General features: G+C 43.0%; 3 protein-coding genes across 4 annotated transcripts; 1 reads left to right on the forward strand and 2 right to left on the reverse strand.

The window, feature by feature from the left end:
- Nucleotides 1–386: 386 nt before the first annotated feature.
- On the reverse strand, nucleotides 387–18,626 carry LOC117041147 (TBC1 domain family member 24-like). The gene is made up of 7 exons (XM_033139559.1): nucleotides 18,324–18,626; nucleotides 10,348–11,380; nucleotides 9,184–9,342; nucleotides 5,759–5,822; nucleotides 4,086–4,181; nucleotides 1,972–2,236; nucleotides 387–915 (listed from the first exon to the last, which is right to left on the reverse strand). The coding sequence occupies exons 1-7, from the start codon at nucleotides 18,511–18,513 to the stop codon at nucleotides 770–772; spliced, it is 1,953 nt and encodes a 650-aa protein (XP_032995450.1). The 5' UTR covers nucleotides 18,514–18,626; the 3' UTR covers nucleotides 387–769.
- A 9,225-nt stretch (nucleotides 18,627–27,851) lies between these two features.
- STX8 (syntaxin 8) lies at nucleotides 27,852–104,682 on the forward strand. Its single transcript, XM_033139563.1, is given in 9 exon segments — nucleotides 27,852–27,976; nucleotides 30,686–30,785; nucleotides 33,852–33,946; nucleotides 34,718–34,828; nucleotides 42,723–42,780; nucleotides 42,782–42,848; nucleotides 45,303–45,395; nucleotides 82,293–82,394; nucleotides 104,406–104,682. Coding segments are annotated over 9 exon segments (711 nt in total). The 5' UTR covers nucleotides 27,852–27,959; the 3' UTR covers nucleotides 104,474–104,682.
- A 6,352-nt stretch (nucleotides 104,683–111,034) lies between these two features.
- NTN1 (netrin 1) lies at nucleotides 111,035–217,497 on the reverse strand. 2 transcript variants are annotated; one of them, XM_033139560.1, is made up of 7 exons: nucleotides 217,211–217,491; nucleotides 213,074–214,176; nucleotides 156,348–156,536; nucleotides 140,316–140,465; nucleotides 138,825–138,878; nucleotides 124,251–124,325; nucleotides 111,035–112,400 (listed from the first exon to the last, which is right to left on the reverse strand). In XM_033139560.1, the coding sequence occupies exons 2-7, from the start codon at nucleotides 214,119–214,121 to the stop codon at nucleotides 112,072–112,074; spliced, it is 1,845 nt and encodes a 614-aa protein (XP_032995451.1). In that variant the 5' UTR covers nucleotides 214,122–214,176; nucleotides 217,211–217,491; the 3' UTR covers nucleotides 111,035–112,071. The 2 variants fall into 2 exon arrangements, with proteins under 2 accessions (XP_032995451.1, XP_032995452.1); XM_033139561.1 differs by lacking the exon at nucleotides 140,316–140,465 and having other exon boundaries at nucleotides 217,211–217,497.
- Between the last annotated feature and the right edge of the window lie 38,046 nt (nucleotides 217,498–255,543).

A 255,543-nucleotide genomic window follows, 5' to 3' on the forward strand; every position in this document is an offset into this window, starting at 1 on the left:
ACAGGCTTTGCCGCCGCATTTACATCCCGGTTGGGGCATGTCCCCTATAGCCCGGCTCCGTCGTCCCTTCACCCCCACTCCCCCTTTACAGGGGGAGCGAGGGAAGGGTTCGGAGCCACAACGGGCACAGCCGGGGAGCCCAGGGTGCGGGACGCTCTTCCCGCACCCCACCGGAGCCCCGCTTTGCGGTAGCGGGGCTCCAAACCCCCGGGATGGACTGGGTGCTTCGCAGCCGAAGCAGCCCACGACCACCCGCAATGGCGTCGCCGCCGGAAGTCCGCAGACGTGATTTTTGCGTCGCAGAAGCGAGTTGCCGTGCTGTGCTGGTTTAGCGCAGTGTGCGGGGGCTCACCAAGCAGGCAGCTCAGTTCGGGGGCAGCTTGTGGGCCGGTTAAACGACCCCTGTGGGCCACTTGTGGCCCATGGGCATTAGGTTGCCGACCCCTGTTTTAGCTGGTTTTCCATCTTATTAAAATACTTTTCATATACTATAGCTACTACATCAGTTTATTCACATTTTTATCACATTTTTATCCCCCCCCCCATCTTATTTATAGTTGGTTGGGACTATTTCCCTTTGTTCGGATTGTTCACTAGAAAGTCTAGTGCCAAAAGTCATGCACTAGTGGACAGTTTCCAAAACGTGTGAAAATGTTCTGATCCTGACATCTCCAGATACCACCTTGTGCCATTTCTTTCAATACCAGTTGTCATGCCCAGTGTTGTGGAGAGGAATGTTAGCCTGAAATATTGCACCTCATTGGCGCTATCAGGAGTTTTGAAAGCCCCAGACCTCTAGAAGCTGCACCTGGAAGTTTTCTTGGCAGAGAGGAGGGTTGTCAAATGTTTCGCAGTGCTCCGTTCTCCCATGATGCAGATCAGCATCAATAAACAGAGCTTGGCCTCCTCCACCACCTGGGGGAAAATGAACAGAGATTTGTTGTGGGCTGTTGCTGGCTACGAAAAGCAAACCAAAATGCTGTTCTCTGTTGTATGATCTGTAGCAGATTTCAATGCTGTGAAGTTAAATCTGAAACACTCTGACTAGAGGACAGCAGCATATGCAGGGGCACAGAAAAGAAAAGTGTGTATGGTATATTGGCCCCAAATTTTGCAAAACTAGTTCCTTTTTATTGTAGTTACTTTGTGAGCAAACCACCTGCTGAAACATAGTAACAACCATTCAAATGGCTTCATCTAAATAATTGAACCGATGAAAGACCGCGAAGGGATTAATCTTGCATTTCCAGAGACTAAACCTGACCTAAATTTCAACGCTGTTTGCAAGGAGCTCCAAAATAAGCTTTTAAACTGGAAAGGCCTATCTTACGCCAAAGTACTTGGGGATATTTTCTGTGCTAATGTGATCATGTAGCCTCCTAGTGGCTGTCATCAGCCATAGTATTTTCAAGCTGTGTGTGCTGCTAGGTTGCTCACGTATAGCACAGCACCCCTGCATTACCGCTATATATGAGCACAAAGGTCTCTCAGTTTAGATTAATGCCTTATTCTGCATGCAAACAGTGTAGTCCGTGCATGTATATTGCTGCATGCTGCATGCAAGCAGTCAGGCCTCATTGTACCATCACTGGTAGGCTGTCCAGTTGATATTATTTGTGCTACTTTACATAGAGCTGTACCTGATATCAGTGCAAGGCTTCTCATCACTCAGTTCCTCTATGAAATGTTTCAGTGTATCCTTAACCCCTAACAGCAGGGAGTGCTAAACTGCAACTCCCATCAGACCCAACCAGCATGGTCAATGTTTAGGTGTTTGTGCAGGACAGGTCACATGGCACATTCAGTTCTACCCCAACAACACCATGCCACTGCTGCCTCCCTTCCCTGCCAGCAACCGCTGCTTGAAGCAGCTTCCCCGCTCTAACGATAGGGCCAGTCCTGGGTGCCAGAAATGTCTGTGGCACTATGGTCTCTGCGGCAGCTATAGTGTCATAGTAGAAGCATAGCTACCTATGATGATCTCTTCCCGAGTTCCAGACATGAACATGGAGGCTGTTTTGGAAGGCAGCTTGAAGTGTCGAATTGCCAGGAATGGAGAGAGGCGGTATTTAATCATGTCCAACACTGGCACAGTGAGGTGGTTTGAGCTGGTTGTTGAGTGACCCTCGGAAGAGAAGGGAGATGGAGAGCGCGGGCGTGGAGATCGGGGCAGAGCTTTAGCTTGTTCTGGCTTCTTGATGAACACCCACTCATATCGCTCCATTTCTGGGTGAACCTTTCAAAGCAAAATGACATAAATCAAGTATATTTTTCCATTGTGATTGCTCTGCTATGGCAGCACATGAACAGGAGGGCACATAGGAAAGCTGCCTGAGCCCATCTGACTGGCAACAGCTCCCCAGGGTTTCAGGCAGGGGTCTCTCCTAGCCCTGGAAGTGCCAGAGATTGAACTTGGCACTATTTGCATGCTAAGCAGATGTGCTACTCTGAGCTGTGGCCCTTCCCCTAGGACAGAACTTTCCAAACTTGTCATGTTGGTGACACACTTTTTTGACATGTATTATTTCACGAAACAGTAATTTACTAGCAAACTGGAGGTCAAACTAACCCCTTTCCAGCCCTGGGAGGTGTGCAGGGAGTTTCCATGCAGCACACCTACACACTGGAGGCAACACACTAAAGTGTCATGACACAGAGTTTGGAAAGCTCTGCCCCAGGGCATGACTCCTTGAGGGAACTGGTTCCAACTGAGCTCCTGGTAACCTCAATGTGAACATAGTGCACATAGAATTTTAGGCTTGGAAGGAACCTTCAAGATAATCTAGACCAGGGTTTTCCAAACTTGGGTCTCCAGCTGATTTTGGACTACAGTCCCAGTCATCCCTGACCACTGGTCCTGCTAGCTAGGGAAGATAGGAGTTGTAGTCCAAAAACAACTGACGAAGCAAGTTTGGGAAACCCTAATGTAGACCAACCCCCTGATTAGCGCAAGTGGAATGTTGCAACTTTAGGTTGTCACGAGTCCTGAGGAGACTTCTTGGCAGGGCTGGTTGGAGGAGGGTTGAGATATGATGATTGAGCTGGGTCCTGAGAAGGGGCCAAGTGCTCTAGGGGGTGCCAAACAGGACCTGGTGGGGACAGGACTGAGTCATTATTTTGGAGACATTCCTACCCTGAAAGTGGCATATATCTGAACTGAAGAGGGGGAACGGCCTGACTCAACCCCCAACCCACCTCCAGCTATTGACAATTCCCCAGAAACCAGGGAGGTGCCTGAATTTTGGGCAGGCAGTGAATCAGACTCCATCTCCAAGTACACACCAACCAACATGAATGCTGTGTTGCTTGGATCCACACAAATGGCTCTGCCTGCCCTATTCTTCAAACAGAAAGCCAATGAGGCATAACAGGTGTTGAGACCAGGTGCCTAGCCATGAACTTAGAACTCTGCTTATGAGCTGTGCAACCTGCACCCTGATTTATGTTTAGGCCATGCAGTGAACTGTGGAATGAAGCCTTTGGTAGCAATGAAGTCCTGAATCCATTTACTGTGTCTGAGAAGGGGAACCGGGACATAGATAGCCATCCAGCCTCTGCTTAAATATTGCCAGTGAAGGAGGGAATGTCACAATTATTAAGCAGTGGTTGTAGTTGACTGCAACACCCAGACTCCTAGTGGTGAATTGGTTGGTTCACTACTTGGTGAAGCTGGTCTGGCAATGTCTATACATGTAGGAAGCTCACTGTGCTCATATGCCATGCTGCACTTTCAGAACAAGGTGGCGCAGAAGAGGGAATTGCAACAGGTAGAGCCCTGCCCTGTTCTACAGCCGGCTGGCCACCTTACCTAGTTAGGGGTGTTGAGACTCACAGCTACATTTTGGGATAGACAGAGTGGGCTTCAACTTTAGCCTGAAAATGCATTTTGAGGCCCACATTTATTTTTTTACTGCTTATTTATATGGTATGAGTGCTGCTGCTGGGACCCACTTTAGTTTGGACTGTGATCCAGTATTGGTCAGGCTGTGACCTACCAGTTGAAGGCCAATGAATAAAAGGACTTTAAAAATTGATACTTCTAAAACCAACCCAATCTCCATTGTGAGAATAAATTTTAGACTCACTGTGAAAACAAAGCATTCTCCTGTGCCAAAGAAACTTGATGTCCCCCCACTTTTTTTCCTTTCGCTCCAGTCGGAGGACAGAAATGCTCCACACACCTGTATGGAAGGAAGAGACAAGAAGCAATAAATTCTGTCATTTGTCATTCCTAGAGGATCTCAGAAAGAGCTGAGGAGCCAAATATATATATATATTATCACAGAAGATTGATAGGGTCGCTCCCTTCAAACGCTTTAATTGAAGCAGCACAGTCATAATTGGATATGGCTATGTACCAAATAGAGTAGTGTCACAAAATGAGATACTATCACAGTCTTTTAGCCATTTTATGACAGCATAATAAGCAGATAAAACTGGAGCAAATATTAGGATAGGGACTTTGGATTGACAGAGAGCTTAAGGTTTGTAATTTGTGATCTCTTGCTGTTAATTAAACTAAATTTTAAAATGTGTCTTCCCTTCAACGACATCCATATCTGGGGTGTCTAACAAATCAAAGAAACATGAGTTATACACTATAATTCAAGATTTCTTTTAAAAAGTTTTAAGCTAAACAGCATGAAACCAAAAACTTTAAAGAGCACCATAAAAGACAGGACTTTAAAAGTCCTGAAGGCTGAGCCTCCTTGGAGAGCCAAAGCTCCACAGCAGAAAAGGCCTCTCCTCACTCACCTCTGATCACCCAGAGACAGAGAGGAGGGCCAGAGCAGGTTGAGGTGGAAGCAAGTGTTCCTTCAGGTACCCAGCCATGAAGATAAGCACCACCCATAAAGTGTCAATGTCACTTTAGTCTAGTTAAAGGAAAGCCTGGATCATTTCACGGGTTACATTTTGAAGTGTACACTTAAGATTGTGAGTGGAAAGCAATGTATTGTCCTTGGCTGCAGCTCCCTATCGAGTATGAAAACTTGGTGCAACAGAACTCAGTCGAACTCGTGGATGACTCTGGGGTTGCGGTGCTCATCTCGCTTTACAGGCCGAGGGAGCCGGCGTACAGCTTCCGGGTCATGTGGCCAGCATGACTAAGCCACTTCTGGTGAACCAGAGCAGCGCACGGAAATGCCGTTTACCTTCCTGCCAGAGTGGTACCTATTTATCTACTTGCACTTTGACGTGCTTTCGAACTGCAAGGTTGGCAGGAGCAGGGACCGAACAACGGGAGCTCACTCCATCGCGGGGATTAAAACCACCGACCTTCTGATCGGAAAGCCCTAGGCTCTGTTGTTTAACCCACAGCGCCACCCGCGTCCCTATTGCTGTCTTTAAGAGTGACCCAAGAAAAGTAACAGTGCCGTCTATCAATTCTGAAACAGTACTGTTTGGAAGCACCCCTTTCACCTGGGGGTAAAGGAACCTGTGCTGTCCTGTGTCTCTGAACAGATGCTCTTTATAGCCTTACTAACCATTCTGACCCAGATCTCAATTTGCCTCCACCACCCCTACTCTTCCTGATTTGGCAAGCATCAAAGTGAGTTACAGATATGAACAAACAAATGCTTGTGTTCACTATTCAGTGAGCATCCTTCAGCGGAGAATTTTGGAACTTGTTGCTAGTCCAGGCAGAGTATACCGAGTACCCTGCCGATGGTTTCTGACATTTCTATTATTTGCGCTTTCAGACCCATAGAAGAAAGGCCCCACCCGCAAGTCTCTTGGATGCTCAAAAGAGACTTACTTCCCCCAGTGTGGTTTTTAACAGCAGTACCGTTGGTTCGTAGCCTTCACAGCAGGAATAAAACCTGCAAGGGAAAAAAAAAGGAAGAAGGATGAGCTAATGTCAGGGAAAGCAATCCCATTATAGCACTGAGGTGGAAGTCGAATGGACTGTGACCTGTCAGCACAGCACATTCTACTTTAGTACATTACAGTACTAGGAAGCCTGGGGCAATGAAAGCATCAAGGTGCAAGCAAAACAGGCTTCCTGCATAATCATCCAGATCCAATGCATGCTTTCCACACTAGGAACAAGAGTCCTGGATCAGGCCAAAGGCTCATGTAATCCACCCAAACTGCCTGTTGCACTCTATGCTTTTCTGTTTCTTCTTGGGCTAGACCCCATGATGCTTTTCATCCTCCTGCCTGGGTTTGGGGGAGGATTTTCTGGATTAAGTCCACTGCTGGTGAAAGAAGTAGTACCATAATCCAGGGAGGAGATGGGATGGCTCTGAGTTGCAACACTGATACTGCAAGGTCTCTGCAGAAGTTGGACGTAACATCATCCCTTTGGTGTTTTCATGCATCACAGAGAAATCTGTCTGTGCATCTCTTTCTATAGGTCTGGACGTTACTAGTTTAAATACCTGGAGGAATAGCAGTACGTAGGGACAGTCATCAATCTCCTCGTGCTTACCGTTGCTGTGTTAAACAGGCAGCCTTTGTAAACTCATAAAGGAGAGGAGGCAAAAACACTCCTTTGTTCATTTTCAGTATTGTTTAGGGATGTATAATAACAAGAAAACCTGGCATGCTATGTGGAGTTTGAAGCCAGAATTTTTGCTCAGTGATGCAGGTAATTGCTCAGATAAAAATTTAAGCACAACATAATCCCCGGGGTGCATGCGGGATCTTGACATACGATTCCTAGGTCTGAAAGCAGGCAGCTTAATTGTGATTGTGAAAGTTTATTTCTTTGGATGTGGGTATGTCTTAACTATTATTTGCCCCAGGACTATGACACTGATCAGATTCTAATCTTCTGAGAGGGCAGGGGGAGCTTTCACACTTCTACCAAGCAGACCATCAGGGGTGTTTTCTAACAAGATTTGCTGTTGTTACATGTGTCCCAGTGTACCTGGCCAGACTTCAATATTTACGTTCTTTTATTTTGGAAATGTCAATAGAAAATAGGTTGAGGCCCATCTCTTTGTAATGACAGAATGGCCAGGTGCTAGTATGAGATGCATGGCCTGCAAAGCGAGTCCTGGGAACTTTCCAAGGTAATTATCACAAATTCATGGTTGACCCTTCTGACATTAGTAGGCAGCATCCCTATAGCCATTTTGCATGCACATTTTCAAAATGGAGGGGGGGGACAACACTGGCAGTAGCCTCCAAATGATCCATGGAGCAAATTTAAGCAGTCTTTCCCCTCGCTTATTTGTGTGTTACATTGAAATCCTAATGTGATATTGTAGAGCTTTTTTGCCTTTTGCTTTTAGTCTGTCCTGTTTCCAGAAGGCTTCTCTCCAAGCAACATAAATGTTATGGGTCAGAAGCATAGGAACACTTCCTTTCCATCAGCCTGCAGCAGAGGAAGAGAAGGGAAGCAGGGCCACTCCAGAGAGATCAGCTCCATTTTACTCCTTCTCTTCCTCAACTGTTTCCATCCCAACTGATCCTTATACAAACTTTAAAAACTGCTCCTGGAGTTTTCTTATTCCCTTTTTGTCATGTTCTGCCATGCTAGTCTGAGGGCACACACTATTATCAATCTCATGTCAGCTACCCTGGGAGCCCTTTTGGCTGAAGAAATGTTTTAAACAAACATTATCCCTATGGCAATTCCTATGCAAAAAAAAAAAAAAATCATTGGGGCACATTATCAAATTAATTCTTAAACCTAGATAAATGCCCTGAATAATAAGCAATAGTCCAGCATCCTGTTCTCACAGTAGCCAACTAGTTGCTTTTGGGAAGCTCACAAGCAAAAGCTGAGTGCAACAGTAGTCTCCACACTTGTGATTCCCAGAAACTGCCATTCAGAGGCATACTGCCTCCAACAGATAACTTGCTGTTATTTATTAAATTTGTATGCCTCCCTTCCAGGGCCAGATTTAGGTTTTTATGAGGCCCTAGGCTACTGAAGGGACGCGGGTGGCGCTGTGGGTTAAACCACAGAGCCTAGGGCTTGCTGATCTGAAGGTTGGCAGTTCGAATTCCTGCAACAGGGTGAGCTCCCGTTCTTGCTCGGTCCTTGCTCCTGCCAACCTAGCAGTTAGAAAGCACAAAGTGCAAGTAGATAAATAGGTACCACTCCGGCAGGAAGGTAAACGACGTTTCTGTGTGCTGCTCTGGTTTGCCAGAACTGGCTTAGTCACGCTGGCCACATGACCCAGAAGCTGTATGCTGGCTCCCTTGGCCAGTAAAGCGAGGTGAGCACTGCAACCCCAGAATCGTCTGCAACTGGACCTAATGGTCAGGGGTCCCTGTACCTTTTAAGTTACTGAAGGTAATGGGGCCCTTTATATGTCCAGCTGTCCTTTGTCAACAACAAATTGTCACTGTTTTTTATGTTGAATATTTTAGCGAGCAGGCCAGCAGGTGGGGCCCATTACTTACACATCATAGGAGCCTACACAACACAAAACACTGTTACTGTATGTAGGTTTTATTTTATTTGTTTTTTATCTTATATTTTGGAAATGTACATCCAGTTTTTTTTTCCTTTACATTTTTGGGGGCTCTCTCTATAGCTTGTTTAGCTTATACGTAAATCCGGCACTGCTCCATTCATCTGAAGGTCACAGGGTTGTTCACAACATAAAAATACAAAGTGAGAACACAAAATACATAATAAACCCAAACCTAAAAGCAACGCACCATTCCAAGGCAAAGTAACACACTTCACAGGATACCGGTATTACCTCATTTCCTGCACAACCTTGAAATATTCCCCAAGCTTCCCTGAATGAACTAGCCCTGTTGTGGCTTGTGATCATTGATATCCATATCCATGATTCCCCCCCCCCATTTCCTTCTAGCCATCCCAATTAGTGGTTATTCCATAGGTTAGCTATGCACTGTGCGAAGGACTGCCCTGAATCTTCACTGGATAGTCCCAAGTTCTAGTATTATGGAAGAGGGAGAAGAATCTCTCTCCACTGGTTTAGCTATGTACTATGTGAAGAAGTATTTCCTTTTATGCTTCTTGAAACTTCCCACATTCAGTTTTACTGGATGGCCCCAGGTTCTAGTGTTATGGGAGATGAAAAAACGCTTTTCCTCTCACCATGCATAATTTTATAAAACCTTATCATGTCTCCCATTGCTTGCCTTATAACTAAACTAAAAAGCCCCAAATGTTTTAACCTTTCTGTTCATTTTCTTTATCCTGTTGAGAATTCTGATGGTTTGGAACTCACTGTGCAGATGCCAACTTACCTCTGCAAGCTGTATCCATTTTCCGAAGTTGAGAATATGAGGACAGGTGAGAACAAAGAAAACCGTTCAGGGATCCAGGACCAGACCACACGCATTTCCTGAGCAGTAACAATGGTGGAAGAGAAATTGTGGGCATTCACAGTGAGGTGAAACGGTTGCCTGTACAGCAGAGGAGAGGAGAGAAGGGGGAAATAATTAATCCTGTACTTATAAATAGCTCCATAGATCCCCATCCTGAGGACAAAGATTTTTCTTCCAAAGATACTACTAACCAAAAACACAGCCAGCTCTTCATATGTTATGTCCAATGGTAGTAGACATAACAGACTGTTGTGTCAGTTCCAAAGAATGAGATCTAAAATTAGTCAAGGCAATTGCTTTTTGCTACTGTTGGAGAGAACGAATGCAACAATTGGCAATGTGGTATAGATTAATTCTAAAGCAGCTGATCCAGAAATATCACTTTACCAATGCCATGTGCCTTTGTGCTTCCTAAATCCCTTTGTCACTTGGGACAATCCTGGTTCTTTTTGTGCTTTTATACTAAGGCCACAATCACACCATAATTTGAACCACTATCAGTCATGATTCCCCTCCCCAAAGGATTATGGGAGCTGTAATTAGTTAAAGGTGCTGAGAGTTGTTGGGAGAGTCCTGTTCCTCTCCCAGAGCTACTATTTCCAGAGTGGTTTAACAATCAATCCCCAGGGAACTCTGCAAATTGTAATTCTAGGAAGGGAACAGGGGGCTGCTATGAACTTTCAGCGCCTTTAACAAACTACAGCTCCCAGAAGTCTTTAGTCACAGGTAATGACTGTTTAAAGTGGGACCATAGTGCCAGCAGGAAAAAAAAATCTGTATGAAATTATCCTATGGGGATTGAATGTCTCTGGTCATCTGTAGCTGTACTGTAGAGTGCTCTGTAATTGACTTAGCCGTAGTGTTTGGTGGAGTGCTTCTCAAAAGAGAATGTGCAATATCTAAAGTAGGATGTAAAGAAGATCCTTCACAGAATCATAGAACTGTAGAGTTGGAAGGGACCATGAGGGTCCTCTAGTCCAACCTCCTGCAATTCAGGAATCTTTAGAACCCACAACCTTGAGATTAAGAGTCTCAAGTTCTACTGACTGAGCTAACTGGATGGTGCCTCGTGGCCTTTTGTACCTGTGCTGCACTGCGGTCACTCCTTTCTCCAATAATGCCTTCCTGTTAGCCATTTGAAGGAGCCAGATTTCTTTGCGGGAGAAAAGCCGGATGCTGAACGCCTTTTCCAGAAGCTTGTCGGTGGTCATGTGCTCACGAATGTCCCGCATGAAACCCCACAAGCTCCCTTTGATATCTACCACCTCCAAGCCTTGCGAAGCCACGGACAGCTGGAACTGCTTGAGCAGGGCCAGCGCAATCCGGTAGAGGACTTTCTGCCCTTCCAGAAGGTACACATCAAATATGCGGATGACATAATCGAACGGGAGGCCATCGAAAAGCCAGACCAGCCAATTGGAATACACCTCAAAGATGTTGTCCGATGAGCTCGCTATCAGGCGGTGGGCAGCTGGGCAGTGTTTGTTGGCCAGGTCCCCAAAGGTCATGCACGAAGCCTCGTGGGTGAGGAAGGAGTGGTCAATGTAGGAGGTGTGGGGAGCGTTGCAGTAGAGGAGCCGGCAAGTGTCCTCAAAGCACTGGGCCTCGCCTTGGCTGTAATGGAGCATCAGGGCAGTCACAGCGGGAAGTAGGGGGCAGTAGGTGATATCGGGGTATAGGCTGGAAATGCAGATGAGTATCTTTTTCACTGCAGTTACCCCTTCTTCGGAGAGGCAGTATTCGGGCATGATGCTTCCTTCCAGGAATTCAGGTAATGGGTCGAAGCTCTCGCTTGGGTCTTCAAACAGCTTGCTGGCGACGTCCCTGTAGACTTCAGCATCAGGGGTCATGAGCCGGCATGGTATGTGCTGGATTACATGCTGATATGCCTGCGCCCTCAGAGTGTGACTTCCTGCCCAGTGCCCTTCTCTCCCCAGCTTTTTGAGCTCCTTCATAGACTTGCCAAGCAGCTGCTCTTGACTGTCTTGCTGCTCATTCAACTTGGGCATCTTGTTCTGGTCCACAAATTCACTACAGCGTAAGCAAGAGGCTGCATCCATGTCCATCGCAACCACCGAAGGGATTTGCAAGGAGGCCTTGGATAGATCAGTGGTCTCTGTGGAGCAAAAGCACCATGGTTCAGCATGATTCACATCTCACCATTGGGCAGATTGCTTAAACTGTTCCTGACAACTGTGGGTGAAAAGCACTGGGATTTTATCCAGTCTCTTTGGAATTGCAACCACAGACAATTCCTACTTAAGATTTAAACACAAGCACCGGTCATAGCTATCACTTGTCACCTCATAGGCTTTCATTTAGTCTTCTATGTACAGTATTTGGGGATGCTTCCATCTCTCATGTAAATCAAAGCTATCTGCTCATCATTAGTTAAATGTGAGTAAGCATAGAGCAAGGGTGGTGGACCTCAGGCCTGGGGGGGTTGAATGTGGCCCTTCAAGTCTCTCTGTCTGGTCCTTGGGACTCTCTCAAAGCCATACCCACCATTAGCCTTGCTTCTCACCCTCCTTGAGTGTTTTTGCCAGGCTGGAATGTGTCTTTTAACTCTTACTTCCCTGGGTGGAGCAGAGATAAAGGGTGTGTGAGCGTGTGTAGAAACTAGCCTACTGTCCAAGGGTAAAATTTCAATTCAGTGCCCCACCAATGTTTGCCTCTGGCCTTGTTCAGCAATGGCATGCGGCCCCCAGAAGGGAATGTGGCCCTTGGGCTGAAAAGGGCTTTCCAATCCCTGGCACAGAGAATGTAGATCCATATACGCATTATGCAACATATAAAAATAGGTTTGTTGGTTAGGAAATCAAAACCATTAGGCATTGTTAGAACGAATAAATGGTATTCTAAAACTGATTTACAAACCACACTTTATCTTAAAGTGGTACAAAAAGGCAAAAGGAACTATTTGCAAAGCCACAGGATTTTCAAAGTGCATTCTTCCAGACTGTATGTAGAGCCTAAAATCACCCAAGCACATATTCTCTGAGGGAGTAGGGAGTTCAGGAACCTAGGAAGTATTCCATAGGCTTCCTTCAGAATGCTTCAACTCCGTTTAGATCCAAAATCAGAATCTCCTAATGTGAAATAGTTGGCACCGGGCAAAAGGGTATCCACCTGCTTGATGGTGTGGGCCGTTCAGTGTTCCAGAGGCAGGCTTGTGAAAAGCCAATGAAAGCGCGAATAATATCATGCAGTCTGAGCCAGGCAACTGCATCTTCTTCAAGTAACAAGGTAGATTATCATTTAAATGAGAGAGAGGTGGGGACAGGCAGGCAGACAATTAATAACCACTTCCTGGGAAGGTTTCCTCAGGAGAAAAGAGATGCCATGCCTGCAGCTGTAGATGACAGCCATAAAATAAACAGATGGGTTACTTTGCTGATTTTCCCAGTGATGGAGTTTAGGGCTTTCTAAAATAGAAGACAGAACGTAAAACCAGTGAAATGTTAGAAATCATGGTGAATATAGGTCACATCAATCACAGTGTGTTTAATACTTAATTGATCCTACTTCCTGATCAGCTAAAACATAAGTAATAAAATAAAATTTAGGTTGGAATGCCCCATGCAATGTATTGTTAAATAATGTATACAGCTTTCTGTGTCGGTTGGCTATCAGGGTTGTCAAACTTTTTGTTTGCCTGGGTATCTTGCTGTAAATATCTGGAATGTGAAACATTGCAGTTAGAGCAAGGAGGCTACTTTTATAGTGTTATTTATGTGATGTGTTTGAATGCAATGATGTAAGAGCCTTGCCAGCTCAGGCCAATGGCCCATCTAGTCCAGCATCCTGTTTTTACAGTGGCCAACCAGATGCCTGTGGGAAACTGAACACAAGACCTAAATACAACAGCACTCTCCCCTCATATGGTTTCAAGCAACTAGTATTCAGAAGCATACAATGAAAGCATATCCTAGTCATTGTGGCTAGTAGCTTTATGCTCCATCAATTTGTCTAATCCTCTTTTTATATCCATCTAAGTTGATGACCATCTACATCCCAACACTGCTTCCCATGGGCGTTTATTCCATAATTTAACTGTGCTTCTAGATTCAGGAAGGTAGCCGTATTGGTCTGACGCAGTCGAAATAAATAAATAAAAATTAAAAAAAAAGTCCAGTAGCACCTTAGAGACCAACTAAGTTTGTTCTGGGTAAAGTATAAGCTTTTGTGTGCATGCACGCTCATCATCATAGACTTTTATTGCGCTAGCCATAGGCCATGGCATCATTCAGAAAAACAAAAAACGGAAAAACAGCAATAACCATAAAAACCATCAGGCACCACACATACAACCACCGTCACAACTACTAAGATTGTTTGTTGCATAAAATAGAATAGCAGAAGGTTCTCTAGTAAAAAGGGCCAAATTAAATATCCGAATCCCCTTTGCAGTTGACTGCTATTTTATCTAGTTCTTTCCTCCTGCTCTTCTTAGCTGCCAATGCATAGAGTGCTACTTTATAAGTTACAAAGTCATCAGTATCGCTCAGCAGCCATTTCACCCTTTCCACCCTATTCAAGTGAGTTCCATTCGGAAACAGGGGTTTTATGAATCGGTCTCTTGGGTCTACATGCACACTTCTTCAGATACCTTAGACTTAGAGACCAACTACTGGTAAGTTTGTTCTTGGTATAAGCTTTCATGTGCATGCGCACTTCTTCAGATAACTATGTGCTGTGTAGCATATATTTGCATTTTGCTTTTCCACCCAAGAGCACAAGATTGTGTATGTTTTCCTCCCCTCCCCATTTTACATTTGCAACAGCCGTCTAAGGTAGGCTAGGTTACATTAATCTATCTGCCTAAGCAGCAGTTCTTGTCAATAGATTTTGGGGGGTGGGATGCAGGGACCCTAATCCCTATATAGTGTAATCATGGGCACAGGAAATCCTGTTGACATTTCTGACGACATGACAGAGTAAGAACTTGCAAGTTTCTACCAAAATCTGTTCCGCATAGCATGCCTCCAAGAGTGGATGCCCAGGTCCTAATGCTATTCGTCCCTGCGTTCGGTTTAGAAGATACACTGAGAAGAGTAATTCCCAAAGCACCTTAGAGGCTGATTAGTTAAAGCTGAAATAGTGGGAGTGATATCACTGTGGTTTTGCATAGTCCTGCAGGTGGGAGAGATAACAGTTCAGTGCACACTTGCTGTTGTAGGTTTGGAGATGATAAGGTCCCAAACTGTTTTCCCAGAATCCTTCATAATGGCTGCAAGTTAAACTGTGCTAATGCTTAGCATTCAGTTAACACCTGTCGCCTAACCATTTATAGCATTGTTATACTATTAATTTGTACTGCAGAGATGCTACAGAAATAGAAACGCCAGAACAGAAACATGGGTGTCAGCTGCAATGGCTCATTGCTTGGGGAAAGAAGCGGGGGGGGGGGGGAAGAAGAGTAGCGAGTGACAATCAAATGCAAAAAAAAAAACCATCTGGAAGTTGTTGCTCTCCTCAGAGCTGAAGATGGTGGTGTTAGTTTGGAGGCCCTGATTGCAGTTTGAGAGTCTGTAGCTATGGTTTCCCCCCAAAGTTTTACCTGATGGATCTCAGGCACTTAACAAAATAATGTTAATGTATTTGATCCCTGGGTTTTTATTTCTAGCCTGGGAGTGTAATATCCTTCAGGGTCTGGGAAAGTGACACACTCCAGTTCATTGGTGTCTGCAGGAATGTTTTAAGTGCAGGGGGGGTGTATACATGCATACAGAACTAACTTCAAAGAACATGTCTACCATTTCTGATAGATCTGGTGACAAATAGTCATCCAAGCTGGATAGGCCTGGCCTCTAAGAAACTTATGCACCATATCTACACCCATATCTCTCTCTAAATGGCTAGACCTGCTATCTATATCTGGCATCTAGATCAGTGTTTTTCAACCTTTTTTGGGCAAAGGCACACTTGTTTCATGAAAAAAATCACGAGGCACACCACCATTAGAAAATGTTAAAAAAATTAACTCTGTGCCTATATTGACTATATATAAAGTAATTCTCTTGAATTTTTCAATTTTTCCCACGGCACACCAGGCAACATCTCGCGGCACATTAGTGTGCCGCGGAACAGTGGTTGAAAAACACTGATCTAGATAACATCCTTTCACCCACAACTGAAACTCTTACTTTCCCCCCTAGCTCCCTTCACCCCTGTACCTTTAATTAATTTCTCAGCTGCTACAACCAATTTCACAGTCCATCCTGCATTTCCCTTAAACAACAGCAGCAACAAACCAGAATAACAACAGCGGGGTTGTCATACAACACTCTTAACTTCACTGTCCCTCCGGTAAAGTGGGTAAAGCAACACTGGGTGCAGGACTGATACAAACCATATCCTCCCCACACCCAGCAATATGGGTGAAATAATGATGGATTTCTCTGCATCGGGAAGGTTTTCTCTTTCATTCTTACAAGTTTCGGGGAAGGGGAGAATTGTGTTGCTGACATCACTCACACACGTAGCGGGGGGCGTGCCAACAACAAATTTAAAACAAACAAGCTGGAGTTAGAAAATTCATAAATGCAGTTACGCTATCATCCTGGATTTCTGAGCTTCATTCTATGGGGCAGCAATGACATTTTCACTAGGGAAGACACACACACCTTAAAATGAACCAAGGAGCATGTCACATTCTCTTTCCCTAATTGGCTAAATCTACATGCAGGTGGTGCTGTGGGTTAAACCACAGAGCTTAGGGCTTGCCGATCAGTAAGTCGGCAGTTCGAATTCCCGCAACGAGGTGAGCTCCCGTTGCTCGGTCCCTGCTCTGCCAACCTAGCAGTTAGAAAGCATGTCAAAGTGCAATTAGATAAATAGGTACTGCTCCGGCTTCGCCAGAAGCGGCTTAGTCATGCTGGCCACATGTCCCAGTAGCTATACGCCAGCTCCCTCGGCCAATAAAGCGAGATGAGTGCTGCAACCCCAGAGTCATTTGCGACTGGACCTAATGGTCAGGGGTCCCTTTACCTTTACCTTTACTTTGCATTATGGAAGGGATGCGGGTGTCGCTGTGGGTTAAACCACAGAGCTTAGAGCTTGCCGATCAGAAGGTCAGCAGTTCAAATCCCCGCAATGGGGTGAGCTCCTGTTGCTCGGTCCCAGCTCCTGCCCACCTAGCAGTTCAAAAGCACATCAGAGCGCAAGTAGATAAATAGGTACCACTCTGGCAGGAAGGTAAACTGTGTTTCCGTGCGCTGCTCTGATTTGCCAGAAGTGGCTTAGTCATGCTGGCCACATGACCTGGAAGCTGTACGCCGGCTCCCTCGGCCAGTAAAGCAACATGAGCACCGCAACCCCGGAGTCATCCATGACTGGACCTAACAGTCAGGGGTCCCTAAACCTTTACCTTTACTTTGCATTATAATGGGGCTGGCCCTGTTCTTATCACTTAGAAAGCGGGGAGCAGGTAGGAATATAGAAACCAAAGAATTGAGAGCAAGAAAGAAATGAAGAAAAAAGGCTTGCATCTGTGGAGAAGAAGAAGAGTTTGGATTCGATACCCCGCTTTTCACTACCCAAAGGAGTCTCAAAGCGGCTAACATTCTCCTTTCCCTTCCTCCCCCACAACAAACACTCTGTGAGGTGAGTGGGGCTGAGAGACTTCAGAGAAGTGTGACTAGCCCAAGGTCACCCAGCAGCTGCATGTGGAGGAGCGGAGATGCGAACCCGGTTCACCAGATTACGAGTCTACTGCTCTTAACCACTACACCACACTGGGAATGATCTAGAGCGTGTGGGGGGGGGGGGTCCTTACGCATTGCTGGGATAAACCATATGGAAAGTCTTGGGAACAAAGAAGTTACATGGCAAAGGAAAACATATACAAAAGGCAAGGTAGACAAAACATGTTGGAGAAAATGGATCAAGAGATAAAAGAGACTACTGGGGAGGCTAAACTGTGCCAGGGAAGGTCATTATATTTGTCTACAGACCCAAGGTGCCCTGTAAGCCCTAGTGTGCCTAAAGCTCCTGCATTAAATGAAAACCTCTGAAATTAAATGTGTGCTGTTAGCAAGTTCTTTAGCCCTGCCGTTGAAGTTGAGCCCCCTGGGGGAAATACTGTGCTAAAGAATTTTCGATTTTGTTTTAAAAAGAGTTAGTTAATGATGACCAAAGAGTAGTTGGAGGGAATGTTTTGCAATTGCTGAAAAATTGTGTCTTCATCAGTACTGAAACTTGTGTATTAGTGTTTTAAGGAGGTGTTGTTTTTTAACAGCACATGGATAAATAAATACATCTCAGATAACATTATGTTCTGCAGCTTGTGCTGTTCTGTAGTTAGGATTTGCTTTTAAAACTATGTTAGGAAAGCTAGTTTATACAACAAAAAGCTTCCCGCTTGTGCCATTTCTGCATGCCTTCTGCTTGTGCCATTTCTGCATGCCTTGCCTGTATCCAGAAATAAGGGCCTGGTTAGACTGAAGCTGTGTACACACTGTTGTTTCTTGGGAAATGCTGCAATTTGATTCATTTCCTCCAAACCAGCTTCAATCTGAATTAAGAAAAAGAACGACTAGCATTTTAAACTCATAAAGCATACACAAGCTGAATTGCTGAAAGTCTTGCTTTCTTTAGTACATTGTCAACCTAATGTGCAAATAAAACATGCATAATAAAAATTGAAATGAGACAGAAACAGCCTGTAAATGCATGCTTCCCTCTGTCTGTAGCACATCTCAGGGAGCATGCTAAATTGAGGGCCTGGAGCTTTAAAGCTGTATGTAGTTGCTGGGTTGCTGTATGTAGCTCAGGTGTGGAGAACCTGTGGCCACACAGTTTGTGTACTAGCCCTAGGAAGAGAACAGACACCGGCTCTACCCCAGCCAAATGCAAAACCCTGCAACACCTGGATATAATGCACTATTACAACTAACTGCTTGTTAAGAGCAAATAACACTTCCATCCAGGTGAACAGCTTGTTAGCCTGGCCTGCTCAAGCCACCTTTCTGGTATATAGAAGATACAAGTAAAATCTAGGCTGACTCTATACTCCCCCCCCCCCCGATGATCTGCAAGGTTGACTGGAGATGTCTTACCTTGTGTGGTCTCCAGGTTGCCTTCCTTTAGCTCACCTATCATGGTGTTTGCTGTTTTCCTTGCCCTTGCTTTGTCCAAAGGGACATCTGCTCTGGGGGCCCCAGTGGGGCCGGTATAACTCAGCCCAATCTGCAGCATCCCTTGTCCTTGCTTGAATGACCTGGTGGAAGCTTTGCTCCTGTGCCTCATTTATTGGGCCCAAGGCTTCCTGTGCAGCCAGCTCCTCCCCGAAGGAGATGCTTATTTGGTGTAAACACTAGTAAAACGTTCCCCCACCTACTCACTCACTCATTCATGCCTGCCATATGCCTCTCTGACGAGCAGGATATAAATAGGCAAGATACTGATCAAAATATCATCAGGACCATTAAAAAAGGCTCATTTATTTTTCCAAGGGTAAACTTTATTTCCCTGTGTGGTCCTTGCAATACCACAAGAAAACGAGTCCCGTGTGTACCAGAAAAACAAGCATACCAATATACAGAGGGGAGGGGGAGTAGGGGTGTCTCTCGATTTCTGTCCTTTTTTAAACGTCCTTGAAAGGATGGAACATCAACAACAAAACTGGCTCTCAAACTGCTTCCTGCTGGTTCCTTTGTTTCTACTTGAAGACAGAAATGGAATCATGTGAACAGTGCATGCCAAGTGTTTTAACTGACGAAGCTGTGAGGTTCAGAGTGTATAAAAACAAAGGGGGAAGCTCAGCTGTTATAAATGTACCACAGAGCTACACCGGGGAGGCCTTTTGTTTACACAGGCTGCATACACACGATACCTTTTAAAGCACATTCAAAGATCATGCCTTCCCTCAAAGAATTCTGGGCACTGTAATTTGTTAAGGGTTGCTGGGAATTGTAACTCTGTGAGAGGTAAACTACAGTGCCCAGAATTTCTCCAAGGCAAAGAATGTAATTTCAGTGTTCTTTAAAGGTACAGTGTATACACAGTTTTAGTTTTGAGTGGAATACAATAAGCACAGGGCTGTTGTTTGAGTTTTGTCTAACCTAGGAAAGCAGGGCAAGTTCTGAAGTGACTGCTGTTCTTGCAGTGAGAAAGAAGGTGGGACTGTTAAGATGGGAATATAATGATTGGGAATTATTCGCCATCAGAGTGCCCTCCTGCTGCTAATCTGTGTAATACATCAGTCCAGTGGCGGAGCTTCATTCTCCGGGAGTGGGAAGCAGGCGGGTGTGGGGCTGGCATGCGTCCCAGGGCGGGCCACGCATACTGGGGGCAGGCCATGCATTCTGGCAGCAGGGCGTGCAGCCTGCGGGGGTGGGATGCCCAGCACGGGGGCAGTCACGATGGAACCCCACCGTGATCGTGCCAATGGGGGCGGTGCGCTCCCATCGCCCCCACCTTCCTCCACCCCTGCATCAGTCTGCAGGTTGTACGGTATATATGCATAATAAACCATGTATCATGGAGATAGCACAATCTCTGCTGTCCCTCATTCTGAGGAAACCGAACCCTGGGTACTTGCATGGAACCCCTGGAATCTGGATTGGGGTGGTGTGCAACTGTATTCCATCCCTCCTAATCACAGCACAACTTTCTCCCTGCAAACATTTTCAAACCATTCATTTCTAGCCCTAGAGATGATCAGAAAAACACAGTCTGGTATATGTCTGTGCCTTTAACAGCATGTTGATTGGCTGAGCATTTCACAGCCTGTAGAGATAAACATTATCATCTTCTAATTTTTATAGATCAAGCTGATGTTAAGGGAACAGGAATGAGACTAGTTAAATAAAAGTGGCAACTGTTGCTACCTAATGGCCCCAAACAATGAAACTAATTTCTGCCCCACATGTTCTTGCTGCTGCAGCTACACTCTTGAGTTTGCATCATGTGCAGCCTGATCTGTTGTATGTTTACTCAGAAGTAAGTGCCACTGATCAAGTCTACATTGAGAAGAGTGCCAAAATGCATTCTCCCTCGCATGTTCTTGACTTCTTCTAGATGAATCGAAGCAAGCCAAGTGGAGGTGGATGAAAAGAACTAATTAAAGAATTGTGAGCAAGGGATCACTCTTTCTTAAAATTTAATGGGGAAGAAATGAAATATGCAGAGGCCCCATTCCCTCCCAATGAGGAATGCAGCTGAACATGATGAATATTTCATGATTACTTCATGTCAAATGTGCAAAGACAGGAATTGAGCCCAGCATCTTCTTAATCCACTTTGCTAAAGGGTTCAGAAAAGTGAAGCGGAAACAGAAAAATGCTGCATGGTGTGTTAAGACCAATTCTACTACAGTGCAAGGGAGAGGGAGAGAGAGGGTTGGAGTAGACACTACTGCCACTAGCAGAGTAATCAGTTGATCAGTGTTCCATGATGTACGTGTCCTGACAGTGGCATGGAGAATCCAGTGGCATAGAGAATCCAGTGGGCTTGGTTGTAGGAAGGATACAGCCCAATGCGCATTTATGGAAATTAACAACGCAAGCCTAACAGGGACAAATGCAGCCTGGCCAGGGTGGAAGCCAGGAGGGGGCATAGTTGGGTGTGTTGTTTCCACAATTGCCCCTGCTCTTTCAGGACCTCACAATGATTATGGCCAACAGCAGTAATAGTGTGTGCTCTACCATGCTTCCTATGGGTGCAGTGTGGGCTTCTGCAGCAGCAAAGCCCCCTCCCCACAAAGTCCAGTGCACACTGGGATAAAGATCTGCTCATCTTATTGAATTCAGTGAGACTTAACTTCTGGGTAAAATAAGGTTGGGTATCTAGCTTGGGACAAGAGCCTTGAATGATACCATTATACTGTGCTGTAGTGTTTAGAGTGTTGGACTAGGACCAAGGAGATCTAGGTTCAAATTCCTAGTCATCCATCAGGCCTTGAAGGTTGGCCCACCAAACTGTTTTAGGCAAATGACACGCAGCTTTCCTGACCTGACATATTAAATCAGGCACATGAAAGTTCAACCCACTGCTCGAATTTTCAAGCCAAGGCTAAAAGGAAAAACCAGTGCTTCCTGTTGTTGCGTTGCATGAAAAAGTTGGTCTTTCTGAATATGGTACCTTTTTTGTGGGCTTGCACAGCTTAAAGGAATGGAGGGATAAAAATAGAATGAGTAAATCATGCTCAGCATGGATTAATTGAGTAGGTTTGCACATAACACTAAACCATGGTTTTAACGGTAACCATATTTAAAGCTGAGGCATCAGTCACTTAAATCTTCTTTATTACATCATAGAGCAATTAAAAGCACCAATGAGAACAGCTGAGCCTTGGGAGGGTTTGGACTTTCTTTTCCACCACTCTTCAGTCAGAGTTCTGTAGCTTTTGGGTAGTGGTGGCTCTGTAGGAAATGTATACTTTTTGTGCCTTCTCTAATTTCCTTTTTAAAGAGGTGTAATGCTAAGGTATGATTGACATTAATTAAGGTTTATGAACCAACTACAAACATTGTTTAATGGGCAACCTTTAAACATAGTTAATAAACAATAGTTACTCTGCTGGGCTGGATTTACACAGAGCACTAAGCCATGGCTTAATAAACCATAAATTAATGGACCATGGTTTACATCACTATGTGCAAACCATTGTGTGACCTTGGGTGTGTCATAATCTCTCAGGTTCAGCTTTCAATGTAAAAACTGATGAGTAAAATAAATACTGTCTTTTAACTCATGAAAAGGGCACCAAAGGTTTTTCTTCTTGTGGTTAATGTGTCTATTGTTACTGCCAAGTGAGCAAACACTCGTTCTGGATTAATCCTGCCTCTACTATCCTGTGAAGCTTAATCAGAATCCTGTCCTTTGTTTACCAAAACAAATCATCCTGCATTCTATAAATTATGATGGACTGACGTGCAAAGGAAAAGCTTCACTGTTTCTGTGATTCTAGGGTGTGAGTGTGAGGAAAAATCATTTACTGAAGAATTAATGAGGAAGAGCAGGGAAGTCCAAAAATAGACTGACCAGAAAGAGCTCCTTGGCAAAGCCAGTAAACAGTATTCTCCTATGTTGAAGAAGACAAGAGAATTTTCAAATCAAGTCTCCCATTACCGAATGGCTCTCCAGATAAATATTACATCCCATTATTTTAGTCCTTATTACTATTTTGCCTTTCGCTTGCTATTTTCTAAGTGCTGCTTACTGATTTTATGCTGTCGGGTGGTTTCATGCTGCTTTTTATTAAATTTGAGCTGGAAGTGCTTTTCTGCATGGATTGTTCTTAGTCCTGTACTTGCATTTTATTGATTTTCAATTGTGAACCGTCCGGAGCACACAGCTGATTGTGCGGTGCAGAAATGCCTAAATAAAACATATAGAAATCAGTTCAGAGGGAGGGTCAGGTAAGGGAAGTAGATTAGATTGCTGGGCTTCAATTGTCCAACTGGGAGATCCTGATTCAAATGATCCGTTGTCAGCCATCAGTTCAATAGGCCTAGCCTCCTTCTTGAAAGAGGTGCTGTGCGGTGCTATTTACATCTAGAAGGAGGCTCATAGAAGGCTTGTTGGGTAGTATCAACCACCTTTTGTCATCTAGCTCAACATTGTCTGCACTAGTGATGGGTAACCAGTGACACCCCCCCCCCGACTCATTTCAAGTGGCCCAGGAGATGCTGTGGGCCCACTCTTGATCTCTGGACCACACTGAGCGAGAGAAGGAGAGAGAAGTAAAAGAGTTACAAGTCTGCCGGGCACTCTTTGAGTTTTGGTTGCACCTACCATTAGCTGCAAGCCTCCCCGCCCTATAGACTTGTCCTGTGGGTAAATGGGTGCGGAAAGCTCTTCACTGTGACTGGTAGGTGCTCTCCATAGCTTCAGACATAAGTCTTTCCCAACCCTACCTGGAAATATCAGGATTTGAACCTGGGGCCTTCGGCATGTAAAGTAGGTGCTCTATCGATGAGCTACAGCTTTCCCTCACAATACAAGTAGCAGCTTCAGATGAGTAAGTTTTGTTGAGACCATGATGGGGAGGGAGAGTTAAGGTCCCTTTCCCTTTCTCAGGCCATGATCCTGATCAGAGGTCCTCATGGCAGCTCCCCACCCCCAGTGCAACAACTCATTTACTGTAACATGGAGTGTGGCTGTTAAGTGTAAAGTACTCTGTACACCCTAAATCAGCTGCTTTTACTTGTTTACCTATTTCTGAAGCACCAGCAAAATAACATAGATTTACCTTACTACAGGGAATGAGCAACGGGATGGGAATGTTGCAAGAAGGCAGCGGCAGATGCCAAAAAATGTGAACTGAGGATATAGTTCACGCTGCTGTTAAACTCTTGACGGGTTGCTTTCAAGCACCAGTCAAAATGCCCTGTTAATGATTATTAACTTCTTGTCATGAATGTACTTAAGCAGACTGCCACGATGATACGATCAAGCTGAAACAGGAGGCTTACTGAAGATAAGGTGTGTGAGTTTCACATACAAAGGGTATTTGACACCCATGATTTAATAGGTATCCATTTATGCTTGTTTAACCCTTTTCTGTGCTCAGTGACTGGCATAATGCACCACTTCCATCCACCATTAGGACTACACACTCTACTCTGAACACACACAACAGGAACCTTTTTCAGAGTACACCCCCCTCCATGGCCTACTGTCCCTTTTCACATGGAGCTAAGGTCTTTGCATGGGACATTTCTGCCATGGATGGCTGTAAATGTTAAGTTTATATGTGTTAAAAACTCTTATTGCAGAATTATTAAGGAATGCCAATATTATTCATTATTTAACCCAGCCTTCATCAAAGGAGCTCAGGATGGCATACATGGTTCTCCCCTTTTTACCCTCACAACAACCTGATCATCCAGGACTGTCCCATACAGGGCAACATGAAAAGGTACTGAATTGAAAAAGAAGCAGCTTTTTTATTCACAGGAAGAATTGGGAGCAGAGTGTGTGCTCCTGATTCTTCATTACAGCTGTTGCTTGAAGTTTCCCACAGCTAGGGACATAAACAACATCAGGCACAGGCAAAGGTGGCTGTTCCTTAACGAAACCTCTGTTGTAATGTAAGGTAGGTTGGGATATAATCCACCCTGTAAATTTTCTGGCGGTGTGGGGATCTGAATCCAAGTCTCCCCAGTCTAAGTTCATAGTGACTCTGAAGCTTCAAATGACCAGAGTAGGATATGCTGTTTGCAACTACTGAGTTGTGCAATCCTCTCTTCTATCTCTAACCTGTGCATGTTTTAATAAATGCCAGTTCTAGAGTTCATTAGGATTTAATCCCAAGTAAGTAAGTAAGTAAGTAAGTAAATAAGCAAGCAAGCAAGCAGGTGGTGCTGTGGTCTAAAGCACTGAGCCTTGGGCTTGCCGATCAGAAGGCTGGCAGTTTGAATCCCTGCAATAGGGTGAGCACCCGTTGCTTGGTCCCAGCTCCTGCTAACCTAGTAGGTCAAAAGCACACCCAAAAGTGCAAGTAGATCCGGCAGGAAGGTAAATGGCATTTCCGTGCACTGCTCTGGTTTTGCCAGAAGCAGCTTAGTCATGCTGGCCACATGACCTGGAAAAACTGTCTGCAGACAAACGCTGGCTCCCTTGGCCAGTAAAGCGAGATGAGCGCCGCAACCCCAGCGTCGTTTGTGACTGAATTGTCAGGGGTTCTTTACCTTTACGTATACATAGGATTTCAGCATTCAATGATATATGGATGTTAACCACTGTTAATGCACAACATACTGGCTGTGTTTGGAGCAATAAATCTGTTTATTCTTTTGATGCATGAGCATCAAATAATCTTTGTAAGCATTTCTTCTGCCTAGTATTATCACTTTAAAAAATAACAACTGTGCCTATGATAACAGCTTGATGCACATAAATTAAGCAGGAGATAAAGTAATGTTAGGCTATTGTCAACAGAAGGGGGACTGGGAGCGGGGTGGAAGTGGCACTCCTATTGCCTTTCTGAAATCGTCAACTCTCCTCCTTTCTTCTACAAAGCATCTGGGGACTCATCAAAGTTTAACTAGACTGGTGCCATATGTTAAGGGCCTTCTTGCATACTCCCTATTCCTGACCCACATTTAGTGAACTGTGCCCACTCCCTTAGTCTTTGTCCTGTCCCTTTATCAACTCTATTTTTGTGTGCACTGCGCCAGCCACACCACCTAACAGAAAATAAACAATGTCAATATATTTTTTATTAATTGACACAATAATGTTATCTTTCTGCAGGGATGGTTAGTAGCAATAGTAAATTATCAAAAAAGCATTTATTTGTGTTTAGGTTTCCATTACACACACAAAAATGATTATTAATGAACATAAATTTTCTTCTCTGCAGCAGTTTGCAGCTCACCATTATTACAGCGGCATAAGTCAAATCATATTTATGATTTGGGATACACTTTACATAGTTCATTGCTTTCTTCTGGCAGGGATGCTTCCTGTGCCATCACTTAAGTTTATCTCCATGCCAAGAAAAGCTTCACCAGCTAAATTTCTGCATGCCATGCTGCTATTGAAAGCACAGGACAAGGGCCAAGTCACACTATGTATTAGCCTCCGTTATGGTGGTTGTGAGCCCAAGATTTGCAGATCTGTTGTTGTTCAGTCGTTCAGTCGTGTCCGACTCTTCGTGACCCCATGGACCAGAGTACGCCAGGCATGCCTATCCTTCACTGCCTCTCGCAGTTTGGCCAAACTCATGTTAGTAGCTTCAAGAACACTGTCCAACCATCTCATCCTCTGTCGTCCCCTTCTCCTTGTGCCCTCCATCTTTCCCAACATCAGGGTCTTTTCTAGGGATTCTTCTCTTCTCATGAGGTGGCCAAAGTACTGGAGCCTCAACTTCAGGATCTGTCCTTCTAGTGAGTACTCAGGGCTGATTTCTTTGAGAATGGATAGGTTTGATCTTCTTGCAGTCCACGGGACTCTCAAGAGTCTCCTCCAGCACCATAATTCAAAAGCATCAATTCTACGGCGATCAGCCTTCTTTATGGTCCAGCTCTCACTTCCGTACATTACTACTGGGAAAACCATAGCTTTAACTATACGGACTTTTGTCGGCAAGGTGATGTCTTTGCTTTTTAAGATGCTGTCTAGGTTTGTCATTGCTTTTCTCCCAAGAAGAGAAATCTCTTCTGATTTCGTGACTGCTGTCACCATCTGCAGTGATCATGGAACCCAAGAAAGTGAAATCTCTCACTGCCTCCATTTCTTCCCCTTCTATTTGCCAGGAGGTGATGGGACCAGTGGCCATGATCTTAGTTTTTTTGATGTTGAGCTTCAGACCATATTTTGCGCTCTCTTCTTTCACCCTCATTAAAAGGTTCTTCAATTCTTCCTCACTTTCTGCCATCAAGGTAGTATCATCAGCATATCTGAGGTTGTTGATATTTTTTCCGGCAATCTTAATTCCGGTTGGGGATTCATCCAGTCCAGCCTTTCGCATGATGTATTCTGCATATAAGTTAAATAAGCAGGGAGACAATATACAGCCTTGCCGTACTCCTTTCCCAATTTTGAACCAATCAGTTGTTCCATATCCAGTTCTAACTGTAGCTTCTTGTCCCACATAGAGATTTCTCAGGAGGCAAATGAGGTGATCCGGCACTCCCATTTCTTTAAGAACTTGCCATAGTTTGCTGTGGTCGACACAGTCAAATGCTTTTGCATAATCAATGAAGCAGAAGTAGATGTTTTTCTGGAACTCTCTGGCTTTCTCCATAATCCAGCGCATGTTTGCAATTTGGTCTCTGGTTCCTCTGCCCCTTCGAAATCCAGCTTGCACTTCTGGGAGTTCTCGGTCCACATATCATTGCAGATCTAAGCACATGTAATTTTAAAAAAAACAGTAATAACAATTAGTACAAAACAGCAATAACAATCAGGAAAGCAACATAATGCGTCAGGACCAGGGGATAGTAGAGTCATTTGTAAAGGAGTGTTAGACCTGTCAAGAAGCAATGGAGTAACAAAATTAAAAATAAGAGAGTGGCAACAGTTTTAACTGATCACTCCCTTGCATGTTTGTGATTCAAATACTGATGATGCAAGCTTTGCAGTCTCTTCAGATGTTGCAGCCTAGGTTGCCAGGAGAGAGATTGTGAAGCAAGACAGGTGTGTGTCCAGCAGAGAACTGTAGACTGAGTGGTTCTGAACTAAGAATAATCTACAGCAGAGGTAGAGCAGCTGCAACGATGATGTTGGAATTAACTCTAATCAGTTCCAGGCCACATGGCCAATGGTCCAGCAGCATCTGCAAGACCACGGGCTCCCTGCCACTGATCTGCAGTCGCACAGAATTCCTCACCAGGCGATGCCCACGGACAAGTCGCATGTAGGCATTCAAGCCCGTATTAACGCCCTATACGTCTAGGAGCAACTTCACGTCTCTGAGCCGTAGAAACGGGGAGAAGCCCTGCTGCATCCCAGAAGCAGCATCGTGCCCCCTTAAGCTGAGCGCAAGTCGGTGGGCATGTTCGCGCACGCGCGGTTTCCGTTTGCCCTGCCCCTCCCTCCCTCTCTTTCTCTTTGACCGGGCGCCCCTTTCTCTTTCGCTTTCAGCGACGCCCCGCCCTTCGACCCCTCCGCTCCCGATGGTCGCGCTTTCCTCCGTCTCGTTGGTCGCCTGAGCCTTCGCGGACGCCGTAGTCAGCTGACCTGACAAGGAACTGTAGGCACGGAACTCGGAATACAGGCTTTTTGGGTGGCCGGGCGCCGCCATGGCTCCGGACCCCTGGTAAATGTGTGTGTGTGTGTGTGTGTGTGTGTGTAAGGGGGGCGGGGGCAGGCCGCTTGGTTGAAGCCATGGAGCGTTTCACTTCGGGGCTGCTTCTTTTGACCCAAAAGGGGGGGGGGGTTCACTCGGCCAGAGAAGGGCTGGCGCGTCCTGCCCCTCCCACTTAATGCTAACCGGGCGTGGGCAACCTGAAGGCATACTACTGCATATCGCCTCTCACCTTCCGCCTTGTTAAGGCACGGATGGGGAGAGTTTGACCCTCCAGGTGCTTGTGGTAACCTCCCTCCCCGCCGCGCACACAATTCCTGTCATCTCAGCCAGCATGGCCAATGGTTAGGGACAGTGGGAGTTCAGCCCAGAAACGCAGCACCCCTTTCCCCCCTGCAATACAGTATGAGGGTTCTCCTCCTCTGTCCTCACCATTCTTCCCTCCCATCTCCTTCCTCTGGAATCAGTTGTGGGGCTACTGCTGTAGAGATGGGATAATTTTCACAGGTGCAGCAATAGAAAACAAAAAAACCTGCACCTAGCGTGGTCTGATACAAAGGAAGGCGTGTACTGTACTTGGATAGTAGCATAGCAGAGAGAATTTTCACACGTGTAGCTTTTCCTTGTTTTATTATTATTTTATTTATGATTTTCAGTTTTATACATTTCAGTAATTTTACAATCATTTTAACATTTCAAAACTCGACTTCCTTCCCCCTCTTTCTGCACTTCCTTAATTTTATTTTTAATATTTTCTGCATATCCAAATTAACTTAATTTACTCATTTATTCATCTACTTTAAATATATACTCTTATAAAACTGGAGGTTATTACAATAATCCTGCCAAAGTTCTTATCTGTTTACAGTTTATTTGTAAATATTCAATAAACCATTTCCATTCTTTTATTTAAAAAAAGTTTTGTTATCTTGATTTCTTCTTTTTCCAGTAAATTTCACCATTTAGGCATATTCCATAAGTTTTTGTATCCATTACTGTATTCTTTTGCTGGGATGACTTCTTTCCACCCCCACCCTAGCTTTTCCCTGTTTGATTCCTCCTTTGATACAGCAAGTGCTTAGGTGTAATATAGTTGTACTACTTTGCAACAGAGGGAGACAAGTTTCTCCTCCGTTAAGCACTCACACTTCTTTGTAGTAGACTCAATCTGTTTTGGAGACGGGGAATCCCTAACCTATTTGCCAATTATGAGATATTTGGATAGAATGAATTAAAAAATAAATAAATTATATGTTCCTTGTGCTGGATAAAACACGTTTGGTTAACACTTTTCCATTGTGCTTGGGATGCTTTATTTTTTCTTTAGGTTGACTGAATGTATGTTTGCTTCAACCACATATAATTACCGTGAGGAGGGAAGTTGACCACAATGTTTGCATATGAATTCAGTGTAGCACTAAGGAGATTGCTCAGCAAGCACAAGCCTCTCCGCTTGCCTAATGGAACAATCTTCTTCCCCCGTACATTGTACACAGTGTTCAAAACTCCCATTGTTCTAGGTGCATTTTGCGACAGGTAATTTCATTAGCACGAGCTGTTTATGAGTTCTGGTGCAGTACTGTGCCTAAGATTTCAGATTAAAACTCCAGAGTGGAAGGAAAGGACCTATTTCTGCCTCCCCACTTCCAGCTACTCTGCGAAGACTGGAGAAGAGACCCTCTTAAGAATGGTGGGCAGGGGAAGGACTAGACCATGTGAAAAATGAACATACGGTGGAACCTTGGGTTGCGGATGCAATCCATGACGGAGGCACGTCCGCAACCCGCAGCGTTCACATCCTGAAGCGCTGTCCATACAGTGGACGCTTGGGTTGCGAACGTGATCTGTGCGGGAGGCACGTTCGCAACCTGCAGCATTCGCAACCCGCAGTGCCGCATCTACGCTGCACATGTGCAAAGCACGATTTAGTGCTTCTGCGCATGCGTGAGTGCCGAAACATGGAAGTAACCCGTTCCGGTACTTCCAGGTTCAGCGCGGTGTGCAGCCCCCAAAAATGCAACCCGAAGCAGCTGTAACCCGAGGTATGACACTATTTGTTTTATTTCTTGTTTCTATCTATAGACTGCTTTACTACCTAAAATACCTGAAAGCAGTCTACATATACAGCATGTTCCACAAACCACATCAAATGATTTGCACCACAAAATACATAAAAAATACCTATAAACATAATATAAAATCAGAGCGAACTACTAGGCAGTATAATATAAAATTTCAAACAGCACAGCATATGTGCAATCATTCATTCATTCAATCTCACTCATCATCCATTTCACACAACTGCTACAACCATTTGCTACACCAAACATTACCTCTATCAATTACTCATACTTTCAACCCACACACAAAAGGTCATTGCCAAGCATACACAATAAGATACACTTCTAATACATGAAGCAGTATTGGACTTGCGTCCCACTCTCACTGAACAATCTAATACTCATTTCCCACCTCTCCCTGGAGTGAGCCCAGGCTCTCACCCTGAAGGGTATATAACTAATTCCATCCATGTGCTGACAGCTCTGGAATCATAACATGCATGGTACTGCATAACCTCAAAACCTGATACAGAAGCAATCAGCTTGACTTGAAATAGGCATCTTTACGGGTTGAGGGGCAGTGGTGAAAGATTGAATATTATGATGAACAATAAAGGCAGAAATGTATGTATATTAGTTAAAATATATCAACTTGTTTTAGGTTGTCGGTGTATGAATCCACTTGCCATACTGCCCAAGAGGTTGCTGAAAAAATTCAAGAACGTAACCGATGTCAGAGGAATGGTGAAAGTACAACTAAGGTACTGCATAATTAATGGACCACCTTCCACCTTTGCTTTACCTTCTCTTACATCTTTTAAGATCAGCAGCCAGTGTCCTCTTGACTGAGCAAGCTGTGTGCACCTGAAATCTATTGAAAAGGAATCTTGGTAGCTGCCTTATAACACTGGAGCTCCTATCCTTAAAAAGCTCATCAGATTCTTTGAGGCCGAGTGCTCTAACAGACCAAGCTTGTAGAGATTAGTAACTAGCTATTTTATTCTGTCCCCACTCCTTCGCATTGGCCTGGATTTGTAAATTATAGTTACCTATTTTAAGTCCTAGTGACAGAGTGAGATAAAGATTGGAATAAATATTTTTGAAAAAATAATATTTTGTTTGGTTTTGTAAGGGTAGGATACAAACTATGCTATCAGTTGGAAAGAGGATGCTATTGATGTAAGATAACCACCTCTGTCTCAGAACATGGACATGGCACTTTGAAACCCTGTTGTTGTCAGGTAAAATGACTGAACTGGACATTTGCTGCATTTCTTTTACCTCTTAGTCAAGTCATTGCTTTCGGCTGTCCCCTGAGAGGAGGCAACAGCACCAGAACAAACCCAGTGTTGGGAAAAAGCAGATGTTCTCATTGCCATGGTATTATTAATCCTGAAAGAGGGAAGCTAAGCCCTAGCTGTCAAGTAAAGGCCCAGCTCGGGTCAGAAAATATTCAGTAAGCTGGACTGAAATGACTTGCTTCATGTAAGATTGCAAAATCCTTTACACTTTCAGATGATAGGAGAATCCAGAAGGTATGGAGAGCCCTAATTATTCAGGGCTACTTCACATGCAGCATTTGTTTCACAAAGCTGTGTTTCACATAGTAGATACCTGAAGTATGAAAGAAAGATGCACATCTTGAAATGTGTGTCCGTGACTAGAGCAGTGACCAAGTGCAGATGTGTCAGGGCCACCTATTGTTCCTTTGCGCTCTCCCCATACCGTAGGGACAGTGGTTCATGTTACAAAATACACTGCTCAGTAGACAAATGGTTCCCTGAAGAAAACTTTCCATGTTTGTACGTGAGTAGAATTGGAGGCACTTGCTCGGTGAGCAGGTAGGAAGCCAGCGTTTGAGTCCAGTGTAAACAGGCTTCCAACAATTGCAATATTTATTGCCATAACAACTGATGTTATGGGCTGATGTTGAAAAACATTAAGCAGCTCAGTCATGTTGTCTGTGGCCAGGGAATGTTTTAATGAAGAAAAATGTTCTTTACCCATGTTTGCCAAGTAGGGGAAATGTCATCAGTGTCTTGTTTTTCTGGGATTTTGCCACTTTCATGCTCTTTAGACTTTAAAAAAAATGTAGTAAGAAAATCAAGCATTTATATTGCCATTCCGAATGAGAGACAAAAGAAAACTTATTCTTATTCCTAGTCCTTCCCCCGTCTCATCTCTTTGCTTTCTTGGTAGATAAAGCTTAGTGTGAAAGGTTGGAAACATTCCTCAGTAAAATGTATACATTTTTTTAAAAAATGTGGAAACCAAATGTAAGCCCACACTGGACACAAATCTCTCAAGAATGTTTCCCTTATGAATTACAGTAACATAAGAGCACGGGTGGCGCTGTGGTCTAGACCACTGAGCCTTGGGCTTGCCGATCAGAAGGTCAGCAGTTCGAATCCCCACGATGGAGTGAGCTCCTGTTGTTCAGTCCTAGCTCCTGCCCACCTAGCAGTTCGAAAGCACGTCAAAGTGCAAGTAGATAAATAGGTACCGCTCTGGCGGGAAGGTAAACGGCGTTTCCGTGCACTGCTCTGGTTCACCAGAAGCGGCTTAGTCGTGCTGGCCACATGACCTGGAAGCTGTCTGCAGACAAACGCCGGCTCCCTCGGCCAGTAAAGCGAGATGAGCGCAGCAACCCCAGAGTCGTCCCCGACTGGACTTAATGGTCAGGGGTCCCTTTACCTTTAAGAACACAGTTAGGTGTTTGCACAAGTCTTGTAGTTAAAACTGGTCTGAAAATTGTTTGTCTTCTTAACCTCTTCCAACTACCTTGCCCTGATGTAGCAAGTCTGTATTAAGAAGTTAAGATTTATTTGGAAGTAAGTCCCATTTTAAAAAAATCAGTGTTTTCTTACGTCCAAGTAAACATACTTAGTGTAGCAGCGTAAGTGAAATTTGCCATCCACCCCTTTTTTGCTTTTAAATCAAATGTGTACGTGAGACAGGGCTAATGTTTCCATTGTTGTGCTACAAGACAGTGGATGGTCGTGGGAGCTGCTAGTTCTCAAGGAATTTTCACCTGGGAAAGGTCCTGTGAGTGGATGGTATTGCTTCATTACCTTGGATTAAAGTGACATGAAATTCTGGGGAGTTCCTGGACTTTAACAGGGTTAGCTGTCAGTTTATGTCACCTTAGCAATACTTGCTGCTCTTTGACTTTCAGTAGATTGCCTCAAGAGTGCGCTTGAGATTCTGACCCAGAATGAAGTCCTTGATGAATGCTTAGTACCACATTCCCCACAAATTACCAGTTCCCTGTGGATGGATGTAGCCCTCTTCTGGTCATTCTCTGTTCCCAAGATGGCTGGCATTCTTTACCAGGCTGTGCAGCCTGGCAATGCAGGGTCTACTGCGGCTCCTTGGCACTATAGTATTGTTACAAGGGCTGACTTTTGCGCTTTGATTAAAATGGATAGGGTTTCTTACTGGATCCTGAGGGTGGGGGGAATTATTCCAAGCCTGTTGTGGTCTTTTCCAAGCCTGTTGTGTATAGCTGGCTTCCTTTTTAATGAATGTCTTGCTTTTTGAAAGCTGTAGAAGGCATTGGCTCACAAAAGCAGTAGTTTAACTGGAACTCAGTGGGCCAAAAACAACTCATATACATGAGTAAGTTTGTAAGTGCACCTTCTGGTTAACTGTCTGGAGTTGTAATAGGATTTTTAAAAAACTATCTCTACTTTGATGGGGTAATAATGAGCTATACTCTGTTTTTATTTGCTTATTTCTATGTGTTTCTGGATGGTCTCATCTGCTAATTCATTGCAGCACTGATAAGCTGATCTCATTTACTTCCCTTCTGCTCTGTCTCCTTTCAGCTCAATGTTTCCATCAGGTCACTGTTGCAAAACCTCAAAGAAAAGACTGAGCGTCTGAAGGACCTCTTGCTTCACTCTGTATCAACACGTCAGATGTATCCATATAAACAGCTGTATACCAGGAAGGCCAGTGAGACAAGAGTGGGTCAGCATTCTGTTTTGGAAAAGGAACGAGACCATTAAATTATATGTGTGTGTTTAGAAAATCCCCAACAACTTGGGAAAAACCCATGTACAAAAGAAATGTTTGCAGTCTTCATTTAATTTCCAGGGTTTGTTCTGTATGTGCAAGAACTTCTTCAGGGCACTCCTAACTAAATGGGCTGCAGCAAATGATGTGTCAGATCCAACTGGCGCCCACTTTACACACGCAACTGAATGGGCTGTGTAAAGCTGTGCCCATCTGGTTGTATTACAAGTTGATGCTCCCTTAGGTAGTTGCATGTGTGAGTCTGAATTCTGCTATAAGTAGTTGCGCAGTTATGACTTCTGCCACCTTACTGTTTGTTTTTAAAACATCCCATGTGTCCTATAGACTTATAAAATGAGGTAAATGTTGTAAAATACATTTTACACATGGAAAAGTGTTATAAAAATGATAGTACGTCCTCAGTTCTCTGCCTAGGACAAGATAACCTCATATCCTTATTTAGTCATAACAGAACTTAGATATTTTTTTAACTCTGGCCTCTCTGGTATAAATCTAGCATGGTATTTCCTGTACTGATAGGTACACATGTGGTTCCTCCTGACTGGATAAATAAAGCAGTCGTAACTGACTTGATTTGTGATTTAATATCAAAAGTATGAGGTCTAAATGTTCAGTCATTCGTTTCTGGCGATCAACCTTAACCCAGTTCCTGCAGAACTCAACTCGAAGGGGACAGGCGGCAGAACTTAGTGGATGACCTCCTCACGAGACATCGTCATCTTCAGGCATCTTTCAAAAATGAGGGGACGGAACCGGATGTGATAAGGTACAGTTCTGCCACTTCTAAATGAGAAACACACGAGAGTAGCTGTGTCTTGAGCTATGAAGCACCAGTCTACCTGTACCCCAGGAATCATCTTGATGACTGGTCATATTGGCTGGGGCTGTTGGGAGTCCAACAACATCTGGAGGGCCACAGGTTCCCTGCCTCTGCTGTACCTTATTTTCACACAGATCCCTCCTGTTTTGTGTGTGATCAGTTACACTCCCCTTCAGGATATTGTTTTTCATGTATTCTCTGAGTACCTTGACCAGGTACTCAGACTTGATGGAGCATCTGCACTCAGAATCAAATAAAAAAATTGGAGCTGACGGTTGCATCAAAGCCAGTCATGCTAAAAGGCTGAGTGTCTTAAGTGGTTCAGAGCTAAGGGCAAGCCAAAGCAGACTTTAACAGAGATGGGCTCAGAATCCGTGCAGGGCAAAACTTCACATCACAATGGCCACAGAAAGCAAGTGTGTGTTGGAATTTAAGAGTCAGATGGTGTCAGGGATGAATGAGGGAGATAGATGAGAAATAAAGAGACAGTCTAGGCAGGGTGGTTTTGTGCTACAGGGGGATCCCCAGAGCTACATGGGGATCTATGGCGTGGAATTTCTCAGCAGTGCATACCTTGTCCTTGTAGTGTTGCTCTTGACCAGGAGTAGGCAACCTAAGGCCTGTGGGCCAGATGCGGCCCAATCGCCTTCTAAATCCGGCCCGCGGACGGTCCAGGAATCAGCGTGTTTTTATATGAGTAGAATGTGTCCTTTTATTTAAAATGCCTCTCTGGGTTATTTGTGGGGCATAGGAATTTGTTCATCCCCACCTCCCCAATATAGTCTGGCCCACCAAATGGTCTGAGGGACGGAGAAGGGTGGTGGTACATAGTATTGGTCTTGCAAATTGGTTCAAGATATACTTTGTACATTACATTGATGCATCTTTTAGTAATATTTAATGATTATATGCTAACATTAATGATGATATTCTGATTAATTTCCCACTTGTCCTAAGCTAAAGGAAAAAGTAGCAACATAAATTTTGAAAGTGATTCCAGCTGCTGGTTGGGTTTTGATGATCTATCCATTCTCTTTTTACCTTTTCTACACAGAAGCTTGAAATTGTTAAAGCATATATGTATCACCCAAGACATTTCAGGTGGACAAAATGTGTTTTGGATTGCCTGTGTTGTTGAAAGAGGAAATTTTGGAAGAATGTCTAATTGATTAATTGTTTTTCTGGCCTTGTAATCCCTTGGCAAGCAGTGCAAATCCTTCCAGCTCTCCTGTGTGCTGGATTTTGTATTTAGCTAGTTTAACTCAGCATGAGAAATCAGTCGGGCAGTGCTTTCCATATTGATGGATTATCTGAGTTGAGTCGTTGTTTATTTCATGCTCCAGCAACAGCATAAAGTGAGCCTATGCAATGTTTTCTTGGGAATTTCAGTACTACTGAATTGCCACCAGGAGGAGCATGCAACTGTTGCTTCCTCTGTCCCTGAACCCACAAATACAAATAGCACCTTAAACAAGATTCCTCTTACATTTCAAGTTTTTATAATTTCCTTTCCTATACTCACCTTTCTGAAACAAAAATAAATGAAATATTGGGGACGTTAGTATGCCAAAAAAAGGTGGATGGCGGTTAGAGACTGCTAGTGCTAGTATTATTGTTGGCTGTGGTAATTTCTGTGGATTTCTCTTGGCCAGCCAAGAATCTTCAAAGCTGTAACTCTTAGCTTTGCATGTGTGTTTTAAAAGAAAAGGTATTCCAACTTGTACCTGATAGTTAGATCTTTCCAATCTGGCTGTAGTTGCTGTTGAGCTATGGCTCCTCCCTTAGGGGTTTGTAAATATTCCTATTTTCCCCCCTTAAAAAAAGCCCAACCATTATATATTACAAGCCGAATTCTATTTCATCATGCCTATGCATATTTCTATTTTCATATTTTCTTTTCAGAATTTAGAAGTTGTGTGATGTGTGTGTGGTTGGATATTGTGGGGTCATGGCAGTTTGGTCTGACTGTGAGTAGGCATTCTCTTTCTTTCTTCCTGTTCCTATATGCAGGCATCACCTTTCTTTTATCTGACCCATCCTTAAAGTACACCCCACATTTTCAGGAGCTTTTTTCACACTTCTCCCTCCACCCCCCCCCTCGTCCTATCCCGTAGTCATCCCCTTCATTAACCTTCTTGCATCAGTGATCACATGTTTTATTGTCCTCATGGTGTGCAATTGTGAAAGCGTTCTCAAAATTAATCTCCGTTTACGTTTGGTCACCATTCAGTGAGTTTACATCCTTTGAAATCTGCTTTAATCCGAGTGCTCTTGGTGTGGTACAGTGGCCTTAGTACTTCTAATTCTTATTTTAAGTGACAACCTGGGCCACGATACAGATCAAGGCATTGCTTTATGAGGCACCCAAGTAGCTTACCTTCCGGCATTGTCAGACTTAATTAGGACACAGCTCTCAGTATCCGAAAGGGTTGTGCCATTTGCATAGCTGCTTCAATGCGGTTATTTCTCCTGACCCAAACCATTTTATTCAATTGCCTTTAAATTAACCATGCAATATCCGAATGTTTTCTGTTTGCCTCTGTGAAGGAGACTTGTGTATCTTACACGTAGAATGCCAATTGCATGAACCATCCTAGAGATGTCATTAGGGGCAAAGCTGAGGTCCAGGAAATTGCGAGATATTAATCTTAATATTTTCCTTGCATCCAGGGAGACCTTGATACCTTTGCTGGACTCCTAATCAGAGAATCTATTAAATGGATGAAGTTATGGAGATTGATATCCTGCGAAACTAATAATGCAGCTTTTGCTAATGCCGAGAGTGAACTTGTATGGCAGGGCATTTATAATGCAGTTTGAGAAAAGTCCCCACCTCTAGCTTTCAGTAGCTGCAGTTGTGGGAGGTGTCACTGGGCGTATGGAGAGTGTATTGCTACCCTGGTGAAAGCAGGAAATAAAACGAAGAGGGTGATGAAATGATGCATGTCACCTGTAGGAAGCTAGCACCTTCCTAAACTGAAAACCCTAACTAATGCTAGCCACAGTCATGATTAAAACCATCTGCCTGGGAGCCTCCTGCTCCTTACACAGCTAGCATAGAACTCTCTTCCACCCTTGGACCCTTGTCAGACCCCAAGCTGAGTGTCTTTCAGCAGTGCTGAAAAGGCTTCCTTGTAGCTGGCTTTTGACTGGCTACAGGTAGAGTGCTTAATATTTGTATCATGTCTTTTGAATTACCTTTTGTGTGCATGCTTGTACGTATGCTAAATGTTGGAAAGCCCTTATCCCAAGCCTATGAGTAGATGTAAGCAATTAACAGTTCTCAGCAATCTGATTGGTAAGGCCATAGACTGCAAAATCTAGATTCAAAATTATCTTGACAGGCTGGAGCATGAACAAAACTGACAAGAGAGATAAATGTAAAGTCCTGCTTTTGGGTTTAAAAATACAAGTAAAAATTGAATATGCTAGTTACAGGATGGGAGAGATCTGGCTTGGCAGCAAGACATGTGGAAAGGTTCTGAGTGTCTCTGTGTGCATTGTAAGATGAGAGAGCCAGCAGGGCAATGCAGCCGCTAAAGAGGCAAATGCAATTATGAGTTGCGCTAATGGAAGTATGCTGTCCAGATCAAGAAAAGTAATAATGCCACTATGTCCTGTGCTGGTCAGGCCACATCTGGACTACCACGTCCAGTTCTGGGTGCCACATTTTAAGCAGGAATTAGCATGTCCAGAGGAGGGTGACTGTGATAGTGATGGTTCTGGAAACATGTCTTGTGAAAGATCAGGCTACGTTTAGCCTGGAGAATAAAAGGAGGAGGCATGGTTGCAGTCTTCAAATAATTGAAGGGCTCTCTTGCAGAAGATGGAGCAGACTTGTTCTCCTTTGCTCCAGAGGGCAGGACTAGAAGCAGTGGGTGGAAATAGAAGGGAAACAGATTTTGGCTGTTAGAAACAGCTTCATAACGGTACATGTTGCTCAACAGTGGAACAGACAGTCTCAGGAGGAGGTGGGCTGTCTTTTGCTGCTGATATTTAAGCCAAAGCCGGGTGGCCCTCTGTTAGGGATGCTGTAGTTACATCCTGCATGACAGGTGCTGCATTGAGCCCAGGGGTTGGACTACATGGCCTCCAGCATCCCTTCCAGTTCTATATCCTCTTAATGCCACCTGTTGCACCAATACAGCAAATAAAATGAAAGCAGCACACAGTACTGGAAAAAATGGGGAACTTCCCTATATTGCCATGCAGATTGTTCCAAGGGCCTCGTACCCAATGTTTTTCAGAAACCCCAAATCACATTCTGCAGCAATTTGTGAATCCAAATTGAAGTACTCAAAACACTTCAAATATTATTACTGTACTGCCATATTCACTAGGGGAAATGTGATTAATCACATAGACCAATGTCACATGACCAGGGTTTTTGTTTTAAAATCACTCACGTTGATTGTTCTAAGGCTTGAAAGCCTTCATGTGTGGCCGTGGTCTAGGGAAAGGTCTGTTTGACTAATTTGTGTTTCTTGGGAAATTTTGTAAGAATTAACCAGTGAAACAATGCAGTTGGGAAGATAAGCTGCTGTTTGTTAAGTAGAGGCACAACCCTTGATTATAAGCCTCCAGCTTCCTTTATATTTGGGCACATTGCTAAGCCTTTTAATTAGTTAAATCTGCTCCTATAATCAAAAGCTATCTGCACACTCCACTGTGCTGTGACAATTTCAAAGATTTAAGTGATTAACTTGGCAAAAGCAGTGGGTGGCTAATTGGATAAACTTTAATCTTCACACTGCCAAAATGAAACAGAGGAAGATCAGAGGAAAGAGGAAGTTGGGCTGCCCTGGGTGGGAAGAGAGCTACCAAACATGTCAGAAAGATTATTTTTAAAATGCTAGCAGGTCACTTGCCACAACCAAAACTAGAAACTATGGTTGGGGGTAAATCTGCCACTACACGACACCCCCCCCCCCCATTTTCAAATGGCAAAAGGTTTTTCTCTTTAGAGCTAGTGGAGCCACAGCTGTGAATTTTGAAGCAGAGGATTTGGCTAGACCATCTTCTCTTGGGAAGACACTGATGAGAGCTGCACCTTTTTATTTTGACAATGTTTAATGGGGACTTGGGCCCCTCACAGGAGCAAAAATGTCCCCTATGGGAATTGGCTTTTTAAAAAACACAAATGTCCCCATTATACTGTATCACACAATATTCTTGTTGAAGTCAATGGGGGTTGTTTTGCCAAATATAAATACATTTTTCCTGCATGTCACATGGCTGCCTTGTTTGCTTATTATTACTGTGAGCTCTTGAGGCACACAGTAATAATATGGCTGGTGAAGACTAGGGGAGTGCTTTGGCAGTCATTTTGTCAGTGCAATCTCTTCAGCTTGCCAGCTAGAACACCCCCCCCTTCCTCCCTCTGGGTGCTGATCTGGAGTTTCTCCCAAACCCTCCAGACCCATTTTTTCTTGTGGGGTGTGTGTCCTCTGAGGAATGCTCTGTTGCACTAGCTGGAGCCCTTCAACTGGCTTCTGCTAGTGGAACTAGAATAATAGAATCACAGAGTTGGACGGGCCCCCAAGAGTTATCTAGTCCAACCCCCTGCAGTGCAATTGAATCCTACCCCACTTCTTCTGTAGTAGTTTTAATTCAACTACAAGTGAAGACAGTTTTAATTAAAGACAAAACAAGCAGGTAAATGACCTTTAGGCTCCTTCTGTCCTAGTGAGTGCAGCTGACATTTGTAACAGGTGACGACGAATTGAATGGCCAACTTAACTATAGTGGATTTAATACAGCTATTTCCTGGGTTGGTTATTAGCTAGAGATCAATGCTTTGCGTCCCCCATATTTCATTTTATTTGGATTTGTAAGTAAAGAACTGTTCTCTTTGCTAAAAGAAAGACCAAGAAGATGCTGTGGCATCTTAAGGCCTTGCCAATTCATTGTAGCAGGGCCTGTCCACTTCTTCATATACCATCAGATTTGATCATGTAAAAAAATACAGCTATCTGCTAGCTAACTGATGTGTCTGGTGGATACCGAACAGGTGAGACGGCGGTTCACTATAGAACATAGAAAAACTGCCTTATACTAGGGTAGATCATATGTTCATCTAGCTCAGCAACCCCTGCCAATGACAAATACTTGTTTTTATTTGGCCTGAGGGCCACATTGCGGTAGACCACCCCACTGAGGGCGACATGCCGGGGTGGATGTGGCCAACGCACACTTGCATGCACAGCCAGCAGAGGAGGAGAGGTCCCTCCACACTGCAGCTCTGGTCTAAGAAGAGAGGTTCCTCTCCTCTTCCTTGGATGGGGAGGAAAGCCCTTCAAACATTGAGTGCCTCTTACTACCTTTGGGAAAGTGCTGCTTCTCCCTCTGGTGTGGCACCGTTGTTAGAAGGCAACAGCAACAGCAAACAGTTTTGGAAGCATCCAGTTTTGGAAAAGAGCTGTGGGGTCCTAAAAATAGCTTCACAGACTGGGCCGAGCCACAGGTTTGTCACTTCAGTAGACCTTGGACAGGCAATGCCGTTATCAGTCTCTCCCAGCCCTATCAGGAGGTGCTGGGGATTGAGCCTGGCATTTTTTCCATGCAAAGCAGATGTGCCAGTGACCCACCAGTCCTTCCCTAAAGCAGCCTAGCAGGTATAGTGTGAAATAAGAAATTGCTTCGTAGATTTTTTTTGTCTAAATCCTGAAGTTCATCTGGAATCATACATACAACTATTTTTTCAACTAGTCTCATGCATTCTTGAGCCTCCTGATAAATCCATCACTAACTTCCAAACAAGGTCTATAACAAAGATTGAATGAGCCGAGCAAGTGAGGGCTGGTTCATATTATACCCATCATAAATGCATGCTATGAGTGGAGAATGCACTTTCACTCTCTGCCTGTCTGGCATGCCTGCTGTGTTGCCAACTTCACTGGAGTTTATGCAGTTGTGGCCTGTTTGAATGCATCGTGCATGGGTGCCCAGTGATGTCAAGAAGGAAGGTGTGCTCTGCCTCTTCACTATGATCGATTGATTGATTTTATTAGGACAATTTATATACCACTTATGTTTAAACCAAACTCTAAGCACTAACATGTAATTGATTTGGTAGACAGGTGTTTGATTTGGTGGACAGGGCACTCTTTCTAGGTAAAGTGATTTTCCCTCCCCCCCCCCTTTTTAGCATGGCATATGCTTATAGTCAGGGGTTAAATATATCTAAGGCATGGAGAACCTGTCGCTTACCCAACTCTCATCATCCTTGACCATTGGCCATGCTGCCTGGAGCTGATGAGACTCCCAACACCTGGAGATTCACAAATTCTCCAGTCTTGATGGGCTTGTGCAACTTGCGTTTTTAGCCAGCAGGTGTCTCTCTCATACTGTGAAATCCACACATTTTCTGTATGCTGCAGAAATGAATTTGGTAGAAGATCCTGGTTTTCATCCATTACACCTGATACTTCTTCTGTTGCATAGATGCACTTCAACAAAATACGAGGGCCTGTCTCTGTATTTCATTCATATTAATATTGCAATGCTGCATAAATCCTACCTCCTTCTGGGTCCCCCTCGCCAGGGAGGGCTTTGGTGTCATGCAAAGTCTGAAATTGCAGCTCCTTCCTCTGTATAAATATATATTGCAAGAAGAAAAGTGGGGTATTTTCACAATGCACACATGTTGTTTTCTTTGCAAATATGTAGAAAAGTCATTCAAACATTTGTACGTGTGCAGTTCTAGAGATGCAGTTGCACTTTTTTTATATTGAGGCTTCAGATAACCGTATGGCAGGCTTGCTGGGGTTTTTTTCTCCTTTGAATAAATTATTTTAAAATGTTGAAGCTTGTATTTTTTTAAATATATATATAGTTTCAGGTCTAGCCTAATGGCTGGAGGGGTCAGACAAGGTGTCGTAAACCCATGGCTTGTGGAGGGAGCCTGAGGAAACAAGAGGGCTTGGCTTTCATGAAATCCAGCAGCAGCAACAGAGAATTATAGAAGGTAAGTCATTCTTCTCGGTTTTTAAAGCCTTAATCCTATCCTAGAGCCTATACATAGGCCTCATGGTTGATAGCCACTGGTGTTGATTGCATCCTTTTACCCCAGTGACCTAGGTCAGAAAACCTTCCACCTTCACCTTCTTTTGTATTGGTTGGAGGTATCGCTTTCTGATGTCCAGCTTGTTTTGTCCCTGACCATCCAAAACATTCGAGCACTTTGTTAAATGTTTGTTTTGAATCCAGGGGGCATTTCTCTGCTTAAGTTCACACACTCGTCATTTGAAAAACAATTCTGTGGGTAACTAGGCGCTGGCTTGTCAAACCGGAATTCCTTAAGATGCCTCAGATAATTAGGCAACAAGCTTTTAAGTGCCAGTGGAGTTTCAGTTCCTGAATTTTCTAGGCTCCTTGGAAGATATCAGTCTTCTGCATCCCTTGGTTGCTGGTGGAAGGTCGTGGATGTACTTCACACTAATCAGGCTAACGTATGTCAATGTGCAGATAGGGAAACCTCATTCTTATCCAGGCTTGTTTGTGAGGGATGAAAATTCTTACTGGCCCACTTTATCTTGCAGACCACTCTTAGCCTGAAACAGCCAGAGTCTGGCACCTTGATCTGGGCTGCCTCATCATTATGAGCTTAGAACTGGCTGGTGTGACTTGTGTCCCACCAAGAAAATGTGGCTTACTTGGGGCTCGGTAAGCCTTTGCTGTAGGTGTTGAACCTTAAAACAGAGTTGTCAAGCAACTGTCAGGCAGCAGCATAAGCCCAGCAGGCTGTATTGGCATGGTGAGCCACAGGTTGTGCAGATCTACCCTGGTCTCTTGTTTAAGTAGATCGAGTCCTTCCATGTGCCCAGGCTTCCATCTCCATATAGCCTAGGGATGGGGATCTTCTGACCCACGGACCCAATTAGGTCCTCTGGGCTTCCCTGTTTGGCCCTCAAGGCCATTTTGGCCAAGGGACATCTGCCTTCCCTATGCCCAGTGTCAGGTGTGGGGCAGGTAAAATCCTGGCTCAGCCAAAAGTGGGTCTGCAGGCACTGCCAATCAGCTTTTTAGCAGTGCCTTCAAAGGGCTTGGAAGATAGTGCTTTGAAAGGGGCTTCTGAAGGCTGATTGTCTGTCTTCAGGGGCCTGTTTCAAAGTGCTGCACGAAGACCCCGTTAGCAAAAAAAAAAAAAAAAAAGGCCACCTGGTATCATTGCTAGCCAGATCCAGTTCCCAACACAGAATATAGCCTTTTCCTGCTCCTCACATTGTCATCATTTCTGTCTCCTAGGCTTTATGCTTTTTCTTAAACAATGATTTTATGTGAAATAGTTGTGAGGCCTCTTTTGCTGATTAAGTTCTACATCCTTCTCCCTGATGGTAGGAGGGGTATTTTTGGCCATGGAAACGCTCTCCCATGCACCAGCAGTCATAACGGTGTGGTGCTTGGCTATGCCATCTGTATGGGAAACAACGTCTTGATGCCAGTAAGCCAGTTTTTCCACAACAACTTTCTGCTCCCGTAGTGCTTGTCTTAAAACCTCGTGGACACTTTGGGGGAATTTCAAAGCAATTGTGCGGTATATGCTGTCAAGTAGGAAGTTAAAAAAATAATAAAAAGAACGGCTTCTGCAAAAAGATCTATTGAGCCATCAGTTAGCCATTAATCTTTTGCCCTCTTTGCTTAAACAGCCATTGGCACAAACTCTCCCTCTCTTGCACCTGTAAAAGAACCCCCTCCCCCTTTTGCAAAACGCTACCCACAGTAGTTAATTGTGCTGTCTTTGGAGGACCTCCCCAAAAGCACACTCTCCAAGAGGGCTCCAGTACAAAAGAGAGCTGTGTACGACTGAAGTGTAATTCAGTGCCATTGGGACCGAGGGTGTGGTAATGCCATGTGCTCTAGATTACAATAGGGGGCATTTTGTAAGACTAGAGGGAGACTTCTATTGCGGCTGTGCTGGCTGCAGCCCCCTTGCCAAGAGTTGGATTATCTCCCCCATAAACGCTACATTTACACGCAGCTTGAGAAACCCTTTGGATTCCTTGGTGCTTGCATCACCTATTTGTTTCTCAGTCATGTTAAACCTTCCCTGGAAAATCAAAAAGGCTTAATCAGGAAACATATGAGTGTGCCAAAAATGAAATAAAATCCAGTGCTCTTACGATTGAGGAGCAGCTGCATACCCAGCTCCTGAAGGTTCTGGGACTCTTGGCTAAACTTTCTTTCAAGACACTACCCAGCCTGTCATTTTTACCCTAGTTTCTTAAGATCTGTCTGTTTTGGAATTCATTGTCATGCCATCGGTGAGGTCTTTGGGTCATTAAGTTTTTAACACTTCAGTTGCACACTTTCATAATGTTGCTCAGCTTTCGTGGGTCATAAATCTGGGGTTTAGCATCAGAAGGCTGGAATTTAATTTGATTCATTTTTTGTTTCTGTTTTTTGTTTCTCCCCTGTGCAGAACAAGATGCTGGTCTCGATGCTCTCTCTTCAGTCTTAGCCCGTCAGAAACAGATGGGGCAGGAAATTGGGAATGAGTTAGAGGAACAGAATGGTAAGGACCGTCCTGCTTTCAGAGTTTGATGGGTTCAAGAGAGCACACAGTCATTATTTTCGGTGTTGTGCCTTCTCATAGTTCTGTTCTACTAAAAACCCTTCTGTGCGTCACCTCTGCTGCATCATTATTAACCACTCCCAATGATATTTCTCCCCTGAACAGTAATAGAAGAGCCACAGTTAATCATCTCCATTTCTAGGTGTGCTGGTATAAAAGTGAATTAACAACAGAGTTTGCTTCCCCCTCCTATCATTGGGTTCAGGCAGAGCAATGGGAAAGGGAGAGTGCTGGATTTTTAGGTCATCAAATTACAGATCTCAGAGATGTTTTAAAAAGTGAAGAATTGTTTCATAACTGTTACTCAATCTGCCCATGTCTGCCTGGATCATTATCTCATGTATGGTGTGGTATGGCCTAGATACCACTGTGTCATAAAATATTTACTATGGCTCCCCTTCTCTCCCATCAGTTGCAAAATTAACCAGAGTAAACTGGTGTGGATTATCAAGAAGGAGCCCCCTGGACATAGAATTGGGCGTCAGGGTACCCTTATTTTGGTCCCTGTGCCTTTGTTGGGGGTCTGCCTCTTAGATCTAGAAAATGAGCTGTAAAAGGAGGACAGATTATTTACAGCAGTGTCCCAGGAACAGTAGTGCTTTCACTCAAGAGGCTACAGTTTCTGTTTGTAGGTAGGTGTAGGGTAGAGCCTTTCAAACTGTGTGTCGGGACACAGTGTGTCGACTGCAGTGTGTAGGTGTGTCGCGTGAACGTTTCCCATGCTCCTCTTGGGACTGGAAAGGGGTTAGTTTAACCTCCGGTTTGCTAGTAAAACTGAATTATTGTGTTGCAAAATGATGCAAAACTTAATTACTGTGCCGCGAAATGATGCATGTCTATTTTTTTTTAATATAAAAATTGACTTTATTTAAATTCGAAATTAACATTTAAAAAAAATGATGCATGTCTAAAAAGCATGTCACCAACATGTAAAGTTTGCAAAGCTCTGGTGCAGGGTGTTTGTGTGTCAGTTCATACTTGCCCTTCTCAAGGAGCCTTCCATGAGAGGAGAGAGAGACCTAAGCAAGTTAGGTACGATTAGCTGTTTTTTATTCCTGTCTGAGGCAGTAGGTGGCAGCACAGGACAGAAAAATGCCTAGTGCATGATCCGTTCTTGACCTTGAGGAGCGCATGATTGGTGGTTTTTTCCTGGAGCTGTGCAACGCACCTTTTCCAGTTTAGCATTATTTTTACCGATAGTTTTCCCTTTGGTCTGGGAGTATGGTTACATATTCTTTTTTAGTTTAAATGATCACGTCTAGGGCTGGCGATTAGAGCAGCCTTGCCATTATAAGCCCTGAAAAGTTGCTAGCCTGACTTTTTTATAAAAACAAAAGAAAAGTAGCTTCTTAGCTGCCATGGCCTCAGCCTCAAGCTCAGAGTTGGGAGGATGAACTGGTCAAGTCTTCAGCTTTTGCACCACCCACGGGCTGAGGAACTGAACGATACTGAACTTGAGGCTAGCAGTTAGGAATGTGTGGACCCTGAGCCAGGACCTTCACGGGCACCTTCCCCCCAGCGTGATTTGCCAGAGCAGTCTAAGACCTCCTGTTTCACATAGTGCAGGAGGCAGGTCTGGCAGGAGGCCACAGAAAGGAGCACAAGCACTCTCCTTCAAGCCAGGGTGTTGGCATTTAAAAAGTGTTGGCCTCTTTCACCTTAGCGCTGCTTGCTTTGCATGGATCACAACATTTGCAGGCTAGTTTTTTATTATTATAAAGTCTCCTAACAAATGAAGCAGGGGCAGTTGTCTCTGCTCCTTGTCTGCCATCTACATGGTTTCCATGCTGGCCGTGGGGGAAGAGGCTCAGCTTTATTTATCCTCTACCAGCATGGAAGCTCACTTGGTTTCGCTGCCAGCTGCGGAGGAAGCGATTTGCTTTCCTCCGGCAGTGATATGCAGGAAACTCCTCCCTCAGTGCCTAGGAAGGAGAGCAGCGGGTTCATGAGTGAGGGATAAGAGTGATCAGTCTTTCCTCCACCAAACTGCAGTATTTTCATGCTGCTACAGAGGTGGACACTTCACTTCCTTCGCCACCAGTCTGCTCACTCAACCTGATCGGAATGCCTTGTTTTTTCTTGTGGTGTCCCAGGCAAGTAGTTATATACAAACACCCAGCTGTGTTTTCAGCAAATAGTTTCCTGCATTAATGTAGCTTGTAGACGTCTGATGATGCACACCCTTTTCATTCTCCTGGACTAGTATGAGAGACAGATTTGAAGTTAAACCATACTGTAGCACTCACTTATGACCCCATGGGAGCAAATCTATAGATTTTGGGGCTTTTCTTTTTCTTATAGTATGGTAGAACTTTGAAATGTTTCCAGCTGTGTGATCTCTGCAAAGATTTGATCCATCTGGTCTGCTTCTAGAGAGGTTTGCATGAACATTAAGTGACTGGAAGGCAGCAGCTCTGATACTTTCCCGTTTGCTGAGCACTTTCTTCATTGAGAAGGTGTCACTGCCAATAATAAAAATAAAAACAATAAATATAAATATAATATGTTTATACCTCGCCCATCTGGCTGGGTTTCCCCAGCCACTCTGGGCAGCTCCCAACAGAATATTAAAAACATGATAAAACATCAAACATTAATACTAGTAGTCTAGAAGTCAAGTGCACATATTGTATCCTTTCACCTTTTCTGCTCTCAGTCTGATCCTGTTTTTCCCAGGGTTTCTGAGGTTCATATCCAGCCCTAGCAAGCATTGCACAAAAGTTAACAGATTTGCCTGCTCACATGTCCCTGGGTTTATTAATTTGTTATTTACTGTGGGAATGATGGAGTGAGATCAGCCTTGAAAATTAAAATTCACAAAAGTTGTCCTAGCCTACAACAACTTTACTTGCCTGCCAGATTTGAAATGGGAAACCTTATTTAAAAAAGCATTTCTCTAATCTCAGTCCTAGAGAAACAGATTAAACCCCAGCTGTTCTGAGATTACTAAACTGAAGGCCTTAGGAGGGAAGCGATGTGGAGACTTAAAAGAAAGAAAGAAAATTCTATTTTGACATAACTTTAAAGGAGCACCATAGAACAGCATTTGCAAAAAGAGCCAGGAAGGGGTGTGTGTGTGGTTTCCATTGCTGGTCTCCATCACAGATTTAAACTGACAAAAGAAACAAACAAATAAATCAAGGTAAAATGATTATGATCTGCCCACATTGACACCCAATTTACACCAAAACTGCACAGTGCATAGCACGTGAATACCTTCTGCTGCTCATGTGTGTGCTTGTTTAGTCAGAGTTGGAGTTGTTGAACTTCAGTTTGGGTCTATTCCATGACTAGTGCTGAGAACTCCCATTCCTAGGCAATTTAATCAGAACTTTGCACATGGGGTCTCTGATTAGCCTTGTGTGCAATGTGGAGCACATATTTTTCCAGAAGTGTTCCGCCCTTGATTATATCAACTCAGTATCTGCACAAAATTATCGTTCAGTGATCTGTCTTGGACAGAAGACACAGTTCCCTCATCTGTGTATTTTTGGTCTGTACTGAGGCCATATTCATAATATGTAATCTCTGACAAGTGTACGAGCAACTGTGAGTGTTTGGAGCCAGACGAATGCGTAATGGTCTGCAGGAAAGCAGCATTGCTAGCTGAGCCTATGAAACTAGCTCCCGTAGATCTTGTTGCTCCCCAAGAGCATGGTAAATGACTGTAATGCAAACTGCAGTGAATCGAACTACCCATCATATTTCCATATCACCACCGGAGTTGGGAGAGCCGGGTTCAAACCCCTGCAAAGCTCACTGTGTGCCTTGTGCTGGTCACTCACTGTCCCCCTAAGCTACTGATCAGGGTTGCTGTGATGGTACAAATGATAGTGTTTACTGCTCCGAGAAGGGTGAAAATATAAATGAAATATAAATTAATTAATAGTCAATTAATGTTGTGGGCAATGACAGCATAGGAAGCAGGTGCTTTTGATTTTGTTTCTTTGAAGAACAGGATTGTCACCAGAAGTGATTTGCAGAGTCTTGCAAGCAATATCTTTCTAAAGAGTGAGCTTTAAGTACATTCTTGATTCTGTGAATGTTCTAGTTCCTGTGGTATATTTAATGTTTTCCTCCTTTGGGAATGGCTGAAGTACGGTTCTGTTGCCCACGCATCCTTTTTTACAGCTTTGTGACATGACCTGCATTCTAAGCATCAGTTGTGCCCCTGTGACATCTTGCTAAGCCCTTAGTTAGAGGAAATTTCATTGCCATGATGACACAATCTGAAGTAAGCCTCATCATTCTTGGTGGGAAGAGAGGAATATCGAGCCTTCCTTCTTCCATCTTGAAGATATGCAGCCAAGCAAAAGAAATATGAAGTTTTAAATACGCACAAAGTGAAAAATGAGCATTAAAAATTATTTCTCATTTGATTTTACATTAATAGCAGGTCTGTCATATCTAAGCTCTAGTCTCATGAAAGGCTGATATTAAGTATAAAAGAATTTAAGTGGGAACTATGAAATATATGCAAGTGTCTTTTGGTTTTTATTTTTAATGTAACTTATCTGTCAATCTGTTGAAGCTGGAATAGGTGTGCTAACTCTAAATTAATTCCAAACATAAATCCACTGAATAAAAATGTGCCACATCCATTTCTCCTGCATTATATCACTGCTACCATTGCATCCCTTTATCATGTGCAGAGAAAAACCAAAATGAAGGGGAAGCAAATGATTAATTTTGAAGAGGAAGATATGTTGCCAGCTGAATTTTTTACCTCTACCTTTTTTCAGAGCACCTTATAAATTGAAATTCACAAAAAATGTAAATTATGAATTCTTGTTCACCTTGTTCCAGTTGAAGAAAGCAAATCCATCAGCACCATATCACCAGAATTGACCCTTGAAATGCCTCCCCCCCCCAGTATTTTGTAATGTTGGGTGACCTATTTTTTGCCCCAGTACTGGACATTGCATGCCAAAGGCTAAGAGTTTGACATACTAAGAGTCGATTGCATCCTAGTGATCTCATTGAAGAGGCTTTAGCCTATTCCTAGTTTACTTGATGCTTTTCCAAGAGGATGTGTAACCCAACCCAAGCATGAACAATTGCACCAGAGACAGGCAATGGAGCCTACATCCTTGGGCTGACTTTTGCCATGAGGTGTTACAGGAACAATCTGGGCACTCAGAATCCAGCAACCACAAAGCAATGAGTCACTTAGTCACATCCTGTCATTTACAGTAACTCAGGGTGATAAAGATATTTGTGTGTAATATCTAAGGAGCATAACCTCAAGTGGGACACCCTAAAAGTATACTGTTCTATTTTGTAATAGGAAATAGCTTGGACAAGACATATTCTAGCGGTGGAGAAGAGCCATTGGTTGCTGGCATCAATCTTGCATCCCAAGGAGTTTATAATGCTGATAATTCTGACTACCTCAAACATTTTGTTTCCTTACATGTTTAGGAAATGACTAATTTTATATGGGTTTGGTGTGTGTGTGTGTGTGTGTATACAGTGGTGCCCCGCTAGACGAAAATAATTCGTTTTACGAATTTTTTCGTCTAGCGGTTTTTTCGTCTAGCGAAGCGACAATGCAAGCCGCGCTTTCGCTAGACGAAAAAAAAAGACGAAAAATTTTCGTCTTGTGAGGCAGCCCCATAGACTTTTTCGTCTAGCGGGGCAGCCTCCCGCTAGACGAATGCCTTCGTCTAGCGAGTTTTTCATCTAGCGAGGCATTCGTCTAGCGGGGCACCACCGTAGTTATTTATTTTGTGAATCTTTTTTGCCTATTTTAACATTAATCTAGCTCTTTGGATTTTTAATTCTCCATGAACTACTGCCTTCCTTGACATAGTGTACTTGGGTTTTCAAAAAGCTTTCACCAAAGCAGCTCACCAAAGACTTCTCAATAAGCTTTAGCCACCAAGGAATAAAAGGAGAGGTCCTGTTGTGGCTCAGGAAATGGTTAATCTTTGCAGGAAGCAAAGATGAAGAATAAATGGACAGTTCTCCAAGTGGAGAAGCCTACAAAATTGAGTCCTCCAAGGATCGGTATTAGGACCTGTGCTTTTTAACTTGTTGATAAACGATCTACAGCTAGGAGTGGGCAGTGAGGTAGCCAAGTTTGCTGATGATATTAAATTGTTTGCGTTTGTAAAATGGCAAATGCAGTTCAGTGTAAACAAGTGCAAAGTGATGCATATTGAGGCAAAGCATCTTATTTTTAATCTGTTGGAAGCCGCCCAGAGTGGCTGGGGAAACCCAGCCAGATGGGTGCGGTACAAATTATTATTATTATTATTATTATTATTATTATTATTATTATTATTATCACTCATATGTTCATGGGGTCTGAACTAGCAGGAAAGAGACCTTGGGTAGCTTCATTAGACAGCTTCAATTAAGATGTTGACCCAGTGTACATTGGTCGTGAAAAAGGCAGATTCCATGCTAGGGATCATTAGGAAGTGACTTGAAAATAAAACTGCTGGTATCATAATGCTGTTATACAAATCTGTGTCGCGACCACATTTGGAATACCTTTGGAATACAGTTCTGGTTGCCGCACCTCAAGAAGGATGTTCTAGAGTTGGAAAGGGTTCAGAAAAGAGCAACTGAAATGATCAAGGTGGTGGAGCAACTTCCCTATGGAAAAAAAGTCACAGGACAACATCTTTTATTCTTAGGGTTTGGGGGACGTAAAAATATCCTATGGTACTTTTTAAGAACTCTAATAATGTTTTAATTGGGCCCAAGTAAATTTTAAAGCTGAAGTTTAAAAACAAGCTGGTTTTATTCATCATTACTGTATGCTTCTTCCTACTAAAAACATATTCAATAAGGGAAAAAAATAATATTCGTCAGCTGTATCTTGTAAAACACTTTATATAGCAACTACAATTATTGACATTAGCAAGAGATTTGTTTTTGGAAATAGAAAAGCTTTTGAATGGTTCCTGTTAATAATAATTACAAGGGGAAAGGAAAGTTAGTTACTTTTTTTTTTTTTAAAGGTTCCTTGCACTGAGTCTTAATCCTCACGTTCTTCTCTGCTGGTTTGTAGAAAGTCTTTTGCTTGTACCAAAAGCTTCAATTGACAATACCAACCATTTACTTGTAGAGTTACAAATGGAGAGTTCAGATTGCTTTTTAATCCAATGTAAAAAATATTAGGAGCTGAATATATCGTGAATAATCTTTTATCTCTAATCAGGCAATGATGTTAAAAACTAGTGCTCCAGGGAATATATTATTTGTGTAAAATGGGTTATTTTGTTTTAAAGTTTTTTTTTTTTTTAAATTAACCTTTCCTGTGATACTGCAGCAATTTTCTCCATTGAGCTAATCAATTACAGTGGTACCTAGTTTCTCAAACTCCTTGGTACTCAGACAACTTGGAACCAGAACGCTGCAAACCTGGAAGTAAGTGTTCTGGTTTGTGAACATGCCACACTTCCAATTTGAGAGTTACACTGATGTCTGTCTGTTTTTGCTATTTATTTTGCATTTTTTTGCAGCGTTCTTGTTTTGTTTTTTGTGACAGCTACTGATTGATTGTGTGATTGCAGTACATTGTTTATTGCTTTCATTTCATGGATCAATGGTCTCATTAGATAGTAAAATTCATGTTAAATTGATGTTTTAGGGGTTGCTTTTAAAAGTCTGGAACGGATTAATCCATTTTGCATTACTTTCTATGGGAAAGTTCACCTAGGTTTGGAACGCTTTGGTTTTAGAACAGACTTCCGGAACGGGTTAAGTTTGAGAACCAAGGTGCCACTGTATATGCATTTCATTTATGTGTCAAAATCAAGGTTTTATATGACAGCTAATGTACCATAGTGAATAGAGTGAGCTGTTAAGGCCTCAGGTCAAATGTCACCTCAACCACAACTTTGCTAGGTGGCCTTGGATGAGCTCCCTAATCTGTAATATGAGGAGAATGAAAATTACGTTCCTTACAGGATTGGTTTAAGGTTTGTGGAGATTGGAGGTGCAGAAGTCTGCTGGCAAAACCCTGTGTGAAATACTGGAGAGCTGCTTTCAGTCATTGTAGGCAAAACTGACAAAGCTGAACTAGCACAGCTTCCTATTGTGTTCCTATCTGCAGTGGTAGGAGGGGAAGCAGGTTTCATAAGTGCGAAGTGTTATGTATTATATTCTCAGAAGGACTGATTGTCACCTGTCCTACTTTTCCTTCAACTTGCGTGCAGAGAGTTTATAAATAGTGCATTAGAGCTGTATGCCACTAGTGATGGTGTCATTTACATATAGCTTCCATCTGGTTCCAGTTGCTTATCTTGCTCATTCTTCACCACTTAAGTCTTAAAGGTTACAATGATTTTAACCGCTCATACAGCCAGACTTTGGCATCTGCCAAATGGGGAGAAGAAAGGGATGGGCAGTTGAGAGGGTAGGCATTTCGCCCTTTTGCTTTCACAGCTCATGATGGCTTATTCCTTAATGAGCTTTTGTGCTCAGTTGTTAGAAACTTAACTGCTCGCTGCCAATGTATTACCTTAATTTTATTCAGACCCCCATACCATTGGTCTCCTCTTTTAGTAGAAACAGCCCTGGGGCTGTGTGCGTGTGAGATTGGGGTGGGCCCTGGTCTTCAGTCCTCCCTCTTCCATCACCCTCTCTGCTTCACTTACTCTGGGGAGGAGATCCTAAGTAAAGCAAGGAAATCCTGGTTTTGAATTCCCACTATGATCCTGGGAAGAAATACAGTGTATTATCCAAAATGACCCACTGTGGGACAGGATATTTCTTTGTGGAAGAGGATTAGCCTCGCCACAGATATTTATTCTGCAGCTTAGCCACTTAGCATGCTCCCAAGTGGACTGAACCCACCTTAAGGTCAAATGCTGGGTTTAATGTACTTTGCATGGGCAGCATCTGTGTTGGGGGCATTCAGTGTGCATCTAATTAGCAGAACTGTGCCAGTACAAACATGCTCGGTTTTACGTGAAGAGTGAATGGTAATAAACACTCTTAAATTCTAGCTGTTCACACCTCAATAATGAGGTAGCAATTCCCATAACCACTGAGATCGTGCTCTATTTCTAGCCCTCTGAGAGTCCATACTGATAAAGCTTGAGTAGCTGTTTATCTTGCGGCGTGTGTTCTTTTTTCTATTAGCAGTGGTGCCAGGGATTGAAGGGTATAAGCTACTTATACCCAACAGAAGACACACATTCATTCCAGAAGAGATGCTCTCTCTGCCTTGTAACAGTGTGGATGAGCTCACAGGAAAACCGGAAAACCCAAGCAGTGACCTTTGGGCTATTTGCTTTGCAGAGGTATGCTCGGTGAGAAAGAGCCCTGACAATGAGCTGGAATAGAATTTTTTTCCTATTTATCCAAGGATTTAACGAGTTATGGAAAGGGACTATACCTTATGATGATTTGCCTTTCTAAATACTAAATCTCATTAAAGATAGGGACCCCTTAAATGTAATTTAAACCATTCCTACAGGGGTAGGAAGCCTGTGGCTATCAAGAGATTTTTGGACTACAGCTCCCATCATCCATGCCAGCTGGGCCTGATGGGACTCGGCATCCCCAAAACGTCTGAAAGAGTCTTCATCTTTGCCTTATCCTCAATTAAAACTTGAAAGCAAAAGAAGGTCTCCCTCCAGTTCTTCAGGAATCTGCAATGCTTTATAAATTTAAGAAGTATTTAATTATTCTCATTGGAAGCAGAAATGGTTGTTTTGAGAGTGAACAGCCGTTTCATGCAATCTTAATTTGTCGGTCACCACCCTTCCTCCCCACACAATCCTTCATCTTTTCCCTCAATTAGCAGAGGTTATTTGAAATAAAATGCTTTGAGGAGGAGAGTGGCAAATATTTTCTTTCCAGAGCCTTTCTTATTTTTCTTGCTTTTAACACACCACATACAATACTTATCTTCTGTTTTATAAGCACTTTTTGGAATAGAGGATGCCATACTGGCCAGAGCTGTTGGTTTGTCCAATCTATTATTCTGTCATTTTCAGCATACAAAATCCTCCCTTCCGATCCTTCCATTTCTTCAAAAAGCCCTGCATTCAACTACAGTATACAGTTGATTAGGGATGAGTGAGGAGGAGAATGTGTCCTTTAACTTGAATATTTGAAAACTCAGCCTTGCAGTGAAATCCTATTATTCATGGTACATTGTTACCAACTTACTTTCTTCCTAGTAGATCAGTTCTGATCACTGGTATTTCTGGAAAATAGTTGATAGTTCTTGCCTATGCAGATGGCGGTGAAATGTATATATTATATATTTGCACTTTGATCAATTTGGCTGCAGGGATCCCATTACAGTAGACCTTTGTGGTCTGTGTTCACTATTGAGCTGCTCCTTGGTGCAATTCAAGCAGTGAGTTCAATTTGCAAAGCAGAATATGGTTTTGTGACCTTTTAAGTTTGGTTTCCTCACATGTGTCCTTTAGATACCGTATTTTTTGCTCCATAAGACGCACTTTTTTCCTCCTAAAAAGTAAGGGGAAATACCTGTGCGTCTTATGGAGCGAATGGTGGTCCCTGGAGCTGAATTGCCCAGGGGCCAAAAGCAGATTGTGCTTTTTATTTTACAAAGAGAAAAGGGAGTGTTGAAAGGACCCGCTCAGCAGCTGATCAGCAAGAGATCAGAGAGAGATAAGAGTCCCCGGCTCCCTTTCAGCCCCGCCCTCCTTTGTTGAATGTGCTGCAGAGGGAGGTTGTTTGTTTCCCCAGGACATGTGACTGGCTGATTAGATTATCTGTCTGGAAACAGTAGAATTGGCTCCCTTTCCTCAAGATTTTTCAGAAATGTGAGTTAAACCCCATAAAAATGGGGCTTTTCCTCTTTGCTTTTCCCCCTTTGCAAAAGGAGCTTTGCTTTTCCCCCTTTGCAAAAAAAGCTGCAAAACCTTTAGCTGATCCTCAAAAAAGGCCTTTTGCCTTTGCAAAAACAGCAGCAAAACCTTTAGCTGATCCTCCAAAAAAAAAAAAACCCCAAACCCCAGGGCTTTTCCCTTTGCAAAAAAAGCTGCAAAACTTTTAGCTGATTCTCAAAAAAGGCCTTTTGCCTTTGCAAAAACAGCAGCAAAACCTTTAGCTGATCCTCCAAAAAAAAAAACCCCAAACCCCAGGGCTTTTCCCTTTGCAAAAAAGCTGCAAAACTTTTAGCTGATCCTCAAAAACAAAACAAAAAACAAAACAAAACAGGGCTTTTAGAGGAGGAAAACCAGAAAAATATTTTTTCCTTGTTTCCTCCTCTAAAAATGAGGTGCGCCCTATGGTCCGGAGCGTCCTATGGAGCGAAAAATACGGTAGTTCTTTATGCCAGTGTGTCTGGTTGGGTATCTGCATTACTCATTTGTTTCAGATCTAATATTTTCTACTGGTAACTTCTCTTTTGTATATGCCTAATTGTAGCATATAGGGCATTGTGCTGGGTTTTATATTTTATGCTGGGGATTGTCTAGAATTTAAGAGGTAGGGGTTGACTGAGAGTTGCATCTTGTTCTTGGGAATGTCACTTTGGACAATTATTATCTAATCTTCACAGCACTTGTACACATTCACTATGAAGCAGTTGCCTCCACGTGTAGACAACTTGAGCACATGTAAGCCTGTAGCTAGCTTGCCCTTCGTGTTCCCAGATCAGGAATGAATGCACAAGTAATCTACCGCCCTCTCAGCTTTTCTTATATACATATACATATACATACCCTGTTTCTCCTAAAATAAGACATAGCCATAAAATAAGCCATAGCAGGATTTCTATGCATTTGCGAAATATAAGCTGTTCCCCAAAAATAAGCCATACCCCCAAAATAAGCCATAGTGACGTGGTACCTCCCATTAAAACAGCCTGGAGAGGCGTGGCTGTGCAGCGTACCGATGCAACGCGGTTAAAATAAGACATCCCCTGAAAATAAGGCATACTGTGTTTTGTTGAGCGAAAAAAATATAAGACGGTGTCTTATTTTAGGAGAAACACGGTATATATATTCCCCCCATCCCTTCCATGGGTCCTAATAATAATATTTACAACTGCATATCAATACTTGTCCAAATTTGTATCATTCCAAATTGTCCATACTTTCCATTACTTTACAAGTGTGGCTAAAATCCTGCTAATGTTTTAACCTGTTTACAATGGTCCTGTAAATAAATTATAAACTTTCCCCATTCTTTTTTAAAGTTCTTATCTTCTTGGTTTCTAAGCTTCCCACTTAATTTCACCACTTCGGCATAGTCCATCAACTCGGTTTGCCATTCTTCTCTGGTTGGGGTTGTCTCTTCCTTCCATCCCTGGGCTAATAGCATCTGTGTGGCTGTTGTCGCATACATAAACAGTCTTTTCTGGTCCTTTGGTATCTCGGTACCTATAATTCCTAATAAAAAAGCTTCTGGTTTTTTTTAACAAAAGATATTTTAAACATTTTTTTTCCATTTCATTACATATCATCTCCCAGAATCTTTTAGTTAATTTACACATCCACCACATATGATAAAAGGTACCTTCTTTTTCTTTACATTTCCAACAAGTATTTGGACTTGTTCGGTACATTTTTGCTAACTGAACCAGGGTTAAATACCACTGGTATTTGATGCCCTCTCGGCTTTTCAATATACATTTTTTTGGTACTGTACTAGTACCTCCTAAAAGGTGTATGTTCTGAATCATGGTTAAGGCCAGGGGTCGGCAACCTAAGGCCCATGGGCCACAAGCGGCCCACAGGGGTCATTTAACTGGCCCCACGAGCCGCCCCCAAACCAAGCCACCCGCTTGGCAAGTCCCCGCACGCTGCGCTAAAGTGGCGCAGTGCAGCGCGGGGACTCGCTAAAGCGGTGCTGGAAATCGCATCTGCGCAGGCGCCAGAGCGTGTGCAAAGTCCGGCCCATAGAGGGATCTCCGCTGGAGTGAACCGGCCCAGGCGAGGTAAACCTTGCTGACCCCTGGTTAAGGCATTCTGAAATAGGTGCCAGCTCTCAGGGATGGGCACTATGGTCTTTTCACATGGAAAACTGAACTATGGATGAAAATGGCCCCCAAGGTAAATTCTTTCCCTAGTATTCTCCATATGTGCAGGAAAGGGAGTCTCTTTGTGCCTAGTGAGGAAGTGAGGCCAACAAATTGCAAAGCTCTGCATTTTTCACTTACTCCCAGTGGATGCTGCACAAGATGATTAATATTTTAACATTTTTGTGTTCTCTGTTTTACTTTTAACACTGGAGCACTTTAAATCACTTGGGAAGAAGAAGGTCTGTCTCTTCTCCAGTTACATAAACAATTGGTGGTACTAGGGCGAAAAAGGAAAATAATTTGGGTGGAGTTAGGAGAGAAGGTAGGATGAAGAAAACTGTTTTACATGTAACGTCAAAAACTTAAATTTTCCAGTGCCTGGTGTGAGTGCAGAGTTAGATTCCTATGTGCTGCTGGAATTGAGTTCTACAGAACCTCTGAAAGTGTCTTGTAAACAATGTGTTGGAAAGTAGAGAGAATATTCCAGGTCTTCAAACAAATGTCTGTCCTGTTTTTCCACCCATCCCCATGTGGATAGGTCTCATTTATTAGAGGATGAAAAATGAGTCAATGACCTTGTCCGTTGCCCTTCCCACATTTTATGTATTTGAGTCCTGTTTACTTCAGTAGAGATGTAAAATTTATGGAACTGCTAGCAGCATTGATAAACCTCCCCCCCTCCCTCCCATTGTGGGTAGGATGGGGGAAATGAAGAACATTTTGTGAAACACTGAAATATTAGGGTATATGCTTGAGAGTTCATACTGCATTTGATAATAGCCATTGAGGTCAGAGGTACTTTAAGAATGGAGATGCTCTTAAAATACAACAAATTAATGTTTGATATAAGGAATTGCAAAGTTAAATTTATTGAATTGAATTTCCAAAATATAGCAACTGCCACCAGATGTTAAAATATTGCTGACTTAGTGAATTAGCCATCTACACCAGTGTAACCATTTCTATTGTAGCTTTGAAAAAATGAATGTTTTCCCCCCTCCATATTCTAAAACCAGTATTTGAAGACTCCATGGTTTGTCATCTTAACCCAACACACTGTTATTTCTACAAATTGATCCTCTGTACCAATTTGTCAGGATCCTTAGGGTTGGGTTGTTGTTTTTTACACTTACCGTAACTGCCAATTTGCTTTTAAAAGTCTGCCAACCTTCAAAAGGGGCTTGCCATGTGTATCGGAGGACCGCTGCTGAGATTACAAGCCCCGTTCCAGAAGTGGTTGGTGCATCTCTCTGGAATGTGGTCCTTGAACTAGCTTCAGGCCTTTCACATCTTGCTTTGATGCTTAGCTTTTGTGCATCTCCAAATGTACCTGATAGGCAATAATCAGAGGGGATTTTTTCCCCTTTTAAATTGCTCTTAATAAAATTAGAACAGGTAAAAAAATATTTAAAATCAAAATAGTGTTTGGATATTACATTTTAAATGTTCCCTTGTTTATTTATTTGTTTTTGGAGGTAAGATTTGAAAAATAGGCTTAACTGTGGGGTACAGACCAGTTTGAATGGAACTAAAAAACACCTGAAAGGCATGCCACATTAGTCCTCTTGCCATTGTCAGTGTTTCTCTGTCTTAAAGTGGATATATGTTGACAGCTAGTGCAATTGCCATTTCATACAGCTTCCTTGTTAAAGACCTGTTGCCTGGCTTGACTAGCTTCATCCCAAAGGGTTTAAAAAATATATATTTGAAATTACCCAAATGAATGATTCACATAAGTATATGTAATTATCTATGAAAGAATGAATCATCTTGCAGCTGCTTCCAATTAATGTCTATCATTTATGAAGTAGTTCAGATACTGTTTGGGAGAAATTGACATTCTGTAACTATACTGTTTGGGTCCCCTCTGCATGTTTGCGCTGCTCTCCTGGCCTGCTGTCATCCAAAGATTTGGGTCTCTGCGCTACCCTTATGCAGATGACACCCATTCCACCTCTCCATTCTGTTTGAATTAGTAGTAGCAGCAGCTGTGCAGTGCTGGACCTGTGTCTGGAGGAAGCGATGGGCTGAATGAGGATCAGTAAACTAAGGCTGAATCCTGATAAGATGGAGCTGGGATAGACAGGCAATCCCTGTGTCTGGAAATTAGGAGGACAACCTGTTCTGGAAGGGGGTGCACTCCCTTCTCTAGAGGAACAGGTTTGTAGTGTATGCTCTGGAAGTAGTATAAAATACTTACATTCTGGCTATTTTGTGATGGCTGTCGATCTGCTGACAAAGCTCTGAAATCTTAATATCTTTCTTTGTGTTTCTTTTTGTGTACTAATACTTTGTCCCTTCCTCCAGCCCTTCCTCCAGTGGAAATGATTTCTTTTTACCAGAAAGCAGCTAAAGAACAGTTTTGGAAATGGCAACATTACCCTCTTTGTTCTTACCCCAGCACCGAATCAACATTGTGTCATTAAAAAAAAATTTTTTAAGGCAGTTGCTACTTCCTCTAGAGGTCTATATTGCTGTTTTAATACAAATCACTCTCTTGATGATTGCCAAATCCATTCCACTGCACGCTTGCAATAACTTAGGCTTTTTACTATTTTGCTTGACTGCTAGTGATATATTGATGTGATCTTTAGAGAGGAAGAGATGATTGAGCTAGAATAATAGCAGGGAATCTTAGGAGATTGCAAGGACATTTTTTCATATTCTTGTGTAGTGGGAAGTAGAAATGTCCTGGATGGAAGAGCTGACCATTTAAGGGCAAAAAGAAACATTACCTGATTGTCGAATTTATTTAGAAGATTTATAAACCGCTCAACTGAAGAGCTCCCTAAGCAGTGTACAATTAAGTCGTATCTTTGGTCTCAGCTTTAAATCATAACCAACTGTCCTTAGTATATCTTCTCTATTTGAGTCCTTGCATTCTTGAATTTTGGGACAGTGCCATCACATATGGAGATCATCAGCTGCTATTTGTCCACATTTCCAACATCCGTATGTTTTGTTCTTATCAGTTTTATTTAATTTATTTAGGCTTAAATACCAGCTATATTACAGTTGATAAAAAAATTAAAACTGACACAGATGGCATTGCTTGCTGTGCCATTAAAACAGATGTCCATCTGCATAGAAGTGTCAGTCATTTTACCCATCTCTTTCTTAAAAAAATCCTTATTCTGTAACACTTATTTCATTAGAAGATGGTATATTTTTGATGGTAACCCCTTAGTATTGTCTGTTGTTAGAACTTAGTATTCAAATCCTGAATATAAGGTTCCTTTTCTAAAAAAAATTCCATGGTTACATAATTTCTCAGTTGACAAATTTGGAACCAGTGGGGGTGATAAGAATCTGATGGCTTTTCACAATGTCATTGAATCTTATAATACTGTTTTTTACTCATAGATCACTCCATTTGCAGTGCTAGGTGTTTCGTTACAAATAAAATATGACAAAAGGGATATAGAAGGACTTTAAAATATTTTGCAAGATGTTGGCGTTTTTCATATTGTTCAAGAACTCTGGCATTTTAGGCTTCTGACGTTTCTCAAACTCACTTTAAACCCCAAGGTAGGTTAGTAAATGGCATTTTAGCATTACCTGGTTCCATTGCATACCCAGGATCAGTTTGGTGCTCTTCAGCAATTAAATTCTGCATTAGACATTTATATTGCAGGCTACATGATGCAATTGCAGCTAACTAATCCCCTAGCGGGATGCGGGTGGCGCTGTGGGTTAAACCACAGAGCCTAGGGCTTGCCGATCAGAAGGTTGGCGGTTCGAATCCCCGCGATGGGGTGAACTCCCGTTGCTTGGTCCCTGCTCCTGCCCACCTAGCAGTTCGAAAGCACGTCAAAGTGCAAGTAGATAAATAGGTACCGCTCCGGTGGGAAGGTAAACGGCGTTTCTGTGCGCTACTCTGGTTCGCCAGAAGCGGATTTGTCATGCTGGCCACATGACCTGGAAGCTGTACGCTGGCTCCCTCGGTCATTAAAGCAAGATGAGTGCCACAACCCCAGAGTTGTCCGCGACTGGACCTAATGGTCAGGGGTCCCTTTACCTTTAACCCCCTTTTATGGCAGGAAAAGTGAAAACTGGTTGTTCTGGAGCAGTAAGTAAGTAGAAGCTGCTTTTCTTTTTCCTTCAGTTTTTCACAGTTTATGCTTCTGGGATGAATAATCTGTAAGTAATTTTCCCATGCAACATAGGCAGTCTGTACTGTAAAGACTAGGCACTAATAGCACCTTCCCCATTCTGACTGCTCATTCACCCATTGCTGCCTCTGCCTCTGAAAAGCCACCTAGCATTTGTTTATGGAAGTCCAGAGCATGTAGTGAAAAAGCTGAGTAACAGCCCTTCTTCCTTTTCCCAGAGAGAGTGCAGGGGAAGATGCATTGGGCTTAATATGACCTCAGAAATAACTTCCTTAATCACAAGTTTGTAGAGGGGGAGTGAGCTTGTTGCGCCACCTGTATCGCGCTATTCCCTTTTCATATGTTAATCAGTAATTAATCTTGATTTTTGTTGGGTTTAGGAGTTTTACTCTTGGCACATGTGCAGAACCAATTATATCGTAAATCACCCGCGTTTCAGCAAATGTCATTCTGATAGTTCCCTACTGCATAGAGCACTACTAGTAAAACATTTGAGGTCAGGAACTTGGATTCCTCAACCACTGTATTCAAGGAAACCCATTTATTGTTCTGTCTCAGTAGAAAAGGTTCATTTCTCTTAGACTTATATCACATTGGCAGCCAATCAAGGAAAGTCATAATTGCATTTATGCAATCGGGGGCGGGTGAGCTGAGGCCGCATTAATCTGTCTTAATGAATTAATACCACTGGCCTCTTTTCACCCCCAATATGAATGTGGCAGATTCTTAAGAATACAGTATTTTACGTTCTTTATTGAGCAAGAATTACGCTTTGGGCACTCAGAGTGCTTGACCTGCGTCTCTCACACTGTAAAATTGCTAAATGTATTCTTTGTACTTGATTCTGCAGAAGGATTTAGAGAGACTTGCCATGGATTGCATGAAGCAGTATTCATCTCAAATTATCCTGAGTTGACTACTGGGCCTTTTTGATAGCCTTCTTGTGATGATTTGTGCTGTGGATGATAAAGATGGATGATTTAAAAAAATCAGTTAAAAGGATCTTTCAGGCTAACTATTAAATTAGCTCTATGTAAACTGGAGGGAAAAGCAATCATACCATGTCCTATTTGGGAAATGAGAATTGGCAGCTTTCTTCTTGTCATCGCGTCAGCTGCTTGAATTGTGCAGAGTCTAATCATATCTCCAGGTTGTTCAGAGAGCATGTTGATTAGATACAATATACAAAAGTGCTTATAAGAGCACCCTGCATTTAAGGGAATTGCTTTTGCGCTTGCCAAAATCAGGGATGTGAGCTCTTTAATCTTGCCGCCAGCTCAGTGGGAAGAAGTTGGTGCATCTGTTTCAACATTTTCAGTGTCCTTGGTGCTCCTAAATGTGTCCAGCTCTCCTTCTCAGGGTGTCCTAAATGTGCCCAAGCTCTCCTTGGGCTAAATTAGTAAAATCACGACTCCAAGGCTGCCTCATAGGTAATCCAAATTAGATTTTCTATTTCTGTAACAATGTTTTGGCAATGGCTCATGAAAGGCAAGGAAGGGCATGTGTTGGGCAACAGACAGAGCAACAAAGACAGGAAGACACTTTGAGAGACATGGACCCAGGAGCTCAGCCCAGTGACTGGAATGCATATCCAAGTCCTGTATTCCAGTTTTGCTCCACACTACACCATATACAAAGGTAAATGAAGTATTTATAGCTTGGAATTCTTCTTGCTATGCCCCACACTAAGGCAAGCATCAACAGCCAATGCAATTTAGACAATTGTTTCTTAACACCAACTCAAGGATGAAGACGTTGTTGGACTCTAGTTGTCAGTACCCCCAGCCAACATGATCAGGGATGATGGGAGTTGTAGCCCTCCAACATCTGGAGGGCCACAGGTTACCTATTCTTGCTTTAGATCCCCACTATGCAAACCAGACCTATTCATTCTTGCAGCCCTCTCCAGAGAGAGGATTTTTAAATTTATAACTTCATCACAAGTCTATAATTCCGTCTTTAGTTGTGCTGTTTTTTGTTCCCACTGTTATTTTAGGAAGAGTTTTCTCATATTCTAGGAAACAGATAGTGAAACCCCTTTGTAGAACTAAGGACAGAGTAAGGCAGTTTAATCAGCAGCATTTTTTGTAGATGACACAAGATGGTCAACATAAAATCAGTATTCTCACTAAGAAAGTCTTTTATGCATTAGTATCCCCGTCTCAAGTTCTAGCCATGTTGCCCACTTCAAAACCGGATTCCATCCTGGCCCAGAATTACCATCCTTCCACACAGTGCTGCTGTCCTGGCTGCAGAGTGGGTTGTTTCTTCTGGTTCTTATTACTTAATGCAGCCTCTTTATCTGTATGTATGCATAGCTTTCCTGTTTCCATTATTGTGTCTGGAGCAGAAACAGCCTGACATACTTAGCATTACCTCCCCTGGTGCTTTCCATATAATTTGACTGGATGGGGAAGGGTGAGGCTGCTGAGTGACTCTGCTGGGAGCACTGGAGCTTTTGGCTGGGGCGCTGTGGTCCTCCCCACATGGGCCAAATGCACAGCCATACTTGCCGTTCCATAACGATTTCATTCACATTGGCTTAGCATTACTGCCCTGGTTCCCAGCAGGAACTCATTGGAAACTATTTATCATTTCTGACACAGAAGGTAAAATCCCTCTTGTTTTATTGAAAATACACTCTTTAAGTTTTCGTTTAACAGCTGCTATGAGGAGTCTGCCGAATGCTGGGAACTGTTCTGTGAGAACCGCAGCAATGCGCCAGAGAAGTTAGCAGTCAGACCTCAGTAAAATGAGGCAGTGTGGTCGTTAATCATATCTGCTTACTGACAGGAGGCTCATGATATATCACTTGGCCCACCTGTTGGATTAATGCTTTTCCTGAATGTTTGCAAATGGTTTTTTTGCTAGACAGGTGAATGTTATCTTTTCCTCATTCTGGGAGACACGAGGTGCAGAAGTATGAAGCCAGTGTAGTCAACACAGTCAGTGAAAAGGGAAGAGTTTCTTTGAGCTCCTGATATCTATGGACATTGATTATGCTCTATAATTTCTTATTTGTTTCCTTCTGATCTAGTCTAGAACACTTTGTCAAAATGTAGGATGCAGGAATGGACAATTGGGCATACTCTGCCTCTTTTATAGGTTTTGCCATTTATGCATACCTTTCACCATCCAGTAGCTGAAATCAAGGCTCAAGCAACCATGATTGTGTTCTTTTCATTTTATCTTGTACAGTATGAGCAGTTCCTTTTAAAAGATTGATTTATACCCCACTTTTCCTCCACATTGCTCAAATACATTGGATTCTTTCTCCCCATTTTGTCCTCAACAACCCTGTAAGCAATGCTTTTTTTAGGGGGCACTCAAGGGAAGGGCACGCAATACCAGCACCTCTTTTTTTGTTAAAAAGTTGTGACACTTACTGTAACAACTTTGTGGTGAGTACTGGCACCTATTTTTCTAGGGAAAAAAGCACTGCCTGTGAGGTAGGTTAGGTTGAGAGACAGCCACTGGCCTATGGTAACCCAATGAGCTTCTTGGATGAGTAGAGATTTCAACCCTGGTTTCCCAGGTCCTAATACAAAACTCTAACCACTACCCCACACTGACCCTTGCACTGTTTCTGCTCTGAAAACGTGAACCAAATGCTGTGTAGTTGGAAATGATCTAGGTACAAGTAAGTCCAGTCCAGCTCCATAATTCCTGGAGAACTGCCACCAAAGGATGCCAAGCCTTGCCATATGCACCTCGTACACAGCTGCGATGGAAAAACCACTGAATGTTTCTGGGATGCACCCCTATGAAAATAATCTCCTTGGCCTAGGAAGTAGCCCATTCCTAGCAGCGGCATTTGAGCAAATCTAGAGCTGTGCTTCAGGCTTATAAAGCAGCCGACATTTCAGCTTCATATCCTGTAATATATTTAGGGAGACTTGGCTTCCGGAAGGATGCCCCTGGTTTACTACTTTTTCATAGACTTGGATCCCAAAGTGCATCTCTGGGCTCTTTTGGAATGACTTGATGCATGTTAATTTAATGGGAGATAGAGACATGGGGTGAATGCAGATGATCAACCTGCCAAGTAATAAATGTGGGGAAGCTTGTTTGTTTCTTTAAAAGTGGGTTGAAGTGCAGCAGTAAAGATGACCATGGCTGGCTTAGTAGGATTCTATGGTTTCTCTTGCTCCACCTCTAATTAGTTAGTCAGTCAGTTGTTTTGTTGCTATGGAGTAAAGACGAACTCTACCATGCATCGCTGCAGTGTCTTGTCACTGATTCCCAGCTCTTTGTTTTGGGAAGCAGATACATAATATATCCTCACCAATAAAGCATTCTCTTCTGTCTTAGAGGGTTTTTTCTGGGGTGGGGAATTTGGGACAACTTTTAAAAAGTAGATTGTGCTTTAAGTAATAGATGTGAAGGCATTTACTGTGTACTTTCGCATCTTAAAAGCAATATTTTGTATGCATATCCCACGGAGACTCTCAAAACTGAACTCACAAAAGCATCAGGATTTCACAGGTTTCTCTCCCAGGCCTATCAGGAGATACCAAAGATTGAATTGGGAATGCTGCACCACTGGCCTGCAGTAATAGATGGATTCTGTTCCTTAAGTGGGGAAAAACACTAGGCATGAGACTAGCTCGGAGGAATATCTTCCCCCTCTCAGTGTCACTTGCCATAGATTCGGCTCACCAATTTACCAAATGATAAATGTGGGAAGTCTCATTGAGAAAGGGCTCTCATCTTTTACCACATTTTGAGATGTGTGACAGAAAAAAACTGCACCACATTTTCAGAATTCTGTAGGACTGGACATGGATCTCACATTAATGCCATTAAAAAGTGTATCACATACTTAAAACAACTACATCAACATAAACATTTAAAATTCACAATGAAAAATTACAAATAAGCAATATCACGCAAAGAGCAGATAAAGTAAAAGTAGCCAGTTAAACATATTTAAATTCAAAATGCACACTAAATAAAATTGTCAAACAGCTTAGACGAGTTACCCTATTAGTTCTATATTAAATTGGAGATTATATTTCTGAAGCTTCCCGTATAAGATAGGGCTTTAATAGTTCTCCTGTTCTCTTCAACACTCAGTTTGTTTGGTTGTGCATTCTTTTCCCTTCTAATTCCAAAACATAATAAAAATGACACTTTACAATAAAAATGTTTCTCTGCCTTCCTCCCTCAATTATTTGACTGTTGAAGAAGGACTATCTTTTTGGTTCCATCTGTGTCAGGTAACTACCCTGGCAGCCATTATTGACTGCCTCCAAACCCATGTCTTCATGTATCCAGACAGCTAAGACAAAGCATGGTAGAAAATTCCTTACCACTTAGTAAGTTGGTTGCCTGTGTGGAGCTATAGAATTAGAAGATACTAACCTCTTTTAGTATAGAAATTAAAAGACGCCTGCTTCTTGGGAGGAAAGCAATGGCAAACCTAGACAGCATCTTAAAAAGCAGAGACATCACCTTGCCGACAAAGATCCGTATAGTTAAAACTATGGTTTTCCCAGTAGTAATGTATGGAAGTGAGAGCTGGACCATAAAGAAGACTGATCGCCAAAGAATTGATGCTTTTGAATTATGGTGCTGGAGGAGACTCTTGAGAGTCCCATGGACTGCAAGAAGATCAAACCTATCCATTCTCAAAGAAATCGGCCCTGAGTGCTCACTGGAAGGACAGATCCTGAAGTTGAGGCTCCTACTTTGGCCACCTCATGAGAAGAGAAGACTCCCTAGAAAAGACCCCGATGTTGGGAAAGATGGAGGGCACAAGGAGAAGGGATGAGATGGTTGGACAGTGTTCTTGAAGCGACTGGCATGAGTTTGGCCAAACTGCGAGAGGCAGTGGAGGATAGGGGTGCCTGGCGTGCCCTGGTCTATGGGGTCACGAAGAGTCGGACACGACTGAACGACTAAACAACAACAACAACAACCTCTTTTCAGCTTACTAGCCAAAAGTGCAACCTTTCACTGTTTCACCTTTTATCAGACAAAAAATTAGTATTAATAGCATATAAGTGTGGCTTAGGCACTTACACTGTATACCTGAGGAGGCATGCCACTAAATGGTTTCTAGAATGTTGTTGCAAATTGGCGGTCAATGGTACTTCTTAGACAATTGACCAGCTGGACCACACATTGCAGTCTATCTATGAGGGGACTCTTCTATACCTTAGTTCTTCTAGAACTATAGAAAAAATAAATTCTGTTTCCATATCGAACAACAGTTAAGCTTCTTAAATAATAATTTTAAAAAAATTCAGATAGACATTTCAGTATCTTTTAAAGCATGTTGCTCATTTCACAGCCCCCACCCCTGAAAGAATGGAAATATGTGACCCAACTTGAAAGCGTGAAGGCAAAAATGTGTGGCCTTGTTTCTCCAATTCTTGCTGAGCCTGAAAGTGCTACCCTTTCTTCCCTTCCACTGCCGGCTACCTTTTTACAAGGAATCTTTTGTTGTTGTATGAATTCATAATACAGACACTGTTTCAAGCAATACATCAGCAAGCCTTACCATAGTCTGAGCATAAATGGGAGGAAACGTGAGACACTAGTCTGAAATTCCACTTTTCAATGTGGCTGCACTGTTTGAAGAAGACTGAAATCTATGCGCCATGTTCTGCCTGTGTAATGAAGTCTGCATTGATATTCTGTTAATGCTGATGCCACTCAAAGTCCAAAACAACTGCATTTAAGCAGCACATCTTCTTGCATGGGATGATCTTGCTTTTTAGTTGGGTTAACAGCCCGATGAGGTCACTTCTTTGCATATCAAGCTGGTGTGCATCACCTTTTGTTCCTAAAAACAAACTTCACAAAACAACCACACAAAATCATCCTTTTTTATTTTCCCCTATTGATCTTCAAAGGATTGCATTCTAAACAGTATATTGTGGCCTGTGAATGCAAGTTTCCCTGGTTTAGGACCATTTCCTCTGCTGATAGGCAGAAGTTGTAAGGATCATTATACTTTTCACTTAAGCTGTAATTATATTCAATGGCATTTGTGATTGGTTTGTAGCACATAAGGGATGTTTTATGTTGCACTCGTTATCAGTACATAAAATGGGCAAGAGTTTGGTAATGGTGTGTCTGCAGAATGAGACAAGAGGGAGGGTGGTCCCACTTTATGCAAGTGAAAAGACAAAAGTCATAGCATGTGGGTGCCAAAGTGGTTGAATAAGAGGTACCAACATTGCTTTTAATGAGGAGTTGCCAATACTAGGTTATTATGATCCAAGTGTTAAATTAGATAATCTGACCTAAAAAATTAGATTCTACAACTCACATCTATTATTCTCTAATGAAGAGAATATTTGCTTGATATATGCCAAGACTTAGAACCTCTCATTAAATCACATTTACTTACAATTTAGATTTTAGTTTCTGTAATGGTAATGTTGGAGGAACAAGCCCACCCTATCAAACCCAATTTACCAGTGAAACCAAGGGGTGCTGGACTTGTGAAACAGTGTCAGGGATAAGAGCTGTTCTCAAGCTTGTGGCACAAGCAGTCTGGAGCCCTGGGGTGCTCGTGGGAGATGAGTACTCAGCTTTATCAAGACTGCATGCCAAATATCAGTTTTTCCTTGCTGCAAAAACAATATGTGAAAGGGCTCTTGAGAAATCAGCAATGTATATATTATATGAGAGTGGGAATGAGGATGAATATATGTAGCATTCATTCAGCAACCAGATATAGAGGTCCCGAGCTTCATTTTTTCCTATTATAAACCTGTTGCGAATTAAAAACAAGAAAGAAACAAGCTACCGTGAGATCAGATGTAGCGTTACTGATGTCAGGTGCAGGATTTATTTTCAAGAGCAAGATTTATCTGTGCAAGTCCTTTGGAGAAGGTGTCCCAGGGAAAGCTAGCTGTACTGTGAGCTTTATCTTCTTTCCAAACTATGCTTGTTTTTAAGTGCACATTTGCTGTTTTCCATGACCAATCACCCTCTTCCTAAAGATTTATAACTCAGCTGTTTCAATTTGTGATGGGCCGAAACTTTGGAATGCAGATTGTCAGTCCAGATGTCAGACCTTTCCTTAAAAAAAGAAAGTGAAGGATTAAATTAGGTATGTGTGATTTCCCCCCCTTTTCTTTGAAGGCTCAAAATGTCACTTGAAGTCCTAAACTTATTTCCTGTTTCCTTTCAGATGTGATGGTTCACTTTTAAAAGGGAAAACATATTGCTTAGCACCAAGTGCTGAACTATAAAAAATAAAGTTAACTGGAGTTCTATGGCTAATGTGTAGACAAATGAGAATGTCATAGTATCATCATATGTAGTTTGTTTATTTATAATAATTATATATCACTATTTCATTAAAACCGTTAACAACAATAACACATAAAACCATACAATTCAAACCATATGCAGGTGAAACTCGAAAAATTAGAATATCGTGGAAAGGTTCATTTCTTTCAGTAATTCAACTTAAAAGGTGAAACTAATATATGAGATAGACTCATGACATGCAAAGCGAGATATGTCAAGCCTTTATTTGTTATAATTGTGATGATTATGGCGTACAGCTGATGAGAACCCCAAATTAACAGTTTCAACTTTAGGGTTTTCATCAGTTGTACACCATAATCATCACAATTATAACAAATAAAGGCTTGACATATCTCGCTTTGCATGTCATGAGTCTATCTCATATATTAAACTCCAGTAGCTAATGAAAACAATTGCTTACATAAATGGACTTTTCCATGATATTCTAATTTTTTGAGTTTCATCTGTAGAAGTTAAAATCAGACATCAATTAACTATTGTGGGAAGGTGTGTTCTTCATTGCCTGCATAGGCTTGGCAGAATAGAAAAGTTTTCAAAAAGCATTTAAAAGTTGAAACAGAAGGTGCCTGCTGAATCTCTGTTGGTAGAGTACCCCACAATGTTCTCTCTTTCTTGTTGTTATCGGATGAGCCTCACCAACTTGGGAAACTACTAATGACACTCCTGAAGATGAAATAGTGAGATTTATGCCACTTACTGTCCAGGGCTTGCCCATCTGTTGCAGCAGCAGCAGCTCCTCAGTACAGTGGTGCCCCGCTAGACGAAAATAATTCGTTCTACGAATTTTTTTGTATAGCGGTTTTTTCATCTAGCGAAGCGGCAATGACAGCCGCGCTCCGCTAAATGAAAAAAAAAAGACGAAAATTTTTTGTCTTGCGAAGCAGCCCTATTGACTTTTTCGTCTTGCGGGGCAGCTTCCGCTAGACGAATGCCGTTCATCTAGCGAGTTTTTGGTCTAGCGAGGCATTCGTCTAGCGGGGCACCACTGTATACCAAGGAGCAAAATGGGACTGCATAGTGCCAGGAGCACAGATAATTAGATGGCTTCCCAAATAAAGGAGAGACCTTCAATAGTCATGTCATGATTGGTGTCACAGAATGAATTGGGAGGCCTTTAACCTTAAACTGTCCGTGTTTCCATTTTGAGCAAATAGGAGAGGAAAACAGATATTATAAGTAAGAATAAACACACTCGATCGGGGTTTTAATCTAGCATCTGGTTACCTGAATATTAAGCACTTAATCCCTTTAGATATATACTAGTATCTGTACCCTGCCTTCTAAAACTGGGACATCCCTTGCTGCCACTGGATAGTCCCCTATCAGTCTGAGGATCGTTAAAGCACGTGAAAGGGAAAGTTTCCCCAAAGGTGCATACAGCTTGCCCCATTTTCAGATTTGCTTTCCTGCTCTCACTAAAAAAAAAACTAAAAAAAAACCCCTCCCCCAGAAAGAGGTTGATTCCAGTGTCAGTCCAACCTTTGCTTTAGGAGCTGGGCTGGCATGCTGCCCACGGTTGAGACAGACTTCATATCCCCAAGTTTTGAGGGGGAGATGTATGAACTTCCTTTCTGACTTTCCTAGCAGTCAGGGTGTTTTGGAATATGTGAGTATTAAATTTCAGCTTTCTGTGTGTTCAGTGGCATTTTGGGTACGTCCTTCAGTTGAAGTATCAAATGACGTCCAATCCATTTTTATATACTGTATAGCTCACCCAGTGCTTGTTTAAGTCGGGATTTTTTTAAAAAAGAAAATTAGTTCCCCTCTAATTTTTCAGGAATTCCAGGTTTATTCTTACTTGTCTTCACCTTCATAATTCAGGCCTTTCCAGAATCTGAGACTCTCTTCTGAAAGTGAAGGTATTTAAGTAATGCAATTGGGATCTTCAAGCACAGATAATTGTCACAGTGACTTTTCTTGCAGGAAAGAATAGTATGAGTGCTCTGATCAGTAATTTAAATCTCTTGGTTCTGCAACTAATGATGTTTACTTTGATCTAGTTAAAAGTAAACTGCTTGCAAGGTGTTTGAGATGCTATCACTGTACTCCCATGTGGCAAGGTCTTTGTATTGCAGCAGGATTCCTGCCTTTTGTGAGTTATCAATCAGTGCATAGCTTTCATCACTCAGTGCCAAGCAGGTCAAACAGAGGAGTTCACATCTGTGTCTTGCTGACCAGTGAGTGTTTTCTAATGGTCCTTTCACTGGTGATATATTGCCAAACAGGGCAACAGCTCAGAACAGCAGTGGGGATTTATTGGGCTGAATCTCTTGTTGCCCATTGAAGTTTATGTGTGTATTGGCTTTGGGGCCACCTTGTTTCATAGTTCATGAAGGGCTATCCAGCAGGAGACAATATCATTTCAACATAGATTTAATGGCCCAATGACTAAAGGATTAAATGTACATCTCTGTTCCCTACTTACCAGGGTCCAATAGTTCTTCATTGGGATGTAATATGCATATACTCTGTCCAGTGTAGGATATATGGATAGAATATATTGATATTAGGTGCTAATTTTACTCCAGGTCCTAAGCCCAGAGTTTTGCAGAATGCAAACACACCTGTGGTTTAGATTCATACGCATGCTACAGCAGGAGGGAAATTATAGGTCACGAGGACATAGACAGGACAGTTATGCAAAACTAGTATCAGAAGTATCCATTGTCATTTCTTACCTGTTGGCAGATATTATTCATGTTTTCAAACTAGCTTCAAACTAGCATTAGAATTAATCGTGTTTTGATTTTGTTTTTCATCAAAATGACTTCATGCACCAGTTTTGGGTAAGTGGTGCTTAGAATAGAATGCAGTCAAAGTTAAAGTATCCACATCCCATTTGGGATGGAAAAAGGATTGGAGCAGTTAATTCCCTTTGATTCTTTAGCTTAAACTAGCTTAAATTACTTTTGTTGCAGCTGCTGTTTGTATTTATCTGTGTTTTGATTTGTGTGCCCACAGTGGGAACAGAGTGGAGCAGGGGAAACGATGCACACAGAGCTGGAAAGAAAACAGGCTATGGCTTCATTATAAATGTGTACAATTGCTTGAAATAGATGGCAGGAACCAGAGACTGACAGTACTCAGGCCTGTGGTTTGGTTTAACTTTTCAGCTGGAAGGAGAATGGCACCAGGACGATGGCTGCTGCCCATAAACAAATTATTGAGGCTCAAACTGACCATGACTTTAAACACATGGTTTTAAACTGTGCTTAGACTAGCCTCTCAGTTTGCAAAAAATCACTGATCCTGATCAGGGCCATGAAGTGGTGGGAAGATGGCTTACTTCTTCTCCCATGCCATTTTCCTGCCAAATACAATACCCTCTGAAAATACTCTTACCCATAACTTCTAAAAATGTGGAGAAATAACAGTTGGGGAGAAGGAAGTTTTCAGCAGGAGAATACCCCAAATTGTTAGCCCTCATCCCATGCAACATCTTCCACTACTTTTTGCTTTTTTGTAGACAAGATGTGACCAGTCCAAGCACCTTCTTATATCATGTGCTTAAAGCCCCATCTAGTTAGATCTTGAGAGGGTAATTGCTTTCAACTCTGCCAGTCACAGAATGTATTTGTGTGCTAAAAACCACTAAGGTCCTTTAAGGAGACAGCCTTTGAATTTCATGCAGCTCCTATTTTGTTTCCCCATCTCTTTCCAAGCCTCTTCCTTAATGTAAAGCCTTCTGTGTAACAACATAGGCAGTGCTTATATTCACTACTCCTCTTACCGGTAGGTATATTACCCCTGCCACACCCTTCTCTGGCCCTGCTTTGCATCCTCCTCGACTATGTATGTCTGACTAGATTAGAACATATCCCTGATAATAATGCAGCTTGTTTGCCTGGATGGGAATAGAGAGGGAAGTTCATTGTTCTGTTCACTTTGGTTTCTGGTCCTGACCAGCATTGGCATACGCCCCCCCCCCCCCGAAGGTTGCCTAGAAGGGAATGTGACCTGAATAAGGTTTCCCACCCCTGGCCTAGCATGTTGGAAAACCACTTTGGTCAAGTCGTGTCCTGTTTTACCCGAAACTTGCCCCGATCAAGTATCAAAACTGCACCACTGCAGTCCTAATTCTGCTTCTGTTGAACATCTAAGGGACAAACTAGATGTAATATTGGATGCATCTTTTCATTTAATATGTACATTTTAGAAATTCAAATAGCACCTGAGGGGGGGCTCCTGTATATTTTCGGGATCATGGAAGGGAAGGATGTGAAATGTAACCTATTCCTCCACTGCAATCATGATAACCATTTTGCTGAAGCTGCTATTTGCATTGGAAAGCAATTCTCCATTGGATCCAGGGTGACAGCCGGGGGTGGGGGGTTCCCTCCCAATACAAATTGTGATCATTATCAACTAGCCTTTTCTATTTGCATTTTTCTTAAAAATGTGCATTTTTTTTTAAGTGCAGAGATGTCTAATTTGGCCCATTTGCTTTGAGGAGTTACATAAGGTGACGCGACCACAACATTTTGCCCCCATGAGTTGGAGTGGCCCATGCAATGTTTCATGTTAAGGTCTTTCAGATTGCAGATGTTCATGTTTTTATGATCTGTTGCTTTGCTAACTGTTGGTCTGCCTCACATTCAATTTTAATGAAAAGCAAAGCAAGGAAAACTTTAAGAATGAGGGGGAGAAACAAGTGACCTCGCTTTATATTCAAATGCTTCCAATTAAGGGGTCTGTTATCTTATCCAAGATAACTGGAAAAGGATACTCAAAATACTACCTTCTGTAAATACAGCTATTGCCTGCATTATATCACCAGGAGTTCTCAACACATCTGGAACGAAAGTAGTTCCAGTAACATTAAAGCATCCTATTTTGGTTGGCACGCAGATGCTGTGGTATATGCCAGTCAGTAATGGGTTTTGGAAACAAGCTGCTCTAAAACTCTCCTGAACTATTCTCCTGGGAAATTATTCAATTAAATACAACTAAAATTAATGCTTGTGTGTTTTGTTTGAATAAAACAAAATAAGCAGCTGGAAAAGAAAATCCCTGGTGCATGTTGGAGAGCAAGGGCTCCAGTTAATATTCATGGATTCTGAGCTCAGTTCTTGCCCCACTACTCTTTCCAGCAAGTACTCATTCTGAGTGATGATTATTGCTGTAACTGATGGTGCGTAGTTATTCTTTCTTCATTCTCCTGAATAATTTTGCAAATATAAATAATTTCTTTAGTTTCAGGGTAGAGAACCTGTGGCCCTCAATATGTTACTGTACTTCAGTTCCCATCACTCCTGACCATTGACTATAGTAGCTAGGGTTGATGGGAGGTGGAGGTTTTTAAGCAGAGGTTGGATGGCCATCTGTCATGGATGCTTTAGCTGAGATGTAGTTGAACAAAATGTTCAGGGCAATATTCATTCATTCGTAGATTTGTATACCAAAAATCCTAGTGTGGTTCACAACATAAAAATACAAAAATGAGAACACAAAATACATAATGGAAACAAGAACAAAAACAAATGAATAGCCCCCTTGCCTCAAACATTTTATTATTTATTAAATTTAGTAAATAGTCAGATGGAGAATGAAATCAAGGATACGTTCAAAAGAGGAAATGTTGTAGTAATAGGTGACTTCAATTACCCTCACACAGACTGAGTCCATATGTACTCCAGTCATGAAGAAAAGATAAAATTTCAAGATACCCTAAATGACTGTGCCCTAGAATGGTTGGTCATGGAGGCTACCAGAAGGGCAACAACCCTGGGCTTAATCTTAAGCAGTTAATGGGATCTGGTGCATGATTAAATGTTGTAGAGCAGACTGGGAACAGAGACCATAGTGCCATCAAATTCAATATATATGTAAATGGACAATTGGCAAGAAGACCTAACACACACATTTGACTTGAAAAGAGGGAGCTTAGCCATTACCAAGAAGTTCTACCTCCACTGTCAGAGATAGTATCCCTCTGAATACCCGTTGCTGGGAATCACAGTGGGGGAGAGAGCTGTTGCACTCATGTTGGATGCTGAGCCAGGTGGGCCTTTGGCCTAATCTAGCAAGGTCGTTCTTATGATGTCAAGACCATTTCCACTAACCATTTGCTGAGGAAAGCAAAGTTTATATCAGCACAACTTGCTTCAATTTGTTATTATTTGAGACTAGCTCTAAAGGGCTGCTTATAGGTTGCATCCTCTAGACATTTATGAAACTTTCCCATTATTTGGGCATAGATGAGAATTTATGGCTTTCCTTTGCTTAGGGTTTTAGATTTTTATTTGGGCTTTAGATTCCATTTGGTGCTCAGTATTAAAGCGCTCTGCTTCATATGTGCACATTGGCCACAATCTTTTTCATCACTGGCATGATACACAATGTTTGCTCTCTTCTATTGAGCACAGTGTTGCGTTGTTTTGAAGTGTGTAGCCTTTGCGTGATTCATTTCCTTGGCATTTCACTCTAAGGTGCTCCCTTGGATGGTGGCAGTGGCTATGGAGACTGGGTTGTCTCCAGATTAAGCTTCGTCATACTGTGATGTTCTTGGTATGATATGAAATGTTCTGGGCTTCAGGTTTTGAGATGTTTTTCTTAAACCCGGTTCCAGTATACATATATTTGCCATGTCCCAATGACTAATTTTGTGGTGTATATTTTACAGATATACATTACTCTGTTGATATATTATAGATCTATTGGGAGAAGCTGGGTTTACACTGTGTGCCTCCAGAATAAATATAAGGGATTTGAGCAAGGAAGCTACTGAGAGGCTTCCAGGCGTCCTGATTCCAGCTAGCCAGTCCCATCCATGCAGAGGCTGGCTGCATTATCTCTCATTGGTTTGCCAACCAATTTATTTGTGTACTCCATCATAACCAAAATGGTAGGTGTGGGGTGTTCTTCTCTTGCCACTATATTAGTACAATGAACCCCTGGTACTAATGTAGTCTTAATCGCTTTCACATGCTCATCTGTTTCTCAATCCACATCACCCAGACCTGCAATTTGTATATATTAGGATGGGGGACCTGCTGAACTACAATGCCCAACAGCCCTCCAGCCAGCATGGTCAAGACTGACGGGAGATTTGGTCAAACAATATGTGGATGGCCAAAGGTTTCCCACACCTGCCTCTATACATACTCTCTGCTTGTCTCATGTTATCTTTTTGCCTCTCATGTATCTCTCCCTCAGTCTTGCCTCCCTCTGTGCAGATTCACATCTCTAACTGCCTGATTTGCTTTTTTAAATATTTTCTTTCCATAATTTTCCAACACAGATGGCATCTTCTTGCTCTTCCAGGTCATTTATTCATTTCTTTTTAAAATTTATAGTCCCTTCTTCATGAAATAGAGTCAGTTTCTAATAACGAGGAAAATGTCCTTTAGCCACACAACAAAAATCAAATCAGACCATTAGAATTGGCTAACATTACTGGCGAGAGGAAGGAAATCGGTAACAGTTTTCTCAACCAAGAATATCCTAGTTCCTCACCAGACTTGCTACCATGTACCTGCTTGTCACCAGTGCCCATCTTCTTCTTCTACTGCTGCTGCCACCTCCTGCAGGTCAATATGCAAACCTGCAAATCATATGCTGGACCTAGATGCAGCTGTTCCTCCACAGCTGCTGCCATCTCCAGCTGGAGGAAAATTAAAGGGTTCTGCAGAAGCAATGAGAGGATCACCCAACCCTGATACAGCATGCAAGCAAGATGGTAGAAGGTCATGTTGAACTTGGTCTTCCTCCTCCATACAGAACTTCAGAAGAGTGACTATTTTCAGCCCCCGTGTTATGTCAAAGGGTGGTTTCTGAGGTTCTGGGGCAATAACTTACCTGCAGGAGGTGGCAGCAGTAGTAGAAGAAGATGGGAACAGTGGCATTCTTTGCCTCTGTTACCTGTTATGTCTAGTGCTGAGGGCAGTGCCATGCCCTGCCTTTGTCCACTATCATTCCTTCCCTTTGGAACAATGTGTGTTTGCCTGCACTTAAATCATATGTGCCGTCTCTCTGGGTGCCTGGGCTCCCACAAAATGTTAGTTATGCATGCCCGTGGGTGCCCAGCCTCTGCCTCCTCCGCAGCTGCCACCATGCACCGCTGCCACTGCACACCGGGTGCCACAGCCACTGCCTTACCTCTTGCACAGTGACTGGACCTGGGCTTTCGTCTCTGCCACAATGCCCTGATCCAGTCCCCACCGCAGTGCAGGCCCCGGTCCAGTCACCACCATGACGCCAGAGTGCAAGAGGTAAGGCAGCGGCCGTGGCACCCGGTGTGCAGTGGCAGCGGTGCGTCACGTTGTGACATCATCAAGTCCAAATGAGAGCCTGGCTTGGAACCTCACACATGGAAGAAAGGCTGGGTGGAACTGAAATAAAGGAAATCCTGCTCTTCTGTAGTCTTATTAATCTGTAGCTAAGATGCGATTTTACCCAGCCCTGCTGCTAAATCCATTCCCCTCTGCATTTTGCAAGTGCAGTTTGTATTTGGCTTACTCAGTGGGCAGGAACTGTGAAGCCTGTTCTTTAAGGTAGCTGCCAAATCCAAGTAAGACTTTTACATATTTTAAATAAATCAGAAAATCAATTAGTACAAATACGAGGAGGTTATATGGCAAGCAGCCTGCTTTCCTTCTGAGTGCTATAGGAATCCCACCATGCTTGGGACTCTGTGTGTGGTTCAGAAGTATAAAAACTCTCAAGCCTCTTGGGAGAGGGCACACCTGAGTAGCACACAGACAGAAACTGATTCAGGATGGGATGTAACCAAGTAAATCTTCCTCCTGTGGGGGTGGAGAGAAGGAGCATTTTACTTCCTACAGAACAAAAATGTTATTTTCTTAAGCTGAGCAGTTTCCAGTTTTCCTTCTTCATTGCCCATCTGCCCTGAATTTCACAGAGTTCTCTTTCCCTCTCTACCCATTTCCCCCCTCCAAATTCTTTCCTGGTGAATTCATGTTAAAGAAGAGTGATGGAAGGGAAGGCTGTTTATTTTCCTTTTTCTTAACATTTTGTAATGTCCTGGGTTCCTGATCGGTGCCTCACACAGACTGCATATTTTGGGCTCATAAAGTTTAGGGACTTCCAGGCTTGGCCTACCTGGAAACCTCAGTGGCACCTTGCCATGAATGAGAGCTTTCCTATACAGTGTATAGTATACATGGAACACTTCAGGAATTCAGTACACTTCGCATAATCTCAGCAATCCTTGCTACACCCCTGTAAGGTATTCCCCCTCTCTATTACTGATGGTAGGGCTTAACACCGAGAAGAATGCTAGCTTACCCAAGACTATCTAGTGAATTTGTAGATGAGGTCAGCAGGCGACTCACGGCTCACACTCTTGGCTACTGAAATACAGTAAAGAACAATATCATTTTTATGGTTTTCAGAGCAGAGAGGTTGGCATTCCATATGTAAACCATCCCCATAGATGTAACTGTTTATAAAGTGAAGTGTTTATTATGTGCAAACTACAGGGGTAGTTTAAGCAGTGAGGCCTTGCAAGTACTGTGGTTGCTCAAGAAAATGCCCTACAATGCCTCTTTTTTACTCCATGTAAATGGACTCAAAGTGGGGCATGGTCAATTTATACACTTGGCAATTGTTCTTTCTGGAAGCAGTTTTCTGTTTTGTGCTCCAGAAGCCAGAAAAACATAATTCAAAGACAGTGACACTTTAAAAAAAAAAAAAAACTACTTTAATGTGGCTGTGGCTGTGTAACTTGTGATCATCAGTTTTGAATTTTCATTGTTCGAGCTGAGCGAATGTACTAATAGAAGCTTTCTTCTTATAAATTACTTCGTAACCTACCACTTGTCAGTTGGCCTCACCCCTGCCACACTGACTGTATCTGTGAAGACAGGATTGGAATTTACTAAAACGTTTATCAATAGCCAAGAGCAAGAGACTTGCAATTGGAAGACAACATGTTGAAACCTCACTTGGATGTTGGCAGCTTGCTAATTTTTGTACTGCTTAATAATTTTCCTTGTTTTTTTCACCCTGAATCCACTGCAAGGTCTGTGATGGAAACTAACCATTCTGTAAGGAGCTGTTTTATACAGAGTCACCCTTGTGAATCCGATGGGTTTTCAGTGGATGTATGGCATGGGTAGGCAACCTAAGGCCTGGAGGGCAGATCTGGCCCAATCACCACCTAAATCCAGCCCGTGGATTGTCCGGGAATCAGCGTGTTTTTACATGAGTAGAATGTGTCCTTTTATTTAAAATGCATCTCTGGGTTATTTGTGGGGCATAGGAATTTGTTCATTAAAAAAAAAAGTCCGGCCCCCCAAAAAGGTCTGAGGGACAGTGGACCGGCCCCCTGCTGAAAAAGTTTGCTGACCCCTGGTGTATGGCATCCTTTTCTCTGCCGTTATCTTCACCTGGATATGCCACCTCTGAAGAAACTGGAATGTTAACCTCTTTCTATACATATTTTTATGTTCTTACACTTCTCAGTGCAAGTGGGACCTGTGCTGCTAAGTGTGGAGTGCCAGGATGCCAGGCAGCTGTGTCTTCTTTTCCCTCTCATTTCACTTTATCCCTTTTCCCTACAATGTTCCATTCTGCCCCCTGCCTTCCTTCAGCAGTCAGCTAGCATTCTGTGTCCACTGAACATGCTCAGTCTCTCCCCCTCCCCTCCACCCCCTATTTTGGGGGAATACATATGAATCCAGACTTGGAGAGTGGAGTTTGCTATTCGCATAAATCAGTACCTGCACCTTGAATCTCAGCTGGAAACAAATAAGCAAGTAATGTTTTTTTTTTTAATGCCGAAGTGCAGTTAGCTCTTGCTTATAGTCAAGATGTCATTATTTGTGTTGAAAAATGGAATATTGGAGAGAAGAAGTACAACTGTAAGAGAGATATTCTATAAGGAAGCTGTTTAAACAGGATCATGCTTCAGTTTTTATTCTCAGTTATAACTGAGCCTTAGAAATTGTATTATACCAATATGCAAAGGTGCAAATATTTTCCATTTGCAGGTTTGGACAAAATCTGTGGGACAATATAGTGCAGTTCAAGTAGCATGAGGGCTGAATGTGCAGGGCCAGTTTCTAATCTCTGGTCATTTGCAGGTAGATTTGGGGTGATCACTGCCCATTGCAAAAGTGGAGGTTCTGTGCAGGCACTCCAAACAGCCCAGATAAAATTTTCACCCTTCTCCTGGTCTAAATTTATAAAGCATTTTGTACTAACTATGGGCCGAGCAACAGATGTGTCTGCACCTTCTTAATCCATTATGCTAGCTAAGTGCAGCATCTACATGGGCTACACCTACCATGAGGCTTTTGGGTGGCTTCTGCATGGCTTCTGTCACATTTAAAACAGCCATCTGTCTAACCTTCCTCAGAGGGCTGCCATGCCAATAAGTTAGATCAAAGCTGCAGAGCTCTTGGTTGCTGGAAGGGTGCCATAAAATGATAACGTTGCATTTGTTTGGGTGTGGTGGTGGGAAAGTTGGATAATCATACTATATAACGATATCTCTTTTTTTAATAGAAATCATCGACGATATCACCAATTTAGTAGAAAATACCGACAACAAGCTGCGCAACCAAACCAAGCGTGTAATGACAGTGGACAGAAAATCATCTTCTTGTGGTAAGATATGGTTTGACTTAAAAGTCTACTTTTTTAATAAAATAAAAATAAAAATAGCTGCCATTTTGTAGCTTCCGATTCTTGGCCTGAAGCTGTCTAAAATGTTTCTAACCAAGGTTGTCGTTAATTTTTCACTGTCTTCTTGTAATGGTTAATGGCAGTTAATTAAGCACGATTTAAGCAGCTACTGCTTTTGAGAAAGAGAGTGAGGAGAGAAAAGAAGTAGGCATGATAGAAGAGGAGTAAAATTAGTGTCCTCATATGGAGAAGGGGAGTTATTTGTAGAAGAGATTCCATTTGGTAAAATGTATTTCCCTACAGATACCCTACAAAGCAGAATGTTCTCTAACGTGAAGGCCACCAATGTTGCATTTTGTGTTTCTACTATTGGACTTTCCATATTGTCAAACATAATAAACCGTATGTTGCCAGTTAAGCCATGTGTGTACATAATTTTAAATCTTTATTTTCTTGGCATGTGATAGGTGCAGGATATTTAACACCATTTCGTTTCCATATAATACATTGGTTTAGTGCAGGGTTTCCCAAACTTGGGTCCCTAACTGTTTTTGGACTATAATTCCCATCATCCCTGGCCACTGGGATGATGGGAATTGTAGTCCAAAGAGACCCAAGTTTGGAAACCCTGGTTTAGTGCAAAACAGTATGAAACTGGGTTCGGGCTGATGAAATACAACTGAATACTTGTACAATTCCTTTATGTTTCAAATAACTGCATGTGCTAAATTTAAAAAGACTTGGATTTAAAACCAATTGTTTGGGGGGGGCGGGGCGGGAATCCTTGATCTTCATTGTTGAGTTTTGTGTTCACAGTACACTTAATTTACTGAATGTCTTAATACTGAATGTCTCTTTCTGCCCGAGAAACAAGTTACATAAAAAATGGCTTAAGCAAAAAAGAAGGGAGGCCATCAAGTTAGACTGTTTACCTGTGCTTAGAAAGAATAATCCTGTGCTTGTTGGAAGTATTTGTATCCCTCCTTCTGTCTGGCAGAAGACTTCAATGCCACGGACAGTAAATGGAAGTTAATATTTAATAAACATCATATACTTGTTCAAGATAGTGGTGGTTCATGATGGCTCTGCGGGGAGGAGAGGACGATGATGGAAAATGTCTGATCTCCTGGCTTTAGATGTTGCTATAAATGTTGTTGTTGTTGTTGTTGTTGTTATTTATTAGCAACTTTCCCATGGTATCGTGGGTGGGGGGAGCTTCAGAAGCATACAATTTGTGCTAGCATTATTAGCATTAACATCTTAGGCCTGGTGGCAGTCAGCCATTTGATATTAAACCCCTACAGATTGCTGTGTAGTTGAGTTCTGAAAGCAGGGATTTGCACCCGTATCTAGTCGTGAAATCATATAGTGTAGGCTAGTGATATTTTTTCCCCACCATCAAGCAGATGGCAGATGCTTTTCAGATTGACTCGATTTTACCTAGCAACTTGGCTCTATGAAATGCTAAGAGTCAGAGAACAAAGGTATATTTCATCCGATATTTCCAAAGACAATTAAAGATGACTTGGTCTATCCTCCATGCTTTCCCCTCTTTCCCCGCCAGTTCTTCCAGCTCACTAGAAATGCATATGAATGGTAAGAGATAGGAATGGGTTGTATTAAAATCTCCCATTTTCTTCTGTTCCACAAGGTGGCATCGCAGCAAGATGTCTCTTTGCTTTTAGTTTTTATGGTGTCTTTAGGGGAGAACAAAAATATGGCTTTAAATTTCTATCACCTAAATCGGTATGCGCTGCACTGTATTAACTTCTCACAGGAATATTATTTTTTTACGGTATTCCTCAAACTTTGCTGCAAACTTTAAATAAATCTGCGGGTTTTTTAAAATGTGGGTGACATTCTAAAAGAATGTCCCTAGAAAGTAGGAGTATGTCTCCAGCTCTCACCTTATTCATCTTCCTGGTGCAGTACCCACATTCTTTGGCAATTTTTCTCAGAAAGTCAATTGGCTTGATAAATTCAGGGCTGCAAGTAATCAGGTTTGTTCAGCTGATGCAAAGTATATATATTTTGACGAGTGAAAGTTCCATCCGCTTTATTTTTAGTATTGCGGGGAGCTTAGTTCAGTGTGACATGAAGTCAGCCTTTCCTGTGGCCGGTTTGCCAGAAGATTGTGCCAGCGTTCTTTCCAATAACTGCACGGACAATTGCCTTGGGTGTGAACCAAAAGATGATTTCCCTGAAAGAACCGTTTTTCCCCTGGTTTATGAGCTGTTCCATTTTTCTCTTTGCCTCTTTTCATGTTCCCTAAGCCCAGCTATCTGGGTATTTGGAATCACTTTCCATGATGTTACTACCATTTGGTTTGTGATGTTGGCAGATCTTATTCCATGAAGTTGTTATCGAAAATGTGTGTGACACCTCATACCGATAGCAGAGCAACGGACCAAGTTTGGAGAAAGGGCATAAAAACATAGTAACTTCTTCTTGTAAGATGGTAGGTGGGTTATTATTTCAGCTGCTATTTACATAATAAAAAAGTGCATTAATTTCATTCATGAAGTTAAGGTCAGTCTAATTTTGCCCTGAGACATCGAGATAACTTGTCTGGATGGTGGCCAACAGTGGCCTATGGCTGCACTGGGGCCCTGTAACTGCTGAGCTGCCATTTATTTCAGATTCAGATGCTGCGACTGCTGCGCTCATATATCATCCCCTTATGCCTGTCAAAATGTTTGTGCTTTTTGAGGACTTCAACTGCTGTGGCATGTTAATCAGAAGCTCAGATAATTGTGCCCAGCATGCTATGATTCGCAGAGTTCAAGACCCTAAGCAGCAGCGGACGCTCACAAGACAGCATCGTTTCGTACATATTTCTTTCTTCTTTATATCTTGTCAAGAGCATCACAGATCCTAATAAGCTCGCCTCCCACCACCATCAGATGCGCTCTCTCCTTTTCCCATTCTCCTCTGGTGAAGTGGAGTAAAGGATAAGTTGCTTGACTTGCCAAGGTCACCCAAACAGCCCATGGCATGGCTATCATTAAACCTGTATCTCTGGAATTCTATCCCAATGCTTTAATCACCGAGCAACCTCTTTGTCACTTGGCAGAAGTCCATGCTGAAAGCATTCAGAAAGAAATAGTCTGGACAGTAAAATCCTTCCAACTCCCACAGTCTCCCCAAACAAAAATAAACCCCGAGCTTAGTTAACATTTTGTCTCGTTAGGCTTCCAAGAGCAGAAATCTAAAAATTTAGAGTGATAAGACGCAGGATTGTGAGCTACTCTGGTAGGCAGTTTGGATCTGATACTCATGATTATATCCTTGTTATTTACTCTTTCTTTAAACTCAAAAGAGGATTTGGCATGTCTAGTGAGAAAATGCTGTTGTGTTCTCTTCCCCCCACCCCTCCTTTCACCTCAAAGAAATGGGTAAGGGGAGACTAGCATGCCTGTGCAGGCTGGGTGAGCAGAAGAGGCCAGCAACACCTAGTTAATTACATTTGCATATGCAGCTGTTCAAATAGAGCCTCACTGGTGCCTGCTCCCACCTTGTGGGGGATTTGGAGCAGCTGTTGCCAGACCCAGCAATCTGGCTCTGCCATTGGAGGGCTGTGGTGCGTCCCCAGGACGCCCCCTCAACCATCTTTCATTTCAAAGGCCAAGTAATTAGTTATATTTGAATACAAAGAGGGGAAACCTGGCATTGTGTGAACATCCAGGGGCAGCTGCTTATAGTTTGGTTTCCAAGGATACGTGTCCAGGAGTTAAATCACTGCTTGATATTTCTGGAAAAAGTGCAGAAATGTGATAATCAGAATTTGACGCCTGCTGTTTATTTTATAGCAAATCCTGCAAGTCGGCGGAGGCTTCCCTGTGATTTTAGGTGGTTGTTTAATTTTCCTTTAAAAACGGGGGGGGGGGGGGACACACAATTGGCTATCGTGCTGAGGTTCTGTTGAGATCATGACTTTTGTTTTGTGGGAGCTGGGTGAAAATCATATGTGGCCCGCTTTCCTGATTCTGCATGCGTTTTTTCTGAAGCTCTTTAATTCCCTTCACCAGGAAGATGGGTACTTCAAAAGCAGGTGCTAGGTAGCAGAAATATAGGGCGCAGATAGTGGAAGGATGGTGGAAAGATCCAGGACAAAGACTTCCCCACATATAAGGGCAATCTTAAGGTGCACGTCAGCTTCCAAAATAGAGATGATAAGGATTCATAGCATTTAATTCCTAAAAGCAAGGACACCCAGGGTGCCTTTTCTCGGTTAAAGATACCTTGGTTAACATACCTTGTTCCACCTGAAAGATTTTACATATCCAGCCGTCCAGTCTGTTGCTGTTGCTGCTTTTCCTTTCCCCCCTCTTTCTTGGTTTTCATATCTGAAACAAAACTTAAGAGAGCCATTAGGAGCAGTGCAAACATCTTTCCCTCCACCACACAAAACCATGTGCGATGTGAACTGGGCCTTCCTCATGAGTGCCTGGTCACACGCAGGACTGCTCTGTAGCATTTCTGAACCTCAAGAAAATGGCGGGACAGTCACATAAACCAATAGTTTCTTCATGTTGAGGGCCTGTTTGTGTAGTAGAGGAGAGGGACCAGCTCATGTTTGCTCTTCATTGTGCAACTGCAGCCCTACTGGGGCCGTGTCATTGACCATTTTTTCAAATAAATGAGGAGGCCAATCTTGAGGAAAGCATCTGAATCCACGGTGTTTTGTGGTGGATTTCACTGTCTCATTGCTGCTGTAGATGGTGTTCAGTTAACTCTATCCTCCCTTTGGAGTCCTCAAAAAGAAGGAAGGGTGGAATAAATGCTCCCCTCCCCTGCTTTCACCAGAGAAATATAACTGCAAACTAATTGATTGCCAAAGCAGTGGTGAGTGACAGTGTGAATCTGTGATGCCTGTCCTGTAGATGTACATGGGACAGTAATGTTTGGAAATAAGGGACACCTATAATTTCCCTGTATTCATCCTGGTCTGTGGAGTCTGGGCCAGAGACCTCTCTGGTGCATATGAGTTTCATGGAAAGTGCCATATAAATCCCTGGTTACTCGAAAAGTCTTCTCTCTTGCAGTTTTCAGTCTTCCCAGTCGTATTCCTTGATGGCTCAATATAACATTTGATGGCCTTTTCATATTTGCCTTTGAAATGGGCTCCAAAGTTCTGCGGTTTCTCTCTCCCTTCATTTTGAGGGTTCAGATTTGCTCCTTGTCTCTGCTTTCCGTGGATTCTCATCATGGAGCAGGAGAGACTGCTTTAGGGTGGGTTTATTTACCTAATAAACCGGCTCTTGTATCGTCTAGGAAATGCTGACATTTTTGAAAGAGGAACTCCTAGTAACAGGCAAACAAAGGTCCAGCAGTTAGGTCTGGTGAAACAACGAAATGAAGGTCAGCGAATATTGCCCTCAGCCTCTTTCCCGGTGGCCATGACAGCAGCGGAGGTTTATTTGAAGATCCCAGACTCAGAGTCATTGCTTGCATTGTCACCCATCTGAGCGTTCGAGTCTGTGCCAACAGTTTGGGATATTAATGTATTCCACAGATCAGTGGAAAAAGGAATTCCTCTGCACGTCTTTCTTTTCTTTTTTGTTTTCCCTAATTTCCACCCCCCCCCCTCACTCCTTTCCATACACTTTGTTTGCAGTGCCTTTGTCTGGTGGATGTTGCCGGGCATTTCTAATGAGAAAGCAAAGAATTGTGGAGAGGGAGGGGGAGGGGTGTGTTAGCACTTTTAAAACATAAGGTGAAAGTTTTTTACAAGCTAGTCAGGTGCATAGACATTCGTATTCTGGTTGGGATTGTGAATGCAAATATACAGTAGAAAGCTCCCTTTCTGACACATAAATCTCATTGATTTGCTTCCTGGAGCAAGAAAGTACTTTAGGAAAAATTAAACACTGCTGCTCCACAGGATGCCATGCCTCAGTGCTTCTTTAGTATTCATCCGTGCTTCATTACCACAGCCACCTCTCAGCCCACCCTGAGCAGCTGCTAAAAGGGGCAAAATTACAGCAATTCATACTGCGGGTGACTTACTGCCAGGGAATAATTGGTTTCTGTTTGCAAGGGACATTATCACAGCGAAGCTTGGAAAACAGAAATTGTTTGCTGGTTTTGGGGAGGGGGTGTTCAATGGAATGTATTTATCAAGATTTTCACAGGATTTGTAGAAAGGGCAGCTCAATGGAAAGAAAAGCTGTTGTTGTTCTTGCGAAGAGACAATTATCTAATAAAGAAATGGGTCAGGCAAAGGAATTTGCACAGGTTTCTTAAACATATCTGTTTATGCGGCTTCCCTAGTAGGAATTGTACTTAATACTTAGATATTTTTTTAATATATTCTTTGATCCTTCATGGAAATGTTAATGAGACGAAATGGGCTAAAGAGCTCTCCAGACACTGCCTGGAGAGGGAGGAATGAAATGCAGACCCTCTGGAGGGCTTCTGACACACAAGAAGTCCCTTTGTTTCCTGTTTTACAAACCAGAGACATGTCTAAAATCAGCAGCAAAAGAGAGCAGGCTGAAGAGGCAGTGCCGAAGACTAGGCTTTCTATATTTTAAAAGGGGGGGAATTGTTTGTTGCTGGCTGTGAATGCCTTGGCGTGCTTGATGGCCAGTGTTCTGTGGCTGTTTGAAGTCCAGAATGAAGGTACTCAGAAGATGTGAGCAGGATGTGGTTAGGCTGTCTTTCACTTAGACTTAATTAAGAATCTTGCAGGCTTTGTCTCTTGGGGAGCCTGTTTCTGTGAATAGGGAGCTTGGCCCCAAAATTGTATATACCAGGCCCACTGCCTTTGTGTTGGGTTGCCAAACTGAAGACAGTAGCAAGTGCAGGCCCCATGTTGCTGGAGGTCATCCTCTTGTTCGGAGAAGTGAGCCCACATCCCCAAGAGAAAGCGAGAGGAGCTGGAGGGAGTCTGTCTTAGGAACCGGAGAGTAACCAACCTTTATGTGTGTGTGTGTGTGTGTGTGTGTAAATAAAAAGCCAGTGGGAGGTAGAAGAGGTTTTGTAACACTTTCCAGCGGCTGATTGTTTAGCCTTAAGGAAGGTCAGAGGCTAAACCACAAAGGGCAAACACTTTTCCTCAAGGAGTCAACACTCTGGGTCCATTTCTGTATGTGGGACTATATCTGGGGTTTCATACCCAGATATTAATGAGTCCAGGTATACAATTTATAACCAATGACATTCCCTTCTAGAGGAGTCAGATTTATTTTTAATACTTTAACGATTAACAAAAAAGATTCATTGGTGTTTTGGTTTTTCACAGGAGAAATCCTAGCACTGTGAGAGTGTTGTCCGAAGCTTAATGGCTGGCCTTCCATTTCCAGCAAAAGCCTGAACTCCTGGTTATGGTTTTAGATAAGCCATAGCCCTTTCTATTCATTTGCATGAGAATTAATGCCTATAGAAGTGACCATATTTTGCCTCTCAGTTCATCAGAGGTCTTGGTAGTTGTGACTGTGTTCAGGGGAGAGAAGTCGAACAGGTGAATAGTGAGGTGGCTTGGATAGGCAGTTGAAGGACTCTCTATCCTTTATCTCATAGGCTGTGAACATGATTGGATGAGGTAGGTCAGGAGCAGCTGCCGTGTTCCCCTCCAGATGTTCTCACCACCCTGCGTCATTGGCAACGCTGTCTGTAGTTGATGGGTTGCAGTCTATAGCATCTAGAGGGACCAGGTTGGCTACCCTCGAGGTAGGGGTGATGTCTCTGCTAGAAAAGCAACTGAGAATAAACTTGGACCATGCTCTTCACTTGCCATTCATGGGGCGCAACGATAGAGAGAGCCTAACTTTGTGCATTCCTGCATGAGACTGATTAAATCTGTTTCATTCTGGCTTTAGGCCAGATTTGAGCCCAGAGACTTCTCTGCTTGTAGTGGACAGTCTCAGTTGTTGCTTCTATACCTGCTGATGCCATTTGACAGTAGCATCCTTCTGAATCATCTTGCGGGGTTGGGGCGATTCTGCTTCCTTTCTGACTGGTACCAGAGGGTGTTATTAAATAACAGCTGTTCAGTCGATTTCCCCACCATTCTTGTTGCTGCTTTGGGAAGTGGAGACCCACTTCTGAATCAGCGTCTAAAAGCTCTTGTTGTGAGATAAGGGGGAATAGACTTTAAGCAGAAGGCAGACAAGACTGAAGATGTAGTGATTCCTTCCATTCATATTCACTCTTAACAGATCAAATACCTAACCTAGAAATCTCCCTAGTGGCCATGGGTGCTTTTTTCACTTACACTCAATATTAGCTGCTGCAACTCTTATTAGAAGGTAAGACCTTTCTGGTGCGGGGGGTGGGGGTCATCACTCATACTTCAATAATCTTAATAATTTGATTTGTATAATCAGATTATTGTGTGAACATGCCTGGAAGCTTAGCTTATGCAAAACTCTCCTTGTATGATGAGGTCTGAGACACTACCTGCATATTTAAAAATTCCTCTGGTTACATGCTTGCTTTTTAAGAACAATTCGTGGTGGTTATTTATGAAGCCCTGCATTGCTAGGTCACAGGTATCTCAAGAAACACATGCCATATTAAAGTCTTCCACGTGTTTGGATCTCAGGGGGAGTTTCCTACTCTGTACAGTATATTTCTTTTTCCAAAGAGATGGAGGCATTTAGTGGAGGCGTTCATATTGAGAAATTTTGTTCTTTCATAGCAATATTAAAAATAGAACATCGGGGGTTGGAGTTTCTAAGTTTACTCTCAAGCTGAGTTCCTGTACCCCTTCATTCTCTCTGCTGATACTTGTACACACAGAAAAGAGAAATATTTTTGCACATGCATTAACATTTTCTAGAACTTATTGCCATTTGTAGGGCAGGGAGAAAACAACAGGATTAGGCAGAGATTCGAATTAACGTACAGTCATTTTGGATTCTGGTTTATGAGATGAATTCACATGTTTAATTTGCTGCCATGCAGTTTCCACAATGAGTTGCAGTTAAAATTCTTTGGGAAGAGAGACTTCTGATTAACTGAGGCAACCCAAGTCAAAACTAAGGGTGAGTGCCCAAAACAAAATCCCTGTGATCAGGATTGATGGCAGTTGTAGTCGAGGGTTGAGAGAGGCTGCTTTATAGGTATTGGAGTATGACTTGGGACCTTGGGTTTCATTATTGTTGTTCAGTAGTTTTCTACTGTTTTTCAAAGTTTTAATACATACATGTTCTACATATTTTCTTCCATCCATTCTTGTTGAATCCATATGAGCATTCTTCTGTCCTCAGTTACTGCAGAGCAGAGCAAATCCTTCTTTAAATATCTGAAGAATTTTCAGTGCAGAACTGAGATTGGTAATATAGCTTTGCTTAAATTGTACGAGTAATAGCAGCTTCCTACTTTAGGGTTTGGTTGCTTCCATCTCACTGTGTTTAAATCCCTTCCCCTCATAAGCTAGCTCTTTTCAACATCACTGAACAAGGTGGTTCAGTGGATTAAATGTTGGACACTGGAAGCCCTTGGGCAAGTCACTACCTCTTGGCCCTCTTTCCCTATATCTGCAAAAAGGAGGTAACCCACGAGTGGGTGTTATTGAATGAATGATGTATGGAAAGTGCAATTGCAAGTTTAAATAAACAATTTGCACTCTTGTGGCTGTTTTATAACAACTATATGATCTACCGTGTTTCTCCTAAAATAAGACACCGTCTTATATTTTTTTCGCTCAACAAAACACAGTATGCCTTATTTTCAGGGGATGTCTTATTTTAACCGCGTTGCATCGGTACGCTGCACAGCCACGCCTCTCCAGGCTGTTTTAATGGGAGGTACCACGTCACTATGGCTTATTTTGGGGGTATGGCTTATTTTTGGGGAACAGCTTATATTTCGCAAATGCATAGAAATCCTGCTATGGCTTATTTTATGGCTATGTCTTATTTTAGGAGAAACAGGGTACTTGTGGAAGACTCTTGGTTTTTTTGTGGTTGATCAGGCAAAGCTCCCTTTTTGGACTCACTGCAATGCTTGTCCTTAGCAGTTTGCACCAAAGGACTGAGGAAGTAGCTTGTTGGTTGTTTAGGTTTCTTCTCAGTAACTTTATCTGAACACTTTCTGTTCCTATCCACTTTCTCATGGATAATCTCCTTTCATTTTGTTGAACTCTTCCTGTAAAACAGTTTCTGCTGAATTAGCACATGAGTAGTGGGCTATTTTCACATCATACTGTGCTTCAGGCTTCCTTCTGTGCATGTAAACCTATAAAGAGACTCATCAGTTACTCAGCCACAGGTAATTCTCATGCACGCTTAACACACCAAAGAGAAAAGTGTGTGTAAGGAAGGAAGTAGGCTGAGGGGAAAGGGGCAACACTCTTCCCTTATTTTCTCTCTTAGCTGAATTTGATAACCAAAGCTACTGAGGACTGTTGAAAATTACAAAATCAGGAAAGGGAGGAGAATGTTTGGGCTCCAGTTTGTGGCTGATAATGTTCAAGACTGAAATATAAGGAGGAAAGAACTGGTAAAACCAGGCAGTGTAACTTGGTGTCAAGACAGCCGCAAAGTTTTTTTCTAAGCACCCATTCTTGCCAGGACGTGTATGTGTGTCTTTAGTGGGCATGATCTATCAGAGTGATTTAGCCAGAGATGCATCTGCATTTTTTTAAAAGGCTGTTTTTGCAGCAGCTAGCGATGAAGTTTTCTTTTGCACAAATAAGTGTGTTCCTTTCCACCTGCCATACCGTTGGTAGAAGAGTATTGGAAGCTTCTGTAAAGGTTCATGATAGCAGATTATCCAAATGCAGTTGATGAATGTTCACTGTCAGGAGCAGGAGATTTGGAGTCTGCATTTCCCAGGGTCTAATCATCTCATAGGGCAGCTGAGTGTGACTCCTTCCCCAATAATCTACTTAACTCAGTAGTTTTCCCCTCCTGTTGCCTCACAAGGAGAAAGAGGCTCCTAGGCTGTTTGCATGATAAGTAGCTTCAGACTCTCCAAGCCTTTGAAGGGAAAGCTGAGAGTTAATTGTGGCAGCTTGAACTAATGGTTTCCCATGTTTACTGGTAGGTTAAGTGAGAAAGAGAGCTTGAAAAACACCCTTCATTTAAGTGCAGTAATGGGCCTTACAGCGAATTTCAAGAGACAACAACTGTTCTCTGATCTGGGGGAAAGTGTTTGCCATGTTCTAAGGCTGATGGATTTGCAGGAAGAGTATGGCTAAGTACATCAGGGTTTTCTCTTGGGGAAAATAAACTGGGAGATACTCTTGTTCAGGGGTCAGCAACCTTTTTCAGCCGTGGGCCAGTCCACTGTCCCTCACACCATGTGGTGGGCTGGACTATATGGGGGTGGGGGCTTAATGAACGAATTCCTATGCCCCACAAATAACCCAGAGATGCATTTAAAATAAAAGCACACATTCTGCTAATGTAAAAACACCAGGCAGGTCCCACAAATAACCCAGAGATGCATTTTAAATAAAAGGACACGTTCTACTCATGTAAAAACACACTGATTCCCGGACCGTCTGCGGGCCAGATTGAGAAGGCGATTGGGCCGCATCCGGCCCCCAGGGCTTAGGTTGCCTACCCCTGCTCTTGTTTAACTTTTTAAACACCTGCATAACCACTGTGGAGAATTGCCAGCAAGCTGAGTGACCTGTAGATGGTAATTGATCATGTCACACGAAAGTCCAACTCACTCCATGTAAAAATGCCTTCCTGTTTATGTTGGAGATACACATACCCGCAGGACTCATTTTATAGGTAGATGACTTAAGACCAAATATATGCTACTCCATAACTATTGTACAATGCTGTGCTTTAGGTTTGTGCTGTTCATTTAAGTTTAGAATCATGGTTAGAAGCATTGTATTTGCCATCAAATGGTAAAATAATTCTTGCATTTTCATGTGAAAAACAGCCAAAGAAGTGTTAATATCTTCTGCACATTTATTAGACTGCACATAATCATGATGTCTGCAAACTTTACATAGAACTTAAATGCTTAAATCATCCCAGTTTCCAGGAACATTACAGGGTGGTGCACCCTGGGCCACATCATAATATACAAAACTAGCACTGGTTTGAGTTACTTAGGTATTCTGGAAACCAATTTAAGGTGAATTATTTCGAGACGCTCCATTCAGGTGTGCAACATGAGCATGGAGCAATTCTGGCAGTAGACTTGTAACAGCTGTTACAAGCTGTTAGGCAACTGTGATCAAATTTGCAAGCTTAAAGGAATGACGCAAACAACTGCGGCTGAGTGTATCATTTGTATCCCTTTTTTCTAATAAAACTGTGGTATGTTCTTGGAGTCCCAGATGTCTCTGAATTGCATTGTTACCCAGTTTATAGATTGGTGATTCCTTAACATGGATTGATGATCTAGTAGCAGGTCACACGCAGCAATGAGCCTTGAAGACAAGCACAACAAAAGGTGCTAATGGGGCTTCACTTTAGAAAGTTAGGCATGTCTTGGTGCTTCTCCAGTAGGGCTGCAGGGGTGCGACACAGAGTAGGATATATTTGGTCTTAAGTCATCTACCTGTAAAATGAGTCAGAGAGGTGTGAGATCATACTCGTGATGTGGGCTGGGAAGGGGTGACAGAGGGACTCCATTTTTGGTTTTATGGTATAAGGACAAAATGCCAGCAGTGCCTGATGCAATTAAAACTTAATAAAGATAAGGTGCGAGCTCATATTGGCTAGATTGAGCTCTATGGCTCTTGAAGCCAAGTTGGCATGATCTGTGCATTCTTTCAGCCCTGATGAAATGAAAAGTGAAGGAATGTTGCATGAAACAAATCAGTTTGGATACTTCAGCAAAATCTCACTTGTGTGCTTTAAGGGTGGAGGGGAATACATCCCAGTCTGTTTGATTCTCATTGCCAAGTATTCAATCAGAGATGCCGGAGTCTCTTGCCTCTCTTGCATTAGGCTTGTGTTGGAATTGATGGACAAGGGTTCACCAATAATTGCAGGACTGGAAAAGAAATGTATATCCTCCTAGCTATAGGATGGCTTGAGTTGCTTAAATGAGGATTTAGGAACATAAATACTGAATGTTAGATGATGCACTTGTGTTCTCTTGCTTATAATACCTTAACTTCTGTCTTGAAGAGTGAATATGTATTATCAGGCAGAGCATAAACTCAAAGTGTGTGTGTTAGTAGAATTCTTAATATATTATTTAATATCTGCATTTCCCATGGGACGTGTGCATTAATCCATCACACACAAATCTGTTTGCTTCATAGGTTTGTTCTCTTCAAGATGAAAAATTATGTAGCTGGAATTTTTCATGCTTAATTTCTCAAAAAGTGATTTACGATGGCAGTGGAGCTAAGAGTTTTTCATTTCTGATAACAGGGCTATGATGGAAATAGAGAATATGAGCCTGGGGACTGGGTAACCCATACTGAAATGTTTATTGCTGTCTTTGAAATGCAACATATTAGGATGAAGATGTGTCTTGGTAAAAGAGAACAGAGTAGTACCAGGCCTAGGGGATATTTTTAGTCTTCCAATAACTGAATGCATTAAAGAGAAATCACTTTCATTGTCATACTGTGATCAAGAATGCAGAAGTATTCCAGGGAGCACAAGGCCCATAAGGATCTAATATTTTCAATATACCCTTCTATTTGGGTATAGACCTTTTTTCCATTAACAGGGGGGGGGCGGGGCGGGGCGGGGACCCAGCCAGTGTTTTTCTCCCAAAATATCCTTTCTTTTTGTTGTGCTGATGTAGTCGCCTGAGTCAGTGCTAACTTATTCTTTTGCTGGAATGTCTACGTGCCTGCTTGTATGTTGTGCATGAAGAAGACAATAATTCTAGAGAAAATGTCTGTTCTGTACTATAGTGCTTATGCTACATTTGTGGGTGGGTGGGTTTTTTTTGTTGGTGTGTGTCGGGGATAGAGACCAGGTTGCAGTAGCTTGGTTGAGAGCATGCTCAAGTGGCTGTTGGTGAACTCACAACTGGAAGTACTGACTGTTCCAATTTGAGCAATTGTTGTGGCTCAGGAAAGGGCTTCCATGACGGCATAAATCGTGGTACAGTCCCAGTGTGAGGGTGCTAGTTAATACAATAAGCACTTGCATCTCAGTGCTTCCTGGCTGCTATCTCAGCACACTCCTGCATTATTGAGGGTAGGGAGGTAACCAAACTGTGTATCTCTTTAGTTATTGTCTTATCTTACTATAGAATGTTTTTGTAAGAAAAAGGTAATCATGCTGCAGCAGTTTGCCTCTTGGTGGCCATGTGAACTGCAGCACGATGAGAGCAGGTGGAACGAGTGAGAAAATCGTCACAGTGAGCAAACGAGCAGGCATCTGAGTGGCCCAAGTGGTCTTCCCCTGCTCCCCCTGTCACTGCTGCCACCACCCACCTGCTTGCTTGTTAGCTCGTTCACATGCACAAGCAACAAGCTGAGGGAAGCCCAGGGTCCTAGCGGGGAATCTGGCTGAGCAAATGAGCAGGCGAGCCATCAGGCCTTCATGTGCTTTCTGTTGCTGCAGCCCTTTGTTTGCCATCACTGTCAAAAGGCACACTTCCTCCTCTTCATTCTGTGAGGGGTGGCCAAGGAGGAAATGAGATTGTCTTAGAACTGTAGAGTTGGAAAGGAACCCTGAGGGTCCTCTAGTCCAACTCCCTGCAATGCAGGAATCTCAACTAAAGCATCCATAACTGACGGCCTTCCAGCCTCTCCAAAGATGGAGAGTCCATCACCTTCCAAGAGACTCTTCCCGATGTTTAGCTGGAATCTTTTGATGAGGGAAACAACATTTGCTCATCTCGAGTCCACAAGGACTGTTCTCCAAAAATTCTCAAATATTATAGACAGAGGCTCTGAGATTACACTTTTATGGTCAACCAAAAGCCTTATTTGCTCACAGCTTCTCCCATTTCATAGCCAGCAGTGGGAGCTCCTTACGTTTTTTGAACTGCAGGCTGTGGACTATAGTCATTTGAAATTACTCTTTTCCCACAACACTATACAGAGGCAGTTTGTATCCCATGAATAACTTTTTTGCTTATGCTTTTTATTCATATGTTTGTCACTGAATCATTTCTGTTGTCTCTGTTTAGTTTCATTTTGTTTTAAAGCTAACAGGGCTCTGTCAAGTAGTAATTATGAACACACCTGAGTGTTTTTTAAGGGTAGAGGTACAATTGGAAATATCAAAGAGAGACAAAGTAATATTTTTTGACTGGACCGCTACATGAAATGGAAATGTTTCAAAACATGCTCAAAGCAAGTAATCCTCTGATTGGAAAGGTTTGCTCTAAATGGAGGGTTTGAAGCAACTCTTCTTTCTGGAAAGAAAATAGGCCGTCTTTGAAATTCCACTTGGAAATAGCGATGCATATTATCTGGCATTGATTTCTCTTTTAGAAAAGTAGCAACAGATTATATATATATATATGATGGAACCAGAAATGGAGGTCTAACAATGATAGATGAGGGGAAACACTTATCTCATTTCCTCTCATTCAGTTGGGTTATGCATGTGGTTTGGGACCATAAACTCTAGGGATTATTTCATCATAGAGACAATAAACATTTTGGACTGAAAACTCACTACACACTTTTTTTGACTGAGTTTGACATGCAGGAATTCTCATGGACTTCTGCTTTTTATTTTCTCTTCTTCTCATTGCTTCGCCAGCCAGTCTCGGTGAAAAAGAAAAGAGCATTTCTTACCAACTGTTGGATTGGGCTGTGAAGATTTTGAAACTGTTGTATCTGCACACATTTATTTCTGTTTGACATTCCTGTAGATTGATTGTACCTTTAATCATTTTTAATCTTTCATACTGGAATGGTGATCATAAATAAATGTGTAAAACAATCTCAGGTGTTTCCATGATTAAAGGATGCAGCTTGCCTTGTTTGATCTTGGAGGAGCTGTTGGGGTCAACGGTTTGTACAATAAAGTTGATGGTGGCCTTAGAGGAAGATGTCATTAAATCAAAGGTGCAGGTTTTAATCCATCTGGGCAGACTCTGTCTTGCACTTGGGATGTCTACAGTGCCTAGCACAATGACAGTTTTAAAATGTGCACAGGCGTTGATTTAGCACTAAGGACTGGTTTTTGTTGTTTTTTTACAATACAGCCCGAGTTGGAAACTGCAGCTATTTTATCAAAGTATTATAAATCACTTAAAGCATTTTAAATAATTTAAAATGTGGATAAAAATGGAGGACAAATGGCACTTCAGACCTGAACAACATATTGCACTTATGTGACACTATAAGTTAGACCAGAACTGGTAATTTATATAGGTTAGGGAGCGGGTGGCACTGTGGTCTAAACCACTGAGCTTCTTGGGCTTGCTGATCATAAGGTCAGCAGTTTGAATACACACAACGGGGTGAGGTCCTCTTGCTTTGTCCCAGCTTCTGCCAACCTCACAGTTCAAAAGCACACTACTGTAAGTAGATAAATAGGTACCGCTGTGGTGGGAAGGTAAACAGCATTTTCATGCACTCTGGCTTCCATCACGGTGTTCTGTTGCGCCAGAAGTGGTTTAGTCCTGCTGGCCACATGACCCGGAAAGCTGTCTGTGGACAAACACCAGCTTCCTTGGCCTGAAGCGAGATGAGCACCACACCTCATAGTCAACTGTCCAGGGGTCCTTTACCTACCTGTCATATAGGTTCTTGAGGGTTTTTTGGAGGTGCTCACGCCCATTCATTAATTGAAATCCCACATTATAATTTTATATGGTTCAGAAACATAAAAGTGCCAAAAAGAGAAATGAATTAAAAAATAGTTTTGCACAGCATCTGCCCTTGTTTGGCTAGTCTAGTCTTAGAAAATGTTATCCATTATATTGCTGAAGAAGTTACATCGAAACAGTGATGTTTATCCGGGAACGCTGTCCTGTCCACTTCAGCCTGGTTGGAATCCATACTTTTTACAGCTTCTTCACCACTACAGCTTTGTGGGAATATTACACTTTATGGTTTAGCATAGACATTCCAGGTGCATTGTTATGAATTAATATTTTATATACTGCATACATTCATTTACTATATTATAGCAGTTACGTACGAGTTATCTCGACTTTATAAATTGCTTATATTCATTTACTACATTATAAAAGTTACGTACGAGTTTTCTCGACAAAATATTTGCCTGTGGTCTCGTGTTGCTTTGTTTTTTGATTCAGCATTCAAGTTGCAACACAGGGGTTTTTGATTTATTTTTTGGCTAATGGCAGGCAGAATTGTAGCAAGAGAGCTTGTTAGTTGACAACTGTGTTGCAAACTTCATTTTTAGTTCCTGCTGGCATCCACAGGAGATGCAGAAAATGTATCTAGATTCAGGTAGGTAGCTGTGTTGGTCTGATGCAGTCGAAATAAATAAAAAGTAAATTGTCCAGTAGCACCTTATAGACCAACTAAGTTTGTTCTGGTACAAGCTGGATAGTTTTTGTAGGTTGCTATTTCTCAGCCTCAGTGCCCCATGTGTAAAGTGTAAGTGACCTACTTGGAACCTCTGGCACATAAGCCTAGTGGGAATTGTAAAGAGAAATTTGGAAGAGAATGTTGACTGGTTTGAATACAACTAGCTTCTGTGGTGAATTTTAACCTGGGGTCTTTTGGAGACAATTGGATAAGGAAAAGCCTGTTCCCTTCCTTGAGATTTGGGAATTGGGCTAACAGCCAATCCAGTAAGTTTACATACCTAATTCTGCAGGCCCTCACCATTGGTTGCGACTTAAAAGCGGACTAAAGAGTTAACATTGTTTCCCAAGCTGTAACATTTAAAAAGGGAGGTCAAAAGTAATAATGTGCCAATTTCCTTGGGGCAGGAGGCCACATGTGCACTTGAAATGTTTACACTGAAACATCACTCAGGTGAAAGAGCCGGGCTGCCACAAAATTAATTCCCTAGAGAGGCAGGTGAGGGTATTTACAAATAAGCTACCTTGAGGGTGTGGAATATTGACTTAAGTGACTGCAAAAGTGATCACTACCCAACAGGAAAATGCCAGAAAGGGAAAGGGTGAGTACATGGGGGAAGTGTCTCTTTAACAGCAGCGGCAGAATGGTTTTGGTTAGATTTATGCATTCATCTTCTAGTTCAGTGTTGCTAAACTGGTGCTTTCCAGATGTTTTGGACTGCAACTCCATCATCCCTGACCATGAGCTGTTGTGGCTGGGGCTGCTGGGAGCGCCAAAACATCTGCATGACCATATTAGCTCTCTGTGTCTTACAGTTTGTTCTCTGATGTCTGGACATTCTGTTAATTAATTGGAGCTTCAACAGGAAAATGAAAAAGAATAACATGGAACGGCAGCTCTCTGGTTGCATCCAATCTTCACTCTCAAAAATTGGTGACATTTTGCATAGCAAGAGCAACTTTCCTGGGCATCTCTATCACCCATTCCCAAGGTGTTGAAAAAGCACCAAGAGAACTGCTCACTAACTTGGCAGGACTCTGGCACTTGGAAGCCCTGCAAGGCAGGAGACAGTGCCCATCATTGTGCAGTCCTTCTGTAATGTATGTGAGTGAGTAAAACAGACCCGAGTGACTCATTTCAGGGGTACATTTCTGTTTACATTTGCCATGCACGATTTTGCATGTTTCTTTTGGAGGCCTAATTTCAGTCATCATGAAAGTAACTACTTCCCTTTTTTGAGGCATAGATCTCAAATTTGTTCTTTTCCATCCAGCTATACTAGTCTGGCTTTCCCTCCAGATTTCAATCTCAGCCCCCCTTCCTTTTCATCTTCCTCTTAGTAATTCTACCTCTCATGCTATTTGAGGGAATTTCTATCTATGATCTTGATCTGCTTTCATTCTCTAAGAATCTTGTATCTTTTGACTACTGCTTTTAAATTAGCGCATAGACTCTAGCAATGAAAATGTAAAGGATTTTTAAAAGGCACAGCGAAACATAACAGAAAACTGAAGTATAGTCATCGTTTTCCTCCTCTTGTGCAAAGACTGTGCCTTTAGATACTTCGCAGAGAAATGTACACCCTATCTTTCAACATAATAGAAATAGAAATACTTCATTGTCACTGTACCACATGTTTACAGCGAGATAAAACGAGCCCCCCCCCCACTCCACAATCTCTCAGTCCTTGTTACACTCTATTTGCTGTCGTACAACCTCCAACCCCGAATGTCAGCTGCAATTTTGCTATCTTCCATTCAGCAGCATAAGTAGTACAATAAAGAACCAAGTTACATATGGCACAGGACAGCCGTCGCCATCCTGATGCAGTCCAGATGTTTTGAACTACAACTTTCATCAGCCCCAGTCTCAGCTGGCTGTGCTGCCTGGTGCTGATGGGAGTTGTAGTCCAAAACATCTGGAGGGCACAAGAGTAGTGAAGGGTGGCATACGACATGGCCATCACATCTCCAAATATTTTTAGTTTTCTTTTAAAGCTCAGACTTCCCAGTGGGACTGGAGCACCAGCTAAACATAAAAGTAGCCTTGCTGGGTCATAGAGTTGGAAGGGACCCTGCGGGTCATCTAGTGCAACCCCCTGCAATGCAGACATCCTGCCCACAGCCATCCCTGGGTGGGCTTGAACTGCCTACCTTCTGGTTAACAGCCAGATGCATTGACTCATCGTTCCACTGGGGCTAAAGTCGCATATGGGCCAGTATCCTATATTTACAGTAGCTAAAAGATTTCTGTGAGAAGCCTGCAAGCAGGACCCGAGTACAACACGGTACTCTCCCTTTTTGTGATTTCCGGCAACTAGAATTCAGAGGCATATGATTTCTAACAGGCGTATGTTCTAACAGAACATAGCCATCAAGGCAGTTAACCAACAGATAGCCACCAGTTTGGATGGCTTTAATTCAGGCATAGGCAAACTTGGCCCTCCAGATGTTTTGGGACTACAACTCCCATGATCCCTAGCTAACAGAACCAGTGGTCAGGGATGGGAATTGTAGTCCCAAAACATCTGGAGGGCTGAGTTTGCCTATGCCTGCTTTAATTAATGGAGGATAAGGCTATCACTACGACATCTGGCAGAGAATTCCATGGATTAACTATGCACTGTGTGCAGGTTTTTCATGAGTCTTCTGGCATTCAGCTTTGTTGAAGTTCTAGTATTATGGAAGAGGGAGAAAAACTTGTTTCCACACCTTGCATCATCTTGCACACCTATATCACATTCTTTTCTCTTATCATACTACAGTGGTACCTTGGGTTACGAAGAATGGAGGTCCATTCTTAACCCAAAACCATTCTTAACCTGAGGCGTGCTTTCGCTAACGGAGCCTCCCACTGCCGCTGCTGCGCCATTTCCGTTCTTATCCTGGGGCAAAGTTCTCAACCTGAGGTACTACTTCTGGGTTAGTGGAGTTTGTAACACGAAGTGTTTGTAACCCAAGGTACCACTGTACTGACCATTTTTCTTAACTGAAATGTTAGAACCTTTTCTGTTCTGTGCAAGTTGTCAGACATTCAAGGATTCTGTGCTAACCATTTTTGTCAACTTCACAGCATTTACTTTGAAGTAACAAGGTAACAGGGACGCAGGTGGCGCTGTGGTCTAAACCACAGAGCCTAGGGCTTGCCGATCGGAAGGTCGGCGGTTCAAATCCCCATGACGGGGTGAGCTCCTGTTGCTCGGTCCCTGCTCCTGCCAACCTAGCAGTTCGAAAGCATGTCAAAGTGCAAGTAGATAAATAGGTACCGCTCCAGCAGGAAGGTAAATGGCGTTTCTGTGCGCTGCTCTGGTTCGCCAGAAGCGGCTTAGTCATGCTGGCCACATGATCCGGAAAACTGTCTGCGGACAAACGTTGGTAAGCGCCGCAACCCCAGAGTCATTCGCGACTGGACTTAACTGTCGGGATCTTTACCTTTACTTTGAAGTGGTAATTTATTGCTTTGCAAAACATCAACCAAGCCGATACATAAGTAAATGAAATTATTTTTAAAGCACACATCCAGTTAAAATGGTACCTCAAGAAGCATTTAAAATGAGCACTAGCAGGTAGTTTTGAAGCCAACATATTGAAAAAAAGTTATGTAAATGTGAAGTTTTGTTCTATCTATCTCTAGCATTTGAAAATATACCTTGAAAAGGTCAAAGTCACTTACTCTGTAAAATAACTATAATATCTGGGAAATGGGGCAGTAAGAGACCGACATTTCACCATCTGTTTCAAAGTGATAGAATAGCAAGTGTTTTGGTTTATGTCCAACACAATTGGAACCCATTTTAGCCGAAAGGCTTTATTCTATTTCATTTATTCTTAATTAATCTCTCTTAAAGTAGGGTCCCTTTACCTTTACCTTTACCTTTAAAGTAGCAGTACTGCTACCAAAAAATTTTATGTGCCTAGCATTTATATCGTGCTTTCAAATGCTCAGAGTCTGCAATCTTAAACAGCATCTCTTTGTAAAATTAGCCATCAGGGAGGTGGGATGAGAATAGTAGTGGCTCTGATGATCGAGTTATTTGAGATCAGAAGTTAATTTCTGATCTCATTTGTGTTTTGCTAATTACTGAAAATGTTCACATGGCATTTTTCATGTGCAAATTTCTGCTAATGTAAATTTACAATTATATTGCCTTCATTAGTGGAGATGAGCTTTGTTTCCATTTTAAACTAGGGCTGAGTGAGTGGCACTTGTGCAGAATCCACAAATGCCCCTTCTTGTATTACATCAGCTACATGGGAAGAAGTTGCATTGCAGGAACTCCCATGCTACCAGCCGAACCTAATAAAGAGCCATAGGTTTTATTCATTTGTTGTCTGCAGCAACATGGACTTTTCGTAGGAAGCAAAGTCTTCACAGCTTCCCACTTCAACTTAACTTGAATCAAAGGGGGGGGGGGAATTAAAGATGTGTCTGTTAAAAAATCAATCATCCGCTCACTGAAAAATAAAACACAACTACATTTGATGAGCTGTCTTTGAAATTGCCTCGCAGGATAAAACTCAGGTGGCACAACTCAGAAACAAACTATTTTATGATGTGAAGTTATTCTTCTAGAAACTTTAATTTTGTGTTTGAGATTTAAAACAATTACAGAGATAATTAGGTTTTGTTTTGATTCCTTTCAGGGATGATGGTGGTGATCGTACTACTGCTGATTGCGATAGTCGTCGTTGCTGTGTGGCCCACAAAATAATCGATGGAGCTATTACTTTGCAGCCATAGCACTCTGAGGCAAGGAAAATTCAATCTCATTACTGACACTTTCCGTGGAGTTGGCTGTATTTGACTCATTCTCAGTGCACTGGCAGAAGCACGGCTGGTGGAGAAATTCATTTTGCAAAAATCTCTATCCAGTAGGACTTGATATTTTTGAGAATGTTACTGGTAGGAGGCGAATCTCCTAACAAACACCAAAGCATAAATGCAATTAATTCCAATTCCACCTGTCTCTGCTAGGTGGGTTCTACAGTTAATCTTTAGAATGCCAAGCTAAGATATTGGAGTTTTCATTCTAACATTATCTTTGAAGCTGAAATTAATACATCTTGGTTCTGAATGTCAGGGCAGTAGATCTGGTGGTGTTCAGGCAAACTGCTGCTCTGATCCATGTTCTGTTGCACATGGATATTTGCACAAACCTTTCAGATGCACATAAATCCTGGATAATCTTTGGCTTCAGACAGAACAGTTACTGCTGTTACATTTATATAGGCAGGAGCAAATTGGTATTGTTTGGAAAATCAGGTGATGTTTCTATCCTAAGATGCATAAACTAACACATTATGATGTGTTGTGTAGTTTTCCTCCTAACTACATTAATAGCAGGGAAGGAACATGATTACCTGAAGCTCCAAAATCTATATTTTAGATGAGAAATTAAAATAGACGAGAGTAGCAATACAAAAAGTCACTATTTAATGTTTGCTCACCTCCAGAGATCATTATTTTGCTACATATGTGCCAACCTGATTGATCATTTTACAACAATAACAAGATGGAATAAACACTTAATTTCTGTATTACTCTTTGGGCACATCATTATTTCATTTTCTGCCCTTTTCTTTTCTTTGTTATGTTTTCCTGTGGGTCAGGGAAGTTTGAAATCTAAAGAACTCTAAAGACTGCCTCCAGCTGTCAACCCACCTAAGCTCTGATATTTGTTGACTGCATGAATTTTGGGAAATGTTTCTATGAGAATAGTAGATTTTTAAAGAAAGCTGCATTAGGACGTGTGTGCCCACATCCAAGACAATGCAGGAAGCCGCTGTGCAAATCCTTTTATAATCAATACTTCACTCTCCAGAGCATGTTGTTTTGGCCATGCTACAGTAAATAGTGAACTTTTAATCCACCGTTGGAAATGGGTGGTATACTGCAAAGATGAGAGATCCTAGATCAAAAAGATAACCACTGCATGATCCACTGGAAGGAGAAGATGGGTGCATGTGCAATCAATAGCCCTTTTGTTTAAGGCTCCATAGAGGTGGTTGGTTCTAGAGCTGCCCAACATATGGATGTTCCCTTACAATAGCCAAAACCAACATGGGAACATAGGAAGCTGCCTTCTACCAAGTCAAATCATTGGTCTATCTAGTTCGGTATTGGCAGCAGCTCTCTAGGCAGGGGGCATTGTCAGTCCTACCTGGAGAGGTTAGGGGTTGAACCTTGGACTTTCTGCTAGCAATGCTCTTATCACAGAGCAAGCAAAGAATGCAAAGGAGAATTGTCATGCACAGTAATGCAGTGATCGCACAAACATGGCAGACTGGTGAGATATGGTCAGCAAAACTATGGATTCCGTTTCCGTTCTTCTGAAAAGTAACAGCACCACGTTCCACTGAGGATCATTCAAACATTTTGTGCCACTTACTACTGGAGGTTATCTTTTGAACCTGGGGCTGGCTGAAAGTGGTCTGTTCCATAGATGGTTCTCCCCCCGCTCCCCCTTTCTATGTTGTAATAAAGAAATGAAAGCCAAAAAGTACAGTAAGTAAAGCAGCTTTTCTAGAAAGAGATGCATTCAGCCAGATCTGTATTGGAACCCAAGTTGGTTGTACTGTGTGGTACTGATTAAATGGAGGGAAGAGCAAGAGACATCACCAGACTTGGGTGCTTCTTCCATTACCTGTGGTGTGGCTGGTACTCCCCCATAGCTTCCAGAAGAGTTGGTATGGAAATCTAGTGTTCCATTTCTAAAATGGTGCGTGGAAGTGTCATCTTTTGAGCAGGAAGCCTATCCCTAACTTCACATTTTGGAGAGGAGTTGCTCATGGTTCCTTGGTAGTAAAGGACTTAGTCAAGATAAGCTCTCACTCCAATTAATCTATGGAGCGACAACAGTTGCAGGTTGGTGTTGCCACTGGGAAACCTAGCAGTATTTCCAAGCTTCCCAGTGGGACCACCTTTACAAGAGCAGAACATACTTATTATCTGTGATAATGAGTAATGATACCCAGTTATTTCTGCTTGGAAAGACTGGTGTCCGGTGTACTTCCTTCCTTGGTCCAAAGATACGCAAAATAATTTGCTTTCTCAACATGGTGTTTTGAAGGTGAAAGAAAAATGCAATCGCTTCAGAACTGCACAAAGGCTGTAGTTACGACAGGAGCAAAATTCAGTACACATAAAAACAGCTTATGTTGGTGTGCTTGGTTGATTCTCCACTTCTGGTCTAGTGTTGTTGTTTTACATTACTTTTCAAAACCTTAAAGGAAACAGTTGTAAGAAATATTTGCTTATTTTCAATGGAAGAGATTATATTCCCTGAAACTCACAGAATCGCACTGCTAAGAGTCCTTCTGGTCATACCAAAGGCCCATCCTGTCCAGCATCTTGATTTTCACTGTGACCAGTCAGATGCTTAGGAGAAGCCTACAAGCAGAATATGAGCACAATAATTCTCTCCCACTTGTTTCCCACAGCTCTGGTATTTAGAGGTAGACTGCCTCTGATCCTGGAGTTAATCAGGATCAGCCATCCCAATTAGCAGCAATCGATAGCCTTATATCATCCATGAATTTGCCTAATCCCCTTTCAAAGCTAAGTTGATGGCAATTAGCACAACTTGTTCATCCTGTTTCAACAGAAGAGACTGGCATAAGGTGAGTAGAAGTTTACAAGAGTTTATTTGACAGATGTCTGGATTTAGTCCTATCAAATGGATCCCGCACAGTTACATGCTGCTCCTGGTTCAGTTGTCAGCCCATCTAACAAATAAAAGAAAATGGAGGGAGGGGGGAATAAGAAAATCCACAACTTTTTTCCCACATGTCATTAAATATATTCATATATATAACCATAATATATTAGTATGCATTGTAAAGAAACATTGCCCCAAAACTATATGTAATAGTCATAACTAAACAACATTTACAATTCATGATATTAACAGGAATAATCAGAACACAGCTGATTCCCCCCCCCCCCGTAATAGGGAAAAGGTAAGACGATCAAGGGAATGAGCATACAATGAACCAGCTAAAACAAAACATAAAATGGGGAGGAAGCCATTGTTCAATGCTACTCATGAGTGGTGATTGTTTTGGCATTTCAGCTGCTTCTCAGAATGGTTTGTGTTGCCCTTTTACCCTGTCAATGTAGAGCTTGGAATGTTTCTCAAGAAGACCTTGAATGTGGCCTTGACAATCCGCTGCTGTGTGGCACTCCTAGAGCAGGCGCAAGGCACCAACTTCCTTTTTTTTTAGATTCATTTAATTACTAAATTTGGTGCTAGTTTTACTTATTTTCTCAACTGCAAAAAAAGAATTAGTTCTTTAGATTTTAAGTGTGCGTTGTCCTTACTTTCTGAGTGAAAGTTTCGGAAACTACGGCTTGCCATTCTGTTTCCTAAACCACCATCTTTGCTGGGCTGCACTTGCCAAGTTCTAGTGCCTTAAATTTTGGCTGTGAAACACAGGAAAGGATTATTGACCTTCTCCGTTATGAAAGGTTGCCTAATTTAGCGTTAGCCTCCGAATAAAAAGGGCAACCCTAAATGTAAGACACAATCCTGACCATATGCTACCTCCTAAGCACATTTGATGGTGTAGGAAGATTTGAAGTGCCACCAAATAAGTAGCCCCAAGTATGCCAAGGCTGTGTTGCTGTATTTCTGTTTTAGAGAAAAAAGAGAGAGGGGTTCTAGAATGTAAGCCAACCCCCCAAATTATAACTCCTTTTATTTCATGGTTTGCTGGTTGAAGCTGAAAGTCTCTCTGAGTCTCCTATATGTCCACTGCAGTATATCTAGATAGGTATATTCTTTAAATGTGGGGTGTGCAAAACAAACGCTTAAGCCTGCCAATATAGATGACAAGGAAAAGGCTTTTCTTACTAATTTGGGATGAGGATAGTTTTAAAGTAATCTAAAATATTACATTTCTGGTTAATATACAGTTTCTGAGTTCTAGCCTATTTTACATTTTGTACTATACTGTCAACATTCTTGGTTTTCTCTATAAGCCCCCCTTCCCCCTGCTGCCTTTTGCTATCTTGGTGTCTCTACCCCCCCCCCCCCTTTACAGCTTTCTAGGATATCAGTGTCTACTATGGAAGCACAGGCCATTTTCCAGCTGTCCTATAGGGGATTGGGCACACGGTGAGGGTATCTGTTTGTAAACATTGTTTTGAGGGATTATTTAGTGGTTATCAATATTAATTCCCAAAACCAAACATAGAACTGGCTCCTGAATGCTCACAAGAATATATTTGTGCTGCTGTGTAGTTAAGATGCAGAACGGAACTGTCAAGGGGAAACAACATCACACCAAGATCTGTATTGTAGCCAGAGAATTCCATATGGAAAGCGAGGATGGAGAGGTGGGTGTCAAGGAGAAGGGTGCACTTGTCAGGCTGAGATGGGTTTTTAGGAGCTTTGATTTTTGTTTCTGAAGTCTAGGATAAATCTTTTGTTAAGACTACTAAGCATGTTATATGAAAATCAAATTGTTTTCTGTTCAAGGCTGGAGCAGTAATGAGAACTCAGACAAAAGCCCCCCTCCTCCTCCATGTTACCTTTAGGACACAAAGAAAATATGCAGTCCCTGAACTACCCCAGAGAAGAGTCTGAACCTGACTAAGTTACAGCTTAGGCAGAGTATCTTTATACCCTGTTTTATCCAGGCTGTGTGACTTGTAAAACCCCTGCATTCCATTGATTTTAAAATAAAAACCAGGCTTTTCAAAGGGCTCTCTGTTTTTAGTGTCTAGGTTCTATATGAAAAATAGATGAAATTTTGAGAGGGGCGTTTGAAAGCATGAATAAAAAAAACATTTTCAACAGTAGCAAAAGTGAAGGGTTTCAGTTCAGCTTTAAACCCAACTTCTACTTAAAAAATGCAGCTTTTCCGGAGTTACTTACTTTGGTTCTATCATGCAGCAGAATTAGGGGGTAGAATCTGGAAGTGATAAAATGGACTGTACTACTTGTGGGTGAGAAAATAACAATTTTGAATGCTGCCTGGCATGCAAAATTCCCTGCAAGTAAAAAAAGAAGAAAAAAGGAAACAAACTAGCATGTCAGGATGGTTCTAGCTATTCCTGCTGTGCTACATTTCTACATTCAGGGAGTATTTTATGGAGGGCGTCACTCTAAAATATAGAACCCCACTATCCATATTATGCTACTTAATTTCACAGTATGAGTAGACCAGGGCATTGTGTGTCTGAAACAGGACATGGCGACAAGCACTTTTTGTTTCAATTGTTGGCTTGGCTCTTTTTTGTCTTCTATTTTAGAAAGTAAACTAATTCCCTCTGAATCTAAAATGAGAGTGAGTATGAACAACACTGATAAATGTACCTCAGCTGTGAGAATGTTCTGCATATTTCTTTTTCAGCAACTAGGCTCATATAAAGAAGTGAGAGCCCAGAAACTCTCAACAGTGTGCAGAGCAGTTGAGTCAGAGCACTTCGTTCCCACCCCCTGCCTTCAGCCAGGGATCCTAACTCTTGTCCCCCCCTATTCTCCGCTTCCCCGGCATCTGGCCACTTTACACCTATTTGTGCTACAGTTTGTTTTATGATAGTTTATGTCATTATATAAATATTGTCAATTGCTATAAAACAAGGCAAAACCACTGGAAAATGTCATTAAAAGGATGTTTCCATATTTCCTAATAGGAAACATCTTGGGGAAGTTTGTATTTTGCAGAGCAGGCATCCCTGAGCTCACGCGTGAACCGCCTGCCTAGACAGTCCTAGTTTGCTAGTTACGGCTGATGGGAGATTTGCATGAGTGGAACAAAAATCTCCTTCAAATGGAGGTTAGGGGAAGGAAAGCGTAGAGAGCTGTTGTGGGAGTGTTTGAGAGGTTATCTCCTTTATGCCAAGTATGTTATTGGCCGCAGAACATACGTTAATTAAAGCTCCATTTTTGGGTTCTTACAAACATGAGTTTCCTTGTCCGAAGTGACGCTCCTTGCTCCATGTAAGCATTAGTAACACTTTTGTTCTTTTGTGTCTTTTCCCACTTGGTCTTCCCTGGAGCAGGTATGGTACACATCTTGGTCAATTCATTCCCTGCAGACAGAGCCAGCATATAGGACTGTCTTCAGCTCAGCAACCCTCCTGGTAAAAGAGGAAGCACTGAATGGGTCTTATACTGAGATATTAATAACCATTGCTATGGAGAGGTACAAAAGTGGTAGCTTTGTTTGTTTGTTTGTGTGTAGAGTCAGTATGAATCTTATCAATGGTGAGTTTTGCTTTCTGCTTTTGAGATAGTCTAGTGGGTGTCTAAAGAAGTTATTACTACTTAAAATTATAGACAGAGTTTATTTCATTTCCTAGTGAATGCATTTAAAAATAATAATAATAATAATCCAGTGGTCTCAGGGTAGGGCTATATTCACAAAAGCAGCAGTGCAAGGACAACTCCTAAAAATCCAAGTCATTTATATTTGACTAATTCTTTAGATTACCCATTAGATCGGTGGTGGTCATGTTTTCAGATATTGCTATTAAGTAATTATTATTTCAATTGCTCCATCGATACTTTATAGCTGTCAGCTTTCTTTCCTTAGCAGAGTGCCTTTTAAAGTCAGGCAATAAGACCTTAGTCTGGGGGTGCATTTTCAAGAAAGCATACCCCTCTACTGACTGCCTTGTATGCAGGGTAAGTAGCTTATATCTCTGTGAACTTTCATTAGATTCTTATAAAAAAGTGACCCAGTCCATTAAATGCTGCATGGCAGATAATGGATGAGCTACTCGGGCTGCTTGTTTGCTGTTCATTTAATTGTATCCCCAGAAATTGGTTTCAAGCCATGATCCATATGCTCCATCTTTCCAACCAATAAGAACGTGATTTAATCTCCTTTGGAGATGTATTCAAAGGGCAATTTCTGTCCAACTTCAACATCTCTCTTTATATTTGCTTCAGTGACAGGTTGAGTCCTTTCTGTGCCTAGACTTTAAGACTAGTTGATGTTAGAGAACTTAAGGCAGTTGGTCATTCTTCTGATTAGACAGAAATAAAGAGAGAAGGAAAGTCAAAGGGGATGATGGGAACTAGTAACTGGACTAACATTTGTTACTATGGTGAGTAGGGTCTCGCATGGCTGTCCTTCTATAAACTTGTCACTTCTCACTACATTTTGTGGTTTTTCTGTATTGTGAGGTGCATAATTGGCATGTCTCACAGAAGTTATTAACCCCTCCTTTGCCCCCCACCCCATCACACATAATGCAAAGTGAGCTTCTTGCCAGTGACCCTAATCCCATTCGCGTCTGCTTCAAGTCCTACGCAAAGCAGTATGTTCAGTCTCTCTTCCCATCTCCAGTTCTCTCCCTTTAGGCTTTCTTGCACTTCCCCTTCTTTTCCCGTTGCTGGAACTTCCTCAGTCGCCTAGCCCATGTGTCCCTCCACTGTATAACAAGGCTGCTTTTGTCTGCCACGATGCCATTCTGGTCAGGGGAATCCTCGTCGTGGCCCAGCAACAAGTATTTCTTCATGGGTTTGATTTTCGGGCACTTGCAGGCAATGTCCTTGGAGCGTATCCAAAGGAACTGGTCACCGCGCCGTATCCGGTTTGTCCCTTGCTTGTACACAGAGATGATGTTGACTGTGAACTTCCACCATTCTCCAGCCTTATCTGCTTTCAGGATGTGGATCTGGACAGCTGGGAATAGAAAGCCAAGAACAGGGACAATCAATTTAACAACCCAATTCTCCTCTCAAGGACAAAGCAAATGTTGCTTGAACAGCAGTGGTTAACCAAAAGAAATCTAGAAATATGCATGAAGGACATTACATTGCTGTAAATGATAGACTTCTAAATTACATGATAGAAATGTTCTTACTGTCCTTTATGGGGTAATTGATTTGATAGAGGGATGCTGGGGATGTAACTGCCCAACTGCATTATGTTACCTAGAAAAAGTGTGATATGTAGTAGATTCCCTTACAATGCCTTCTCTTTGGAAAATGACCCATTATATATATATATATATATTTTAAATGGGATCAAGTATTTTCAAATGGGTAGACTGTATGTATATAATCTGCAGATGAGAGGAGTTGCCTGTACTTCAGAGTCTGTTCCCAAACTGGAAGGTCATTGGAGGGGCAGTGGGGGACTATCGGCATCTGTCTGTCATTGAAGTAACTGGTCTGTTTGACCTCGATAGATGGTCATGGGTTTAGTTTTAAGAGAAGAATTGCCCTTACTTGTATTACATTCAGATTTCATTTGATCCTGCCTGTTTTTTTTCTGGAGTTGTGACTGAAATGTGCATTAGAGATAAAGAGAGAAGCCATCCCATTTTTCCTGATTGTAATAAGTCACTTTCAGTTTGGTTAACTACTTTGTTCCAGTCTTTGCTTAACCCTTCATCACTCTTTCCTGTGACTACATATGTGCCTGCCCCAAGCAAATTGGCATTTGGGAATAATGTATCCAGCTCTCTTCTGCCTGTGGAGACAAGTCTCTCCCTGTCCAACTCTCCCTTCTTTTCATGCTGGGCATCTTGACCTCTGTGGTCTGTGCTAGTGTCCCACATTCCAAGTCTTAAGTATGATGGTAACCGTTTCCATGTTTCCCTTACCTAGGGATTTGAGGCTCAATGAGAACTTCAAAAAAATAAATAAAATGTGAAGGAAGTCAGGGTCTTGTTTGGCTGAAGTCATGAAAGGTGGCCATGGTAACAAAAGGCACCCCTTTCATTTTGAGCAAAAGGTTGGGGGGAAGGGAATTAAAACCCACCAAGAACTTTGCCACACTGTTTGTTTTTTTGGCATGTACTGGGGCCAGCCTGTGAAAAGAATCTCACTGCAATGCATCCCCACAGAGCAGAGTCCCTACCTTTTAACCCAATGCTTCTAGCTCATAAGCATGCAAGATTTGTCACACTGGGTAGGCTGAATAGACTACCAGCCTACTGCCTTATCTCCAGTAGCAGCCAGTAAGGGTCTTTAAAAAAATCCCCTGGCTTCCTAGGAGTACTTGTGATAGTATACTAAATGAAAAGGCAATCGGGTGACCCAGCAAAAAGTTTACAGATGGATGAATCAAATCGCAAACATAAACGCTGTTAGACTAACCAAATAATCTCAAATCCACAAGGTTTTCATGGTGAGAAAAACAGCCCCAACCTAAAATCTCAACGTTCGGTGTTAGTAATGCTGAGTAGAAACCATTCACAGCTTTGCTTAAAATAAATGATATATGCTGCGCACCAATTACTTTTATTAAATTTCCTTATAGGCTACAGAATCTTTATCCTAAGTGGATACTAATACAAACGTTGAGGCAACTCAGCTGAAAAACCTGAGCAGTGCTCATGTAAGTCTCCAAAAGGACTGACCTAGAGCTGGCTCCTCACAAACTAAGCAACTTCTTCCAGTGTGCCCCCTCCAAGTCTTGCTGTGGCATTGAACAGCTTCCCGGGATTGTCCGTTTTAAGACTCACTTTCAGCTGGGGTTGCATAGTTCCTTCAGGCTTATCCATGGGCTTCACCCCTCTTGGGCTGCAGAGCAACTCCCCTTGTTTTGAGAACAATTTTTCTTTCACACAGAAAAAGTGGGCAATCTGTAAAGTTCCTATGCTGTCAAAAGCACAATTTTGATGTGAAAATTGAAGCTGGCAACTGTTCAGCTCCATCCTAAGTAGGCTAAGTACTGCTGTAAAGGGAAGTGGCTGTTTGAGAATTCTTCCTCTGCCAGATTAGACAACTGAGAACAGTCACACCCACAGTAAATGATGTGACAAGGGGGAAGATCTTAAATCATTTTGGAAAGCAGAGCATTGCTTGATATGTGGGAGTAGGGTGATTGTTGGCTGGAGTGCTTCAAGTTGTTGAAAATAAAGAGAGCAAGGGGTGTTTATAGGAGGTTAAATTCAAAACCCAGTGAAGCTAAACTGATTTGGATCTTTGGTGTTTTTTTTTTGCAAGGTTGTGTTTTTTTAATGTTTTTTATTTATTTCATAAAATTCATACACCCTCAAGTGGTTTACAAAAAGATAAAACAATAAAGATGTGAAAAAATCACGACCATACTTTAAAGCATACAAAAGTTAAAATACTAGAAGTTCCAAACTTAAGCATATTTGATCTTCCAGGAGGAAAACAATTCCTGCAATCTAAAATCAAGTGATGTTCCTTAACTCCACAATTATACTCTTCCCCTAGGCTAACTCTCAAAATTAACATCCCCGTGTCTTAAGATTGTCAGGATCACAAGGAGAGCATCTACCATGGCATTGTGTGAATAGGGCCATTAGGAATTTGTATGCCATACCAACAACCTCCACCTGCCCCACCATTAACAACATGGATAGCAGGTATAGGAAAATGAGATGTACTGGAGTCTACTTAGTGTGGGAGCTGGCAGTTTCCTAGTATTCAGCAGGGAGGTGCAGGTGGAGGAAATTATGGTTCTGGTCTGGAGGAAAAGGGATAATTGCTATTAATTAACTCTGGAGTGCCAAACTCAAATGGACTGGAATGGGGAAAATACTTTGATTGGATTGGAGGGGTTGGGGGGGTGGGGTGAGGGAGCCAAGGGTTAACTTCTGAAAAGCAAAGTGCTGGGGTTCAAGCCTTCCTGTAAGCTTGGAAGTCTTGCTCCTTAATCCTAGATATGTTGGGGCTTGTTCAGGTTGCTCTCCGCAGTGAAGGAAATACACTGAGAAAGTTCAGAGGCAAACACTTTTTATTTCTTCCACATAATGATCTGGTATCAAATTCAGGTGGAACTGCATTTTTGGGTTTGTTTCTTTTTAAGCGAGTCTGGTATCTGTATGTGGTGGGTGGTGAAGTTCGCCTTCTAATCCGTTTTGAGTTTGACATTCCTCTTTATTGTTTCCTTTGTGAGTGAAATTGCTTCATCGAGAAGCTGAGTATAATCCAATCAGTTTCATTTCCATCACTTCACTATTTAGCACCAAGAGGAGTCACTATAGTTTTAAATGGCTTCTTCTTACATCTGGGATCCTACCTGCTCTAGCAAGTATCAGCAAACCCTATATGAATCTGACCACTATAAGTAATTCCCAAACACTCAAGAGTGATGCAAATCCCCCCAATTGGTTGACAGATCAATTTATGAACATTTTGGCACTGACTTTTGTTTTGCTTGGAGATCACTTGTCTTAAATAGGGCTGCCATATGTCCAGATTTTCCCAGACATATCTGGAATACTGCAGTTGGCAGCAGCGTCCATGTGGAAATTGGGAAAATCAGGATGTATGGCATCCCATGTTGCTGCTTTTCAATTCAAATACTGATTTTGCCCAAGAAGCTCAACAACTTTGGGCAACCCCCCCCCCAAAAAAAAAAACTCAACAACTTTTCTGTCCGGATTTTCACTGTTTGAAATATGGCACCCCTAGTCTCAAACTGTGATAATGTAAGGCACTGAATTTTTTTTTAATTATTATACTTGGATTATATCTCAAGATGCTGCCATCAACTAATTACTTTTTTAAAAGCATACGCTGCACTGTAATGCAGCCTCCCTACTTCACCTTGCAGTCCCAGTGTGGCACTGCTGATTGCAAACACAAAACACAAAGGTCCAATCCCTGGCATCTCCAGGTACAGAAGGAAAAGAATCCTGCCTGAAACCCTGACTGTGTAAGGCAGCATCCTATGTTCATAGAGACTTGTCCAACTAGTCCACATAGAAAAATTACAAGCAACATTCAGCAACAATCACATGCTTGCTTCTTAGCCCCACAACCACAGGCCCACTCCGATTCTCTACCAGGAAAGCTGTACTGCACAAAATGATACAAGGCAGCCTGGCCATGCTTGGAAGCAGTAGTTTACTGCTAAACTTTAAAGTGTGGTGGGAGGGGGGCTCTGGCTTCAGTTAAAATGAGGACAACCTGTCCTGAATTATGCTGGATTTAGCCTTCTGCCCCCTGCGAGAGTAACACAGACAAACCTACAGCTGCTGGCACATCCTTCCACGGCCTGCCAAAGTAGAAAGAGAACAAGTCAGCATTCGGTTAAAGGAAAGAACTGACAAGCCAGCTGGTTAACAGGGTTGGTAACCTCTCTCAGCAGGGAAGGAGGGGAAATTCCACCAGGGGCAGCATCTCTGTTTCATTCATGGCTGAGCTTGTGCTGTGAGCTACAAAGCCCCCCTCCCAGTCCAATGAGCACAAGCAAAGTGGATTAGACTGAGCCCTGGCACCAGGAAAAAAGCGATGGGCAAAGCGATTGGGATTGGTAACTGGGGGCAAGTGGATGAAGCAAGCAGCAGGTGCCCCGTAAGCAGCTCCACAAGCCTGCTGTGCTCTAGCAATGTACCCCCTGAGGGAGAGAACAAAATAAAATGAGTCACAGCTTTCACATTGAGCTTGTTGCTGCCTGGGCCCCCGAGGACACTAGTTTCCGACATGGTGTGGCGTGTGTCCAGCTCCTCGCTAAAAATATCTCAGGCATGCACCATTGGGAGAATATGAGCAGAAGAGGGCAGGGGTCCCCAGGCTGCCATCGGCTCACGGCCCTTACTGTGCAATTAAAATAAGCGGCAGACTTGGTGTTTGTAAACTCTTCTTTTAAACTCTTGTTTAGAGAAGAGAAGGCCAAGTCAGCCAGGAGTCATCTTTCTTGGAAATGTTTAAAAAAACAAAACACAACTTCATGCATGGCCAATTTACACAGCCCAAGCCTTCTGGGGAAATAGCTGGACAATAAGCTGAGCAATGAGCAGAGCTAGGATACGGCCTATTTAAGCCAGGAACACCTGTGGTGCTGGAAAGATGTCTCCAGAGAAAGGACTGCATCAATAAAGAATGGAAAACAGAATCCACCAAATTCTTACCTACTACCCTGCAGGAGTTTGGTTGCCATTGCCTTGTCAACCTCCATTCTCCTTACAAGGCTTTTAAATGAGGTGTTGAGGATAGATGCGTATCCTTTGAGAGCGGACTGGAGTGCGGGGCCAAGGCTCTGTTCTTCACTGTGCTGTTAACCAGCCACCAGGTGGCATTGCAGCACTTCAGGCAGCTGAGAAACTGGAAGGGTCACAGTCGGGGAGGAGGCACAAACCTCTTGTATTTCCTCCGCAATGTTACAAGTTATATGCATTTATAATTGCATTTAAGGGCTCTTAACTGCGCCTAAATTTTGGAACGTGGATGCAGCACCACACACAAAAACCAAGAAATCTTGCTCACTATGAAATTCCCAGACATGTAGCAAAACCTTTTAAGTTCTTTAGGAATTATTGCTTGGACCCACAATATCTGATTACAATTGCCCAGAGATTTGACTACAAGACAACCTCTCCCCACAAATGCTAGGAGTTGCTTTCTTATAATACGTCAAAGACTTGGGAACAGAGGAAAATTCAATAAATTCACTGAGAGTTCCCCTCGTTCACCTTCCCATCCCCTCCAGATGTCCACAGGCCCTGAACAAATATGTTTGATATGGTCCCTCGTTCTTTGAAAGTATCTAAGCCTAGACCAGGTCATTCTAGTTTCAACCCCTCTCTGGAGCAAAGTTTGTCATTATTATTATTAAAATCTTATTTTTGAAGTGGGGCTAGAAAGCTTATGGGGTTTACCTGTTGTTACATCTGAGTTTAATATTGAAGATTTACGAGGTTTAATCTCTGCTTTTTGTGAACGGTGTGACCCATCCAGTCACTTTCCTCCTTCGCAAGATTTAATTCATTTCCCCCTCTATCCAGTTTTATGGCCACCCTGGCAGGGCACATTTCTGCACAACTTCCCTTTATCACAAAGATACCCATGCACTACATATGGATGCAGTTACACCCAGGATTCGGCATGAACGAACTGCCACCCCAGAAAACTCCCCCAAAGCTCAGAAATACGGTTTCACCATATTAATGTTTGGAAGACTAGCTATTAGAACAGCCTATGTTTCCTCTCCCTCTTCAGCTCTATCCTCAGGAGTTTTGGGTTTCTATGTGGAATACTTTTTTTTTTTAAAAGGTCTTTTGAAAACATTTTTTTTTCCACGTACTGCTGCCAAAGTGCCTTTTCAACAAAGAGGATGACTAACCAGAGTCTCCATGAAAGAAGGATTTTTCCAAGGATGGCTGAAGGTGGCAGGATGGTGATATCACCTTTTGGGATAGGAACCCCCAGACTCACTCACCACCCCCTGCTCCTTCCAAATAAATAAATAAATATGGCAATTGATTGGTGGGAAGGCAGTGGGAATTGCTAGGTTCCTACTGGTGATTTGTGAGTCAAAGGGAAGTCCTGTTTGGCTGGTTCTGTTAAGTACCAAATAGGGCCTCAAATGATTTCTTATTTATTTTTCATCCATTTGCTTAGTGACCCTAATGGGCCATAACCAGAGGCATCCCTGTTGACCAAGCACCTTGGAAAAAGAAGTCTACAATGTTTTACAAATGCATGGAAGTGAACTAGATCAAAGTGACTGCCTGCCTGAGACGCTGACATTCCATCTGCTGTCTGGGGATGAAGAGAGGGCTGTGTGTGTGTGTGTGTGTGTGTGTCCAGGCAGCGGAGGAGAAGGAGTGGTGTGAACAATGCATAAGAATTAAGAGATTAAACAGTCCAGGAAACTGAAACCATCTCTTGCCTTTCCCAGTCCAGGTGTAGTGCTGCACAAGCACACTACGGTGCAAGGGAAGTTTATTCCCTTTGGATGCAAACTCGCCTGATCAGAAGGCGATGGTTACCTGGGAGTGTAAAGGTGTCTCTGTGCACCATTCAGCCCAAACTTACTGCTGTTGCTTTACCTTCTCCACATGCCTGTTTATGCATTCACCCACATCTCCCTCAAGCCCAGACATCAGACGTGCCCAGTATGAGAAATGAGTACAATCTAGGGATGAGCAAATCTCTCCCCCCACCCCAACATCCCCCCATTCAATTTCATTATTATGCTGTGGTTTGGCTCTGCCCAGCATTTCATTCTGCCTGCCTTCCGGTTTAACTTGAAGAATTTCTGGGATTAATTTGGTGCATGTGCAGTTTGCTGCAGTTTTCAGTTTGCATTTCTTCCCTTCGACCCTTTTTTACAAGTTAGCACCAGGCATGAGTGCATATGTACACTGATTAAAACACAGCACAAAACAGAATATTTTTAGATAGTGAGCTTGTATAGTGCCCATTGTAGTTAAGGCACTCTTAAATTGCAATTGGGATATAATGGTTATGAATAAAATAACAAGATATAAGCAGTTATGGGAGGGAGGGAGTGAAGATTTTTTGGAGGAAATTGTTAACGTTTTTGCACTTTGAAAGGAAGGAAGCAAATAAGTAGCCACCTCTTTTCATAGCCCATGAAGCAGTGGCTTCATCACTGGTGTCTCATGGCAAACCTTGCCTTTTCGTATTCTGTGGCTATGCAATGAGCTACTTATAAACGTCCCAGAATCTCACAGACTCTCCAAGTCTACCAGCTCATTTCCCCCCTAGCCTTCCTGTTAAGCAAAGTCATTAATTAATTCAACTTAGAGGCAAACCAAAGCAATTTTGGTTTGAGCCAAAATAAAGGTGGTTGAAATTAAGTACCCTCTGGCATTATTCAGCTCCAAATATTTGAACAGAATTAAATTTGCTTCTGAATCTTTTTTTAAAGGTATAAATAATAGTAAAAGACAGGATTTTTCTTTGTTTTGTATTTTTAAAGACACACTCCCCCTTTTGAGCCAGCAAATTAAAATGATGATAAAAGCTGTATAGAAGCTAGTTGTCCAGATGATAGCACCCCAATTTAGCTCACAAGGGAAGTAACCATGTTCAATCTAATTAGGACCTGTTAGGATATTCAGAACTGCTATCATTCCATAAAGTTGAAGAAAACAGCCTCCTAATTGGCTTCCTGCTGGGAAGTCCGCGAAAAAGCCTTTATTGTCCCTCTGTGTAACCCACTCTGCACTTTCTTTGCAGCTGGACTGTTTTGAACACTGTGCTGCCCTCACCTAAAGGCATGGCTGCAAGAAACTTTCATGCTACTAGTACATGAATGCTACTTGGCGTATCAGGAGTTTTTCTCACAATGGTGTGTGCAAGGTCTCACATGCCTACTCGGTATTTGAATATCATTTGATTTTGAAGCACTCCTATCTGCAATCTGTTCTAAAACTCGGGGTGGGTGGGGGGGCCTTGAAACATTTAAATACCTGCATTTAAATTTTCCTCCTATCCATAGGTGGCACGCAAAAACTGAGGTGCAATGGGGTATGGTGCTTGCATTCTCTAAACAACGAATTCTAGAAGAGCCAAAAGAGCAATTGCATCTGGGCTTAGGTTGTGAGTTGAGAACACAACACCTTACCCTTAGGCATTAATTAAAAGTCAACAGGCTCCTGGCACCTCCCCGCCCCCGTTTTACTCAGCTTCTTAAAGAAACTGAGATGACATTTCTGATTTTACGAAGCATTGCCTTTTACTTTCCTAGGGAGAGTAAGGTTATGTAACAGTAGAGGCAACTTAACAAAATAGAAAGTAACATCACACCTCAGTGCAAGAGAGGACAGAGAAGGTAGAAAGTACAAAAGTACAAGATGGCTCTAAGCTAGATCAGAACTGAGTAGTGAGGGGAGGCAGGACTGGCATCAGAGATGGGGAGTATTTGGGCACCTTCAGGGACACACTGTAGTTTCCCCAGGGTTCTTGGTCATGCTGCTGCTGCTGCTGCTGCTGCTGCTGCTCAGTGCTGTCACTGCCTGCTCACCTGCCCTCTCTAAGTATGCAGGCAGTAACAAGGGGGAGGAGGAGATGTAGGAATATCCAGCCTTGTGCTTTCCCTCTGGGTGGTTTTGTGGATTGGGTCCAGAGAGGGGGAGAGTATGCGAATGAGCAGTGGAGATGGAAGGAAGGGTGATGTGGGCTCTCTCAGGGAGTAGGCCTACTGAAGGCATCTCTCTCTCTCTCTCTCTCTCTCTCTCTCTCTCTCTCTCTCCTCCCTCCAAAAAAGAAAAGGCTAGAGCTGGCATTGAGATGTGTGCTAGATATAGCCTCCCAACTCATGTTTGCTCATAGCCATGTGACTCTTCTTTGTAGCCCTGGTTATGAATATTTATTGTGGAAGAAAGGGAGGAGGGGCTTTCTCATTTAGGCTTCAGAACACATTTGCCTTTTTGTAAAAAGCAAGTCGAAACAACAAGCTTTTGCATTTGACCCTCTCAATGGGGGACTGGCAAAGAAACTAACAACAGTACTTTTTCACTAAATGTCACATACATGCACAGTCTGCACACTGTCCTTCCATGGGAAAAGGATGTGATAAATTATTCAGGGTTTATCTCTGCAAATGCAAGTTGGAATTTTGTTTTGCTGGAGTGGGCAGGTGGCCATGGCCTGGTGAAGTGGGAGGAGATTTTGTGTACAAGGAGAGGGCCGTTTTGTTACTTGCCTGTTATTTGGTGCAATCTTGCTCCCATGAATTTGCAATAAGCTGCTTAGATACAAAGCAAAATCCCAATTCGTCCCCTGAACAGAACAAACTGAGTTACTGCCAGGAATTCCCTTGTGGCAAGAAGAAGTTTCAAAGGCATGCTACCTTGAATTTAGTTCAGCATTTGCAATCACATCCCAAGTGTGCCTTAAGTTTCAAATGAGCAGAATGTGCTGCTGCTGGAAATTCTGATTCAGTGAGGAAACTGGGGGGGGGGGGGGGAGAGGCAGAGGAATCTTTTCCAGAGACTTCCAGCAATCAGCATAGTTCATCATGTGCATACATGACCAATAGGCGCAACAGCAGTTTAAAGGCTACATTTTCAAGTTCTTTTAGAATATAAACAGACCATGGCCAGGATTAGCCTGAGAATGAGATTAGGCTGAGAAAGGGGTTGATTTTGTTACCAGTAAAACTAATAGTAAGGGAGATAGAAGAAACAAGGGTGATATGCACAAGCCTGAGCAGGACATTCCCAATCTGGGGAGAAAGAAATGCTGCCCAAGAGCAAACCTTAAGTGCTTCTGCTCCCAAGCATCTGCAGATGTATAAATAGTGTTAATGATAACAATTATTTTGAACTTCAGACTTCTCAGATATGCCCAATGGTATAATAGACAGACTCAAATTGTATAGATTTTTGTACCACTGTTTAAGCAAAGAAGGTACAATCAGCAAGAATCTAGATAAATACTCAAGAGGTTAACCATTGTCTATTTTTTTCAATGGAGGGAACTGGTGTCAAAGAATGTTGTATAGAACTTCTAACCTAGGCTGCATATGCACCATTCATTCAAAGCACACACCCCCTCCCCCCAAAAAAGAATCCTAGGAATGGTAGTTTTTTTAAGGGTGTTAGGAACTACAGTTCTTTGAGGGGTAAATACAATTTCCAGGATTCTTGAATCCAGGAATTTAGGGTGTCCAGCACCCACAAACTCTTAACACTGTCAAATACCTCCTGATCATTTCTACAATGTTCTTAAACAGTAATCAACGTTAAACACACCATACTCTTACAAATAAGTTGGGCATGCCTCAGGTACAGAATAGCCTATTAGTTCCCTTTGATGTCCTTTTAGTTCCAGTTCTATTATTTTATGCACAGTTGTACATATTTTAACATGAATGGTCAAATGCAAACTAGTTAGGTTTCTCATCTGTGACCATCACTGTGTACTCAGATGAAGCGAAGGATAATTGATGGCATATTACGTGATTGCTCACTTTCGCTGGAAACCCATTGACAAATCACACCAGAAAGGAATGAATAATAATAATAATAATAATAATAATAATAATAATAATAATAATAATAATAAACAAACCATCAAGCAGCTTTTTCAAATTAGCGAACAAGGAAGTTTCTCTTTCTTTTCCCACTTTTCCTGCTCACACTTTTGCTTCTCACTCTGAACAGAATACACTGCCAAAAATGCAAGACCTGTTGCTTTCTGCTGGGACTGGCTTCACTCTGGATTGAAGTTCCTAAGTGGAACTGACCACAAAGTAATTTGCATTCCATGCTGATTCAGACAGGCCCTGCTGCCAAACACTTGTGCACTCCCAATTGTTCCTTGGCAATCATGGCTTTACTAGTCCTGCACCTGATGTCATATGCTATCATGTGAGTGGCAGATGGGTGTGGCCAGCCAAAGCAGCCATGTTTGGCTGGCCTGATGGGGCCTAATTTGGCCTACAACATGAAGGTCTCTCTCCCTTCCCACACATACACAAAATATTAGATAATAACCACCAACCAAATTGCCAGTGAGGCATTTGCCATCATGTAGTTAGACCGTCAGTGAGTGACATGACTTAGTGGTCATTTGAAGCTCTTTGAGCAAAACCAAACTGTCTACCTGCCATACAACTACCACACTTCCCCAGTATTTATGCCCACCTTTGGCAGGGGCTTCCCAGGACTCCAGAAACAAAGTGTCCCAAATCCTGCTTACCACAAATGCAGGCCCAGACACATCAATTCTAGAGAGGAATCCAATGGCATTTCAGAAAATAGATTGAACTTAAATGGAAATTTCTCACATAAACAGAGGCAGATGCACACTAACTCTAGGGTGCCCTCGGGGAGGAGGGATGGTAGCTCACCATAGTCCTTCTTGCAATACTTCTTCATGTTGATCTTCAGTTTCCCTTTGGATGCCTTGCAGTATGAATCACAGTCTTCAGGGGAGCCGCCGCCGAGGAGGAAGAGACAGAAGAAAACATTAACAAAACAAATTAGTCTTAAAATGAATGAAAGACTTGGGAAAAGAAGGGTGTGTGTGTGTGTGTGTGTGTGTGTGTGTGTGTGTGTGTGGAGAAGCGAACAGTGAAAGCTGTAGCCTGCTATGAATAAGCAGCATGCCTGTGATATCCATCTGCCAGGACCTGATTGGGTCATCTAATGGGGGCATTCACTGAAAACCTTCTTTCTAAAGAAAGCATCTCACAAAAGAAGCTATCCTCCTCTCCCTTTCCCTCCCCTCCTATCCCCGCCTGACGAATTCTTTAAGCTGTCCTCTGCAGGCTGCCACAACTTGGTTGCCTCCATGGGAGACCCCAGGGCCTCGCTTATTGTGCCACCCAGATCTTTAGAGAGCCACAGCCCCCCCCCCCCAGTTCTTAAACTGCAAACTGGAGTCTGATTAAAGCCCACAGAGGCCTCTTTGTCACCCCCTAACCCAGACCTGTGTCAGGCTTTGGCATTCATTGCAAAGGGATTCTGGCTGGGGTCACTCCTCAACAAAAGGGGTCAGGGAGGAAATTAGCAGCCTATGAAGCATTAGCAAAGCCTTTGGCGTCCACTCTACTGGAGTGTGCAAATAAAATGCCCCAGTGGGACTGCTTCATTTCTATGGGCCTTACTGCTGTGATACGATGGATTTACTCCTCCTGAACATCATCCTGTGTTCCAGTGCCACTAATGTGATGCTGTGTTGAGTTTTTGGCACTGCCTCCATCCTGCTTTGGCTGTGCAAGAATTATTTTCATGCCACTCTTGAGCATTGGGAGTGCAGCTTGACCCTGGGCATGAAAAACTGTTATTTGCTGTGGCATTTCTTTCTCTCTCTCCAGTCTCTGGCAAGGCTGGGCTGCATATAGCTCAGCCTGCACTATGTTTCCCAGGTATGCCAGAGTATAGTGTCTCTACAGCAATGTTCCTGCTTATCTAATTGGTGCATGGATGGATCAGGAATTATACTTTGCTGTTAGGAAAATATATGATGACGGGCAACTTGCTTTTCTACAATGATTGATAAATATTATGGTTCATTATATGTTCATGTCCTGCTCTTTCCTTAGAATGCTCAAATCAGCTAACATAGGTCTACTACCTATGACCGATCATATTCACCTCTTGCTTGTCTGCAAGCAGTATTCTCAATAACAAGAGGCCCTATGACCATCTAGGGGACTATACAATGGAAATGAGCAACCACAGTAATATTATTTACTGTTATCCTTCCTTCCTAGCCAGAACAGCATTCTTTATGGTTATAAATCCATATACTATGATTACCTACCTAATTGTGTTGCAAACAGGATGTACAGATAAAGGTCATAAAAATACTTGGAAATTTTCATATTTATATTCATGAGCAATGGAGGAAGGGATAAGTCCAGCTCCACCACATTCACACCTACAACCTTCCTCTGCCCTTCTTTTCCACCACTGCCTAATGCAGAGCTTTGCCTACTGATTAAAAAATAGTTCAGCACAAATACAGTTCAACAGCTCTAATTATTGCCTAAGATAAGAGTGTATCCCTTGTGGAAAGACATTGGCCACATCAGGATTAGAAGGACCAGAAATGGAGAAGGAAGGCAGCCCCATACGGACAGTTAAAGCTATAAAGCAAACATCATGAAGGGTTGGGTGCTTCTTTGTCTAACGCTCCTTGTCTGTTCCTGGTCCATCTTTTACCATACAGTGAATTGTTCTGGGCCCATCTCACACTAATATATTTGTCCTTGAACTATTTACTATGGAATAGTTCTGTGGATCTACTGACAATATGTTTAAAAAATGACTCATCTCACCTAACCTCAGTTTACCACTAGCAAAGACTGCAATTCATTTACATTAAATAGGGGTCTTGCCATTGTCTTCTGTAAGAGCAGGGCTGCATTATTATAGTCATTTTCCAAGTCCTGGAGGAAAAGTTGGATTCTCTATCCCAAGTCAATGAGCAAAAGCTTAAATGTGTGTTACCAGGTTGGCTAGAGCCCCCCATCCACTGTGTTGAACGCTGTTCTGACTGCTTCCAATTACTGATCCATCAACAGAAGCTGAGAGCATGCTTGCAAGCAGCAACAAAGAAAAGTAAGACAGACAGTTTCAACCAAGAAATGATAAAAGCGATTTTGGGTCAGTTTGGAGTTGAAACAAAGGTACTTGTATAATATATCAAGGTGTATAATAAAAGTTCTAAATGGAATTGTGGTTCAAATTCATGTTTCTGTGCAGTCCTTTTTTGTTTACTTCTACCTTTCCCCAATACCAGGCATAGGCAACCTTCGGCTCTCCAGATGTTTTGGCCTACAACTCCCATGATCCCTAGCTAACAGGACCAGTGGTCAGGGATGATGGGAATTGTAGTCCGAAACATCTGGAGAGCCGAAGGTTGCCTATGCCTGCCCAATACCCAAGAATATGCACTTTCTGAAGGAAATTTTGTTTCTTATTTTTTCTATGTTTTCCCCTCTGTATGCCATTTCCTTTGTTGTGACAATAAAAGTACATTGTCTCAGTTGAGTTGATAAATCACTAATATTTCTGGCTGATCCCCCAGGAGCCAAGGCAAGGCTCAGAGTGTTGCATACAATACTGAGGTGGTGAGTGATCTCCCAGGCTTTAGGCCTTGGACTGCTGCTTGAGGAAATGAAATGTACACTGGCAACACCCCAATAGAACCTTATTTCTGCATGGAACGTCTGGCATTATTGCTTCTAACGGTTTAGCATCACTGGTCTCAAGCTGTGCAGTATTCTTCCAACAGAGATTCAGCATACATCCTTGCTTTTGACTTTCAGGCATCTCTTGAAGACTTGTTTAAGGTTTCGTTGATGGCAATTTCACTTGCCATCTCGATGTAACCCTTGAGAAGGGTGGAAGAGTACAGCTCCAAATACTTTTCACCAGTATTCCTGCTTTCCTCATCTTGCCTCAAACTTCATTGATGAGAGATGTAGCCCCTTCACAATTGTGCAGGTTTGTAAGAAGAGCAAGGCTCTCCAGGAGCTGGGGTACCACAGGGGAACACAACACACATAAACCTCCCCAGATTGGAGAAAATGTCAAGTCTTATTTAAACAAACGTACAAACAACCTTGGCAAGCTGCAACCTCAAACCCAGCAATCTCATACCCAGTCAAAACAAAACAGATTTGGGAAATGGTACTGGATAAAAGGGCGGCTGTTTTGTCTCATTTGCAGCTTCAGAACATGTCAGGAGCATTTTTTCCCCTTGCCTATCAGTTAGTTTAGTTATTTTCTGAACGATTCCTTCACAAATCAGTGCACTCACCCTTTTTAGTGCTTCTTGTATTTGCACAGTGTGGGCAACATTAAAAGCCCGTCATTGGTGTTTCCATGTGCTGGACAGCAACTGACACACAGCCTTGCCTGAAAAACCTCCCTGCCCTGATCCTTCTATGAACTACTAATCCTTGAACAAGGAATTCCCAGCATGCTGCTGTCTGTGCTCACAGGATGGTGTTCATGTGGAGATGGAGATCATAGGATAATCAGAATGCCTGGCACTAAAACCACACAGCACTAAACACTTCTTGAGCAACGGTGCTAGAGCTATTTGGAGCCCATGACAAAGTGCACTTCTTGTGTCAGCTGGGATGCATCATCCCAGATGGAATGCCAGATGCTTGAGAGACAAAGTGGACATGTTTGCAGTACATGATATTCTGGTTGTATTTTGTGGGAGATTGGTTCATATTGTTCACAGCACATCTGTTTTATTCCTTCTGCTTCGTGTTTTATTTCCCTATGTATGCACATTTCTTGGGGTTCATTTCTCAGGGCTGCTCACCACCAGTTGCCCACTCAGAATGGTCACCATCAATATTATCATCTTGATTTCTCAGAACTATTCAGCACTGTTGCACTTGTGTCTGATTCAGGAACAGCACGTATCTCACAGAGAAACAAACTGGGATGGGGAGATCACAGAGGCATGATGTCTCCAGGTCGTGTGGCAGCTATTATGGCTTTCCCATTATGAGCTCCAACTTAAAATTTGCCATACAGTTTTAAGCAAGGTAACATGCTTATGTGACACAGAACACTGCAGATAATCTCCAAGCCACATGAAAGTTACCTGTGAAGCAGACTTCAGAGCTGATCTTTTGGAGGAGTTGGCTCTGTTTCTACAGCTAGATGAATCAAACACCCTAAATAAGAACATTGCTTAAGCATTTGCCATGCCTGCAAAATTCCTTGTTCTCTTGTGCTACTACGTCACACCCGGTGTGTAGGAGCAGGCAGCACCTATCTCCCGAGAAGATCAAACAGCTAACCATGTAAAGAAAACTACCAGTGGGTACCATGAGCACACTTCATTAAAGAGGGATCAATGCATTTGCTTGGGTAGCTACTAAGATCTATACAGTACAACACACATAGCGAAAATATGGGCCAACGAGTCAACAGACAGCATAATTTCAAGTTAATCCAGTCTCTGTAGAACTGCATGCTCCAGCTGCTTTGAGTTCCAGCTGCAAAGCCAGGTCTCCAAACCCCTTTATAAGAAGCTGCTTGACCCCAAATCCTGCAGCAGGCCACAATTTCAGCATGAGGTATAGAATGTGAAGGAGAAGGAGAAGGAGAAATGGTGTCATTGAACAATGGGCCAAAACTGTAATAAAATCCTGCTCTGAGGAGCAGGAAAAGAACTAGTAAAATTACCCATTCTCCATAGCTGATCACATCAAAGTATTAAAAAGGAATGAGACACAAGGGTTGACTTTAGGTTTCCACTAAATCCCAAAATAAATTCCATTTAGAGAGAATAGCCATTTACAGATAAACCATCTGAATATTTTCAGACATTTCTCCAAAACACAAATATGAGCCACATGGCCCTCCATAATCATGCAGCCAGTGCTGGAGAGAAGGGGTGTAATGAGAAGTCAAAAGCTAAAGCAGGAAACACCTCACAGGTAGGTTACATGGGGTATTGTTTTTGCTAACCTTGTTCTTTTACTAACAGAATATCTGGCACCATTTCTATCTCCCATGTTAAAATACAATTCAGATAAAGTAGGCCAATCAGTTAGTGATGGTTCCTTACTCTTGCTACAAGTACTCAGTGATATGCAGGTCCCATCCCATCCAGTCCTACAATTCTATGATTTTATGTTCAGGCTCAATCTGTCCTTGGAGTGAGTTTATTGGTTTTAATATCTCCAAGATCAACTTCAGAGCAGCAAATGGTTCCATGGGTGACAGTAAAAATGCTTTTGCAGAGCCAGTGTCTGCTTTCTGTGCCAAGTAGCTACAATTTCCTCCAAATGTTTTGCTGCTTCAAGCCTTTCATTCATTGAGCCTGCCTTTATCTTTGCAACCTTAAGGTGACGGGTCACTGAGGGGCTGGGGGCTGGAGATGCTGTTCCTACTGCAGAAAATGGCATGCAGTGGTTCTGCCTTGGTTCTTGCAACTGGGCAGCATTTCTGCAGACAAGTCATTTATAGCAAGCTATACACAGCGGGTGGCGCTGTGGGTTAAACCACAGAGCCTAGGGCTTGCCGATCAGAAGGTTGGGGGTGAGCTCCTGTTGCTCGGTCCCTGCTCATGCCAACCTAGCAGTTCAAAAGCACAAAGTGCAAGTAGATAAATAGGTACCGCTCCGGCGGGAAAGTAAATGGCGTTTCCGTGCGCTGCTCTGGTTTGCCAGAAGCGGCTTAGTCATGTTGGCCACATGACCTGGAAGCTGTAAAGCGAGATGAGCGCTGCAACCTGGAAGCTGTAAAGCGAGATGAGCGCTGCAACCCCAGAGTCGTCCGGGACTGGACCTAATGGTCAGGGGCCCCTTTACTTTTATACATATAACCAGAGCCAACTGTTATGTGAAAGCACTAGCTCTCACAAACAGGGTCTAAAACCTGACAGTGGTCCTCCTTGAATCCCAAAGTGACTGTGTGGGGACACTACTTTGCTAGTCCTAGGTTGTATATGCAAAATTACATTCTATGTTGCAGGTGCAGTTCATACGCTCAAGGTGATTTTGAGGAGGTTGGCTAGATAATTCTACAGATTCACTAGAGCAGAGTTACAGCTTTTGTCCTGACAAATGCTAATTCACTGATACCAGCTCTCTCTGAGCCACACTGGATATTTTAAAGAAGCACGCTTCCTCTCCCCATGCTTCCATGTCTCACACAAAGCAGGGTAGATTGGCCCTGCCCTTCCTAGATATTTTCCCCACTGTGTTTGTTCCTGCAGTGGAAGAACACCCAGATCACCCATGGGGGGGAATATGCACCACACCCCTTTGGATGAGATCTAGGAGAATGGAAAGGGGAAGTTTGGCTTCCTCTCTCTTGCCACTTCTACAGCACACCTGGCATGGCTCTTGTTCTGTTCATAGTGTTTAGGCAGCTTCGTAGTGCTTCTTATTAGTAACTGTAACTATTCCTAATTCTGAATTTTAAATTATTTGTAACCTGCCTTGGGATCTGCTGGTGAAGGGCCTGTAATGGATTTAACAACAATTACAGAAACATATAATCTATTTTAAGAACAAAAGTTCTACTGAAGTCAAGTTGCAGGGTTCTGCTGCTCAAACTGGTTCAAGTGCCCTTGGTATGTAAAGCGTGGTTGGTATGTAAAGTTAGGGCAGAAGAGGATGTGCCAGATGCAAACAGGGAGCTGAAGCGAACAAGTAAAAGCTCCATGAACCCTGCAGCAATCCCAGCAAAGCATAACTGCTATTAACCTCACCCTTGGAACAAGACCGAACAAATAAGCCCCTAGCAATATCCTTTCTTCTTGCTGAGCAAGATTGATTGAAAAACAAATTGGCGCAAATAAGGCATGAAATTAGATTAAAGCCTCTCACTTGGGGCTGCCAGGACGGAAACCAAGACTTGGGCAGGCTTCTGTGGGAGCCGAGGCACCATTAATAAATCTGTCTGTGGCCCCTCCTTGTCCCCGAAGCCTTACTGCCCAAGAGAGTATACTCATAGCCTCCACAGTATTATAATCAAGCAGAAAGAGTTTTCTTCCTGTTCATGGGTTGCCAAATGATAGTTCATGAGGGTGTACTTGTGAACTGCTGTCTGCTGGCGAATTTAAGAGTTCCTGATTACAGTTCCCTTCAAGGAATACAGGCCGGCTGATTTCAGATCTGCCCAGTTAAAAACAGGAATAGGAAACCAACTTGATGAGGTTGCAGATGACGGGAAAGACAAATGGGAATAAGTAACAAGTTAAAGGTGAGTTGAATCTTTTCGAAACCTTGCAAGATGGCGGGCAGCAGAGAGGGGGAGCACACAATCAACTGTGAGCTCATTCTCCCTGGGCTCCCTAAATTACCCCAAAACAATAATTGTCCAAGTATTCAGCTCACCATTCCAAGGGCTGGAATACACCTCCCATCTTTCAATCCAATGCAAGTCCAACTGTGCAAGACTTTAGCATATGAAAAGAAGCAGCAAAATACTTGTCCAAAGATAGACAGAAAATAGTATGTCCTCAAGAGTGGGACAATGAGTTGAACTGGATGCCACAGGGACCGTAGAAGTTTCTGTTTCTTGAGTGGCATCAGTGCTTCTTTAAAATTCTTAATTCACCCTTCAGAGGCTTCTAGAAGCAGAGAACATACTGCTGGGGCTCCAGAAAGGAAACTGATACGGTCACACTGAAACTGGGTTTAAGAAAACAAAAAAGCAATGTGGGTTACACTTGGGATTACTTCAGCCCTGGCCATCAGGGGTTCACACATTTTGTCTGGTCTAGATAGCCTGCTAAAATATGTGATTGCCAGATTCCTGATCCTTCACTAGCAGGGGAGGGGCAGTGTCTTATTGCTTATGTGTTCCAGAAAACAGTCTGGAGGCACATGACACAATAACCTTGATTAAGCAAAGCAGTTCTGATCCTCGTCAGTGCCTGCATGGCACACTGATTGGGAATCCATGCATGTTAACTTGCAGCCCATCACAGAAGAAAAGCAAGGCATAAAGGTAATAAAACAACTACGCTGAGCTTCAGAGGCGATCCAGGCACCTGGAAGTGTGGTGCGAGATAATGTACTGAGCTTCAAGCTCCAGAGAAGAGCTGGAGCACATCCATATTGCACTGCACTTCCGAGAGTAGCAAATCCAGAGTAATACTACCAGCTTAAGAGAAGGGACTTGCACCAGTAACTGATGGCAGAATCTGCTCAATAGATTTTCACTACACAAAATTTCATTCACGTCTCCTAGTTCACCCCACAGCTAAAAGTGCAAACTGCCTATGTGACATTCATAAAGCCAATCTGGAAGTGAAATCATTATACCATCTTTGGTTCCCACCTACTGTTTATTTGGGTTGGGCTGGGGAGTAAACTTGGGACCTCCCTTCGGAACAAACATTTTATTTTTAAATCATGCATCAACCCCTCTCTCACCCCCCACCCCAAAATGATGGTGCAATTATTGGGAATTAGAATAGTATTGTAAAAGAATTGTGGGAAAGTGGCATATTAAAAATGCACATCTATTTTAAATTACAATGAAGAATTTCTACTATATGGAAGTGTCTCAGAGGAGAATGGAATGCAGTTGTCAAGGGTACCCACACCTGCTTCCTTCCCTTCTAGCTTCTATCAAGATGCCCTATTGTGGAAAAGTAGCCATATCCACCCGCAAAACCAAAGCAGAATGAAAGGGCTCAAACCCAGAGGTGGCAGTGGGGTGTACAAAGGACTTTGCTTTATGTTTGACAGCAAGTCATAGCCCCCGGTGGGCGCCTTCTAACCCTTGTCATGACCTTCGGCTTCCTCCATTGTAAGGGGGCTCCATTGTGAAGTGTTCTTGCTGAAAGCAAGGGGATATCGTTAACTTGCTGAATGCCATTTTTGGCTCTCTCCCATTAGGGTAGTATGAAGGCAGGAAGGGCAAGGAGCAGCCAAGATGTTTTGTTATTAAAGTTTGAGCGTACTGCTTAGCACCGGAGTACCTCATTCGGAGCCCGTTGCGGCAGCACCTGTCTTCCCCACTTTGCTGCTTCATCATATCAGAGCTCAAATGGAGGTGTCACAAGGCACCTCGCATTTCAGAAAGCAAGAAAACTGGAATCCAACAGAATCCAGCAACGTGATAACAACAGGGGCAGGGGTGGGAAGCCTGTGGTCCTTTGGATGTTGTTGGATAATGCCCATGGTAAATGGTCAGGCATGATGCAAGTTGTAATCCAACAGCATTTTTTGTTGTTGTTTAGTCGTTTAGTTGTGTCCGACTCTTTGGACCAGAGCACGCCAGGCACTTCCGTGTGCATTTTCAACTACATTTCTGATATTTCTGCTTAGATACTTCAACATAGTCTCAAGTTCAATGCGATCAAAAGCAAACTTCTCATCTTTCCTCCCAAACCATCATCTCTTTGTCCGTTACCAGCATCACCATCCATCCAGCTGACCAGGCACAAAGCCTTGGGTGTTCTATTTGATACTTCCCTTCCCTTTGCCTCTCAAAATTATTCAGCTCTCTCAAAACATTTATTTTTTGACCCTTATCTTTAAGTCCCTTATTGTCTTCAGCATTCAAAACCTTCCATATCCTCATCTGTCCATGTCTCTGCACCTATTTTGCAAGAGATCATTTTGTCTAGCTCACCACACAGGTGGTGCTGTGGTCAAACCACTGAGCCTCTTGGGCTTGCCGATCAGAAGGTCGTTGGTTCGTTTTACCTTTACCTTTTACTATCTTCAGCCATCCAAAGGTATCTTTGCTACATGAAGTAACGTTTTCCCTTGCTGCTCCTTATGACTGGAACTTCCTCCCACATGGGACTTACTACCAATAAACAAGCATAGGATTGAGTGTCCCCATGCATATTTGCACTAGTTGCACATCTTTCACATGACAAGTGGCAGAGCCATAGTGATGGGGGTAGCCCGTTTTTTTTGCCCTGGGTGAAGCCTCCAGAGGGGTGCCATTGAGGCTCCCTGCCTCTGTGTGTATGTACACAAATGTGCATGGGGGGTACCAAAGTGGGTCTTTGACCCGGGTGAAATAAAGCCTAGTTTCTTCTCTGCAAGTGGCTAGATATATTCTGGCAGGTAGCCCTGTCAGAAAAACTAACTTGCACGCCCAGCTTGCAAGGGACACCACAAAAAAGACTCATTCTATGCTATATGACACCCATTCATTGACTTTATCAACAAACAGTGGGATTTATGCCTGCTCCCAACAGCCCATACAACTTTCTGGAGAGGTCTCATCCTTCATGCAGCTGATCCTGTGTAAAATGAAAATCCCACTGCAAATGTTAATTAAATTTCTTTTCATGTTAAAAGTTTAATAAAAATAATTTTATTGGGGGTGTGGAAATTGTGCCGATTGCATGTCAGATGAAATAATTCTAAATTTGGAACATGAATTTGTATTTTACAAAGTATAACAATGCTAGTGGCAAGGTGAGTCAACATCATAGCTGTCAATCCTCCCTGCTGTTCCCCACTGGTATAATAAGGGAATTTCCTGCAAAAAATGGAAAAGGTTGACAGCTATGATCAACATAGCCATTCCAGAGTCACAGTGGTTCACCTTCCTGATTATCAGGAAAATTACCAGAGTTTTCTCCCCATCTTCTCTCTCCTACCCCCATTTTTCTCAGCTAAAGTGTTTATGGAACTGCAAAATGAGGAAATTGAAAGGCCAAATGCAGCCCATCTCCAGGGGCAGAGAAAGAATGTTCCCTACAGTATGGCCTCTGGGCTGTTGTCCTGCCCAGCTTAGGTCAGTCCAAGCATTTGCGTAACTGCATTGTATCACAGCTGCTGCAAATGAAGCATACAGATAGCCAAGATAGAGTGTGTCATATCTTACACTATTCTGCTACTATACTTTGTGGGAAATCCTAGGAACCTGATAAGACCTACAGGAAACCCTAGCCCTACAACAGAGCAAAGAATTTTTTCCAGTTGTTATTTCCAGTAGCTGCCCAGGGTGTACAGTTTAGCCTTTTGAGCAGCAGCAATTCTATAATCCAGGAAAGAATTTGCAGCCAGAAATGAATGGCGCTAGCAGCAACTGGTAGGGAAAACTGGCGAGGCAGGATGCTGGTGCACCAGAAGAGAGGTAAGTCGTGCTGAACTTCGTAATGTGGCTCACAGGCCAAGTTTACCATATGGAATAATTATTTTAAGTCAATGAAGGTTTGTTTAGCTGAAACAATCCATGTCTACAATCACAGTTGGAATGCACTAAATCAGGGCTAGGCAAACCTCAGGGCTGGGGGCCATATTGGTTGGGGGCTGCATACCACTGGTGGTCAGGTCCAAGGCCAAAAAATGGGCATGGCCCTGCCCCCTCCTCTCTCTCTCTTTCTCTCTCATTCCCTTCTCTTCATCAATCCACCCCCCTCTTCTCTCTCTGACACACACACACACACACACACACACACACACCCCTCATGGATGCTGTGTCTGTTTCTCAGCCAAATTCCTGCCTGGTCAGCCCCTTCAGAGTGAATGCCAGAGCATCTTCTAGTCATCTCATCCAACAATACAATACTCTGCTTGAAGCCAGAGCTATATTCCCATTCAGCAGCCCTCCACAGATATACCTGCTGCACAAGCCAGAGGCCAGTGTGTTAGGAACAGAGCAAACAGACCACAGAAAAGTGCTTACAAAGCAAACAGATTGAGGTGACTCAAACAAACAGCCATAACATACGCAGACATACAAGCAAAAGCAAAAGCACACCCTGGAATCATTACATCTTTGGGGCAACATTTCTCAATTTATAGATTGATTCTCTACCACAAAAGTGACAGGTAAAGCAGTGTACAATCATTATAAAACCTGCAGTACTACCACTAACAAAGGCACAATACTAGGACAACAGGTACATCCCCACAGTGTAGCTGCACTTAGAACATAACGGTAGAAAGAAACAGCAGAAACCAACTCCTTGGTTACTCACTATACTGCCAAAAGCAAAAGAAAGAAGCTATGTATTAAAAACTGCCAGAAAAACAGCAGCAAAGGAGCCAACTGCTGGCAGAGCATTTCACAGGATGGGCTCCATCAGTAGGATATACAGGCCCTAAGACGAAGTTTTTTCCAACCGTATCCTCCAAAAATTTCAGATGGACTACAACACCCATCCAAAATGTTCAGTTCCAAAATGCTGGGGGTTGTTGACCTAGCCTGCACCCTGGTTTAAAGTTCATCACTCATACTGCTAACTGGGCCCAGAAGCTAACAGGGAGCCAGCAAAGCTAGAAGCAATTTTACCAAGAACTGTCATGAGTAACCTGTCAAAGATGAACTGCAGCATATCACACTCCCCCAAACTTCCAAAGTGTTTTTGAAGGCAGCTCAATATAGAGTGCATTGCAATAACCAACGTGAGAGACTAAATCCTTGTCTAAGCAGCCACACGGCTATCCCAGGCTATTCCACCTGGCGATTGCTACCCTCCAGCAGCAAGACAAGGTCTAGGAGCAGAATTATAAAATGAGAGAGAAGTAGAAAATGTCCAGGTTGCTCAGCTTATAAGGTGTTCAGCAAGGCTACTGACTCAAAACGTTGGCAGAGAGCAATTTTATAAAAGCAAATGAATTTTAATTGCTTTTCCAGTCAAATGCAGAAGTTATATAACTAAAGCAAGCCCTGGTGCAGAAACAGCAATGGCAATGTTTTCACACTAAAGCTGGACTTGGCTGGTGATCTGTTTGAGATTTCTCTACAAAATATACATTCCTTTTTCTTTCAGATTTGGAGCCACTTTCAACTTAAGCATTTATTTATATCCTGCCTTTCCTCCAAGGAGCTTGATTCCCCACACTGGCATTCATTCCCCACATTTTGTCATTCCAACGACCCTGTTTGGCAGATTAAACCTCGAGATAAGTGACCGGCCCAAGGTCACCCAGCGAGTTTCATGACTGAGGATTTGAAACTGAATGTTGCAGTCTGACCAGAGCACTCTATCCACCACAACACACTCACTCTTGAAGAAGTGCGGCAAAGTGATTCCGTCCAATGGGCTGCTACATATAACTTCCTTCCAGATTTCTTCTTTCGGGTTGCAATGTTCAGACAGCCCTCAGATTGCATTTAGGGGTGGCTGTGCTATCACCGGCGCTTATGCCAAGTGACATGTAGCCAAGACAGTGTTGTGGACTTCTGGGGAAGTGTGCAATGATAGAATCTGAAAGGTGCCACACTCCCAAGTGGGCTAGGCAGTCAAATAAAAATGATAAAATACGGGAGCTCATCCTCTCTGACTAAAGTGGTACTTAAAAACGTCAATAAAATTGCTACTGAAGGGATATCATTCACTTAGGGACCCACCGCCAATCAGATTGTTCAGTTTGGCTGAACTTTCCTTGTGCTTTTAAAGAGAAGGCGCCTTGTGCTGCAATCTGCTTCTGAAAAGATGGATTGTTCCATTGAAAATGATATATGCAGGGGAATGAATAAAATAATATTTTTTTTAAAAAAAAAATTAGGAATCCAGGAGATACTGTTGCAAGTTTGAGTGTTTACTACTCCCTCTCCACCCTGTAAATAATTTTCTGTGAAAAGAGAATAAAAACTTGCACTTCTATAGCTTTTAGCCTAAACTGAAAGTAGCAGATGACGACAAGAATAAATGAGTACCACAACAGTGATGTTGCTAATGTTCCTTAAAAGATACAATAATAGCATATTTAAACAGCTGGTCCTTTACTTCCATCTGTTTGTCAAATTTGTTCTGCTCCAGGTCAGGCTACCCACAAGACTGTAAAATACCCCAACACAGGTAATACATTACAGGCGTCTCCTCACTTACACAGGGTTTACATTCCCAGGTATAGTGGGGAACACCATCTAAAATGCCTGTAAACACACTCTAAACCTCTGGAAACTCTTGAAAAAGCCTTTAAAAAGCCAGCAGCACTTACCAGACTGGCATGGATGGGCTCTCAGTTTTCCTCATCGCTAGAGGATGATGTTAAAAAAATGACAAGGGGGGTAGACTGGTATCCTGAAGTACCAAACTCCACAAAATCCGCCAAACTCCACCACAATCACTCCCTTCAAAGCTTTCTCTCAAACTCCAACTCTCCACAGGCCTCAAAGGTTGGTGCAAAGACTTCTGGGATTGCTAAGCATTCTTTTCACATAATTTTTACCTTTTTCGTGTCTTTTTGCAGTTTAAATCTATGTACATAATTTTCTCCCAGAGCCTGTTTTTTATACAATACTACACAAACACTATTTCTTTTGCTATGTAATAACCCATTCTTGACATTTGATGTTAATTGTTTTATTCTTAAATGGAAAAAAAACCCAAAATATTACGCTTCTGACCTCCCCCTCCCCTATAGTAAAAAGGCTTGAATAAGTTTCAGTCCTGCTTACTTTGTTGTTGCTGTAACTTGGACAGCAGACCTATCTTGTATTTGCAACAGGATATCCCCCCCTGACAATCTGAACAGGATAAAATCAAAAGTATAACATACCTGCGGGTTCTTCTGTGCTACTGGCCACAGTGGTGGGAGGAACAACAGGTATCTCTGTGGTAAAGAAGAAAAGGTGGACAAGGGAAGGGAAGGATAAACAAGAAAAGGAAAAAGTTGTTACTCCCTCCAGGAATGAATGTTTTCACAAGACAAGTTCAAAAGTTGTCAGAAAGAAAAGTGATTGTGGAAATGAACCTTCAGGGACCAGAGAGGGTGTTCAGCAACTGTGTGCATGTACAATTTTAGTGCAGCGCTAACCTAGAGTTCGCCTTCACCAAGCACATCTAGTTGTGTCCATCTAAATATCATAGCAAACAATAACAATGTCTCCAATGATTTTGATGTAATCAGGACTCCATCAGAGAAGAGAAAGGCATATATTTCCTGGAGCCATATTTGGTTCTAGGAATAATCTCATTTCAGTTCCTTGTAGTGAGTTCTGGAGTCTCATACTGTATGTGATGAAGAAGATCCATGATCAGATGTTTCTCACATCTTTTATCTTATTTTAAAGAAGCTGTAGGGAGAGGGCAGCTGCAGCGAGGTTGCTGCATCATATGCCTTCAGACCATAAATACTCTATAGCAGTATAAGAGTATGAAACTTTCGTGACTATTCCAGATTATCAGAAATGCATCCTGAGAAGTTATTCAAAGACTTGATTCTTTCAACCATGACCTTATTTATTTTATTTTTGCATTAGTATTAAGGAAACAGGGTAATGGCCATTATATGGCTGTTCTGTGTTTCTTTTTGGCTTTTCAAAGTTGCTTTGGTCTTGATTTCTTTTTCTCTGTATGACAGAGACAGAACCAACTGCTTTGGTATGAAAGTTGCTCGGAACAATGATGGAACCCGGGCTGTCTAATGCTTTTAGGAGAAAAACATTGACTAGGCCCAAACATGATTTTAATCAAACATGATTTAAAAATAGTAGTAGTTTATTGCTGGCATTGCTAGAAAAAAATGGTTCTGCAAAACAGAAAATCATGTTTTGAACTTTGAAACCTTTTGTTTAAGTGGGAATTTGTTTGTATACACATTACTTTACTAGTGTGATCAATAAGATATATTTATATACATGGAGACATGCAAAATGCAACCTGGACATACAACACACAGGGCCACTACACAAATTACAGCTTTAATGGGTATACATTATACACTTTCACTGTACTCACCAAACCTATCCCAGTTTCCAGGTTCATATGTGTCTTTTCTTGCTATTACCGGTAGCCCCAGCTCTTCACTGTGCATTTTCACTGCATAAGCGAGTTGAAATAGTGGTGGAAGTGAATGTGCATTAAAACCTGAAGTTTTAGGTTCACAATGTGGACCTGTAACAACTACCCATGAAAACTGCAATGTGAAAAGTGGCCAACAGTATCTCTAGCTAAATCAATTAAGTCTATCCAATCAGGTGTTAGTAAGCAGACCAGATTTAGGATTCATTACGTCATGGTACCAATGTCGGAAAGCGCATCCACCTACTTATACAGGGGGCAATGGGAGATCTGCTTTGCTGGTAACCTTTGGCACATCGGTTGCAAGTGATGCCTGTCACGCCATCTTTGCAGGGACATTGCCCTGTGGTTTGATTACAGGTTTTTCCAGCTGCACCCACGGGATGGCAATCACATGCTGTGGGGGGAACACACAACAAGAGGATCAGAGGTGAGGAGCTGGAGAGGAAGGAAGGATTTTCCAAAAAGAACAAGCATTTTCAACTAGCAAGAGTATCCAAAGACAGCAAGATTTTTTTGTAGCAGAGCTATAGGAATGAGGTGAGAGCACCCAGTGCCCTGGACTGCAGGTGTCATCTCATTCTAATAGCAGTGCTCTATAAGCACAGCAACTTTCCCCAGAAAATCTGAAAGCAACATGATGGACAATCAGTGCCAGCTACTACATTACACCACAAGGATTATTAATATACTTGTGGCCTAAAATGAATTTAAAAGTTTTAAAGCAGACATTTACTATTGCTGAGTGGACTTGCCTAATGCCATACCTAGAATTATTTCCCCACCATTCAATTTCTGCACGTTTGCTGTTTGTTCAGTGCTTCAGGAAATATTCTGTTCCAGCCTCACTATCAACCTCCAATCATCACAGCTGGTGGGAGCAAGAAGAGGAGGAAGGGTTTCCTTTTCTCTCTAGAGGTCATTGAAACACCTGTTCTGTAGCTAAAACAATAACTAAACACAGCGGATTGTGATGAATTCTCCTGGCTAAATTCCTGTTGAAGAGCATTCTGGAGAAGATCTGCTGAATCAAACCAATGGTCCATCATTAGCCAACAAGTGACAGCCATAAATTTGTCAATAGCTAACCAGATGCCTCTTGAGAAGGCAAGCAAGGCATGAAAGCAATAACCCCACTCCTTTCCTTCAGCAGCTGGCACTCAAGGCATACTGCATTTGCAGAGCACATACATTACATGCTAGAAGGTCCAAATTCCCGCCACCTCCACATTGAACTGGAAAAGACCCTGGTCTGAAACCCTAGACAGCTGCTGCCAGTTTGTGGTACATGATCCAGCTATATGGTGCAACTCAGTTTTAGAGAGCTTCCTATGTTCCTATATATCAGTGGCAAGGAAACTTTTTCAGCCCAAGGTGCCCCATTCCATTCTGTGACCCTTCTGATGGTCGCATGCCAGTAGGGGCAAGAGGCAAAAATGAACAGAGCAACAAATTTTACTTTCTATATATAAGACATAAACTCCTCTCTATCCTCCATCAAACAATGCATTAGAATTCAAGGGCACATTCCAGCCAGGCGAAAATACTGAGTGTGAAGCAGGGCCAGTGATGGGTGTGGCCTGGGGAGAGTTCTAGGGGCCAGGCAGAGAGGTCTGGAGGGCCACATTTGACCCCCTGGACCTGAGGTGCTCCACCTCTTCTATAAATAAGCACTGAGGATGCATATAAACATCATAATCAGTCAACATTAATTCTTCTTGCATTCCTTTCACTTTTAGAGTTAAACTGCCTACTAAGCCAGGACTCATGTGATTATGAAATGTTGTCATCCCACATTTTGAAAACTTAATTCAACATCTGTTTGCTGAACCAGAACCTACACAATCCAGATTATTTCTCATTTATGTCTTTAAGGTAAGCTTGACATTTGAGCTATTGAATCTTTGTCAATCATACTAGTCAGTCTCCAGTGGTACAGCTCATGACAATCAAATTATCTGTGAATATGTATTTTACTGGGGTTGCATGGCTCTTTGTTGGGGAAATCTAGTATGTTTCAGCAACAGGTATGTATAAGAACATTCCGTGCTCGTTGTTTACTTCTTTTTGTCAGTTCCCTTATTAAATCTAGGTTTTCCTTCTTGATGTGGACTTTCTTTTCTTTTCTTGTTGCTTTGCATTTGAAACATTCATATTTTCAATGACACAGAGGTATGATTCAAAACTCAAAAATAGTGAATGAATGTGGCACTTGGAAATAAAATTAAAGTCCAGCCTTGAGTTTATGGTCTAGGGTTGTTGTTTCTCTTTCTATCTCTATCACTAAGATGTTCATAGTCATACATTTAGAAGTCCCAGAATCCATCTGTCAACAATGCTAGAACATGCTGGGATATGCCTGTCCAAAGACAGGTCGGTCAAGCCAGTTCACCAAATATGTCACAATAATTTCCAAACACTAATCTCTCTGTGTGTCAATGTATTGAAAGATATAGAAAAGACTAAATCTTCTGTCAAGCTAGATATTGATTTAGAATGTGACCATTTAACAGTGAAGGAGTAACAGAAAGAATTTACATTCTTTTAACATCAACAGCTTTTTATTACACAGGAAGCTATACTTTGTCAAAGGAGACAAAGTTTGTTAACTCAAGACACACTATTTACCAGTATCAGAGATCATTTGCCTAAATGTATCTTACATATTTTTTTTCACAAGTAAGCATTATTTTAGCTTTTATGGTATATGTATTAAATACCTTGTATGTGCTGATTTGTCTTCATGTTCTAAAACAATCCTTTGTCATTTTGTATGGTTATGGCTTACTATTTATAGGTGTCTCCCCACCACCACTAGTGTGATACGTGCATCATTCTCATATCTATATTTTATCACAGTGTATATTATACATTTCTTTTAAAAAGTTGTGTATAACTGGCTGTGAAATGAGCAATGATTCTGGATTCTAAGCATATTGCATTCATTTAGTGATAATATAATTATAAGGGCTTAAGCTGCAACAATATCAGTATCATCGTCATTATCATCATCATCGATTAAATTTGTATACCACCCTTCACCTGACGATCACTGGGCAGTCTACAATATAAAAATACCATAGTAACAAACAAAAACAAAACTCCCAATTTAAAAGGTGATATATTATTTAATTAACCAAAGCCTAATTTATGAACTATTCATTCAACTCTTTCTCCTCAACAAAGGGTGGTGGTGGTGGTGAATGCTTGTGTGTGTGTGTGTGTGTGTGTGTGTGTGTGTACAACCTACCTCACAAGCTGTGTTACAGAAGTGGTGGGGACATGCAAACTCTCCATTGTGGCTCACACAGTGTTAGATTAGCACCTCACAATTGTCATTTAAGGTTGTCCAGCTTTTCCTCCATTCTTTGGGTCATCCTATTAGCCAAATTCTATGGATCCTTAAGTCCCACGGAATTCAATGGGGCTTTTACCAATAAAGTGTGCACAGAGCTGCAGCTCAGGTTCCGCTACTATGTGTTTCCTCAGAAGTCCTTTTCATTGCTTCTAAAATTCCACATCAGTGTTCTCGTGTGGATTAATCTGAATCACCTGCACATTTCAATGGTCTCAATTATCGTTCTTCAGGTGCCTGTGTTCTATTAACAGTTTTGTCCTCGTGTGAGATTCCATATTTGTGCATTATTAAATTGCCCCAGCATTGCACACAGAATCACTGGTAGTTTGTGAAGATTGTTACAGCAAAATGCTAACTTTTTTGGTTTGTTCATTCTTAGAGTTTGTGGGAGGAAATAGGGGTCAGCACTACCTGAATTTTCAGCCCCTTTGGTGAATACTGTAGTTTGTAATGTGGCTTTCCTTTAGAAATTCTCTTTGATTGACCGTACCTTGCCTTCTGTTATTGCCGTGGTAGCTTGCATATGATGTTGCCATTTGAGTTTGTATTGCTGCTGCTGCTGTTTTTAATCAGTGATTTGATTTCATTTCGTTCAGTTGATAACTTTATTCCACAAGGTGATATGAAGCAACACTTCTGAAGCCCACAAAATCAGAGAAATTTTGAATCAAGGTTTCATCATTTATCTGAAGCAGCTAAATAAGATGAGCATGAAAACAGTCCCCAGCATGTAGGAATCCTAAATAAACAAACAAACAGCCTTTCTGATCAAGAGACCACAACTATCCCTTTGCATTTCTCCTCCCTTCTCTACCACAGCTCTTCTTGGGCAGTGGCTGATTTGGGCCTTGTTTACATTTTCATCTGTGAAATAATCTTATTTCCTGAAGCCAAATACCAAAGGTATGACAAATGAGAGCATCTGTGCAAGTGCAGAGCTCCTACGCTTCAGAAGCAGAAAGCACGTGCACCAAGATATGATCACAAAAACAGGGAACCCCTGAATAGTTCTCATCCATTTTTTGACTGAGCTGTGTCACAGGGGATGTCTAGCAGATATGTCAGCACAATGTTCTGGAAATCACACCGGAGGTCAGATGCAGTTCCAAGAAATCTTTGTCCTGTTTATGACCAGATGTGTTTCTGGCCTTTATGAAGGACCACGGAAAGCCTCGTCCTTGTTCCCCCACCCCACCCCCCACCCCCGAAGGCTTTCTGTTTTTAACATTTGACAGGGAAGGGGAAATGACAGGCTTTAATAAATTCCTAAAATCCAGGAGAGGATGTCCTAGAATCTTTGAACTGGAGTGCAGGGGAAAGCAGATTTAAACATAATACTCTTTTCTCAGCTGAAGAAGAAAATTCACTGCCTTTGTATTTTTTTATAGCAACAGAAAGTCAGAGTCCCCAGTCTGCTGCGACAAAGGATAAGAAGTTGTGGGGGAAGAGACCACCTGCCAGAATTCAGGTTCCAGAATATCACCATCTGAACCATAACAAGTCTAAAGGGAAAGTGACGGGATGATCCTTTCTGGGACACAAAACTGGACTTAGATGTAATCTGGGTGGAAGTGTATGAAACCACTGGCTTCTCTGGAGCTTCAAGACATCTGCAGCATGATTGAATTCTTGGCATCAGAGTGACTTCAGTGTAGTGTTATCACTGCATGTAGACAGACTTTCAGTTTGCTCAATTAATGTTCATGAAGCTGTGGCTGGGGCCTCTGCTGCTGTAGATCATTGATGGCAAAATCCCCACAACTTTCTGTTTGTGCTTTTCAGAGCAGAAGTTGTTTTCTTCTTTTTCTTTCCTCCTCCTCCTCTTTTTCTTCTCTTTCCTGCATTTTCAAGCATGCTGGGGCCTCATGCCAGCAAGTCAGTACTATTATACACGTGTGTTGAAGGAGCAGATTTAGGGAAACTGGAAACCGGACTTTTTAAAATAACGGGGGAAATTACAATACTAATGTTGCAATATTAGTATGCCTGTAAGTCCCAATGGATTCAATTGGGCTTACATCTGAGTAAGCCTGAACAGGACTGAGGTTCACACCAGCTCCTTTCTTCTTTCAAGTCAGATGGCTTGCTTTGGGGAAAGGCTCTCTGGGCTTGCTGGGCATTCAAAATTTTGCCCCAAGCATGATAGAGTAACAACAGAGACGAGGATGTGGCATGACTAGGGTGGAGTGAGACAAGGAGATTTTAAAGCAAAGGATTAGAATGTCTGGGTTAAAAAAAAGAAACAATTAAATAATTAACCATTACTTGATTTTAATGATCTACATTTAACAAAATCAAATAATTTTATAATGAAGTGAAAAGGGCTGTAGATCAGTGGGAGTCATGCAAGAAGTCCCAGGTTCAATCTCTGGAATCTCCAGGTAGACTGAAATGGACCTGCCACCCCACACTGCCTGAAACTGCTGCTGCCAGTCACAATACAGAGCAGAAGGCAGCATTTACTGATTATTGTAGAAATGATTTGTGGCTCCAAAATATCGAATAGGCAACCTTTTAAAATCTACTGGATTACTCCTGCAATGTTTATTTCTCTCTCTTTTATGACAGATAATGCATGTATTGCAACTTTAGGTTGCAAATACTAAGAAAACAACAAAAGCTTTAAATTGACAAGAGACTGCAAATATAAAACTGTAGCTTGTTAGTAATTCTGAGGGATTTCACAATGATGATATACAAAACACACTGAATAGTTGTGCAATCCTCTACTTGTCTAGTCACAAGTAATCCCTACTGAGGCAAATGGGACTTACTCCCAAGTTATTCAGTGTAGAAATTGCAGCCTAAAGTGTCGTAGTGACGTCATGACTTGGAAACAATGCTTTTTAATTGGGATAAAACACTGTTAACTGTGGGTATTACTGATTTTTAAATTATTTTAACCCAGCTAGAAAAGCATTATTCCAAGGCACAAGATCACTACAATACTTGTTCTTACCTCAAATTTAACTGCAACCATTTATCTTTTGAAAGCTTATTTCAGGAGTGCTGTTTGTTACCATGGATATATAATATACTGTAATGTCATGAGCTTTCTTTCAGTGAACTGTGCTATTTTTTTTTAATGTTATAAACAGTTAAATGTTAGGCTTTCTTTTAAGACTGTTGAAGCCATTTGACAGAAAGAAAAGAAAAGAAAAGAAAAGAAAAGAAAAGAAAAGAAAAGAAAAGAAAAGAAAGAAAGAAAGAACTTGAGCAAAGTGTATTTGATCTGGAGATATCAAAATGATGTGCCTGCCAGTCTTGTCTCTGTTTTCCATAGAAAGAAACCCAAGGAAGCAGACTGCTCCATGGTCATGCAGTGAGCTGAGGTTCAGCTCACTATAATTCAAAATGCTGCTGTTCATAGAAGAAAACTGGTTAAGGCTTGGTCTTATTTCCTTTCACAAAACTCAAATCTCTGTGCATGTGAGAAGGAGCAGCAGCTATTGATTCCCAGGGGGAGAGCAAGCTGAGCAATGATTCTTTACTGAAGCCTCAAAAATTTGGCTGAGAATCTCTGGAGCAGACATTTAGGAGGAAGATTGGCATCCTTAATTAAAAGTTTAGCCTGCATTAAGCCAACTTGCCGCCTTTCCATATGTTAAATTCCACTGCTCCCCAATAGGTTTATATTGGCAAGTGGAGCCTGAGTGCATTCATGGTTCATATCATTCATCATTTTTTCATCAAAAGCATGGAAATCCTTTCCCCAGTGTGCAGAGCAGTTTTACAGAAATACTATAAAACCCGACAGGGGCTCTGTTTCAATAGAATTACATTGGTATCAGTAGCCTGGTAAATATCAGAGTTGAAATTAATCAAAGGGGCTTATGGAACCAACTCCAAATATATTACTATATACAACAAAACAGGTTTTACATAGAAAGGTCATTTGGAACTTCCCTATCAACCTCACTTTTTTAAGAAGATGGGGGCGGATATGGAGGAGTGAGGAAATAAAAATAATGCAATGTTTTATCTAGGACAGGAAGGTGAACGTTCCTATTTCACCTCCTGCTTCAGGAACTCTTCAAGAAAGTGTGAAAGGTGCAAATCATATTTGTCTCCAGTTTCTAAGGCACAAATCCAGAACTTCAGGTGAGCCTACCTTTTTTTAAGGCCCCTTTTTATAACCAATAATGCATAATATGTAAACAGGATGTGGAACATTTGCTAGTGGCACAGACTCAGCATATGCAGCAAGAAGCAGTCTCATGCTTGCAACAGTCCACCTACACTGCATATGTTTCCATAGGGTTCCATATTTATGTAGACGGCTGCCCAACAGCATGTCCAGTACTTCAACAGAACAGATTGGTAGCAGAAGTTGTGTAGCCATTCCTGGATCAATGCTGTAAATGTATTTGACCACAGAAAGCGTTCTGCATGAAAACATTCTTCTAAACAGAACAGACAGAGCGGAAAAATAGGGTTGCTTATTTTGAAGTAGATATTCAATGAACAGTTTGACTGTTGAGAATACAATGTAAGATTAAAATAGGCACCTAGGTTGCAACACTAATATACTTACGGTACTTACCCAATTGAACTCAATAGGATTTATTTCTAAGTTGACATGTATAGGATTCTGGGGTTAGTTTCCCTTTTAATTTGGAAGCTGGGCTAGAAATTAAGCCTGTTGGTGAGATGTGGCAGGGACAGCTGCCAGGAGAGAGAGAAAGTAAGAACAGGAGCTTTGGGTCATTTCTAAGTCCCAGTAGTACCACTCTAGCGATAACGCAACTCTTTCTTGCATTAATTTTATGGGACATGATTTATATCCTTCATCTCTCAAACAAGATGCCTTCTTGAACCACTGGCATTTCATTTCTGCCTTTGACCACCCAGTAGCATACAGCAGCCTGGCTCCTTTTCTGCTTCCAGGCTGCTTCAGTAGGCCTTGGCATGATCCCAACCCTGCCACTTCATGTGATATCCCTACTCAATCTGTCATCTCTTTTCCTGTTGTGTGGCTTGTTTCCAAGTTGCAGTAAGGAGCTCATCACACTTGCTAGTCTAGCAAAAGGTTTTCTTTCTTTTTCTTTTTCCATTTGCTTAGTATTGGGTTTTCTGAATGGTACAGAGCTGAGGGTTCCCAGTTAAAATTTTCTATACAAAAAGCTAGCAGGACAGACAAGTGACAAAGCAGCATAATTCTATAAGTGATAAAGTTGCAATTTCTTTAAAAATTATATAATTTGATCACTTTAGATTCTTAAGAAAAGTATTACCCATTTCATTTGTCTTTTGTTTCCTCCAATAAAAATGTTCACATTCCATTAAATTGTTTACTTTTGTTTGTTTTTGCCCACTGATTTTTAAAGAAAGCTGCTGAAATTAAGGGATTGCATGATTCCCCCCCCATCCTTCATTAATTTAATGTTTTAAAGGTCATGGAAGCATCTTTTTTAAATTACTCTGTGCCATTCACTTATGAAGCTTTTGCAGCAAATAGCTCTTCCTTTTTGAGCTCTCATTTGTACCTACAAAGACTACAATGTTACTTTCAGAGCAAAAACTGAAATTAAACATTCTGTCAACTAGGATTTTGTTAAAACACACAACAACAACAACAACAACAACAACAACAACAACAACAACAAACAAACAAACAATAACAACAACCAGACCTTCATAAATTTTCAATTTTGAACATCTATCAAGTATCTGTTTTTAAAAGGAAGAAAAAACTGTACATATGGAGAATTAAAATACATATACAACTTCAGAAACAAACAAATCAAATTTACTTTTCCAGTGTACCTTCAAGTAACTCAATTTTTCCTGTATTTTCTTAACAGTGAATCTATTGCCTATTCAGAAATACCAGCTCAGATAGTATGGTGAAGTGACAGATGGAAAGCGCAGGGATGAAGGAAAGCAGTTTAGCACAGCATGTCTGTTAGAGTAAATGGATGAAATTGCATTGTTATGGACAAACACAGCCTCTTAACAGAATGGCAGGAGTTACTTCATATCAGCCAACAAATACTTGCAAGAATTATGAACTTTGCTGCATGCTTGCTTGCTTGGCAGGAAGTTACTCGCTTTTACTCTCACAAGGCATTGGCATTTCATTAGCTGCATTGATTTAAATGTATTAAATGCAAGTGCAAATGAATCAGGACTAAATGGTTGAAAGAATCAAGTCTTATGGAGAAACATTCTCAGCTATATAGGATGGAAGATGAGTTGCTGGTAAAGCTGATGGCAAATGCAGGAAATGGGTTAATTTCTTAATCTGAATTGTGCCCAAACCTCATGACATTTCTATGAAGATCAGCCTTCTGGCAGATTTATCTGATAAAGTGGAAATTAATACTGCTGTATTATCAATAGAGATATGGCTCAGACTGTTAGAAGGTAACTTTTCACAAAACTGTTTTAGCACGATTGTTTTTAGATGTCCCAAAAGCAAAACATCAGGAGCACAAAAGATGAGGGCCTTAGATGGACAAGAGTACTCTTTGACAAAGCCCATGCCTCCGAGGAATTCCCCCTCGTGCAAAATACCGGTCAGTTTGCATTAAATAACAGAAAGCAACCATAAGAAACCACAGCTAAATAGTGTTGAGCTGCTATTGAGCCAGGGGTTTCCAACCTGTAGCCTAGCGCTGCATTCTCTTTACATCCATTAGCCTTGACAGATGTGTTTGCTGTGGCTCACATGGCTAAAAGGGAAGAAAAATCCACCAACGTGTTGGCTCTCACATTGTAAAATCAAGGGAGGTTCATACGCCGAATCGTTAACTTCAACAGAAAATATTTTCCAGACTTTTGGCAAACTTCACAAAACAATATTCACAAAGCAAACAGTCGACCGGATGTAAAGGAGACCAACATTTAGTTACGGTTTTTATAGTTATGGATTAAATATTCTGCGGCTGATGGAACTTGAGTGATGCAGTGTCAGACTCTGAATTAGCAAAGTATAGAGGTCCCCCACAACTCTTGCAGTCTAATGTTCAGTGCTCTGCTTGCCATCTATCCTTCATCAATCATCAGGCCCTGGGTGGTACAGCATGACTAAGATCTATGTTTTATAATGTCTGTCCCACTGCATGGAAATTTAATCACATTCATAGAGTCAGGAGCACAGGTTATGTTGGGACGAGACTTGTTTTACTGGGCCACAGACAAGTTTTAAGTGCTGATCCCCATTGCACTAGCCACCACATTAACCTGGCCCACGCTGAATAGTTCCCACCTGCTTGGTTAAAAGCTAAACAAAACAAAGCACAAGTTTTGGAAATCTTGCACAAACATGACATCGTTTTCTAAAGGAACAAAATGAAACAACTTGAATTCTTTGCAGTCCATCTAGAAGAGAGAATGTCAGTTGAAAATTGTAATACTAGCAACATTCATTGCAGAGTCAAATGTAAATAGTTTTCTATTAGTGTAAGCAGGAAAAAAACAAGGTTGCTGCTGCGTCAGTGGGAAAACATATATTGGGCAGCACTGAGAACTTTCAGAGCAGGAGAGAAGGGTACTACTTTTTAAAGCAAATGAATGAAATTAAGCCCACTGTTATGAGGGCATTAATAAGCAAACCATTCCACAGGCACTTTGAGTACAGTACTTTAGAAGTGGTTCCTTAAAATCAAGGAAGCCAAGAGGCAAATGTTTTATTTAGCTATGGAGCTTCTAAACTGACCTTCTTGTAAATAGATTCCAGAGTAGTTTGCAAACACTAAATAATCAACCAGTAAAATGCAATTAAAATTATAAATCCTACACCAACATTTCTGAAAACCCTCACAAATGACGCAATAAAACAACCCAAGGATTTTGGATAATCTAATTAATTCTACAAAAGACAAAGGAAATCAAAGGTGTCTGGGCAATATTCAATGACCACATTCTGTCCGTGCAAGGATTTCCATTTGTGCAATAGGTGTCCACCCTCTCTCCTCCCCCCACATGCACACTGCACCCTTCCCAAATATGCTCCAGAGGGTTGAGGGAATCTCTATAACAGATTTAGGTGCATTGAGTTAGAGGGACTAGTGGTATATTGTTATTCTGATGGTGTACAGCAGGAAGCCATTGAACCCGATATCTTCCTTAAGATTTCTGAACATATGAATGCTGTTTTCCCTCTGAACCTGATTCTAGCCAGTACTAGAAGTATGGCATCCAAATCCAAGATCCAAATCTTCTTTTGCTTGAAGAAGTGCCATGCCCTGTATAAGTTCCTTGAAGCAGCCATATGCTTATTCAAACCCAGTTGTCAGCCTAGTCAACATTTTGCATCCTCAACAACGACGTAGACCTATGATAGTTCTGTGGGCATTGGCAGGCGGGGAATGTCACTAAATAAATGGTGGAAAATACCCATAGCCACAGAAAATTCTGCAGATACAGTGGTACCTTGGTTCTCAAACAGCTTTGTTGACGAACAAATCGGCTCCCGAACACCGCAAACCCAGAAGTAAGTGTTCCAGTTTGCGAATGTTTCTCTGAAGCCAAGCATCCGATGCAGTTTCCGCTTGAGTGTAGAAAGCTTCTGCAGCCGATCAGAAGCCTCACCTTGGTTTTCAAACGGTTTCGGGAGTCGAACAGACTCCTGGAACAGATTACGTTTGAGAACCAAGGTACCACTGTATTTCCTTATTTGTGTGTAGGGTGTGTTTGTGTGTGTGTGTTTTCTTTTTTAAAAATCTTCTGGGAAATGTTGGTTTACCTCTAGTTCTTGTACCTCTTTCTCTCTGCATCTCTCTTGCCCCTTCATCTGTATTAGGAAAGGGGCCATGTATTAAGCTTTCTCTTTGTTGCTTGCAGCCTTTGTTGCTTAGCTGAGTTACTTACTCAAAATTAAGTTGTCAGCTTCATTACCAAACATACTTTCCCAGTGCTCAGCCAGCAATCTGCCAATGAGCATGCTATCCCCCCTTCAGGAAAGCAGAGCAGCTTGAAAAATATTAAAACTGTGTTGTGTCACAGTTGCTTCCCTCCCAACTGCGGGCTTGATTTTCTTTCCTCTTTCAGATCTGCCTGCCCTTGTGGATTCCGAACCTGCCAAGCAATGATGTCAGGAGATCTTTTCTCTCGCCCCCCCCCCACTTAGTGCCCACATTCAGTGATGTGGCTGTTTCACCCTCCCCTGCTGCTGAAATTCCAGCTTATTCAAAAGGTTCAGGCTGTTCTGAGTAGCCCACATTAGTTGGGCATGTTTCCTTTCTATCAGATGAATGAGGTGGGTGCACAATACATCTGCCTCACACAGACATACACTTAGCTGAAATGCAAGGCCTTGCCCACAGCAGAGAGAGAGAGAGAGAGATTGGAGTGCATAAGCAGGGGCACTGTATATGGCTGCAGTTATTCCATGAATTTCAAATATTGGCTTCTATTGCCATATTCCTGAGATTCTCAGCTTTCACTTCTAGCCCTCCTGGTTCCAAATATAACATTTTTAAAAGCAAAAAAAGCAACATCTGCTAAAAGCTCAGAGACTGGGTGGGGTGGGGGTGGGGGTGGGAGCGGGGGGGGGGGTGTGTATCAGAGGAGCTTCCAGCACGCAAGTTTCTTGCAGTTTCCCTGTTCACACTTCCCTGTCTCTACTATACACAAAAACACAGTCCTAACAGTTTTTACCTCCCATACCTCACTCCTCCTTAGGAACACAGGAAGCTATCTTATACCAAGTCAGACCATTAGTCCATCTAGTCATGTTCTGTTAGTACTGACAGGAAGCAGCTCTCGATGATTTCAGGTAAGGAATCTTTTCCAACCCTACGTAGAGATGCGTAGAGGCTAGGGATTAAACCAGGAACCTTCTGAATGCACTGATCTAAAGCCTCCTTCACTTTTGCATTCATTTACAGTTAGGAGCACAGAGCCTAGGGCTTGCTGATCAGAAGGTCGGCGGTTCGAATCCCCGCGACGGGGTGAGCTCCCGTTGCTCGGTCCCTGCTCCTGCCCACCTAGCAGTTTGAAAGCACGTCAAAGTGCAAGTAGATAAATAGGTACCACTCTGGCGGGAAGGTAAACGGCGTTTCCGTGTGCTGCTCTGGTTTGCCAGAAGTGGCTTAGTCATGCTGGCCAAATGACCCGGAAGTTGTATGCTGGCTCCCTCAGCCAGTAAAGCGAGATGAGCGCCGCAACCCCAGAGTTGTTCACAACTGGACCTAACAGTCAGGGGTCTCTTTACCTTTACCTTTACCTTTACAGTTAGGAGACAGAACATGCTTAACTTTAGTGTGGGTAGCATTGCCTTATCTAGCCTTTTATGTCTTCTGTTGATGCTGAACAGGTTTTGCATCTAATGCATAGCAAACATTCAAATTTTAAAAGCTGGAGCACATAGGTAGATGTGTAGATTTTGTATAAATCCTCCTGTTGACAGGAAGAAATCATCATCATCATCATCATTGTTATCACTATTGTTGTTATTATTATTATTATTTGGTTTGCCCCAAAGGCTTTGTAGGAACTGCTTGGCTGCCATTGTCTTTTAAGTTCCTGTTTCTTTTCCACTGAATTCCAGTTTTCATATGTGCAACTGCACATTTTTACATCATCTTGGAAAATGAATCTGGGGTAGAAACTTAGTAACGGATAAATAAAATCCTTGATTGTAAATAAACTTACTTTGCTTTGTTGGATTTTGCCAAGCACTGAATGATGAGCCACTCAATGAAGGAAACTTTTAGCTTTCTATTATTTTGTCCAGATAATAAAGCTGTTTTCATATGGATTAGGGATATATTTGTCTCTCTGTGTGTATGCATGGTAGATCTGTGTCTATGTATATTTGCAAAAGAAATACGTAGTCTTTGTCTTCCCAGATACTAAGCCTATTGAATGGAGCCCAGTGTTTGCTGGTATGCACACCTGTGGGAAGGGGAGGGAAGGCGAGCTTTTGTTTTGATGTGAGAGGCCCATATGCTGATCTGAATAACTTCAACAATCCATTCACACCTTTGTCTTTCTTCTCTTATGTCTGAGGTCCCTTTTCCACTTCTTTGTTTTTACTTGTCTAGTCACACGTGTTCTGAATAGCTGCTCTGAGCCATTCAATGGTTTCTGCATGTGTGCCTGTGCTTATGCGTTTGAAGGGCGGGAATGGTGAGGAGGGGGGAGGGAAGAGGAGGGGAAAAGGCTGATAAGCTGTGACAAGTTGAACAAAACAAGACTTCTGATCTCCCCCCCTCCCCTTTTAAAAATCCTGAAAGCATTATGGTTTCTTGGACATAGCACATAGTCCAGACAAGTGGAGCTTTCAGAACTGAACTTGCCCAGATCTCTTTCCTGTAATAGCAGTTGCAGGACCAGCTTCTCATACAGCTAAATTCCGTACCTTTCAAAGGGGAGGTCGGGTCTGTAAAGGTTTGCAGGAGCTCACACATCTCCCATGGAAGCGGAGCTGGGGTCAATCCCTTGGGCTGCTCCAATTCTCCCACAGCCCAACAGGCAAAAAAAAAAAAAAAAAAGAGGTCCGAAACTGGATTGTTTGTTTGTCTCAGGAGTAAGATTCTTCCAGCTCTAGCTCCTGGCAGTTTCTCCCTCACCTACTATGAATCATCCAAATCCTGAACAAAAGTAGGGAAAAACTGGAAGAAAGCACTGTTGAGAACACAAAAGTAGGTACTGTGATTCTTGGTCACAGAGCCAGCCAGAACTAGAGAGCAGAATAATCCTCAAGTGCCATATTGATGGACAGCCTGCATGGGCAGTGTAGGAGAGGGGGAGAGAGAGAGATGCATTGTGGCCTAGGATTCCCCACACCAGAATCAATCAATACCCACAGCTTCACCAGTGACACCCAGAATTAAAACCATGAAATGATTCTGTGTGCTTTTTTTCCTAACCAGAATAACACCCCAAGCTTGCAAAAGGGGATGTGTTGCTTACTTAAAGAGGAACAAAAATAGTTCAAAGTTTTTCAAGCAATGGTGCCATCATGACAAGACTCTGGGAGCAAGAGATCCAGGGCCCTGTGCAGTAGAATGAACAGGATGGCTCCCAAATGCAGAACGGCAGGCTTCTCAAGTTGTGAAGTCATTGAAGTAACACACATTACAAAAAAATGAAAGGGAGGTGGGTTCGGCACCTAAGACTATTAAGTTCAGAGACTAACATTACCTAAGTGCATCCCTGCTTTTGAGCATGTACATCTGGACAAGGCAGCCCTGAAGACTCCAGGATCCAGGTCCTGCAAAAACAGTGTCTACCTAACACCGTCATCATTAGATAGCTACACTTTTTTCGGCATGCCAGACAGGGAAAAAAAAGTTGTAGGAACCATTTTAAAATTAGGATATTAGCATGTTTCCTCCTTTCATGCAATATATGACACTCTTCTTTCCCATGATAGACTGCTACAAACATGTAGTTTGTGTTCAAAAGCCTCCCCACTTAATAACCTTTCTTCCAAGTGTTGCAAGCCTAAGCTGCCATATATAAGGATCAGTGTATAATAAGCAACTCACTTTTTTAGCTTCAGTTCTTTATAGTAAGCTCAGTAATGGATAGTATACCCAAGTTTATGAGCCATAACTCCTTTACTAGTACTGTAAGACCAAAATCAGACACAAATCAGGCTCTCAGAAGGTGTGATTGCTCTGTTTGTGCCTGGCTTTTTTCTTTCTGTAATTCCCCCACTCTCACCCAATGAGTGTGGCTGTAAAGAAGAAAAAGAGGCGAGGCAAAAAGAGTTCAGAGAATTCAATGCAAAGGCATATGCTACAATTTGTAATGTTGAATATAAATAGGCTGGAAGCAGACAATAAGTCTGCCATCTTATGCACATTTACCCAGGCATATGTGCCCCATTGGACTCAGTGGAGCTTACTTCTGAATAAACATACCAAAGACTGTAGGAAAAAAAACACCTACAGATATGTCAGAGAAGGAAAGACATTAGTAAACCTGTCGCTATTCCCCTGGCTTCTGCTACCCTGACACACATACCTTTGCATGCTTTCCTGTGGGTGATTGGTTTGGTCATGTCCCGATAGTACCCTTCCTTACAGTAGTGACAGTGACGACCTGCTGTGTTGTGGCGGCAATTAAGGCAGACACCTCCACTCTTGCGACCAGATAATTTGTAGAGTTCCATATTAAAGCGGCACCTTCTGGCATGTAGGTTGCAGTTGCAAGCTGAAAAGAAAGGGGGGGAGAGAGAAAAGAAATGTTGCTGTCAGTGAACGGTGGCACTCAATTAGGATTACCTTTGACAAAAGTGATACTTGTCCTTAATATATCTGAGCAAACCCGAGAACACCTTAAGCATGCCCTAAGCCCCAAAGTTCTCATCCCTCCTATTCAGAGTATAGATGGAAATAATACAAGAAAACTTATAGCCGAAAATGTTTGGCAGGGCCAACCAAAGTAGTATAACAAGCTAGCATGAATACATGAATTTCTATTTTCTCATGGAAAACACAAGACACATTTTAAGCATATAAACTGTTTGTACCAATTCAAAATCACAATTTGTCAGTTAAATCTGAACTACACAAGGATCCAATTTTCTTTCCCACAGAAAATTCTGGTGTCAACCAAGTCACCAGGATTTTGATTTCATACTATTCCAGGATGATCAAGAGGGTTGTGGTGCAACAGCTGCAAGTACTCTTGGATGAAAACAGTTATCTTCACCCATTCATTTAGGTTCTGGCTTACAAAGAAGACAGGTGCTGCTCTTACTGTCCTTTTGGTGCCAGTTGAAGAGTTTCCTCTTTCAACAAGCCTTCTAAGCAAAGGTGTGGTGTTCTTTTAATAATCCTAATCAGTATCTGTATCGGATGTGAAATTGCTTTTATATATGCAATTGTTGAAACTGTTTTCATATAATGCAAGTGCTTTATATATGGTTTTACTGTATTGTGGCATCGCCTCTGGATGCTTCATAGGAACCAATTCATTCATTCATAAATAAATAATGAGAAATGGAGATAATTAAAAATTGACAGATGCATCTATGTCTAACAAACACTGCAAATCCACACTTGGACTTCCTGGTTGATCATGAAGGTTTCATGGCTCATGGTTTCTCACTTTGGTTTGGAAGAGAAAAGTCCTATTCTTTTGTTTACCTGATACAGCTGGTTGGAGATTAAGGCATTATATTTGCTTAATTAGTCCTAAGAATTACAATGTAGCTTCTTGGTGTGGGTGTTTGTTTGTTTTAAATGGTCGTAACTCTAATGTGGACTGCCAAACTATCTCTTATTGAAATAGAATAATAATATATTGATAACAGAATAATAATAGAGGGTCATTTCGTCCAACCCCCTGCAATGCAGGAATCCTTTGCTTCAGTGTGGGGCTCAAACCCATGACCCTGAGTTTAAGAGTCTCAGGCTCTACCGACTGAGCTATCCCAGAGGATATGGCAACTGAGAAGAAAGAACAGTTATTTGCTTTTATCTTGTAATAAAACTTTAAAGTAAAATACATAATACATGTTGGTTTCTTTTACCAATATTATGAAGTCTGCTGGGTCTTAAACAGGTGCCCTTCAATCCCAAAGCAACAAACCAGTCACTTGAAGTAAGAAGTAGCTTCTTTAGCAAAGGAAATGCTACCCAATTTTAAAAGTTTAAAAACCATTCCAGGCATAGGAGGGAGGGAGGAGAAAATATGTTAGGACTTGGGCCAATCAAAATGTTGATTTTTTTTTCTCCCTTCGGCATAGAGCTGGGGAGAGGATTTATAGATCCCAGAGCAAATGTGAGTCAGTTTCTCCCCCAACACATGCATGCACACACACCAACCAAACATAGCCTACTAAATTCAGTCCTAGCACAATAGGCCATAGGCAATGGGTAGGATATTTTTATCAGTGCTACAGACCAGCAAACAACAATTCAGATACAATTAGTCAATGTTATAAGTCCTGTTGATAACACTGTGGCAAAAAGCTGTAGCCAAAGTTTGTTGTTCTATTCTGCCCACAAGAAAGTAACAGAAGTAACAACAAGAGTACTGTAGAACTTCCCCTTCTCTCATGCAAACTCTGGTGTCATCCATTCTTGCCCTGCCTGCCTGGTTTTTGTCCATAGGTGGGGAACTGCCCCAGGTTCTGCCGAACAACAGCCCCTATCATCCCTGACAGTCAGCCATGCTGGTTGCAACATCAGGAAGGCCACAGGTTTCCTTCCCCAGCCGTAGTGATTGAATTCCTGCCTATAGGTGCACACTCCATCTTAGAAAATATCTAAACCACTCATAAAACAGTATAAAGTATCCAGCCTGGCAGAAAAGCTGTCTGCATCTCGCCTCCTCTCCTATTTCTAATCCTGGGTTAGGGTTTGGAATGCAGCAAGGTTTTTACTTCCTTAATGCTCAAGTAATCACTGGGAAGCTGCTCTACTGTGCCAACTCACAGGGGTTTTGTTGTGTCTGGGGTTCTGCCGCCATTGTCCTGCATCACACATTACAACACATCCTAGCTGCTTTAGATCCAAAGCAGACACTCTTGTAGCTGCTTATTTCCTGCCTTCACCATGCACCTGTATGCAGAAACCAGGCCCTGCAAATCACGCTGGCACCGTTGGAACAGCAGCTCATACAGGCTCTAATTTCATTAGGAGTGGAGATGGATGGATTAGAAACCATTGTCTTCACCCTGTCCCTGAATGCCCAGCTTCTGAAAATCCTGCCGCTGGGTTGGCCTGGCCTCCAGCCAGCACTCATTGGCAATTATGCTTGTTAGCCTGCTGTGCTTTATGGTGCCCCGTGGAAGAATTGGACTTGCTAAGAAATACTCTTACCATTACAGTAACTTCCAAAAAAAGAAAAGAAAAAAGAATGATTGCCATCAGCACATTTAATAAAAAAGAAACAACTAAAGAGTAAAGGCTGGAAGAAGCCCAGGAGGAGCAGTTACATCCTATTGCTCCCATGTAGCATGTACCATTCCCTTGGATGGCCGGACGTGATGCAATTATGGCTTTCCTCCTTAGCTGCTGAATTCTGATGGCTCTGGTAAACATGCTGCTCCTGAACAACTGCTTCCGTAGCTGTTCCATTTTGTTCAAGGGAACACAGGGAACCCACAGGAGTCGCGGGGGGGGGGGGGACAATTCCAGAAGAGTGGAGCAGCTTGCTTTGGGGTGGTGAGTCTACATCTCACAAGTGTAATAAATAATAATGATAATAATAATAATAATAATAATAATAATAATAATAATAATAATAATATACTCTGCTCATCTGACTGGACTGTCCCAGCCACCCAACATCAAAAACTTCCCTATACAGGGCTGCCTTCAGATGTCTTCTAAATGTTGTATAGTTTTAAGTGTTTTGAAATGAGAAAGTCTCACAAGAGACTCCTCCCCATACTTCATGATTCCTGTAACAGATCAGACTGGCTTCTCTCCCATTGGCGAGAGCCTCTTATTTTCTTTCGGGTCCACTTTGTTGGTGGTGCTGGCCAATTATGTTTTTCTTTAAAGATCTACTTTCTTTTTTGCAATTATTTTAGCAAATAGGAAAATGCAATTAAAATACAGCATCACTTTTAAAACACACACACACACACACACACACATTTACTTCCTTCCCTTGCCACAAAATAGGTAACTGGAGAATGTATGTACACATTGGAAATCAGATGCTTACTCTGAATGAAATGGATTAGCTGAAAGGGATAGTGATTAGTTCCAGTTACACTCCCTCACTATATTTAAGGGTCTGGTGACTTCCGTTTCAGTGTATCTGAAGAAGTGTGCATGCACACGAAAGCTCATACCAAGAACAAACTTAGTTGGTCTCTAAGGTGCTACTGGAAGGAATTTTTTATTTTATTTTGTTTTGGATAGTGATTAGGTTTAGAGAAAGTCAGGCAAATCCTTTCCTTGCCATTGTGGTGACTTTAGAAACTAAGTAATGCCCCAAAGCAACCTTAGGGGAGAGGGGAATAGGGTCTTATTTAGACAATGTGCCAGAAGGCAGTGATTAGGCTTCCTTCACTTTTAAAGGGAGCAAGGGCAGTGAAAACACATGGTAGCTCCCCCTGTTGGCTGTGTAAGAATCAAGCTGCACTACACTTCCCGCTCAGCCAGCAAAAATCCCCTATCCCTCTAAGCCCCGGGATGTTTCCAGAATGATGAGAGAAGAGCTCATGCACAACCACTGCAATTCCATGTGCAGTTTTGGGGATTGGTGAGGATGTTCTAGCTCTCTTAACTTTTATGCAAGGGCAAGAAATCCCACCTGTCAGTAAAGACTGCCTCCTATACTGTCCCCTCCCTAATATAGTCACCCCACCCATTCTCTGGATGTTCAAATGCAGATATACGGATTTACAAATGTAACAATTAGAAATTAGTCTCAGGGTGGCATCAGACAAGATATTTTTTTTCCTAAGCCAAGGGGCTATTTGCACATTTAAATGAGCTTTAGTACTTGTGGGGGGGGGATATGGAGGGGTTAAGAAAATAGAGTTTTTTGAAGTGGGTATTTGAAGCAGCAAATTAGAGATGGGCGTTGCTCGACACTTTCCCCTCCCAGAGTTTTCCACTCAATTATATTGCTAAAAATGCTTGCTTGCTTACATGGCTGGGCACACGGGCTGGTCCTGCACTCCTATAGTTCTGCTATTGCCTTACTACCCAGGGATAAACCATGGCTTGGCTTAGGGTTGTGTCCAACATGAGCTGATAGCCAAAATTGTTGGGGCAGGGTTTTTTGTTTTGTTTTAACTGCTTGTGGTTTGTCTAGGGGAGATAAACGATGTGCCAAGGCTTGGCCGTGGTGCTAAGCCAAACCATGTCTTAGACCTGGATAGCACAACAGGAGGAAGAACTGGTAGAGGTACACAGTTTGTGATGTTCACTCCTGCAACTGATGCATTGGCTTGCACTAAACCATGGTTTGACTTAGCATTTCATGCAAACTAGGCTTATAGATAATACAGATGCCAAGCCTGATGCAAGGTTAATGCATTAAATCCCTATTGTAGTAGGGGAAGTGAAGAGCAGCATGTCCAGTTAGAAATAAATGCCTAAGGGCTTGCTTTATTTAGTGCTCAAATGTTTATTTAGCGCTCAACTGGAATCCACTTGGGAACAATTTGTCCGCTTAAGCTATTTGTCTGTGCAATCATAGTCTTATCTGGTTAAGATCTTTGTTGCAGCTTACTCTGGCTGCAGGGAAAACAGAACCTCTCTGCACACAACTTCTACCTGCTTCTCAAATATTCTCAAGGCTTTTATATTCTATCTAGACTTGTTGCTGGTTGTTCTTGTTAATCTCACATGCTGATACTATCAAACTTTTTTTTTTTAGAATTTCCAAATCTTTGTATTTCATAATGAGAGGCAGACCATTTCTTTTGAGGCGCCATTGTGATTCTCATCACCTTATTTCTGAATTATTTGTTTCTACCTATTCTTTTACCCACATTTTTATAGAGTTCTTTAAAAAATAATCTTCCCTGTGTGCCTCGGACTTATGCACTTCAACCAACCTCTGCAGTCTTTCTCTGGTTCCCTCACCATTGGAGGTCATGGTGACCAAATCTGGAACAGCCAAGAGAGATACATGAAATGATATATATTCCCTGCACGTTTTTATTATCTGGGCAGCAAATGTGATCTTATTCCAGCAGGCTTTTCTCAGATATTTTTAATGCTCAACAATATTGTGAAAGAGACTAGTTAACTTGGCATCTATTAGCTGAACATGCCCAAGCATCACCACTTGACCAGAAGGAATTGGTGACAAAATTTGCAAAGGCCACAGCACACAAAGTGAGATATTGATGTGCCTGAAATTGAAACCTTTAAGAGACTTAAATTTTAACATCACAATTCACAAGATTGTTCAAAACGATCTGTGTGCTAAAACATTGTCTTCTGTATATGAGAAAGATAATCAAAGATTGTTGTATTACTTATTCTTGCAATTTAAAATAAATTTCTCAGTTTCAAGTTTTTCGCTTTTCTTTTTTCCGCAAGACATCCCTTTTTTGAAAATTGAAGTTAGCAATTGGGGGGGGGGTGTACAAGTAGTTAGTCTTGCCTAAGGTGCAAAATAGCCCGGCACCAGCACTTACAGTAGTCAGTGATGGTCAATAATTAAGGTGTCTTTTTAAAATGATGGGGCAAATTCATGAAGGATAAGGCTATCAATGGCTTCTAGCCATGATGGCCATGCTCCAACTCCATTCTCAGAGGCAGTGTGCCTCTGTATACCAGTTGTTGGAAATCACAGGAGGAATGAGTGTTTTTGTGCTGAACTCCTGCTAGCAGGTTTCCCACAGGTATCTGGTTGGCCACTGTGAAAACAGGAAGCTGGATTAGATGGGCCATTGACCTGATCCAGCAGGCTCTTTTTATGTAAGATTAAAATCAGTTCTCTTTTCATGTTATTTTGCTTTGGATAAGACCTTGGAAAAGGAACCACATTATCCATGGGATGTTGCAAATCCAGTCTGGATAGAAGTGACTCACAGGGTGAGCCAATGGCTGGGCAATGACTACAGTTTGGGAGCTGTGAGCTTTTTCATTTTTGTTCTCACTCTAAGGTCACACCTTAGCCCTGAGCTTGAAATGTTACGGCTGCTGCCGTGGTTTCAATATGAAGATGTTAAGCAACATAAAAGAGGACCTTCCTGGATTAGACCAGAAATCTACCAACTACAGCATCCTGTTTCCAAGAATGGTCAACCAGATGCTTCCAGGAAGTGCATAGCCAAGGCATGTAGGTGACAGCTATCCGCTTCTCTTGTTCTCAAGGCAGCCTAAAGCAACTTATGTGCAAGCAAACAATACCCATATAGACACATTAAAACCAAAACATTAAAAGCATTCCATCCACTGACAAAAGACCACAGATAGTTAAAGGCCAAAGGCCTGGTTATACAGGAAAGTTTTTGTCCGGCACCTGAAGGTGACAGGCCATCATTCCACAAACAGTGGAGCCACTGCAGAAATGGCCCATTATCCTGTTGCTACCCTTCAGACTTCTCATGGAGGGGGCGCATGAAGAAGCCATATTGCCTTGAGTATCCATATAGCCAACATGGATAATAAGCATTTATTAAAAGGCCAATCATCCATTAATTTAGCAACCTTGCTGCAAAGGTTTTCATCAGCTGCAGCTTCTGGACCAGCCATTAAGGAAAGCATCACACAGAACAATTCAATATTATTTGTTTGTTTATTACCTGCCCTTCACTTGAAGGTCCCAGGGCAGATCACAACAGTGGAACACATTATTATTACTATTAGTAGTATTTTTAAAAAACAGTTTAAAACAACTTCCAACCACAAAAATATGGGGATTACCAATGCCTGGACTACCCTAGTCAAGCTATCCTGATCAAGGAATGGTTGAAGTTGTCACACCTGCTGAAGATGTCAGAAAGCACACCTAGCTTGGGCCTCCAGTGACAAATATATCATTCCAGTGCCAAAGATATATAGCAGGGGTGGCCAATTCCCAAGACACTGTGATCTACTCACAGAATTAAAAACTGGCAGTGATCTACCTCTGTGGGGGGTTTTTTGGGGGGGTGGTTCAGGTCAAATTCATTGAGCTTTTTTTCGGGAGGAGGGTAGCCATGTTTTGGGGTTTTGGGGGGAAGGAAGAGGAACAGCCACTCACCAGCAGACCAACAGATCGCTGGGGAAGCAAACAGCCTCACTGAGTAAACTCCGTCTTTCGTTCTGCAGATTGTGCAACAATGGAGGCCAGGGCGAAGGGGTGGGGCAGGCTTCTAATTTACCAATGCTGAGGAAAGGGAGGCAGTGATTGACTGCGATCTACCCAAACATCCAGGGGATCTACCAGTAGATCACGATCGACCTGTTGGACATCCCTGATGTATAGGAATACCCGCAAGTGATGTATCTGCTCCTTCAAATGGAGTGCAACCCTGTTCAGAACAGCCAACTGACACAGAAATGAAAACCACTCATCCACAGAGCCTCCATCTTGTTGGGATTCAAGTTCAAACTATACAGTTGTTGGTTGTCGAACGCCCTGGAACTCGGACATTTTGGCTCCCGAACAATTGAAACCCAGAAGTGACTGTTCCAGTTTTCGAACATTCTTTTGGAAGCCGAACATCCGATGGGGGCTTACGGGGCTTCTGATTTGCTACAGGAGCTTCCTGCAGCCAATCAGAAGTCACGATTTGGAAGTCAGTCGCTTTGGAAGTCGAACAGACTTCAGGAACGGGTTCCGTTTGACTTCCAAGGTACAACTGTATTCTATATGTGAAGATAACCTTCCAGCACACTTTGATATCTACTAATAACCAATTCATATAGGTGAGAAAACTAAATACGTAAGATTGGGTCTGTGGTCCTCAGTTACTGCAGTTTAATGAGCATGGAATACTAAGATGTGATGTGCATGTAGCTCAAATATCAGGTCCCTGTAAATGTAGAAATGTCACTTCATTCCAAGTACAGTGGTTAAGTATTGCCAATGAATGGGTGTTAAAACAGCTTCCAGGAGAGGGAACTGGCAACATCACCTGACATGTAACATTGTGCCATTATAGATGAATCTTGCACCCTTGGGGGGGGGGGACTCAAAAGATAGCCACTAACACACCAGAACTGACTTTTTCACACAGTCAGCTTGGCAAAACCCTAACTTTCCCTCTGCCCAGTCTCCTGACTCGTGCTAGGGAAACAGAACACAGTGTGAGCTCTTTGGGAGCACTTACTGGGTCCTCCTCCTGATGCCAATGAATTACAAACCTCAGCTCAGCCTCTTGATGTGCCAGACATGCTAACAGAGGCTTGACAGATTGCAGCTCTTGGGAAGCACTGGGTTTTCCTCAGATGTAGAGCTGGCTCCAGGGAACAGTTGGCAGGTCAAGCTGCTTGTTTCTGCCCAACAGAGCAAAACCAAGTGTTTGTGCTGCCGTAGTACAACTTGGCCAAAATACGCTTGATCTCCAGTTTCCAAGGTGGAGCTTGGGAGCAGGGGGTGGGAGATGATTTGTTTGCCCAGGATAAGGATCATTCAGTGGCTGATTCTCCTGCTGTGAAAGTGTGTGCATGGGGCGGGGGTCTCAGGAGCCAGGCAGGATATTGAACAATGAGAACCATTATGTGGGTTTCATGCTTTTCCACAGACATCTAGTGTGGCTGATTATCAGAGAAAAAGGACCAGCCGTTGAGTTTGCTGTGGTAACTCCTCTAAGCTTAACTTTTGTGTTTTTCCACATGCCTACTCTCTACCCCATGCAAGAGGCGCTGGATGCCACTGAGCATGTCAACCTTGATAGAGTTTTCTAACAGGACGGATAAAGGTTCATTGGGACACTAAGAACCCCCGGGAGGAGAGATCATATGAGAAAGGAATGGACTCTCACTAAGTCGGGCAGGCCTGAATGAATTCTGAAATGTTTACATTTGTCAATATTCTTCATTCAAATTTGAAAACTTCAGAATGTTAAAATGCACACTTCGTTTGTTTATTTCTTTAACTGAGCTCATGAAGCTTTAAAAACAATATTTTAAAACCAGTCTGAGCAAGGGTTGCAGCTTAGTGGTAGAGCATCTGGTTCAGCAGGGCTGGGGAGAATTATCTGTCTGAAACCCTGCATAACCATAGCCGGTCAGTGCAGCCAATAGTGAGCTAGAGACGGACCAATGGTCTGATTCAGTGCAAGTGTGTATATGTACTTGTGTTGTATACTTGATGTTATAAGATTAGTTAGTATGGGGAAGGAGTGGGGAACCTTTTTCAGCCCAAAGGCCACAGCTTTTCCAATAGTAGGGAGAGCTGAAGGCAAGTAAGTTAGACAAATAATGGATGTGGCTCTTAGCCAAATAATGGATGTAGCTCCAGTAAGCTACATCCCAGCAAATCCTTGTAGATTCATAATCTACAAAAAAAGCTAGAAAAGAGAAGCCAATAAATGCAACATGTGAGGTAAAACATATTTATATTTTAGAATATATTTCTATACATCTATAATATTTGGGAAATGTGTAAAAATAGAAAAATCAGAATAAAGAATGGGGGGAAACTCTTCTTCCTATTACAGTAGTTAGAAAAAGAAGCAGAGGTTTTAAAATTCACAGAAAGTAAAAAGTGAGTGAAGCAGTGCAGAAGATACTGAATTTCCTTCAAAAAGGAAAGGAAAGGAAAAGGAAAGAAAATGGGGACCAAGGTTGATGAGAAACATGGCAGGAGTGTTTGTGGGTCAAATTTGCCAGCAATTTGTGAACAGGGTAGATGTTTAAAAGCATAATGTGGAGGGAGGAGTTAATTCTTTACTCCATGCTCGGTGAAAGTTGCTCCCCAAGCTACTATTTTCACAACAGGGGAAAACATACAGGTATGATTTTGGTGGAGAAGCGTTTTTGAAGAGGTTTGTGGTTTTTTTCCCCTAGAGACAAATTTATTAACCCAGGTAGTATAAAGCTGAGCACGTTTTAGGCAATGAAGCTGAAATCAGAATAGAAATAGCTCACGTGTTGTAATGTGATGCTAGAACGACAGGTTTTTAAAAAAGATTTTTAATTGCATCTCTGAGTTTTCCGTCACTTAAAATGCATTGCCTTAAAATCTGTACATTGTCAGGATTGCAAAAATAGCCCCTTTTTGATATACTGAAGGAGGGGAGGTTTGATTCAAAATTTATTTTGTTTAATAAAATGTATACAGTATAACCATTTGATTGTAAAAAACAAACCTCAAAGCAGTTAACAAAATAAAATGATCTAAATAAACAATTTACCATTTTGTGAATGAAATGTATCCCTCATTTACAGAAGGAAAGGCTATTTTTAATTCTTTCTTTTTCATTCCGGATTACAACACACCACAACTAATGTGACCTTGTAGAAGAAGCAAGTGTGTTTTTAACGCTTCTAAGGATGCAGTGCCTATTTTCCTGGGAGTAAGCCCCATTGAACTCAATAGGACTTATTTCTGAGTAGGCATGTCCTCTTAACTATATCAACTGATTAAATTTAAGTGGTTTATTCAAATGACATTAAATTACATCCCTGTTATAAAGAGACCATAATCAGTTCCAACAAATCACTGCTTCCTTTTAAGTCTACAGAGGTTGAACCTCTCTCTTTTTTCAATTCATATTTAATTTGTACAATTCTTTTTGTATATTTAGAACAAATTAAACACATGGCATTTGAGTTGACCTAACGCAGGTATTGCCCTAACATGGTCTCTGCATTTCTCTTGACCGAGTAATCCTTCCTTTCAGCAGATGTGATAAGAATAAGATTGCCAATCAGAAATATTTTCTCTAAACAAGTAAGTTTCAGAGTATTTATATAGTATTTTAGAGCATTTGGAACATGGCAGATATATAATTCTCAGTATTCCTTACAACAGCTCTTTAACTGGTGCAAATTAGAAGTGACCAGGTGATGGAAGGCACCAGAATGGTGCTCCATTGTGGGGGGTATTGCTCTCTGAGTATTTCATGTATCATCAAAGGATGATCATTAGACGGACATGGTGTAGTTCCCTTTTATTAGCTTTATTCACAGGAATGCAGTGGCCTGTCAATCCTCAGCAACACATTCCACATTGAAGATGGTATATTTCTCACACCTATGACATTCTGCACCAACTTTCAATATCACTGTTGTACTGTAATGGGCTCTGTCACTTTTTTCTGATTGACATGCTTATCTACATGTATGTTGCTACTTGTTTTGGCTATTGATAATATTTGTTGTGTTGTTAAGTTTAAATCAACGAAAGCAAAGTTTTTTTATAAAAACAGCACCACCACAACTCTTTAAGCCAATCTGTATTACTATCCTTATATTTGTGAGAGTTCATAGAATCATAGAGTTGGAAGAGACCACAAGGGCCATCCAGTCCAACCCCCTGCCAAGCAGGAAACACCATCAAAGCATTCCTGACAGATGGCTGTCAAGCCTCCGCTTAAAGACCTCCAAAGAAGGAGACTCCACCACACTCCTTGGCAGCAAATTCCACTGTCGAACAGCTCTTACTGTCAGGAAGTTCTTCCTAATGTTTAGGTGGAATCTTCTTTCTTGTAGTTTGAATCCATTGCCCCGTGTTCCTTACCTAAGGTCACTGCTTCACATCTGTGAAGATATTCAAAAATTCTAGAAGCCAACACAGTATGCGGAACAGAAGAACTGCACGTCTGGCATATGGAATTTAATTGGTAAGCTAAGAAAAGGCGCCCAGTCTTATAGTTCTGCTTATGAGAGTATAAACATAAAGTGGGAGTGCAGTGAATAATGAGAGAATTGTGGGGCTGCAATATATGCTTCACCATATCCCTCAGCCCAGCACTAGCATATCCAAACAAGAAAAGATCAATCAGCTAACGACCTGCAAGGCATAGGCCAATGTCCCACCCCGGAATAGCACCACGGAAAGTCAACATGAATGGATGCAAAGGGAAAGTCTCTGTGTTGCCAGAGTCAATTCTGAAACACAGGGTGTTAAAATCAGCAGTCCTCCCTTTCCTTCCTTTTGTTTGCTATCTTCAAAAAGGAATCAGCCTTGGATGCAGCTTGTCAGGCCAAGGCTTTGCTTTCAAAACATTAAACAGGTGTGAAGAGCTTGTTTGCTCAGATATGCTAGCGCCCCTTGAGGATTGTTGACAGAGCACTCTTTTGTGAACAGGGGCTGGCTGACCCTTCAGCAAACACAGCCAGTTTATGCCCAGGGGCTTTATCTAGGAGAGATCTAAGGGAGAAGGAGAACCAATGGCTTCTTTGACTGACACCCTGGTCAGAGTTATCACCAACTTGCCTAGGATATGAAAAGCATTACAGGGAGGTGTCAGGGCAAGTCCTGGGTCAGAGCAAACACCTCACAGCTGTTTGGATGTTTCACTCTAAAGCCACATCAGCCAGCGGACAGGCAACATGTTCAGCACCGACCGAGGTCACCACCTGGTGTGTGCTAAGGCGTTCTGGCTGTTTTTCTGCCTCTCTTCTTTTCAATAAAGTGCCACTCACAGTACTACACTATGATTAGTTTCTACATTTACAGGAAATGATTTCACAGGTATTAATAAGCAATGGGCATTTTTCTCCCACTGCAGGAAGTGGCAGTCCCAGGGTCAACATTGGACTCATGTTACGGTATAATATAAGAAACATAGGTCATTTGCAGGCGTGATAACCTGGTTTTATAAATTGCTTTTGAATTGTAAATTTAAACTTGAAGAAAATATAAAATATGCAGTGCTTCTAAACTCTGTGTGGTTGTAGATCCAATAAAATTTCAGAAACCATGATTAATTAAATTCAAACTTATTTTAATTTGCCTCCTGGCTTCTGGGTGTGTAGAATTTGTTGGTAGTACAGTTTCAAAATTATTTCAAGAGAAGGAGAAAAGGGAAAACAGCAAGCAAAGCAGATTTAAGGCTTCACATGGAGGTGTCCAAGGATGCTGCTCTCTGAGCAAAACAGTGTCATGGAGGGCAACGCTCTATATTTCTTTTCTGCCTCTTGAATATTTACCGTGCCGGTAAATATTTACCGTACCACAGTGAAATTGCCTGGACCACCCTTGCCTAAAACTTAGGAAATCTTTGAGCCCTAGAAGGAACTTGCACCCTCAATAATGGACCAGGCGACACTACTAAAAACTACAGTGGTACCTCTGGTTACGTACTTAATTCGTTCCGGAGGTCCGTTCTTAACCTGAAACTGTTATTAACCTGAAGCACCACTTTAGCTAATGGGACCTCCTGCTGCCGCTGCGACACCAGAGCATGATTTCTGTTCTTATCCTGAAGCAAAGTTCTTAATGATGGGAGTTGGAGTCCAAAACATGGGCTAGCGGAGTATGTAACCTGAAGCGTATGTAACCCGAGGTACCACTGTACTTGCCAATGTTGTTCTCTTGCTGACCAGTTCACTCTATATTTTCCTCACTGATTTGACTCTGCAAGATATTGCCAAAAACATACTAGCTACAGCCAATACTATCTTGATCGAATAGTATTTATGAGAAGTATGCAGCAGATGAATCCCAAGCTGAAGTGGAGGAGTTCTAAGTTTATCCAAAGTGAAGTAGGATCTGTATAAGGTGCCCCAAACCAAAGCAAGGATCCCCTAAAACATTGTGTGATGTCTTGGTGATTCAGGTATCAGAACAATGCTACAAACAAGTGTCTGCTAAACACGAAACTAAAGGATTGTATCCAAATAAGAGTACGCTCATTTAATGTAATGTACCTAAGTTATTCATGTTCCCTAATTCTCTTAATGTATCTAGCATGGGGTGAAGGGGGAGAGAAAGCTCCATGGTGACTGACAGGCAATGCTTGCCATCAGAGGGAATTATTTTACCTGGACTCTCCAATCCCACTGCTTTGGGGCAGGGATGCTGAGGTAAATAAATAGCCTTGGTTTTATGCGCTTCTGGCTCTTTCACAAGTTCTGTCTTTGAGAAAGAAGAATGCTATTAAAAGAGTTCTAGTGGAGCAATTGGAGTGAGACTTTTCTTTTCCTTAAGTCCAGCCCACTCCCTCCCTTTGCCCACCCTTTCTTTTTAAATCCTATAGTTCTTTTCTTCACATTTAAATCTTCCATTGTTAGCTTGTTCTTATTAGAGTCAGTGGACCCCCACTTTTCTCCTTTGAATAGTTCTGGTCTGAAGAGTTGGTGCAAGTTCAGTACCGGTAATCTGTTTTATTTAGTCTGTCTCAAGTGATTTTATTCAGCCGTAGTCTACTTTACATTATTAAATTCTTAGTGTGTGTTTATGTGTGAATTTTTCACATGCATGCACACACCTTAGTCTATCCAAAGTGATATATTTACTGTATTATTTATCAGCTAAGTCTGCCTTAAGACATTCTGTTATTACTAGAGGTTGCACCTCTGCTTACTTCGCCACCCCTGCCACCCCTCCCACCTCACCAACCCCTACTCCCTAGACCTCACCAACCCTCCACTCCTGCCGCCTCTAAGTCCTTTGCTTGCCAACTCCCTCCTGCTCCCCCCACTCTGCACCCCCTCCCCAAGGAGACCCATTAGACCTTTTCCTTTTCATCTCACATCAGCATTGCTTCTGCAATATATTACAAGGCTGAGGCCTAAGGCAGGGAGTGGGAGAGCCCTCAACTCAGGTGCCTCTAAGCATTAACAGAGTACTCTTATGTAGAGGGAGGGAAAGGCTTGAAAAGCACTAAGAAGAAATAAATGCCCCCCTCCCTTAAGACTTTATCCTAAGAGAAGGAGGGCCTATTATACCTACACATTTCATCCACTTATACCAAACCGGGCAACAGTTATAGCAATAAAAAGAAATACAAAATCTAGCAGCCTCTTAAGTGCTTTGGACTGAGGTAGACTGTTTTATGAAGCACTAAATCATAGTCCAGAGCAAATTCTGGGGTTGCAGCATACCCTTATGGCAAAAAAACAAAAACAAAATCCAAAGCAAGTCCAGCATTTACTGATCCAGACTAAGGGCTTTAGTGGACACTGAAACTGATGACAGTATCTGCATGTCGAAAGCATCTTTAAACTTGGCCAAGGCAAAACTAAAAACACAACACACAAGAGCTGGAACATAAAACCACTCCTGCTGGATTAGGCCAAAAGTCGATCAAATTCAGCACCTTGCTTCTCCCAGACAACCAAATGCCTTCACAAAGCCCACAAACAGGGCATGCAGGCAAGAGCTCTTCCCTACTTTTGTGCCCAGCAACTGGCATGTAGTGCATATTGCCTCTGAACATAAACATAGGGACATAAGAAGCTGCTTTATACTGAATCAGAACGTTGGTCCAACTAGCTCAGTATTTTCTACACTGACTAGTAGCTGCTCTCCAAGATTTCAGACAGAAGTCTCTTCCAACCCTACCTGGATTGCACTTAAACAATGATAAAAGCTCACCAAATCATTAATAGAATTACCAAGGCATCTTTGAGGCAGGTGATTGCTGTGTACATATCCAGTACCCATCCCACTGTGTCCACTTCAGCCCCATTGCTCCCCTGTAACAAGGGAGCTTGCACTTTCTCTTTTCTGGACATCAGCACTTTGACCTCAGCTGCTCTGAACTGCAGGTAAGCTTTCGTTAGGCCAGGGGTAGCCAATATGGTGCCTTCCAGATGTTTTGGACTCCAACTCCCATCAACCCCAGCCAATATGGCCAATGGTCGGAGTGATGGAGGCTGTAGTCCAGCAACATCTTACACATGTTTGGCTACCCCTGTCTTGGGCATTTACCTGCCTTTTGCTCCTTTAGGGATTCACAGCAGTGCTCACCCTGTACCCAATACACTTCAAGGTGAGTAAGAATTAGAAAAAGGATTGCTGCTTCATGAAACCAAAATTACCAAAACATCAGTTTAGTTGAGGAATACACACACACCTTCTTGTTCAGTTTAACAAAGAAGTTGGTTAAAAGTTTTGAAGACATCTGAATAGAGCAAGAAGAAAATGTAATCACTATATTAGAAAATAAATATGATTGCAAGGAGAGATTTAAAAGGGAATATTTTGCTCTGCCACTGGGCATTGGTAGCAACATAGTACCAGCCATAGTTGTCCCATGAAGACAGCAAAGCAACCCTGTTCTGCCCAAACCACGTACAGTGGACGCTCGGGTTGCGAACACAATCCGTGCAGGAGGCGCGTTCACAACCCACAGCGCCGCGTCTGCGCACTTGCGGGTTGCGATTTGGCACTTCTGCGCATGCGCAAAGCATGTTTTAGTGCTTCTGAGCATGCGCAAGTGCCAAAACTCAGAAGTAACCCATTCCAGTACTTCCGGTTTCGGCTCGGTGTGCAACCCAAATACACGCAACCTGAAGCAGCCGTAACCCAAGGTATGGCTGTACTGTATTGTCCATTAGGAAAGAAGATGCAGTATGACTGGTGCAGTCAATGTACTGTGTGAATGTTTTGAGAAGATACTTGCTGACTGAAGTGTATGGATGCAGGAGTGCGAGGACCATATCACACATTATTACTCTGAATAAAACCTGAGTTCACCACTGAATATTCCATCAACAGAGAGATACAGCCCATCCCAGCTCCCTGACCTGTGTACCTGCATGAAACATCTGTTTGACACAGTTACACTTTGGATGTACTCTTAAAACATCTTAATGTGTTCACCTGAAAATGGAATATGTTAAGGGACCCTTACAAAGTAATATTTCAATTGTCACAGACCACATATAGAGAGAGTCTCCCATAAATGGGATGAAAAAAAGCAGGAAGAGATCATGCAACAGAGCTGCCTTTTGACACCATACCAGAATGTGCAGATAACTCCTAACCTCTGGTCCACATTACTGGTGGAAGTTTGGTGGAGGCACCCCTTTTTGGACTCTGTGGGGTTCTGGTGGTGATGGTGGTAGGCTCTGCCAGCACAGAAGCCCCCATTGCTCCTGCCAAAAAGTGCAATGGAGCACATGCTATTACTGGTGGTGTTCCTGTTGGCAGTAGCTGTATCAGGTCACAAAATGGAATGTTTGGGGAGCAGGGGCAGACCCTGGCAGTGATGGATTTGCTAGATCCAAAGCAGGACCTGTTCCTGGAGAGGGGCACAGTCCAAACCCCTGCGCTGTCTTTGTCAGCCTGGAGTTGGTGCAACAGCATATGCTGAGAAACTGGGCCCCACCTTATATCCTTGCCAGCAGGACTGTGGATGTGGCAGACAATCCATTGGTGTGTGCCCCCTTCCCCAATTAAGGTACCTCTGTAACAACCTCTGTAACAGCTGGTACAAGTCCTTCACTTGGCAAACATGGCTTATAATCTCTTTAGATAAACAGGTGCAGAAGAGTGGGACACAGTAAGGAGAATAACCAGGAAACATTCCCTTAAATGTCAATAGCTTTCAAAGCAAGTGCCTACACAACTAGTTTCAAACAAGCTAAGCAATTTTACCCCCAAGGTCAACCTAACTAGTGACCTGTTGCTACTGCTGTCTTTAGACTCGCTTGCTCACTTGCTTGAGCCATCTGGAGCTGTTTTACTAGAATCAGCTGCGCAAGCACCTCTGACAGACATGGTTCTTTGTTCACTCCTGCTACCCACCTGTAGTAGCATTCTGGTATAAAAATAAAATGAGTTAATTGGGAACGAGTAGGAAGATGCATGGTATGCATGTGATTCAGTGTATAGCTCATGCAACCTTGGGGTGGCAGGAATGAGCTAAATTGCACGTGGGTATCTTTAATCTTTCATGCTTTTGTGAAAAAGCATTTAAAGTGGTTCATATCCTCTGATTGTTTAAATGCTAATATCTCTTTGCATTAAAACATGCAGTACTGTATCTGAAAGCAGTGGAATGCTTAAAGTGGTTGCTCTTGTCAGAGTTTTGAATTCTGCAAGCCTGTTGTGATTGGCCGTAACACCTACGGCCCCATGTCTATAATCCTGGATTCCCGATTCCCTGTCAACAACAAACAAGTGCCAGGCATAGAGAAAAAGCACAAGAAAGGCAGGCAGTGAAAAGAGCAGGTTTAGATAATTGATGCTGACAAACTGAGGTGGAAGGAAGGATAAGCATGGAGAAAGACCCGCTTGCTTCATGATGGCATGGCTACTGGATTCCCAAGTGTGCCAAAAAAGATTTATATCAGAGTCATTTAATTAGTTCATTGCAGGCAATTAGCTCCATCACTTATGTTTCCCCTCAGGGCAGCTTAAGCAACGCAGAAGGATGTGGAAGGTGCTCAAGAGAAGCTTTGTTTTCCCAAGTAAACCAGGGAAATTCTAAGCTTTCCCTAACACAGGCTAGGAACAGCAGATACTAAGGATATCTGTTTAAGCTCTAGAGTGTCAGGTGCAATGACCCACGAGCTTGCAAGTTCTTGGAGGGGAAGAATTGAAAGAATAAAGGCAGTAATAACAGTAACAATTTTAGTACTTACAAATGTGCAATCACTCTATATCTTAACAATACTGTAAGGGGAATTATCGTCTAGAAATCTGTAGCAATTTTTCCATGAATCACCAGTTCTGGCTCTCCCAGAGGCTCTTTGAAGAAAACCTGCCTGCCTTCAAGTTCTCCTTGGGGGCCCTCTTCAGGACACCCCTGTAATCTGAAATGAGGTAGATTGGAAAATAGGACCGCCTCAGCTATTAAAGGAGAATCACCTGACAATTTGTTATCATTTCAGGGCCAGGCAAAAAACCCTTTTGTATTTTAACAAATTTAGTTATTTGGCTTAGTTTTCTCCAGCTTTTGTCTGTTATTAGTCTGATACTGATTGCACTCTAATAGGTTATATTTTATTTTTATATTTTGCAAAGCTGCTCTGGAAAAAAAATCTTTTTGTAGGGTGGGATATCAGTTCTCTAAACAAATGAATACACAAATATAAAAAAAAATACTTTTTCACAAGAAACAACAGCAACATGTTCCTAATACCCCACCCTAAGACGAGTTTCTATGGAATTCAAATTCTAATGCAATGAAATACATTGTATATATAAGAAATAAAAGAAGCAATAAAAATACAATCAAAAACCATACAGCATCTAGCACAGTGCATTCCAGTTGATTCAACAGGCAGAAAAATCATTAAGTGGTCCTCCCAAGACCCTCGGGAATTTCCAAGTGCTCCTTGGAAGCTTAAGTTTGGGAACCACTGTCCTGTGGCCTATGGGATGCCCTCCCCAGAAATGTAGGATTACACCTACAGAAATCTTTAATTTTGTAAATTTGGTAAACCTGTATTAAGCTTTTGTTGTTCAGTCGTTCAGTCGTGTCCGACTCTTCGTGACCCCATGGACCAGAGCACGCCAGGCACGCCTATTTTTCACTGCCTCCCGCAGTTTGGCCAAACTCATGCCAGTATTAAGCTTTAAATATATATAATAAATGAAAGGGGGGAATATATAACAGCAGCATTTGTCAAGAACTCCAGAAAAGTAGGTGAGTAGAAACCTCCAGCGGTTCACCATTACAGATCCCAAAACCATCCCCATAAATCTTACTCCCACTTATGCTGCCACTATCTGGGCAGAATAAGGCAATAAAGACTTTGTGGAGGAAAAGGAAAGGAAGGAATTCTTTTTCTTGACTAAAATATGCATAAAATATACATAAGACTAAAATTAACTTGTTACATTATTTTAGCCTAATTTAAAGTTATGCAGATTTAATTACTAGAAAATATACATTAAGTGTCTAAAATCAAGTAATAAATTTATCTTGAGGTCTTTATTTGGATGACAGTCCTAAGAGCTTTACCGGGGAATCCACTGCAACGTTTTGTTGCAGGCCCCACATTCATCATCACTCAAGTCTTTGACAAAAAGGATAAGTAAAATAAAAAGCCATATTATTATAATTATTAAGACAATGGGTGTAAATTAAGAAAAAATATTTCAGTATTTAATCATTTAAAATATTTAATAAGAAATATATTAAATAGTAAGTTACAGAATTCAAAACCATCCAATGATAACTGACGAGTAACTGGGACTAAGGGTCACTGACTTGCATAGAGCAAGTCAAACAATGGATCTTAGTGGAAATCTCAGGCAAGCCTAGTTCACATAAGGACTCAGAAATCAAAGCCTCAGCCTCAAGTGTTACATGCAATGCTAAGGGAGGGATTCTGGTAGCGTGGCATCATTGCATCATTTAGTCTGTAGTTTGTGAAGGATCCAAGTTTCCCTCAACCATTATGAAATATTCTCTGCAGTGCTCACGTTACTGGGGAGAAGCTAACCTAAAGATGCAGTTAAAATATTTAGTTAAAAACTTAAGAGAAACATCACCAATGTAGGTGGAGGCAAACAAGCAAGGAGAGTGACTCTCTCCACTGCCTTGCAGATTGTTAACTCCAAGTTAGTTCAAAATGCTGGCATTGGCAAGAACAGAGGATGCCAACCGTATATGCAGGGCATCAGAACCAATATGATTCTCCTCTCCCTTTTTTGTTTAAAAGGCTATTTTTTTTTTCTCTTCTGTAGAAATTGCTTGAAAGTCACACTGTGCAATATATGCATAGACTTTTCAGCAACAGTGATTCTCGTCATGAAGATCAGCCAAGTGGAGACTGGACGGAAGAACTCTGCAGATCAAAGTGCTGCCAGGGAAGTTGTGGGAGAGAATCTGTCTCCCTCACTCCTGCATTTTCTCTGGTGGGCTGTATGGGTTGGAACTGTGCCACAAGCAGCCAGACAGAATCTCCCTGACAGAGAAAAGGCATAAGACCACCTACACAGCAACTCCTTGCAAGCATGAGCAGAACAAGTTCTGCACAATGCCACCAGTATTCTGTAAATGCTGCAGCAGTTCAAGTGAAGTGATGGGGCCCCGTAACAAAAAACAGGGCCCCACAGAAGCTCCCAGGGCAGCCCAGATTCTAAAAAGGACACACTCTCCACCACTAGCAGCTTTGAAGCTCTGTCCTTTAAGCATCACCATACATAGTATCTCAACTTGGCTCTCCAGCTAGGTGTTGCAAATTATTATAGCAATCACAAAGCTCTGGTGCAAGAGTCCATCAAGCACTTTTCATGACAAAACATTCTAAGTTTCACTCGGTTCCAATTATCTGGTTTAATAAATGTTGTCATCCCCCATGTAATAACTTTTTAAAAATTATCTATTTTTTGTTTTGTTTTGTTTTGTTTTTTTGCTGGGGAGATACACTGACAAATCATTTCCTGAACAGTGGGAGGGAGAGGGATTTTCTTTCCCCGCCATGTGGATGTTTTTAATAACATCGATTGTCTGAGAAAGGCTTTCTGACCTCAAAACAACTCCTGGTTCAGTGCATTCCTTCCCAACCACAAACCCAGTTAGAATTTCTTTACACAAACAGGAGGACTGTTTTCAACAACAATACACAATAAACCAAGGAGCTAGATCTTAAGGTGGGGCAAGTGGGAATCTCCTGGAATTCAGATTTGACCTGAATGGGCTGGTGCAAGCAGAAACCTGCCAGCATCTGACTTGTTCTTAACTTATCTGCTGTGCCAGGGCTTTTTCACAGGCCAAGTCATCTTCCCAATTCTCTGGCATTTCCCTACACCCTCCATGTGTAAAGAGAGTTGTACTCTGCAGAGACGTCACTATTTGTCCTTACGCCACTTTAAGCACAAAATCACTTAAAGATGTTTGGTTAATAAATGCTTCTGGGACATGCAAGGGGCCCTAGAGCAGAAAGCAAACAGAAAAAATGCTCATCTTGAGCATTTCACAAGCAGATCCAGCTTCGGGGCTTCGGTATTTAGCAGAGTTGAACAACTTTGCACACGTCTCATTTAAGCCCCACACATGTGCAGAATTTTGTATTAGTTGGGCACATAGTTCAGTATCTTGAAAAGATTCTCTCTCAGTTGGGAGAGAATGTATAATTAATACACACACACCCCCACACACACACCGGTGTATTACCAAAATTCATGAGTTTCTAAAACAGTTTGTGAGATTATAAGCTCCTCAGGACAGGAGTATGCTTTTGTACTCCAAGGTACATGCACAGTTATTGGTGCTATAAAAATATATAGCAGTAGCACCAATGTTACCACCTCAGCCTTAAGATACCTGCTTGAAAACTTGTAGACCTATCTAGTTCTTGCTCATTTGAAGAAGTATAAACGCTGCACTTTGAGCAATGGGGTCCATTTAACACTAAGGTAGCTACTCCAGCCTCAGAACCCACCCTTCTAACATTATCCAATTGGAATAGGGGGAAATGCAGATTCATATTTACAGAGCTTAGCTGAAGAACTTAGGAATTCCCTTGAGCAATATAGGAAATTGTAAATGGAAGGAAATGTGCCACTTCTGCATCCCAATGTGCTGAACTGGAGTGCAAGCCAATGTGTCAAGGGTATGGGGAAATGATATGCCACCAGTTACTCCCACAGGCAGCACTGGAAATGACTTGAGCATGGGTAAAATCTTAGGGCCGAATTACATGTTTCGTGCAGAAACAAAATGGAGCTGGGATTTTGTCAAGCAAACAGAACTTTTCTAAAGCCAAAAACCACCAAGAAGTCTCAAATCAGCTTCTTTGATTGTATTGTCCTTTTCCCGAGGGAGGGCTCTCATCTCACTTCATATATATTAGCATCTTAAAATGGAGCAAGGTCTTCCCCGCACTCCCCAGCTGCATTTGAAGCTGCACTTGTAGGAGTGAGGATATCTTCACCCAATGCACTTTACTTGTTTGGCTTTCCAGTGACTGCAGTCCCCACCCCACACCCCGGCACTCCCAAATTCCTATTCACGAAGCTGTGATCTGTGCATGTGCAATGGCTGTCTCAAATATACATGCCTCAGCTTAACTGTGAAGTGAATACGCTTTCCATTTTCAAATCGAATGGAAGCTGGTTTGAGGGGAAACCAATCAAACAGCAATATTTCTCAAGAAACGACAACATGGATATGGTTTGTAGCTAACATTATGTGTGCACGACTTCAAACACCAGTGGTCAGAGCACACTTATTTGGAAACCTTATTTCATACTCAGAGCAAATTTCAGGTTGCCTAGTCTGACATTATACTTTAAAAAAAATAATCACTGTGTATAGAAAGTATGGCTGCATTTGGTCAAGAGATGTACCAAATTAATATGCAGAATAAGGAGACATTCACTTCTCCACACTTATTACCATTGAATGCATTTCAAAAACACAGTTTACCATAATTCTGTGCTATTTACACAGGCATTAACAATATATCCCCCTCCCTTTTTATTTTATTGTGGGGGCCAAAGCCCCTATGGCCCCTAGGTGTTGGCTCCTATGCCCAGAGGCCATGGTGATATTTCAGTGATGTAGATTTTGCCGTCTGAAGTGAAGGGAAAGGCAGCACAGCCCTGCCATCCAGTTCCATGTACAGAAGCTGACCAGACTGCCAGCCAGATCTTACTTCACCTCTGGTAATGGGGCCAGGACCTTTCACAGTACCTGAGGACAGCGTGCTAGTTCAGGGAGCAGAGGGTTGACTGCATAGCATGCATAGCTCTGTCCTCCAATGTAGGGGAATCCACCTGAGGGGACAGACTACTGTCACTGCTCAACACACACTGATATCTGTTGGCTAAGGCAGCTGCCTCACTCTGCCTAACAGCAGAGCCAAACCTGGACAAAACTAATATTCTGCTCTGTATAACAAACACACTTGGGAAGCGTACAGAATGCTTTAAAACTCTCCATTTTCTGCTCTGGATAATATGTCTCTTTAGATTCATCCCATAACTATCTTCTTCTTTGTCACAGTCTGGTGTTCAAACGCATTTGAGCTGTGTTTACAAACGACTGGGCCCTTAGGAAATACAATGTGTACTGCCATCTCTTTACTCTTTGTTAGCACTCAGTAAATTATATTCATTTCCTTCCTCATGCTCAGAGTTACTGCAAGTGCTGTGGTGAAGCCCATGCCAGACTTCAACATTGTGACAGTGAAGAGTAAACCACAATGTTTTTTTATTAAAAAAAAAATACTGGCACATGGGAGGGATCGTTGTGTAAAGCCAACTTAGGCACTGAGGACTCTGCCTATCCTGGGCTCCTGCAGCATGCACCAGCAGGAAAGCATTTGATACGGTCCATAATATTTTATTCTTTCCCAGCCGCTCATTAATTCTCCTAGAAGTCTTGCCAAGCCTCAGCTACAAGTGGTAAAGGCCATGTGGAGTTACAAAGACAGCAAAAGATCTGCGTATTACAGAGATGGAAGAGGTCTGCTTGTATGCATGCTCGTGTTTGGTAGAGGCAGGAGGGAAAGCTTGATTAGATCAATTGTAAAGGAGTACACCACCAAAATAATGTTAAAAACTGCTAGCATAGATCTGCATGTTGTTTCAGTCACCTGTTCACAGTGTTGCGCAGTATGAAGAAATTAAACTCCTAATAGCAAAGTGGATTTTGCCACAAAGAAAGAATTATTAAAAGATAAAAATGGGCAGGACCCTTCAAATAAACCATTCAGTATGAACTTTGCATGGTCTCAGAGTAACTTCACAGGAGACCCAAAGAAAATGAATGCAGAGTCGGGGTGGGGGGGGGACCCATAACCGAAAACATAAAAGTCAGGCCTGAAACTCAGCCAGCTGCAATATATTCAGACCTAACATATGAACATAAAATACATACTTTCCATATCTTGGCTCACATTTACAAAAACAATTAGACTTGAACCACAGAAACTTGGGAAACTGCCACTGGAACATCTAGCACAGTGTCATTGACACTAATATTGACAATAGTTATTCAGGACTTCAGACAGGGATCTTTCTTAACCCTTCCTGGAGATGCCATGGGTTTGGACCAAGGATCTTTTGCAAATGTTTCGCCAATGAACTACAGCCCATCAAACCACCTTACCAACCCTTTGTTTTGCCAAACTCTCTCCCTAGCATCTCCTCTACCTGCCACCAGCTCAGCTGCACCAAGTACCTGAAGCCAGCCTAATCCTCAAAGCCAGCACTCCTGTTCCACTCATGCAGCAGACTTCTGCCTGTACAACATAACTTCACCTTCTTCTCCTCTGCAGTCCCCTGTACACCCTCAAAATTTGCTCAGAGAGGTTTGGGAGGGAGCATGGGGACAGGAGGAGAAGGGGAAGTCCTGTGCAGCTCTGGATAAACCCTTTGCTGCTTGTGTGCATTTCCACCAAGCCACTAGGTGCCCACTCCAGTGCCAACAAACAAAACCACAGGAAGGAAAGCTAATTTTGTTGCGTTATCCCCTTCCCTGCCTGCATCAACTGTAAAGCACCAAAACCTATACATCTGTTTGTCTGCAATTTGGCATGTTTCTTACCCAGAGACACTTCTCTCATGCCTGTTGCTTGCAGACTACTTACCCACAAAGAGGTTAAGTGATGCCAGTGCAAAACAACAGCTCCAGCCCACCACAAACGCCACAACTGCAATCATCTTATGTGGAAGAGAACATACAGCATGAACCACAATGTTAACAGTCAGAAACCTCCAGAGTAAACAGAAAGGTCTTTGGCTGTCTGCAAAGGCATCCCATCATTAAGTGCTTGCCTGATGCCCATTGGGAACTCACTGCATAAAATGGGTGCCACAGTTTTTTTTTTAAAAAAAAGTCCTTTGTTGAACCTTGGGCAATCAAACTTAGGTAGGTGATAGTACTTTCAGGAGGTAATTACCAGGTAAACCAGGCTTCCGCAACCTCAGTCCTTCAGATGTTTTTGGCCTACAACTCCCATGATCCCTAGCTAGCAGGACCAGTGGTCAGGGATGATGGGAATTGTAGTCTCAAAACATTTGGAGGGCCACGGTTGAGGAAGCCTGAGGAAAACTGTAAAAGGCCTGACAATTTATATCTTACTCACATGTGGAACTACCATAATTATAACTACGTATCTCTATCAAACTAGTGCTAGTGTATAAGACAGAAGGGTATTTTATTGGCATATTTTAGCATTAATGTATCAGCATTATATAAATTAATAGGAATTAGATTTTTCAATGCATTCTTATCAATTAACCTAATAACAATTGCTCGCTTCTCAAACATTGGATGAGATTTGCTAGAAGAATAGATATAGGCAGAAATCCTATCTACATTTACATAGAAATTAGTTCCATTGCACTTAACTGGACTTCCTTTTGAGAAGACATTGACAGGATTCACACCCAGCCCTGATCTGGAAGGGTTTAAAGTAGGCTGGGAGATACTGCAGACTTGCATACACTAATCCAACCTTGGACGAATTTTTGGCCTGTGTTTTGTTTTAAAAGAACAGAAAGACAAAAGGGTAAAATTTCAAGACTAAACCAGCAGCATCTTTCACCACCCAGGCAGTGGAAGAGCAGCAGGGGGGGATGACAGAGGAGTCATGGTAATTGACTCAAGCCAAATCCTCATTTAATGTGAAGTAGCTTAGTCCCTCTGACATCAGCCTTATAGTGTCTCCCTCACACTGGCTGCAATAAGCAGCCCAAGCAGCTTCATGTAACTTGGCTCCAGCTCTAGCTTTTCTTTCTCACCTACCTCCCACCAAATACCACCCCTAGAAACTGTCAGCAGCTTCCCTCTACCCCCACCTCTCAACTGTGTAGCTGTGTTGGCCAAAATGAACAAGACCTCACATTGGAGGCAGTTATGAGATGTCTGCTCATAGTTCTGCTTAAGTGAAAACAAGTACCCCATGCCAGTTTAAATATAAATTCCCCTTAGATGACGTGGAAACCATCTTTCAACAAATTTCCTTTCCCCACTGTTCCCCCTTCATTGTACCCTAGACTCCATATATATTTCTTGGCTGCAATGGCATGGACCCTCACAGGGCAGCACAGCTCCATGTCAGCCAAACTAGCAATCCTGCATGCAGTTCATGCTAACCTAGGCAAGTGATGTCTACATTGAGTGTTGGATGTTTTGCTAAGCTCTGAAGCTGGTGCTAAATCCCAAGGCATCCCTCCTACCCACCCACACATACTTGTCCTCTGCTCACCCTGTTTCACATCATCACGTATCTGTTCCTTCTTGGTGGTCACTAATTTGCCAGCTCTCTGCCAGTCAACACAGGTTGTTTAACATGCCCTGTAGTGTTTCGCTGCCAGCTACCCTACATAGCTGGCATCTCCCCCAGGCATGCTTTTTGGCTATTGTGAGAAGTGTAGATATTAGAATGAATGGCCCTAACCTGGTTATGGCAAAAATGAACCCAAGTTCACGCACCATAACCATGGATAGACTGATCCTTGGGGAACAAGGCATAGTAAGATGATGACAAAGGGAAAACACAGGCAGGTCTGTTAGAGACAAGTAGCTGCCTGACCTTTTGGGAAGAGAAAGAGTGGAGATGGATCTACCATCCATTACTGCTTTGCCATTGGATTTTGGACTAAGGGGTTAGTTCATTAAAACAATTCTTTTGGACAGAAGCCATGATGGCTTGCACTTTTCCAAAAGAATTAGAATCTTGGCAGGAGCTGGAGAGCAGTCTATTAGGTTAAGGAAACAAGATTTTTGAATCCGTTCATTGAAAACCACCTGTTTATTGATAAAGAGGGTCAGGTCTTGAGCAGGCTAAAGAACGGGGGGGGGGGGTTATTCGACATAACAAAACCTCTCCTGGAAGTGTAAGTCACCACTGTAAAAGAGCCCAGAATCATCACTCATTTACCTCCCACAGCAATGTCCCAGCAGAGTGTGAGACATGAGCAGCCTCCATCCTAGGGAGCTTTGAGAGGCACAGGCTGCCTGAGCTCCTGCAGGCACTTATCCACTACAAACGAATGCCACGGCCAAAAGCAACCCTTCAGCCATCCAAGAGGCTGTCTCCTTCAGCGGTACTTGGGCTTCAAGCAGCTGCAACAAAAGCCTCTAGGGACAGACCCTGCTGGAAATATCATTAGTGTGTGTCACCCTGCTTGGGAGGATTAATCTGCATGAGGAGGAGCTGTGCTTTTTAACAAGACCTTCATGGTGCATTAAAGAGGGAAAGAAATAATTCCCCCCACACAAAAAAACACAACGGAATCTGATCTCCCAATAAAATTTATAGAGCATGGAAATAGCTTCAAGCTGGTGAAGTTGGCATAGAGGATCGTAGGTTACCGACCTCTTTACATTTTGAGATACTTGCTCTTCCCTTGAGGTTAAGGAACAAACACCATAGTGATAAGTCAAGATAAATCTATACATCTGTTTTGACTGTGAAAGAGCATCTTTTAGAGAATAAAAATAAAATCATTCTCCTTGTTTTGCTCTCTCCTGGAGCAAAGAGAAGTTCACTCATAAACCTTCCTGGAGCATCTTGATTATCAGACGACATCCAAGAAATAATCCAACATGTATTTGTATAATGGATGAGAATTAGAGCTGTGTTATTATTCAGTTATCGTCTGCTTTAGTACAGTTAAAAAAAAGGTTAAACGTGAAGACGTTTTTCTACAAGGTCTGAAGTTAGAAGGATGCACACTATGTTTCTAGTGTTCAGTACCTCAACACCCATTACATCTCCCTCTTCCTTCCTGCAACCTCTTGTCACTATCTCTGCCTCACACATCTACTGCTCCCATCCCCAATTTCATATATATATATATATATACACACACACTGATAACTCCTGTCTTTTTCACACAAACACAAATGAATCCAATTTCCTCAAAACATAGAACTTTGATTATTCAAAGTGAGCTCAACACATGATGTTACTTTTCCTGGGGATAAGTTAAGACTATGGTGTGAAATGGCAACGAGAGTTTAAAGTTACTCTATGGTTACTTCCTGCTTCTGCCAGGAAAGCTTTCTAACTCTGTTCCAACTCCATACAGTTTCACTACATAATGTGTGCAGAATGAAAGAGCAACATTCCAGTAATAGGTACTATAGCACTTAATCGCATCTGCTTCTTTGCAAGCTGTCAGCTAATAGCTTGTTTTTCATATTTGAAGTTTGTGTTTGGTTAATAAATATATAAAATACAAGTTCTCTTGGCACTGAATCTAGAAAGCATGCACTTTTTTTTAGAGAGACAGAGAAGAAAACCAATAGACCAATTGTCTATGACAAGGGTAAGTGATGACTTCTGGTGAGTCATAGCCTAGCCTTCGTAGAATTATTTTCTACACAGAGTTCTTTAAATAAAAATAAAAATGAGACATCAGTCCTTTTTCAGCTAATGCATTGAACAACTCCCAGTGATTTTATCCTTTGGTAGACCGAGAATGCTCCCTTTATACTGTTTCCCACCACTCAATTTGGACTAAACCTGGGCTCCCGGTTTTCTATTTCTTTAGAATCCTCCTTTTAATCCTCCCTTCTGTTAGCTTCCCACATTTCTTATTTGGCACTCTTATTTAGCAGTTTCATGGGACACTCCCACAGCAATGTGCTGCAGATGCAGCTGGTGCGGTACCCTACATGGGGTTGCAGGGACCAGAAGCACTGAAACATCACTTTTGGTTGCCCAAAACATGAATCCTACTGATGTAATTTCTTCCTCCTGCTCAAAGAGTTTGTCCCTTCTGCTTACATGCATGCTAATTGTAGATGAGCTCCTTTTTCATACTTACACCAAGCTGTAAGAATATATTTCAGTTCCAGCTCAATATGTTATGTCCAAAAAGTAAAAGGAAAACACATGCTGGCATTGTTCCTCAAACGCTTGTAAGAACAGAATGCTGGACTAGATAAGTCTCTGGTCAAATCAAGAAAGACTCCTTTTATGTTCTCAAGTCTAGTGTAACGTTGTTGCTTTTCCATGCTGCACCAACTGTGTAATGTTGGGCATGTTATTTCTATAGATGGGAATATCTGAGAATATTAATCACTTAATGGAAATCTCAATTTTTGAGAAGGTAAAAATCCATTATTATTATTATTATTATTATTATTATTATTATTATTATTATTATTATTATTATTATTGCTGCATTACTTCTACTGGCGCCCTCCATTCTTCAGTCTTTAATAACTAATGTAGTACACAAATCTCTTAAATGAGACATTTACTGACAATTATTAACGGCCAGTTTTTGTAAGCTGCTCTCAGGTGCCTCACACACATGGAAGGGCCCCTGGGCAATCAGTGATCATTATTCTCCTATTTTATGATATTTGTTAAGGAGCTAAAACAGATAAAGGAAGAATCAAATCTGGTGATTAGACTGGAATGAAAAGGTCTCTGCTTCCTAGTGAGGTAGGAAAGGGTTGAACAGGAGGCACACGCTGTTAAGGCTCGTTCCTCATTTCAAACATGGTATAGTTCACAAAAGGGGTGAATAATATCAGTCTCTAAGGCGGTGAGTCCATGCCTTGCCAGTGATAATTATAAAAAAGTGAGAAAAATGGCTCAGATTAACAGCTTCCATGTCCCACCTGCTGGCTTGGGCTATTATTCTTCCATGCAACAGGGCCTCTGGCTTCCCCCAAACCCTACACTCCCCAGGAGCCACCCTTTTCCGGGCCACCATTCAGAAGCCCTACAATGCATTAAGGAAAAGACCCCGGAGAGCCCATCCTGTGAATAAAAGGACAGTCTGTCAGCAAGTCCACTTCAACACAAATGCTTGGCTTCTGAAGAAGGGAAGAGCTTGGATTTCCTGAAAGCTTGGCGTCAGAGGGGAGGGATGGACTGCACAATAGATTCTAGTTAATGCGTGAACTGGCCTGCATGTGCTGGTACCAGAAAGCCTAAGTATCTCAATGGCGTCCTGTGGACTCCTAATCTGCCATTATGTCACTATTCTGAGGTAGGGAACCTATACAACCTAAGGAGAGCTATTAAGCCTTGCCTCCAAAAGTGAGGCCATGCTGCTTGACCAGCCCTCTCCTCCTAATGTCATAATGCATGGATAATTATAAGTTTTTAACGTGACATGACATCAGTCATTGTCTTCTTTTCTACCAGCCCCAGGTTATCCTGCATTTCTCAAAATGAGCAGAATACCAGGCCCAGCTTTACAACAACCAAGAGCCATGACCTCTTCCATATTTTAGCTTCCTGCCACACTCTTGTCTTCTGTTTCCCTATAGTATTAGCAAAGGTAGTCATTTTCCTCCTTGTTGGAATGGCTGGAGATTATTTACCGGTAGGTCTCTCTTCCTCTTAAGAGAAGAAACATGCCACCTCCAGTGTTATTTTAGAATGTCCTTTGAGCAGTTCTTAGAACCCTGGTGATTAAGTGTTTCAAATTGAGTTTTCCTTGTCTCAAAAATTAGTTTTATAAACATGATGGCCAAAGTACTAAATAACTGAAAACAATGTAGGAAGTTAAAATAATTTAGGAGCCTGTACTCATTCCCCTACCCCACCCACATATTAATACAGTATTTCCTCGGTCAAGCTGTTTCATTTAAAGGCTTGAGGGAAATACTACTACAGATGGTTCAAAGCTTTCACCGACTGTAGTTTTAAATCTGCCACTAAAGTGAATATTAAATGAAAATTTATATTAATGAACATACAAACTGAAGAATGTAATTAGCTGTGGCTCCATCCCATGATGCATTTCTGATGCAGCCATTGCACAACTTTTTCCTCATTGGTTTTGGGAATAAATGTTCATGTATCGTGTCTTTACACAGTTCTGTTAATTAATTCCATCTTTTCTCCCCTCCCTCACCCCTGACGCTAGCCTTTGTCCCGCAGTCAGACACTAATCTTTACAACTCATGCTATGAAACCAAATGGACCAGGCACAAGAGCTTTAGCATTTTCCAACTTGTCAAGTCTAGCAGTTTTCTGAACATTCCATGACTTCGTTGAGCCTTTATTTTCTTCAGTATGCACAGAATTCCCAAAGGACTGTGCTGTCATTAAAAGGGACATGGCACATAATGACTGACCAGCATAGGAGTGGGACTTGAATCACCAAAATTGCAAAAGGCTAAATTGCCACCAAAGCCACACTCTGGTTGGCCGGCCTCCACTGCAGCTGTGATTCCAACCCACCACTGTGCACTATTCCCAGTAGGTGCCTGAGGCTCCCCACTCGTGATGTAAGAAGAACTAGGGAAAGAACTTCTGCCTCCATAGACTCAGTACCTCAGCATTGACCAGTTTACTTTTGCATGCAATTCAATACTAACAATTTGTGCCAAGTTATATTCAACCCAATATGACTTTATTAAGATTATGGAAGAACATCTGGAAAGGGCTAGGGAATAAGGTGGAATGGAATAAGGCTGCACATACTACCCTGTATAACGAAACAAAGGGAGTGGGGGCTTTTTTCATAATAAAGTACCTGCCAGAGCATATGTATCCCACGTAAATGATTGACCTTGAGCTTTTCCAATGTATACTTTTAGATCTCAAATTATTAGCATTTCTCCACCACCTGTTGCCTTACGTTGTTCCTTCTTTACCTTTCTTTGAAAATTTAATTCACACTCATGGAGCCAAACACACGTCTCAGCCCATTCCCAGGTATGAGCTAAGCACTGACATCATGTTTGCCTTTCACATGCAGCCATCTGGTCCGTCTGGAAATCTTAACCATGTACAAATTCATTATCCTGATACTACCCAATCTTTTAGATTCTTTGCTCAGAGGCCCCGGTCAGTGTGTCCCCACCAAGTGAGATGGGTGGGTGGGTGGCTACCTGGGAGAGGGCGTTATCAGTGGTAACTTCCTTAGCTGTGAAAATAGCATCCTTGGAAATACTCACCTAGTGCCAAAAAGACCATAAAGAAAGAAACAAGTGGAGACCTTTATATTCACCTGAGTCTTTTAAAAACTACCATTTTAAACCAACAAAATCTGAACTGTCATTGTGCTAACCATGTTTTGTTTTATTGAGCAGCTCATTTATTGTATTTATTTCTGTCAAAAAATAGAAGTTTGTTTGAAGTTTTCAATTATTACCTTGTATTTTACTATAGTACATTGTTGTTGTTGTTGTTGTTGTATTTACCCTGCCATTTTCCCTGATGGGACTTTATTCTTTTACGAAGGCACATCTGATGGGTGACCATATAAATCTACTAACAGAGATTATTGCTTGCTGCAATCATACCCATATAATGCATATGTAGTAGGAGTAATAGTATAATATTATTATTATTCATGTGTAGTACAAGAACAGCAGAATATTAATTAATATTGTAATAACTATCTGTGTTATTAATGTATCATTATTCTCATGGTGGGAGGCACAGAGAAACATGGGAGATCCAAAGTTAAGTACAGGGCAATAAAAGTATAAGAAAAGATGACTCCTAGTACATTTCCGAGCACAATTCAAAGTGTTAGTGCTGATCTTTAAAGCCCTAAACAGCCTTGACCCAGTATACCTGAAGGAGGGTCTCCACCCCCCATCGTTCAGTCCAGACACTCCAAGGACCTTCTGGCAGTTCTCTCAGTGTGAGAAGTGAAGTTACAGGGAACCAGGCAGAGGCCTTCTCAGTAGACACCACATGCAAGTAGGGAAACTGAAATATGCTGTACTTGGCTGAACACACTAAAACTTTCTGAAGTATGTATGGGTGTTTGTTGTTTTGGCCAGAATTCAAAGAAGGGACATGTAGCTACAGAAGAGAACAATGCTTACAACTTAAGGTTTGCTTTCTTTTCTCTCCTCTGCCCCCCTATGGAGCATTTATGATTTCATTTTTAAAAAATAATCCTTAAAATTCTGTGAGTCAATCAAATGAAGAGACATTAAGCTCCTTTGCGTAAAAGTCGCATTCCAAGTCTTGATCCTCTATGCTAAGTCTTTGCATATTAAAATTATAAGTCTCAATCTAGGTAGCTCCATCTCTGGGACTTCCTTTTGCTTCTGGCTCTCTTGAGCCTTATCTTAAAATAAACACCGTATTTCTAACCTTTTGCATTTAAATTCATTCATAAAACTCAAGTCAGTTCAAATACTTAGGCCAGGACATAATGAAATTGGCAATGACTGTAAGCAGAGAGGATATAGCCCACAGGCTTACTCTGGAGTGGGAAGGATGTGTCTATTGGGCTACTGAGAAGTGCTTAAGGAAGCAGCAGCTTCAAAGGGCAGGGCTGGATAGCTGGGTCCAGCATACAACTGGATCTGTCTTGAGAGCAGAACATTCCAGAGTGATCTCAGAGTAGTGATGGTTGTACAAAATGTGGTGGGATAAGGTCTTCTCTTTTAGGCATTTGTAGTTAAATCTCTCGTCCAGCATACAACTGGATCTGATCCCAGACAAGTATGTTAAACCAACAAATACCACCAAAATAATAAAAAGTAGCAAAGGTGGTTAAAAAAGTGAGCACCACACCATAGATACATGAAGCAATATCCTCATTAGTAGATATATATTTACACATGTTGTTGTTGTTGTTTAATCGCTTAGTCGTTTCCGACTCTTCGTGACCCCATAGACCAGAGCACGCCCGGCACTCCTGTCTTCCACTGACTCCCACAGTTTGGTCAAACTCGTGTTGGTAGCTTCGAGAACACTGTCCAACCATCTTGTCCTCTGTCATCCCCTTGTGCCCTCCATCTTTCCCAACATCAGGGTCTTTTCCAGGTAGTCTTCTCTTCTTATGAGGTGGCCAAAGTATTGGAGCCTCAGCTTCAGGATCTGTCCTTCCAGTGAGCACTCAGGGCTGATTTCCTTAAGAATGGATAGGTTTGGTCTTCTTGCAGTCCACATATATATTCTATTAAAAGTATAGTAATGATTTCTAAATTTACATCTAACGATATAAAAATGTGCAAATAAAAATATGTGCAGTCCTGGGTCCTTTCTTGTCCCTTATTTGGGCAAAGCACCACCAAGCACTCCATGTGACTGTGTACGCAATGCAGCAAAGTTGCCACTTGGTAAATGTTGGTAGGAAGTCATGTTATACTTTATAGCTGTATAAGAAGAAGTGTGCAACATTAGAGACTGACCTCCAATGCAGCAATGCAAGTTCACTTTTCAGATGTCAGAAATGGAATTGACCACAACAGGTCATCTGCATTCACTCTTAGAGCTGAACTTGAAGAAGGCACAAATCAGCAACCCTTGGGAACACAGTCAAGTGCCCTAATGGCTTGGCCTCTGCATCAGCTGAATGTTGCTCCTTCAGCTGGTTGTTGAATATTCTCATCCATCATGTCTTCCCCCAGGCTCAGCTCTAGCACTGGTGTCTTGCTCAGCACAGTGTATTTACTGCTTGGGTGTTCTGCTTGATCCTCCACTCCCCATCCACAAAACTATTGTAAGAATGTGTCGGGGAAGTGGTTGATATTTATATATGCCTTGCCAAAAGACTCCCATTTTGAATTAAATGGTGATAAAGTTTACTGGGCTTTTTTATGACACTGCTTCATGAGCTGATGACATTTTTATGGACTAATAAAGCCCCTAGATAATTCTGGCTGTTGATGCATCAGAACACTGGGGCTTCTTGGACTAATGAATTTTCTTTCACCAGACACTTGTTGTTAGCTAGAGAGGATCATATAGAAATGCAATTCGTCACTCTACACTGAGGTTCTGTAGTCCTGCCATCCAGTCAAAGAAAAACCCAATCACCATCCTGCTTTGCAGTCATCTTCCAACTGGACTGCAGCTACACCAAGCAGTACAGAGAACAGATTTTTGATTTGCAGAAGACAACTTTGGAACTAGCTTTTTTTCAAACAGTTTTTGTAACACAGCATTCTAGAACTACAGGACCAGAAAGGACATTGGAGGTTACCTAAAGCAACTCTCTGCTCAGTACAGGTTTTTCAATGCAGGATGCAACTATAACATCACTGACCATGGTTGTCCAGACTCTACTTAAATATCTCCAACAAAGGAGAGCTCACCCCAAAGGAGAGCAGTGTATCCCACAATTAAACAATTCATTCTGTTAGGTTTCTCCTGATACGTAACCAAAATCAGCTTCCCTGGAGATAATATACCACACTTCAGCAGAGCTTCCAATGCGTGTCACATAAGCAAGATAAAATGCACCAATAAAATATAACAGCAGCATGTTAAAAGAAAAATACATTTAAATGCCTGGGAAAATAAAAACACATTTTATGTGATAACAATATGTGTGGCAGGTGGGTGTCTGAAAAAGGAATTCCACAAATGGAGTGCCACCAATGCTTCGTTTTTCAGGGGGTACTCAAGGATATGCAGTACTGGCACCTCTTCGTTTTTGGTTTAAAAGTGCGACACTTATTGTAACAACTGCTGTCATTATCGGCAAGGTCATAATAGGACTTAGCCGTTAGGGAGCAAGACGGAACACCTGGACTGAGTTCCAACACTCTTTCCAAACACAAGCACCACACACACACACAACACAAATCATTAATTTGCAGGGCTGTCCTAGGCACGCTTTTATGTAACACTCAAACCTGTTATGGCCAGAGGTCCACCACCAATCGTAATTGGGCACTGATCAAAATGATGCAGACCTATCAGAACATAATGAATGCAATTGAGCTAGTCCAAAGGTAGCAAAAAAATCCTCCCTTTCCACCCTGGCATTGAAAACTCCCGATTAAGGCTTCCTTGTATGGGGAAGTACATCCTGGCTGAATTAAATTAATGATTTGTTGGTGGGTAACAAATGCCCTTCAGCTGCAAATGTTTGGTACTATAGGTTTTTTTTTTCCTTTTTAAAAAGTGTGGGGTGGGAGGGTACAAAAAGAAAGAATAAGAAAGAGAATTCTCCCATGCAGAACAGTGTTACAGGGTCAATGGAGAGAAACCCTCCTGCCTGAATACCCAATCTGGGGAGGACTCAGAGCCTGGCAGGAACAGCTAAGGTCTGGGTGTCTGTGTTGTCACACTGGCAGCCAGGTTACCATGGCTCATCCACTGTGCATCCACACCCCGGGGGGTGCCTCTCTCCCCCATTCAATGGGACTCAGCTCTTCCAGCATTGAGAAGGACAGTTGATTTGCAGAAGAAAAGAGAGCCCTTAGTGGGGCTGTCATGTCATCACCCCAGGGTTCACAATGGATTGTGGGTGCAAAGCATAATAGAGCTGGCTGCTTATGTCTGCACGGCACTGGACAGTTCTCATGGCTCAGAGGTCCCTCCACTGAAGCCACACATAAAAAGAACTTCTTCTAGGGACTACACAAATGGTGCCAATCCAAATATAACTCAGGGCTCATCCACACTTCCGCTTGTGCCGTGGCTAGAAAACATGGGTCCATGCAGTTTTTCGCTTGACTCACACTTTTCCAAGGGAAAACCCACTCATTAGCAATAGATCACAACAAATGGAAATGTGAGAGAAACCTGAATTGTCATTTGCTTCAATGGAGTGCCAAAGAGTGGTTTTTCCAGGGGGAAAGCAGTGGGACAAGAGGAAGTGTGGAAAAGCCTTCAAATAATGTGTTATATAGAGTGGGTTTCCCTTTCTTACCATAGGGTGCTACTTATGCTGTGAAGTGCTTGAGATCTTCAGATGAAGGGCAGGATGCAAATTGAATTTAAAATATATATAATACCTGCCTCCTATAAGCACCCACCTTTTCTGTTAAGTGTTGTGAACTTCCTTGTATGGAAGTTCCACCTTGTCCTCTGCTTCTTCAGTTGTCTCCCCTCACCATGACTTCACAGTTTCACAGAATAGTGAATACCAGTAGTCTAAAACTCTATCTGTCGATGATTAAGAAAGTGTGGTTCAATAGAGACTAGACGCTGTGTTGAAAGACCAGTGTTCAAATATGGAGCTTAAATCCCAGCTCAGCCAGGGACTCCTTGTGTGGCCTTGGGCATATCATTATCTCTCAGCCTCACTTTCACATCTGTAAAATGGGAATGACTTACTACTCAGGGACACTGTGTGCAGAAGCACAACATAGGGATTACACATTTAAAGATAAATGGATAGTGATGTGTTATAGCATTCTAAATCATTTCTAGCTGAGACTCCTTCGGGTAGTGATAAAGCGGAATATCAAATCCAAACTCTTCTTCTTCTTCAACTAGGGTTTTCATATCTCCCAAAGAAGGAAGGTTAATCTTTATACATTAAAAACCACTTAAATACCTGTACATGGAAGTTTTAAATGGCTGATTACCTATCAGGGAAGGCAGCCTATACATGCCTTCAGGGTACTAAAACAAAATGTTCAGCTTGATTTAACACTTGCTAGATAGCCTTATTTCTGTCAACTGTTCTGTTACTTCTATGACTGTGCTATATAGCCCATAATAAACCAATGATTTGATTCAAAACAGGCATGAGAATTTAGAATCCATCCAATTTGAAAATAGAATTCATATATGCTACCCTAAAACTATATTATCTCACATATAGGAGTATTACTTGCAATTCTGCCTTTCTCCTGCTCCTCCTCCTCCTGGCTGATCCCCGTGTTCACCTGAGATGCTGGGTTCCATACAGCAGTCTTGAGAGGGTCAGTGTTTGAAAGTCTGAGCTTGTTGGTGGTAGTGGGGAGAGAGAGAGAGAGAGAGAGAGAGAGCATGGTTTGGGCTCTTATCTCCCTCAATGCATCTAGCCATCCACCCCCTCCTCCTCTTCCCAGGGAAAGAAAATTTAAATAAAAGCTCAATTTCTTTAGAAAGCATGTCTGGCTATGGGAAGGGTCCCTGTATCCACGCAGCTTTTCCGTCCTCCTCATCCCATCTGCGTAATCTCACTTCTGGGCCTGAATTCATTCAGATGTTGTGAGGGATTAGCTGACCTTTCTTTCTTTCTGTGCTGGGTAAGCTTGTGATGTTAAAGCTTCCCAAAAAATTAAACTCTCAGGAGAATGGCTCAGCCGCTGAGAAGCCTGGAAGCCTGTTCGTTTTGTGCCGGCAGTTTTCCCCCCATTGTCCGCTCCAGGGGCACTAACAGCCATTCATTCATACAAGTTGTATTGTCCACTTCTTCTGGAAAACATACAGTTCCACCTACCACCCCTCTATGCTTTTGTATATAATGAGCAAAACTCCTCGTGACAGACACAGCGTGCTGGGATTGTAAAACAAACAATTCCAACCACGCTGATTGTTTGCAGTTTTTTTGAAAAAATGTTTGAAATTCTGAAGGGTAGGAAGTTAAATGCATTTGTCCAAGGCTACCTCTGAGATGGGAAAAGCAATGCCCATCCACTTTCAAGCAGAGATGGTCTTGTGCCATGTAACCTGCACACAGAAACTATTCATTTACAACAGTGCAAAAGTGGGTTTCCAACATTTCTGCCAGGAATGAGGGGTTTTATTTCCACTTTCCACTTGGAGAAATGTGTTTGTTTATTCACAGCTTTTGTAACCTGCCTTTCACCAATTGGTCCCAGGACAGGAATACAAGAATAAAGAAAAACTGCCCCACAATGCAAATAAAACACAAGATCAACTAGCAGCAGGCAACAAATAACTTCATACAGTCACTGTGTTTCTCATTCCCTCCCAAAGCAGAGCTTCGTGAAAATAATGTTTTGGCATATCTAAAATTAGCCATGGTGAATATTTTGCAACACACAAATATCTGCACATGAGTATCCCCCTCCCCATTAGCTTCCTAACATGGAGGGGAAAACATGTCGCATTTCCTGCCTTAAGAAATGCACACATCCATATGCATTAGTACAGCAATGGGTAGACTTCAAGCCTGAGAGACCTACTTTGTTTTTTCCTAGGATGCCAAGGGCTACCATCTGGGGCCAAAGAATTAAGGAACAAGTCATCTCTGACTTGTTCGGGAATTTGTTTTCAGCATCATAACTGAGGTCACATTCCTTTCATACAAAAATCTAGTCCTAGTTTCGTCTCACACTCCTTTGTTCAGCAGCCTAATTTGGAAACAAAATGTCTGCTGTTGTTAAACAACTGATGATTGACCCTATCTATGAGATCTACCAGTAGACCGTAATCTACCTTTTGGCCATTGCTGCAATTTTTTTGTATTCAAATCTAATGTGAGAGAATAGAGTAAATTCTGGATTGCCAAACACAGAAAGAGGATTTTGATATGGGCCAGTGTCTACCACAGGGGTGAAATCCTTTGGCCCTCCATATGTTGTTGAACTACAACTTCCATCAGCCCCAGCAAGTATGGCCAATGGCCAGGATGGTGGGAGAAGAAGAGTAACATAGGGAGGGCTGAGAGTTCACCATCCATCACCTATCCGAGAAATTTCCAATATGCTGAACATTCAGGTATAATGTTCATTGTTCATATGTTGTAGTGATACCTAAAGAAAGTCGAAAAGTTTAAGTGGTAAACCTGGCTTGTGCTCCTAACTGAGGACATTGAGCATATTAAATCCTATCTGACTATCTGCACAAAAATCCTTAAGTGGTAAACCACAGAACATACCTTGCCTAGAGGCCCATTGCTTGTCTAGAGCAAGATAAGCCATGAGCCCAGGTTTAGACCTAATACTATACCAGACAATGCCTTTGGTATATACTGTACCAAACAATTCTGTATTATGTTCACTTAACCAGGCCATCTTGCTATCCCTACAGAGTAAATGGGGGTGGGGGAGTGTATGCCCTGGAGAGAGAATCAGAGATTATCAACCCTTTGCTTGATCTGTAGCAGCTGATCTTTCAGTAGTGTTGGGAATCATATTTGACTCAAGTTTCATCCAAATTGCATCCAATGGTTTGTGGCTTCTTTCCATAGAAACTTTCTTCATAGGTGAATTGGTGGAATCTTGTGCCACCAAACTCTGTTGCCAACATATACTTGGATCCCAAGATAAGTGAATGAAAAGAGGTTTGCAGGTGGAAAGTTTCCCATCCCCTCCTCCTCCATTGTACCTGCCTGCACCCTCTGCAAAGTCTTTTTCAGAGTTCCTACTGAATGCTATAGGATGGGGTGCACAGGCTTGTGGAGAGGGCAGGAAACTTTCCTTTCGCAAACTCCTTTTGCAAAGTTATTATTAATCATAGCCCTTAGACAAAGTATACTGCTACCTGAAATTTCAACTGAGCTGTCTTGACCTTATATGTGAAATTTAGATGAAATTTAAACAGGAGTATGAGAGTAGTGTAATCTGGTATTTGAATCTTGAATTTTGAAGTGGCTCCCATTGCAATGTTTTACTTACAATTGCATGAGCTTTGTTTCCTTGTGCCAGTTTTGAAATCCATTGTTTTGTGAACATTTATGACAAGATCCATATTTCATACATCTTCCAAAGCTGAAGAATTCAGTACACCCATGGGTTTTCACCTGTTTCTGTCAGAGTAAACATGGCTTTGCCTTTGAACTTTTTCTCCCTTGCTGTACACATTTCTCAACTGCATTGTGGCTGTTTCTTCCATGCTTACATCCAGTGCATGCTGAGGAGTTAATTCGCTCTTACAGTAATCTGGATCTTACATCTGTCTGACCTTATGCTATGTGCTGTGATTTCAAATAAATAATTCAGACAGCTCCCCAAAGTTGTGCCAACAGTTTTAAAATCCATCATACGTCGGTCTATGTTTTGCCCTCCATTTCAGAGTGCAGTGTGTATCCAACATTAACTCAAAGCAAATATGTAATCGCAAAACCTAAAGCATTTCATATTTTCTTTTGCATGACTTCAGTTACAATTCTTTCAGCTCATCCATCCATCCCTGCTAAAACTATTGAACCAGTCCTTAAGGTGCTGTATTGAAACAAGCCTTGCTTCTTCTTCTTTTTTTAGGAGCTTGCAGCACATGACTGTTTCGACTTTAACATTTAGCAGAAGGGGGGAAAAAACATTTTTGTGTGTGTGTGCTTCCCTGCAGTTATTATTTTTTACTATAGATTTCCGTCCTCCAGCATTAACGTGCCTATGTTTTCCAGACTTGGTACAGCACCCAAGGATTAGAACCCTGAAGCTGGATCTTGTGCAGGTTTCGGAAGCTCAGTTCACACTGCAAGCCTTGCTCTCTTCTTGTACTGTTTCCAGCACTTTAATGGGACAGTGTATGCCTAATTGGTCACCTCTGCAATTATCCACTAAACAAGTAGTTATTAGAGATGTATTAGGGGATGCACATCCTCTCCTCACATTCAGACACACTGCTCTAGCATGAAGGAAACCTTCTACCAGCACTAAACTGATAACCGCACTGCTACTCAGTTGAAGGTCGGAGCCCTTGGAAATCCATTGGCTTCTGGCACAAAGGAAGCTATTTATAAAGAACCCTTACATGCATTTTTGGATCCAGTTTAGCTCTTATTATAATACCTCAGCATGTCAGTCACTGTGAAGGTATCTACTGATGTGTAATTGTTTGGAAAACTTGTTTTAAAGTTTGATCACAAAAATATGAGTCAGAAGAGAAGGCCCTTGTTTCCTTCTGTCGTGGTAATGAATTATTTACAATTCCTTGCATACTGTAGCTATCATGGTTGGGGCCAAACCTGACCAGATGCTTCCTCACCTATTGCACTACAGTCGTAGCTCGGCTCCTGAACGCCTTGGGAGTCGAACGTTCTGGCTCCCAAACAATCGAAAACCAGAAGTGAGTGTTCCAGTTTTCGAACGTTCTTTGGGAAGCCAAACATCCAACAGGGCTTCTGCAGCTTCCGATTGCCTGCAGAAGCCGCGTTTTGGTTCTTGAACGTTTCGGAAGTCGAATGGACTTCCAGAACGGATTCTGTTCGACTTCCAAGGTACGACTGTATATTCTTATTGAAGAATGATCTGAATACACCTGTCTACCAGTTCATACTTACTGGTTTATTGTGAACACACTTTTCAGGGCTGTGTCCCTCCTCCAACGAGCACACAGAGAGTGGCAGACCTTGGGGTGTCAATTTCAGTGGCACCTCTTCAAGCGCTGAAATTCACCACCACCACTCCCGCCTCCCATTCTAAATAATAGTTGTGGAGCCCCCTATGGAACCCCCCAAGGCTCCACGTCCAGGGCAACCAAACCAGTCATGCTCCCCTAAATCTGCCTCTGCACACAGAGAAAATAAACCATGACCTCTGTCTTCATGTTTGTCTGATACAGAGATTGCAGCTTTATTTGCCCCAACAAACCATGATTAGTAAGCCAAGACAAACCTTGGTTGCAGGTCCTGGAGTGTTAGAGGCAAAAAAACCATGATCCCAGTGATTTCAGTTCCCACTGTAATTATCTGTACCACCCGACAAGTTTGCCTGATGCTAAATATAAATTTTAAAAAATAATGTTGCAAATTCTATTCAAGTTAATTGACTAAAGCTTCACTATATTAACTAATTGGACCCAAGTTTAATTACTGAGGCTGCAAAGTTAAGGCAATCTTGTTTTGTATTTGGGATTGTTTTGATAAGTTTAATATCGAAGGAAAAAGAAATATAAAATAGTATGTTTCAATTTTAATAATGAGTGTTAGCTTTTTTATGAACTCCTGATTCCTTCAAATATAAAGACAACCAATACTGAGGTTCTAGTACTATGTCAATATATTTACATTTAAATTAACTGAATGATAGACTGGTTAAGATAGTTGACTAAGGAACTACATATTTAATCAGATTAAATCCAATTTTTGTAAAATATTTGGTTTCCATTTTATGGATGTGCAGGTGCTGAGTTGCCCTTGACTTATGACTATCTAAATGCCAACATTTCAGAAATGTAGCAAGGAACAACTGTGACTTACAATTTCACAGCCTAAGATTTTGATGCATCGAGATTTGGGGGTGGGAGTTAGGGAGAGAATAGGGGTGGCATTTACCCCACACCTGATCTTCTCATGTTTTCACTCAAATAATTCTGAAGGGAACTCCTCACATTCCTAACCAGAACAATTGCTGAAATATTAGCTAAGCTACAAAAACAAACAAACACAAACCCCATTGGGTCTATTTTATTTGTCCTCTTTGTTCAGCTTGCTCAGCGTGAAAGTTGCTATTTAAATTTCAGCAAGGGGCTGGGTATCGTTCCAAAGCATCACCCTGAGAGCTTTTCAGCGGAATGTTTGCCAGTTCAATTCATTTCAAAATGCTCAGCAGAGCCTTCCCCCCCCCCACCTCACCACCGCACCACTCCAGCCAAAACTCACACCAGCAAACTTCTGCTCCAGATCCAATAATGTAAAGTATAGGGCCTGGGATACTGATCCACAAAGCTCTTATGTGCAAACACAAGCCACTGTTTGTAGTTGACTTCACACAGTCAGGACTCAATTGTGCAAATGTGCAAAGCCTGCTGCCAACCTGCTTTCAATATCTCTACACATTCATCCTCACCTTGCCAGAAATGCTTCTAAACTCCTCCCCACTTTTCCTTTGAAGTGAAGCAATTTTTTTCCGTGATGCAATCTCAAACATTAGCCAGAACTGACTCTACTGTCCTTAAGGAGGAAAGGGAGAGTAAACAACCTGATGGCTGTAACCGCAAACAAAAGAGGGAGGCAAAAGCTCTGCAGCTGTTCTGTGGGTTCTAAATGTCTAAGGATGCTACTTGGGGTGGACCAGAAGCCACTGCTCTGCCCAAGGGTCTGGGATTCTAGGACTGGCAGGCCCCATGGGTGGTATACAACAAGTTTTAAGGAAACGGCACAACTTCTTGTGGGAAACTCACACTATTTTAAAGGCAGCTTCTTTTCATGTGCACAGGCACCATAGAATAACCCCACTATTGTGTTAGCACAGCATTCACTTAGAATTCAGCAGCAGTTACAAGAGACTGCCACATACAAAGTCAGTGCAAGCCCTATGAAATAGCACCATGCAGACTGGGGCTGCAGTTAAATGCAACATAAATATACAAATGAATTCTGAAAGATAGTACTTTTGCACTGCAATGGCATTTACTCTACCCTTTACACTTCCCCTATTTTACACCCACTAGGAGGGAGGGAGGGTGGATGAGAATGAATGCATTGGATCAAGTGGGTACTAATCCATAAGAGTTTATACTATAATAAAATGTATGACAGTATTTAAAATAACACAAGACTCTGTGTGTTGCTTTTGCTGCAATACAACTACTCCTCTGGAAATTCTGCAGTGATAACTTTTGAATTGTCCTCAATGTTCATATAAAAATTAGCTTGAGACTGCCAGTAATTTAGGGCAGGAAACTTGCTCTGTGTTCAAAGAGCTAGGCGGATGCTCAGCAGAATAATCATGATAGCTACAGTAATAATTTTTCCTTTCATCTTAAAAAAAGTTCTTATAATATTTCCTGTCCTGATCATCATCTCTGATTAAACACTAAGCGCTCACTGCAGAATGTGCTGGCTTTGGCTTCTAGGAATTTCTTTTTCTTCTGGAGCTCACTCACTGTGGACCAAACCACATATGACGTTAATAACATGGTTTGTCCTTGAGTGCAAGTTTTTTCTTTCATAAACTTCCAGTGTATTGAGCCTGATCTGGATTGGAACCCTGGCGCTGTCACTGTCTCTCTCTCTCCCCTCTCTCTGTCTTTAACCTTCTGCTCCCAGCCTGGATCAGGGTCCTCATGCCCTGCAATTTTCCTTGGGGAGAAGCTTCTACTGTACATGAAAGAAGCCTGTTCTGACAATTTACAAAAGGAAAAGCTTGCACCAGAAAGGGCAAAGGGCATTCTAAAATTTAGCAAAGCAATAACTGCCACAAGACTGGTACGGCATTGACTGGTTTACTGGATTTTGGAATGCCCCTTGCCCTTCCAGGCAGCGTTTCAAGCTTATTTCTGCAATGTCCTTTGAAGCAAAAACAAATTTTATTTCATGATGCAATCTCAACATTATACAGAACTGACACTACTATCTATTATCCTAAAGTGGGAAATGGAGAGTAAACAACACATGGATATAACAAAAACAGAAGAGGCCAAAGCGTTTGGCAGGGGTAGCCAATGTGGTGCTCTCCAGATGTTGTTGGACTACAACTCTCATCACCCCTGGTCATTGGTCAGGCTGGCTAGCGATGATGGGAGTTGGAGTCCCACAATGACTACCTCTGCTCTTTGGTAGGGTGAGAACAACTTTGCTCTTAGCAAGGGACTGCTGCTAGGCCTGGCAAGCCCCAAGAATGATGCACAGGTTGACCAAACTACCCATATATTTATAGGAAAATTAATCCATGAGTAAAAAAACCAGTTGGAGGGGTATGTAGGGAAGATTTAAAGTGGGACAGGGAACTTGTGGGCCTCCAGATTGCTATTGGACTTTGACTTCCATCAGCTGCAACCAGCATGGCCAATGATTAGGGATGGTGGACATTTGACGAGTCACAAGTTCCCTAGCCATGCATTAAAGGTTTCGTTCCTGGCCATCTGCTGACATAAAACTTTGGAGATTAACCTGGGAACATATGCATGCGAAGCAGATGCTCTACCACTTAGTCAGTGACCTTTCCTCAGAATAAACGTGCATAGGATTGAGTTGCAAGCCACCATCCAATCCCCAGTGCTTTTGACTGAACAAATAATGACATGATCCATACAGTCATTAGCTATACCTGAAACAGCAAAGGTTGTTTCCCCTGTAGGTGAGGTATGGCTTTTCAATGGCAGCAATAGGTCGAATGATACCTAATTGGAATAAAATTTGTTTCATGCAGAAGGAAAGGGTGAGTGTTGTTTGCTAAGGGCAACAAAAGCTTACGTCCTAACTGTGTATGCTTTCTGTGAACTATGGCAACCAAAGGTACAATGCTGAATACACTATTATAAGACATTTCCACTGAAATCAATGGAGCTTGTTCTCAAATAAATATGCTGAGAGAATCAAGCATAAAAGAGCTTGCCTTGACAACACTGTTTTGTGTTTTGTGTTTGTTTATATTTTGTTTTCCCTTGTGGCTGCAAATCAATTCATTGGAAACAAGTGCAAAGTGTTGGGGCAAAACATGTTAATTTCATGAACACAGTGGTACCTCTGGTTACGAACTTAATTCGTTCTGGAGGTCCGTTCTTAACCTGAAACTGTTCTTAACCTGAGGTACCACTTTAGCTAATGGGGCCTCCCGGTGCTGCTGCTGCTGCTGCGCAATTTCTGTTCTCATCCTGAAGCAAAGTTCTTAATCTGAGGTACTATTTCTGGGTTAGCGGAGTCTGTAACTTGAAGTGTCTGTAACCTGAAGCGTCTGTAACCCGAGGTACCACTGTACACTCATTGGGGCCTGAAATGGAGATGACTGTCCAGGAATGAGAACTTGGGGTCGGAGTAGAACTTCAATGAAGATGTCCACCCAGTGTATGGTAGCCAAGAAAAAGGCAAATTGCATGCTAGGGATCATTAGGAAAGGAACTGAAAATAAAATTTCCAGTATCATAATGCCATTATACAAATCTTTTGTGTGACCACATTTGGAATACTCGGTACAGTTCTGGTCACCTCGCCTCAAAAAAGACATTATACAGCTGGAAAATAGAAAGGGGGGGAACAACCAAAATGCTCAGGTGGATGGTGCAACTCCCCTGTGAAGAAAGGTTACAACATTTGGGACTTTAGAGAAAAGGAAAGTGGGAGGTGATATAATAGAAGTTGATAACCTTATGCAGGACATGGAGAAAGGGGATTGAGAAGTTTTCTCCCTCTCTCACAACACTAGAACTCATGGACATGCAGTGATGCTGAGTGTTGGATGATTCAAGGTGGATAAAGAAAGTACTCCTTCACACGATGCACTATTAAACCATGGAACTCACTCCCACGGGAGGCAGTGATGGCCACAAACTTGGATGGCTTTAAAGGGATAGACAAATTCATGGTGGAGAGGGCTACTGGTGGCTATTAACCACTATCGTTGGAGGCAGTGCTGGAAACCACAGGAGAGGAGAGCACTCTTGTGCTCAAATCCTGCTTGCTGGTTTTCCAAAGGCAACGGGAGAACAGGATGCTGGACTAGAACAGGACATTGGCCTTATCCAGCAAGCTCTTATGTTCTTTGTACACTTGCCTAGGATTAATCCCCACTGAACCACACGGAGTTTAGTTGTGAGTTGACGTGTATAGGATTGCAGTGTAAAAAATAATAATCAATGTTTGTGCTTTCATTTATTATGTTATTCATAAGCTCTGGTCCCAGTGAGCTTTTCTACCTCTTGGTATGTATTACCTAAATATAATATTCCTGAGGAGGTAGACAGTGACTTGGAAAGCTCCTACTAGACAAATAGCTACCGGTACATAGAATTCTTTATGTTTGTTTTCAGATGTATGATTTTAACTTTGAATCTTATCTGGCTGGTATCTAATCTGACCAGACTTTACCAGTTGATATTTTTAATATACCTTTTTTTTAAGTGCTTTGGTTGCATTTTCATGGCAAATACAATTAACAAAAATCAAACATCAAAAAACATTTCAAATAATAAAAATGGTTGCTGATCTCACATCAGCATCAGGCTCTCTTACTATGGAGTTTAGCAAACATCATTACTTGCCTAGAGACAGTAGTACCACACACAATATTTATTAATATAGAATAATTTTAAAGCATCAAATAGCACTTCAGACAAGTTTGTTCTGAATCCCAGGAGGATACAGATAATCATGAAAACCAGTATAGGTACTTGTTACAGTGACTAACTACATAAAGTCAAAGGGGGGGAGGATGGCTTTGGCCTTCTTCAGTCACTGAGATGTGAATAATCCCAAATGTAACATGAATTAGTTTTTAAATGCCACCCTGATCTAGGTCAATCTGGATGTGAGATAAGTGTGTTGGTTCAGTTATCAGCTCCTAGATCTGTGCCGTGCTCCTCATTGCAAAAATAAATAAAAAATGCAGATGTATTCATGAAGTTTAAAACTAATGAAATGAGAGAATGGCATTGTTTACATTTAAAAAATAATAATGTGATGGAAATATTAGGAAATAACCCCTCTACACTGTTTCACTGCAAGGATGCCATGGCTGACTGGGCTGGCAGGCAGTGGTATGCTTGCACCTCTCACTTTCCCAAAAGTGTTAATGAGAATCCCAGCCGTGCCCCTCCTGCAGCTGCTACAGGCTAAAGGAGATAAATTACAGCTCTAGAGTGTTTGCACATTTTAAGGGTACTTAGGACTTCCCACAAGGGACTGAAAATGCCCTTTCCCACCAAGACCATATCACTAATAACGGATGCTGGTACTCTAAACACTGGGGGAAGCAAAACCTTTGAGATATCACAGGATTAAAGCACAGAATTAAAGTAATTTAAACAAAAGCTGTATCTCCCTCTCCCCCCCCCAAAAAAATTAGGGTTTCTCAAATGTCAAAACAAACTGCAGCCTTCACAAGGCACTAAAGGCGATAAGTCTGTACACAACTTGCATGCTAAAAATTATTATTAGATCTCTCTATAGCAACCAGTTCCCAAGATTCTGTCATATCCAGTATTGACAAACTGGAGCATATTCCAAGAACTCCCTTGCCATACAGACTTGCCTGGCACCATTTTTATTAGCTTTTCAGCATCAGTTGAAAACTTTTTTATTTGCCTAGGATTTTTAAATTCGTGTTTTATATTTTTTATGCTGAACTTTTAACTGCTGCTGCAGCTCATTATTCTCAGTAGTTTAGGGCATTTACTGTGTTTTCTGTTCAACTCTCGAAGCTCCAATGCCAAGGAGTTGCAAAGATATGTTCAGACAGATCATTAAGAGTTATTCCAAATAACAATGAATTAAAGTTAAATGGTTTTTTTTTAAAGAAGCAGAACAAATTCTCTTCATAAATCCCTTCTGTGGTCAGTCAGATGACTACCCCCCCCAAAAAAAAAATATTTTATTTATTTTGTACAGTACTTGCACACCCAGGAGCATTAAACCTTAAATAACCTTGTGTTGCAGGTATCTTCTGGGCCTCAAAGCTCTGATAGCTCAGGGAAATGCTCAATATGTGTGTTTTGCTTCATTACCATCAAGTGATCTCATAGGTAGAGCTAATACAACTTAGTACCAAGGGGCTGGTTTTCACAACCCTGACTTGCTGTGGTTTTAAATTACAGATGCTTATTGCCTCTGGCTGTGACCGCTGAATTAGTTTTCCTAAACTTGAGCCCAACCACAGACTTGAGAAGCACTGCAAGCATTTGCCTTGCAAGTTATTTTAAGTGTTTTCAGCAATAAAACGCCCAAGTAGGACATTCTTCATCAGGAGTGGATTAAAACATTAGCAAACTTTGCATCTCATTCTGGAAAAAAAAAGTTTCTCCGCCCCTTAGAAATATTCTTCAACAGACCTCCCCAGCCTGAATTTTGTAGGAACAATTTTTTGTTTGCATGCATGAGAGACAGATGGGAAGTTTATGAAGATTGAATGGAGCTCCATGTGTGTTGCTTTAGATTATATAGACAGTGCTACTATATAATCCCATTTATGGGGGGTTTTTTTTGCAATGGAGAACGAAATTAGTAACTTTTCATTGGCCTACACACATATATGCCAGATGATACCTGTTAAGTAAACATCATTTGTACCTCAAAGCTGCAGCTGAATTTAAAATCTTGTTATTTCACCAAGGGACATAATAACTTCACAGCTATGTCCTTCTCTTTTAGACTTTTTCTAGAGCAAATTTGTACTCGAGAACACTGAAGGGAAAAACTCCAGAATTTTAGCAATAGCTGGAAATAGTATACTGCTGTGCATTCATTCATTCATTCTCTCCCCCCCCCACACACACACACACACCAAACAGTAATAGTAAGATGGAGTGTACTGTCTGCAGCTGGGGTGGGGAATCTCAGATCAGGGGGGCCCAAATGCAGTACCTCCAGTCCTGTCTGGAACTCAGGATTCTCCGAAGGTCACATGCTCTATTCCCAGGGCATGATCTACACTCTTTTGGAGTCCTTTCGCCCTGGCAGCAATGAGCCCTTGATGCAATGATGTATCTTGCTTGCCTGGATGGTAGATGGAGAGAGGTACTGGTGGTAGGTATAGAAATCTCTGACTTCTGTGTGGTTGTCTGCTGTACAAACTTAAGAACTGCATCTGCCGCTCTCCCCACTTTTGCACCTAGACCAATGGCACATGGCCCCCCAAAAAGTTGTCCATGATGGAATGTAATCTTGGGCTGAAAAAGGCTCCCTACCCCTTCAGGTTCTCAACCCAAGTGGGTTGTGAAACATCTCAGTAGAAAGAACGCAATGAGTCTGTAATTTAATTCAATAAATCAGTAAGTTTGTTGTACTAGCCAAAGGCACGACAATTTCATTACAATTTGCCAGGCTGCAAACCATAATAGAAAACATTCGCCAATAATATAAAACAAACATCAATAATATGAAGGAAGAGAAATTGGTAATACTATCAGCTAGCTCAGGCCTGGCTCAGATTCAGATTCAACTTCCAAGTCTACAGAACAATTTATAGCAATGCTAAATCACTTAATTTGATTCACAATATAAACCAAAGGCTATGTAATATTAGCAAAACAAGACAAGTATGTTCCCAAAGGCAAATTGAACCATACTCCACTACAAGAACTCAACCAAAATGTGGGAGCTGATGTCTCTCAACAGGAACAAATAATCCAACAAATAATATTGCAAGAGCCCATGCATGTCTGTATTTAACATTGTTATGGCATATTTAGCTGTATCCGTTTTCTAAAGGAATAAATCTCAATGAGCCAAACAGCAGCCATATGGTGACAATATTTTGTTTTGTTAACAAGCTTGGTGTTCAACAGCAAGACAAAGACATGAGAAATATCTTTAAAGTCACATCTGAGTACCATTTAATAGAATGGAACTGCACGTGTGCAGCAATATTATTCTGCATTATTATTCAATTGCAAACCTTTCAAAGGCCAAAGAAAACAGCACTCACTGCCCACTAAACAACATGAATGATCCAATAGTGACAAATGAGTCATACATAGAAGGTGGGAAATCCCTATACTTTTTCCTGCATTGACTTATACAGGAAATAAAGGCACTGGGGTGCATGGGTGAGCAGCCAGTCAAAGGACTCAAGCATACAAGTTAAGATTTATTGAAAAGGGAAAGAGGGGAAATTCAGATAAGAGCCACAAAGCTTGGGAAAAGAGGGTTAACTCTGTCTTTCTTTTCCATTTCCCCATCTGAAATGATATGGTGAGGTGCAAGGAAAAGTCCTGGGAGCAATTCAAAATGGCATGGGGGAAGAGTGTTAGCCCTCCTGCACAATCCTGCAACCCAGAGCCAAACTCTTCCTCCTTGTTTTTGTATTATCCAACTACTTTTCCAGTATTACAGTAGGAAGGATTTAATCTATGCTACATAGGACCTTGCTATAGTGTGACTGAAACCTGGGGGAGCCAACAGAGTAATAACATCCACAATCCCTTGGAGTCATCCTTGTGGTTTAAGAAACTCAAAGGGGTGAATGACAAAAAATTCTCAAAATGGCCTGTATTAAAGACAGTAGGGTTCTAAAATAGAAACACTGAATGTACTCTTGTTACTTATGGAAAATCTTTTAATAAAAACATTTTTTTAAATGATAGAAACCTGTTTGGTCCTTCCACAGCATGACAAATCGAAAAGGAAGCGACTGTATGCATGCACTGAATGAGTTGGGGTCATGGCTGATGCACGGGCAATGACTGAACTGTTCCATCTGTGAACTTTTTATAATGACTTAAGGCTCCTTTGTAGGTTTTGAGGGGTTTTTTTGGGGGGGGAGTTAAGGATACAATCACACATTTAGCAAAGATATGATTCCTTTACCATTCTCTTAAGTTATGTGAGAGCCTGGGGAAAACAAAATCCAGAAACAAGAAAAAGCTTCTCCAACACATTAAAAAAAAAAAACCCCTCAGAAAATTTAAAATACTCTCTATCCAAATTAGTTTCTCCCTTTTTTTTTAATAAATAGTGGCTATCCTTTTAAAGATAGCTGACACACATACCACATATTAGGAGGGGTTCTAGCTCTGTATTTATGCATAAGCAGCAGTTTGTGCTAGATGGCCTATAACCTGCCCCCAACTCTAACGTTTCTCGTGTTTCCCAGGGATAAATGATAGTTGTTTTACAGGTAATTGCAGCTCAAATACTGGATAATTCTGTCATCAATATGTGAATGAAAAGTGTTGAAGTATAGTTACTAGTTCCACAAATATTATTAATGGTACAGTACTCTGTTTATATAGTTATTGTTACTAAAACTGATACAGTATTGCTTAGAGCAGGTCCCTAACTTTGCTTTCTCAGAAGGTGTCACTTCTCAGGGAAGCTTGTTATCAGGTTAGTATGTTTCAGCTCTAACCCCTCTATGCATGGGGAGTGCAGGGCGCAAGTTTTAAAGATTCAACCCGAAGTTTAATTACATGTAAACTTATTTAAGATTTTGGAAGCAAGTTGTATTTCTGGGGAGAGGGCTTCCATGCAAACCTTTCTTGGCGATCTGAGGTGCTTCCCTCTTCCAACAGTAATCCTAAACAAAATGCATTAAAACCAGTCAAAGTTTGCTTTCAAATTCACCTGCTTAGAAATGAGACTGAGAAAGAAATAAAGTTGAGTTTTTAAAAGTGTTTCATTTCCCCCAGAACACTTTGAGCATTTTTAAGTGATGTTTTAATCACCTTATCAATTTCCCCCAGCAACGGCACACACCTGGCACAACAAGTAAGATAATCCCGATACATCCCAGTCCTCTCTCTACCCAGGGATCGCTTGAGAAGCCCCTCGCTGCCAGGCCAGTCACCCTTCCTCTCAGTCTCTCCGGCTGCACCCCTCCCTGTGCTTTTCTGACTACAGCAAAAGAGGACCAAATATTGTGGCTGCCTAGGCCCGCAGTTAAAGCTATGGTTTTCCCAGTAGTAATGTATAGAAGTGAGAGCTGGACCATAAAGAAGACTGATCGTCGAAGAATTGATGCTTTTGAATTATGGTTCTGGAGGAGACTCTTGAGAGTCCCATAGACTGCAAAAAGATCAAACTTATCTATCCTTAAAGAAATCAGCCCTGAGTGCTCACTGGAAGGACAGGTCCTGAAGTTGAGGCTCCAGTACTTTGGCCACCTCATGAGAAGAGAAGACTCCCTAGAAAAGACCCTGATGTTGGGAAAGATGGAGGGCACAAGGAGAATGGGATGACAGAGGATGAGATGGTTGGACAGTGTTCTCGAAGCGACTAGCATGAGTTTGGCCAAACTGCGAGAGGCAGTGAAGCATAGGCGTGCCTGGCGTGCTCTGGTTCATGGGGTCACGAAGAGATGGACACGACTGAATGACTGAACAACAAAAGGCCCGCCCATCATAGATCAAAGAAATTGGACTGGAAGGTGCAGATCGTATCTCTTTTTTGAATTAGCAGAGTCCCACAGCAACACCTGGCCCCTGTGACCAGGCAGTGGCACAGAGGGAGGAAAGGAAGGGCTCAGCTCAAAATCTAGGCAGTGTGAGAGTTCACCGGGCTGCACAAACTCGACCTTGGGTTGGATTCTGAAGCAGCGCACCACTGCTAGGACTCCCACCAAACCGGTAGAGCTCCCTAATTTTTTACTCTCCCTACACTCTAACTCTGTGCCCCTTCTCAAAGTCGCTTTGGGGAGACAGTCCGAGAGAGTGCTTCGCCTCCTGCCACTTTGCTCTGTGCTTCCTATACCAGCCCCAACCCACAGGAATCTGGTGGAAACAAGCTTGCAAGCACCGTCTTTTCTAAGGGAAAGACCCACTCTGGTCTGACCTGGCCTACTTCTTTAGGGGAGACATTGTGGCTGGGTGAGGTGAGGGGGCCAGCCGGGGTCAGGCAAGATAAAACGACCGTTTCCCCTGCCTTTCCTCCACCAGTTTGTTCCTCGGTATACCAAGACTATGTTGAAGAAGGGGACCCATTAACTTTGGAAATTAATTTCCTGCCAGGCTTATTTTAACTAGCCGAAATACTTGGACTGAAGCCGAGTGAGCTGAGGAAACAAGTACACGGGATGAACTGCGTTGTGAGAAAGATTGCCTTCTCGCAGCTTTGCCAGAACCACCTTATATCCCTGACCTCATCCCCACCAGCTCCTCCATGGGTCACAGGAATAGTGAAACAAAGAGCATCACTGGGCAACTGCCAAGGTGCCTTCTCTTCAATCCAATCATCCCTAAAAAAAACCCCGGGATTAAGGGTGGAGGAGAAAGGGAAACACTCCAAGGGTTCAGGTCTTCAGCGTGTTTTTGCACAAGACTGCTGCACCACTAACAACTGTCTTGAGGGTTAGAAATTCAGCAGGTCAAGTTTTCCTCCACACTGGGAAAAGCTGCGTCCATGTATTTTTGTCTCTTGTGTTTTACAGGCACGCAGGACATCGGGGGAAAGAGAGGAGGCAGCAGCCGTAAAATGGTGTGTGGCTTTACTTGAACCAGGGTTTAACCACCCATTAAGAAATACAGGAGAGACCCTTTCTGCACATGCTGAGCATGTTTGACTTCCCAGCCAGGTCACAAATCGCTCACCCATTTAGCATTATGGTAAGGGTATTAATCTGCCTGCAAGGACACCAGAAGATTCAGTCCCGGAATCTGGTTTTAATACTAAGGCTCAAAATCAGGCCAGAGACTTGCAACTCATTGCTAAAACAAACTGATCTGTTTGCAGACAACATGTAAGCAATATCTCCAATAAACTCACTAACATAGCAGAATGCCTCTGAGCACGTACAAAGCCTCCAGTGCATAAACCCAGATATATCCCACCTATCTGAGATGGGTCAGGCAATTACTGCATTGTGGGTGGGAGGGAATCTGCTGCATTTATTGTGAGATACATCACTGTATATTTTGGCGACTATCAGCACCACCACCACCCCGCGCAGATGTGAACAGACTCCACTGAACAGCATGTAACTGGAGGCAACATGCACACTAGGCTTGCAGGATTTGGCTTCCCACAGCCCCTCATATGGAAGGTACCCCAAGGGCCATCTAGTCCAACCCTCTGCAAATGCAGGAATCTCAACTTGGTGTAGCCTCCATTCATGGCCATAGCCAGGGGGAAGCTGCTCTTGCCTAAATCAAGTAAATAAATAAAAATACTTAACTAAAATTACAAGATTGTAGAAAGATTGTAACAGATTTTTCTAACACTTGGGGTAATTTAAAACAACTTTAAACTCTGAATCTGCTAGATAGAGCTAGGCAGATCAAGACAGATGATGATGACAGCAACATCATAGTCCCCCAACATAAATCCATGCCCCCATCCAATATGAAACCCTACCAGTTCCTGCTTAGCTTTTGCAAACGTTCTTGCAGTTTTCTCGCTGCGCCACTCCGAGGAGCCCCTTTCACACCTGGCTCTCTGGGTTCGCACCTGTGAAGAAGCTGCAGCCCCTCCATTACCAGACCCTCCAAGTGTCCCTATTTTCACAAGGACAGACCCAGATTTACAGAAGCCATTCCGGTTTCTGGTTTGATCCCGGAATGCCCTGGTTTTTCCCCTTAGGACTCTCTACTTTTACATCAGAGAAATTTGGAGGGTACAACATGGCTATTAGGGTGGGTCCCTATTCTCATAGGGAGAAACCGTTGGAAGGTTATACAAGGAGTCCCTCCTCAACTCACCGACACACTCGTTGGCCTCTCGGGCTGTGGCCCTCTGCCAGGGCCGGTCGTAGTGGAAAGGCTTGCAGCGGTCGCACTCGGGCCCCGCCGTGTTGTGCTTGCAGTCGCACACGAGGTTGTCGTCCCGGTCGCGCACGCAGCGGGAGGCGTGCCCGTTGCACTTGCAGCGCCCGCCCACCTGCAGGTCGGAGACGGCGTAGTAGTAGGAGTCTCTGGCCAGCTCGGAGTCGTCCTCGTTCTCGTCGCCGAACGTGTGCAGGCGGCTGAAAACCACCTTGATGTCGGTGGCCGTGACCCAGTCCTGCAGCACAGGCGAGTTGTCGAAGTCGTGCGCCGAGGGCCTCCCGTCGAGGGTGCTGAAGGCGATGAGGCCTCCGGCCAGAGGCCTCATGTCGGTGTGCGAGTCGGTGCAGATGGCCTCCTGCTCGTTCTGCTTGGTGATGGCGGCGCGGCTGGGCCTGTTGTACATCTTGCGGCACTGCGTCGAGTAGAACTGGAAGGGCACCCACGTCTTGCCGAAGTCCATGGACTTGGCGATGGCCATGGACTCCGGGCGAGGGGAGCAGAACTGGAGGCTCACGTACGTTACCTCGAACTTCTTGCCCAGCGCCAGAGTCAGCGTCACGTTGAGCGGGTGCTGCACGTAGCTCTCCGACTGCCAGCAAGTCAGGTTGTGAGGGTTGTTGAGGTCCGTGAGGTAAGCGGCCGGGCGCGCGCGCTTCGGGTCGGCCGCGTCGCACAAGTGGCAAGTGCGGCTGCGCTCGTCGCCCTTCTCGGCTAGGACGCAGTAGCGCCCCTGGGGGCGGCCGCACGTGCTCGACACCTTCACCTCCTTGCCGAACGCGGCGTTCACGAAGTCCGGGATGCAGCGACGAGGGTGCCCGTTCTCGTCGTAGCAAGGGTCCGGCTGAGGAGCCGTCTGCACGGCGAACATGCTCAGGCCGCCGCCACCACCTCCGCCGTAGCCGCCGCCGCCGCGCACGCCCTCCGCCAGGCAAGCGGCCACGGCGGCCAGAGCCACCAGCGCCTCCCAGCCCGCCGGAGACATCCCGGGTCGCCGCGGGAGGGCGCGCGGAGGGGGAATAAAGGGCGGGAAAGCGAACCTGCAGCGGGGAAAGTGGAGAGAGAAAGACAGAGAGAGCGTCAGCGTCACAGGTGCTGCCACTGAGGTTGAATTAAGACTAGCGCTTGCTTGGGCTGGCCAATGAACAAGTTTGGGCAGAAGAGCAGGAGCTGTCAGTGGGCGCCTTCCAAACTGACCCAGCGCCTGCCCGAGGATTAAGTGACGGTCGGATTGGTAAACGGTGGGTGTGGCGGCAGGGCGCGCGCGCGCGGGGAGGAACCTGCGAGGCAGAACGCGCGAGCCACTGACCCACTTTTGACGGGCAAGCAGCACCGCCCGCCTCTTAACGCGGATGGAGATTCCCGCTCAGGTTAAGCGGGGCTGAGTCAGCCGAGTTTTAAGTTGAGGCCGTTTCTCTCGCTCTTGTGCCAAGTTTCATCCTTGGAACCTGCGCAGTATTCATAAAGCGGAGAGGGCGCTCAAGAGAGCCTTTCCTTTAGCATTTTTCTAGGCGCTTAGACCAGCGTTTCCCGAAGGTGAGTTCTCCAGCCGTTTTTGGACTACAACTCCCATCATCCCTAACTAACAGGCCTAGTGGTTAGGGATGATGGGAATTGTAGTGGGGGGGGGGAAGCTGGCGCTAGAGAAACGTAGCACGTGGCACACTAAAGTGTCGGCTCGAGAGTAAGGCCCGTTGAGCTGTGCGGCTTCTTAGTTAAGCGGGAGAGAAGGTGAAGAAGTCTCTGCTGCATGAGCCAAGTGTCATTGAGGCCATGTCGCCACAGATAAAGCTGTATTATACCACTTTAAACAACCATGGCTTCCCTGCAAGAGTCCTGGGAACTGTAGGTTGTTAACTGTGTGGAAAGCTGTTAAGAGAACCCTATTCTCCTCGCAGGGATACGATTTCCAGAGTTGCCTATTGATTGTTAAACAACTCTGGAAATTCTAGTTCTGGTTGGTGAACTGGGGTCTCCCAATATCTCTCAGCACCTAAACTACGGTTCGCAGGTAAGTGGCATCGCTGCTGCTGCTTCTACTTTAAATATACTGTACACTGTACCGCGAATTGGGCCTGAGAGTGAGGACTTGATTCAAGATAAAATGCTACAGATTTTATCTTGCCAGCAACTTTCTCTGTCCTAAACGGAGGAGGAGGAGATGGAAAGGTGTTCCGCTGAGGCCAAGAGGATGAGGATCCATCGACTCCGAGCAAGCAAAACCCCTTGCAATCCGGGAGATGGGCGCCTGCGCAACGGGCTTGGATGGTGCGCGGAGTTCCACGGCAAACTGTCCAGTGGATTGGGGGTGGGGGGGAGAGGTGTGGCGGTTGCGGCAAGCGAGAAAGCAGATGAGAGAGAGAGAGAAGTAGCACGCAGCCCCAAGCTACCTTCAACTGAAGTCCCACTGGCTGGAAAGAAGTTCTGTGGAACCAGTAGGACTCCGTTTTAAATGGACGACGGGGCGCCCTCAGACTGAGTTTTCCTAACGAATGCCAGTACTTCTACCACCTCACAGACACCTGCTATTTGCCCTTCTGAATATGTGTCCCCATCCCACACGCTTCTTCCACAGAGAGCGCCTTCCTTCACTCTTGGGAGGGCCTTGCCCCGAAAGATCCAGCGCCAATTAAAGCAAACATACGCACCTCATTTTGATGCTGGCAAATTATTTAACAGCCACTGTTAGGGGAATTTGGGCGGGAGAATTTCAGCCGGCAGACCCAATTTTTTTTGGTCTTCGAAACCCATGCACGTGGGCAGTCGCATAATGTCTGGAACTTTTTACTGCGTAAATAAGACCCGGTGATTTCTGATGCATCTGAACCAGTAGGTTCTCTCTTAGGTAAATCTAGCGCAACAGTAGTGAAGTTCAGGACACAAGACCCTTGGTGGTGCCTTCTATGCAAGGGACTAACAGCAGAAAATCGCTTGTGGGACTTCCTTCTATGCAAGTGGCGTTCTGGGCAATCCTAAACAGGTCTACTCAGAAGCAAGTCCCACTACGTTCAGTGGTGCTTAATTATTCCCGGGAAAGTTTTAGAGGATATCCGCCTTGGAATCACAACCCTGCAGCCTGAATTTGTGCGTGGTTCAGCCCTTTCAGTGGGAATCACCCAAGCAAGCGTGCCCAGGATTGCCTTCACTTCTATGCGACACTAAACCAAGCGATGTGGCTTACCACTTGTGGTTCTGGTTGTCAGAGGATGAACGAGGGAAAGTGGAAGGTGAGGAGAGAAAGAGGGCTCAACTCAGCCCCATCCACAACCCAGTTCGTCCAACATACCAGGGTTTAAACGGAGCCATTCAGCGAATGCTGCTGCTACTAGTGCATAAGCCCCATTGAAGACACTGGATCTGACTTCTGAGTAAACATGCATAGGATCGCACTGCACATATCTCTTAACGAGAGGGAAACGGAAAGCGGCAGATGGGACTCCAAAACGGCTCAGAAAAAAGGCTTTTTTTCAGTTATTCCTTGGCCAAAAGAGCAAATTGTTCTTTCCTTCGCTCCAGAAAACTCGCTGCCCTCGCCTGCTTAGAAGAAGGCGACTGAGCGTGGGGCTGCTTTGAAAATGCCGCCTGAGTTTCGCCCCAGCGTCACACACACACCCTAGCAAGAAGGGAAAGCTCGAGATCTGGGCACACTGGTGGCCAGAGAGAGAGATTGACGTCCGGCCCACAAAAGTTGGAACAAGGCATGCGGGAGGTTCCTCAGCTCCGGGAAGCATCCTGCAGCCTCTGGCGAGGATGTCCCTGGCTCGGTTCGAACGAGATAACTTCTCCGGAAGCGCCACCCAGGACTCCGTCCTTCGCACCGGAGGATCGTAAAAAGGCAGACCGACCAACAGTTCATCTGTCTAAATGCTGCGCCGCACAGTGACTCTCTGGAGTTTCAAGCAAGAGTCTTTCGGGGCCCTACCTGGCGACGCGAAAGACGTGGGCTCTACCCCGGCGTGGCTCTTCTTCCTGGAGAGCTGAGGCAGCCGCGACTCTTAAGGAGACCTCCACCCCTCCCTTCCCTCCCGCCTCGAAACTCCCCTCCGCCGCCCTCCTAGGGTCCCTCCGAGCTACCTTGCTTGGTTTGGAAGCAGCAGCCGCAGCTGCTAGAGGGCAGGCAGTTGTTTCGCGGGTGGCGGACTTGGTTCCTCGGCGGCAGCTGCAGCCAGCGGGCTTCGGTGGCTCAGGGGTCGCGCTCGCTGCCCATCATCCGGCCCCAGCGAGCGGCCAGGCTCCGTGGATGCCCGGAGCTAGTGACGCGCCCGGCTCGGGCCGGGGCTGAGGTCATCCCGGAGGAGTGACACCCCGTGGGCTCGCGCGGGGGAAGAAGCGACGACATCCACTGGGGGGGCTGGCAGGGCGCGCGGCGGGAGGGGAGAAGGGGCGGCGCCGGAGGGGGAGGAGCCGGGGGAGGGGGAGTTGGCCACCAGCCTCTGCAGGATCGGGCTCTCCTAGGTGGCTCCTTCCCCGCGAGCTCAGAGGGTCGAGCCTGGGCAGTCAAGGGCCGTTGCGCAGGGGGAACCGGGCAAGCGAGCGCGGGCTGCCGAGCTTTGCAACACGGCGCGGCCGGGAAGGAGGGCGACGCGTGAAGCTCCTGTACCGCGGCCAAACCCGAGCTTGGCTGCCCTAAGGGAGACCGAAGTGCCTCGCGCTCCGGCTTGCGTGTCCAGGAGAAGGAAATCACGCGAAGGGAAAAGCCAGGGCTTCGTCCCGACGAACTGCTGTTGGGGCTCAGCTCCTGCTGGTGGAGCTTCTAAGGAAGGACGGGGTGCATCCGGAGCCGCTTAGCCGTCTGGGGCGGGGAAGCAAATATTCTCGTTTAGTAAATCAGACATTCCCGCGTCCAAAAAGATACCATGCGCAGGGGCCTCTTTACTACCTCCGGTCGCGCTGGGCTGCCAAACTTCCCACCAGCCTAAAATACTCAGTAGAAAATACTCCGCCAGACAAAACACGCAGCCATCCAGCTGGGCTCCAGAAAGCCTTCAGCCGCCCTCCTCTCCCTCCTCCGAGTGAACTAAGCGTATCTGTTGCTCACCTCCCGGGGCAAACTCGTGCGAGGTGTTAAAATACCCAGCACCTTATTCCTTGCTGGAGGCAAAACGACAGTGTTTTGGCAGCGAGGATCGTCAGAGTTACTTTCTCTTCCCACCACCCGGTGGTTTTTTCTTGCCTTCCTTTATTCCTCCGACGTTTAAAGCCGACGTCGAGCGACACACCCACACCCCTGGTTGTTCCAGGGTGTCGAATCCTGTCAACCTGTCTAAAGAACATCTTTTACCAGCTCTTCCTGCTGTTCGTCTATTACTTGCATAATAAATCCAGCTGTCTTTTATTGTGCACCCAATTATGTGCTCATTACAATTCCTTGGGGAGGAATTCCAGTGTTATCTCTGTTCTTTGGGCAGACCTGTGTGGCGAAATCCCGTCGTTTCCTAACAAGTCGTAGCTTCCCACAAACACCTCACTCACTCTTATGGAGCGTTTGTCGGACTCGTGGGATGCAGAGGGTGAAGTCTTGGCTCCATCGCCAATTTCTCATACTGTATGCGTATATGTGATTGTAGAGAAGTACTTTTGTACTGTATATTGGGTGTGTTTGGCGGTGGCTAGCCAGTCTAGTTTCGCCCAGACTGCGTGTTATGAAGTGTTAAAACCGAATACATGCACTACGATCCGTTTGTTTGGGATCCCATTCAAAGGCCGCAAGCGATTCGCCAAAAAAAAGGATGAAGAGGCATCACACGCACGCAAATTCCCAGAGCCCACGTAGAAAGTCCATTCGCTTTCCACACTCTCCCGAGAAAGCTGGATCTAGACCGACACCACCTCACCTCCGCTTCCAAGGAGATGACTTCTCTGCGGCTGTTGGCCGTGAAATAAGTTTTATTGCAACATCTGAAAGTGACTCCTCCTAGCACCGATTCCTCTGTTAGAAGCCGCACTGCCTAGATCCCTCGCTACAGCCCAGGGCCTAGAAGTGACCCACTCCCAGTGCTGATCCGTTGCTTTCTCAGTTTTGTCACGCGCAGCACACCTGCCAAGGGCTACAAGACAACCGACCCTCCCTGAAATTCGCTCTTCCACGCCCAGGTCTCCATTCCACCTTTGCAGTAGAAATGCGTAGGGATGGCAGTTCAGAAGCGGAACTGAGAGTCCCAGGGGAGGAAAGGTCCGCAACGTCGTAGTAAGGTTCAAACCCGGCACGAGATTTAAAACGGAGTTTTCCAAAGGCTGGCAAGGGCAGCATTGAGCTGCCTCGTTGGAGCCCAAACCTGCATTTGGATCCTCGAGCTCCGGCCTAGAAGGAAACCCTGGTCCTTCATTTTAAGTGGGTGGGGGACAGTGGCGAGGAGAAGGCACTCTGTACATGCTCAGAGGTACTTTTCTTTATAGGTTGTCACGTCTGTTACATTCGGGAGGGGGATGATATGGCCACAGGTGGGAGAGGATTCTAAATGGGCGTGGCGAAAGGATGAAGGTGGAGCCCATAGCGTCTGCAAAAAATAGAAAATAGAAATCCTCTTCCGACACAACGGCTGACCGCTCTCACAAGCGCACATACACTGATGCACTGATATTTATATTTGTTCTGTTCGTGCACGTACACAGAGCACTAGGCACTGTGTGAAGGCAGAAAAGCCTCTAGGCAGGAATGCACATGTACCAAGAAAAAAGGAGAATGCTTTCCTCTTGAGATGCAGCTACCTTAGTCTGCAGAAAAGGTCCACGCGCACCTGCCCTTTTACAGTCCTAGTTTGCACCAGGGAAGTCAATCTATCCTCCCCCGGCCCTTGCCCTTTCTCTTCAAGCCAGCCTGTCGGCCAGCTACCCAACTGAAATTGCCTGGGAGCAGAGAATTATCTTCCACATTATTTTTTTTTTTAAGCGAGGGTCCGTCCGTCCACCACCTTAGGACACCCTGGTGCCGATGCTCTAGCCACGCACCCGTATCCTGCACGGAGGATCCTGTACAACGGGAGATGCGCCTATTCACTCCAGAAAGACAAAAAAAATCATAAACACAGAGTAAGCTGAGATCCGCCAGCTGATCGAAGCTTTGCTTCCGGGTGAAAAGGGCTAAGGATAGCGATGGACGGGTGTTTTTAACTGGCAGAAAACAAAACTACTAGATCAGACTTCTGGAAGAAGAAAAAGGTAGCCTTGTTCGTCTGCTATAGCAATAATAATTAAAAACAAAAACCCACACCTTCCCTGCTGCCACCACCGAACTAAATTAGAGGCATTGTGACACAAACGTTGGTGTACTGGAATCCACTGCTGCACCTGAGACATGAAAGGTTATGCACAGTTGGCGGAGCGGGGCATATTTTCTACAGGGCTATGGGGACCGGGGGAAAGGTATAAACAGTGAAGCCGAAGGTATCAAGAGAGGTACAGTCAGTGTCTGCGACATTTCTATGCAAAAGCTCAAATGTATCAGCCGCTGGCCGAGCGTTCAGTGGAAGCTGCAGTAACTGGCAATAATACATTCTTGCAAGGTTCGCCATGTGCTAATTTGGTGCTTGTAACGTATGTATAGGAGTGGTGTGTCTGTGTCTGTGTTGGGAGACCCTTACATCTCCGCTGGGATTAAACTCCCGAGTAAACTCCGGAGAGAAGTTAAAAGGTTCCCATCGATTTGAGGCGCTGGACGCTGTGGCTGACAAGCGGAACGCGCTCGGCAAACTATTTGTAGGAGCTGACTCAGTTAGTATGTGGGTTCTAGGAGGGGGCAAGGGCAGTTGGGGATTCCTAAATTACAGGGCGGATTGCCTTGTAGTTAAACACCGCAGCAAAACGAGCTCCAGTCGGCTGCCAAGGACTAGCGCGTCCCTTAGCACCCTGTTACATTATTCCAAATAATCCCAAGCAGCACATTTTCTTGTAACTTCTTTAATTCTAAATAGGCCCGAGTTCCTACTTTCATACAAACTTCCTTCTGCCACAGCGATCTATGAATTAATTCTTTGGTGCAAAATATGGGGCCAAGCTCCTCTCTTTTTAGTCTGGCCTTTGGCCGGTTCCTATCCAGCTGCTGTTTTGTAATTAAACAGTGAGTTGGATAATGTTGTTTTTGTTTGTTATCCATTCATTAATATATAAATTAACTTGCAGCAACGAATCTCAAAACGCATTGCAAACAATTTCAAAAGTATCACATACACACATAATGAGATCCAGCCAAAATTAAATGCTTTGAAATCCATTTGCTTTTAAACGGGCGACATGAAGCGGGAACCTATAAGCATGTTCACCAGGAAGCAGGACCTGCTGAGCGCACTAGAGTCTAGGCTACATACTAGGACTGGTCTGTGTCTCCCTTCCAGGAGCTTTTAGGACTTGAGCCTTACACAGGCTCACATTGAAGTCGATGGGGCTAAAAGGTATAGGACTTAACGTCGATTGGATCGAGCTCCGAGTTTTTGCACAACGCGAGCCTAGTTTTTTTGTTTTTTAATGTGCAGGTGATAGCCTTGCGAGCAATGGAAGTACGTTTCTTGATTTAGAGAAAGCCGCTATTTCCACAACAACAAACAAATTGTAATATTTAATGGAAAGCCATCGTTAACATTTCTCTAGTCAGGCACTGTAGAATTAATTTTCGTTTCCCATGAGATCTACGAATAAAGGGGGGTATACAAATTCAACTGATGATGATGATAATGGGCCCCTCTAGATACTCGTTTCTTCCCCATCCCGCCTATGAGGCTGGTATGAAAAACACAAAGATTTTCACTCTCAGATTTTCAGGACTGATTCTTAGGTTTAAAGGTAAACTATACGTTTATTCTAATGATATTCCGATCGTTAAGGTGTGCCTCGTTAAGGTGTGGATCCAGTGTCCCGTTTGGATTAATAAAACATACTTCAAATGAACTACCTCTAGAATCTGAGCTGCTATCTGGATGTTTTCAGAACTGTGAACCCTGCAGTTAAAAGTTGCTTTTGCAGTTCAATTTAAATCTATAGGAGTTCTGTCAAAGCCTGCTCGTTTAGCATTGAGGTGCAAATATGCTGGCTATCAGGAATAGCCACATTTTCCAAAACAAAAAAAGCCCAGGCAACAATAATAGAGAAACTAAACGACTTCTGATCGAGACTCCGTTTTTCAACGAAGCATGCAAACTACTAAAAGAGATTGCCCTCGCATCAACCGCTTCCCCGGGTCTTTGCAAATTCCCCATCCCCTCTCGGCACGCAATAAAGTCTTGAAAGGAAAACATCAACAACTAGAACCGATCCAAAGGAGAGGGGGGCATTTCTTCAAATATTATTCCTGCACATACGGTATATTGGCCTTATATATTTAATATTATGGGTATCATCCATAATATTAAAAGAAAAGGCTCTCCACCTTACCCCCACACCCTGTGGGTGGCTGGGAGGGGGCGGCGGGATTTTTCTGCTTTAGCTACAATTTATATTGTGCTGAGCGCTGTTCAGCCATCAGAAAATAGGGTGAACGAAGGCACATAGGTACGCAGCAGAACTTTTTCTTTTTTACTTTTGTCCCCTCTTTGAACCTGCACTCGGGTGGACAACCCCCCCCCCCTTTCCTCTCCTCTCTTTGCAGGGTGTTTTGCCTGCTTTCGCTATAGCGAAGACTTCCAATCAGAGACTTTCCTCCCTTATTCTTCTCTCTCGCTCCAAGCAGGCATTGCTGTCCCTCGTCTAAGTAAGGAATTTGGTGCAATTTGTTAGAGAGCTTAAGACACTAATCGCGTCCAACCCTGCGCGATGCTGAATAGTTTCCGACTCAAATCGCATAGGATCGGGTTGCGCATCGCAGCCTAAGAAACAGAATAAGGAAATCTGGCGCAGCTCTTATTGCAAATCCAGAAGGCCTTCTCTGTTGTGATTTCTAATTTATTCCCCATTCTCCCCATCCCACTTTGTCATCGGAGTTCAGGCAACAGCTTGGAGATCCCAATAATCCTCTTCCTCAGGTACCTTGTTGGGAAAAATAACTCACCCCCTAAGCATCTCCCCCGTCACGCCTCTTTGACCCCCTTCCCCCTACAACCCCTAATCACTCAGTAAGGGTCAAACTCCAATAGTTGGGACATGAGTTATAGTTTTTAGATTATTTAATTTTCCAAAAAGCTGGGACCCCCACTGGAATTTAAATGTTGTTATGCATAATAACAAAATTGGTCCCCTCTAAGCAGACATGACGTTTCTTTCTATGGCTACAGTCCCCATCCCCATGCACTTACCTGGAAGTAAGTCCTACACATTGAATTCTATGGGATTTATTTCAGAGTAGACATGTTACAGAGTAGACATGTTGTGGTACAAAGATTACCACAATTAAGGACAAAAGTGGAAAGGACCTAACAGAAGCAGAAGACATCAAGAAGAGGTGGCAAGAATACACAGAGGAATTATACCAGAAAGATATGGAGGTCTCATACACCCCAGGAAATGTGGTTGCTGACCTTGAGCCAGACATCCTGGAGAGTGAAGTCAAATGGGCCTTAGAAAGCCTTGCTAACAACAAGGCCAGTGGAAGTGATGATATTCCAGCTGAACTATTTAAAATTTTAAAAGAGGATGCTGTTAAGGTGCTGCACTCAATATGCCAGCAAGTTTGGAAAACTCAGCAGTGGCCAGAGGATTGGAGAAGATCAGTCTACATCCCAATCCCAAAGAAGGGCAGTGCCAAAGAATGCTCCAACTACCGCACAATTGCACTCATTTCACACGCTAGCAAGGTTATGCTTAAAATTCTACAAGGCAGGCTTAAGCAGTATGTGGACCGAGAACTCCCAGAAGTGCAAGCTGGATTTCGAAGGGGCAGAGGAACCAGAGACCAAATTGCAAACATGCGCTGGATTATGGAGAAAGCCAGAGAGTTCCAGAAAAACATCTACTTCTGCTTCATTGATTATGCAAAAGCATTTGACTGTGTCGACCACAGCAAACTATGGCAAGTTCTTAAAGAAATGGGAGTGCCGGATCACCTCATTTGCCTCCTGAGAAATCTCTATGTGGGACAAGAAGCTACAGTTAGAACTGGATATGGAACAACTGATTGGTTCAAAATTGGGAAAGGAGTACGACAAGGCTGTATATTGTCTCCCTGCTTATTTAACTTATATGCAGAATTCATCATGCGAAAGGCTGGACTGGATGAATCCCCAACCGGAATTAAGATTGCCGGAAAAAATATCAACAACCTCAGATATGCTGATGATACTACCTTGATGGCAGAAAGTGAGGAAGAATTGAAGAACCTTTTAATGAGGGTGAAAGAAGAGAGCGCAAAATATGGTCTGAAGCTCAACATCAAAAAAACTAAGATCATGGCCACTGGTCCCATCACCTCCTGGCAAATAGAAGGGGAAGAAATGGAGGCAGTGAGAGATTTCACTTTCTTGGGTTCCATGATCACTGCAGATGGTGACAGCAGTCACGAAATCAGAAGACGCCTGCTTCTTGGGAGAAAAGCAATGACAAACCTAGACAGCATCTTAAAAAGCAAAGACATCACCTTGCCGACAAAAGTCCGTATAGTTAAAGCTATGGTTTTCCCAGTAGTAATGTACGGAAGTGAGAGCTGGACCATAAAGAAGGCTGATCGCCGTAGAATTGATGCTTTTGAATTATGGTGCTGGAGGAGACTCTTGAGAGTCCCGTGGACTGCAAGAAGATCAAACCTATCCATTCTCAAAGAAATCAGCCCTGAGTACTCACTAGAAGGACAGATCCTGAAGTTGAGGCTCCAGTACTTTGGCCACCTCATGAGAAGAGAAGAATCCCTAGAAAAGACCCTGATGTTGGGAAAGATGGAGGGCACAAGGAGAAGGGGACGACAGAGGATGAGATGGTTGGACAGTGTTCTTGAAGCTACTAGCATGAGTTTGGCCAAACTGCGAGAGGCAGTGAAGGATAGGCGTGCCTGGCGTACTCTGGTCCATGGGGTCACGAAGAGTCGGACACGACTGAACGACTGAACAACAGACATGTTACAGGTGTTGGTCTGCCATAGTCAAAACAAACAAACAAAAATTCCTTCCAGGTCTCTAGAGTAGACATGGTTAGGATTGCAGCCTAAGGCTTCTCAGACACCATGAAGGGTTCTAAACAAGTGGACGCTTATATGTGCCAAATGGGGAACTATTATGGGGGGGGGAGGTCACCTGGAATCAGATGCTAAAGAACTGTATGAGAGGTATACATTTCAATTTAGTTCAACATGTAGGCGGTTATAAGCTGCTTTTAAAGAAAATATTCTTCGCAAAGCAGTGTACTGTACAATAGCAAACTGCCCTCCACATCACTACAAGTGTTATTTAAAAATATCAAAATGCAGCCACTTTTCACGGTAGTCAAAAAGCCAGGATAAAAACAACCAGCCAGTCTAGCATCAACTTGACACACTGTCCACAATTTATTAAAACATCACACCTGCCACCCAACTTGCATCAGCCACTGAAAGCTACAGAGGATGGCAATGGGGGAGTAGTGTGAGTCTTCCATGTAAAAATACCAGTTCCACAAAACATCCAGCAAGCAACTAATTTGATGGAAAGGTCACTTTGAGGAAGGAGGTGGTGATGATGGCCTTTGAACAAGTAACCGTGCTATAGCTGAGCCATCAGCACCTTCTAGATAACAGTCCTATCTCTTTTGCAATTGTGCAACCAGTTCATATTACAGTGGTACCTGGGTTACATACGCTTCAGGTTACATATGCTTCAGGTTACAGACTCCGCTAACCCAGAAATAACGCTTCAGGTTAAGAACTTTGCTTCAGGATAAGAAAAGAAATCGTGCTATGGCGGCACAGCGGCTAAAATGGTGCTTCAGGTTGAGAACAGTTTCAGGTTAAGAACGGACCTCCGGAACGAATTAAGTACTCAACCAGAGGTACCACTGTATTCAGATTTGTTCCTGGGGAACCCTAACCCTTCAAAGCCATCCCATATCCCCAAACCCCTTCCTTACACCCACCCCCTGCCCGCAATCCCTATCAATCCTTTCTCACCCCTCCCACTTCTCTTCTCACCATAGCTGTCTATGCTTCTCACAAATCCCAGACATTTCAAGAAATCTCATACCCAGGCCTTTCTAAAGAGATGCCCTCTGATATTTGTATTGCACTCCAGCCAGATCCCTCCGTCTCTAGGGTTTTTATTCTGCAGCATACTTTAGCCCAGTTTAGCCTTGTCTCTGGGGCCAACACAGCCATCGCTTTGTTGCCAGGGCTGAATTAAGACACACTGAGGCCCTAAGCTGTGTTGCATTGAAGAGGCCCCCAGAGCATTACCCATAAGATGTGTATTAGTCTAACCGAAAGGGCAATAAAAATAGAAGTAATGACTTTTTACATTTGCATAAATATTAGTGCATAGTTGAGGATGCAGCCAAAAACTAGCAAGGTAGCTAAAGCATGTAGCTTGCCACAAGCCTGTTTGCATATGAAATAACTTCAAATGGATATACCTTATGATTTCTTAGTTATCAAATATGGAAACCATATTATAGTTAAATCTGCACAAGTTTAAGTGCAATATATCAAGTAATGGTGTAGCCATGAAATATATATTTGTGATGCAATAATGATGTCCGTTTTTCCTGTTTCTATTATTATTATTATTATTATTATTATTATTATTATTATTATTATTAAAATATTGACAATTAGTGTTGTTGTTTGTATTTAGAGGCTCCTCATAATTTGCGGCCTTAACAGTAATCAACTTTTCTTATGTGATAGGAAAGTGTTTACCTTCTGGAGTGTCTGCATTGGCAGCTTGCTCTCAAACAAGAGTGGTTTACTAATGGTTTCTTTGCACTCTCTGCATTGTTCAGCCTGAAGGAGGAATAACCTAAACCTGCAGTTTGGAATGATGTGATTTACTGCTGAGGTTACTTGCTAAACCCTATCCTGTTTGAGAGTGAAGATGTCAATATACCTGGTGGTAATGCATGACAATCATTCTGAGTGCTCGGGGCGGGGGGGGGGGGGTTGTCAGATAATCTTCTTCAGCCCAAGGACCATGTTCCCTCCAGAGCAGTCTTCTGAGGGCCACTTGCCTCAGAAGAGGGCAGGACCAGAGGTAAAAGTGGGCAGAGAAACAGATTGAAATCATGTTTATACAATAAGCTAGTTTACACACACACACACACACACACACACACACACACACTCCTCTCTATCTTCCATTCAGAGGAACAAGAAGAATTATCATAGTACAAGGACACACTCCAGTCAGGCAAAAATGCTTGGGGTGCAAAGCAGGGTCAGTGAGGAGGGGCATGGCCTGTGGAGAGGTGGGAGGCCCAGATGGCCACACTTGGCCCCCAGGCCTGAGATTCCCTACCCTTGTTCTCAGTGCATTAGGAGCTGATAGGAGGAAAGCCCAGTTTAATGTTGCCATTGGTAAACTAGGCTGGACTGGATTATGTTGAGGTGATAGATGTATAAATGAGGAGTCAGCAGAACATTGTAGTGCATCACCTGGATACCTGGACCTCTTGCACCGGATTTTTTTTTTTTAATATGAGTGGGGTTCATTTCTTAATATATGCCCTTAGATCAGGCACCAGGAGGCCTTTTCTTGCTTTCCCATCTGCCTGTCTACTTGCAGAGGGGATGGGTTTTATTTTATCCCCATCCTCCCCCTCCACAACTGAAAGGGTCTGATTTTCACATCATCTGGATGCCCCTTTGCTTCTTGGCTGCAGCAATGGAATGAACCAAGCTGACCTCCAGGGAGGTTTGTTTAGGGATGAAACAATGTTTGTCTTGTCCAAACACCATGAATTTCCCCTTGCTTCCTCAACAGCGGTGCAGCCAACAGATACAATATAACAAATGCTTTGCCATAGTTTACCCTTTCAAAGGGAGAGAGAAAAACAACCCTCTAAAAATTCAAGCAATGGCAGGGTTCACAGAGGTGAACGGCAGGGGGTGAGGGGGGACAAGGAGCAACTATAAGGGTTTGGTCCATCAGCCAGAGGCTGGATGCTTTAAAATGTGGAGCAGATGCCGCTCACTAGATACATTTTAATATAGAAGTTAGCTTTGGTGTGATGAACAGTAAATGCAATGGAGCTTACTCCCAGGTAAGTGGGTCTAGGATTGCAGCCTAGCACCCTGATCCTAAATGCCTTGCATGGAAATGGACTCCATCGAAAGTTGTACAGGCTATTTTTAATAAATGGCCATGATTTATAAAAGAGAAGTCTAATCACATGAGTACAAAAGACAGAAACAGGACTGAAATTCAAAATGTCCTGGAGAGCCAGCAATATGACAAAACTGAATAAATACCAACATGTCACACTCACATTGGAAAAAAAGATCCAAATTTTGTATGAATGCAAAATTGACCAGTTGTATCCTCACTTAATGCTGCTAACTTTTTGACCTAATTTTTCCTAATTTTTGAAAGGGCAGAACTCTGCAAAACAGCAACAACAATTTTATATATTGTGCACAATGGTGGCAACTTTCTCAAAGAGCAACTGCTCTAGGTAATGATCTTTGTTTATTTGCTGCAAGATTCCAAGAGCCAAAGCCCTCTGCAATCAAATGCACAAGTGAAAGAAAGAATGAGGGACGTTCTTTCTTTATACATCTGACTGTCGGGCAGGTGGTTTATCTGGGATGGCATGCAATTCTCCCTTGTTTTCTGAACTAAGTGCCATAGAGTAGGGAATGGGTCCTGGGCCTTGTCAGCCAGTGTGATTTAAAAGGTAAAGGTACTCCTGACCTTTAAGTTCAGTCGGGGGCGACTCGGGGGTTGCGGTGCTCATCTCGCTCTATAGGTCAAGGGAGCTGGCATTTGTCTGCAGACAGCTTCCAGGTCATGTGGCCAGCATGACTAAGCCGCTTCTGGCAAACCAGAGCAGTGCACAGAAACGCCGTTTACCTTCCCACCGGAGCGGTACCTATTTATCTACTTGCACTTTGACGTGCTTTTGAACTGCTAGGTTGGCAGGAGCAGGGACTGAGCAATGGGAGCTCACTCCCTTGCAGGGATTCGAACCGCCGAACTTCTGATCGGCAAGCCCTAGGCTCAGTAGTTTAGACTACAGCAGTGGGCAAAACATTGGGATAAGATAGAGACAGGCAGATACAAATCCCTGCTCCTTAGATGATGGCCTTTGGCAAGTTGCTTTCTCACAGCGTAGGTAGCCTCCCTAGGTTACCACCAAGAAACAAAGCTGTGGTTCCGAGAGCCAAAGAGGGAAGGGCGGGCAGGCTGCTGGTGTATTTGATATCCATTTCCCATTTCCACCAAACTGGTTCTCCCATCAAGAAGGAACATAAAGCTGGCCTGGCATGACCTGTTCAAAACTGTTTCCAGTTTCCATCTAGATGTTTGGAAATGGCAATGGATGAAGGAGGGGTAAGGGGAGAAACAGCAGTGGATAGCAAAAGTAGCACAGAGTCGTGAATCCCTTTGAAAACTTGAATGGCAACATACCCATAATGCCTGCTACCCATTACTACTATTTGAATCTAGGCATAGATCAAGCGCTACTGATAGTTGCTGCTATATTACAGGGTGCCCTAGATTGTCGTTATTATTTATGCATTTATTTCCTTCCCCTTTGAAAACTCATAGCAACTTATCTGTGCCTCCCAGGAGTCTCCTCTCCAGGAGACATCCACACCTGCTTAGCTTCAATAACACTGTAGCATCACAAGAGTGATCAGGATCAGCCTTCCCAAACCTGGTGCTCACCAGACATGTTGGACTTCAACTCCCACCAGCCCCAGCCAGCATACCCAACAACCATTTCTGTTTTATTTAACAACAGAAGACTTGAGCCCCTAATTGCACCAGGGGCTTCGGTCTTTCAAATTTCACCGGCTCCCTGTGTGAGGCCAAAATTCAGTGTCCCCCTTCCTCTCACCTTCCATTCTGCACATGCACAATGTCATAGTTGTGCTGCCCTGTGATGCCCCCCCCCTTGGCTCAGTGTCCAGTGGGGTGTGTGTGACTGTTTGTGCTTCCCTAAACTGATGGCATTCAAGCATAGCATGGCCCAAACTAGCTGGCCATTGTTTTTTAAGTTCCTAAGCACATTTATTTGGGAGTAATCACCGTGGAACACAGCACAACTTACTTCTGAGTAAACACATGCTGAGGATTACATGGCACAAATGTGGTAGAGTCTCCTTGACCTGCAGTTTTTAATCCTAAAAATAAATAAATAAATAAATAAACCAATGGGCATTTCTACTCACCTGCCAGCAAATATATAAAAGTAGAGGTACCAGAGAAGTGAGGTCTCCTATTTCCAAGGCTTTTTTCCCAACAGAATGGGCTGTACTAACATTACAAAGACAAGGGGATTATAAGTAAACCATAATGACATAGAAAGTGGGGGAAATGATCAAGTTAGCTTTTTATTAGGCTCCTCTACATAATTGATAACTGATAATATTAATGAGTGGGCGTTTCTATGCTGTAATCCGTCTAGTTTCAGGACACATTTTTGGCAACTCGCTTCTTTTGTCATAAGGAGACACAAGACACCTTATGCAAAACCCTCAAATTTGTAAGTGGAATTTTTCTTTGTTTTTAACAAAGGCTCAAGAAGTGCTGCAAATTATTTTTTATTGCTGGTCTCAGCTTACCCTATACCAGGCATGTCCAACAGGTAGATTGTGATCTACTGGTAGATCACTGGACGTCTGCGGTAGATCACTGGTAGATCATTGGCTCCCCTCAAAGAAGCTGAACAACTGTGACTCCCCTTAAAAAAGCTCAACATTTTACCTCCCCCCAGAAAAAACTCAACAACTTTGACCTGAACCCCCCAAAAGGGTAGATCACTGTCAGTTTTTAACTCTGTGAGTAGATCGTATTCTCTTGGGAGTTGGCCACCCCTGCCCTATACTGTTAGCCCCCCCCCCCCCGATTTGTGCTTTAATCATTGGTTTTGTTTGTTTGTTTTGGCAGTCCATCTAGAGATGCCCCTAGGTTGGATGAGGCTTTTCTTTTCTTTTCTTTTCTTTTTTTGGATTTCAAATTCATAGGGAAGTCTGAGAGCATTGATGAATGATAGTGGGAATGGAACTTCCAGGAACAGAGACCTCTGAGCTGGGGAGCTAAGGACAAACACTATGTGGACTTCCATTAGTGACCACTTTAGGAAAAATACCAGGGATCCCCAAACTCTGGTCTGCAGACCACCAGTGGTCCACAAGCTTCATTCAGGTGGATTTTGTGGCATGCCTCTAAACAACACTTACAACACTTACAATTTGATTTTGATGCCTCTAAACAACACTTACAATTCGATTTCCTTAGAGTCCAGATTGCCAGACAATGAAATACTACATAAGAAATAAAAGAAGCAATACAAATGCAATTAAATATCACACAACATCTACCACAGCACATTACAACTGCTGCAATGGGCAGTAGAATCATTAAGTGGACTGCCAAGAGCCTCAACAATTTTCAAGTGGTCCATGGAGGGGGAAGTTTGGGAACCACCAGAAGGGAATATTGGATTAGATGGTGTCATGGTTTCACAGTGGAAACCTTAATGGGGGAGATGAGACATACTCAAACCCATAAAGTGTGAATTCTTTGAGACAGACAAAGAGTAACCACTTTACAGAGTTGTGGGTGAAAGCTAATGTTAGTCAGAGCAACCCCATTGAAATCAAAGTAAGTTCATTAATTTCATTGCTTCTACTTCAAGTATGATTTAACTGGATTGAGATCCCTAACCTTATCTCCTATTCTTATTCCTAACCCCTTACAAGATAGTGAGGAAAACAAATAAATACCAACTTAGGTGGTGTGAACACAATATTTCATTCTCGAATCAATGGAGACTGAATATTTGTTTTTTCTACCTACTCTGCACATAGCCTAGAATCTATCACATATTTTTTGCCCATGAAAACCCCTTTTGGGGAACTGGCTTCATTCTGAAAATAAGAGCTCGTTGCATATTCATTACCCAATGGGGTGTCCGACAATGCAGTGTTTGTTTGTTTGTGTGTCTCCCTAGCTGCCCAATGACCTTGTGCAGGGGTCTGCAACCTTTAAGACAAAAAGAGCCACTTGGACCCGTTTCCGAAGGGGGGGAAAAAAACTGGGAGCCGCAAAACCATTGCGAGATTTAAAACAAATATAACACTGCAGAGGAAAAACCCTTATTATTATTATTATTATTATTATTATTATTATGAGCCAATGCAAAGAATAGAAAAGGAAGTATTATATTTATTATTATTAGGACGACGTTAAATCTTATTTTGTGCACATTTAAAGCAGCAGGGAGCCTGCAAGTACTATCTGGCTTCAGGGCAAAGCCTTGTTTAAGCTGCCTGGAAAGGCTGACAATCTTTTGATCTCTCCTCTCAAACCAGCTGAGCTGGGGATCTCTGGGCGTTGCTTCTACCCCCCCCCAAAAGCGCACGATCTCTTCTCTACCCCAAAACCAGCTGAGCTGGGGATCTCTGGGCGATGCTTCTACCCCCCCAAAAGCGCACGATCTCTTCTCTACCCTCAAACCAGCTGTGCTGGGGATCTCTGGGCCATGCTTCTACTCCCCCCCCCCAAAGCGCACGATCTCTTCTCTCTCCTCAAACCAGCTGAGCTGGGGATCTCTGGGCGATGCTTCTACCCCCCCAAAAGCGCATGATCTCTTCCCTCCCCTCCCCCCCCAAAGCACACCATTTCCGCGCCCTAGGCAGCCGCCCCGGAGCCGCGGCAGAGCTGTCAAAGAGCCGCATGCGGCTCCGGAGCCGCAGGTTGCTGACCCCCGACCTTGTGGGTGTGCGTAGAGTAGACCAACAGTTAATCACCATTTCCTTCTTCATTCAACTGGGGCCTGCACAGGGAGGAAAAGACATAGATAACCTAATCAAGAGTTCAGGAGGGCAGAATCAATGACGACCAGCACAAACATTTATGGATTGCAAAAAGCTACATTTTTGTGCTACAAACAGGTTAGTGCCTATGCAGCCAAAACTTATGTACATTTTTGTATGCACTTAATTCTTTATAGTAGGCCTAATCTTCAACAATGAATTCCGGATATCTCCTAGACCAGGCATATCCAACTCCCAAGAGACTGCGATCTACCCCCAGTATAAAAAAACTGGCAGTAATCTACCCATTGTCATTGAAGGGAGGAGGAGTGTATGTGGGGTGGGTGGATTGCCTAGAGTTGTTGAGCTTTTTTGGGGTAGGATTGCTCAGAGCTCTTCAGCTTTTATTTGTTAACTTTTGGTAAACTTTATTTAATCCCATGATCGATAAGGGTCCTCACCATCTAACCAGGATCAGCTGGGGATCTACCAGTAGATCGCAATCTACTGGTTGGACATGCCTGTCCTAGACCTATTCCACATATGACTGCAATTCTGTGCACAGAGGCCTGGGAGTAATCTCCACAGTATATTGTAAGGGTTACTTCTCAGTAAATATGCATAGGATCACGATGCACAATGCTTAGTCAACCTGTCGGACCTTAAGGTCAGTTGCTGCTGGGTTTGCTAAAATCCTTATGCTGCAGAATCAAGGAAGCCCAAACTAACTTTCATGTCAAGAAAACAGTTCAAGGGCAGCATTAAGATGATTTCCACAAGGCAACCCTATTACCGTATATTCCTTTAAAAAAAAATCTAGTCAATTCCAAGGCAAGGGAGCTCCCACCACATTCTCATGAAAATGTCACACCAGAGGTGGGGAAGTTGTGCCTCTCCTCGTGTGGCCGGACTCCCAACCCTCATCAACCTTCAGTCAGCATGACCAATGCTCAGGGGTGATGGGTATTGCAGTCCAGCAACATGGTTCCCTGAGCTAGACGGAGTCGCCACGTGTCTGTTTTGCACTGGATGATGACCATCAGGTCAAGCCGCATCTTGAATACATAGAACAGTTAACCCAAGAGCAAGCGCCATCACTGACGGCGAAGCACAGTGACAACACTACTCGGTTGTCGCCAGGCCAGTGTCTCCTAAGATCAGTGACATATGAGGCACCAGGTGGGATACCTGCTTGTGCGAAGGCATGTATCTCAGCCCGGCCCCCGGCCCCGCTCTTTCCTCCCCAATCCTTTCCCAACAAGGTCTCTTCACATATTAGGGAAACCTCTTCTCTCCTCTCCTCTCCTCTCCTCTCCTCTCCTCTCCTCTCCTCTCTTTACGCGACGGCGGGTCCCCGCGAAGCGCAGCTCAGTTGCTCACAAGCTCGACCTCCGTTTTGCTCTGTCCCACAGGCTTCAGGGCAAAGTTGGCCGGCGGGATTTCTCGGTTTGGAGAGTTCCCTTGGTGAGGAACGACGCAACGGCGAAGGAATAAGGGCGCGGCGGGGAGGAAGAGGAGGAAACGATCGTATTGTTCTCTTTGGAGTGTTTTAGTATTTTAGAAGGAAGGACTTTCTGAGTGGTAGGACTTCTTGGGGGAAAAGCGGGAAGTAAACTTTCTGGCGCTTGATCCCGCGTTAATCAGATTTCCCACGCCCCCCCCCCAATAAAAAACCACTTCACCCGCGTTCCCCAAGCTTTCCTCTCTCCTCTAGGTGTTTTTATCCCTTCTCCCTCGTGCCCATTTCCTCCTCGTCCTGACCCGAGTTCCCCGAGTTTTGAACAAGGGCGACTGAAATCAGTGCCTCGTCGGCTGCTGCCGCAGGGCCCAGTGGTGACGCGGTCAGCCTTGCCGTCCGATGCGCGCTCTCTGCTTAGGCCCCTTTGCTACGGGTTAGAGACCCTCCAGTCGGCGCAGCGATTGGACAGGGGTGGGAGAGCTGCCAACCCATCACTCTCTTCCCTCGGGGTTGTGTGCGAGCAATCGGGGTAATTTCTTGCTCCACAGCCTCGCCATTAAAGAGGGGGAAGCGCGGAGCGCGCAGCCCAAACGAAGCCCTTTTGACCTGTCCTTTCCAGGGGGTGGAAGGATGAGCTTAATTTTGCTTGGGTGAGTACTCCCCCCCCCCCCAATATGGGGAAGAGGAGGCCCTGTCCTTAACTCCCCCCACCCCTCCGAGCGCCTTCACCTTTCAGAGTAAAGTGAAACTTGGCTCGCTTTTGGACCTCGCAGACTTGATAAAACAATGGAAGGAAATCGGAATACTTAACCCCTATAAATATGTTGTTGTATTGGCGCGGGGGTAGACCACGAAGGAAATTATGCTAAACACAATATGCAATACATTGCCTTATATTGATTGCAACGGAATCACAGCCTTCAAGTGGTGCGCGCGTCTAAACTGAACTGTTTTGAAAGACAGCGCATTTTGAATTGAATTCCGGTCCGGATTTCGGACGTGATCTCCCCCCCCCTCCCGCTTTGCACATGGCCTTCTTTTCATCTCTGAAACAACACGCTTATTTTCAACTCCCTCTGCCGAGGATTGTTGTTTTGGCCCTCTCTTTCTGGTCCAGAGGCAGCGCAAAAAAGGGGGGGAAAGGCATTTTCCCTTTTCTGTAAAAGAAAAAAACGTACTGTAGCCTATATATATATTCTAAAAACTATTAGTGCAAAGTTATTTTTTAAATGGGGAGGTGATTTTTTTTTGGTTGGGTTAGAAAAGAAATAATTATTTGCTAAGGAACGGAAAGAAAAAAAAAAGTTCGTGGCGCAAAGGCGAGGCAGGAGCCCCGGTTCGAAATAATCAGGAGCGATTTATTCCGACGGAGTGACAGCTCTTTTGAACGCGAAGCGAAAGGCGTTTTCTGTCTCTCTGAAAGCTTTTCTTCCAGATTGTGTTCAGATTAGGCTGGGGGGATGAATGGCGGCTTTATCCAGACCAGGGGCTTTTCTGAAATGCCAAATTAATTACCAAGGCCTGAATCAACGCACTGGGGACAGGGAGGAGGAGGAGGAGGAGGAAGAAGAAGAACTGGGGGAGGGTGGGGGGGAGGGGAAGAAAAGAGAAATCTAGGGCACTTTGGCCCGGGTTAAAATTGTCTCTTGGGGTAGTTTCAGTGCGAATCGGCTGGGGAAGAGAGCGGGGGTAGGGGAAGGAAGAACACCTGCCCCATCCTGTTGGGTTGGTGTTTTGTTTTGTTTTAAAATTATTTATAGCTTAACTTATTTGAGCTAAGTATTTTTAAGGACCAGCGAAACAGCTTACACATTTCGGCTGAAGAAGCCAATGCGAGGCGTGCGCCAACAGGAGAAGGATGGGCTGGTAGATGGAAAAGAGATCCGCCTTAGGGAAACAGGCACCTCGCAGTTGGGACCGACGAGGTCTTAATGAGGGAAGCGAGGCGGGGTAGTGAGAATAGCTGGCGCTTCCTCAACCCGGACACGGTCACTTGCCCCGACCCGACGGAGACCTCCGTGTTGGGCCTCCAGATCATACTGCTTCCTGGGGTGGATCTTCTTTTGCCGTCTCCCCCAAAGAACCGCCCTGCCCCCGATCAGCAGCCCCTGGGGTTAAGGTAAGCGGGGTAATTCCCACGCCGCCCGTGCGTCCTTTGGCTGCCGACGATTCACCGCCATGGACACTTACCTTTCCAGGAAAAGGGACTCAGCACCCCTCCAGCCCTCAGTCTGGGAGAGGAGAGGGGAGATGGCGCGCCTTCGTTCCCAGTCAGCCCACCACGATCCAGCCGAATACCCTCGTAGACGCTGGGGAAGGGGGTATCCCTCTCTGGATCGCGCCCCCACCGGGGTCTCCACCCGAATAGCCCCGGCGTTCTTCGTGTTTGGCGTCCTATCGCGTTTGCGATTATCTACGGCCTCCCTCCTCTGGGGATTTCTCGGAGGGGGGGCCCTTAGGGGATTCGGGTGAGGAGGGGGTCCACTTCTTCTTCTTTTGCGTTCCTAGAACCGCTGCAGTCTCCCTCCAACTGTCCCCACTCCCGATGTGGAGCAGAGAGGGGAGGGGTGAACACTCTGGGGCTCATCCGCGCTGTGGACCCACCGGGACGCGAAAGGAATCGAGGGAGTTGGGAAGGGAGCCTGCCTTCAGACCTACCCACGATTTTCTCTTGCAGAAATTGCGGGTGGGTGGGGGAGAGAGAAAGAGAGTCAAAGAGAGAGAGAGAGAGAGAGAGAGAGCGAGAGAGAGAGAGGGCTCGGGAAGCTGGATCAATAGACGAATCACTAGAACCTGGGGAATCCTGAGTTCGAATCCTCGCCTGTCCTCGTGGCTCGCTGGGTGGTCTGGCAACAAGCCACTCTCAGCCGGCGGGGCCTCTACGTCGGGGTCATTTTCTCACCTCTTTCAAATCGTGGGGGAGTCTGGGAATGATCCTTGAGAATTGCGGGAGAGGGGGGAGGCGCAGGTAGTCGGGGCTGCGGCGAGATCAAGCAATCCTTTCCGGTCTCGTGCTGATTCTCTCCTTCATCCCCCACCCCCACCCCCCCAAAACCCCGGTGGCCTAGGAAGCCTGGAAAACAAACGCAAGGGCCAGAGGGAAGCCCGACGTTGCTTTTCGTGAAAGAACGCCACCTGGGGCTAGACCAGCAGGGGATTAACAAGATGCAATCCAAAAATGCACCCGAGATCTAAAGATGCTCCCGAAGACCACAAGGATCGATAACATCGCGGCTGCGTTTTCAAGGTGCTTTGCATGAGAAAAAAGCAAAGGCAGAGCAGTGGCACCGTTTCGACTCCCAGATTACCTTCGTTTTAAGTGTGACCCTAAACTGGTTTATCACCCTCGTCAGCGGGAAGGATCCTCGTCACATTATCAGGCGCATCATCAGTTAATGGTAGGTCTATGAAAACCACCCCGTGAACAGGGAAGAAGACTAAGCTCGACGGTCCCATCAGCACGGCAGGAAGAGGACAGCGACTAATAAAGACACTCTGCCAGAAGCGATTTTTCATTTTTCTTTTTGGCTAGGTCCAGGTGGAAATGAGATCCAGGAGTGAATGTGCTGGTCCAGGAAGTGTATGCCAGCTCGGCCACGCAGCCACTGCATTACTTAGAGTGATTCCTCAGCCTCACTTTTTCCATCTCTAAAATGGGGGTGACAATGACTGGCCCCACGCACCCTTGTCCTGAAGATAAAAGAGGGAAGGAGATACTGTGCTTGAGCTTTGGGGAAGTTTTGGGGTGCAGACGTCAACATCAGAGACATGTAGCCCAATATCTGTCTCTGATGAGGTTAAACCAGTTTATATTGAATGGGTTTTAACATTATGGAGATGAGATGCCCTCCAGATGTCTTTGGACTGAAAAATGGGATGGAATGCTTTAATAAATAAAATAACACAACATGGTTGAATTTTTGCCCCTCCAGAAACTGGACATGTGTGTTCTCTTTTCTGAGCTCATTTTCTCCCCCACTTTCCTTCCTCCTCACTTGCCTCCCATGACACCAGGGTTACCTTCATCTCATCTGCTGCCACTGACTACACCTCATTTTGTCTGACTCAGCTTCCTATCTTCCTCAAGACTCTCTCTCTCTCTCTCTCTCTCTCTCTCTCTCTCTCTCTCTCTCTCTCTCTCTCTCTGAACTCTGTTCTTTCTGTTTCCTACCACTTCCCTCTCCTCTTCCTACTGTGGCTGTTTCTCTTTCCACCCTCTTCCTCTTTCACTACTCCTTCCCTTGCCTTACTGCTTCTTCAGCTTCCTGATCCTTTCCTGATGTCACTCCCTCTGCTGACATCAGGGCAGCTCATCCAATAACAGCCAGGGCAGGAGGTTGCGCACCACTGGTGGAACATATGCAAATATTTGATTAGCGTGGTGGCTTTTCATAGGGGGAAACCAGGATTTTAATCTTTATAACTTTGGTATGGAAATGAAAATTCATTTTTGAAACATCCTGAGATATCACAGAACACAAAAGGTTGGTGTAAATTATATAACTGGGCTTCATTGGCTATGATAAATGTTCCAATATAAAGGATCCAAATGGTGCATAGCTCATGATATCAAGAAGCTTTGGAGGTCCCCTCATATTTGAAATATTGCACCAGAGTTTCCTGAAATAAAAATGGCAGAGCTGGAGCAAACTCCACTTTCGCTCCATCCCACAGCCACCAATCACATTCTCCCTTCTTCCAACACCTGCATTGTCAGCCAGTCAGCTAGGTAGATATACAACTTCTGTGGTCTCTGTTTGAGATTTTATCATGATTTCACCAGGCAAATGACACATCTTTGGAACTTCAAGCCTTGACCGAAAAAACTTGAATCAAGACTCAACAATTTTCATACTTGTTGGAGAAGTGATTTAACCATTTCCCACATGTTGCACAACACACTAAAAACTTCCTTCTCATTGGTATGAATCAATAAAACCTTTGGGGCACACATGATGACTTGGGGTGCTCTGGCTGAAGCAAAATCCCCTCCCCTGGAAAAGCACAAAGTTATTAGTAGAACCTAAACCAGAAGTGGGAAGACTTCAGGCTTGGAAGCTTTACTTAGGTTTTTACAACAAACACAGTATCAATGAATTTCAGGGTCCACCACTCAGAGCAAGGTGCAAAATCGTAACTCAGTGGTGGGTGGGTGTATTTGTTAAGAATTAAGGAACAGGGAGCCTCTGAGCACACTCTTGACCCAGGGATTTGTTTTCAGCGTCAGAAATGAACTCACAGTTCTTTCATTCAGAATCCATTCCAGGTTTTCCCCTTCCCAAGCTTTCGTTATTTTAGCAGTCTAATTCTTTTTGTTATCTTTGGCTTATTTATTATTTCTTTATTTCGGGTTTCAAAACAACAACAACATGCATACATATAAATGACAACAAGCATTTCCACAGGATATTTATTGCCTTTTCATAATATAATTCTTTTTTTTTAATCTTCCAGATGGATTTGTCAGAGATGGGTATTGAACAGCGTCAGGTTCTGAAAGAATGGTCCCGGTGTTCTCAGACAGTCCAAATCCTTCTATATGCTTCCTGAATCGTCCTGTTATTGCTTGATGTATTGGTGTATACAATAAAGTTGTACCATTCCACAACGAATGTATCCGTGTATTCAGTAATGCTAATTGTTAAGTTTCTCCAATGGTTTGCCTATTATTTTACTCAATTCCTGAAATACATAGTTCCAAATTCTTATTATCTTAGTTCATGTCCATCACACATGACCTCTCTTATTTGCATCCTCTCCAGCATAATGCTAGGTATGTTTTTTTAATATATGATAATTTTAGGAGGTGAGGTTTCAAATATCACCTGTGTGTTATTTTTTAGCATAAGCAGTTTATTTTTTAGGTAGCAAGAGGAGGAGCATTTCTGTTGCTGCCTTCAGGAATCGGACACCCTGGCAGATCTATTGCAAATCAACAGAATTTACTTATATGTTTAAGATGCCAGCCTCAGTGTGTTGCTTGATCCTGAATGGGTGGTTTCGACCATGATAATTTGACGATGGGGATGAGTGGGATTATCTGAGTCAGTTTCTTCATTTAAAAAACAAAAACTGCATGGAAGGAACAATTGTGGAAAGTGCAACTTCTATGGATACTGTCATAGTGGCAACAGAAGCTGCATTTGCTGAAATCTGCCTTTCTGTGCCACTGTTAAAGGCACCGGAACTTGGTCCAACATGAATTAATTCATCAAGTCAAGATACACCAATATCAAGGTTTTTTGTTTATGTATTTGAAATTTGGCAGGCCACATTATTTGCTATTTTCCATTATTCCTCTAAAGAATGCTATTGAACTCTCCACTTGAACCCAACATGCAGCTCTGGTTTATGAAGGGGATCATATTCTGCAGGCACTGACCTATGCCACTCCTTGTTCTTCCTGGAGTCTCTCAGGCAGTCAAACATCTGCTTATCTCTGCACCCAAAAATTGCTGCCAAGTTGCAAGCAACCCCTTCTGTAAGCAGAGTTTAATTTCCCACACAATTAGAAAAATGGCCACTGATGCTGCGATAGCTTAGCCGGTGGATCACGAGACTCTTAATCTCAGGGTTAATGGGTTCAATCCCCACATTAGGCAAAAAGATTCCTGCGTTGCAGGGGGTTGGACTAGATGATCCTCACGGTCCCTCCCAACTCTGCAATTCTATGATATCGTGAAGGAACAGCCACCCTGTATTATTTGTTTTAAACAGAGCATTTGTACCCCACTCTTCAGCCAAAAAGGCTCCCAGAATGGGTTTCATACAATCAATTAAAATAAGACAGGCCCTGCCTGCAGGCTTGCAATCTAAAAAAAGTGAGAAGCAAGGAGGAAAGAACAGGGAGGGAAGAGAAGCAGAAAACAAACTAAGACACTAATTGTTAAATAGCATTTCTTATCATGACCAGCTGGTATAGAAATAGTTCAGGGGTAGGAGGTGCCTGATGCAGCTGGTCTTTCGGCAAAGCTGATGCGAGAAGCCCTGCTTCCCATCCCTCCCACTGAGGCAGCCTGATGGGATGGCCGTTCTGAGCTATGGGAAATTTTAAAGGATGCCAGCAGTGGGAGTGGGATAAACTTGTTAATTCACATGAAAGTACTTTTTATTTTAAACAGCAATCCTATTGCAACAGGTCCCCGGCTGTCTGGAATGACAGCATAATGGTTAATGCAGCCCTGTTCAAAGCAACAGGAACTACAAAATAAATGGGGGGGGGGAATGGGGGGGGAGAGTTTTTGCCAAAGCTCTAGCCTTGACCTAGGATACACCAAATACTTATCTATACGGTCTGCAACCCACCCACTGCAACATTAACCATTAAGCACGCTTAACTTTGCCTCAGCAATAATTGTGGCTTTAGCTTGAAGAGGTGTCTTTGCACTTTCTGAAGAATGAAATCTGTGAAAGCTGTAGGTGACAACTTGCCAGGACATTTCAGCTGCCAAACACTCCCCAAGCCCTTGATCCTGCCACCCACTTCCTATGAATGATGCCTTATCCAGGAGCTGCTTTTTAGCTTCCTTCTTTTACCACTTTTCTTAATTCTCACTGTTATGCAGGCTTTGCTAATCATTGCTGTCAAGTACTTTTGGGTTATAGCAAATTCACCCAATGCGATGCAGGAAAGCAGAACAAACAAAAGCTTCATATTTGTCCTGGCAGTATCATGCTGCTGTTTCCTTTGCTAATGGCCAGCTCCATTCCTGGCTCTGCTTGATAACCCTTATTCACATCTCTCTTGCCCAAACACAGCAGCTTACCCCCCCCCGTCACTTCTTGGGGGACCACCGTCCTACCCGATCCATCTTCCTTAAAACAACAAAGTCACCTGAAAGAGGCCTTGTTTGCCCACTCAAACTCCAAGGAGCTTGACAAAGTTATTTTGAATGGGTTCAATCTCTTTCAACTCAAACACTTCCTGTATGAATCAATTGCTTGAGGTATATGTCCATGCAAGGAATAGATGCATGGATGCTTCAGTTGAGATTCCTGCATTGCTGGGGTTTGGAGTAGATGACCCTTGGGGTCCCTTCCAACTCTATGATTCTATGTATATACCTGGTTCAACCCAAGTCAAGGTAAGTGACCCACAGAGAGTTATGTCAATGCCCCAGATTGCCTTAAGATGGAGAGAGAGACCTGCTTCCTGCTCTGGAAACCCCCAGCAATGGAAACACACATGCATGAATCTTGCTATGAGAACAACATTAAAAAGAGCCTTGAGACATGTGGTTAAAAAACAGTGACAAGCATTGTTATCAAACAGAAGTAGCTGCATCAGTGTTATAGGAATGGGGTTGTGGAACTACAGAGTAGATAAGAAACCCATGCATTTCTCTTAAGTTGCCGTATTTTTCCTGTGTATTGGATGCCCCCATGTGTAGGACAACTCCTATTTTTGGGGACTCCAAATTTAGAAAATGGGGAGAGATTGTTCTGACTTGTTGAGGAGCCGGCTGCCACTGGCCGCGAAGAGCCGGCCACTGACAATCCTCTATGTGTCCATTTGGAAGATAGTTGAATTGAGTTCAGTTGGGCTTATGTGGTCTAAACCACTGAGGCTCTTTGGGCATGGGTAGGCAAATTAAGGCCCAGGGGCCGGATCTGGCCCAAACGTCTTCTAAATTCGGCCCGCAGACAGCCTGGGCATCAGCGTGTTTTTACATGAGTAGAATGTGTCCTTTTATTTAAAATGCATCTCTGGGTTATTTGTGGGGCATAGGAATTTGTTCTCCCCCCCCAAAAAAAATATAGTCCGGCCCCCGACAAGGTCTGAGGGACAGTGGACCAGCCCCCTGCTGAAAAAGTTTGCTGACCCCTGCGTCTTGGGCTTGCTGATCAGAAGGTTGGTGGTTCGAATCCCCGCAACGGCGTGAGCTCCTGTTGCTCTGTCCCAGCTCCTGCCAACCTAGCAGTTTGAAAGCACGCCAGTGCAAGTAGATAAATAGGTACCACTGTGGTAGGAAGGTAAAGGGCATTACCATGCACTCTGGCACTTGTCACAGTCCTCTGTGAGCCAGTAGAATTATTCATGCTGGCCACATGACCCAGAAAACTGTCTGTGGACAAACGCTGGCTCCCTCGGCCTGAAAGTGAGATGAGTGCTGCAACCCCATAGTCGCCTTTGACTGGACTTAACTGTCCAGGGGTCTTTTTCCTTTACCTTTTTACTCTCAGGTCAGTATAGGATTGTGGCTTCAGAGTTCTAGCTAGGATTAGGGAACATCACCTTTGCTCCATGCAGGAACCCATGCAGCCGCTTCCTTGATGGCCTTCCCAGATAACAATGAGATTTTATCTGTAGCATTACCTTAACAGTGCCAGTAGCATGACTGCAAAATGCTTCTCTACCCCTTTCAATCTGATTTCCAGCCTTGTTAGAGACTGAAATGAGCAAGGGTGGTGGTGGGAAGCACTAAAGTCAGTAGAAAGAAGAGGAGCTCTGGAATGGTCTGAAAATCAGGAGAACATGAAAGAACCACAAGTTTTACCATGACACTTTTATAATAAAGGTTACCCATCTAGGGTTGTAGAATCAGCCTTGAATAGGGCCAACATCTGTAGATGTGTTATCATGTCTCCTCAAAGAAGAATAGCAAACAACAGAATTTCATGTATTTTCTCCCCCCCCCCCCCAATCCAGGCAGGTCACAAAAAGATTTACAGATGCAAACATGTTCCAAATGGCATGTAGTACAAGACCTGCCACGTTTGACATCAAAAAACACTTGGTGGTTTTAAAAGAACCAACCATCTTAAAGATTGGTTGATACATAGTAATATAGAAGTATCAAGAATACTTATCTTCAGTCCACTCTATTTCACACAACCAGGCTCACAAGGACACCATCCATGAGATTATGTCCACGGTCCATTCTGACTTGCAGGAGTTGTTTTTGTGATTGCATGTTCCCACAATAAGATTGTGTGTGTGTGTGTGTGTGTACCTGGATGCCAAAATCCAAGTACGGAGCAGGTACTATTGGGTGAGAGAGCCGCAGCAGATATTTAAAGTCACAAAATATGTAGCAAAGAAACACGTGGAAAATCTAGGCTGTCAGACCTTTGAAATATGCCCTTTCAAGCAAGTTCCAAAATTTCCCTCTGCCACTAGCATAGGAAAAGACTACATATTTGATTAGTTAAAATTTTGTTTACTTACAAACTCTTCAAAGTCCTGGTTCATGGTATTAATTAGACTTCATGCATTAATTAGACATAAGCATGTTGGTTCTATGAGGTTGGTTATCCCACAGATCTGTGGAGGAAAGACATCTAGGCCACTTGCAGCATCAAAGAAGGGGGCCTCAATTAATAGAACATTTTCTTGAAGAGCAATGTAAATGCAATAATATTATGTTGTGGTCCATTGAAAAGGTCAGTGGTGATGAAAGACCGTTAAGTAAAAAGGAATTGTTTTGGACTGTATCCTATGAAAGTCTGGCTCCCAAGGAACTCAGTGAAGATTTTCTGTACAAATATAATTTTCTGTACAAATATAAACAAGATTTGGTGTATGAGATTTAAGGGACCTGTTGAGCTAGAACAATTGGGATGTGGATAGGGATGATGGGGTAATGGGATAATGGGAGTCCATCAATATTTGGAGGGCCACAGGTTATTTGATTTACATCCCTGATTCACATGGTTACAGAAAACAAGAAACACAATATAACAGGAAGAGGGGTCATTGTACCCCAAGCAATGATCCACAATATTAATCCAAGTAAAAGAGGACCTAGTTGTTGTTGTGTTGTTGTTTTTTTTAAAAAAACATCACACACAGTCTCAGCAACTTCTCTTTCAGAGTACATAGGCAACATTATTTTCCCGTGTGACCAAAAAGCAGTGACAGAGCTTTATTCCACATCTGTTAGGTAATGGGGAACTATCTCTTTGCTTCCCCTTATCCTAAGGTTACACTGACATCTAGTGGAACATTGGAACATAGAATCATAGAATCATAGAGTTGGAAGAGACCACAAGGGTCATCCAGTCCAACCCCCTGCCAAGCAGGAAACACCATCAAAGCATTCCTGACAGATGGCTGTCAAGCCTCTGCTTAAAGACCTCCAAAGAAGGAGACTTCAACACACTCCTTGGCAGCAAATTCCACTGTCAAACAGCTCTTACTGTCAGGAAGTTCTTCCTAATGTTTAGGTGGAATCTTGTTTCTTGTAGTTTGAATCCATTGCTCCATGTCTGCTTCTCTGGAGCAGCAGAAAACAACCTTTCTCCCTCCTCAATATGACATCCTTTTATATATTTGAATATGGCTATCATATCACCCCTTAACCTTCTCTTTTCCAGGCTAAACATACCCAGCTCCCTAAGCCGTTCCTCATAAGGCATCGTTTCCAGGCCTTTGACCATTTTGGTTGCCCTCCTCTGGATACGTTCCAGCTTGTCAGTATCCTTCTTGAACTGTGGTGCCCAGAACTGGACACAGTATTCCAGGTGAGTTCTGACCAGAGCGGAATACAGTGGTACTATTGCAGTATAGCGAATGCCTTGAGTGCAACAGTTTGACCAATGAAATGAAACGTGCATGGTGCCATTAGTAGGAGGGTTCTCATTGGTTTAGGTTCTAATTTATTGCTGTTTTTAAAAAAGACATTGCTGTGTTGCATTGTATTGATGTGTTTCCTGGCTGTATTGCTGATTTCCACCCTGAGTATGCTGTAGATGGGCCAGAAAAGTTGCTTACAAAAGGAAAAGGAGAGGAACCTAAAGGTAAACTGCAAGTTGCTTCACACTATCCTTTGCAGAGGAAAGAGGGTGGGTGGTTATTTTTTTCTTCCTTTGCTTTCCATTGCTCCTACAGCCAGGTAAGTCACACAGATTGAATCCCCCCCCTGCAAGTCACTGCAAACTCGGGCCTCCAGATGTTTTGAGACTACAATTCCCATCATCTCTGACCACTGGTCCTGTTAGCTAGGGATGATGGGAGTTGTAGTTCCAAAACACCTGGAGGGCTGAGTTTGCCTATGCCTGCTCTAGTGTCACTCCATCACCCTGGAAAAGACAAAAAGCAGCACTTGGTTAAATTCTCCCTTCTTACAGCTACTAGGGGTCTAAAGGCCTGGATCTGGCAGCTGCCATGTGCCCCAAAAAATTGGTGTAAAAAAAGGAGTGGACAGATTGCAAGCTTGTGGGACCTGTTTTCTTTCTCCAAGAGCCCTATGGTTTAATCTGCTGATGCACACACTTAGCATTAAGGAACAGGGCACCTTTGAGTGTTTCTCAATCCAAGAATTTATTTTTAGTACAGTGGTACCTCGGGTTAAAAACTTAATTTGTTCTGGAGGTCCATTCTTAACCTGAAACTGTTCTTAACCTGAGGTACCACTTTCACTAATGGGGCCTCCCGCTGCCACCGCACGATTTCTGTTCTCATCCTGAAGCAAAGTTCTTAACCCGAGGTACTATTTCTGGGTTAGTGGAGTCTGTAACCTGAAGCGTCTGTAACCTGAAGCGTCTGTAACCCGCGGTACCACTGTACCAGAAAGAGTCATTTCACACAAAAACTCAATCCATGTTTTCCCCAAGTTTGCTTTGTTTCAGCAGTCTGGTTAGGAAAATTTGATTTGGTAATTGTTGGTGATCTATTGAAAAATAACCCAGATATTCCAATCTACCTTCTGCCTACCCCTGGTGTAAAATCAGTGTGAAATTCAAATGCAAAAGTCAAGAACCACTTGGTGTGTGTGCCTATGATACAACACACACACACACACACACACACACACACACACACACACTGTCAGGTGTTGAACTAATCAGTCAAATGTTTGAGAAATGTAGTAATTCAACATGTCATAAAGAGATTTAGGGAAAGAGAACCAGGACTACCTCTTGGGGTCATTAGGGTTTCAGTAGTGGCTTGAAATTGCACTGTGCATTGACTCCTTGTGTTAACAATCTTTAGTTTATTCATAGCAACAAGCTCTGCTTATTAGAAGAAATGAATGGGCCGTAGCCAGCCATGCTGCATCAAGATCAGGGCCTGATCAGGAATACAAAAGAGGATTTCATACCCTGAAAACAATACAGTGTAGAGCAGGCTTCCTCAACCTCAGCCCTCCAGATGTTTGGGACTACAATTCCTATCATCCCTGACCACTGGTCCTGCTAGCTAGGGATCATGGGAGTTGTAGGCCAAAAACATCTGGAGGGCTGAGGTTGAGGAAGCCTGGTGTAGAGGAAAGACTTGTGTCACATGCTTGGTGATGCCTTAAAGGTAAAGGTACCCCTGACCATTAGGTCCAGTTGTGGATGACTCTGGGGTTGCATGCTCATCTCGCTCTATAGGCCGAGGGAGCCAACGTTTGTCCGCAGACAGCTTCCAGGTCATGTGGCCAGCATGACTAAGCCGCTTCTGGCAAACCAGAGCAGCACACAGAAATGCCATTTACCTTCCCTCCGGAGTGGTCCTATTTATCTACTTGCACTTTGACGTGCTTTCGAACTGCTAGGTGGGCAGGATGGTGATGCCTTAGGTACCACTTATTAGAAGAGGTGAGTGGCTGCCTATATCATTGTTAGGGAAGGATGTTCCCCACTGGCCCCACCTCAATCCAGGTCTGTATAGACCTGGCTGTAGAACATTAATTTTTCTCTCTCCCAAGGGCCATCTGACCACCTCAGCCTTTCTGCTCTCTGGACAGGAGAAGTACTGAATCTCTAGCACTCTGGACAGCACCTTTGAGGCTGCTTTGCTACTTGAGTGGTAGAAATACCAGAGACTGTTAATAACGTTACCTTTGATTTCCATAGCTCCAAATTTGCTCTCCCATATATTACAAATATGTGATGCACAGGCTTCTTATATTCACAAGTTTGTTTTGATGTTGTGTAAAAAAGGTAAAGGACCCCTGACAGTTAAGTCCAGTCGCAAACGACTCTGGGGTTGTGGCGCTCATCTTGCTTTACTGGCCGAGGGAGCCGACATTTGTCCATAGACAGTTTTTCCAGGTCATGTGGCCAGCATGACTAAGCTACTTCTGGTGAAACCAGAGCAGTGCACGGAAATGCCATTTAACTTCCCACCTATTTATCTACTTGCACTTTGAAGTGCTTTCAAACTGCTAGGTTGGCAGGAGCTGGGACCGAGCAACAGGAGCTCACCCTGTCGCAGGGATTTGAACTGCCAACCTTCCGATTGGCAAGCCCTAGGCTCAGTGGTTTAGACCACAGCGCCACCCATACAAGACTCAACATCTGTGCACGTATTTGTCTTGGAATACAACACTTTATGCTTACTGATAATAATAATAAAAACCATCAAAGTTTGCAAAGAAAAGAAAAGCAATTTTCTTGGGAAAATAAATGTCTTCTAAGAACATTGTGGCTCAGCTCTGCTTTAAGCCCATTATTTGCCATTATCCATGGATGAGTGAAGGAAGCATCTCAAACAGGCAGCTGCTATGCAGAGTTACCCTGTCATCAAACACCAAGAGTGTGGGAAGGAGGGAAGGCAAGGGCAGGATAAAGCTGTGAAAAGCAAAGCATGCAGCCCATAAGGAGCCTGATTTCTCTTGCACATGTGCAGCTGATAGTGGCTTCCTGGTTCTTCTGAGAATGCATTGTGAGTGCTTTAGTACCAGCAGATGGCGACCTTTATCATGTAATCTCTGCTTCCTATTCTGCTTTGGCATCTCTGCAAGCACATTTCCTACATAGAGTAGAACTGTAAAGCTGGAAGGGTTATTGATATAGATGGGGCTGGCCATAACTCCATGAGACAGATACTCCACCGCTGTTAGCAAGCTCTGTTCCCTTTGTAAAACTATTGTTTTTTTAATTAAACACATGAAACAGACTAGAAATACAAAACAAATTCCTGCATATTTTTCGATGCATGCTGAGCAAATAGAACAACCCAAAGTATTCTATACAAATAAAAGGTAAAGGGACCCCTGACCATTAGGTCCAGTCGTGTCCAACTCTGGGGTTGCGGCACTCATCTCGTGTTACTGGCCGAGGGAGCCGGCGTACAGCTTCTAGGTCATGTGGCCAGCATGACAATGCCGCTTCTGGAGAACCAGAGCAGCACACGGAAATGCCGTTTACCTTTCTGCAGGAGTGGTACCTATTTATCTACTTGCACTTTGACGTGCTTTCAAATTGCTAGGTTGGCAGGAGTCTATACAAATAGGACAACCCAAATGCAAAACTTCTATGTTTCTAGCAGGCAAGTTCAATTCATACAAGAAACGGCCAGCAACCTGGTCACTACGGCCAGCCTAAACAAATGCGGGGAATATGGTCCCTCTTGATCACAGGACTGGGGAACCTTTTTCAGCCTGAGGGCTGCATTCCCTTCAGGGGAGTGGGGGTGGGGGCACATGGCAATGGTGGGCAGTGCCAGAGGCAAAAGTGGGTGGAGCAACAGGTAGGAATTTTACCTTTCTCCAGTAGGCTATTTTCTGTGCACACTCTCTAGCCTCCATCCAGACAAGCAAAAGGCATCATTTGAGTTCAAGGACACTCCAGCCAGACAAAATGAGTTGTGGGTACAAAGCAGGGCCAGTGAAGGGTGTGATCAAAGGGGGGGGTGGTCTGGAAGATTTCTGAGGGCAAGAAAGAGAGGGCTGGAAAGCCACATCTGGTCCATAAGCCTGAGATCCACCACTCCCTCCCACATCTATCATGACGGCTTACATTCGTTGCTACTAGTTTCCAGGAGAGCATCTGGCTAGGATCCAGCAAATAACCTCCATTAGTTGAAGTCTACACAAGAGCTCCCACTAACACAATGAGGGACTTTCCTTCCCTCTATTCCCCTCTGCCTCCCAAAATGGCTCTGTGGGTCAAGAGAACTACCAGAGCAGCATGTAGGAGTAGGGGATTGTCCCACCTAGCAAGCTGAATAGCTTGTGCTGGTGAAACAATTGCTGAAGCACTACGCTAAACTCCCCCCCTCCCCCAGTGCTTATACATAGCAGCAAAGCAAACCAAGAGCTCCATGGTACTGAAATGTCTGAACATTCCCCTATGAGACAATAACATTGTAAACTTATGCATGTATACTCAGGGCTATCCTAATTATGTTCAACAGGGCTTACTTCCCAGTGCAGAGGTGGGAACCCAGATGTGGTTATCCAGATGTTGCTGGCCTCCTGGTTGGAGCTGATGAGAGTCAGAGCCCAACAACATCTGGATGGTCACAGACTCCCATCCCTAGGATGCTACTCTGTACTGAGTCAGACCATAGTAGGTCCATTTAGCTCAGCACTGTCTTTGCTGACTGGCAGTGGCCAGGGGCGAACGAAGGCGTTGTGACACCCGGGGCGGGGCGTCGCTACGTAGGGCACATGTGTGGCATCGCTACGTATGACACATGCACTGTACGTAGTGACGTCGCACATGTGCTGTACGGTTTGCTGGCGGCGGCGCTCCAGTGCCGTACAGACAGTGCCGGGATCCTCTGCTCATGGCTGCAGCCACGAACAGAGGATCCTCCATTTGCGGCTGTAGCAGCAATGGAAGGATCCCACCACCGTCCCTACGGTGCTCGAGCGGCACTGGTGGCAAACCGCTAAGTACAGCACATGTGCGGCGGCGCTATGTACAGCACATATGTGTGACACTGCACATGTGCTGTACATAGCAGTTTGCTACCAGCGCCAGGATCTTCTGCTCGCGGCTGCAGCCACAAAAGGATCCTCCACATGCGGCTGCGGCTGCGGCGGCACGATGGCTGCTCACGCCGCTGTGAGCCCCCGCTGGGTGCCTTCTTGTCACTCCCCCCCCCCAGATATGGCAATGGGGCGAGCCCCCACCCCCCTCCGTCCCCCTGTTGCGATACCACTGGCAGTGGCTCTCCAAGGTTTCAGGCAGGGGTCTCTACCATTTCTTACCTGGAGATGCCAGGGATTGACATTCGGCATGCAGGTCACATGGTCTACCCACTGCGCTAAGGCCCTGCTTCAGTTTATTTTAAGATTGCAGCCTAACAGCACTTTTTGAGACTCTGCCACACAGGATGGGTGAGTGCTAATAATGTGGGGGAAATGGAAGAGAAAGCAAATGCACAATTACTTTACAGATGGATTTAATGCAAGAGACTTGATGTGTGAAAAACGCCCTCACTTAGTTATTTGTTGTTTGAGTGAATCGTGATGGCAGGATGGATAAATGTGCAGTCCAATTTTACAAGGAGGGGTCTAAAAGGTGAAGAGTCACCGTCTGATAGCAGATAAATAGGTACAATACAATTACTTAAAGAAAATAAGCATATTTTGCATGTACCTCAAGGTGATGTATAAACATACCACGAAAACCCCTAAAATGTATTTTAGATTGTATTTATGTTGATGCCCTCCCAGTCCCAGGCATTCCCAGACTATACATGAAGTAATTACTATTTGTCATGAAATATCCACCAGTTTAGGCTGCAGTCCAATATGTACTTATCTGGAAGTACGTCTGATTGAACTCACTGGGATTTCTGAATAGTACAGGACTGCACTGTTCATTTTCTGTCAAAGGGGAAGAAGTATCCGTTGTGGATGCATTTGAATTCAGCCGAATCACATTCCACCCACCACCTCAAACTTTTTCTTTTTTTCTTTTTGCTAAAGCACTTTCCATCAAAAACTCCATACACTTAGGGCCAAATGCTGTGCTACATGGATTCGTGATTAGATGTCCCAACTATTCTAAGACTTGAACGCAGCTATAGCTAAGAGGGAAGATGCAAATGAAGCCACCTTGAATTGTTCTGTAGAAGTGGGGAATTTCAGCAGGTGTATCTTGTCAATGCAAATAGTTTGTAAATTAATTTTTTTAAAAAATGTTTGTTATTGTTTTAAAAAAATGACACTGTACGTTTCCAAGACTTACAAAATAGTGAGGGAATAGATATAAGAAAAATTGGAGTAACTCATTCCATTGCCTTGAGGGGGAACTTCTGGGTTTACAGAATGTGGAAGACAGAAACTCCAGTGTTTGCTGCTCCCTTTGGTTAAATGAGGGAACAGGCTGCTACCTAGTCACAGTTATTCTAACAGAATGGACTTCTCTATTGTTTTTCATGTGCAGCTTTCACTTCTGCCTCAGGGGACAACAACAACTCATGCTCAGTGCAGCCAGTAGATTATCTCATTAGACCTGACTCAGGCAAACATTGGCTTCTTTCCACTGTTGCAGGGCTGGCCCTACCATGAGGCAAAGAGAGGCAATTGCAGCATCTTGTTCCTTCTAAGACCTCTTGCCATTCCTCTCTGTTAGAGAAAAGAGTTTTGTAAGCTACACAACATGTCTTTGCTCCTCGCCAAACTAGCGTGTTTCCTCAGGTGTTCATCAGGGTTGAATTAAGATTCATGCATCAGTCCAGTTGGCTTCCATGCATAGAATGGGGAGGGAAGCGTCACCATCTGGTCCTTCAACTCAGGCAGCAAAAAAAAATATTGGATTGGCCCCAGTTGTTGCCTAGTACAGGGAAGAGACTAATGCTGAAAGAGCAGGCTCTTATGCAAATATACATCATGCCACATTGTGAAACCAGCTTCCTCCTTTTAGTGTACACACTGTTGATGACAAAGGCCCTGTAGGAGAGAGAAGCTGCTTACTAGATCTGATCCATCTACCAAAGGAAGAGGAGACTGATTTCAGGCTTGCTTTATTATTAGAACGCCAAGATCTACCAATGGGAGCCTAGTGCAAAAGATGCATAGTTGGTGTTCAAGAACAACAGGGTATCCCTGAGCACATTCTGAACCTAGGGATTTATTTTCTGAACTAAGCTCCCGGTCCTTTTAGACAGAACAACACTCCTGTTTAGCTTTCTTCATCTCAGCAGCCTGCTGGCAAAGGTGGTTTTATTGCTGCTATTGTTAAAAGGATTTGGAATGAGAAAGCTTTGCCAACCTATTGCAAACCACTCAGAGAGCTAGCAGTAGATCCTGATCTCTCTTCTGCCTGGCCCTCCACCAAAGTAATGGGGGGAAATGACAGCCAGCTCTCATAACATAAAACCCCATGAGTTACGTACATAGAAAGGCCCACATCATATAGAGCCTAACAACAATATATTAAAAGGGCATGTGCGAGAGATTTTATCAAATGACTGTCTTCTTGATTGTTTTGAGACCCTTACATTGATTCTGAATTCCCCTTATTTGGTATTTTGGTTCGGCCCGTTTTCATCCATGTGTTTGAATTTTAACCTGCCCTGTCTCAGGAAGCTTGGCCTGGGCTGACAACATTTTAACTAAGTTGTAAAAACCCTGCTGTTACCATAATCCCCTTCCCAATCCTTGGCCGCAACATGCTTTGCTTGCATTCTGAGATATTGCATTGCTGCTGCTGGGAAGTGCTCAAGCTGGACTTTGTGAAGAATGCTGTTCCACAACAGTGCGGCAATCACCGAGAAGCAGTCTTTGCTGCTTGACCTGCTTGCCACATGGGAGATGGAGCAGCTGCCATAAGCAAGCACAGGCAAAGGGACCATCTTTGAGGCATATACAACTCAGGCAGTACACATACTCCCATACTGGATAGGGATTGGGGGAGCATTGCCATGTGGCCCTCCAAACGTTTCTGGATCCCAACTTGCATCATTCTTGGCCATTGGCTTTGCTGGCTGCAGTTTATGCAAGTTGGGAGTCCAACATGGGGGGAGGGCACGGGTTCCTCACCCCACTGCTGCCCTTCACAGGCTAATAGTTTGAGCCAAAGCATCTAGCCTAGCCTCCTCTATGTTGTATTTCCTTTCCATAGCAGGAAGATTTTCATGTTGGCCACTTTCAAGCAAGTCCACCCCTACACACATTCTTTCAGTGTGGCTCAGTCACGTGGAGAAACTAAAACAGGTGCCCTTCTGGATGCTAGAATTGCCATAACATTTAAAACAGACCCACTGCATAGAATCCTGGGAACTGTAGTTTTTTTAAATGGATGCTGGGAAGTATAGCTTTGTGAAGTGTAAACTATAGATCCCAGGATTCTTGCAGCATTTGTGTGTGTGCTTTAAATGTACAGTGTGTGCGCAGCCTCACTCTTTGAAAAACAGTGCACTCTCTTAATTAATATGACTAAAGGGGAAATATTTGCTGCTCCTTTGTTCTCCCTATCGCTTGGATGCTGAGTTTGCATATTTCTAAGGATAGGTTTGCTTAGAGATGGGCTATGTTTTATGCAAATCTATTTCTGCAGAAAAATGCTGTTTGTGGTTCTGGGGATATTGTGGGGCCAAGCAAATCAATGGGAAAAGAAGAAGCCAAGAGAGCCAATAGTCATGCCACATGAGTACCAACAAGAAATGACGAATTTGTATGTCTAGAGTTCCTTACACTGGTGTCAGAGGCAGCTGGGGTATTCATGTGAAAAAACAGGATGGGACTCCTGCACCTGCCATGGTTGTGCAGAAGAAGGGTGTTTAAGAGGTATAGCTTGTCCTGAGAGACACAACAGCTGAAATTCTCTCTTCTGCACCACTACTGAAAGGTCTGCAAGGCCTATTCTCCCCCCCCCCCCCCGCACTTGATCCACTCTCCTATTAAGCCCTTCTGAAAGAAGTGGAGCATATTAGTCCTGACTAACTGCATTTGTTAATTTCAGTGGGACCTAGTCATTACTAGCTTTAGCTGGATCGGTGCCATTTGATCATTATCTTAAAGACAGTCTTGTTAACTTGGTACGCTTTGGTTACATTTGCAAATAAAAGTGTTAGTAGGAAATGCAAAACTCAAAACCAGCTTTAGTATTCAGGTGGAATTTGTATGGATATATGTATGTGCACGTGTGTGTGTGTGTGTGTGTACTGTATATATCTCCTTAAGTACCAATGAAAGAAGGAATTGCTTAGAAGGAACTGATTTGAGATTTCTTATGGGAGTGCATATTGCTTTGAACAATTCTTTGCAGAGGTGCGGAAGCTAATTCTGTTGCTGAGTTGTTTTTTTCCTGGGGGATTACAGACACAGCCCAGATCATACCATGCCAATTCTATAGCTCAGCTTAAGGATAGATGCCACCTTGTTTACATCTTTTGTCGCTGACAATTGCAGCAAACTCCCAGCCAGTGCACATGGCCCGGAAAACCACCTTCCTCCTTGTTCTGCACTTCCTTCCTCCCAGCGTGAAGCCCCCAGAGCCTACGGCCATGTTCGGTAATCCCCTTTGGCTGGCAACCTG

This window comes from Lacerta agilis, chromosome 2 (genome assembly GCF_009819535.1).
Source record: "Lacerta agilis isolate rLacAgi1 chromosome 2, rLacAgi1.pri, whole genome shotgun sequence".
Lineage (NCBI taxonomy): Eukaryota > Metazoa > Chordata > Lepidosauria > Squamata > Lacertidae > Lacerta > Lacerta agilis.

Coding starts and splice junctions, on each gene's coding strand:
- NTN1 (XM_033139560.1), bottom strand. CDS start 214,121: ATGTCTCCGGCGGGCTGGGAGGCGCTGGTGGCTCTGGCCGCCGTGGCC. Junction 124,326..138,824: donor TAGCACAGAAGAACCCGCAG/GTATGTTATACT, acceptor GCTCCCCTGAAG/ACTGTGATTCATACTGCAAG. Junction 112,401..124,250: donor GTATTGCAAGAAGGACTATG/GTGAGCTACCAT, acceptor TTCTATTCCCAG/CTGTCCAGATCCACATCCTG.
- LOC117041147 (XM_033139559.1), bottom strand. CDS start 18,513: ATGAGGCACAGGAGCAAAGCTTCCACCAGGTCATTCAAGCAAGGACAA. Junction 4,182..5,758: donor TAAAAACCACACTGGGGGAA/GTAAGTCTCTTT, acceptor CCTTCCATACAG/GTGTGTGGAGCATTTCTGTC. Junction 2,237..4,085: donor GAGAATGCTTTGTTTTCACA/GTGAGTCTAAAA, acceptor TTGCTTTGAAAG/GTTCACCCAGAAATGGAGCG.